This window comes from Pieris rapae, chromosome 16, assembly GCF_905147795.1.
Source record: "Pieris rapae chromosome 16, ilPieRapa1.1, whole genome shotgun sequence".
Classification (NCBI taxonomy): Eukaryota; Metazoa; Arthropoda; class Insecta; order Lepidoptera; family Pieridae; genus Pieris; species Pieris rapae.
This window is the reverse complement of record NC_059524.1, coordinates 9,232,583-9,520,940: the sequence shown is the minus strand read 5'-3', so window position 1 is coordinate 9,520,940 and position 288,358 is coordinate 9,232,583. Positions and strand designations below refer to the sequence as shown.

Sequence of the window (288,358 nt, the reverse complement as noted above, 5' to 3'; positions counted from 1 at the left end):
TATAATTATAGGTTTAATGCTCAATATCGAATTCATCAAATTTTACTTTCAATTACAGTTTTGTTAACAATATCTTAAGATAGCATGTAGGCTATTGTTTCCATTGCCTTTTTAACGTCTACACTATCGTTTCTCAAGCATTTTAATGTCGCGATCCACGAAAAATCCAAAAAGTGAAGTAAAACAGCTTGACAAAAACTTAAACCGTGACTGACACTGTAAAATCACAATAAAATGTACATAGCGCGCTATTTTCAACGAATCTTTTGTTCGTATTTGTCTATATTTATTATTTTTCAACAAACTGTGACCTTGCTTGAGAAACGATGGTCTACACTTATTCAGATATAATCTAACAGTTGTATTCTGGTAGTATAGATAGTATAACTGGCAAGTATAGAAACAAACGAAAGCTTTTTAATTGTTTGTATGACACATACTACTTGTAAATATATGAATCTCACGACGTCATTATTAATATATCTCCGGGAACAGCCTACTCTGACGTCACGAATCAAGCGTGGGTGGCAAGCCTACGCCGTTCAGGTGGGATAAAGTGACTAGATATGGCGTTTAACATTTTTAAACGGCGTAATTATTTAAAAAAAATTATAATTTTACGCTGATTATACTTTGTAAAGTATATATTTTTACATTGCAAATATATCCCTGTAGCAGTATTACCTCGCTGTAATGATATACCAGGCTGATTTATGAAGAAAGCTCCGACTGTCGTAACTATTATTATTATTTCTATAGCAGGTAGTCCGAGCGCAAAGAAGTGGTAAGCAGCGTGTGATGCACATCCCTGAGGTCATAAGTTCGACCCCCGGCTGCGCACCAAATGATTTTGTCTTTGGAAACGGCAAAGGAAACATCGTGAGGAAACGGACCAGCCTTAGGTCTAGAAAGCTGATCACTAACATTCTTTATTGAAAAAAAACATACTTAACATCAGGTGAGCCTCCTGTCCGTTTGCCCCCTGTTCTATTAAAAAAAACAAATGACCACTAAACAAATACAAAAATCAGTGTTCCTCCTAAAAATCTGATTGTTCCATTGTTTTTATGTATTTTACATTAGTAAATCGTATATAAAATATTGATAATTTAACTAACACCTATTAATATGTATGTATATTAATTTACTTTTTATTTTGAAATAATAGTGGTAATTTTATTCTTATCTAGTGTATCTGTAGCAACAAATACGCAGAAAAAGTAATGCACTCCAATATGTTTTGTAATGGTTTTTGGAACACTCGATTGAGTAATAACCTTTACATCAAAATATACTTCATGGACTTTTGAAACCGTCATAATATCTAGTAAATTGTGACTGAGCATAGTAAACAATAAACTATTTAAACACTAGCGGATCCGACAGACGTTGTCCTGTCTACACGTTTTTAATTTCAAAATTTCAATTTTTAATAAGCCATTTTGATGAAAATTATTATTCAAATGTTATGACAATATCTAACGATCCAGCACATGGTCACACACGATATAACACAATGATAACAAAACTTTTTTTAAATTACGGGACAGACTAAAATTAAAATTCGAATATTATTTAAAATTTGACACTGCGATGGTAGCGCCGTCTGTCGGATCCAATGTAAAACATTCCAAAATCAACAACAACTAATAAATTGAAAATTAATTAAAAAAACATTGTCCAGCGGACAAAATTGTGAATCTAAACCATTCCCAGATCCCCTTGAACACACACAAAAAATTTCGTCTAAATCGGTCCAGTCGTTTAGGAGGAGTTCAGTCACATACACATGCACACAAGAAATATATATATATTAAGATATGCTATAACGGTGAACGACTATAGCATACATGTTTAAAAATATATATTCATTTTAAATTACAAATTGTAATTTGTAAATCAAGGAAATTGTAAATCCTAATTCAACTTTGGATACAATCATTATATAAGGGCAAAGTAAATGAGGTTAAAAAGTTGTTATGCAAAAATAAATTTAAGTAAAAAATACAAAATAATCAAACATTCCAATTATTGTGTCTAATAAAAAACGAAAAAACTTGATACATAATAAAAATAATATTTAGCTAAAAAGAAAATTCAGTAGCCTCCACTCTAGGATTCCCAGTGAGTGGGCAGCAAGTCTCGGTTAATAATAATTTCTTCACTTACATTTTATATTTAAACTATTGTTCCACAGTAAGGACATTTTCTGTTTCAGCATAGAATAGTTTGAAAAGATATTGTTACTGAATGTATAAAGTTTTGAATCGTTAGTAAAATTTTCAATAAATGATAATAATCATATAAGGTAAATTTACTTTTAAATCTTTCGGTATTGTTACCTGAAATGAACTGAAAAAGCAGACTTTTATGTATTTTATACTCTTGACGACGGACCAAATATTCATTTGACCGTTTTATATAATTAGAATTTTTATCGATAAACGTTTTAAGCTTATTTCTCTCATAAACCAAAGACAATGTTATTGGCATATTAAGTTCGTGAGCACAGTGCTAATGGTGCTATAACAATAAAAATAACCTGACTGAAATGACACCATGCAGCTTCATTGTATTTACTAATATTAACATGGCAGTTACATATAGGGCGCAAATTATATTAGTACTAGCGGACCTGACAGACGTTGTCCTGTCTACACGTCTTTAATTTGAAAATTTCAAACTTTTTTTAATAAGCTAAAACATTCTGGACCATTTTGATGAAAATCTAATTCAAATGTTATGACAATATCTAACGATCCAGCCCATGGTCTACAATAACACAATGATAACAAAACTTTTTTTTAATTTGATCGCAGCGCTAACTGTCGGGACAGACTAAAATTCGAATATTATTTAAAATTTGACACTGCGATGGTAGCGCCGTCTGTCGGATCCAATGTAAAACATTCCAAAATCAACAACTACTAATAAATTAAAAATTAATTAAAAAAACATTGTCCAGCGGACATAATTGTGAATCTAAACCATTCCCAGATCCCCTTGAAGACACACAAAAAATTTCGTCAAAATCAGTCCAGTCGTTTAGGAGGAGTTCAATCACATACACACGCACACAAGAAATATATACATTAAGATTTGACGTTATACGTTATAATGAAGTTATAACGGAGCACCTTTTTTTTAATGTTGGGAAATAAATTTACTGACGCCCGCGTCGGGGCAACGATTTAAAAATGACAAGGGGAGTGTGGGGTTCAGCCCGTATGGTGCAATGGACACCTACCCACTAAAACCCAACAGCCTCATCTGTTCGCTATGTTCGGAAGACGCGGTAACAGTTTCCCTTAATCCCTATTCGAATTTCGCTTTCACTATGATTGGAAGGGACAGATTCAAACCGAATGTGGCGGTTAGTAAGCTACTATTATTATTATTTAAACGGTGCAATTTAATAACGAATGTTAATCAATGATTAATATAACCATGACTTAATTTTAATTTTGCTTTAAATGAATGCTAGAATACAGGGATTCTTATTAAGTTAATAAATTAAATTAGTTATATATTGGAACAGACAGACCACAAAATATCATCACTGGCTTTCAATAAAACTGCGCAATAATAGACGATATGTTGCTGTCGATATCTTGTTGTTACTGAGTTTAAGGAGTTGGAAAATATCGTTTGTTTTATTGGTTTTCACGGTAACTCGTTAGAACTTTAAACATGTCTACACGTTATTATATTTCAAGAAAACTATCACTTGAGTCCTTTTAATCACACAAGGGGAACAATGTGATAATGATAATGAAATCGAATTAAAATTAAAACGAGTATTATTATCAAATTTTAACAACCAACGTAGAAACGGTTCTAACTGAAAATAAATTGTTTTGATGAATCATTCATTATTGTAGTGAAAATCTTTAGGCGCAACTTTTTTACGGATGAGACGTCACAGATGTGCAGCGTTTTTGTCGAAGAAAAGGAAGAGAGCGATTGAGCCTGATTGAGAGGGAGTGAGAAAGGGAGATCGAGAAAAATACACGATATTGGTATAACCAAAGAGTCAAATCTCAGAGCAGTCGCGCCGTGGTAGGGTATGCGCGATGCATTCCCCCAAAAAAAAAAGCTTTTAATAAGTTCATTTGACTACTGTAGTTAAAACTCGAGTACGAGTCGATTACGTATGGATGCCTTATAAAGCCTGATGATAGTAAATTAAAAGACCATACTCACCATGCTTTAATATAATTTTTTGGTGTTAAGCCTGAGATTTATCATCGTCAACGAGTACTGCTTACGAAGAACAAAGTGGAATGATATGTTCATTATTGTTTTATTTTAAAATTGGAAAACTTGCTATTTGTAGGGAAAACAGAGAAATGTCGATGTATTGTAGGGAAAGCTCATTGTATTCAAAGCTCTTGTGATTGCCACACACTCGAGCTTTGTACTCGAAAGCAACGTTATTTTGTTGTGACATACGGATATTTAGAAATGCGTCCTGCAGGGCTACGTCATGATGAAATGTAACGTAACATTAATCATGTAACATAACTCGTACTTTATATATACAATATATATATATTAGTCAATAATAAGAAGCGCATACCAAATGTTAGTTTATCATTGCACCTTGATGCCAAAATGGGCCAAAAAATTGAAGTATCACTAACATTTAATAACCCTTAAATATATCAAGTTGGTAAACCCGAAATTATGCTAGCTTTAGCTCAGGATTTAAAGTTTAAACGATTAAAACCAGTCGATAACCAGTTTCAAAGAAAAGATTCATTTAACGTACATGAGAACGTCCTGTCAACAACCGCCGAACTTATCTCGCGTAAATTATTTTTATGTAATGTATGTATATAAAATGTATGTATTTTAAAACCATATTTTTGTCTTAAAATTACAATTATTATTTATAATTTAAAAAAAATTAAAAACGCATGACATAATACTCTTTCTTTAAAGGCAAGTAGGTCACGGTCTGAGCTTGACATCATTGATTGGGATAACGCGCAAACTTTAAATAATTCTGCTTTTCTTAACTAGTATACATAAATTTCATTGTCCGTTGAATAAGCTGGCAAAAGTTTTATTATTTGTGAGTGCCTAGTAGTTAGTAAATTTCTTGTATTTTTTATTATGTAATTTCATTGTTTTTTTTTTTGTTTCGTCTGTAAAGTATATTACTTATTGTTGACTCGGTGTAAATTTAGGGTCATATGTTAAGGCAGGAGTGTTTTTTATAAATAATTAAAACTCACCATCTGGGTTTGAACGGATGACCTAAGGGAAATACTTACATTTAGGGTATGTGATTCTAATTCACTGATAGTTTTTATTCAATACTGTAAATATTAATCGGCTATTGTCATTATTTAATCCCATTCGAATTATATATCTTAACAGTAAAACACTATAACAATGAACTTAAAAATCATGAAAAATATAATATTATCATTAAAATATATGATTAAAGGGAGTCACTTTAGGCAAGGTTTCAAAGCTATTGGCAGCGATCCCCCTTTTGTCTCCTGTGATGTCGACGACCTTTTTGATATTACCCTAAAAGGCGCTTGGACCCCACCGACCAAGGGTCTCGACACCGAATGGGACAAAATAATATTCGGAGCCTAGACCCCTGTATTTGCATACTTTACCAGCCGCTTCTCAAGCCAATTGTTGTCGTAGTGTGTCTAAACAGGTTGCATCCCATACCCATCTTCCATGGAATCAAACTCATACCTTCCGGTCTTTTGCCAGTACCGGCGTATGATATTGTTAAGTGCAGCATGTCTCGAGAAGCGGCCTGTACTTTTTTGGCATGACAGTCCGCGATGTCCTAGCTTTTCGACATCACTGCCACAGGGACATTTATGAGAAGTATATACATACAGTAAATAATTTTCTAAGCAATATATTATTATTCCGTATGTCTCTGCATACTACGCAAGTCACATTGAGTGGTTCATTATTGTTTAATGCTGACCGAGTAATCCGTGAAAAGTTGAGACTTTGTTTTATTCAACGCAACCCACACCTGTGTTCACATGAGTATTCTGTGTTATAAAGCTCCCATAACTGCGTACCAAACATAGGTTTGTGTTATAAATTTATAAATTTGTGTGTGAAATAGTTGAAAACGGAAGATATATGATATTTATTTAATTGATATTTTTAGTGAACCCTACTTGATGTTAAGTGATATCCCCGGACCTCCGGACACTCTCAATGACCGAGGGCTCGCGAGTGCTTTGCCGGCCTTTTATGAATTGGTACGCTTGTTCATTGAAAGACTCTAGGTCTTGTACGTTAACCCTATGTGCGTGGTAAAAACACTCAGATGTGGAAAGACCGACGTCGAGGTGACACGATATATTATGTATATTGTCAAGTTATATGATAGTATACAATAGGTTTTAACGGCGCAGTTAAATAATAAGTTTAAACAATTATTAATGACCTAAGCCTTGTATCTTTCTTCTTTATTATAGCTACTAGTATGTTTGTCGTTCTCCTCACTTATAAATTTTGTGATATCATGTTTTGTTTTGCTTTGTATCTTATTTTTCATCAGTGAATCTTTTTGGTATATCCCATGGATTTATTTTATTTTTATTATTATTATTGAAAAGAGATGTATGTTTCGTTCTTTAATAAATAAAAGTTTTAGGCCTTCGTAATAATATTAAGATCAGATTATTATGGTAACACAATATTTTAGTTAAAACTAATACTTTATTAATACAGATATCACTCAAAATCAATAATAATAACATAATGTACACTTATGAACGTCTAAGAAGAAATATATATTGAATGTTTATAAATTTACATTTACTGCCAGTTCTCAAATTAAGGGCGTAGAATGGAAGAGAAGAACTGGCCATAAACTCTCCGCCACTCTTTTTAATCGCCAAGTTTTTTTCTTTTACACAACCTAGCTCGTAAGATTAAATAAGTGATTGCTAATAATTATTTCAGAAATGATCAGTTAATCAAATTAACTATTCAAAATCAATCTAAATCCAATATGGCTAAAGATAAATCAAATAGTATTGACATTGCTATTCCATTGATATATTTGCAAATATTACTTAACACAACCACCCATATTGTATTGCTATGTCAAGACATGAAGGATAAATTACATTTTGATGGAATAAATGTATCTATTCTTAATGCAAAATGTTTATGTTCTGTGTATAATTTTTGTGTATCACCTTACTGAAAACATTTAGCGTTAATGCAATACAAATAATATCAAAAACTTAATGATGAGCAGAGAATTTTAAATGAATTAAAAAAAATATTTAACATCATTTTCAATACACTGTAACATTTAGGAACTATCATATTATGCTTGTCAGGTTTTATTCTGGACATAGGCCTCCTTCATCCAGTTCTACTCGCGTCAGCCGTTGGGGTCAGGCGTGGGCAAGTAACCAAGGGACTGCGATGATGTCATCCGCCCAGCGTCAGCGCGGTAATGATAAGCCTTGTTGAATATCAGTGTCTTTATTTATTTTTAATTAATTACAAATATATACAAGTCAAATTAAAATGTAATTTAGTTATTTCTGAGACTATTGTTTAATTATATTATAGAATATGTTAGTGACTACAATCCAGGATTTAATAGCTTTAGACTGATGTCGTGATTTTAAACCCCAATCTTGCACGTTGTTTCTTTACGGTAGTAAAAACATCGCGAGGAAGCCTATGTGTTTTATATATTTTTTTTAAAGCCTTTATTGCTGTATTTACATATTAGGTACATAAAAGTGTGAAATACTAAAAAAGTTATCACTAAAAAAAATACTAATAATTAATCGGCAAGCCGGTTGATTTTATTATACAGCTTGTCCTTAGACATAGGCCTCCTCTAAAGACTTCCACTCTTCTCTGTTTCGGGCTTTACGCATCCAATGAGGGCCAGCTACTCCTCGCAAATCATCTTCCATCTTTTCATTTGTCTTCCTCGTTTTCTTTTGTCATTGCGAGGAAGCCATTCCTCGTGTTTTATATTACAGCCAACTATATATTCAATCCGTGAATTGCTGGCTGCAGCGGCTTTCTCCAGCGGTGCCCTTAGCCCTGCAATACATCCAAATACGTTGTACATGGAATGTTTGGAATGGCATGGAAAGTACGTTCCTATATTTGCAAGTAGAAGTCTAACCATAGGAATCAAACGGAAGGTCTTGCTTGAGGTAAACACATTGCTACGTTACACTGGTGTAGTATATCTTTGTACGAAGAAATGCGAAAGAAATAAGGAATAAATTGGGCCAAGTGATAAGATCGTGTTTCAATTATCCCCCAAAGCCTTATGAGGCGCTAAAACCTTGATTAAGGGATATAATTCCCTAATATCTTCAATAGATGTTCGAGTGTGTGGTATATTAGAGGTTTATTCTAAGAAAAGCTGAGATTAAATAAATAAATATAGCATTTATTGACAATCTTCTAAGTTACATTTAATCAAATCAAATCAAAAATCATTTATTCATACAGGTAACATAATGTACACTTATGAACTTAAAAAATAAAGAAATATACATTTAATGATTCTAATTTATGTATCTATCTTTGTCTAATTTATCTATCTAATCATAGGTATTAACGAGATTCAGTTACAGTTAATGTGAATATTAACATATTATTTCCTATTAGACACGGGTTTTATTGGTGGTCTTGATTTTAAGCATAGGCTTCCCAAAGTGTTCACCATAAAGATCTCTTACTTCTTCATCCATGTCGCTCCTGCAACCTTTTGTTTTTTTTACAGCAGAGATTTCTGTAAGGATTTATAAATTAATAAAAATGTAGCATGCGATTTTTACTACGAACCGTATTGTAATTGACAAAATTGTAAAAGAAAACGATACTCATTTATTTATATTGCTTTGACATTAAAATAATTTGGTACATTGACAGCGTCAGATTACTATATTGTAATTGAAATCATTAGAAAGGGTTACTAAAGAATCGATATAATATTCAAGTAAAACTTCTTACGAATATTAACTCAAAAAAAAGAGTGTGTGTACTTATGTACACGCGTTAGAAGTTCTACTTCTTTGGCGTATGGAAAAAAATAACTAAAATGCAATAGTGATTAACGATAAATATTAAAATTAATCAAAAAGATTTTATTTAAATAAATAAATTATTAGTAAATACTATCACCGTCGTATATGAAATTGATTTAAAAACACCAAAATAATTATATTTTATTCACACTGTTTAATTATAGTGTTACGAAACACGTGTTCCAAATATAAAAATTCTAGAATATACAACTTGAACATAGTTATCGATTCCCATGCCTAGGTCTAGGTAGATCTAACTTTACGATGTCGAATTTAGGTGTTGGTGTGCAGGCGCATCGAAAAAATTCACTCTCAACATTTTTCTCCATCGCGCCAAAAGAAGTATAACTTCAAAAATAGTCTTGAAACATCGTTTATAAATCAAGCATTAGCTGGATTGGAACAAGGAAACGTAAATGTTAATATTTATTCAATTTGACGCGAACCACAAATAATTTAAAATGTGATTACTTTGCGATTGTGGCTTCTATAAGACGTATTATAAATACATAAAACGAAGAAAGTTGTGCGGTTTTGATTAACGAGATTTTCATTTCTTCGATATTTAGAATATTTATTTCAGAATTTCAACATACAAAGCCCAAAATAATCCCTATTCAATTAATTATAAATCATGATTTCATTTTTTCAATTGCTATTTCATTTTAAATTGAACTCAAGCGAAAGCCATATAAGTACTTTATTACAGTATATATATTAAGTAAATTTTGTGAATTTTAAGCTGATGATTTAATGCAGGCAATTAAAAATATAAGATAGCCCCTGTCTTAAGAAATGAGTCTTAATTTGTTCTTGTAAATATCAATAAACTTTTCAATTATAATTATTCATCTGGTATGAAATGGAAACCAGACGGGGCTTACAGTTGGCCTACTACGTACTCAAAGTCTTGAGGGGTACCCCGAGTGTACTCCAGGAACTGGGCTTCTTAGTACCTATGGGATATGTGCGACGGCGAAGGCCTTGGTTATTTGCGATACCAAAGGCAAGAACCAGTCTGTTGCACAGATCCCCGTTATCCAGAACGTTGCGCCTACTAAATGCTGTCTCCGATACTGTCGACATATTTGTATGTTCGCAGAGTGAATTCACAGTAGCGATATTGTGTTAATTTTTATGTACATTATTATATTCTGTTTAATGTTTCTCCACATTATCGTATTGGCATAGTCTATAAAGATAATGTGTGTATTTCTGAAATCAATAAATAAATAAATCTTTTCCCGCCAAAAAAATGACTGAGATACTCACTGAGCCCTCATTCCCAGTATTGGCTAAATGGATACCAGAAGACAAGCAAGCCTACACCTTCTCTCTGTCTTCATGTGATACGAATGTACAATGTAAGAAATACGAAATACTAAAGATGCATTTTTAAGTTCAAAGTATAAAAGAATTATTTTATGATTATTAACTGTATATCATTTTAATGTTGAAAATATCTGAGTATAATTCTTTGAACAAGAATTTTAACGAGTTACTATACAAATGTTTACGCTTCCAAAAGTTTGCATTTTGTACATTAACAAGGTGAACATTTTATTAGACGATTTTAAAACATATTCTTATGTTGTTAGGTGGAACATTTCTTGTTGTTTCCTTATGTTACTGTTTTGATGAATGTTATAATAATTCTCAAGTTATAATTTGTACTATATTTAAATGGGTTATAGAATGTTTCTCCTGAAGAAAGCAAAAATTACATATAGACTACATATTATGTACATACAAAATTACTATTATATATTAAGTTTCCAAAAAGCTAGGTGTGAATTCGTGTATGCGGTGATATTAGTTGTTTATACTACGTATTTGCGTGTTGTTCTCACGAGTATGTAAGTGCGTGCTCCTATTTCACCATGCCTGCTGCTGATAGAGGACAAATCTTTGTTTTTAATTTATTTTAAAATCCTTATTACTCAATAATCATATGGGACATGGTGTAGTGGTTGCAGCTCCTTACAAACATTGTGTAAAAAAAAACTTGGCGATTAAAAAGAGTGGCGGAGAGTTTATTGCCAGTTCTTCTCTTCCGTTCTATGCCCTTGATTTGAGAACTGGCAGTAAATGTAAAATTAAATTCATTTAAAATTTCTTTTTTTTTGACGTTCATAAGTGTACATTGTTACCTGAATAAAAAAAAATAATAAAAATATGCCGAAGCCTTGGCAAACGAATTAATTTCTACACTGGCCTTATTATCAGCAAAGAAGACCCAAAAAGTACAATTAAACCGAGAAGTTTGTACAACTCGCCCACCTCACTAATTAATCTCGAAACTCATAAAAATTTCGACAGAAAAAGTAGGAAAAAGTAGGTTTTATGGTGCTTAATTTATTATTAGACGTTACCTGGCCGACGTCATGGTTGATCGATCTTTTCAAAGTTGTATCGCTAGTATATAAAATAATGTGTACTGAATTTTTATGTATACATTTGATAAATCGTTTCAATAATGGCTTAAATAAAACTATTTACTTAATATTACTATGCTACGTTTCCAAAATAAAGTTAATCTTCCAATTTAAAAAAGCTTTTAACTTCAAAGAACATATTTTGATAAGATCTTAACACATTTTTTATGACAAAATACTCACTTTACTTTTTTACTTATTATAATAAAATTTACTTCTTTGGCAATATCCGTGATAGGTAATATGACAGAAAACAGTAATAATACTAGACTACACCTTTGCATTTTCAATTTCCGTACTATTACGTAAAGAAAAAAAACGGATACATCTAGATATAACTAAAGCCTTAGAGACTGAGTTTTAGTCCTCCTAAAATAGAAACATTAGCTTACATATTTCAGTACATTTTCTATTAATATTTTCATAATTTGTGTCTAACAGCGAAGCTCAGAGAAACGTTGTCACTCACTGTAATAAATCTCCGGCGGAAAAGAATGATAATTTTTCACTTGTTTTCCTCAAACATTGTTTGTGTATGTAATGCATTACATACTCCTTTGTGAGTATTGTTAGTTTTTATAATCCTAACGGTTAACTGCGATACGATTGTATCAAAGCAAGTATAAATTCAGAGTACCTTGTAGTTTGAAATATAGGTTTAACAGTCATGTATTTTTTAAGAGAGATTTGATGTAATGACCACTGTTTTATACAGATAATATGCTTTTTTTGAGGATATTCAAATTTTAAAATTGTTTCAAAGAATGCGAAATATATACACTACGTATTAACAAGCTTTGATATAAATTCACATAACTGGAAGTGAATACGTAATTTGTAAATTTAATTTAGCCCTCTGGCATTGAGAGTGTCCATGGGCGAGGGTATCACTTAACATCAGGTGAGCCCGAAAAAAAACGTTTTCATTTAGTTTCTCCGAAGTCCGAATGTTTTGTGTTACAGAACACTTCGAAAATATGACCAAATAAACACTGTAAAGAATTTTGCTCCTATTTTTAACCACAAATGTAGCAAGATGGGTCCAGATTGCATTTAGGTTCCGATATTCAAATTGCCTTGAGAAATTGTAAACGAGTGACTTTATGAATTATGAATATACATGTATAATGATGAATCATTATTATTATTATTGTACATGTATATTCATAAATTAATTGTTGTGATCTGAATTATGTTAAAATGTAATTCTAGAAATCTCTAATAACGATGTATTAGATATGAAGAACTACATAAACTAGACACAAAATTCTAGAAATCTCTTATGCATGCGGACATAGTTCATAATATATTTTTACCTCACCGTACATTTGCCCAAGCTTAAATAATTAAGTGGCTGGATTTCAAAGGCACCTTAGGCTAGGCAATCACATACTTAGTAACTTTGATTGAATTTTAGAAAAAATCTAAGACTAACCTAATAGGTTCCTATAATTAGCCTTCAGGATATAAGATACACTTAATGTATAATTAAATTAATAAAATGTGTAAGTTGTAACTGTTTAACAATTAAATCCATTTAAACAACACAAAAAGCTTCTTAATGTTTTCACCTTATAAATGTGATTAAATATATCTTAAGACTATCTTAAATGAGTTTAAAAGTAAAGAACATTTCTAAATAGTAAATCTAGTTATAGAACAATCTGTTTAATAGGATTGTAACTTTAAAAGTAAAAATTAAAAGACGACCGTTTATATTTGTGATTGAAGTGAGAATCGGTGACTTCACGATGACTATTAAATTAGATGGAAAGCAATAGTATGGATACACATTTTTAAAGTAAGTACTAATGTCTATACAATATTTATTGTATTGGGTCAATACCCTTTTGTAGTATGTTAAAAGTTCCGTTTAATTTTTTTAATTATAATTTGCATTTGCTCCTTGTGTGTTTAAGTGGTTTTCTTTATCAAAATTTCTTCAGAGTCGTCGCTGGTTTGAGCCTCGAATTATATTTTCTAATAACGATGTATTAGATATGAAGGACTACATAAACTATACACAACAATGTGATTCATTCTTATATACGTATCACACGTTATGTTTCATAAGCATACAGAAGCTACGCTTTCTGCTGTGGTCTGCAGCATAAATCGTTCACAAAACCACCATTTTAACTAATCAATTCAATAATTGAAAGTAAAAGTCTTATCAATATATTTCTTTCATCGTCCATACCGAAGAGAATCATTTTATAAACAGTATAAATAATACTAGTTAAAGCAACGATGACAGTTTCACTCGTGCGCCTGAGCCGATCTCGCGTATTTATAAAATATAATACTTCAGTTATGATACTATGAACATTTTCTCATATCAACATGTCGCTGATCAAATTCATCATACTCGTTTTGATACCTAGTTGTTACACGCATAGCATTGGAGTGAGTGATAAAAATGTGACGAAACGTACGGCCAATCATGATTTATTTCCAGACTGGGTCCCATTTAAAAACAAGCATGGAGTAGACCTGGGAGACTTTGAACCTGTAGTCAAAAAACCAAAGAAACGACTGGCAACGCCACTCAACTTCGTACTAAGAGCTGTTGCTGAACCAGATGGCGATTATTATTTTGATAAAAGCCAAGGTGAAAGCGACAATGAAGACTATTTTGAAAGAAAAGAGTGGTCAGATTTACATAGACCCGCAGAACACGTTGACCCAAATTATGTTATAACTCATAATACATCTGATATTGATGGTATCGTCAATATTATTACTAAACCTATTGATGACCCTGTACTCAAAAATTTAGAAAAACGAAACAAAGAACGGAAAGCTCAAAAAGATAAAGAAAAGGATGATGCATATCAAGATGAAAACAAAGACGAAGAAAATTTGGAAACAAAGTCTGAAAATGAAAACATTATGCCATCAGATGAAGAGTCAAAAACGGAAAAAAGACCTAGAAGATATGAAGACGATGTGGAGTATGACGAAGGGAGTGATGAGAAACAAAAGCCTGAGCGAGTTGAAAGAACTGAAAAAACAGAACTAAGCGAAGAAGAGAAGCGGGAAAATGAAGAAAAGAAAGCTAAGATTTTAAGCAGTGTTGATGAATTGAAATATAGGCACATAAAAGAACAACGAGAAATATCTGAAAAACTGAAGGAGGAGGAATTATTTAAGGAAGATTTTGAAAGGGACAAATTAGACTCAAGTGAAGAACATGATAAATATAATCGAGGTTCAAGGTGGAAAAAACCTGAATATGATGAATATGATGAAGGTGAAGTATCATTGCACGACAAATACAAAATAAATACAATGAAATCTATCACTAGAACAACGCAAGCACCTAAAAAATCTCGACAACGCAAATCAAAAAAAGAAAAAAGTATGATTAACGGAAAACTGTCCGTATTTAGAAACCCACAACTATACATGATCAACGATGAAGAAGACACCACTACATCAAATCCAAAGCCCACGCAATTTGAAAAATTTTCATCGAAATACTCAGCGGATGATGACAGTATTAGAATATCCTTAGTTCCTTCTGTTGATGACTCTAAAGATGGAGAACCAACTCGTTTTTATCCAAAGAAACGTAAAAATAAACGTAAAAAGACCACAACTCCAGCAACACAGGGGACAACAGAAGTTGGAACTGTTAAAACTACCGAACATGATACGACAGCTTCTGACGCAGACTTGTCTGCTTCAAATACAGCGCCATCAGCTGCTGATACCGTACCGACAGCTTTTGATACTGCACCATCAGCAACTGGCACTTCCGCTTCAGACAATACAGCATCGGACGCAACAGCAGCTGATACTAACGAGGATACACACGCCGCTATTAAGAAAGTCGAAAAGAAGCAGGAAAATTTCAAGCAGGAGAAAGGTAAGATCATTATAGACAATTGTTATTAAGATAAACACTTAAAATTAGAGTAATAGTTTAGGCCTATAGGCCATTTTTAATTACGATCGAGATTGATCGACTGACGTGAATATTTTTAAATATTATTGTCTACAAAAAGACAGCTATCAAAACTAATTTAGTAATATTATTATTATTGTTATTTGACAAAGTATTGTATAAAATTATTACCTTTATCTATGTTAAGATAGACCCAACATAATTTTGAGAAAGTCTAAGAGTATAATACATTTATAGATCATATATACCCACATGTAATCAACTGTAAATTGAAGCGGTCTACAGTATAATACTAAAGTCCGTCTAATTTGCATACTATCACATATTTTGGTGTAATGGCCACTGCCAAATATAATATGAAGGTAGGAATAGAACAGAGGAATATAACACAATAGTATGTATTTTATTTCTAATAATTGTGAGTACACTATAATATCCAAAATACTCAACGAGTTTTTAACAAGGACAATCTTAGCTAGGACCAACATTTGCACCTTTTTTGTTCAATATGTCAATAAAAATATGTTTCCTCACCGTCACTCTAACTGTATGTAGTTCCATCTTTTTATGAAGAAGCCAATGCTTTAATAATATCTCACAAAAAATCAAATAAAAGTTACATTTTTAGAAGCGTATATTTCTAATACAAATATAATATTATACATGTTGTCTCGAATATCACGATAATAAAACTAATGTATTTTCCATCAAAATGCCTAGTTTCTAATAAGAGATGGGTCAGGCTGATACAAGGAATTATTGTACTTGTTTGGGATCACACTCGAGTGATTCCTTTTATCTCAGAAACTTATTAAATATTGGGGACGTATTGTATGTCGTTTTAACTTTTATGATAATATCTACGTTTTATCGTTGCTGAATTTTTACCATTTCACTTTCGTTTTCTTTTTTCACACCATAACAAATTAAATAGGCCATATCAAGGGTATCATTAATTTCTGTAAATCGTTTCTTGAAATATATGTTTTTAATGTTAACTGTAATTTTGTGAATGCGAACGAGCAAAGCAAAGTTATGAATTATATATTTTAATTAAAATTTTGTAATATTTCTGAAATGGAAGCATTTTTGTTGATGAGGTCGAAAAAGGCCCATGAAGCAAGTATATATATGTGTCACAACTCAACCAAGCCAAGCAATAGAACGTTGACATGACTTTTAAATATTGAATCTTGAGCAAAAACAAATATTGCAAATTATACGTTGCCCAACGATCACTGAAGCGATACATAGACGAACAAAGCGTACAAAAATCTGATCTGTGTTAAATTCAGCTTTTATGTTCGTAATTCATGTTCGATAAGTCACTGACCGAACAATTACACCACAGCAAAAAAGAGCATCACAGTTAACGGTGAACTTCATAATTAGTTTTGTACTTTTTGCCACGAAGGTGCATTTTCGTCAATAGAAGACGAATTATTAGATACATGCTAAAGAACGACACAGGACATTCAAAGACACCACACGACGATTTTTTTGACTAACCTTATTTGGTGACACCGTATTAAAAGGACATAAAGATAGACGTGTCCAAAGTCTACATTTCCAGTATTTTAGTCATATTCTTTTTATTGATACAGCCCTAAAAATGCCTTTTAATTAAATATAAACAAAATTACTACATGTATATACTGAATAAGTACTCCTATAGAAAATATAGACAGTGCATAATTGTATACATCTTTTATAATCGTACTATATGCGGGAATTAGAAAGAATTTTATTCAAGAAGATAAAAAACATAACAAACCCTTTCTACCATGAGACCAGACTATAATATTATGTTAATGAATAAGATGGGAGAGACTTCGCCATACTAGAGGCAGGGATAAACTCATTTGCGTATTAGATTCAGTGCCACGCTTCAAAAAGTCTAGAAACTTCACGAGCTAGGTTTTATTAGCCAATATTATGCGTTTATATAACCGTCTATCTAATGCAACGTTAAATAATTTGATGTAATTTGTAAATAAAAAGTAGTAACAGAATGAAATCAATTATTTTCTTTGTACAACCTGTGTTACAAATGTTAGACAGTAATTCCTAACCCACCAAGTAAGTGTTATACCAACAGTTTGGGCCTTGGTAAGGCACGTTAAAGGGGTTTGTTTTGTGTGTGTTTGAATCACAACTGTGCGCGGTTTTCATATGCGCTATATAAAATATAATTTTATATCTTTTTATTTAAATTAACTGAAAGATACAGAAACAAATACCGAAAGTTGATGCGCCATTGGTTTTCGTTATGTTTATTATATTTGAATTATAATGCTTGATTTACACTATACAAATAATACTCAAAGGTGGCTTGACTACAATGGGTGGCTAATTAAATGTTACGCCTTTATTAGGCACAGGTTAAATTTGAAAGTGTAACAATAATGGAAAGTAAAAAATTTTCATTCGACCTCGTAAACATCGAAGCATAATACCGCATAGAAAATTTACCGTAGCCTATTGGGGGTCAATATTTTAATAGGAAATTAAAAAGATTATCAATTGAGCGACTTTGTTGGTTTTCATGTAAGAACTAGTGGTTTTGTTTTCCACATTAGTGAAGATTACTTACATTTATTATCTAGAAGCTACAATCAATATAAGTAGTTTTAGAATTTATACAAAATCTATTAAGTGACTAATCTAGTATAAAATAATTTATTGTTATTAGGTGGAGGACGAGAGCATGAATCGGAAAGCTTTGAAGAGCACGAGGAAGATGGAAAGAAGTCCTATGAGGTAAGAGTATATTGAATCACACGATAGCATAGTAGATTCCACAACGAGATGAGCCAAGCGTGCAAGGATTATTTATTAACCTTATTATTATTTATTTCTGTTTTTTTACCATTAAAAGCACTATAAGATTTATTAAAACCTAAGCATTACAACCCAATATACAGTAGGTACAACAAATTTAAAAAATTTGGTCCCTGTCGTCTTTACTGACTTTCTATATCGGATCGGAATACTGTGAGGAAATGCTGGCATTTCCACACAGTATTCCGATACTTATTCGTTGAGTGGGGAAAGCACCATTTCTGGTTGACATACACATACAAGGCGTCTTCTTAGCCTGTATCCTTGAACATAATAATAAAACCCCTATTACTCATATATTATAACAACGTAAATAGTAATTGAAAACTGAACATGAACTATAGAAAACTCAATTAACAAATATCGTTAGTAAATAATCGTTGTAAATAAAGCCCACTAATTTAATTGCAATAAGAGCCAATTATCCAAGTCCCTCTCTTTCGACTCGCTCAGATTGACAGGAATACATTGACATTCGCTGCGAACTCAAAAATGTAATTGGCTGTCACCATTTGACAAAAAGAGATAAGCGTATTGTTTTAGTTAATATAAATAGTTCTTAAAAATCTAGTATTAATAAAGGATTAAGAACATTGTATACGAAATTTTGCCAAGTTAACAGGCAAAGTTTTAGTATGACTAAAATAACTCGCAAACAATGTACAGAAAAAATTGATATTTCATACGAAAATGTTTGCTTTTACGCCGTCGCTCGTAAATCCGGGAGTGATCGGTGTCGAGTTTTATTGGTGATAGAATATTAAATTTCGAGTGTGTAAATACGTAATCGATACAATATTAATTTATACGAACAAACTTTTTTGAATAATTGATAAAAGATGTCTCTGAAACGTGTCTTATAATGCTGGCTGTTCTAATATATTGTAATTCTCTTATTTTTGTAATTTTAGGGTTTGATTTTAAAACATTGACCTTGTGTTGTTCACATTGGGCTAGGTAATACTTAGTATAAAAATCAAGTATTAATTTAATTATTCTCGTGTCGCAATGTTCGTTCCAATACTCCTCCGAAACGGCTCGACCGATTCTTAAGATATTTTTTATGCATAATCTGTAGGTCTGAGAATCGGCTACTATCTATCTCTCAAACCCTTAAGTGCCACTCCAAAAAATATTTTTAATAGCTAGAAATAATATACATGGCAAAACCACGTTTGCCGTGTCAGCTAGCAATATATAAATTTTACCTTTATATAGTAGTCATCCATATTAAGGTAGAGTAATCTTCTAATAGTTAATATTTACTGTTAGGAGCAAGGCACGCATCCCCATACACGCAATGTTGTAAAAATAATTCAAAATTGGCCTATTTTTAGAGGAAAACCCTGTAACGATGTACGTTCGCTTCCTCATACAAGACGTAATAAGTCCCCCCTGCAGCGTCTCCCGGTTTTATGATTTAGTATCATTATTTGTTGGTAAAATCAATACCTCATAACCGCATGGGTACAAACTAATTTGTAAGAGATTTGTTTTTTACTATGGCGAATGTTTTTAATATTTCGAGGTATTAGGTTTGATCCCGGCTGGAATTTATTTTTATGTGCGCATTTAACATTCGCTCGAATGGTGAATGAAAACATCGTGAGCAAACCGGCATTAGACCCAAAAATTGACCGCGTGTGTTAGGCACAGGAGGCTAATCAATTGCCTATTAGATTGACAAATGATCATGAAACAGATAATTCTGAAGCCCAGACCTAAAAAGGTTGTAGCGCCACTTATTAATTTGTTTTTTATTTTAACGTGACAACGTCTTACAATTCGATGGACCCGGCTGCACGCACTAAAAAACATGACTCGTGCGGCGTTACCGCGCTCTGAGGCGTACCATTTAAGGCTTGAAGTGCAAGCGAGAGCGCGGAACGAGCGACAAAGAGGCACAATAGGCCACGCGTTCTGCAGCGTTCGACATCTCTTTTATTAATTTTTATATAATTGTACTTTCTTCATTCTATTATTAATGCGTACAAATAAATGTTACTTGGTCAATTCAATTTTGATTTCCATTTACCTCCATATATCTATATATTCATACAAAATATCTATCAAACAAATAATATTATAGTTTTCTTTTGCCAATGCAACCATTCTATCAGTATTTTCTTATGACGTTGTCACGTTCAACTATAGTCATTAAACCGTAAAACTTTACAGACAACCAATTTTTTTACATTTCAAGTCATAAGCGTAACTCGTAGGACATATTCCAAACACAAAATACAATATGGAAATATCTAAATATCGGAGAGCGGTGTCGTATATCAACACGTTAATCAGACAGATTATGATACGTCCAGCGAACGCGGCAATCTCATTACGCGCCGTAACATATTGAAGCAATTTGAGTGATACCAACCGACTATTTACGGCTTTGGTCAATTTTACTTCTAATAGTGCTGATACAAGATATTTTATGACACAACTGTTATAAAGATGTTTTTGGTTGGTATTATTAGCGTTCCCTAACCAATTGGACGGCCAATTTAGATATATTTTTTCAATATGATGCCGAAACCTTTTCGACTGACTGACGTCTTTTGGATGTCTTTTCTCTATATTGAAATGGATATCTATCGTATTGGACAAACAACTTGTGCTTTGCGAGTATTTTGTGGAAACAGAATAAACATTTTCCTTTTAAAAATATGTATTAGCAGTATTAGATAACAAAACGTAATATGGTGAGTTACGCTTGATTGTGATTGGTCAAATGGTACAGGGAAGCGTCCGGTGTCGTTGTTAACCAATGCCAACTCGTCGTTACAAAAATCGAACCGAATTATTGTCGCCCATACATAGATACCAATATAATATACTTTGTTAGAAAACTCGCTTAAATTAACACCCTAGAAAGATGATATGATCTTTTTTTCAAGAAAAAAAAGAATAGTGAAGCATGGCAACCTGCGAACAATACGCCGTTGGAATATTTTTATAAACTTTTGAGAATAAAACCTTGGTTTGATTCTGTAAGTTAAATGTTCAGTGCTAAAAGTGACATCGAATAATGCTTTAAACTATTTAAAATGTATGTAAGGGAAAATTAACTAAATCATATTGAAAGTTTACCTCTGCTAACATGTAAATGCACAGAAGGCTATTAGAAATAAAAAGTTAACAAATCGTTTTAGTATCTATTTTTTTAAAGACGTTTAATCGATGTCTGCTTTTACATAGTCATATATATGTGATAACAATCAAGAATTAAACAATCTATTAATACCGAGTACTGTTTAAATAATAATTTGAATAATCATATTCTTACAAATATATTTTCTTATTTTTTAAAAGATAGTATGTGATTTAACAGTCTTTAGAGGCTTTGTTTTAAATATTTTTTATAACAACGACAATTCTTTTTCTTGCAATCAATGCACAGAGCATTTTTTGTTTCTGAGCCTAACCTTCAACTCTCTCGGGACGCGGCACAGCCTCTACTTATTTATATTTTATTAATAGAAACACTCCTGCCTTAACAGATGATCCTAAATTGACACGAGTGAACAATATATACACTTTATAGACGAAACACAAAAAAATCAAACTTGAAATAAAAAAATAAAAAATACAAGAAATTTACTAACTAATTGTAGGAACTAACAAATAATATTATTTTTGCCAGCTCACTTAACGGACACTGAAAAATATTATGAAATGAAAGTAGGAAAAACGCATTCCCCATTGTGGGGTTGCTGATTTTCTGCTATATTTACTTATTTACTTACACTTAAGATATACAGAATAATAAATAAAAAGAAGAATTGTTTTCGAACGATCCCTTCCAGGCAAACCACTGTAAGGTCTTTTTACAAATTAAATTAAGGGGTTCTCACTTCTCACCTCTTAATTTAATTTTAAGAATTGCAAAACAACATACAATTTACAGATACTTAGACATAAATAATGGAACAAAGCAAATTAAAACATATGTAGACAATAAGTGAATGAATAAATGAAAAAAATATCATCACGACAAATTCCAGTTAGAACAGTTAGTAGGAAAGTAAGGGATACGATGTCAAAAGATAATGCTTGTATAGAGATTAAAAGGATGATAGAGAAGGAGAAGGGATTGGGACAAATGTGTTTTTTTTATAGAACAGGCAAACGGGCAGGAGGCTCACCTGATGCTAAGTGATACATCCGCCCATGGCCATTCTCGATGCTAGAGGGCTTGCGAGTGCGTTGCCGGCCTTTTAAGAATTTGCACACACTCTTTTCTTGAAGGACCCTAAGTCCTTTTCATAGCCTCACTGTGAGACCTCAAAAGGATTCGCCAGGAACAAGTTATGTGGTGGGATTTCAAGGATATAATCAGAAGCGCGTAGACCATAGCCATACAGTTGAATCATTTAAACAATTGATATGTTTTTTAGTTTGTGTTAGTTATATTAAATCTATTGTCTTCGTCTCAAACAATTGATTAAATCTTCTAAAATAATAATCGGCTATTGTTTCGTGTTGTTGTGACTTCGCTACAGTAGTTTAGATCATCTAAATGTATACAACCTTTTAACAATAAGTATTAAATAATAACGAGCTGTCTGGATAAGATCAATAACTAAAAGATACAGTTTTTTTTTCTTTTGTCAAAAATACATTAAATTATATAAGGTTTAAGAGATTAACAACAAGTGTTCCTTTTCATAGTGTAAATTCATGACACCAAATGCAAATATTTTTTTTGTTACTTCATTTATAACTAAAAGTGCTTTGCAATGCGTATTAAACTAAAAATACAAATATATCTTGTCAATTCCTATCGTCTAACTGTACAAAACGTAGTAATACAACTTTAACTTAGTAAGTTAATTATTAACTTTTACGTCTAGATTCGGTAATGACTTACTCGTTATAAACTCTTTAATTTCATTACAGACTGAACTGGTATTCCTAAAATAAAATAAGGCTTAAGGCACATAATTTGTCCCTTTCTGCAAAATTGTGTGTACTCTGGAAATAATAATAAAAGATTATTTGAATTTATGTAACTACATAATTTAGACAATGTAAATAAAAATGTGTTCATGTTTTTGTTTTTGTTTATAATTAAATTGTGTAAATAAACTATAACTGTTAGTAATCAGATGTAAATCTATTTGTTGTAAACTCCACCCGATGATTGGTATTCTCGTTGGTGAAGTCTTTTAAAGAATCTTAAAGTAGTCTTTGCTTAGTAAATATTAATAAAATAACAATATAAAAAGTGGTATATTCAGTTTAATTATACATAACACCGCCCAAACATCCTTATAAACATAGGCTTGCAAAATTATTATTGTATATCTTTAAAAAAAATTAACAAATTATTATATGCAAGTGTAGTGTAAATCATGTAATCTTCCAGGGCCACCACGATGACAGAAAGACCAGCAAGGGCCACCACGACAAGGAAGATCATCACAAGAAATACAAGGATGAAGGAGGCGTAGACAAGAGCCACCATGATGAGAAGGAGCATTATGGAGACCACCATCACGAGGAACATGGAAAGAAACATGCTAAAGTATGATTTCCTTATATATATTTTTTGAATCTCTAATTCGATTCAATTCTACAGCACCGCCAAGGGACAGAACGTGTCTGTCACAAATGGGCAGAGAAACGGGCATACAAATGTCTGCCTCCTGCATGGTACATGTGTAATATTTAAATAATTTTCAAACATGTCAAATGACCTTAGGTATAATCGACAGTAATATTCGGTACTGTTAATCTTACCCGATCAAGTACTTTACCAAATAATTTTTACTCAATTATGGTTCTATCACAGTATGAGGAATCAGGCAAGCATTCCAAAGGACATAGCACAAAAGGTAGTCACGACATTCATAAAAAAGATGAGTATGAGAAACGAGTAGAGTTCTTCGAAGAGGATGGTGATTCAACTGAAGAAGAGAAATACGGAGGCCATCATAATGAAAATGAGCACTCAGCGGTATGTTTTGTACATGTATAAATTTATATTTAGCGGATATATTTTTTTATGACTGAGGCAATTGGGCAGTAGTCTCACTTGATGTTAAGTGATAGCCCATGGACACTCACATTGCTAGAAGTGTCGCAAGTGCGTTGCCCAGCTTTTAAATTTTTTTACGCTCTTTTTTTCAAAGGGCCTTAAGTCGAATTAGTTCGGAAATACTTAAGTGGGAAGCTGGTCCCCAAAGTGCTGTTGCAAAATCTACCTTACGAAAACCCTCAGTTGTGGACGTCGAGGCCCCATTGACGTCCGATAATGAAATTCTGCTATAGATATAAGTCCGAACCATTCCTCTGAATACTAACCATCATAAATGCAGTAGAAGATGCAGAGAGACTGGTTGTTGACGATTCAAATCGCTCGTCGTTGAATACGCTCAAGCGGAAGGAGTTTAAATTCGTTCATTATAACACGCAGTTTTGAGTAAGAGTAAGATAAACAAAGTTGAATTACGGTTTAAATCTATTGAAAAAGATTGGTGTTTAATCGCTACTGAACTGTTGATTCTATTTCAGTAAAGTTTGAAGCAGTGCCTAACTAACATTGCGATTAAATCATAATGTTTATGCAAATGAAAATAATTTTTGTAAAATGGAACACAAAACAGTAATTTTATTGCAGACCTTCAACTTATTGCAAACAAAAATAAATTAAAGGCAAATGTTACGGATCACTTGTTGATCTTGTCAGTGAAGCGAAAAGATTTCCATACTTCGGTCACGGTTTGTGACCAAAACAGGCTGATGTTTCGAAGACTTACAAAACGTTTACTTAAATATCTAATAATTGTACACGTAAGTACAATGTAAGTCTTTATCTTGCAATCAGTCAGCTAGACTATTAGAAGTTTTGAGAGATGTTAGACGTTCAGATAATCTCCATGGAGATATCTGTCAACCACGTCAATTAAAACTTAGGATTTGTGGCCTTTTAAGCCTATTTATTATGTCTGGTATGGTTAGTTGCGTGGCAACCTTATTACGTTTAATTTCTAGCCTTTTTCTGTATTTCATACTCCAGGTCTCGTTTTTGACAGCCCTAATTTTGAGGTGCTCATGAATCTCCGATGTTCTTATAAACCAAGACAGTTGGATTGTGCGCTCAAGATCGAAGATATCAATTTATTTATTTTTTTCCAATAATTAATGTAATTGTTAAGAACCACTATCATATAATTCAGAGACAAACTTTGCCTCATATAGCGATTGACTTTAATTAAACACTTTCATTTCACTACTTCAATAAACACGAGAAAATGTTACTATTTATTATTTCATTCTGTTTTTGATAGAACTAATTCCCACTAATTTTTTTGGAATTACTCGTTTTGTATAACAATTTGAAATAAATTATTAAATGACGCACCGGTCAAATATAATGTAACCTTAATATTGGTTTTAAAATGGCGACAAAAGTGTTTACAGACAAGTTATTATAATAAAAAGCGGATGCAATGTGCATTTCCTAAGCGATTGAGAAATTAATCGATAATCATGCTTTTTATAAGTTTTAAAGATTTCTATTAAGAAGGTCAAGGCTAACCGTAATTAAGCCAAACTTCGTAACACTGTTAAAGTACCAAAGATGTTTAAATCAAAATTTAGAAACGATTTTTGCTGTTTTAGAGCACTGAGCAGTATGATAAACACACACATATACACTTAGTATCTATTTGAAGGTATAATAGGTATTTATTGTAAATATATCTCGGCGAGAATTAAATAAAAATACCTAAAATTAATGTTAAAGAATTGGTCTCGGCGAGTTTGTCAGTGGATTAATTTCACATCAAAGTAAAGAAAGTATGACGCTAAGTTATGCAAGAAGCGCGTAATTGAAGAAAAGTTATATTAAAATATGGCTGACAGAGGGCACTCGCGTCGGGGAAAACTATCAACTTAATTAAAACAAGTTTTTCTATTTATTACGTTATTAATTTACACCACAGCCCGAATGAATATTCAAGCGTAATGTTTTTAATTAGAAGTTTATTAGAAATGTTTTGTTGAGATGTCTTGAATTTAATAATTCAAGTGCACCAGATCACACATAATGCTATACCTACAATATACATTACTATCTTCTCATAAATATGTGACGATTGTGGTAAACTGTGTTATTAAAAGACCGACTATGCTGTTAGATGATACATCTAGTTATAATATAGATTTATTACGGCAGATAAATATCGTTAATATTTAGTAAAAAAACGTAATAATATACAGGGCGTCCCACGGCGATGCCACACGGAGGGAAAGTACCTTAAATATTAATGATAGGATATTTTACTGAAAGAAGACATCGTTTATTTTTTAATAATAAGTAGAACTGCATTCACAGATTTTTTTAAATCGCCTACCTCAACCGGGAATCGAACCCGCCAAATGTGACAGTAAAATTACATGTATTTTATAATAGCGTTTGAAAGGGCTACTCATAAGCATTATTTATTCCTTAATAACCTAGCATATTAAATGAAACTAAAAACATAAAAGTTTACATTTTATTAAAAATTTTGTTCAGAAAAATTTCCTCTGACTTGGCCATGCTTCCAACAATTAACATTATCATTTCAAAGATCTACCCACTTGAGATACGAGATTTCCGTGGTATAGGTACATGATAATAATAAAGCGATACATAAAGTATAGTAGGTACTTCTTCATGAGCTCACAACTACCATGCAACTAGCTGATATTAGTAATAATTTGTGTTTGCTTTGTGTCGAACTCGCAAAGTGGCTTCAAAATACTTAGCAATTATTGCTTATCGCGACTATGTGGCCTCAGTTCTGCGCTATGGGATCCTTTTATGGGTAAATTCGGTAGACGTCAATAAAGTTTTCATGACGCAGAAAAATGTATTAGGGCTATTACAGTGTGTAAGCTGTAGACCATTTTTTTACGAACTCGGTATATTGACAGTACCGAGTTTATACATATATCCTTGAATAGTTATGACTGTTAAAATCATCCCAAATGATTCAAATCATTCAAAGAAACTAGCCTATATCAAAGGAACCAACACGGTGGTGGGTTCCTTCATGCTGCACCACGATGTATGCAAAAAAAAGCGGCAGTAAATAGAGGCTGTATAATGCCTCCTATCTCATTTTCTCCCACGTTAAATCATATGATGAATTGATGTTTCTGTCTCTCTTTACCGCTGCATCCGGTTTGAAATCACGACGATTCGAAAGAAGTTTATCTATCTCATTTTCTCCCACGTTAAATCATATGAATTAATGTTTCTGTCTCTTTTTACTGTCGCTTTTTCGTTGCATCCGGTTTGAAATCACAACGATTCTAAAGAAGTTTCACTTCAAAAATTGTTACGCCATGGCTATTTAATCGCCTTTTATATTAAGTTATGGATCACTAACGTGCAATTATTTCAAGAGTAATGTGGTTTAATTTAAAAAAAGGCAAGATGCCTTTATAGCGCGGGCGAGTATCTAGATCATAAGTTTGACACCAATTCTAAATAACTTAACATGCCTATTATTATGACGTAATGTTAATGTTTGTATTATTTAACATAAAAAAATATGACATTTACATGCCTTTTTATAATTAATGTATCTAATTGTACCACAAAAAGTTTTATTTCATTTAAAAATTATCGAGTAAGTTATAACTTATAACATTATTTTTTAGGGAGGCAACTTTAAGAAAACGAATCTGGACGCAGCTCACAAGGGCCGGATGAAGGGAGAGACAGGCCACTTCCTGAAGAACGGACACCACGTGCTTCACAGGGTATATTAAAACTTTTTTCTTATATATCGAACTGATATAGAGCACGATTTCAACATGTCTTACTAATGACAGACGGGCGATGACAGACAAAAGATAAAAAAACTATGTTTCGTGAGATTTTTGTTGAGTAAGTAGATGGTTTTTTATAACTCCGACGAAAATTTGATTTTAGTTGAAAATTTACATACATTATCCTAACTTGCCTTCTTGACTATGCCAAATCGAATAATGTCGATAAAATTAAAATAAAATATGATAAAGTATATAATTAAACACATAATATCGGTAATGTGAATTCACTCTGCCAACATATAAATGTGTCGATAGATTTATAAATAATTTATAAGAGTTCAAAGACGAAGTTTGAGGTTTAAAGACTTTATTTCTCAAAAAACACAAAAATGACACTTTAGAAATATAGTCTGTAAAGCGTTGTTAATATTATGATTATTTTAAAAACACGATTGTCAATAAAAAGATAGACGTATGTACATGCAATAAAGTTAAAAAGAAAAATAAATAAAGATATATATTTGTGGGAAATTTATTATACAGCGGTGCGCCTTCGTAGGTAAACATTTTTTGCAAGATAACTTATTCCACGTTTAGTTTACTAATGGTATTTTTATGTCGTATTAATTCTAGGGTCATCGAGGTTCAAGTGGTCACGATCACCACGCCCATGCTGGAAAACAGCGTCACGCCGACGGCGAAGTGAATAGTGGTAAAAAATGGGTCTACCACCATGGCTACCCCGCGAAAACTGCTCAGCTAGTTGTCATAGACCGACGGGGAGACTACCAACACGGACCACAATACTATGGCTAAATATTATCTTATCCTAAGTGATAATGGTCGTAATATTTTGTGAAATTAACGTAGGATTATTTATTGTAAATAGATAAGTGTACTGAGTACTAATTTTTTTAATATTTTTTTAATAAACATTCTTGTGCTATATCTATTGATTTTATGGATTAATTTTCTGCCCTCCAAAAAATATGCTGGAAGGTAAGAGGTTCCGATAGTTTCTCACTCTTGGCTGGTCTAGGTGGAGTATATTTTCATATCAGATATTAAATGCAATAAGCGAAACTCTGAAATTAAGACGGTATGGGTTAGTCGTACTAGTATTGATTTTGAAATCTGTGATTATTAAACCATTATATTAAACCATTGACATATAATGTCCTAATAGGATATCTCGAATGCTATGACTTAAGATTTTCGTGTCAACTAAATATTGGTGAATAAAATTTATTACAAATTGTCTTATTTATAAAACCGACGCGGAAGTTAAGACAAATATACATTAATTTAAGTTTGATTGAAATACGTGCATATCGGGATCAATCGAGCGTATGGTATATATAAATCCCAACCGACTTCTCAATTAATCACAATTTACAGAGCTTCCTTACGGAATACTTTTATTGAAATACGTAAAACGATACAGTGAAACAGATAACCTCGTTTTTGCATTTACGAGAACATGTTTTCCCAATCGTGAAATCCAGTATGCTTCAAAATAATAATAAAGAATGTCGCATCATATTAGCATTTCTTTGAAAATAAAATGTGTTGAAATGTCTTAGATTATTATGGGTTCGATGTCCATGGGGAATTCCTGAACGTGACCAAAAATATGTACTGAACCCCGTCCAAAATAATTTATATCTCTATAAATGAAATGTGATGCTAAAATGATCGGAAGTGTTCAAAGGGAAGGTTGTCTGAGAGATTTTGCATTTTCGTGACCTAGTTTATGTTAAAACTGTAAGGATGTAGAATGGGAAGACTTCTGTGTTTTTTATTGTTACCCATTATTACTAGTAACAGAGACAACATCGAGAAAGTTTGGTTGAGTCAGTTGTAATAACAAAACAAAACTACAACGCATCGTAACTTATAATCGTGGTGGAAGAGATTTTTCATTCTATGTGCTCAAAAACTTGCTCATAGAATAAAAACATCGTTAGAAAATAATCAGCAATGTATGTCAGCTATAGAGGGCTGCATTTGCACTTGTTTATAAAAAATATGTGGAACAATTGCAGAAATCGGAGGCCATTGTAGTCCACACGGTACATAGGAGGTTGTACGGGATTTTTATTATTTTATGTACACGCCTATAAATCGTTCATAATTAAAATATGTTTGATGCATTGGTATATTATGTACCCGATGGAACAAAAAACTTTACCATTTCAAAATAAATTGCAAGTTGTCACTGAGATTCAACAATTTCCCACTTCAAATGAAACTCTCGGATTGTAATGAGCAAGAGGGCATTGTTTATTGATGTATAATAAACTAGATATGTCAATGTTAATTGAATAATAAGCTTTTGCATAAAGCTAATTATTCGTTACTTTATTAATCTTGAGCATGGTACTTAAAATTAATCGTTTGCATATTTCTTAAATTAGATTGTTAATTATGTATTTTTACAGATGTAATTTTGTTTGTTAGCCTGTGGAGAAGTCGCTAGTTTTGTTTGCCTATGTAATATCTTGGAAATAACAAACTCTTAAAATAAATATTTTTGTAACACATTTGAGATCTCATAAATAAATATTATCACTGAAACGGATAAACTTCGCCCCTTACTGGAGTAACCTTCATAGAAGTAACGTGAAATTTACTTTTTTTTTGGTTTTTATAAAAGGTAAAAACTAAAAATCGTCGGTCGCTTCCAGTATAGTAATTCCCTGTAGCATTAAACCTAAGATCTCTAAAACGGAAATGACTGGTTGATAGCTCCGGCGACTTCCGCTTCGAGACGACGACACGTGGAAATTAACTTTACTTAAAATCCTTAGAATTTTGTACAAGAAATCAGCCATAGGGTTTTCTAAGCGATATAGTGTTTTTAGTTTGGCAACAATCCCTGTGATGCAATAGTCACAGAAAGAACAGACACATGTGGTACACCAGCATATACAGCCAAATCGATCACCTATATGAAATCCATATACGTGATCACCCAACAGGTTCTCTCTTCCATATGCAATATGGCGACAATTACATTAACGTTCCCCATATTGCAGAGAACAGAAGTCAACGACATCGGTCGAATGCTAGAAGGATCGGCACGGCTACCTTTCTTGAGCACAGGCTGCACGTCTATAAAGTTACAGGACCTATTCCAGAACTTAAGGATAGGGTATACAAGTGTATTAGTGTGGTAGATGGTTCACCAGGTTATAAAGCCGGTATTTCATCAGGCCCACTAGTTTTGTTCACGTTCATACTACATTTTTTTAAACATTATCAGTTTGTCATATTTTCGTGTGCAGGTGAAGAGCTACGGAAGAGCTGGAGCTGGTACAAGAAGTTTGAATTTACTTAAAAACTTACGCACACTGTATATATCGCTTTCGACGCTGCTTTTTTTAAATCAAAATGCTAGCGACTTGATTGAATATCGATCTTTATTTAACTGTCTAGAGATTCAATTAACTCTCTGATTTAACAACTTTGCTGCGACGTTCTATATATTTTAGTTACGTTAAGTTTTATTATTTTCACTGAATGTAATAATTTATCTTTGCTGTCTGATAAAAAAACCAAAACAAATTTAAATAATTTTATTCCCTTATACAATATAACATGCGTTCATGTATCATCTAACACGAAAAATAAGCGTGTCATATCACTACAAAACAACTTACGTCGAAAATTTTAAATTAAAACGTGATATCAAAACATTTGAGTAGAAAAATGCGCTCCGCTCTATGGTTCACGCACACAAACCGGCGTGACATTGACATTCCAAATCCGAAATTGACATAACCAGCAGAGCAAAGTGATACACTATGGCACGACAGATAATAATTATACCTTATAATTTATTAGTGAGAAAAATAACATTCGAGAAAATTCTATTAACACTTGTTTACAAAAGTACCTAGTATTACAAATACGTTCACACTCTAAGTGCTAATGTTGTCCGTCTGAGGAGGGTACTTTCTTAAGTAGAAAATAATATGTAAGTATCTAACAATCCTTAATAATGGGACAACAATTCAAATTTGGTCACGTTAGGCGTATTTAAATATTTTGACGTCTCTTAAAAAAAATATTTCTGGAATCTTCCTCCCTCAGACAGAACAATGACTTTATACAGTGAGTGTGCCACTGATCTACGAACTGGTGATTAAAACCTAATCACATAGAAAATAAGATACAAAATGCATTGACATATCAATCTATCACTATTCAAAAATATGTGCGATTATTGTGCTAATTGTACACGTGGGCCTCTAGATGGCGCTAAAATAAAAACCGACGTGCACAGATAATATACAAGCGTAAACATTGCACACATGATAGGCCTAAATAAAAATTCGATAAATAATGGCAAGAATCGTTATTAATTAAGAGTATTTTAAAGGAATCATCGTAATACTTTTGTACAAAATTAAAACTTAATTAAATTATATTCTGTATAAGTTAAATAAAAAATATAAAATAACCATTGTGACATTTTTGTTAGAACGAAATATCGTTAATTTAATAAAATGGTTATGATGATATGGTGTTAAAATATTTATGTCAGAAAAAATTGATTTGACATAAAACTTCGATTAAAAAATACAGAAAATCAATTATTAACAGAGTATTTATTTGTTACCATGGTAACAAATATTTCAGTGTAAAAAAATAGTACGCTATGCTAACAAAGCCAAATATTTAAATCCACGTCATAACAAATTATTAATAAAAACATTTCAACATTTCACATAATAAGTAATCATAAATCTAAAAATATTGCACTCATTTCATAACACAAACTTTAAACTGTATAATTTGATTATTACAAATATCGTAATAACGACATATTTTTTTAACTGAGAAATATGACTCGCCGTAACTTAGACTACAATAACTGTTTACCGCAAAGAACTACTTTATACAAGTCTTAACTAATCTACAGCTATGAAGATCACTGCCAATTTTTACAACGGTTTAATCAAAGGCAAGACCCGGCTAAAAAACAACAAAAAAAATCTTCTATTTGTAATTTTTTTTCACATTTTTACTTATTTGTATATGTAGGCAGGCTCGCCTGATGTTAAGTGACACGCCCACAGACTGTTACTCGCATGTGCGTTGCCGGCCTTTTATGAGTCTGAAGTGAGAATTGAAGCCAAACGACATGTCAGTTGAGTGAGTACCAATATTGTTAAAAGCTGAATTTCTATTTGTTCCCGTTTGAAATGAGTATTAAAAAAATACAATTAAATCCGCCATGTTGGCAAGCACGTTAAAAATAGCAGGATAGAGCTCATACTTTGTAACTGGCAGAATTCAATATAGCTAAAATAATTGAATACGGGTGATAGTTATCAAATTTTTAACATAGATGGCGCAAATACTATATCTATAAAATAACAGATAACAAATACGTCACAATATTGCCGCAGCGGTTGCGGGAGACAAGCCCGCCAGACCTAAGATTAAGCAAATAAAATTTACCCCGATTGAGAGATTTGATCAGATCGAGCCATCGTACTATATACCCCCTATGTATAAGATAACTTCGCTCATAAAAAAAACTACTTAAAAAGATGCCTCTTTTTCTAATTGCAAATTGCGCCATCTATGCCTAGCATTAGCCAATATAACATTTGCTTAAAGTTAAAAATGTTGCCATCAAAAATCCCCAATAGCCAATGAATTCTACCAATTAAGTTTTATTGGAATTCCTATTACGGTAACACATAAAATATATATCTATATTTTATGTGTTAATATATCTTTACACGCCCCTAGCTGCCTCGAGTTATCTATTCTCTATTTTCTAGATTAAACCGATTTAAAAAATCTCAATTATGCCGAGATTTGTCATAAAATTAAATCACTACCTTACGTATTAACTCCTTCGGATTACAGGTATGATGACATAAACCAAATAAAAATCTAAAGACATATTTGTCAAAGGGTTTCCAATAGTTTTATAAAACACATCGCTAGACCATGGTTAATGAAATGTCATAGATAATAGAATTTCCATTGGAATATTTAATTGTCATCATTCCTATTCAACGTCAACAATCTCGGGATCAATTTGATCCAATTTAGTCTAATTCAGAGGAATCAATATATGTTATAAAACCTTATTATAAATTCTATTTTAGTAGAAAATTCCAAAAGAAATACTACTCCAGACAAAACTACTAGCACTGCAATTAATATATTTTTAAACTATCGACTCCTCTGAAACTAACACTAGGTGATGATTTCAGATGATAAAATACGGGACTAATTCATCACAAACATAATCCGGATCGAAGGTCCAAATTCTATTGGGTGATTATAAACGACTGGACTAAAATTCATCAGACTTGGAACGACTAGGTGATGAGTCTAGGCGCGTGTAGGCCCAGCAGTCTTCTGGCGATGGGTGGTCGGTGGTGGGGATGATGAGCCGGTTCGTCATCAGCTCTGGGAGCCCAGTCTTGGAGACGGCCGCCGGCCGCCAGGCGATGGGTCAAACGGTGGGCGATGGAGAAACCTCCGCTGCCTTCCAGTTGGGTTAGGACGATTATGACTTGTCTGGAATTATTTTTCAAATGACAATTCTAGTTCATTGACTCGATGTCATCGAATAGATATAAAAAAAAATCAGTGGCATTACAACCTTTTTAGGCCTGGGCATCAGATTTCTATATCTGTTTCATGATCATTTGTCAATCTAATAGGTAAGTAGGTGATCAGTCTCCAGTGTCTGACGGACTCATCCGACTTTTTGAGTCAAAGCCGAGCCGGCTTCCTCACAATGTTTTCCTTCCCCGTTAGAGTAAATGTTAAATGCGCACATAGAAAGAAAGCCCATTGGTGCACAGCCAGGGATTGAACCTACGATATCTGGGATGAGTGTCGCACGCTGAACCATGCTTAAACAACCATTTATGTTATCCTCTTATAGTATCTTAGTTATAAGATCTTGTTTTAAACAATTCAAGCCAGTTATTACCCAACTTCAAACAAAGTATTTCATTTAACATAAATCTGAACATATCCATACAAAAACCACCGAACTAAATTCGCCACTATTTTTTTATTTGCGATAAAGAATCGGTTAAATATTACATTATATGACTACATATTTTACTTTTTAAAATAGATAAAGCATAGAACTTGAATGAGTTAGCAAGATTGTGATATCATGGTCATGATACAAAGAGAACATTTTTATAATTACTTAAAACTAATACTATTGTAGAATCTACCTATGCAAGGGCGGTACAGAATCAATCGTCTTGAGTTCCCCTCTCGTGGAGACGACGTTGTAGCTCTCTTGACAGTCGCATTTCACGTGAATCCACTTGTCGGTATGTCTATTTTCCACCATCACCACGAGACCAGCCCAACCCTGAAATACCAGATTTGTCCACTTTAACGATAACATATAACCAACACGTGAAAAAAAATAGTGACTCGAGTCATAATTTGCTAAAAAAGTAATGACTTTAAATTGGTTAGGAGTGATAACTTTATCGTCGATACAGATACCGATACCAACCATAGTAAAATAAATTAAGATAAAGTATATCAAGTTTGGTTAGTTGTTATTTTTTTTTAAATACATAAACAATCAAAAACTTTGAATAAGATTGAGAGTTTAGTTTTATATCAAATTAAGGATTAAGAGCAATAATTCAATTAAAATAAAATCAATAACTGTCAATAATTTAAATAAACATTGATAAGATTTTTGTTTAAAACACAGAGCATCCTCTTGTTTTAGGGAGAAAGTTTATTAGGCCAGACTATCGGTACACCTGTACATTACTTTTTTAAAGCGCGATATTTGAAAAGTATAGTTGTATCGGCAATATAAATATCGGTATCGGATGCATCCCTAATAACAAACAAAATGAAACAAATAAATAATACCAAAACTTATTGAATCAAAATAAATTATGATTCTTAGAAATAATAGAAGAATCATAAACTAACGCAATAATAAAAATCAACGTGCAATTGACAGCATCAGAATATTTCCTGAAAATCCGAGCAATTCTTCCCTTCCCCCAATAATCAATGTTTCCTTACCTATGGAACCTTTAATGCCCCTGTGAAAACCTAAAAAGACCTTACCTTAGTCAAATAATAAGCGGTCATCCCCTGTCTTCCCTCGTGGCGTTGGCCTCGCGCGAGGGTAAGCCCGATAATAGCGTCGGCCAATATGTGCGGATGTAGGGACGGCCTCTCCACCGCGAGAGGTTTCGACGAGTGAGCTGCGAGGACGTGCCTCGGCCAGAGGGAACTGTCGGCCAGCTCTAGGCCCGTGTGCCAGTGGTTGAAGGCGAGGCAAACGACGAGGTAAAAGCCCTTTTCTAGCATTTTGTGACAGCCTACGAAGCCTCGCACCTGGAAGTATTAGTAAATTGCATTTTAAAATAAAATACCGTCATAGAAATGCACTACAATGAAAAATAATAACTATATTTTTAGATGCTTTGTGTAACCAATTCCCTGCAAAAAGGTCATACAGATCGAGCAACAGAGGGGACAACTTCCTCTTGTTATTAAAGTCCGTTAAAAAACTAATAAATTACTACTGAAATAAAACTTGGTGGTGGTGAGTTGTTGGAGGGATGTTCAAATAAATAAAACACTTTGAAGCTGTGTAATTCTAATGCTGGCTGGATTTATCTTATTAAAGAGTTTGTATTTTTTTATTTATGTAGTATGTTTTTCTGTGATATTAATTCAGGTTTTTTCTGATATTAATTCAATCTACTACTCTACCAGAGTCAGACTCACACCCGTATATTATAGTCTGTCTCACTCCACACGTTCTCATCGAGATGTGAATACGCAGTATGCGTTCTGTCCCACTCTAACGCGTTGGCACCTATATTGCGTCGTGTGTTAGGTTTATTTTCGTTATGGGATTTCTTGATTCGGTCGTCGCACTCAAAGCCCGCGATAAATGTATGCAATAGTTAAATATAAACTAACCTGTCGTTTACTGTGTGCCACAAGTTTACCTACTTGTGCACTCGGGCCCGATTTGGTTCTGAACACAACGACGCACAAATCCAGTTGAGATCGCTGGCTTTTTGCTGAATTTCTGAAATAATACATTTCATTATTTATTTTATTAGCTTTGGAGAGCATTCAATTTCGAAACGCATTTTAAAGACTTTTAACTAAGTGATGAAAACACTATCACACCTCTAAATAAATATTTTTATGCCAGTGACACGCGTAAGAAGTATAACCTCTTTATGACCTTTATACTTTGAAAAAAATTCTACTATATATGCAACTTTACAGAAATTGGCTAAATAAGAGAATTTTTTAATTAAATAAAAAAATGACATATAAATTCTGAAATATATTTTTGTTAGAATACTACAAAAAAATAAAATAAAACATGTAACATTAATTCCGCAACCAATTGATTTTGTAAAGGCTCTATGATTGTCCTATGGAGCAGGACCAGCTTGTTAACACAACATACCTCTGTCCCTCCTGAAACAAAGTAAAGTCCACCTCAGTGGGCTGAGTGGCAGTGAGTAGCAGACACGTGAGATGACGCGTGGACGACATCGGGGGCAGAATACCCGCCAGACGGACCTCGTGCCATCCCGCTCGCACCTTGCATATGTCTATGCAGTCGAAGTATCTAAGACAGAGATAGTAGTAAGGTAATTTGCCTTTTGTCTTCCCCCCCCCCTTCTTATATAAAGTTTTTGTAGAAATCCTCGAAAATCCACTTCGTTTCGAAGCATAGACAATGTGTAGGTAATACGTGTAAAAAGTAGATAATAACAATTGACGTAATCACCAAATATCTTTCTATCTTTCCCCCTTATACTTGAATACTTTAATGCTTGAACGAGCCCTAATGCTATCTTAAATATATGTCCAAAATTTATTTTCTAAAATATATGGAAAAAACTAAACTCACTTAAGGACATCCTCAAAGCTGATCCAAAACACGCCTTGATCTCTATCAGCCGTGCAAACCGGGAGCTGTCGCCTCACGTGCTCCGTCCAGCGCGGGCAGCCATGGGCCCATGGGCCGCGCCAAGTGTAGTGGCCCCAGGGGTTCCTCAGGCGGAGAAGTCGAACCGGCGGATTGCTGTCTGCCAGCTCCAGTACGTCAAGGACGGAATACGCGTGCCGAGGACGAAGACCCAGACGCTGGTATTCTTCCTCGTCCACCTGGTTTAGGAGATAGAGAAACTAGAGAACCAGAGAACGGTGCAGGATAAAATGAGTGTTCTATATTAAAATTTATTTAGCTATACTTTGTCGATTAGAACATTTATCTCTTTTGTGGATAATGACAATGTCTTTGATAATATCGGACATGGCAATTGATGGAATACTCCAGAGAATTGGCTTCGATTATAAAGATTGCTGTCTCACCAAAACCTTGTGATGAAAACGAAGTGCTGTTACAAGTGTTTGCGAGAAAATGTTTGTCATACATCAAGATTCAGAGAGGCGTGCTTCAGGGTTGCTTTCTATGACCTTAAACTTGTATGTCGATGCAAAATTGGCAAAAGCCTAAAGCATTGTAAAAAATGGCACGCTGCTAAATAACTTGAGATATGTAAATCTGATGTTTAAACAACCACACCTCATCAAAAGCTTGTCTAAAGTGTGGCTACATCGAGACTCAGTGAAGAATTAAAAGTTCAATGCTCTCGCTCTTACGCTCAAATAGAAATGGACAGAGAGAGCGCGGGATAAAAGATGGACACTTGAAAGAAGAAGATCTACTGGAAAGACATGTATAGGACGACAAAAGATAATAAGGGCAGATGGTGTAATTGAGCTAGCGGGGAAAAATTGGTAAACTGGTATGTACTCCTTGTAACGTTTCTCGATTTAACGACGAACTCCCTAAAATATTATCAAAATCTTGATTGCCATAAAATGCTACACTCTTAAGAGCATGAAACCTACTCTCAATAACGACAACAATTGAGTAATAAAGTACATTTAAGTTGCTAAAATTCGTAAAAACCTTCATATTCCCTCCGCCGCAACTGGCTCCCATGAGAAAGCATGCCTGCCTCGAAGACAACAGCTGTGCCCAGACCAGGTCCCGGTCCAGCTGCTCCAGGGGCGCTCCACCGCCCGCCCCTCCACCTGCACCCCCCGCCTGCAGGGACACCGACTCGCAAGGCGCGCCCGTCAGGGTGCACAGACCTACACATTTAAACCCGTTGAGACACACTTGGCCAAAACGAATTTTAACTAGAATTTAATTAACCGTTAGATCATCAGACTTCTAGGTCTTCCTAGAAACTCCATAAAAAGTAATATAATAACGGAAAAATAAAGATTTCAACACAGAAAAACACGTCAGAGATTACAAACCTTTTGGCCGGGCACATTTTTAAATTCAAATACCAGTCTGAACATCTAACTCTTTACATACATTTTATTTCTTATTGAATGTATCCATTAAGTGCTCTTCATTAAAAGTGGTTTAACGGCGAGTAAAATAACTCACTTTTCATCACAAAATTAAGATATTTTTTTTAAAGGTTTACTCTATTACTTTAGGTTCTAGGCCTTCCTATAAACCTCATAAATTAATATAACAATGGAAAAATAAACTTAAGCTAACTTATTAAAAGGCTAACTACGATTGTAATTGTGGGTATCCCATACCCAACTAACTATGAATTATATTCACCTTCAATCGCCCTTCCAGATACCAGGGCCTCATAACACCCGTGAAGCTTCGCCACCGCTTTCTCAATTAATGGCACCCACAACTGCTTTCTTTTTGCCTGAAGTAGTATACAAATCTTTAAGACATGGGAAATTAAACAGTAGTGACTTTTCAATGAAAAATAAATAATTTAAATAATATAGAAAATGGTTGATATTGGAAATTAAAATGTTTAAGGCCATCTCGGAAAGCGGGTCTAAGATATTTGTACGTGTACGTCACAATTACGGCCACGGGGCCGTGACTTTTTAAGTTGCGAGCGGTTAGGCTTATTCATTGCCCATGGGCGGCAGTGAAACATCACAATACATATTAAAGTACACAATACAATTGTCCTTGCATCAATATGCCATGTGCATGTATTTTATTATTTATATGTTGTCAAATTAAAAAAAACATTTATTCATATAGGTAACATAATGTACACTAATGAACGTCAAGAAGAAAGAAATATACATTAAATGCTTCTAATTTTACATTTACTGCCAGTTCTCAAATCAAGGCATAGAACAGAAGAGAAGAACTGGCAATAAACTCTCTGCCACTCTTTGTTTGCTTGTTGTGTATGTGTATATCGTTATTTTAGCTTTTTAAACGCGATGGAGACTCGCTGTGGACGCATTCTGCCCCACCTAGAGGTTACTAATATGATAACTAACCTGTGAATACACAAGATGCCCCTTCTTATTACATGGTAGCTGATCATCCAGGGTGATGGTCAACCAGCGGCCATCTTTGCAAAGTCGCAATTGATAAGCGCCCCTTTCGGGTTCCGCGCGAACTACGACGCTACGTACTAAAGCCGAACGCTCGGCTAACACTGCTAGTGCAGAGAGAAGCCAGCAGTTGCCTAGAACACCTGGAATTGGGGAAAATGGTTTTTCCAACTATATCAATCAGAAAGATTTGAGAAATTACTGGGAATAAAAATGCTTTATTTGCTAAAAGAAAAATTCAAAAAAAAAAAACGATTTACATATTTTTTATAAAAAATACTACAAAGCCATCTAAACTATGTTATGTTAGTAAGTGGTTTCAGCAAGAATAGATCTTCTTGAACCAGAAATTTTTAATAACTAAAAATAAAAAAATCATATCAAATAAGCTTACAGTTTCTGTAGGAACGAAGACTGGAGCATATTAAAAAAATCTACTAATCCACCAAAGTCTACATACCCTGAGAAATATCCGACGGCCTTGGATCCCGGAAGACTGCCCAAGGAAGTCGATGATCGGCGTCCACGTGGATCTGATGTGGCCGGAGCCAACGCGCGGCTGCCCCGCTCTCCCCTGAGCCGCCGTAGTACAACGAACGCCCGGACGCAGGGAACGACTCGTCAACGTACATTTCACCCGTCTGGAAGAATTACCCAGACATTTATGTGTATTTAAATGTACACAAAAATAATTCAAAAAGTGATTAAACCTATCATATTAGTGGTATGTGTTACGTAGTTTTTAACCTTTATCATAGTTATCAGATATTTCGAAAATCTTGTAACATACTAAATCTTAACCCAATTATATGGCCCGTTCATTACGTCTATGCAAACAATTTCAGCAATGTGGCAAAAATAAGCTTTAAAATTGTATCGTCATTGTTTTATCTTGTCAAAGGCCGACAAAGCACTAACAAAATGTGTGACCGGTGACTTTTCTGGTTATGCCGTAAGCCTGTTTGACCATAATTAAAAAAAAAACATGACTCACGGCAGCGCATTGTGCCAAAACCTCCTGCCACTGGGTCCAGGCGTGACTCTCCTCTCGCAGCCTCAGTATCTCCATCGGCGTACTTTCCTGACGCTCACCGTCCGAGCCTTCTGCTGTGAAATTATAATTTAATATCAATAATTTTAGCATAGCAGGTTGAAATTGACAAAAAATATTACAGAATTTCAACCACGCGACGGATAAAAGAGAAAGAGAAAAGAGAAAGACAGATCAAGAGATGGGCAGACGATATAAAGAGGCACAACTTGGACAAGAAGAGTTAACATTTGAAAGGAACAGAAGCAGCTGGAAGAGTGTGTATGTGTCACAGGACACGCTAATATATTAGTATTATTTATGTATTAGAATTAAGTTTCATGTATGTATAAGAATCAAGTTTTATTTACGTATCAGAATTAACTTGTATTATGTAACTTAAATAGTTAATATATTATAATAGGTTTTAGCAATAAAGGCTTGATAATCGAAATAATTTTATATTTATACAGCTACAAAAATAATTTTCCTATAAGTTATATTCAATGTATGATTCTTTTTTTCTTAATTAACAAACAATTCTAACTGCGTACGTAAATGCATTGCTGCTTAAAGCCCTATGTCCCCCAAGTGGGACAAGAAAAAAATGGCGCGTAACGGAAAAATGTGACGGTAAATTTTTTTCCAACCCCAATAAGAATTTTCACTTCAAAAACGCTTTATACAATAAAATACATACGTGAATCATCATCATCCAAACTGGGCTGGTCAGGCGCAGCTGGCAGCAGCCGTGTCTTGGGCGATTGACACATTTCGCAAGACATGGCCGTCACACTGTTCATGTACGTGCATTCGGAGCACGGCCATTCTGAATCAGTCCTGAAATGTGGATTAAATAAAATATGCTTATTATGGAACATAAGATACAGGTGTCACTTATTCCACCTCATCAAATTTGAAACAATGACATTCCTACTTATCATCAAAGAAGCCTGGGTGCCATCTTTATTCACTGTTTTGGTGATGACTTTTTTTTTAATCTTATGGCAATAGTTATAAGCCAGCTTCAAATAAAAGGCTTTTTTTCTACTTTACTAACAATTCCTGGTATTTTTTATTGTGTGCTCATTTTATCTTATACATATATGTTTTAATTGTATTTTCATTTTTTTGTAACACTTACGTTTACTTTAATTGTCATACGTTATAGCTGGAAGATTTTGTATATGCCGTAGATTTAGTAATGTGTATGATTTTAACTTAATACAATGAAAAGAAGAATTAACTATCAATACTCTTTCTCGATATTTAAAATAGCAAATCAACATACAAATGACTTTGGCAAGCAACACTTATTTCAAAACAAATATCGCAAATGGAGTTTATTATCAAAATGTCGTAATTTTATTATCCATAAAAACATCGTGATTTTTTCGTCTCGTACAATATTACAAATAATTTGAAAAATATCCAAAATTCACTTTTTATTATATTTGGATACTACAATAATTAATTAAATATGAAGACCAAATTAAATAAAACATCCATGTGAATGAAATATCAATTTGAAAGAAACGTGTGTTTTTCTAGGAGACTGTATAATTTAAAAAAAAATATTCCAAACAAACCCTTTTATTTGCTTGTTTGCCTATTTTCATAACAGAATATGAATTAAAAGTTATGATAAAATCTAAGATGATTATATTATTTAGAATTGGCTGCCCTGTAAAGTTTCCTGTAAAGATCCGTCACTATATATACGTTCTATAGGTCGGTTATAAAACAATAAGTATCTCTTTTATACTCATAAGCTTGACCAAGCGGAAGAGAGACGGACAGTCATTTCATGATGCTGATTCAGTGTGACGTCACGCCTCGCGCTTATTCACAGACACTACACATGCACAAGGCATTTCGTAATGCAGTGTGTAAAAATACTTACTACTTTTAATACTTACTTAGATTCGGGTGGCGGAGTTTTGTGCCTAGACCCGCGACGGGGCAAAGCCGGCGTATGACGGGGGCCTCTGCGAGGTGACGGGCTGCGACCTGCTGCAATTGGTAATCCTTATCGTTAAACTAAATGCAACCACTAACATTACCTACATAGTCTATGATTATACAGATTGTCATTTGTCAGCGTAATCTGTGCAGTTATTTGTATCGCCCCTGTGGAGGCACTGGCGGTGAGGGGGGGGGGGTGATCACATTCCACGCAAGTGCCTTGATTGGTGCGTGTATAGTATAGTATTAGACGGTTTATTTGTTTTTATTGAAGAGGCCGTAGTCTTGAGACTGTAGACCAATATTAAGCATGCCTTAGCTTTTCTGAATACTTATTCAATAGGTTTAATTTTTAATATTAAAAATTTGAACTGTCCACCTAAGACACTAAAAAAATAGGTTTTAGGAAGAAATTAATAGAAAATTGCCAAAACATAAAATTGCCCTGGGTCCCACGTTGGGAAACACTGCTTTAGACATAATAATTTCTGTGTTGTATTACAATTATAATTATTGTATACACAAATACCATCCCTTACAGAGTTGAAGAAAAAAGATTAAAATATTTTCTTAAGAGGCAAACACGCTTAATGACTTTTAAAAAGCGGAATAGCAACATATCCTCTCTCTCAAATTTTTTGTAATAACTTACCAAATATATCGGTAACACATACACAGAACTGTATTATTTTTTATTACTTTTTTTTAATTATACTCAAAGAATTAAGACATATAGATTGAAAATAGATTGAATTAGTGTTAAAGGAATCAATCTGTTTAATCTCACCAGCAGCGACGTGGTTATCAGTAGGCACGGCGTGCTTCGGCACCGGCGGGGTCTTACAGGCCAGACAATGGTTCGCCGACATCGGATTGCGCAGCGTACACGAGCTACATGACCTGAAATTCGTTTTAATTATCTATTAAAGAAAAAATCCGTTAAATTGATTAAAGCACACATATATATATATAAATGAATCGATAGAACTGGTAATCCTGCTAAAATTCGATTTATTACGGAATAATAAACCGAAGAACTCTCTTTATCTTATATCGTTAAACAAGCAATTCTTATTACATAATAAGCAATTCTTATATATTTTCATGAAATTTAGTATACAGAGGGTTTCGGGGGGCGATAAAGCGATTTAGCTAGGAATCATTTCTAGAAAAAGTCATTTTATTTGTGTTTTATCAACTTAAACATAGAATTGCTCGTTTAAAGATGTCAGTCAAATAAAAACTTAAATATAAATATAATCTTTATTCGATAATTATATTCATATTTCATAATTTTATTAGTATGTCATTCGTACTTAAATAAAATTTCCAAAAAACACGATTTATAAAAAAAATACCCGGTCATCCAGGTCCTCTGAGTTAATATGACAACAGTAATTAATTAAACCACGTTTAAAAGTTGTAAAGTACCAGAAGTTATGTGTGCTGGGACGAGAACCGGCGCAGGCAGCGCACGCGGTCGCGTTCGCATCATTGACGAGCGTACAACGCGTGCACGACCACGTACTTTCAACCGCTGGACTTGAAGTGTCTGTAAATAAAGATCCTAATAATCAATACATTTTTCGCCTGTCATATATCCACTGCACTCCCTTTGCCCCAACTGTACCCCTCTGACCAAAATATAGATAATTGGGACTATATCGGGCTGATTCAATTTTCATATTTAGTTAAATATTAATTATTGTAGTAATTTAAATAATTGTTTTTTGGGATTCACCGCTGGCCCTCACATAATTCGCCACAAAATAAAAATAGATAAATTAAAAATTATTTAATTGCAAATATAGTTTGCCTATACATTAAAAAAAATCTTAACCGATTTTGACGAAGTTTGGATGAAAGTTTGAAAATCGTATCGAATCGTACCAATTCTTAAAAGGCCGGCAATGCACTCGTAAGCCTTTTGGCATTAAGTGTCCATGGGCGGCGGTATAAATTGGCATCAGGGCCTCCTGCCCGTTTGCCCTGCATGTTTCTTCTTCGCTATTATAGAAACACAAAATGGTACAGTAAAAAAATACCTACCAACGGCGAACAATAACTCGTCACTATTCAAATCATGTTCCATAGATGCAATTGGTACCGTCAGCTTTTTCTGTTGATTCTGGTTCGGTTCCAATTTAGTACCACTTGCTTCTGAAGCATTTCTGAAAGAGAAATTCATTATGCTACTCACAAATTTCAATCAATTATTAATTAATGAGAAAGAAACGCGGAGATTTCCCAAAATGGTGTCTTTGATGGTAGAGAAATAAATACCATCAATGTATTTATTGGTACATACTTAGATTGGATTGAAGAGCGAGTCTCAGGTTGGAAAAAAAATCTCTTGCCATTAGGAGTGGCGGAAAGTTTCTTGCCAATTCTTCTTGCCCGCTCTACGCCATTGATTTGCGATATTGCGAAACTTTTTTCATAAGTGTACTTATTTACCTATATGAATACAGTTATTATGACTTTGACATTAAATAAAAATAATTGCAAAATGTCTGTTTGAGTTATAAATCACAGAACTAAAGAAAAGCTTTAAAACTTATATCAAAAAAAGAATATTAAATGTTTGAATTTTTCGATATAGGGACAACTTCTCGCCCATTTTATGGGGCGCCAACGCCAATTTCGGCGAGATGGAGAAAAATTATGAGAGTGAATTTTTACGATGCGCGCGTACACCAACACCTAAATTCGACATCGTAAAGTTAGGTCAAAAGGTAGGAAATCGATAACTATGTTCAAGTTGTACATTCTAGTATTTTTATATTTAGAACACGTGATTCGTAATTTAAACAGTGTAAATAAATAAATATTATTTTGGTGTTTTAAAATCAATTTCATATACGACGGTGATAGTATTTACTAATAATTGATTTATTTAAATAAAATCTTTTTGATTAAATTTTAATATTCATCCTTAATCACTTAGTGTTTTTTTTCCATACGCCAAAGAATTAAAATTAAAAAAAGTATTAAAATTTCTGACACGTAACATAAGTACACACACTCTTTTTTATTTTGAGTACACTTATTGTACTTCTTATTCGGTACACTCTAGAAAGAGCGGTCGTGATCGCTATGTAATAGTGGCAATAAAAGGGGAAGATGTGATGCGCTTCACAACGTTTCACCATCGTTGCCTATTAGAGGTCATGCTGCTGCACTGATAGAGTGAACCTCCAACGGCAGACTTGATCAGTGTCTTTGTACTTATTAAAGTTATTAAAAATTAAGCATAAGTAAAAATACATAAGAAACGTCACCTATTGGGTTGCGGTGTTTGTGCGAGCGTCGTGGCGTGCGGAGGCCTCGCACTGCGACAAACCTCGCAGCGCGATCCCCACGCGTTGTACGCGAACCAACATTCGCCGCATTGCCACATACGGCCGCTAGGCTCACGACTGAATTGTATAAATTAAATAATTTTTATTTATAAATAATAATAACTTCTATAGGTAATCATAACAATATAGTATTTACAATTTTCTAAACTTCAAAGTAATAAAATAATTAATAATTAAACAAATGTAAAAAGTCTTTTAGTAGCATGGAAAGCAACAACTCTGGGTTCACCGGTATCCAAGGCGATGACCCAAGAGCCTCAACTTCAAAGGGACCAAAAGTTGGAGGAAGACTACATTTGTACTGGTTTTATAAACTATAATATACACGAGCAGTTTGAAATAAATAAATAATAAATCAGTGGCGCTACAATCTCTTTAGGTCTTGGCCTCAGATTTCTGAATCTGTTTCATGGTCATTTTTAAATCACACACGTCGTCGACTTTTTGGGTCTAAAACATGTCGGTTTCTTCACGATGTTTTCCTTCACCGTTCGAGCAAATGTTAAATGCGCACACAGAAACTCCATTGGTGCACAGCCGAGGATCGAACCTACGAACTCAGGTATGAGAGTCGCACGCTGAGGCCATTAGGCCAACACTGCTCGCAAACAAACAAGCAGTTGTAAGATTTCCCACCCCTTAAATAATAAGGTCCCTAGTTATGTTTGATTGTATGAGAACATATGATACCGGTTTTTGTTTAGCTATTTGTTAAAATAAATATAAATAAAGAATAACTCTTTTATCGCTAGTCCCCACGTCATTGTGTTCTGTGTAACTAGATTATAAATCCGTTTATCTAACGTTATGATAATTTAAGGTAAAAACACATCGCCTTTTTTATAAAGGCCTACAAATCCAGATTTAAGACAATAAAAGAGCACTTACGAAGTCTGTGTAGAAGGCACTTTGGAAGGCTCCCGCGGATTGTGGGACACTTTTCCCACCGACGGCAGCATATTGAACACTTTCTCCTTCACCCCGATGTGAGAAGTCCTTAAATTACTCTCCCCCACTGGGGACAAACAGTTCTCGGCACCCAACAACTCATCTATCCTCGCGTAATCCCCATCGCCTATATCGTTCGAATACAACGCCTCATTCTGGGAATTCGACATCACAGTTTTTGTATCCTGCACCGATACATAGGAGTACCTAGTGCCGTTATTATTCACTTGCAATTGTAAATTTAAATCCTTGTACTTTCCCTTGTTGGGAAGTGCGTAAATGACACCTTGGGCGTTTGTATCCCAACTGCACTCCTTATCTATCAGCTCAGTGTTGGACTCGTCAATTTTCTTCTCGGCCTTTTCCCGACGCTCGTCTTTCAATGAGCAGTAGCTTTCCAGAGACTTTTGATAGTCGTTCAAGCTCCGCCTGCTAGATATCACTTTGCCCATGGGCCGATTTTCACTGTTCTGTTCCGAGAACGATCGGCGGTACGTGGGTCGGATTTCTGGCGAGTTTTGAGCGCTGACTGATCTTTGGAGCGATTCCCTCAATGTTTCAGTTTGTGGCCAATCTGGTACTGTTATCATCACCCCTCCGGAGGAAGGTAAGGATGTGGCACCGTCCCTATTGAAGGTCTCGTGTCTGCCTAGCGTTGTGACGCTGAGACCACGTGTGTTAGGTATTCTGGAGAGTGGTGAAATTCTGGGAGACAGACAAGCTTCGCAATGGGTTCTAATTCCCGAGTTCTCGAGAGTGCACTTACTGCAAGCCCATTTCTTCAAATGCAGCGCTCTGCTTTGCTCTCTCTGATATTCCTTGACATAATTTAACTCCCAATTGGATTTGCTCTCGTTGCACTTCTTCGGCCTCCTAGTGACTGTGTGAAGACTTCGCAGGAAAGACTCTCTGGGGTTATACGTGGCAGCTTGATAGCCGTAGCGTTCCGACACCATTAAACTGGTTGGTCTGCTAATCGTTCCTCTACTTTCTTCAATGTTCCACCATTTATGCTGGGAATTGATCACGGAGCCGTGGGAGAGGGAGCGCGTGACACCGTGAGCTTGATCAGTAAGCTGAGTCGGAGACAAACGCAACGACTGCAAGTCGAGGTTCAGGCGTCGACCATCAGAGTAACTTGACGAGGGCTTGTACGAGGGAACAGCCAGGGTGTTGGACCTTATCATACTGTCTGTAAATTTAATTTGATTAATTTGAGAATTTCAGTTTTTCATATCCAATTTGATAAAAATATGTATATATATATATATATTTATTTTATATTATGAAACAGTAGATACCTTTATCAGACTTGTCCTTGTCCGTCATCCCTGAAGATTGTTCCTCATCATCGGACAATCTGAAAAACAATCACAAGTTTACACTAAGTACTATGTAGACCGACTATACAATTAGTGTGAGTATTTCACCTCCATCTGATCCTATATAATTGGAGTAATTATACCTGTAGACTGGCGCATGGAGCGCGAGTACATCGCAGGCAGCGCAGCGCCACGAGGCGGAAACGTTGCGCAGCCCGCACGCGCAACGCCACGCGCGACTTGCGCCGGGCGCCGAACCCACTGACGACCATCCGCTGGTAACAAATTAAACGTTAGCTATAGAGATGGGCAACGATATAAAGGGTAACATACAACATCTCTCCTCGATTAAACCTCTTAAGCATCGTAATCGGGTCTGATTGCCGTATAATGATACACCCACGATCAATAACAACCATTAAATAGTAAAAAGTACTTATTAAGTTGTCGAAATTAGTAAAAACTGAGCTGTGTAGGCATCATGCGTAAAAAAATTTCTAAAAAATCCTTTCTTTTGGGTACAAATTCGGATTGCTTGAGCGTGATTAATTACAAAGATACCTTAATAAATATAACATAATTTCTGGTGCAGCAAGAGACGTCAGGCGAAAATAACAGACTATAAGCAATAGAGTTCAAATAAGAATTGTGATTTATGTAATTATTAATGCTAGTCTTAAATTTTATCTTTTTCTAATACAGATTTTTCTTCTAACTATTTAACAACAACTCTTTGTATCGTCAAAATTTGTATAGTCGTTTCAGTGTTGTTAAATAGAGTTTACACTCATCTTAAGTAAAAATAATCAGTGAAACAAATGTTATGAGAATTATAATCAAAGATTGTTCTAGTTCTATAAAATATCCCATAGGTGCCAAACAAGAAGAAGAGACAAAACTGTTTAAACATATTTTTTCTGTACCAAAGTTGATGATAAATGTTGTATATACACAGAAGAAACTCTCTCTGACTACACAGATTATCTTTCAATTTTTGAATGATCTTTAGGAAAATAAGGGGATTTACAACAATACCATATTTTATGAAACCTACCTGTAAAATGCTCAAATAGACAATATTTATTATAATATATTCTTTACGAGCAATTAGAATTAGCACACATCGACAAGCAAAACTGCTAAAAAGGTTAAACTAAAAACAACTATACAAATCACTTTTCAAACACCTTTTCGTCAGAAACTAAAACAAATGACTTGTTAGCTTGTTATTTTCTCACTATAGCTTTAATTGATATCCATCAAATATGTAAATTTGAACAACCTTTAAAGTATAGAATGAAACATTCACTGAATCTAGTCACCCATGAAAACAAAGGACTCAACATCAGCAATAAAAACAAAGAACTTGCAATCTATATGTAAATTAACACTCTTTGCTCAATATTGAAATCTTACTTGAAAATGTTGTACAAAAATAGTTCTTTTGCATGGGACACCTTAAGCACAATATGGGCTAGATAAATGGATTTGTTTAGTTACTGACAAATTTTCCAAGAATCAATACAATTGAGTAAAATGAATTCTTATTGTCGTAAATCGTAATAAAATCGTATTGAAAATAAGTCTTATACATACCTATAAACATTGTTTGGTTGATGCCCCTAATTCTACATTTTCAATTAAATGATGACACACAGTCACAATACAAAGAATGTAAATCGATATTTTACATAAAGGGCTAGGTATTCACACACGCAACCACGAAATACAAAGGGAATCTAACCTAAATAAAGTCTTTAGAAAAATCGATAGCGATTTGACACAAGCGATAATGAAATCGCATGTCAATAGTTTGTAGGAAAACATACCGATTAAAGTTATTTGTTGTTGGTATAACAATAGCTTCAGATCCTGGAGTGGTGCCGCCACTTTTCTCTGTCCGCGAAGCGTAATCGGATGAAGAGTCTCCCGTATAATATTGTTTTTGTGAATTTCTGTCATGACTCGATACCCGTTTGGTACCACATTTTAAACATTTTACACTCTCTGTTGGGTTGATTTGACCACACGCTTGACAATGCCATTGCAGCACAGATGCGATTGAGCCCATTTTAATTCACACATGGCTATGAAACCATAACAATACTCCGTTTTATATAAATAACTAGCGGCAATGATGAAGGAACGAAAACAGCTGATCCACCATGTTGTTTGTGTATAACTTTTTTATGTAGTGTTGCTAGCTTGAAAATAAATTAGAAAATATAACCATCTGTGTTAATTTAACCACTGCTAAATAAATAAAACAATTATAGTCCTAATATATTTAAAAAAAAAAATATATTGAATGCATGTGCAATTCATTTGTAAACATACATTTTATTCTTAGAAAGCGGCATCTAGCGATGGCAAGGAATTAACTATTTTGAGTTTGAGTTCCATTACAATCCTCACCATGTCAAATCAAAGCTATTTATGCTTTTGGAATATTAGATTTTAAATATTTAGGTTAACTTAATATCGATAAAAAAAACTTAATGTCAAAGTAAAATAAAGGAGAAAGCGACATCTAAAGGCATTTAAACTACAACCATCGAATATCAAGTTCTCTTAGAATTAAATAGAGAGCTCTGTAATCAAAGTATAAAGGATTTAAAATTGATAATAATTGGCAGCACTAAAAAAGGATGGAAGATTTTGTCAACATAAACTAAATTTAGCAATTTTCATAATGAATTACTTGTAATGTTCAAAAATCATTCGTATGCGTTACTTTTCATCATAACATATGGAACGTAAACCTGTCTCTCGTAGTCTCTACTCTCTGGCGATTCCGAGTCATCACCATCTGCTAAATAATAAAGCCAAATGTAATATTAATCCTTTCAACTAAATTATCATTTTCAGGCAATAAGTTTTCAAATGATATAACATTAATTAGCTTAGTCATGAAACTTTTAAATTTAAATTGCTAATTTTTTTCTTATAACTTAATGGAATACTCCATTAAGTTAAAATAAAATGATTGATACAATACTTATTTTTATTTTTCACTATCTTGTGTTTGGCCAATAGCTATGCGGCTTACGTTATCTATTAAAGAAGAAGGAACCTAATGAACAATAATTAAATTAGGTTTTTTTAATTCTCGCTTAAAGTCATCCAACGCAATTTACTTTGAAACAAATAATTCTATGTTGATTGAATTTAGCTAGCTATTATTCAAATTCATATGAAACTTATCAGAGCCTGTCCCAGTTACAATTAGGTGGTACATAATTATTTGAATCTTCATAATTCACAGCTAAAATATGCAGCTGTGTCACAAACATACGACGTCAATTGCAATTATGGATGTACGCTGCAATTACTGCCCCTGACGGATTTACCATTAGCCAGAATTGGATTAGACATTCCAGTTTAGGTGTTAGTCAATTATGCTCACTACCCCGAACAATATTAACAACAGCTGCAACGAATTTAAGGAACCTCTTTCACTGGGAACTGTTATTTAACGTTTTCTGTCACGTGATGCTTTTAGTTCGTTATAAGATTATTTGTACTAGGCCAAGGCTGTACGTTTTGCTCACTTACGCCCAAACCCAATTACCTATCTCAATCCATTTTTGACCATCTGAGATCTTAATCCAAATATTGATAAAAGTGTGTCAGTAACCAATCGACGAATTGTAATAGCCAACTGTCGATGCTAACATGGTAGGTCGGATCGCTTTATGTGAATAGACCTTTGTATGAAAATGACAGTTCAACTGTGCCAATCTTAAGATTTTAATTTACACCAGTTTTTAAAATAATTAAAAAGCAATTTCATATGTTTTAACCATCGACAATAGATATGTACATTTAAATATTATTCGTACGGTTTTATTTACGTATATTGATTATCAAATATGATGTAAAAAGCGAGAAATGTGGGTTATCCATAAGAGATACACAAATACCATCACGGACTTTTCTGTAGACCTTTTCAATGTGTAAAATACTTAGTGCATTATTTTGATAAAACTCGTAGGGTTCAGCCTGCGTTTGCATAAGCGGAAAAAATTTAATTATTTACGACATCACATTAAAAACCTCAAAAATAACAGTACTTTTCCACTATTTAATCGATGTTATTATACATATAAACCTTCCTCTTGAATCACTCAATCGATTAAACCGCATCAAAATTCGTTGCGTAGTTTCAAAGATGTGCATACAAAGGTACATAGGGACAACGAATAAAGAAAGCGACTTTCTTTATTTCGTGTATTTTCGTGTATTTTCGTTTACCTTCGTTAATTTTCGTGTATTTTCGTTTACCTTCGTTAATTTTCGTGCATTTTCGTTTATCTTCGTTTATTCTCGTTTATTTTCGTTTAATTTCGTGTATTTTCGTTTATCTTCGTTTATTTTCGTTTATTTTCGTGTATTTTCGTGTATTTTCGTGTATTTTCGTTTATCTTCGTTAATTTTCGAGTTTCTCCGTTTATCTTCTTGGTTAAGGATTAATGCTGTAAAACTTTTGTGATAAACTATTTATGTTTATATGTGTTGTAGTAAGTAAATAGTTTTTATCTTTTTTCTTTGTGTGCCGCCAAATTTTAAATCGTTTAATATGTGCCGTAACAAAAAAAAAGGTTGATAATCACTGCCATAGACCATTAATTTACTGTCTTCGTTTCAGTACAGGTAACTTAAAATCTATACATCAAATCAAGCTATAACAACAGTGATTTTTCAGCGACAATTTTTCCATACAATCCAAAGTGCAAACAGCAAAAATAACATAAAAAAGCAACAGATGCCAGTATTGCTGTTCGTCACTATACAGCAATCAATCTTGTCCACATTTTTATATTTTTTGCATTTCGCTAGCGTTTGCATTGTGAAACTAATCCGTCTATATCATTGCAATACTTTGAATAGCACCTGTGGATGTATTTGTATGAAACATTTAGAGATACAATTTTGTCGGGTTAAAATGAAATCCAGCCTGATTCAGACTTATAACTCAATGTATTGTGTAAGTATAACTCCTTTTTCAGAATTCCGATAACACAATTCAGTGAACTACCACCGGAGAGGCGAAGGAAGAGCAAGCTTAAAAAAATGTGTGCGTGTACTAGTACACACTTAAAAGGGGAAAATTCTTTATGACCCTTTTTTTGAAAAATTATCTACCATATGCAACTCTACAGAAATTACTTAAATAAAAAATTTACAATTTTTTATAGAATTAGAATTTCATTAATTGTAATAGAATTATTACTATAATCGTTATCGTTATTATATATTTTTGTTATTAATGGCTTAGAATTTCTTCGAACCGTGGTAGTGACAAGAAAAAGATGCCGCGTAACGGAAAAATGTGACGCGTAACCGAAACATGTGACGGTAATTTTTTTACCAACGACGATAAAGACTTCTTTATTTTCTTCTTAACTTCAAAAACTTCTTTGGACTCCTTCTGTGGGTCAAAATCACAATTACAGAATTCTGAAAATCAGCTTGCTAATTATTACAGCCAAATAAAATGTTACACTTTCGTTAAATAAACTTGCCTCGTATACCTATCATGTCATAGCAATATATTTTATTAATTCTACTTTAATAACTATTAAAAAAGTTCTTAGCCAATCTTCGTCGTTAAATGTCGAAGGATGATCTATATCTTTATTTTTTTTATATTTGTGCCACTTAATATTATTATGCATGTTCAGAATTGCTCTTGTATCGTACATGTAAATGTCACAGCCTGAATTGGTATCAATCGATATTCTACAGGTACTTGAGTGTATGTCCACTTGGGAAATGCAGGTAATGCACTCTAAGCAGTGGCTCAATTTATTTGGTCATAAACGTCTGACTTAATGCCTTAAATTGTGCCTCGGTGTTGCCTGTATACAACAATTATTATGATTTACTCTTAGTTCCATTAGACCTGCCAACCATCATGCATTGCAGGCTATTGGAAATAGAATATGTTCTATTATTATTTATACGAGGGCAATTTTTGACACCTAGAAATTTTATATTAGTTTTCCAGGAATCAAATGTACATAAAAAAATTGCGAATTCTTATTTCAAGGAAAAAAAATGGCATTCATAGTCTTAAGGTCAAAAACCTAAAGGAAAGAAGTCTGCTAGGAATGTGTTGAAAAAAATTATACAATAAAACAATAAAAAACGCAATAACTTTCCTTACAACAACACAAAATATCTTTATTCTAGGTAAAGAAGTACACTTATGAACGTCAAAAAAATTAATATATTTGTAAATTTACAGTTACTACCAGTTCGCAAGTCAAGGGCGTAGAGCGAGCAAGAAGAATACGTACTTACGTATTTGTATGATGTTTGTATGCAAGTTATTTGTGCCAATTTCATAGTGGTTATTGATTAGAAAAAACTATTACTTTTTTATTATGTATAGAACAGGGGTAAACGGGCATAAAGCTCACATAATGTTAAGTGATAACATGGTCAATGCCTAAGGGCTCACCAGAGCGTTGCCAGTCTTCAGTCAGAAACTCAGCTGCAGGTATTAATCAAAACAACGCCTCTGATATCTCCATGGTCAATGCTTTAGATGATGCAGAGAGACTCCACATCACGCAACGGAAATTTAAAAACAACTTTGTTAGCACTGTCTTTCTTACAAAAATGATGTGAATGTGAAAAGACATGTGTGTAGCAACCCCATGACACGGTTAGGTGTCTTACAGTTGTATAAGGTTTCAATATACGACGATTAGACGCATCTGCGACAGATTTATCTTACTCTCGACTCGTGATGGATCGCCCTATATCTTGTGTGTTCAACGTAAGCTACCGTTTTAAATTAATGCAGTAAAGACGAGCTGATGCTGCGTCTTTGGATGGAGATACCCGTTTCATGTTTAAATTATCGTTAGACTAATTACTTAAATCATAAAAACACTTTCTGTTAATGTGTGGGAGACAATTTTTGAATGTTCTTCTGGGTTTCAATATAATTTTATTACACGACTTATGCGTATTATTTCGATTCCTTGCGCTCACAAAATGCTTAAATGACCGGTTCGAGGGTAGATGGGAATCTTTGTGATACCTAACACATTTTAAGTGGACAAGTTATGGCAAGGTGTTTTGTCAGGAATTTCACAAAATTTTCTTTATGCCAAAGTTTTTACCTGATAATACCGGAACCATATATTTTACATTTATTTTTCTCTTGGCATCGCTAGATCGCAAGCAGCCAGATGGAATGTCTTTGATCCCTTGGAAGATGGGATGGGCTTTGGTTTGGGGTGCTACTTGTATGGTCTTACCTTCCTCGGATAAGCAATAAAGCTGGGGCGGCCGAGCTGGCGGAAAATAATAAACTGCTCAGTCTTTCCGTCATCTTCGATTTGATTCCCTTTGAGTAGAAACTTGGGTTGTGGGGTTCAAGAGCACGGGCGCTAATTAAAGATTTAATTTGGCGCCTGGATAGTACTGGTGAACCCTAGTGATTTCCTCATTCAATGATTAAGTGTCACAGCGAGGAAATGCTGCCAGCGTTAAAGGTCCACTGCCAGAGGGACCAAACTTTTAAAATTGGTTTTATCTTCTTTTGTTTAATATTTAATTATTTTTATTATTACTACGTAGCTTAAGAAAATTTTAAAATTGTTACTACTGCTAAATTAAGTCAAAGTTCTACGACTACCTAAAACTAATATATTATAATAACTCTAAATTATTTATCCATGTTATATAATTAAACATACATATATTTAATTACGTCATACTTAAGTTTCAATACAAATAACATATTACATAAAAATATACCTAATAACTAACCTTAAAAATTAATTATTAAAAATTATTATTAAAAGGTCCCTTTAGGCAAAGTTCCGCAGATACTGGCAGCGTTCCCCCTTTGAATTGCTATTTTAAATACTGCATATTTCATGTTATATAATAAACTATATAAATTTGATATTTTAACATTTACAATAAGTATTAAATTTAGCTTCAACATAATTCACATTTAATAAATATTAAAGGATACACAGAATAGTGAGAAAACTTGTAACTTTTATGTCAGAGTAACTTTTTGATTAACAAAACTCGCCGGATAAACAGGAAAAGTACAAAGAAACATTGGATTTTTGGGCATATTTTTCTAAATTACGAGCAACTGCGGGTCACGATTTGCATTTGACAAATTTTCGCGGACCTCTGGCGGTAGAATTAATGGCCTTTGTAAAGTCTGAGTATAATTGAGCAGAAATAAATACAATTTTGCCGGATCGTGCCACGAATTTATTGGGCAAAGGACAAATGGATAAGAATGGTGCGGCCTCTACAAAAATGAGGCTCATTTTGTTCGCAACTTTATTGACTCTGTGTACTCGCTAATGAGTTCGTTAAAGAAACAACATTTTCAGGATAATTGTACTTTTTATATATCGCTATGGGATTGGGATTGATTGTATGGCAGCGTTAGTAAATATATTTTTTTATGTACACTTCTGGGATTAGAGAATCCGACCCTGGAGGTGCTCACTCAGGCTGTTCTGCGTATTCTGGGGGAGACTAAAGTGTACTCAAAGGCCGGCAACGCAACCACTAATGGGTATCCATAGGCTGCCATGACTGTTTGTTCATGGAAAGGGGTAGAGATATTCTTTTTCCATATATAGATAACTTGCTTGTATCAACGCAAAACATGTTTCACTGGGAACTGAACCTAAGACTTAGGCAATATCCCAGGACGTTGCTGGCCTCGCTCTTCTCTTCAAGCCACTGTATCTTTACGCTTTGAAATACCTTTTTTTAATTCTTTATTTTAGAAATTAATATAATATATAGAGCAACAAATGCATATAAAAGTAGTTTCTTAATTTACCGCATATGTTGATAAGCGTAAGGCTAATATATCTATCTAATTATAGGCTATCTAATATCTGTTTGGGTAGACTATTTATTAGCCGCGGTAGCGAATACCGCAACGTTCTTTCGCCGTATTTGTTGTTTTCTCTCGATGTATAGAGCTGAACTTGCGTAACCACTCGAGTCAGTACGTCATGCTCCACTCGTTCGTTGTCATCTCGAAAAAATGCTCGATTAGAAGACATTTACTGTACCTGGAATACTATGTTCCATTAAGCGGTGCCGGCCAGGAGTGTATTAAAAAGTGCAATTCCTTTCAATTTGAAAGTGTACTAAAGAGTATATTTAGGTTTTAAACTCAAAAAAGTATTTGGCTAACGTATAATGCTGAGAAGATTTGTTCTTGTCCATCAGAGGCTTATGTCCTATGCCTATCCAAATGCAGTGTCTATAGGGCTGTCACAAATTGTCTGCTGTCTGTCTGCGATAAGGTAAAAACTGAATTTTAAACTTAAAATTAATCGAAATTTCCTGTAAGCCCCGTTTTTTCATGAAATGGATACATTTTTATATGTCACTCTGTGTCTTATATATAAACGACCGTTATATATATTTATATGACGGTCTAATCCAAGACTTCCTTGGGCTGTGTGGATACTTTATACTTAACTTTGGAGTTAAGCGTTGAAGATTTTTTTTATGGGACAGGCGGCAAACGAGATTTGCGAGTTACTTACAGCTTAGCACCGCCCATGCACACACGCAATTGCAGGAGAATTGCTAGTGCGTAGCTGGCTTTTAAGGTATGCTATTCTCTTGAAGGAGAAATGCTGTTCTCTTAATTCGTAACATTTTTTTAACACAACGTAGTTTGAATATACATGAACAGCAGATAGTTCCAGAAGTGTCCACCAACAACATTTAGTTAATTTACTTCGATAGGAAAACACCTGACTTAATCAAAACTTTTACTTAAACTTACATTAAAATATTATTCTATTAATAATTATTATTTCATTATGTTTCATATATTTCATATATAAGAATTGTCATATAATGTAACTTCTATTCTATGATTATTATGATTATGCGAACTTTGCTATTAGCGATTGTACCACCATAAATGTTTTGTACCATATTCTTGCAAAGAAAATTATTATTACTCGGCAACCCTATTTATCCTATTCGTAACTGATGCTTTGAACGTATATGCCAGAACTGAGAACTTAAGAGAGATTGGATTCGAGGAATTTTAAGCATATAATATATTGGTAGTAATATCGTATCGAGTTCATTATTTGTATCAAAGTAGCGTGCGTAGTTGTGCGTAAAGTCCTGGACAATTAAGCCAGCCGAGCTCTTTCTAGAAACACAGTTTACTAGTCACTCGTAAGACTGCTTCCTCTGAAACAGCCTCTACACAAGGGACTGTCTACATTCACACTGTATACGAGCTAATGATAATATTTATAAATAAAAATCTGCGTTTACTGCACAAGATGTTATGAGACAGAATTGTTATCTAAAGTTTTATTATAACTCTTAAACGAATAAATCAACCAATAGCGTGTATTTTGCTACGTTCGTCCTTTCTCAATCACTCTCTTCTTTTTCTTCGACTAAAACGCTGCACATCTTCTTTACGTTTCGTAAAAAAATTATCATCAAAGAATCATTGAAATCATTCCAGCTGTTTAAGAGAAGTACAGTGACATACATACGTACACGTATGATGTAAGCTATCATTTTTTATGTTAGATCAAACTGCACTCATTGTGTAATTTGATTCAGATCGGTTTTAGTTTAGAAGTCCATAACGGACAAACAACGTGACACGTAATTTATATATTATATTAAGATTTATAAAATGCTTACGGATTAAGCATTGTATTGCTTCATGTTTCCCGCAGCTTCCAACGAAAACTACAAAATCTCATTATTGAGCAATAATAATGTTCGTTAAAGTTAACAGGCAGTTTTCAATCACAATGAAGTTAATCAATTTATTAAATCCGACATTGATACATTATCATGGGTTTTATTTGAATGCACATTGTTCTTGAAAGATATAAATATATTTTTAAAGAGCATAGTTTTCTATAAAAATATTTTCAAGTATTTTGAATGACGACAGAGTAAAACCACCCTACTGCTCGCGTTCCCTCCCAAATGTACTTTTTGCAACCCTTACCTGTCAAAAACATCTTAGCAAATGACTGCAACTTAAGGGAAATGTTAGTATATGTAAACATTAATTCTAAGATATTTGTACGTTATACAGTTGCTAATTCGTTCTTGTATGTAATATCACATTTTTAAAAAACTCGTTTAACTAGTTTGCCGAAAGATTTTTTAACAGAAAATCATCCCAAAATCTCATCTGATTGCTATACTACAATACTATCTTTATAGCAAGTCACGCGGGTAATAGCTACTTAAATGGCAAAAATTTGACTTTTGCTTGAGGTTAGTTTTTTCGAATCTTTGATCTATGAGTTCAATTACAGGGGATTCTTCGTTTACCTCACTCCATTTTTGTTGCGAAATTGATGGCTTCGTTTACTAAGATATCTTAACTTTAGATTTATGTCTGATATAAAGGGACATTTTTTAGAATAATATCAAGATGAGTTCAATTTTATTTATATTATTAGTAGTTACATTAATAATATAAATAATGTGCAGAGCCTACTGGATTTGGTAGGTTCAATCCCCGGCTGTGCACTAATGGACTTTATTTTTATGTGTGCATTTAAAATTAAAACAACAAAACATCCTAAGCAAACTGGCTTGTCTTAGACCCAAAAAGTCGTAGTCGAAAGGCACAGGAGGCTGATCACCATACAGAAATCTAAAGCCCAGGTCCAAAAAGCTTGTAGTACCATTCAATTATTAGCAGTATTCGAAATTTGTTTTTATTTTTATGTAATATAAAAACGATTATATTATGGCTTCTGTACAGGCCAAGGCTGTACATTTTCCTCACTCAGGCTTTCTTAGTTTTATTCTTCTTCTTCTTCATCTTTTACTGCGTCTCCACTTCTGGAGGTTCGTGGAGCTAGGCAGGAATGCGATATCGAGGCCAGAGATGGATTCATATTGATACTTACCGGCGGAGCTAGTATGGCGGCTCGGCGGTAAGCTGTGATGATGGAACGCAACGGGAAACCATCGTCATAATACTCCCAAGTTGATCAGCTCTGATCATAAATCAATAGTTTTATGAGCGTGTTATGCCCCGAGAGTATAGCCAGATGCTGGCTGCTCATTACATATTCATTTCATTTCTCAATCATAGCATTTAGTATTTAATTATTTTGTTATATGTCAGTGGTAAATACACAGTAGGTATAAAACCATTATTTATTTAAAGCATCCCGTTGACCAAGGCAAAATCAAAATATGATGAGAAGTCAGCTGATTCTATTAAAATGTATAGTCAGCGTAGTTTTAATATACACATATATAAGTTTAATAATTTCATTAACTATTTTCCAATATAACGTCATTCCGTCTGTATGTCGTTTTTACTCCTGATAAAAGTCCCTTACCAATAAAGAGATTTTTATTCATCTAAGAACAACTCCAGGTCTTCATGCCTTCGTCAAAGACTAGAATATTCTGGGCCGATTATATATTGTGTTATGGGGTCAATGAGAAAAGTGCGTGTAATTTCCGAATTAGTTCATCCAAATATAGACTATAAAGCCCCGAAACAAGTACGGTCGGAAGTGTTAAGATCCCCGTAACCCCTTTTATGTGGTGCCTTTGAAAAGGAAACAGTCTTGCGGTCCCTTTGATCAATTTTCATAGGTAAGTTTAGACATGCAATAAACTAACTGTCGTTTCTATAACCGTTTTAGTGATTAAAAATGTATATACCATTTTCTTATGTCCGAATAAAAACGTTCGAATCACTTGACTTAATGTCCTATAACCCCTAGAAGATTCACAAATTTTAAGTTGACAAAGGGTAGATTACAATATGCGAGATATTTTAATTCCGTATTACCGGGAAACAGAAATGAAATTATTAAAGTACGTAAAATTTTCAGGAATGTCACGATTACATTTCAACATTGTGCTTTTGTAATGAAAAAATTGGTATTTATTATGTCTTCTTTAATATTACCTTAATTAATAGATACCTTTTTTCTTTTGTTAGTGTCTCTCTTTCGTTAGTGTCGTATTCAAATAAGTATAACTTCTAACGTGTATGTTTATAGAATATAGGGGCAAACGGGCAGGCTCATCTGATGTTGAGGCATACCTCAACACATGGACACTCAATGCCAGAGGATCACGAGTGCGTTGTCGGCCTTTTAAATCCTTTTTTATTCTAACTGTGAATACATAATGTAAATTTATTAATATAACCCTACAAACTTAAGACACTTACATACTTTCCAATTATCATTAAACAAAACCATTTTATTGTATTGACTCTAGTGTTGCGTAAAGATATGGGATTACTCTGTATATTCAACTGCACTTACCATGCAGAGACTTCAGAGGAGTTGTTCGGACAAATACCTGCTGCTGAGTTTCATCTTCGGACGTCGAGGCAAGAAGGAAATTCCACTCGTATCACCTCGACATCCGCCGTTCCACAAATGAGCGTTTTTCTAGACAGTTTAACCGCGCACCACCATTATGTGAAAGCAGCTGCCCACTGAAGTATTTCAGTATCACATAACATCAGGTGATCCCTTTTGCCCCCTGGGCAATAAAAAAAGGACGATTTAGGCTATTCAACTGTGTGAGTAAATGACCTGGTCGGAGATTTGATTTTATTTTTCGATAAGCCTGCTTTAGGTGATAGTAATACTAAGTTTCTCCTACAGTATGCAAGCTCTGAAGCCGAGTGAAGTCGGGTGCAAAGGATTGGATTAATGTATTCACCCTCTTAAAGTATGTAGTATGTAGTCATATATCACTGTTGTCTCCTTCCGACAAAATAACGTATGCACATAATATTGTCTTCATTAAAATTATATTTAAATTTTTTTTCCTCTTCCACACAAAGACAAGAATGTCTGCAGTGGTGTACAAGAACATTTTTATTAAAGGTATTGTAAAAGCTTTGTTTTTGAAGTGAAACTTCATTAGACACATGAGAGTAAAATTTTTACGGATGAAACGCAATAATCATAATATTAGCGTCACGAAGATGTGCAGCGTTTTTGTCGAAAGAAAGGATTTTTGACCGATTGAGAGAGAGTGAGAAAGGGCGAACGTAGCATGAATCAAATAACCATGCAGCGAGAGTAAGAAGCAAGCAAGTGAGAAAGATAGAGAGAACGTTGCATTATGCACAGTGCCATGGAGGGAGAGGTGGATGAGAGCATGTCCTCCAGACACCCATTTTAGTGGGTGCTGGCCTTGGAAAAGAGGGTACTCGACACGCTCCTTTTTTAACCAATCAGGTATCTTCCTGGGAAGAACCCCACTCGGAGGCTGTTCTTTAGTTCGCAAAAGAAAATGTCTTGTGAACTTCCAGATATAAATCTATGTGAATAAAATTTTGATTATCGGTCCGTACGGTGATGAAACGGTAAAACACAAACGTTTCTCCCTGTTGTCTCATCTTAAATTCTAAGATAGGATTGAAAAAAAACAGGTGTGAAACCTTTAAATATTTTGGTTTCAAGATAATGAGTCGAATATAATGTAATTTTTACCTGTATCAAGAATTGATTTTGATAACAAAAACAATTATTAAAAAAGTGTTTTAATTAATAATATGTAAATTAGACTTTCACCATCTACATGGAGTACTACACTTTACTTTTTATTTTCATTGATTAGTTTAATACCTATGTATTATTTTTATATCCTATCTATCTATCCTTACTAAATCATTTCCTCCCACGTTAAATCTTATGAATTTATGTGTCTGTCTCATTTTACTGTCGCTTTTTCGATTCATCGACTTTCAAATCACAACGATGCTAAAGAAGGTTCACTTTAGTCAAAATTATCATGATAACTGATAAAACTGTAACTGTAATCAGAATATACAGATACGCTTGCCAATGTCTCTCAGGCCGCTAACGCCAGGTGGATATATCGCAGTGAATTTATGTATTTAGTAATCCAAATCTCCTACACCTAACTCATCAAAAACAATTACGTTCGGTGAGATTAGAGGTCCGCAAATATTCAGTAATTTGTCAGCTCACGGCTCAGGTTAAGTCGTTTCTCGTAATTAACATTGGCCCTTTGGTATGGCCACTAAAGCTTTGATATTGTATCTTCTGCGAGACCTTAATAATTCCCTGATATGAGGTTTGTACTTCCATTTCCAATTTACAAGTTAATAAAACTGTTCTTACATTTCACAACAACCAGGACACATTTAGATGCAGGATCTCTCTTCATCTTCTACCGCATTTACCATTGAGAGAGTCAGATTTATTCGGATTAATACCTGCTAGTTTGAGTCTATTCAAGAGTTAGAGTTCGACCCGTATCATTTCGACCTCCTTCGTTCCACAAATAGTGTCTATTAAGGCAGTTTTTGCCACCTACCACCACTTTGTGGAACTAGCTGCCCATTGAATTATTTTCGAAACAATTCGGCTAGGGTCCTTCAATAATGCGTCGAGTCCTCTTAGCGAAGCGTGTAAAGCAATAAACTTGGTACTTCATTAGATATGATAAGTTTTTGACATATATGTAAAGTGTTTCGGGTTACTAATAATAATAATAAAATCGTATTTTTATTGGCCCAGCATGTAGCCGCAAATTTAATTCGGTCATCCAGTAAATAGTCTGAGAATTTACACACGGGATTCCGGGTTTGTCGAGATACGAGCCTCAAAGCATATTTCATAAAGTTTTTAAAAATATACAGCGATTTTAGTTTGAAAATGTAATACAAAACCTGGAACTTATGGAGCAAACATCTTTGTGGCTTTGTTTACCTTCTTAGAGGATAAAAATAAAACAATTCTACCGATAAGCAGCGATTTCGTATCTTTAAAAGATCATGTTTCGGCGGTTTGACACGAGTAATTATAAAAAAAAACGACAAGTTGCACTCCGGTAGTGCCGGCAGAAATGAAAACTTGAATTTAAAAAAATATCGTATAAGTAGTGGAATACATTTATTGCGTTATCGTACAAACATGACAATTTATATTACATAAAATACGCCACGCCAGCTGTCTTACGAATTTTCGATCAGGTCACATCTCCTGACGCGAGTTTAACATTTTTACTTATTCCAAAAAAGTGTTAAATGCCGCTAAAGAAGTTTTCACTTCAAAAAAATAAATTTGTATAGATGCTCATTATTTTTCTCCTCATTAGTTATTGACCTCATTATCTCCTGTTTCGTAAAACTTTTGAACGGGAAATTTATAAATGTGAGGCGTTTAGCGGTATATGCAAATCGTTGCAATAAAAATGCAATAAATAGAATGCAACGGTGCATTGTGATCGATATGGTACCGTACGTGATCCCAGGTTCGATTCCCTCGGGGGCATTTTACGAGCGAGGGTATCTGCGTACACATCTTGAATAGATATTAATAACAGGGTCTGGTTATTATTCATACCTAAGTGCTTTGTTAGACTGAGTAACAAAGTATGTTTGTGCGTATGTGTTTAAAATAACTTGTACGAAGTAGATAAGTTCTAAGGACACGTACATAATTTTTGATATAAACAAATTTAACTGCTCACGATTGACACACAATTGATAGGTTGTAGAAAAAAATAATAGTGAATTTTTAACGAAACACAGTAAGTTAATTTTAAAAATATAGAATAGAATTGAAATAAATAACAATGATTTTATAAAATAATTATAACGATTTATTATTTAAATACAGTGAGATTCAGGATTCTTACGCTTGATGATTGTTAATAGACATAAATTGCTAGTAACACATGAAAAGAGCAGATCGCTTCACCGGAACCGTGCGCAAAGTAGGCGCACAGCTCAACGGGACGACCTGTACTCTGCAAAAATAGATTCGCCCTTTAGGACATAGCCGAGAGTTACCAAGGCCCAATAATTTCCTTACTCAATAGATTGAGGCACGAATGTACGCAAACCTGCCGATTTCATTCAATGCTTTATGCGCACACTTTGATAGCGCGATTTAATGTACTACTAACGACATCTATACGTAGTAAATGTAGTTACAATGTTATACAGAGATTTTACCCGTTTAACGCTTTTGTCAAATAAATGATGTTTTTTATTTCTAAACAATGCAGTATACTTTGCATCTGATTACAAAACAAACTTAACACTATTACACCACTAGATAATGTACATAATATCGTTATCATCGTCACGTACCTTTCACTAACCCCTAAACGCCTCACTACATCTAATAAATTCTAGTTCACACTCCCTTGTTTAATATCTACAGCGGGAAGAAGTTTGCTGGCATACTCGCATTTAAGAGGGTCAGGCGTTCAGGACCGGAGTACATTGTAAAGGGATGATATTTAAATGAAACTTCCGGAGGGCTGTGTAATGGATAGGGTCGCACTTTGTTTTCCAATCAGGACTTGTTAGTTACCGTTACGTTGCTCGTAATTAAACGAAATTTGGCATTGATAAATGGATAAATGGGTAGCACCCTTTTTTAATAGTTCCTTCTTACTTTGGAACTTGGATTCAATTAATCCTTATCACACTCTTGTTAAAAAAATGTGATTTTTACCTTTATATTAAAATAAATCAGTGATACTATGGTCTGGGCCTCAGATTTCTTTATCTGTTTCATGATCATTTGTTAATCTAATAGGCAAATAGGTGATCAGTCTCCTGTGCCAGACGGACGCCGTCAACTTTGTGGGCAAGCCGGTTTCCTTACGATGTTTTCCTTCACCGTTCGAGATATTAAATGCGTACATAGAAAGAAAAGTCATTGGTGCACGTCCAGGATGAGAGTCGTCTAAACAAACTAAAATCAATTACATTTTTCTTTAGAAAAGTAGGCTAGATAGGGGTACATATCCTCTCCTCAAACTTTTTATTAATTCAAATAACCATTTATATAAAGGTTTACGTAAGTATTGGTTGTTTAATAAGTATTTTGTATCATTCCAGTAGTGTGAACGGTTTTGATAAGAATATATTTATCTTATTAAAATTAAACTTCGAATATCGATTTAAAAAAAATTAATCGCACTCAAAATCAAAGAGATTAGCCGATGTTGAGTTATAAATATTACGATTTAATAGAAAGTTACAATACGCCACAGTTTATTGTTCAACTTAATTTAATATTTAACTTAATTCGACTTCCCATAAACATCTACAATCTTTGACTACAAAACTGTTCGACATCCTACAATGAATTCGCAAGGTGTATTCTGCCACTGAGTAAACCAACCTGATATGCAACCTCTCGGCATCAGACACTGGTGAACTGGGTCTGATGCGCTAGAGCCAGTCTAACTGATATAAATATAGTTCTCTTATAATTCCTCTCAGATAACGATCCGTTATAATGTATGTCAATCGGATTATTATACTTTAATAGCCAATTACCAATGGATATTAAAAATTCATGCATTTATTTGAACAGGGAATTGAACGTTTAAAATTTTTTGTTCCTTTGTTTCTTAACTGGGTCATTTTAACTGGAGTGCTTGTGTAACTTTTATTTAGCGTAACTCAATTAATTTAGTTAATTTTCTAAAAGCGCCATTGCGGCATCTTTGATTGTGTTTACAAGGAGATTAATTAAACTAAGAGTTATTATGCACAAAATGTTATATTAGTTTTATCAAATCATGACAAAGTTTTTACGTTTGCGAATGTTTTGGTTTATATTTTTATTTTGAACGTTCCAAATGTCATAATTGTGGAGTGAAATGGCTACTTAACCGCTGCTAAAATGAACCCATATGGCATATACTGTCTAGGGAGAATGGATGAAGGAATCCCACTTCTATGCTGTTATAAGAATCAACCAAACCGTGCTTTGCTCCTGGGTCTGTCAACAACGAAGACGAGAAACTAGTTTCTAAAAAAGAGTTATTTGAAAGGAGATGACGGAATCAGATGGTGTCGTTCCACGCAGGGTTTCCAGAGTGCAAACTAGGTGCCCTGGATGAATTTTCTAAATTCAAAATCATTTACATATTATTAAGATGATGTAAAATTATGAACGTTGATAAAGAATGCATATTAAGTGCTTCTAATTTTACATTTCTACCAGTTTTAAAATCAAGGACGTAGAACAGATGAGAAGAATTAATAGACAGCTTTCACCTCCCTGAAAAGCTCGCGAAAATCGGACAACGAAATACATATATGAAAAGTAATCCCACATTTATAAATTAAATATACATTTTAAAATATACATTTGTAAAACCTGTGTGTAAATTCGGAACAAGCTATTAAAGAAAATATTTACCGAATAGAGAAATATAATAATTGGTTTATATGCTAAGTATCTTTATGCCGTATAATATGTTATTAGTGTTAATGCCTTATTTTACAAGGAGCCAGGCGCAGTGCGGCGACTTTGGAACTAGTGATGTGACTATACGATATGTATTTAATATTTATTAGTATACTACTGTTTTAGAAGCACAATTGAGCATTCAACGTTTTTTATGGCTAGGCTAGGGGCAAGAGGCTCATCTGATGTTGATACACTAATTGCTGGACTGGCTAATGGCTCGCAAGTGCGGCGTCCTTTAAGAATTGGTACGCTCTTTCCTTGAAGGACCCCAAGTCAAATTGGTTCGGAAATATTTCAGTAGGCTGCTGGTTCTATATAGTGGTGGTGCGCGGAAAAACTCTTCCAATAATCTCGTCAAGTGCCGTCATTAGCCAACATTAGGTTAGGCGTTTTATCCAACGAAGAGCGTCATGATCATGCACATCTAATATTCGCGAGATCGCAGGGAATCAAGTCGTATGCCAAAGTAAAGTCGTGAAAGGATCGTCCCGCGTGATCGCTGGTTTCAGAGATGAGTCAATCGCATGGTGGGCGGCAAAGTATCACGATATCGCTCGGAACTCTTTCGAACAGGAAATCTGTAGCTATTTGGATGAGTCGAGCATAATTTATATGTTTTATCGATATCGATATGATATGTAAGTCACTAGGTATCATTTTCAAACATATCCAATTGCAATGCACTTCAAGCTCGGGGGACAGTCAGGCGAGAAATTTCTACGATTCGAAGTACACTCGTGTACGGACTTTATTTCTGGAACTTTTCTTTATCTAAATATTCTGGACTTTTCCGAAAAAGGGGAATATATACCTCTAATTATAGAGGTAAGAGTGAATTTTTTTACGGATGAAACGTCACAAAGGCGTTTAGGTCGAAGAAAAGGAAGAGAGCGTTTGAGAGAGAGTGAGAAAGGGAGATCGAGAAAAAATACACGCTATTGGTTGATGTATTCGTTTAGTTACATATTAGAACTTTAGATGGCAATTCTGTCGCATAACGTCTTGTGCAGTAAACGCAGATTTAAACGTATTCTATTCATTTATATTATCATTAGCACGTATACAGTGTGAATATTGGAGTGATCATATACTACTAGATCTATCGGGGCTATTACCACAGTAATAATTACTTTACAAAGAAGATTCACTCCTGACATGTGTACTTTGTACGCGCGCCCTTTTTCATCTCAAACATCATCGTGTTGACAGGAAATTCAGATAGTGAAAATATTTTATAGAAAGGATATAGAACATACAAATAACATGGGAACTTAAAAAGACGCAACGCTAACCAGATCCATCTAACTTCGTCACAATCGAGTTGGCCGCGATATCGCAGCACACAACCTATGCCCCTCATGGGCACTCTTTGTATTGAGGAAGTCACATGGGTCCGTCATAAATATATACTATCAATACTTATGTAGGAAAAAAATAATAAATACAACAAGGTTTCCAAAACAACTGGGCAAAAGGTGTTTGGAGCCTTTTGCAAATTTAATTCTTCACTTGCAAAATTACAGACAATATTAATAAATCCCCAATAGACTTATACACAAAATGCTTTACAAATCCCAAATTATATTTGGAAAACATAATGAGATCTTGCGTATTATTAAATTTAACAATGAAAACCCTCTAAATCTACTAAATAATTCAATTATATTTTCGAACCGGAAAATGAAATTACGAACATTAAACTGTGACGTCACTTTCAGATCTTTCCGTAGACAATAGACGGAGGTGATCTAGGTAATCTAGACTTGCCGTAGGCGACTCATTTCACGGCACATCACTCGTTACACACAGGAAATGACGCTCCGATTATGCTCTGAAAAGCTCCTACGTTGATAAAAATTGTACATTTAAATTCATCCATATGTATGTAAAGATTAAATTTCTGTAACTTATACTGCTGCGCCAATTTTAATAATATTTTTTTAATGAACCTTAACCAATTTTTTTATTACTATCGTTGACTAAATTACCAAGTAAGGTGGTATCAAACTAAGTTTTCGGTAAATATCGTATGGCAAAATACACTACAATCAATATAGCTACACGACAAACAATACTGATCGAGATTTTGTAAAATGAATAAAACGCAATACTGCACGTGAATTTAAAGTATTAATAATAATCTTGCTTGAAGATTATTTATACAAGAATCAGACACAAATCTTATTACAGATACAAATCGGTCTAAGAGAATAGAGAGAGAGCGAATAACTACCCTACACCTAGCAATTGACTTGCTCCAGTTCAAACAATTGGTATCCCTCAAAATTTTGTAATTAGAAAGAGTGGCGAAGAGTTTCTTGCCAGTTCTTGTTGCCCGCTGTACGCCCTTCACTTGTGAACTGGTAGTAAATGTAAATTTAAAACCAATTTAACATCTTTTCTGTTGACGTTTATAAGTGTACTTGTATGAATAAAGTTATTTTGAGTTTGAGTTTGAACGATCTATCAGGAAAAAGCCAGTAAATAATGTCAAAACTTCGCTCATAAAAATCAGAATATTTAAAACAGCAATAAATAAAGATTAATTTAGATAAATCGCCGGGGAGTGTAATGAGTTTTCAATATCTATATTGATCAATTTAATGGCTCATTAAATGTATTACTGATAACTGCAGTGGCTGATACATTGACAAACATGATGAACGCTAATTAGATCGTTTAACGACTTGTGCGCAACATGATGCTCTTGACACAATATATTGTATTATATATAATAACTTCTCTAGACTGAGTCGGTCCTACTAGACTTTATTGAGACTTCCATTTGTTCATTGTAGATGAAGTATGTAGATATAAAGATAGATAGTGGATGCGCACTCTCTATTTCAGTGAATTCACAGTAGCGATATTGTGTAAATTATGTGTCTAATTTTTATGTACATTATTATATTTTATTTTATTACATTATTATTATATTCATGGCATATATATACAATAGTTACCGCTCACACCTTATCCCGTGTTAAATTAATACAAAAGATATTTTATTAAGTTTCTCCACATTGTCGTATTGGCATAGGCTGTAAAAATAATGTGTGTATGTTTGAAATAAATATTTCAAGTTCAAGATGAAGAGCACTCTCGTGCTTCAGATAGATCTTGACTTTCTTGCATCACCGACTTCCAAATTTAGGAATGTCATTTACATTTTAATACAAAACGAAGTGCAGACGTAATTTTTCATTATTTTAATCAGAGACTGTTAAAACAATTTAGCTCTTATAACAGGGAAGGACTTGAAGGACCCTAAGTCAAATTGGTTCGGAAATATTTTAGAGGGGAACTGGTTTTTTAGTCGTGGTCCTCGGCAAAAACTGCCTTATAAAGTATTTCGTATTCTGCCTTTATATCTTGTCACGTCGATGTTTGTTGAATTTAAGTGTTCAGTGTTGGCCTAGAGGCGGCAACTCTCACCTCTATTGTCGTAGGTTTGAATCATGGGTTGCACTAATAAAGTAACTAGTAACTAGTCACTTTGCGTATTTAACCTTGCCCGTACGCTGAAGGAAGACATCGTGAGGAAACCAGCAAGCCGAAGGCATCATCTCTTTGCCTATTTAGAAAACAAAATAATCACGAAAATGTTACCGATATCGTCGCGTTTTTTTTAAATTGAAGAACAGTTTCTATCCACTCCGCGATCAATGGACTACAGGTGAAAGAGCGTCTTTGTTTGGTGTTTGCGATATATTTCCATTGTTGCAGTATCAGATGTCAGGTATATAGATGTGCCACTGTCCAAGCTTTATCGATCTTTTAAGTGCAGTTCTATTTGGAAAAATTCTCTGCAACTTAAAGAAGTTTCATGTACGTAAATATCTAGTGTAGTTTTGTCTAGAATATAAATGATTTAACTTAGAAACAGCTGTAACCGAGTTTAAGGGCACACGAGTCTATCAAATGTACGAGGGACCAACATGAGAAGTATTCTTATGAAAATAGTTCAGCTATGTAAGTGGAGTTAATATAAAAATGCAGAGAAATTGATGATGATATGAGATAATAAAAATATAGACTATACAGAAGTAAAAGTTATACAGACGCACTGTCAAAAAGCTTTCCGTTGAACATTCGTGATTTTAATAAATTATTTTATAATTATCAAATATTTATAACGAGGATAATAATATAATAATATTCAACTGTGATAATGAAGCAAACAGTACGTTGCAATAATATGAGTAAAACATACAATATCATTCACACAAAGCTTTGTCGTTTGTAAATACAACAATGACTAGCACAGTATTAATGTTTGTTTAGTAAAAGTAATGAATAGATTTAAATAATAATAATAGCCTTTTAAGATAATTTTACAGTTAAATACATTTATATTTCCATTATTTTTAGGTAGGCCCCCAAGTCTCGTCTGCGCTGTGCCACTCTCCATTGTTTCCTAAAGTGGTATATCCACCTTTTATACTTACTTACTTCCACAGCGTTATGTCGTACGGTATTCTAATGTGTGATACAGAAGCGGGATGTTCGGGGTATTTGTTGTTTTTCCCAAAGGAGTCGATACAGAATAAGTTTAAGGAATTAATCCAAATATTCTTGAAGATTTGTTGTATGTACAAAAAATATAAGCGATTTTAAAACAAATGGTGACTTTCACCAGTATAGTATTGTAAACAGAACTAATTTTAATGTACGACCAACCAGGTAAATTTACAATTAATTTAACTTCTTCCTGAAGTTCCTAAGTGTACTTGTTAGCTATAAGAATAAAGTTATTTTGAATAAATATTAAAATTCTGAAGTACATAAGTCTTTACAATTTAAGAAAGTTCGTTTTATTGCTCCATTACTGTATAACGAAAAACAGCTATATTGTTAATATTTAATCGCCAATAAAGTGAAAATGTAGCGAGTGGAAAGTGTGAATGCTCTCATTTTCCATCAACTCCAAATCTTGTGAGATTTAACGGCGGATTGGCTCCGAGACTTGGACTAATGGACCACTCACTCTCCTTCGTCGGTAGATTTCATATTATACGGATATTATTTTAACGAGAAACATTACAAAGTAGTGTTCATGGCTGGATTTATGTATGTTTGTGTTCTAACATTTGTACGCAAGCACATTTTTTTGTTATCCGAATTACCTATCTTCGCTCAGTAATCAATGCCGAGGCTTAAGTTACCGGATTTTTTAAGAATTGATACGCTCTTTTCTTTACGAATCCTAAGTCGAAGTGGTCTGGAAATATTTCAGTAGGCAGGTGGTTCCACAAATAATGGTTAATATATTTAAACGATCAGTATTCAGATAGGCCAGAATTGTTATGTTTTTCTTCGAAAATTTAACACAAATTTTGAATCTAAGGATAATAGTTTATTGCAACAAAAGATTTGTTAATAGTTTATTAAGCCATGCAAAATGATAAAAGTGTTTATATCTCAAGAGATATAAACTTTTATCTATACTTTCTGACAAGTCAGAAGAGTTTATTAAGAAAATATTAAAATAATCTTTGTGCTTTTTCAAATCGAATATAATTGTGAAAAGATCGGATTTGACTGTTTTGTTGTGGCTTAATACTAGTTACTTACTAACTTTGGCTCCGCCCGCTCTGCTCTCTCTCTCTCTCTCGCTCAAACGGTACCTTGGCGTTGCTATTCACACATAAAATGAAAAAGTCTGTTTATGGAGTAAAATTGACAAGCTATAATAGAAACAAGGCCTAGTTTTAGTTAAAATTGACCAAGATTTAGAAAAAAAGATAAAATAATTAAAAATATATAAATTAACATATTAATAAGGATGAAGCCAAGTTATTTGTAAGCGAATTTAGTAGACACCTAGACCTAGTTGCAGTGAGCTGCAATGGACCTTATTGCTATATGAAATTCTGATGTTGGAGACAATAAAATGCTATTTTATAAAACCGCCAGTGAATGTGCAACGTCCCTCATCAGCTGAACAAAAATGCAAGCCAGCGTAGAGAACCTTTGAAAACAGAATGCTTCTCTATTAGCCTCGTAGCTTTGTTTTAGCTTCCTTGTACCCATTACTGTTACAATACAATAACATTATGTTCAACTATCTGTTATGTACTAATTTCTTTTAGATGCTGTGATGTTGAAAGGAATGGATAAGTTTTATATAACCTAACCGACTTCAAAAAGTGTTTGAACATACGTTCATCCACAATCGACTTGTAGGTTCAAGATTCATCTCGATACATCGAGATGTAGTTTATATTACAGAATTGGACTTAGGTAAATACTTTAAATATGTGAGTGCTACATTGTTTTTATCACACAACGGGCCTATTTCATTTTATTATATTATTTTTTTATTCTAGGAACATAGCCTTCACATTTAATAATCAAAGCTTTTTTATTAATGTAAGTATGTACTCTCTTGCTCATTCTTCTCCATATAAAACTACCTTTTGAAAGGGACAACTAGAGTATTTTTTTAAATATTTCCAACTTGTCATTTTAGCTTTCAAAAGTGCCACATTGTGCCACACAGCATTAATATTCCTAATTGAAATATTCGACGTTTATCTGTCAAATGAGTTGTCATTTTGCCGCTGGTGAAACAATTAACACAAAAACACATTTTTATAAATGTACAATGAACTTCCGTCCAATTAACGACTTTGTTAAGCAAATCCTTTGGAGCGTTTTTAATTCCTTTTCTGTAACTTCGCAATTAACGAAATTCACACAATCCACCCAAATGAGTTTCAGCCGATGTTTCACATTTTAACTAAAATTACACACTTGCGAAGAGTAACTACTAGAAGAATAGATTTTCCGTCATTTTGTCTGTGTATGATTGGTGAACTCTAATGTTTCATTCACATATCTTTCATTACCGTTAATATTTTTAAAAAGTAAATTCAGTTCTCAGAAATGTTAGGCTAGTGGCCTGCGTAAGGCTCTCTTTCTAATTGTATTTGTGTACGGTGGTTATACACAAAAGAGTCGATAGCGTGTGACAGGCTGATCACCGACTTGCCTTACAAATTATTATCAAACAGATACAAAAAACTGAAGCCCGGAACTAAAATTTTGTAGCACTAGTTGATTTTTTAATTTTATTGCTGGATATACAATGTACATCATATGATTATTTTTGAGGTCTTGCCGAATATTACCTACTTTATCTGCCTAGTATTTTAACTATTACGTAGACTTAAAGCTTTATTGGAACTTTAAAGGAAGCCAATTTAACTACAATTTAAGTACAATTTTACTTTTGACCTTCAGGGATAAGTTGCTTATTCTAGAATATATGTTGCAGTATATCTGAACAAATGGTGTTTTAATAAGGAAACAATATGGAACCGGATGGTTTTCAAAAGTACTTTACTTGATTCTACAAGAAATAGGTGAAATAGGGACATACATACATCCGCGAACAGTCACATAAATGTATTTTATAGCGTACGTAACGCCACTTTATCTCGTCTCTAAGTTTTAATGTAATGCCAAACTGTTTTTATGGCTTTTCCAAATGACAGTTAAGTATTGTTGCATGTAAATGTAACATTCTGTTACGTGGAAAGATCTTATAAAGCCCCAAGTATATTCAGCGTAGATCATATTGGCTATATAATTTTGATTGTCTGTCTCAAATGTCTACAGGTTCAAATTTAATGACGTGGAATAAGTGATACCTGTTTTATGTTCCAAAATAAAGGTATTTTTTTTTAAAGATATCCCCACCTCATCTGATGTTAAGTTATATTCCAAGCCGCACAAGGACACTCTCCAAAAAGCTCAAAGAAGATATGTATTTAAAAAAGAAATCTTGCATTTATGTTTCGAATTACCTTTATGAATCAAATATTTATAACGAATTTTAACATTGGCTTAATTTACCCAAATCATTCAGATCATGGATTCAGGCAATGACGACTTCTATAACTTTAATTATTCTTCAAAGGCCGGCAACGCAATCTAATGTAAGTGTCCAGCGGCTTTAACACAACATCAGATGAACCTTTTGTCCGTTTGCCTGCTGATATATAAAACAAACAAAACAAACCAAAATTTGTTTTACCAAATAAATTATGTCCTTGAACAAATTACCTTAATTTAACCAACAAAAACCCAAACTGTAAAGCTACCGTTATATCAAATGTACGTGAATTAATTATTACATCCGTAATATTCGGGTATAAGGTTCAATTCCCGGTGGAAGCGACGAATTCGGATTAATTACGGTAGATAATTGGGTCGTCAATGTATAGCTGGTTTATGGCCGTCTAGTGGGTACTTCTTGATGTTATGACGTTATATGATAGCTGACAGAGTGGCTATATGTTAACGACATAACTATGATACTTCTACGGGATAGTATCATTAAAACTCGTTTATGTGTTTGTAATATTTAAGGTAATACTCATATTTACGTTTTGCAAAAAAATCTTATGTAATTCTAGTTACTAGAAATAAAAGTCTTCTAAACCTACTTACGGCTCGCTTATCTACCTCTAATGGTCCAGTGAATATCTCGCTTTTACAAAATTACAAAAATTGATGAAAATTACATATCATAATATATATATTTCTTGTGTGCGTGTGTATGTGACTGAACTCCTCCTAAACGACTGGACCGATTTAGACGAAATTTTTTGTGTGTGTTCAAGGGGATCTGGGAATGGTTTAGATTCACAATTTTGTCCGCTGGACAATGTTTTTTTAATTAATTTTCAATTTATAAGTTGTTGTTGATTTTGGAATGTTTTACATTGGATCCGTCAAATTTTAAATAATATTCGAATTTTAATTTTAGTCTGTCCCGAAATTTAAAAAAAGTTTTGTTATCATTGTGTTATATCGTATGTGACCATGTTCTGGATCGTTAGATATTGTCATAACATTTGAATAATAATTTTCATCAAAATGGCTTATTAAAAATTGAAATTTTGAAATTAAAGACGTGTAGACAGGACAACGTCGGTCGGATCCGCTAGTTTTCTTGTATAACAGACACGTTGCTCAAGAACTTATTTAAATAAAAACAATTAAACATTTTAAAGACGACTAATTGCTTACGCAACGTAGGAATTGTTACTTCGTTGTTTGATACTTATTAAGAGCAATGTTGGCGTAGTGGCCTGCGATTGTCATGCTTGAAATTCTAGATTCGAGCCCTGGTTGTGCACCAATGGACTTTTCATGTACGCATTGCACACTCGCTCGTACCGAAAAGAAAAACATAAGGAAACCACTCACAGCAGGAGGCTGAACACTTATTTTCCTATTACAAAAACAAATGATCACGAAACAGACACAGAAATGTGACGGTTGCAGCGCCATTTTGTTTTAAAATAAACCATTTAATTATTTTTCTTACAGCGAGTAGTGCCTCTCTCTACCAAAACCAAAACGATTATTAGTTCATCAGTACCAACCCACAGCCATTGTTATGCGTATTGCTTGAAAAAGCCAAAACAATAATTGTTGACCGTATATAATGTTTTACACGATCCTCTAAATCTTTATTTTCACTTCAATTGAAATGTACACTTACCTAAGCCGCTTCCTCGTAAAGGAAGGTTCTAAATCGCCTTATTTCTAAGATCCACTTCAAATAAACCCTCTTGAATATCGAAATATCTTTAATTTACAATTCAGCTTTGCTGTCATTGTTTGATATTCGCCGTCGATATACAGGCAGTTTTTTATATGTATAATATTTTGTTATACGTTGCATTAGGTTTTACGATTTCAAAAACTCGTTTATAAATGTACTTTCAAACCTACATTTATTACTACCTTTACCAATTCGACTTAGGGTTTTTCAAGAAAAGAGCGTACCAATTCTTAAAAGGCCGGCAACGCACACGCGAGCCCTCTGGCATTGAGAGTGTCCATGGGCGGCGGTATCACTTAACATCAGGTGAGCCTCCTGCCCGTTTGCCCCCTGTTCTATATAAGTTCAGTACTGTTCTCACCTCTGGAAACTCCTCAGTATCAGCTCCTTCAGCTTGACCGTATTCAACGAAAAAGCGTCGACGACCAGTCACTTTCCGATCGGCTTGATCCATTGGGTAGATGTAGGATCTTTTTGCATCTTCTACCGCATTTAACATGGAAAGTGTTCAGAGGAGTGGTTTGGATTAATACCTGCAGCTGAGTGTCATCATTAGACGTCCGTCGTACCTGAATTGAGCGTTTGTTAAGGCAATTTCTGCCACATACCATCACTATGTCGAACCAGCTGAAGTATTTCCGAACCATATCGAGCGTCAAGTCAGTCAAGTAAAGAGCATAACAATAACTAAACGGCCGGCAGCGCGAGCCTTCCGACATTGAAAGTGTCCATGGGCGGCGGTATCACTTCATATCAGCTTAGCCCGTTTGCCTCCTTTTACATAAAGACACAAAAAAGTCGTTAATAATTTACTCTATCCTAAGATTTATCAGAATAATAAATATACAGGAATATTACTAGCCTGCATTAAAATTATTAACAAAGTCCCCAAATTAGTCTAGTTAGCCGTTCGTACAGTGTGATTACCAGAAAATGATTATTGATTATATTCTCGAATTTAGTACCCGAAAGTATCGTATTACGTATCCTAACAATGGTCTCAGAAAGGTCGAAGCTTTTTACCAGGAAATACGAGCCAATGAAATGCGACACTTATTACCAGCAATAAAATCATGAACAGTGGAAAAAGTTCATTGTTTTTTAGCCTTATATTTTGAAGGCGTAAATTAGTTAAAACGCTAAATAATTAAAATCGATTGTTACAAGAAATTTCGACATTTAAAAAGTTAAACGTCATTTGAATGTTACAGTAATCCCGACTCTATAATAAAGTGATATCTTTTCTTGCTTCCATATAAATTATCAGTAAAATGAAACACCATATTTTCTCTATCTTTTGGTGGATTATGCTTGAATTAGTGCTTAGCAATTGTCACTAGAAAGAGCACTAATATATCAGTGTGGAAGATAGTTATAAATCGTAAAAGATATTTATCTCTTGTCAGATGTGACATAAAAACATTACCTCATGACTTAGCTGTCTGCACACATCTTTAATAGCACGACTACGAGGCTCGAATTGGCTAAGTGACAAGTTTTGCAAACCCTAAAACAGATTGTCTAGATAACACTTTGTGAGATACTAACCGGTGATGCAAGTGTATAGTAAGATAAATGGGCGACAAAAAACAAACACACAAGAGGTACATGTTTAATTTGAAGTTTGTTTTTTCATTACGTAACTATATATTTTTTTTATATATAAGATTTTCACATTCCTATGAAAACTAAATTTCTCTTTTCATCATGACAATACAATCTCATAGACGAATAAGTACTTGAGGCAAAACAGAACAATTAAGTTGTTTTATTTTCATTTAATCATTAGAAATGTACTCGGCAAGCAATGAAATCCAAAAAGAATTCCTGGAGTTAGTTTTAGCTCGCCATTGCGTGACCACATCGTAGTAAAAATACACATTTTATTGAATATCGTGTTTACCTAGTGTTATGTTAGTACTTTATATACTGATAATATTTAAGACACGGTCCCATTACCAGTAAATTAAATATATATTAAATTAACTTTTAACATATAGCTAATTGCAGAGATTTATTAGATTGGCTCAAAAACATAATAATAATAATCTTTATTTCCGAAACTTATTGAAGTTCCTTATTAGGAACATTACATCATACGCTTGCATGGTCAGGTTTTGGCTTGTCCACCATTGGACATTGGCCTCCTTCATCTGGTTCCTCTCGTGTCTCTCGTCGGCCAAGCGAAGAAGATGACGGAGGTGATGTCGTCCGTCCATTAATTATCTACCATTTAGATTGTCTCCTGGTAGCAGCGCGTGAAAGACTTCCTGACTTTTTTTTACAGAACAAGGGAAACGGGCAGTGGCCTGTTGTTTAGTGATACCGCCGCCCATGGACACTCAATGCCAGAAAGATCGTGAGTGTTTTGCCGGCATTTTAAGGATTGGTTCGGAAATAATTCAGTGGGCAGCTGGTTCCACATAGTGCCTGGTAAAAAGTGGCTTAAAAAAAGTGGCTTCTATTTTGCCATATCTAGAACTTCCTATCACATTTCCCAATTTACGGCCCAGGCATCGTACTAAAAAACAATAAATTGTCTGTTTACGACTTTCGTATGAAGGCCTCGTCATAAAATGTATCAATCTAGAACCATAGATCGCGTAATAGCAGCAGAGTTGTGGAGAAAATGCGCATTGAATGCCATGTAAGAAACTTTATCTTAAAAAGAAATCTCTCACTTTTAATTCCAATACAATATTTCCAATATTCTTATACTACATAGTAATAAAAGTAATTAAAATTGATATAAAATTAAAATAAATTACAAAAGTTTGGCGTGCTTTTTATATTTGTATACATTTAATGGATTATATAAGTTTTATATATGTATAAAAAGATGATGTCTTACATTATAAAGGAAACTGTAATGGCGTTACTCAGACTCATTAATCAAGCGTTAATGTTGCTTAAGCCACTAAGTTCTTCCTTAAAACAGATGTTGCCTAATTGTACATAGTTCGTAGCTTACTTACTACTATACCTTTATGATTTCTCAAGCTTAAATAGACGTTTGAACTTACTTTAAACTCGCTGCAAGAATACTTTATAGTATTGCAAAGTTTCACCTGATTGGTCTAAGTGTATTGGCAATAATTGTTTCATACAGACCATTTAAAATAATAATAAATCAACATATTTGTTCGTGAAAACTGTAGATACATCTGTTTTGCAGGTTTATATGTATTTTGCGGCCGGGGAGTACAGATTTGCCTCATAATTGCTATTTATGTATTTACTATAATATTATAAAGAGTCCCTTCGTGAATTGTGTGCTTCTATATTGCGGGCTACTCGATTGTGAGAAAGTACCATGGATCTGGTTAGGGCTTCCAAAACATATTTTCATTAGCATCTGATTGTATCATTCCCAACATGTATGATTTTTGAAAGCTAAAATAAAATTTAAAAAAATGCGTGCGTACAAAGTACCTACACATGTCAGAAGCGAGACTTCTTTTTAAATTAAATATTATAAGCCCCAATAGATGATCATGACAACCCCTTGTATATTGACACCGTTTACACACTGTATACGTGCTAATGATAATATACATAAATAAAAAATCTGAGACAAGACATTATGCAACAGAACAACCATGTAAAGTTGTAATAAGTAACTACTAAACGAATACATCAACCAATAGCTTATACCTTTTCTCAATCTCCCTTTCTCACTCTCTCTCAATCACTCTCTCCCTTTTCTTCGACAAAAACGCTGCACATCTTCGTGACGTTCCGTAAAAATTTAAACCTCATGCGCCTAAAGTTTCACTCACAAAAAGTGTGCTACCTTAGTTATAACTGAAATACCTATTCCTGCCAACTAAAATATAGTAGTTGACAGCCCTAAGGTTAATATTTACGACGTATTGGTGTGTAATAAAATCACAGGAGGTTTATAGGTTTGTGGAGGTCACGGAAATCGCACGTTATTTACACGTCAGCACGATGTTGCTAAGGGATTTTACGTATTTCAATATAGACATTATGATTAAGGTCGTAATCGCTTTATAATTTGACTAAAGGAATTGTGCGTGTGTTTTGTCCGTTTTAAACATAACAAATTTTGATAATTAACGTAATATGAATTTAAATACGAAATTACGATTTAGTCTTGTGCAATAGACAAAACTTACATATCCTGTAAATAAGCAGTGTTAGGTTCAGCGTTAAACTTATCTTAGAGATCGTAGGTTCGATCCCCAACTGTGCACCAATAGACTTTCTTTCGAACGGTGAAGGAAAACATCGTATGAAAACAGACTTGCATTAGAATCTAAAAGTCGACGGCGTGTGGTTAATCACCCACTATTATACTGACAATTGATTACGAAATATAGACAGATATTTAAACCTACATTTAAAAGCATGTGCTTGCATGGGAATGTTCTAGATTAATTTTATCAAATAACGTAATCGTTCAAGAGATATCTGAAGGATATATTTATTGTTATGAAGTATAGCAAAGCAAATAAAATACTCCTTATACTGAAATATAGCTTTAATCAGTTTAATGTTTATTTACATGTAGCGTTTAAACTATATAAAACATATGTCTACAGTAAACAATGTAAAGTTGATACATAGGTTGTACATAAAATAATACGAACGTAATAAATGTGAACTCTTTTACAAGATACACGTTGCGCTGACAAGTTTAACAATTTAACAAAATCTCTGGAAGAAAAATTACCCCGAACATAAAATAAATCAGTCTAATTAAACTCTTACTTCACTGTTTTGTCCCTTTCCGTCAAAACATAAACACAAATTGAGAAAAAGAGACAAATGAGTACTTTAATTATTTTCGTCTAATGACTGACATATTTTATGAAAACTTTATAGAATTGCATTAATTTATTTTAAAAAGCAATTGCAAGGGTTTAAATTAGATAATTTATTTATGAATTCATCAAAAATATGACACATTAATATACATAAACTTAAGAAATCTTTTTGGAATGACAATTTTTTTCGCTGTACCCAAACGAAGACTGTCAGAATCAAGTATTTAAGGGCGGGGATTATAAAAGGAATTACTGTGTTTCGTGGTTGTATCACCTTGTATTCACTGGAAATACCATGATATAACATTTAAATATAAAGTTGTTTCATCCGATGAATCTGAGTCCATATGACCGTATCTGATCTAGCTATGGGTACTTGGACGTTAAGTAAAGTATAATTATTTTACAAAATACAGCATCAGCTGTCATAAATAATTTAAGTTATCACTTAAAATTTTCGTGTTTCATGGAATTATTATGAAAACTTGTGAAATCATCGTGAATTCATAAAAACAACTTTAACGCATATTCGTCTCTGTCAAATTTTGCTTTCACTTTGATGGAATAAGACAGTTTAGATTTACAAGAATACAAGTGAAGATATTCTTTAACAACATACATGACTATGACTATGACTATTATATTGAATATTTGAAGAGGGTTTTAAATATAACGTTTAACAGTTGCAAGGAATGAATAGAAATATTTTCAAGCTGATCAGAAAACTTACGCGATTTGATATTTCGGGATTTTAAATACATTAAAGTATGCTTTCCGATCAACTTAAAGTATATCACAATTTTAGATTTAACCCTCAAAATTATAGTCAAATAATCCATTAAATATTTCATGATTGTACTAAAATAATAAGTGACGTCAATAGCTAAAATGCACCGATTTTTAACATTAAAAAGTATATAAAACTATGTACATAAAATTATAGATGATGCTCGATTCGGTCGCTTAATATTTAAAAATTTAGGAACTATTCCCTATTTAATCGTTCATAAATAATAAATATATCAAATAACAATGTGTCAAAGATACGTTCGGTGTAAACTAAAATGTTATCTAAAGACTCAACTTACAAGTCTAAAACGGGAAACTGTAATTGACCAGTTTATATTATCATGTAATGTACAATGATTTTTATTATTATCTAAAAAGCTGCACAATATTTAAAATGATGTGGATATACCTATACTACGCTTAATGGTCTATTGACGTCATCAATAGCCAAAAAGCGTCTAAAATCTCTTCAGTCTTCAAAATACATCTAAGTAATTTAAAATTTCTAAATGCATTGTTAGGCTCAAAACTCTGGAATAATGACAAAATCACTACGGAATGTGACAACCAATTTAGAATAATCAGTCTTAAAATGGATCAAGATATGCCTTATGGCAAGCGATGAAATAGCTACCGTTTCGATGTCAAAACAAAAATAAATACTTAATTTAAATTACAATTCGAAATTGTCTTAACTCATGGCTTAATTAAAAACTCGCAAAATGGTCCGTAATATAATTGTACGCAATAGTAAAAAATCTAGCACTACAGGTATTTACACCAGCACCTCAAAAATTAACAGTCATGTCTTTTCACTGTAAACACTTCACTGCGTTGCTATCACTACAAGCTCATTGGCACAACGAGTGGCATACCGACACTACACCTCGGTGCCGTCTTCGCCCTCATCTTCAAATAAAGGTTCGCTGGGATTAACTTCTGGACTTGGCTTCTTCTTCGGTTTAGGCGGAGGCCTCGGTGGGATCTTTCCGCTTCTTCCCATTGTTCCAGATTGATTCAAGGACGCGCTGCTTTCGTTCTTTCTTGGATCTTCTTTTGTTGGCGAACTGGTCTCTTCTTTATCGGCTCTTGGGTTTCTTCTTAGCGAGCCAGTTTCTGGTTTGCCTTTACGAATCAAAGTATCTGAATCCACACTGAGTTTTCTAGGTTCTGGCTGTGGTGTTGATGTGTTTTTCGCCGTCCAACTCATCCTGGGATTAGAAGGCTCTTGAGGGCCTGGAGTGGAGAGCTGGGTCGATAATTGAGAACTTATACTATTTCTCGTGGGCGTAAATGGCGGCGGTACTGGTGACGGAGCTGGTTCTTGTTCTTCTATTGGTGCATAGAAAACGGGATGTGTGTTCGCATAGGATGTAGGTGTCGCTGGCAGTGGTCTATTTCTCATTGGAGAAAATTGTGGCTCTAATCCAGTTTTGTTCAGGGATAGAACAGAGCTGCCGTTTGCGGTTGTCCTCAAGCCTAGATTATCATAAAGAGGTTCCTGTGCTTCAGCGCTTGGAAGAATTTGAGTACTAGCAGTACTGGACCATGAGGGTACACGAGGCCGTCGAGGAATGGTAACGTAGCCCTGTCGAGGTGTTACCACAGGCGGAGTAATGGGTGCCGTGAAAGGTGACTGTGACCGGGAATATGGTAACGTTCTGAATATGTTCTGGTTAGTCGTCATGCCGTAGATCGGAGAATGTATTGGACTAACAGGGTTCACTTGAAGCCTGCTTGTATCTGGTACAGTTGAGGCATTGCTGGCAGCTGGAGATATTTGTGCTGCTCTTGGAGGAAAGGAGAGCAAATCTGGAGGATACGCTCTTCCATCTGTACGCCCGTAGTCGCTCAGTGCATCTTCAGAACGTTTGCGTTGGTGGTCAAAATCTAATGAACGTTTTTCGTCATCGTTATGAGCTGAAATAAAAATAAAACTTGTAAGAACAATACAGAGTATAGACCTAATTAAAAAGGATTAGTTTTTTTTATAAAGGAATAAATGCACTCATCAGTAATAGTTTTGTTAATTTGCTTGCCGCTTGCCAAAATCTGATTTGGTCTGTGTATTTTTGTTTAGTGCAGTGAGTTAATATAGTAAATGATGAATTGTAAAACATTATTGTTCATGATGAATCTGCTAATTTTTTAAATTTATAAACTAACTGACTAGTCCTGCTTCTAATAATAATGATGTTCATTTGCTTTTAAATTTTTTTAAAAGGACGTTATAAATATTACCATAAATAACTAATTGAAATGGACATATTAAAAATGCTTACCAAACACAGAGTCGTTATCAAGTAGAGTCTTATTTAGTTCAGACATTTCCGTGCCCCCACTGGTAATGGAAGGTGGAACTTCATACCTTCGTGGAGGTTTAGTTACAGGATTTACAGCTGATATAAGACTTTTCTCCATCTCTGGTATTACAGAACCTTCGATTAACGCTTCGCCATTTGAGGCATTACCTTTCTTTTTATCTGAAGATCGGCGCCGACAGCAACAATAGCATATAATGACCAGGATGATCAGTAAAATAGCAGCTGCACATGACACTCCAATAAGAACCGGTAACATGTTACTGTTCATACCAGTAGGTGGGACTATACCTGGGGCAGTATGAGTCACAAATAGGGTGACATTTCTTTCTTCCACCCCACCAGGATTCTTTGCAACACAGAGATACATTCCGTTGTCTGTACTACCAGCATCGATTATTGTTAAATTTAACCACCTGCTGTTTTCTGTATTACTCTGTGTTAAGATGTATTTTACTTCTCCTTGGTACCGATAAGTTCCATCTATGATTTGGGCATTCAAAACCCAGTTGACCTCGGGAATAGGGTTACCGTTAACTTGACATGACAAAGTTATGTTATTGTCACCTGATTGTACAGTGGTCGTGACTGAGGGGTATACAATGCTCGGCCGGCAAGCAAAATCTCTAGAGTCCAATTCTTTCCACAGTTTACCGTGCACTTTTGGCGGTTCGCTACAGGTGATGGGAGAGGTATAAAAATTATTGCTTATGACCCAGTTTCTGAATGGCTGTAGATAACAATCACAACGCCACGGATTGTCGTGAACGTCTAGATTTGATAACGTTAAGGCACTGAGCGTGTCAAGTTTCAAATGTTCAAGTTTATTACTGTTGAGTCTCAGGATATTTAGTTTCGGCACAGACATGAATGTCTTCATACCAATTTGGGTTATATGATTGTTGCTGAGGTCAATTTTCTGCAAAAATTGTAGATTATTGAACAGTCCATCTTCCAATTTTTCGATTTGATTGTCATTGAGTAAAATCCACCTTATTTTTGCGGTTTCCCTAAAAGTCTCGGCGTGTAGGGTTTTCAGGTTATTCTTAGACATATCGAGCTCGATCATAATGGCCAGTCCACTTAGTCCGTTTTTATGTATCGTTAGGAGTTGACATTCTTTTAAGATAAGTTTTTTAAGGTTAATTAATCGTACGTCTTCAAAAGCGTGCCTCGTAATTTCGTATAGTTCGTTTCCAGTTAGGTCGAGGATTTGAATTTCCGTGCTTAGCGTTTTAGGTATGTCGTGAAAGTTTGATTGTGAGCAGTCAGCTTGCTTATTGCCGCTTGCCCAAACGCATTTGCATTCCTCTGGGCAGTTTGCGGTGAAGTCTGCAGCTGTAGTTGTTAGCACCAGGCTCACAACTAATAGTTTGTGAAGTCGCGTCGCCATTTTAGTATTCTGAATCTGAAACAAAAGACAATCAACAGTCAGTCACTAATTACAAGTTATACATTGTAAACTATTTTAAAAGGATATTTAACTACTGATAAAAATGCAAAGGTTTAATGTAATAGTAATATTCTAGTTTTAAAATAATACAAAAAGTAAGTTTATCTAATAGGTATGTATAATTCGGTTTTTGTAATTAAACTCCTCCAACATTTCAGAGCCATTGCTCGACCGATATTCGTAAAATTTTTTGTGGTTATTAGTTATATCGAATTAAATCGAATTCGAAACTAGATGTTATCCGATTTGCAGATATAATATACAATTTCATCCTCCTTAATATTAAGGTCCGGTACAATTCTAAATTGATTTTTATTTGTTAGACAAAATTTTATGAATTTTCTTTTTATAATACATCATGCAAAAATACATACAACTCTTAATTTTCACTGCTCTACGATCAGCCCCCATTTTTTTATTTGTTAATTAAAAACTTAGGACTAGAAATCTAAATTTTTTTATAAAGACAAAAATTCACAAAAATCCATAAAGTTTTCGTGCCAACGTGAAAAACCAAACAGTCTGAGGCAGCAAAATGTTAGAAATTGGTATGTAAAATCACATAAAGGAGAAACAAAGTTCGCGGGGGCAGCTAGTATTTGTATATAATTTATTCATAAACCATTTTAAAACTTAAATAAATTCTAAGATAAGTCTTGTAAAAATAACTTCAGAATTAAAAAAACCATAAATGCTGTCTATCAGCACAGTACATAAACTTCGATTGCAGTCAACACTTCATGAGGATAAATCACAAGGGGAACTCAAACATTAAAACCGAAACACTTAAAACGCGTGTTTTTGAGAGCATTATAACACCAATAAAATCAACTAGAAATAGAGTAATGCACGGAAGCTTGCGTTTAGGATTAGTAGACACAAAAATAACTTCATGTAGTGTAATTGATACTAAGGGTCTGTTTCACAATGTCCAGATAAGTTCCAAATAAGCTATTAATTACTTATTGGTAGGATAAACAGTATTTTTGCGGTTTCACGACTCACGTCAGATGGCGCTATTCGTGAAATGCGAAGTATCTTATTCAGAACTTTTATCTTCCGAATAATTTATGTGTTGCATAGCTATTTGGTACTTTATCCATACATTGTGAAACAGGCCCTAAGAGTCTAATCCTGAGAATTAGCGAAACGGGTTAAGGGGCCATTCAAGTATTCTGTAAGCACTATAGGGGGGAGGGGGATCTTTGATTTTCTTATTTGATGATTACGTCAAAAGCGATTTTTACTTTTTCACTTATATTCCTACGTTTTCGAAGAATTTTCTGACAAGAGGGGGGGACAGTAAATCAGTTTACGTACGTTATGACTTTATTTAGTAGTACTTAGTAACAATTTAGTTTTATCTTTGAAATATGAACTATTATTCTGTTCCATATATTTTGTTTATCAATGTAATCAGGTTTAGCTGTAACATTGCCATATTTGAGTTACTAAAAAACCTGTATGGAAGTTAAATATTAAAATACAGTACTGTATAAAAGCACCAGTTATAACTACATACAACTGCATGTCACTAGTTAAGGTTTTGGCGTGGTTGAGAGTTCGCATGCCATTTGGATAACCTAAAAACGATATTCACGCAAACGTGCCGGAAACTACACCCTACATTTCGGGAGGACGAATATAACATCTTTTTTTGCTGTACACATGTATGCTCGGCCTATTCTCAAAGGGAATCCATGAGTTCAGAGTATAAACAGATGTAATGGTGAGGTTTATAAACAATGTTGCCATAAAACTTTTTATTCCATGTTCTCTATCAACTGGTGTTTATTTATTAAGTTTCCATCTCGAAATGTTGTATTACAGGCCAAGAGCTTAATGGTAATTATTACGAGAATATTTCATCAAAGACATCAAAGAAATTTCTATACTTTCATTTCAGAACAGATAAATAGCACACCAATTTAATTATTATTTGGGAACTTTTAATAATAATAACGCGTTAAATTGTATCAGTAATAATTAATTGCCAAGCCACTTCGACTTAAGGTCCTTAAAGAAAAGAGCGTACCAATACTTTTATAGGCTGGCAGCGCAATTGCGAATCCTCTGCAATGTGTTAATGGGCAGTTTGTTTGTGCGGCTCATTTGTTTTTGTTACATAAAAGAAAATGTGATTAAGTTCAATTACATTTGTTACACTTTAAATCGTTAAAACACGTAATATAATTTATATATATACATTATTATATACTTAACTTTAGCTGAGGACATTTTACTTAACTTCGGTAACCCAACAACTACAGACATTTGTTCTCGGGTGTCTTCGTTTGTTCTTCTTGAGACTAGTCCTCGTGAGGTGGATGCTATACTCATGGGTCTCGATTCTGGGAGCGCACCTGGTTGGGATGGTATACCCACAAAGTTTTTGAAAATGTCCAGAGACTTTATTGTCCCGCTCATTAGCCAGCTGGCTAATTCCTGCTTCAAAACAGGAATATTTCCAGCCGTATTTAAGAGATCGTTGATTACGCCTGTGCATAAGAGTGGGGACCTGAACGACGTCAATAACTACCGTCCTATATCCGTACTGCCATGTATCTCTAAAATATTAGAAAAGTTACTGAACAATAGACTGGTCAATTACTTAAATAAATTCAAAATTTTATCCAACACACAATACGGATTTAGGAAGGGCCTGTCTACACAAGATGCCGTGACTGCACTTACTAATGACATAATTGATAATGTAGACAGAGGTATTAAATGCGTAACAATATTCTTGGACCTTAAAAAGGCATTTGATACCGTTTCCGTTCCCATTCTTCTGCGCAGGCTGGAAGCCATAGGAATTCGTGATACAGCTCTCTCCCTTTTTAGAAGTTATCTACAAGGTCGAAAACAACAAGTTAAAATTAATAATTTGATAAGTGAAGAAGAAACCGTGGAATATGGCGTCCCGCAGGGAAGCGTGCTTGGCCCGACATTGTTCCTGATATATATAAATGACCTTTGTAATATTCGGAGCAATGGCGGACGGATCTACTCATACGCGGATGATACCGCGATTGTGTACACGGGAGCGACTTGGATGGCTGTGAAATCCGCAGCTGAACTAGGTCTGGCTGAAGTAGCTGGCTGGCTTAATACCAACTTACTTTCACTTAATGTTAATAAAACAAATTTTATATGTTTTACTGCGAATCAAAGATCTCAGCCGGGTTACGACTTTGGAGTTAGGATTCATAGGTGTGGTGATCCGATTGCCCAGAATTGTAGCTGTCAGACCATAGAACGTGTCAACTCTACCAAATATCTTGGAGTTACAGTGGACCAAAGGTTATCATGGCACTTACACATTGAAACAATTATGGCCCGGGTTAGAAAACTTATTTGGATATTTAAAAACTTACGCTACGTCATGCCCGCGTCATTGCTTAATAAAGTTTATCTAGCCCTGGCTCAATCTATTATAATATACTGCATTCCCGTATGGGGAGGAGCAACTAAAACTAAGTTTTTAGATTTAGAGAGATCTCAAAGGGCCCTTATTAAAGTAGTAAGTGAACTACAAACCATATAGATACTCTACCGATGACCTTTACAGAAATAGTGGCTTATTGAGCGTTAGAAAATTATACATTTTGCATATCACCCTACGTATGCACAAAACACTACCATTTAGTCCAGGTAAACTAAAGAAGAGACGTAAAGATATTGTAGCATACGCCCCACGCGTGCACACAGTTTTTGCTCAACGTCAATATACTACACAGGCTGCCTACATCTATAATAAACTGAATCAGAAATTAAATATATATCCGATGTTATTATATAATTGTAAGAATACCGTAACTGGGTGGTTGAAAACTATCACATATGAAGAAACAGAATTAATTTTGACGAGAATCAGATAAACACACACACACTCACACACACACACACACACACGCACGCACGCACACACACACACACACGCGCACACACAAACACACAAACACACACACACACACACACAAACACACATGCACGCACTCACACGCACGCACGCAAAGACCGTGCGTTATTATTTGTTTAATTTAGTTAGTTTTTAATTCAAAAATAAATAAATAGAAAAATAATATATTTTGTAACTAAGTTTGTCAAGTCATATTTCAGTTGTTTTGGTCCAAACATTGTAATCTATAATTTAAGGGAAGTTGCGAGGTTGCTCCATCACAAGTATTATTTAACTTACTGGGGCTACCTCAATTTTACATGTATGTTAATGTTTGTGATTCAATAAAATACTTTTTTTTTTTTTTTTTTTTAATATTAAGAAGGTACCGTACCAAAAATTAGATCTGTTGTTCTGTGACAAATTTCTTAACCCCTTAAATTTCAGTCTCCATCTTGAAGTATATAATTCATTACACTTTTATGAAGTAAGCCATAAAATTAAATTAAAAGTCATAAATCTTTACGGGCGCTTTAAAATAAATCATTCAACCGTAAGCGTTTTATTAATGTCGTGTTAAACTGAGGAATATTAAGGTAGGTATGAAAGAAAAATCTAATTATGTGAGAAAAATATGCTACATGAGAAAATTTATCAAGCAATTTTCTGTTGTGTAATTCTATTATATTAATAAATTACTTTAATACACATTATTATAAATAAAATCAAAAAGCCTCATATTCTGTATCTGTATCATGATCACTTGTCAATCTAATAGGCAAGTAGTAAGTCTTCTTTGTCTGACACACGCCGTCGACTTTTTGCGTCTAAGGCAAGCCGGTTTTCTCACGATGTTTTCCTTCACCGTTTAAGCGAATGTTAAATGCGCACCCAGAAAGGCCATTAGTGCACAGCCGGGGCTCGAACCTACGACCTCAGGGATGAGTCGCACGCTGTTGCCAATTTTGTACAGTTTCATAAACTTTACTTAAAGATTAGCTTTAACATTTTGATTGTACCTAATAATTAAACGGATATTATTCAAATAATCGAATATTTGATTACTATTGAATTTTTGTAAAGATGATATTAAAAACATTATTAAGATAAATCGTATTTAATCGCGAAACAGAATTACTTTATTTTAAATTTAAGATCAAACAAGATGTTTGATGTTTTTGAAAATACAAAATCGATTGTAATTTTTTAATACGACAATAATCGGTAAGTTAATGAACAATTTTATTTTCTTTGAGATTTGAAATATACCAATACTTTTGATGTATTACATACAAATAAAAAAGGCAAGTACCAACTACTTTGGGCAACAAAATGTGATGGTGTTAGATGTGTTTGATTCTTATCTTTATCGTACAATCTACTGTTAATAATAAGTCCTTTCCCATGAAATTGAGATGGCTTTTTTGATATATATTTAATTAATCAAAGAATGCACTATTGCTATCTCATAGCTAGTTTATTAATACTTCTTCCAAAATATATAGAGATAATTGTGGTCAAAGTTGCCAGTACGACAAAACGCAAATTGATCCTATATATAATAATTCAAACATCGAGTTGCTGACTGAGGCCTGCTGAAATTAATTAAATAAAATTTTCGTATTTCAATTTTCAATCTCTTGTATTCTTGTACTGTATTGTTCAATCTCTAATACGTATTATTCATCAGTTATACTGTACACTCAAGCAACAAATTTAATTCAGTGACATTAATTTCTATTAATGACAGGAAAACACAAAGAGCACGAAATACAGTAATATTCCATAAAACGCCCTAATTAAATCCGCAACAAAATATTTCTTAGAACACCAGGAAATATTTTACCCAGAAAATTATTAATTTGTATGGGAGTATTTGACGGAATGTGGAATACTGTTGTATATAGGTGAGAGACACATATTGTATGATTGTTATAGAATCAGCTTCTTCAGAACTATAACATAGAGGCCACCTCTTGCCTGTACATATGACCTTGATTGCCTTGCCTTGATTCAGTATTCACAAACAGCTGATAGTGATTCAGTTTGTAGACTTTTAATCCATCGGTCGGACATCGGACTTAATTATTTGTTTAGTGACTGCGGTAATTTATATTGAAAACTCAAAAGAAACATTTACCTTACAAAAGGGGCAAGAAGAAATTGGCAGTTAAAGAATCACAAAGTATATCTTAAATATCAAGAAGTAAAATTAAAAGCAATATTTAAAGTGATTTTTTAGGCGCATGAGGGTAATTTTTTTACGAATGAAAGACGAAAACGTCACGAAAATATGCAGCGTTTTTGTTGAAGAAAAGGGAGAGAGCGATTGAGAGAGTTTTAGAAAAGGCAAACGTAATTTGTTAAAAAATAAACGAAATACACGCTATTGGTTGATGTATGCGTTTAGTAGTTACATAATATTAGAACTTTAGATGGCAATTCTGCCGCATCGCGTCTTATGCAGTATACGCAGGTTTTTATTTATTTATATTATCATTAATTTGTGAATATATATACAAATACATGGGCCGATCATATACTGGTAAATGATCATCTATTGGGGCTTTTACATTAGGAAAAAAATAATTTCCAGAGAAGTTTCACTTCTGACATGTGTACTTTGTACGCAAGAACGTTTTTTATCAACCTTCATAATTAACCTTAAAGAAAAAAAGATATTTTGCTTCTTTAGAAAATAGATACATTACCATATACATATTTCACGTAACAAACAGAGAGAACAACAATTTCCAGCATCAAATTTGAATTGTTAGTTTCATGTCATTGTCCATTAAGTAGTCTACAGTATAATTTCTTTCTCGCAGCGGCACAAAAGGTGATTATGTAATTTAAATATAGTAAATTGTTTTATTTAAAATTCTTTATTTAGGTTAATTCACATCAAAATATGTAATTTAGTTAAGACCTAATAAGAACATAAATTAGATTGAATACTATACTGTTTCGTGACAGAAAATTTAAAAAATATAAGATGTAGAGAAAATATTTTTTTTAAAGTACGAGAACGCGTACCTAATTACGTTTTATATTAAAATTTAACATTTTATTCGGTTCAATCATATTTGGGATATTTATTTAAGCACGAACACAATGTATATAATGTATTTATTACATTGACGGCTTAAAAAGTATAACAAAGAAGTTATTTATTTATTAAGTTAAATAGTATAAAAATTCAATTGGCTCTTCTACCCTTGGTTTAGCTTTTTGTGATGTTGTGTGTTGCTTTAGGGTGATGTATGTGTTTCATGATCTTTTATGATATGGTTTTCAGCCTGACACTCGACATCATCATCCCTTTTTTTAAGGAATTTAAAAATGTTGTTCTTTTCCCGTATTGGTATGAGAAATAAACATAAGATTTCAAAAGTTTGTTTTACGCTTTGATCATAAGAGGAGAAATACTAAAGCCTCGTTAGGATCTTTACGCACTGTGATAATTACGCGTACTCCGAGTGACAGTGAGGCGTGAATGGTGAGCAATTTGGGTAGAAGTGCGTTACGAACCGCGCCTTATAATTGTGTTTGATGGGTGGGCTAAGGGACAAGTGTTAGAGGTAAACAAAGTTGTGTGTTCTAACTCTATTTTGCTACTGCGTTTGGAAGGAAAGTATTATTTAAAAACACACACAAATTAGAGCTTTTCATTATGTTTTTTGGTACCGCCGTCCATGGACTCTCAATGGAGCTCGCGAGTGCGTTACCGGCTTTTAACAAATTGATACATTCTTTTCATCACGCACATGTTAGTATACTGGTAAATTGAAAATCAGTAGATGTGGAAGAATTTCTTTTTTGCAAAAAAGCATTTACCAAAACCATTTTGCTTGAGCCATGCATGAGAAATATAGTCTTCCCAAATCTCACTGTCTACATATTGCGTAATGTCGTAATTTGGAGTCGCGATATTGGCACGGGTGGGCGGCATATGATCGCGGACACATTCACCCCCCACGGAGAAAGACAGGGGGCTTGGATAATGAGCATTTACATTGGATAAACTTATTGTCAGATAATGTTCTGTATGTGTTTCGTACATAAAGTTTCTTTTATCTTTCGTTCGCTGAATGATTAGTGGCTGAAAACTTCGGTGGTATAATGTAATGTTCTAAGTAAAACTCAATTAATTTTCATAAATTATTTTAATTGAATTTTACTCACACACACACACACACACAGAGGGATTGCCAGCATTAAAGGTACACTGCCACAGGGACCAAACTTTAAAAAAAATGTTTTAATTTAAAATAGCTATAAAATCTAAATATTTTTTTAGGTCAGGGCATCAGATTTCTGTGTCAGTTTCATAATCATTTGTCAATAGGCATGTAGGTGATCAGCGACCTGTGGCTGACACACGCCGTCAACTTTTTTGAGCTATTTAGGCCCATGCCAGTTAGCTTAGCCCGTTTCCTTTTTCGAGCGAATGTTAAAGGAGCACATAGACTTCTAAGTCTTCTGTCAGGACTTCCTAGTCCAAGGTGCACAGCCGGGGGTTAGTCGCATGCTAAAGCAAAAAACTGATATTAAATCACATTAAACCAAAGATTTAATCAACAGTCGTTTTGTTTACACAGCCCGTGTATTTGCTAAGGGCGCATGCCACTCAAACAGACCCGAATACATCGCTTTCATCTCAAATAATACCGTTGTTTAATACTTATTCATTACTTTATTATAAGGGTATTTGATGTGTGAATATTTATTTTTCAGTATTGTAATTTGAAGGAGGCTTTATAATATATTGTACAATAAAATGCGTAGCATCAAACTCAAACTCTATCTTTATTCATATAGGTAAACATGTACACTTATGAACGTCAAAAAATTTTTTAAATTAATTGTAAATTTACATTTACAACCAGTTCGCAAGTCAAGGGCGTAGAGCGAGTAAGAAGAACTGGCAAGAAACTTTCCGCCACTCTTTTCAATCGCCAAGTTTTTAATACAAATTGTTTGAACTATCCCAATGAAAGAAAATCTGAAATCCTGGGAGTAGTGAGGGTGCGAGCGTACTTTTTCTTAAAAGGCCGGCAACCCATTAGCGAGCCTACTGGCATTGAGAGTGTTCGAGAATGCACCGTTTCTCTGTACCACAGCCAATTAGAAAGCAACAAAACATATCTACAATTTCATACAAATAAAGAGGCAAATTCAATCGCGCTTGATTAGATCTACGCTCACAAGATACAGTGACCCGGTGATGCATCTTTTGTGTTGCTGACCTATAGGGGTTACGTTTGAGTTAATTGAACGATTCATACGGCTTTTATACGAGTCTTGAATAGACTGACTTTTATTATTCTCTATTTGAAGTATGTAGGCAATAGGTTTCTTAAAATGGCCTCTTAAATTTTACTTTTTTTAATAATGCTAATCATGTATATATATGTAGGTGTAAATTACACGTTTATTTATATATTTACAGCCACACATAAAAAGGAACGCCGACAGACAGTTACACAGACATAATGTTTAGGTATAATGTAATAGTGGCCTCTTGTAAAGAATAATCTAAAATTTAAAGAGTTCAGCAGTGTTGGCCTAGTGGCTTCAACGTGCGACTCTCATTACTAAGGTCGTCGGTTCGATCCCTTGCTGTGCACCAATGGACTTTCTTCTATTTGCGCATTTAAATTTCATTACAACTGTGAAGGAAGACATCGCAACTAACCCGGCTTCCCCTAGAACCATACAGATAACGGCTTGTTAACAGGAGACTGATCACGTACTTGCCTATTAGATTGACAAATGATCATGAAACAGATTCCGAATTCTGAGGCCCAGACCTCAAGAGGTTGTAGCACCACTGATTTAGTTTTAGATTATGTTTTGTACCACAGACCCTAAGGGAGTACGGACATCTCGCAGATAATTATACGTTTATTCTGCATTTAAGAGGCCTGTAATAAGTACCGTATACTTATAAAACTGTGTTTAATATTTTGTGTGTTGGTTTTTGTCAATGGCCTCTTAAATAACTACCTTAAACTTATAAAACTGTGCTTAATATTTTGTGTGTTGGTCTCCGTCGATAGCCTCTTAAATAAGTACTTTATACTTATAAAACTGTATTTAATATTTTGTTCAGTAAGGAAGCATTTTTGTGTACGTAATAAATGTCTGTATTGAATACATCTTCCCGAATAAAAATAATTTAAAGTATCACGATTCGTGTGGCTGTATATTATTCTTATTTGTGAGCCTGACCAAATCGGCTGATCAATTTGTCATATTCGTTTGGGCCCGTGGGACGAAAGGAACTTATCGACATGAAAGGTTCGGCTACTTCTAACAATTTTCGGCAAATATTTTCATCTAACATTTTTGTAAGTCCCTTTTTATTGCGGATATAAGTCACGTATGAATAATGTTGCTTCGTGCTGAAAATATTAAACTTGTGTAATGGTAAAGTATTAGTGTGTGTAATGTACTGAATAATGTAGCTTGAAGAGCTGCTTTTATCAGCTGTAATGGAGTTACAATATTCACAGTAATGTATTGTTTAATATATATAAATTACGTGTCACGTTGTTTGTCCTAAACTACCGAAACCGATATCAATCAAATATGCACACCAGCAGCAGTTTGATCTAACTTAAAATATAGGATAGCTTACATCTCAATTTATCCCCGCAATATTATTTTATTGCATATATTTGTTTATTATTTGATACGAATCTAATAGATGTTAGAAGTACCAACCTTTCACATAAGTTCTCCTACCGTTTCCCTTGAATGGTTTACTACTATGTTAACATACTATGTTAGTGACAGCATACCAACAAATGACTTTTCAATATTAATTGAATCCGAAGAGCGAAAATTATCGACATTTAAAATCCGCTCACCTGTTATTAATTTCGTATAAAAGTGTTGACAAATAACATTGATATTTACTTGATATTATATTTTATATATTACTCGACCACAGGCAGTGTCCTTGCTTTACAGTAATACAAAACGATCAATAATAATCACTTGAATTACATTGTAACTGCGACTTGTAAATAAGATGTGACATATAAACTCATAACTTTAACTTGCGGTTAAGTAGTGGTCATGGCGAATGCATAAATTATACATTGAATGAATGGCTTAAACTTGAATTATACAAGCGTTAATTCAGTAGTATCGATGCACTATGAACGAAAATATGGGCTAGAAAAAGCACAAAAACCTCAAGGAAACTTTTTAGTTCTACTCCTCTATTCGGTGACAATCTCCTTAAAGCCTCAGCTAGCATCGGGATAATTAAGGTAACATCTAAATAAATACATTTTTTTTTAATTTTCAAATCATGCACGTAATTTTTTATTAACATGTGAGGGAAATAAGCTACATTTATTTACCTTTTCTCACCTGGCTGCAGGTAAGTATAGCAATCATAGAGATGGGTGCCTACAACAGTGAGGTAAATAATATAAAATATTGACGGTTCTAACTTACATGTTACTAACATGAGAAAGTAAAAACAAAAAAAATAATTGTTAATTAATTATTTACTATTAATTGCAGCAGGCTTATGATGGCAGAGGTTGTTTTTATAAATTCATGATATTGAAATCAGCTTATAAAAAATGAAATGTTTCATCTAAATTGTTATTTAGTTAGGTTAGTTTAGGTTTAGGTAGTTTAGGTTTACTCATCTGTTGATGAGGGTATATTTTTCTAATCCCGGATCATAGATTGTCAAAGATCCTCTATGGGAGACATGGACATAGGAGCACGCACTTAAATTTATCTAACATCTTCATACACACTTGAGTACTCTATCCTGTAGAGCAATTGTTAAAATTATAGAGGTGATATACTATTAATTAATTTATTTTCTATTTATGCATAAAAATACAAAATTTGTATTATATTCACCACGTATTTCAGCTTTTCATGTAATTATGCGTGATACGAATGCAGCTAAAATTATTTAAAATGCACTGAATATATTTCAGTTATTATGTAATTCAGCGACCCGTACGGAGTCATTTTGACATGCATAGATTTTTAAAAATTGCAGTTTTGCGAATGAAATGAAAGCCCCACGTTTCGTTGTTGTAATTATAATCCTAGATTATCCCTACTCTTCCTGTTACTTTGCTACACTTGACTGATTAATATATATGTCAGGCCAAACTCGGATTATTATAGAATATTATGATCGCATCAATCAATTATCGTTGCATTGATTAATCACGGAGATTCATTCAGTTACTTTTAAATAAAATAAATCAGTGCCGCTACAACCTCTTTAGGTCTTGGCCTCAGATTTCTGAATCTGTTTCATGATCATTTTTAAATCTAATAGGCAAGTAGGTGATCAGCCTCCAGTGCCTGACACACGTCGTCGACTTTCTGGGTCTAAGACATGTCAGTTTCCTCACGATGTTTTCCTTCACCGTTCGAGCAGATGTAAAATGCGCACATAGAAAGCTGCTACATTGGTGCAGCCGGAGATCGAACCTACCACCACGGGTATGAGAGTCGCATGCTGAAGCCACTAGGCCAACACTGCTCTACCAATTACTTTTAAGAATCATCATTTATTTTGTTATTATTTAATTGTTCATAGTTTGGAATTCCTTAATAAAAAAAAATACTAAAATGATTACGATCAGTACTAAATATAGTCTAAACTCCATATAAACATTCGATTATAAACGTACGACTTTTTTAAAGCGTAAAAAATTAAATTCTCGACTTTGTTTTACCCTGTTGGCCATACGCGTTTCTTTCTGTAACGTCATGTCTAAGGTATATTAACTAATTAGGTATTAGGTAAATTGCTGTATACCTGCTTAAGTGTACTACTTAATATAATAATAATGTAAGATTAACATAATAAAATAAATACAATACAATTGTATTAAGTGTCGATCCGCACGCGGTATCAATTCACACTGATTGCTTGTTACAATTATTTGTATGAGTCGCATTCCTCATAGCGAAAGTAGGTTGTACGAAGTGTTCTGGGAATTAGTGTTACGCTGCAACTTGATTTTTAATACGTCATATTTGTTTGAAAAAGTGTGGCCTATTTTAGAGTCTTCTACATGATAGAGTATCGATACGAGTTATGTGAGGTATATTTTTTACAACAGTCAGCAATTTTTCTTAAATGAATTATTAATTTTATTTGTATAAGGGGAAGTGAAAATTCTTAAAACAAAACACGAATTATTTTTTTGGAAATCGAACCCAGGATAACGGGGTTGTTTACCAGTCAATAAAAATATAAAGTCCTTTAATATCAACCGCAAAACATTCAAACAAAATATAATTTTTAAAATATGATATGGCCAGACCAAGATGTATGAAGGGGTCATTAAAAAGTTAGGTGCTATAGGAGTCGTTTAAAGTAAAACAATATTCTACTGTTAACTTATGAATACGATTAACACTGGTCAACAAACAGAATTTAATTAATACACAGCAATTTACATGATATGTTAATGAAACGTCAATACAGAAATAGCATATAGTTCGTACGTGTTTTAATGAAAGCAAAATAATTTAATTTTCGTTCTAAATATAAACATTTAGATATTTAATATTTTTAAGACATATAGATTCCCATTTTAGGTATTACTTAGTTAAATGTATTATATAAAATTTGCCCACAATTGTACCTATACTATATAAATATATATACAACTGTACCTGTAAGAGTATAATTGTCATAGTTTTGTGTCATTTATTTGGTTGATCCAGAAATTTTGAGATGGACTTAATAATTGTTTTGAGTAGAAGAAGTCTAATTGCCATGCAAGTAGCAGAAACTGAAGTACTTTTATCACAAGGGAATTTATTGGCACTTAGTATTTATCTTCGTCTAAACAAATTGTTGTTATTTTGCACGTAAAAAGGGAAATAAATCATATCAATTAAATTAAATTACTGATAATTCTTTATTCGGTTATCGTAACACTAATAGGTCATTCTTTGTTATTAATTATTTTGGACGATAAGCGCGTCTAAGAGATGTTGATTGAATAAAATGAACATTATCTTACATAAGGTCACCCCGTTGATATGTATAGACGGGATAACATCAAAAACGACACTGCTATATTTGACTGATTATGGAAGTGAAACTTCTTAAGGCGCTTGAGGGTAAATTTTATACGGAACGTCACGAAGATGTGCAGCGTTTTTGTCGAAGAAAAGGGAGAGAGCGAATGAGACTGATTAAGAGAGAGAGAGAGAGTGAAAAAAAATATACGCTATTGGTTGATGTATTCGTTTAGTAGTAACATATTTGAACTTTAGATGGAAATTCTGTCGCATAATATCTTGTGCAGTAAACGCAGATTTTTTTAAATTATTTATATCATCATTAGCACGTATACTGTGTGTAAATATATGTGCAAATACATGGAGTGATGATATGCTGGTACATGATCATTTTTTGGGGCTTTTACCTTAGTAATAATTAATTTACAAAAAGTTTCAACAGAGCCGGGTTCGAACCAATGACCTCAGGATTGAGAGTTGCAAGCTATAGTCATATGTACAATGACGACATCTAACGCCTGAATAAATGGAGACTGACATAAAATGTATCAAAGCGTCGTTACCTGCAGATAGAAATCTGTATAAAGGCGAGATAAGGGATCATTGTGAATTTAAGTCTCGACTCTAAATCTTACTATAAGCGGACGAAAACGTAGTAAATAAAACTGTGAAGCTCCAATAAACACTTTGTTAGATGACAGACAGTATTAAAAATCCTACTGATTTCATAATTTAATGTTTTAAAATCTTAAACATACCAAATACATTTTGTAAGCATCTCTTAGTGCGTGTTTGTTTTGTTTTTAGGTTAATAGATCGGAAGCAGCTAATTAGCCTAATTAATGTCCATATGAATTCAGAAAGGGACTAATTGCTATTGCATTTGACCTCGAAATTTCATTTACACATTTTAGTGTTTCAATGGGAATTTTTAATTAATGTAAATTTGATTCATTTCCACTTGTATTGCAATACAAATAATATTTGTAAAGGTAGCTTAGTGGAATGACAATTCTTATTTCTGAGGGTTCGAACTTTGGCTTATCACAGCCTTTTTATTTTATGCGATTAACAATCCCTATAAAGAAGGTAAACATAGTGAGAGAACTGTCATGTCTTAGACCTCAAACCTGCGTTATCTCTCAGAAGGATGTCATAAAGAAAAATGATAATTAGACGAGCGTAAAAAAAATTCCGTCCCATTGGAGGGCCTTCATTCACATAATAAGATTTTTGTTTCGATACAATATTTTGGAAATTATATATTAATTAAATGAAATTTATTGGTTAAAATAGTATATATAGACGGCTAATCAATAAGTAGTTTATGTAAAAAAACTCCCTAATATAATTTAAAAGATTACAAATACACAGACTACGTCAGAGAGTCTCAAAAGAGTATATTTGGTAGTAGTTATAGGCTATAACTTGTCTAGTAACATTGCAATATTACAGGGCCCAATAGATAGCTACATTTGCATGATTACGTATTGTTTGTTAATATTGATATTTGTCGTGTCTCCCCGTGAGACTTCCGGCTGTGTGGGATCAGTACAAGACTGGATTGTAATACCGAACAGACGTAATTCAATGGAAAATTAAGATAAACTACGCATCATCTTAAAGGCTAGTAGATGGAGTCTAAAGGCCACTTTCTATAATACTCGATCAATCTAAAATTATTTCCAATCTTTGGCGATCGAGTATCTGCATTTCTATCTGACAATTCTTACTTTGATATCTTTGTAGGAACTATATTATTATTTTTAACTAGTAAGACGTGATTATTTATTGAAGTGAAACTTCTTTAGAATCGTTGTGGATTTAACGTGGGAGAAAATGAGATAGATAAACTTCTTTAGAATCGTCGTGATTTCAAACCGGATGCAGCGGTAAAGAGAAACAGAAACATCAATTCATAAGATTTAACGTGGGAGAAAATGAGATAGGAGGCATTATACAGCCTCTCTTTACTGCCGCTTTTTCATTTGATCGAATTTCAAACTTTCGCTGTTTTAGTTTTTGCCAAATTAAAGATTTATATTAAACTTATAAATTAAAATGTATCATTAAAATATACTGTTTTTAAAGAACACACACATTTAGATAGTGGAAAATGATTAATTTATATTTGATTAATTATAAAAACTTTGTTTTTGAAGGTTTCACTTCTACCATGTGTGAATTGCACATATTATGTTTTTATTTAAAACATAACGTATATTTTACAATTTATTTTTTCAGTATTTTTTTCTCATTTTGTTTTTGTTCAGTATAAACTTCCAAATAGGTTACACTGAATTATCATCGCAAAGGACTGGAATAATCCGCACAGCAAGACAACACTTATCAATCATCATAGTTGTGGCTAAAAGGATACAAAAAATATCTTGGGCTCGAAACAAATTATAGATATGTGATGTGTGTTAATATAAAATTTGAAAAAGAAATGAATGGGAGCAACTTTTAATGGCCTGTCTCGCCAATTTTGTAAGCTTTGGTCAGCGACTTTAAGCTTTTGAAAGCAAAGCCTTACATAGACGTTAGTTTTATTGTAAAAATAGTGATATTTATAATAAATCCAAAATTCAACGTCCAAAATTCAATTTTTTTAACTAAAAAAGTGAAAAATTTCCTATTTCGCTTAATAACTTTTTTTCTTTAGATTTTACCAAAAAACTCTGTCAGAACAATTTTGTAGAGGATCTCGTTAATTGGAAACGCTGTTACAGCGCTCCGAAGTTGACCGGGTTCATCAATGCTCATGACGAACCCGTCAAAACAACATTTTTACCTTACATATTTTTATGATCTCCCATTTATTTTAAACAAATTTTAAATCGTTCCAGTTCTTTTTGAGCCAATTTGTTACAAACTACTTAAATTAAATAAATCAGTGGCACCACAACCTCTTTAGGTCTTAACCTCAGATTTCTGAATGTGTTTCATGATCATTTTTAAATGTAATAGGCGATTAGGTGTCAGCCTCCAGTGCCTGACACACGCCATGAACTTTTTGGGTCTAAGACATGTCGGTTTCCTCACGATGTTTTCCTTATGTTAAATGCGCACATATCAAGAAAGTACATTGGTGCACAGCCGGGGATATAACCTACGACCTCAGGTATGAGAGTCGCACGCTGAAGCCACTAGGCCAACACTGCTCTCATACAAATTTTTCCCCTTTATAATATCAGTATAGTGAAACAAAACATAATTCAATTAACATTTCAGAAATTTATACGAAACATGTCATTTAATCAAATTAAAATTGTCATAACTATATTAAAAACTTACTATTAACTACTAATAACTTAAATTATTTTTGTTTTCGAAAGTTTAAATGAATTCAGAAGCTTATTACTGTCCAAACATAAACTTAGATATAAATCTTTATAGCGCGATATATTTTGATGGAACTTTTTTATTTTTCCCACAAACTACAGAGCATAACGGTTAACATAAAATTTCACGATGCTATGTAACGAAATAACGAAATTTCAAAAATGAGCATCCAATATCGCGCCATTGTAGCAAGAACGATGACAGCATTTGTGGCATGCATTTGTTAAACGAAATTCATGGAAATATTTATAATTAACTTTCAAAATGGAACCTTTACAGAAATAGAGTTAATACATTTAAACATCTCTTTACAAAGTCAGCCACCTGTATAATCATGATCTTCTTTTAAACGAATTAAGTAACGCAATAAATCTAACAGTTAAGTAACGAAAACCTTATTAATATAATTATTTTCACAAAAGTCAAATCATTTACTCCAATGAGACCACCTAAAATGGAACTTTTGAACGTTAATAAAAATATAAAGTTTCAGAAGGTATTTTCGTGTGGAGAAGTATAGGAAAGAAACTCCGTACTTACTCTTTAAAAATATAATTTACAATATTTGTATACATTGGTTAAATAAATATTTAACATTTTATACAATCGAATACAAACTGATTTACTTCAGCTCTGTTGATAATTTAATCTTTAACCGTATTTACCATGGAAAGTTCAGAGGAGATGTATTTTATCATCGAACTCCATGGAAGAATACAAAACCATACATGACCTCGATGTTCATCGTTATACAAATGATGATTTCAAGGCAGTTCTTGCCGCTCACCACTACTAAGTAGAACCAGCTGCTAAACAAAGTATTTCTGAATCAAATGGAACTAGGGTCCAACAAGAAAAGAGCGTACTAAACTTGCGAGCCTTCTTGTAATGTAATCCATGGGCGGCGTTATCACTTAACATCATGTTTGCATGCCCCTTGCCTTACATAAAAAGACGTTCCACATGGGCAATCGCAATCATATGTGGACTGTATAATGCATATGTACGATTTGAATACAATTTCCTTTAGAAAGAATAGAAAAATAATAGGCATTTAAAGTAAAAACGTTTATTTTAACAAGTCAAGTTAAATTTATCAGTATTTTCATCACTCAACCCGCAACCCCCAGTGTATCGGGATCCCTTAGCAATTTCTTTTCAATCTAGACTGATAAAGTCTCGGCTGAACACATTATTTTGTTACTCGTCTCTCCTTGGACATGTAATTTATTTGTCGTCACATCTTTAATAGAATTCGTGACAACACTTTCCTAAATAATCTTAAAGTAGAAATGTATAGGGTAAAACCGGGATAGATGCCCCACTTTTCGAAACTGTTTCATTATTTGAATACCAAACATATTTGCTTAGATTGACCCTGTAATATAGTTAGTTTAATCATTCATAAAGCTTAAGAAACTGTATTTAATTACCTAACCATTACTGGTTTTGTAAAAATGTAATTCTTGCGAAACACATTTTTTGGGGATAGATGCCTACCTATATGGATAGATGCCCCACTATAAAATCACTTAGGAGGATAGATGCCTGTGATGCGGGATAGATGCCTTTTTAAATAATCGACAAGAATACATAATCAAAATGTAATATTTATTTATTATCTTCATGTGTAGGTAATAATATAAAATGCTTAACCATAATTATATTTATGCATGTCTTTAACAAAAAACGCAAAAAAACTGTTTAAGCGATAACATATTAAAGTTATCATATAGAATCATCTCAAACGAAACATTCCCGTTTTAACGTAGAAATAGGTAATTATTTAACAATTATAAAAATCAACATATTCTTATTACATATTATTTATATCTTAACATATTCTTATTATTAACATAGCTTCAGTCTTGTTTATCTTAGATTCTATTTGTTTCTTTTTCTTGCCAGCAATATCCCTTTTTTCTTTTATTTTTTCTCTAGAATTGAGAATATCTGCCGATTGTTTAGCTCTCCTTGCTAAAGTCAGAGGAATTTGTGATATTGGTGATGCTTCGACTAAAAATGTAGATGTTTCTTTTTTTTCGTTATCTAGAGTCACTTCTTCTCTGCTACGACCTTTAGCCCTAGCGACAGATAAACTTTCTGCTTGCCTAATAGACAATTCTGGATTTCGCTCAATAAAGCTTTCGAACCATTCATTCCCAGCTATCTGGTTTTCATTATCAAAATTGTGTTGAATCTGCAGCTTTTCGGCAAATTGGTATGCTAACGTACGCATAGAACGTCTATCTGGGGGAAATACCGCGTCGCTAAGCTTCAAAATGTGCGCTCCCAACCTTTTTTCGTGTTTAAAACCCAGGACAGGATGTTTTCCCAAAGTCAACTTAGTTTGGTTTTTAATAGCGTAACGCCTTTGCAATATTCTGGATGGAATCCCAAATTGCCTGGATATTTCATTGATCCCCAATTCTTTTTTATCCAATTCATGAAAAGCTGACTGTAGCTGCTCTGTTGTCCAAGAAACTACTCGAGCTCATACGCCCTCCTTTCTTTTGTATTTCCTTGGCATGGCTCACCTACAATAAGCAAAGTAAGTATAAATAAAACACTGTGTCTACACTCATTTCATTACATTCGAAGTATGAAATTAAAGATGGATACATTTTTTTTGTATTTTCTAATATTCTACTATTAGAAAATACCAAAATATTCACGACTATGACTTTTAAATACTTTGATAAGGCTTTTGCAGTATAGAGGGATAGATGCCCCTAAAGTCAACTATCCCTTGTAAACTCGGGGCAACTATCCTTTTCACTAGGGATAGATGCCTTTCAATATTTTATAAATAAAATAAATGCAAACATCAGTGATTGACTCTTAAATGTGTTCTCAAAGAACCAATGTATTAAAACTATTCAAATAAAATGTAATCATTTAACTGTTTATAAAGATATGGAATAGTGAATACTTACGTTTGAAATTTTGAAGCGTTCGTCGCGTCCGCTGCAAATGTAATTCGACACACAAGGGAGAAACGTCACTCTAGCACAATAACTCTTGCATCACCGAGATGGTCAGTGCATGTGGCGTGTATGTAAACAACGAATTTGCTGTTTCGTTCTCTGGAAGTTGATTTTTTAGAAACGGGGCATCTATCCCAGCGGGGCATCTATCCCGGTTTTACCCTATATAATCAGGTTTAACGTCAGAAACTCGATACATCGTTATCATTATTTTATGTCATAAAATGATTATTTTATATCATAAAATTATGAAGACGCTGGAATTGTATATTTTCTTCCCTATGGAGTAGGCTCTTGGGCCGTGGGGTTTAAGTGCACAGACGGTTATTAAATTTTAAGCTGGCGCCTGGTAGACAGTACCAGACCACAGAATTGGTGCTTTCTTCGCTCTATGAATAAGTAACACAATAAATAATGCCAGTGTATTCCAGGTGCACAGGGACCTTTTTAAATTTTTTTCAATTATTTTTAAATTATTAATTTTTAGTCATTATAACAATTATGTATGAAGGTTTACAAAAAAATACTGTAGTAGTAGTAGTACATTTGTGTGTTGGAAATAAATTAATATTGCATATGAGATTATAACATTAAAAATATTATCGTCTGAAATGAAAAATTTTCTTTACCCAATAATAAAAGGGGAGATTAGCTTAACTCAGAAATAAATGGCTCTTTAGAATATCTTATTTCCATCTCGAAATTGTCAGTCAGTAATTATGAAAGGATTTTTATGAGATGGGATAATAAGAGAACACGATGTCATTTGTTTTATTACAGTGGCAACACCACGCAATATCAGTAGACATCATACAGATTGTAAGATGTCGCAGATAGTGCGTTGAATCAATCGTTGAGTTTAATTGCTCTGCATAGGTTTATTTAAAAATAAAATCCAAATGTTAATGGTAAACTTCGAATCAGCTACATATAATATAATCGCGAATTTAATAACTACATAAGTTTTCTGAAAGAGATCGCTCGAAAGCGAAAAGGCCACCAGTTATAGTTAACAAAACCTTTTCCATTTAAACGGGTTTTATGTGGCCTTCTTTATAGTTAACAAAACCTCACTAGGTTAATCTTTAACCTTAAGTTTTACAATGCCACATAAAACCCGTTTAAATCGCATGAAATACTTATTTCAGTCATAAAAACTATAAGAAATTGTCAAAGGTCCCTTAATGGGTACTAGAGTGCCCAATATTAGAAGGTCATAATCGTTTTACCAATATCCCTAATGACCAAGATATTTCACTCAAAATTGCCCCTTGCAAACGACTTTAACTACAAAAACTATAGAGGTTTATTAAATTTAATTTAAGAAAAAAATTCAGACTTCAATAGATTAATGGACAATGGCACTTGGGAGTAGAACACATTGAAATTAATTTTTAATGTTAAATGTTTCATGTCTTTTATTTCTGCCACATTATTTATATATAAGCCAGTTTATTAAATGTTATAACAAACGCTAAGGCTGAATATCTTTCAGGCCGCTAGTTAAACGGCGCTGTTTAGTTAAACGTCTAGGCTGTTAATTGAACGGTTTATTAAGCTAGTTGGATGCGACATATAGCTAGCTCACATGACGTTAAGATACCTATGGACACTCAATGCCAAAAAGGCTCGCGGGCGTGTTGCCGCCCTTTTAACAATTGGTGCTCTCCGTGGTAAATGCGGTACAAGATGAGATAGTGTGAACCCACATCTCTACGCCACATCAAAATATCAAGTCCGTCCGGCGGACTAGTAGTAGTAGTCGATGGTTGTTATCGTTCTTCGTTGAATACGATCAAGTGGAAGGAGGTGGTACTGGGGCGCTCGTGCCCATAGAAGATCAGTACTCCATGTGGGGCCGAATTTGCGTTTTGATACAGAACTTTGCAATCGTTGGCTCGGAGTGAAGAGCTAATAGAATTTCGAAATTTTATGTGTTTCTTGTGTTCTTTTTTATTATTATTATTTGTGATTTATTTAAATTTTCATTGTTATAAACAAATCTACCGGCATGCGACCTCTTCGCACTAGTTCAATTTAAATTCAAGTTATTAAGTTCATTTTAAACCACTCGTAAAACCGCAATAAAAATGCGCATTAATAACTGCACGAAATTGCATTACACCGAAAATTAACGGTCACAATAAAGGCATATGTATTCTTTTGTTAGTCCGCTCGAAGCAGCTGACAGCTTGACACGAAAGAGCAATTAAACGTTTAATTCGTTTGCAATACGTCTTTTTTCTTATTAATATCGTTTCTCGCAATGAAATTGATTAATTTTACGTTTGTATCATCTATTTTAGTATGGGAATTCGTAGTAAGAACATATGTGTATAAGAATCTGTGGAGTAGGGCCTTGGGCCGTGGGGTTCATGTGCACAGACGCTAATTTAATGAGTATCGCAATACAGCAAAGAAATGCTGCGAGTGATAGCGCTATATTGTCACAGGACTAACCTTTTTAGATTTGAAATTTTCTATTTATTAACATGTGTATATGTTGGAATTAAATTATTGACAAGTTCTGAAGGTAAAAAAACCACAAAAGTAATGGTTATATGTCGCCCGTTACCTAATAACTTATGTAAAGTAAGCACTTTTATATGTATGATTTTGTATATTATGGTAACGAAGTGTAAATAAGTAAATAAATATGCAACTATTATTTGTTGTTAATGTTATATGGGAGAAAAAAAATATTTTTATATAAATAAAGTACCTTTAAACTGTACCCCTTATGGCTACTAAGATTTGAAAACTTTCTGTCTGCAACTCTTTTTCTCAATACATTGACATTTCATATACTTTATTATCTGTATAAAAAATTCTTAATCCTATCTGATTCAGTGAACACGAGCACAATTATATTTCTGTGTTAAAAATAATGAGAGTCTTACCTTCCTTGTTGGGGTTTTGGTTGGCGTTGTTTTCCATTATCCGACGGATTAAAGCATCATTCGATAGTATTGGTGAAAATAATTGACATGAAAAAGTCAATGAAGTCGAGGGGACAATTAAATTGATAAGCAATTATTTTTAATCAGTAAAGCCTTTTTAACTACTGGTAAACCGTCGTCAATCGTAGAGTGATGCGTTCAACTCCAAAAGAATGTAAATTTGCCGTAGGTTCGATCCCCGGCTGTGCACCAATAGACTTCTATTTGCGGATTTAACATTTCCTCAAACGGTGTAAACAGCTGGAGGAAACCGGCTTGCCTTTGGACCTAAACTGTCAACGGCGCGTGTCAGGCACAGAAGGCTGATCACCTATTTGCATATTAGATTGACATTTGTCAATGATCATGAAACATATGCAGAAATCTGAGGCCCAGAACAAATAACAAAAATATGTAAAATTAGATCATTAACCAATTGTCAAGGCTCTATGATTGTCCTATGGAGCAGGACAAGCATGTTTCCAAGCATTCTTAACTTAAATTTTAAGTTCATATAAAATTACTTGTAAAAAGCAATGTGATACAAGCGACTATTAATCAGTACCCGATACGATGACTAAGCTGAATTCGGATCCCGAGATAAGGCGGTTTAGTTAAAAATCGATAAAAATTTTGTCAAACCAAAATTAGCTTGCCTTCGTTTTAACGGATTTAAATCGAGTTAGGGTTGATTGTAATTAATTCAAATATCGGCTATGCAATTCGCAGAGGCGATGGGAGAATGAGGAGAACTTGGAGAATGTTATCGTGGTTGGTAACACAGAAGGCAAAGATCACGTGGCCGTACACCAGCCAGACGGACCGATCAAATAAAAGATTTATTATCATCAACACTGTAATAAGAGAGGCGCTAGTCAAGATAGGCGGTAGAAACAGATTGTCTGCTCCAGAAGTTTCCTTTCCGTCGTCAACGTCACTCAGAGCGAGCTACCGACTGAAGAGAGAGTCACTAACAATAGAAAAAGCTAAAATGTTGACTATATCTTAAATCAGGGCGTCGGTATTTGTGACGGTGTGTGCTCGCATTGGAAAAATTTACTCCTACATTTTTCCCCAAAACAAGTATAACTTCAAAAATTAAACCAGTGTCGCTTCAACCGTTTTAGGACTAGGCCTCAGATTCTATTTTCATTCATGATAATTTATTAATCTAATAGGCAAGCCAGATCAGCCTCATGTGCCTGACGCACGCCGTCGACTACTTTTGGGTCTCACGATGGTTTCCTTTACCGTCCGAGCAAATGTTAAATGCGTACGTAGAAAGAAAGTCCATTGGTGTACAGCTGGGAATCGAACCTAAGACCTGGGACGAGAGTCGCACGGTGAAGCCACTTCTTTTTTTTTTTTTTACTTGGGGAAATGCTTTGCGCATACCCTTCCGCGGCGCGACTGCTTGGTGCAGAAGGGTTATGTGGGACTCGCCATTGTGCATACCCACTAAAACCCCAAGGTGCCACCAACAATCGCCTTATGCGGGATGCGGTAACAGCAAAGCCTTATCCGCTTCCCAACACGCGATGCGGCGGTTGCGTCCGCCTCTTCCCGCCCATTGTTGATTTGTGAGGATGCTTGACACAGCAAGCATCTTTCACAGACCGGGCCATACGCATTTACAAATAGCTAGGGGAGATCGGGTCCAGTACTTGCAGGGATGGGTCATCATCCCTTCTTTTAGACGCATGGACCCCTGCTCCCCGCTTAGGCACTTTTTAGGCGGCGAGAATTTGGTGAGCGCGTCGCGCGTTTATGCGACGGGCCTGCGGTTTTCTTCGCCGTCGCGGATGGGCATCGGGACAAAGCTCCCTGGTCCTTTCCGCCTCTTCTTTTATTTTCATGACCGCCTCGCAGAAATTATAAAATATTTTCCACGGGCCGTCATTTCTCGCGCTCACTAAAACCTTCAATACATTTGGAAGTGTTGCGTCCTCGCCCTGGAGTGCATCCAGCAACGGTCCCCTTTCCACGTCCCATGCTGGGCAGTCTCTCAGCGTATGCTGGGCGTCATCCGGGCTGTCTCCGACACAGTGGTGGCAGGTTGGTGCCTCTTCACACCCTACTACTCTGTGCAGATAACTACCGAAACATCCGTGTCCGGACAGGATCTGCACAAGACGATAGCTGAGCTGGCCCCAGCGCCTCCTTACCCAGTGTTGGAGCAGGGGTCTGAGGGCTTCTATAGTATATTTACCGGCAGTCGCTCCCGCCAGCTCCTTTTCCCACTCTGCTAGCATTTCTTGGGCTTCCAGGGCTCGCCAAGCGTTTATTTCTTCCAGTGTGGGGTTGCTTCCTCTTTCCCTGGTTTCGGCTCTCCGCCAATATACTTCGCTAAAAGCAACCGCGTCGAGATGCCAGGGTGCGGTACCGGCTATGACACACACTGCGTCATAGGACACAGTGCGGTACGCCCTCGCAACCCTGGCTGCGATCACTCGCTGCGACTGCCTGAGAATCGTGCGATTGTGCCTGGTAAGTTTGTCGGCCCATATTGGGCACCCGTAGAGTGCTTTCGCCCGGATCGCATTTGCGTAAAGGTGGCGACACCCCCCATTCGGCCCGCCGAGGTTCGGCATTATGCGCGAGAGCATGTTTGCGGTGGCGGTGAGCTTAGGGGCAAGTGCTGCGAAATGTGGTCTGAAAGTCCACCGTGGGTCGAGAATCAGCCCTAGGTATTTAAGCGTGGTACCAACCCGGATGACTACTCCACTGACAATTATGTCTGCGCCTTGGGGTGGAGCTTTTCTGTGTCCGTAGAAGCATATAGCTTCTGATTTCTGAAGGGCGACCTCGAGGCCGATCTTTTTGATTTCAGAAACCACCCGAGCTACTCCAGCTGTCGCTCGAAGGCGCGCCTCCTTAAAATCTTGTCCAATAGCGACCACGAGGGTGTCGTCTGCATAGCATATCGTTGACACTCCCGGAACCAGTTCCCCTCGCAGCACTCTATCGTAACCTATGTTCCAAAGGAGGGGGCCAAGAACCGAACCTTGTGGAACGCCGCACTTGATGAGGTGGCTCCCTATGCTATTTTGTTTCGGGAAGATGACACGACGGCCGTTAAGGTACGATGCTACACATCTTCTTATATGGGCCGGTAAGCCGTGGTGGCGCAGGCCATCCAGGATACAGTCCCAGGGCAAGGAATTGAAGGCGTTCGCAATGTCTAACGACACCGCTAGAACTACTCTGCCCCGTGACACCTGCTCCTCGCACACTCCTCGCAGTTGCGCAATTGCATCGATCGTTGACCTGTTTTTTCGGAAACCGAATTGAGCCTCATGTATGTTCGGTCCTATAGTTTCCAAATGGTTATAAATTCGGCCGGCAATGATACGCTCGAAAAGCTTACCGGCTTCATCTAGAAGAACTATAGGACGATACGCTGATGGTGACTCCGGAGGTTTTCCACCCTTTTTTAGAAGAACTAACAGACCTGTCTTCCATGTCGACGGAAAAAGGCCCCTTTTAAGACATTCCGTGAGGAGGTTTCGGAAGCGCATGTCAAGACCAGCGTCGAGGGCCAGAGCCAACACTCGTCCGTGCATGCCATCGGGGCCGGGTGCGGTCTTCTTAGAGGACATGCGTGCTATTGCCGTCTTAAGCTCCGAAGGAGACACTTCAGACACTATTTCTCCGTGGTCCAAAGTCGTATCATGTGGGGTGCTCGAGGCGTCACGTTTAGGAAAGAGTTCTGTCACTACTGTACTGAGCAGTTCCGGCTCCATGTGTGTCGTGAGGGGTGGGGCTCGCGAGCGTAGCTTGTTTGTAACTATTTGGTACGGGCGCCCCCATGGATCCCGCTCGAGAGTGTCCAGCAGTTCTTGCCATGCTTTCTTTTTTGCTTCGGCGATACCTGTTCGCAGCGCCAGTTTTGCAGCTCGGTATGCGCTATATGCTTGCCGTTCCTCTACTGCGCGAATGGGTCGCCTTCTGCGAGTCCTCGTGTAGCCTCGGCGAGCTGCAACACAAGCAAACCGCAACTGGGCGAGTTCTGCCGACCACCAGAATACACTGGTCCGGTGAGGTCCAGGGCGGCTTCTTCGCATCGCAGCATCCGCGATGTTCGTCAGTGCGCCACGAAACCACTCTGCTTCTTTTTCAGGCTCTACGGAGGCTGGGCTGGGGCACCAGGCCTGCACAATCGTTGCCAACTCCGCCTGCTCCTTGTTCAGACTCTTAAGTGCCCATTTTGGGCCCAGTTCTGTCGAAACCGGAACAGGATTTGCCGACGGAGGGAGGATGCAGAAACGGATATACCGGTGGTCCGAAAGCGTCTCAACCTCCGTCAGGACCTCCCAGTCCTGGATACAGCATGAGAGTTGGGTGCTCGTGAACGTGACATCCACAATCGACTCACCATTTGCTCGAACACACGTAGCATCAGAGCCTTTGTTAGCCACTACCATACAGTGCGCTGCTGCCCAATCCATCAACGCATTTCCCCGTGGCCTGGTCACCGGCGAACCCCAGGCCGCGGACTTCGCGTTCAGATCCCCAGCGATGACTAAATGTCTCGGGTGACTCCATTGCACCAGGGTTTCCAGTTCGTTTAGGAAGGCCTCAAATTCAGCTAGGGAGCGATTGGGGGAGAAGTAGGTGCTCACGATACACATGTCGCTACCCAACTTTGCTGCCACATAGCCGTGGCCTTTTCGGACTGGGCCAATGTAGGGCGAGCTGTCTGCCGGAGTAACGATAATTGCGGCCAGACCGTCGAGGTCGCCAATGCAGTTCGTTTTTTCGGGTATTGAGTAAGGCTCGGAAATAATGCCAATGTTGATGTTCCACTGCGCCAGACTCTGGTACAGTAGGTCTTGCGCAGCAGCGCAATGGTTTAAGTTGCTCTGGAGAATCCGTAAGGCCATGATAATTTACTGCGGTTTAAATAACCTCCATGCGCGCATTGTTACGCGGAGACTTTGCGGGCGACTTCTTTTTAAGTGAAGGGTGGCGTCTGGAAAATTTCACACTGGGAGCCGTGCAACTATTTCCCCCTAGCCTGTGATCCGCTTTCCTACCGGCCTCGTCGCAGAGTAGGCACTTGGGTTTTGCACTGCAGGAGGCTGCTCTATGGTCTGCTTGACCGCAGCGAAAACATAGTTGGCTACGATCAGTGTCGGACATGCAGCGGCTAGCTACGTGCCCGACTTGTAGGCATCGATAGCACCGTAGCTCTCTTGGCTTTGCAACACTAATATTTGCCGCCACCCAGCCGACGAGGAATCTCCCCGCTAAGAGTTTCTTAGTGGCCGTTATCGGGCAGTTAACCCAGGCTGCACCAAGACCCGATCTGTCCTGCCGTATGTTGCTGATCCTAATTTGATCAGCCAGGCACTCTCCTTTTGCCGCAATCGCTTCGCGCAGTTCGTCCGCTGTGATAGAGTCGTCGAGTGGGTGGTAATACAATGGCACTTGCAGGAGAGGAGGCAGGGGTATTTCCTCCAAACATTTCCTTTCTCGGCACTTTTGCCAAGCTGTTTTGCTCTTCCTTTCTAGTAGCTTGCGTCTGCACGGTTGCCTTCTTCCGCTTTGTCTTCGGTGCTGCTGAGGAAGTGAGGGGATCCCTTGACCTCGGTGATTTGAGAGGGGGCTTCCCTTTTTTGCTTTTTTTACTATCTACAGTTGGAAGGGGAAGGAGTGGCGGCTCCAGGTTAGGTATTGAGCCGAGATCCTTTAGTTGAGCATTAATATGCTCACCTACCTGGCGGAGGATACGAGCCTCCATTTCTTCTACATTGACAGTTGGGTGGTCCTTCGGGGCCCCCTTCAAGATCAGCCTCAACTCGCGCATCTCGCCTTGTAGTAAATTAAGTTGTGCACGGAGGCGTTCATTTTCTAGCTGCAAAGCTCGAGTTTCATCCGAAAGCGTTTTCTCCGCCAGACTGTCAGCATCCTTTCTGATTGCTGCAACTGCCTTTTTGAGAGCGGCGACAAAGGTACCTTTTAGGTTCATAGAACACCTGGCCACTTTATCTACGGCAGCCAGGTTTTCTTCGATGCGTTTTCTGGCGTTTCCGACCGTACCCGTCTCGGTGGGTTTCTCGTTAAGAACCGCGAGTTCCGCCTCGGCTTCACTTTCTCTCTCCACTCTTCGGGCTCTTTGGTACCCCGGTTTCGTGCGTTCACGCGAAAGAGTAGGGGTGTCGCTGCAGCTACTCTCCTCGTCGTCCTGTCTCGTTCTCTTTCGGGGACGCCAAAAGCGCGACTTCTCCCCTGGGGTGCAAGGGGCCTCACCTAAGCCTCGAGGACGCTGTTGAGTGTGTGTCGAGCTTATGCTCAACATGGAGCCGGTTGAGTCTGAGCCCATATCGTCAGCCATCGCGTAGGACCAGGTTGCACTTTGCACCGGTGATTGACATCGAGTGCGCTGGACGGTCTCATTGTTCTCCCTTTTTGCGATCTCTCCTTGTGTAGAGGGCGTTTTAGAGGCGCCTGAGCACCCCTCCAACGGCCCGCTACGATCCGTAAGCTTGATCAGTATTTCCGTATTATTGCCAGGTCGTGAGTTTTTGGGTTCTGTCGCATGGTCGTGGTCCGCCCCCAGAATACGATGCGGACCGGATGCCATGACCTCTTGGTCATGGGAGGGATTTGACCCTCCTGGGGTATTATTATCTTTTCCGTTACTTTCCATGCTTTGTGGTGCTTTTAATTTAAGGAGGGGTAGCTCCCCTCCCTGGTGCCCTAGTGACCGGGTTTAAGCCCCCCCGGTCATGCATCCCATCGCCGGGAACCGAAACTTGGGATTCAGGTGACCTGTATACGGACAAAGTATACATGAATAGTACACGTTGTAGTAATAAGAATTAGAGATAGCGCGGGTACGGCGGACCAATGTAGGCCGAGAAAGAGACAGCCGCGCATAGGACGCACGGAATGAATAACCGCTTGTCCTCCACCTTGGCCTCGCATGTACCGAAGCAACACAAGAACATTTATACAGACGGACGTGAAACACCACTCTCCCCAATCCCCTTTAAGGGAGTAGGAAACACACATAACACCAACACAAGTAAACGCCGCTCCCGGATAAGGGAAGCGGGATACAATAAGTGAGCACGCACACAACACTCCGCAAATCAGTCTGTTGAAGTGCTGGAAGCACGTTGAGACACGAACAAGACAAAACACAGATCGCTAAAGTGCCCAGGCACCTAAAGCGCCATCTATCCGGCCGCATCTCACATGGTTCTTCTAATGAGAACCTGTCGGGAGCGGCTAATTACGTCGTGGTGGTCCCATTTGCTTTCCAGCAGCACGTTCAGGTATAAGCCCCGTGCTGCCGGTACTGAGCCCTCCCGCCACGACAAGGCTGGACCCCGCGGAACTACGTGTTCCGCGGTGGGAGGGACGGTGAAGCCACTAGGCCAACACTGCTCAAGTTGTACGCATAGTGGTTAATATACTGTGTAATATATTTGAAATAATAAAAAAAATCCAAAAGTATTAAATTGATTGTCAGCTACTAAAACCCCAAGTGCCCTAAATGGTCATTGTTATGTCCCAATTTCGCTTTTATACGCCAATTATCCGGTATAAGTCCCTATTAACCTAGCTTCCGAGTTTTTGGGTCGAGGCGACTAGTTGATATAATTAGAGGAGATAAACAAACTCTTCTATTGTCTGTGGTCATCATTTTTAAAACCGAAAGTTCACAATTTGAAGTGCAGTTTAATCATATGACACTAACTCAAATCAAATTCAAAATAACTTTATTCATATAGACATTTATGAACGTCAACAGAAAAGATGTTAAATTGATTCTAAATTTACATTTACTACCAGTTCACAAGTCAAGAGCGTAGAGCGAGCAAGAGGAACTGGCAAGAAACTCTCCGCCACTCTTTTTAACAAGTTTGAAATTTTCTGTGTATAATTTTTAAATTTCTAGCACACAATAACAAAATAGCAAATCTGGAAGTCTAACTATAATAAATATAGTATTAAGCGAGCGATTCCAGGCAATACTTTCCTCGTTAAATTAGTATTTGACTAAATCATAATATAAACTCAGAGCATAGTTATAAAATATGAAAATGTACTAAAAATCATATAAAGAGAAATCACGTACTAAATAAAATTGTAAAGCGAGTACAGACGTTAGCAAAATTCAATTTTATTACACTTAAATCAATACGTATGACTTAGGTTCTATTTTTGCCGCCGTACGCTTTTGCATGTGAACACCAATGCCAACTTTATGTAAATGGGATAAAGGTGAAATTCGTGCGATAGGAGTTGAAACTAAAAATAATGCAGACATGAATTAACATGACGGATATCGGAGATGCTGTGCAGATCAATATAATTGCTGATTCATGCATACAAGATTTAAATAACTTTATTAAAATATGACGGTATTCGATATATGATACCCTCCATTCTAAATAATGTAAGAATTTGTCTACTATCGCTGTGGCTTTGTTAAGAGACCGATGGCGAGGTCGATTCCCGGTCGAATAGAAAATTACAATTATTGGTGATTTAATTTCCTCTTAAATGACAGAAGTCTGGAAATCGTAATGGCGGACGTATATTATGTCAGACACCAGAGCATGGTTGCAAAAACACTTAGTCATATGGTATATCACTATATACTAGTTTTATTAAAAATAACCCAGGTCAAAAATCAGCATAGAGCAACTGCTCCTTATTTATATGTATGATTTTGTTAAATTCATTCAAATTCAAAAAATTCAAATTAAATTTTAGACCTGGCTCATTTGATGTTAAGTAACACCCATGGACACTAACAATGCTCGCAAGTGCGTTGTCGGCCTTTTAAATATTATAGTTCGCAATGTTATTGAATCGCATATAACCTGACACTTACGTTGCACAAGTAAGAATGCACTTTTGCCATTGCAAATATGGCTCAGTGAAATACGATACTGTTAAAATATCGGAGCAATATTATCTACGCGCCCAAAGGTGAGTTTAAAGTGGAAGTATTGCATGAATTTTGTTCAAATATATTCAAATCGTATGCATTGAATTGATAAAGTACTATATATTTGGGTTAAGATTGTTTGACTTAGAATAAAGAATGGCGTAGTTTTTATTTTTTTACATTTGACCTTTGGACTGTGAAAGTTTTTTATTTCTTGCAGTATTAAGCCATAAAACTGTATTGCCATTATAATTAAATTTTAAAGTGACAACAGAAACCTCAAGATTTGAAACTTAGTTGCATGTAAAAAAAAGTGTCTTGATTCTCTTCTCTCTATCCTCCATAACTTGTAGTATAATGTTAACCTCTTGTATATATTATATGTGTGTGTTGTTTTTTTTTTGTGAAGTTATTTTTGTTTTGGGTAACTCTGCTTAGATTAAATTCAATCCATCAAATTTATCCTCACCGTGTTAAGACTTAGAACGAGACATTGGCAGAAATTGTGATTGACACAGAAGTCGCTATTAAAAATAGTGAAGTGAAGTGAAAAAGTTTCTTTTACATATAAGGAATTGCAAACGTTGATTATAAATAATCGAATATAAATATAATAAAAACCGAAATGATGATAATTATACATCCTGGAATCTTAGAAAACTGTAAAATATAAATGCATTCCCAGATTTATGAAATATTTCAAAATTTAACGTAAATTTGCAGAATTTTCGTAACGAAACTCCGTGATATTTTCAGCAAGTGTCCTTTACAAATGAGCTAGTGAGTTCTAAGAGATTATTAGCTTTGAGATAAATCAACTTCGCAGACATATATACGAAGGGATTGAATCTAGTTATTGAGTTTTCGCAATTTTTGTTTATTGCGTAGTTTTGAGTAGGGGAGCGCGGGGCTGGTACTAACAAATTCTGCATTATGATTTATATTTCCGTTGATAATAGACTTTTTCATTTTATTTTTTATTGTAAACATGCTTTGGTTATTCAGCTATGATATTAATAAAAAAAATCATCAGAAACGTAAGTGGTTCCAGAAAGAGAACCATGAAAACCAAAAAAGTCATTTGTTAATACATACCCCGCACGTGGGGCAAATATTAACGGAGCTGGGGTAAGTATTAACGTAAGGGGCGATTAATAACAGAGACTAAAATTTTATCAAATACTCAAATAAAATGTCACTGACATTAATGAAAATGTTTTATTGCCTTTAATGGTAAACAAATTAGTACTTTTTTATGATAGTAACTGAAAGAATTTAACAAATTATTTTAATCTACACACTTAAAAATAATCATTGCTACAGTTTCAATAATTTTAAGCCTTAAAAACATAGTTTAAACTTAATGTTTAAAAATTACTTAATTTTTTTAGGTTCAACAATCATTCAGTTTCTAAATAGTGTAGAAAAAAATAGTATTATCTTATAAATCTGTTACAAACATTTTTTTTAATAGTTTAAATATAATAATTAAATAAAAGTCACATAAACTTTTTAGTATCAACAGTCTTAAAGAATCTCAATGAGTTAAACAATAAAGTATTGTAAATCTACTTCGAAAATGAATGTAAGTTAGGTCGGTTGAAGGATGTTGTTCTGCTTAAGCTGGCCGCCTCAGGACTTCGAATAGGCAAGGATGCGCTGCGCTTCATAAAATCAGCAAAGCGATCTCTGCCAGCCTTTCCGTCTCTTTTCCAAGATTCTGGAATATTTATCTATCTTGTGTCGAATGGTAAGCTAATTTTTTGACATCGTCTGGTAGCAATCATAAATAGATAGGTATTAGAACATTTTACTAAATAATCAGCTATCATTGTTTCTTGCTCAGAATTGAAAACTAGACGGTTTTTTTATAACCCACTTCGACAGAAGTTCCCTCCTTTTTGTTCTTTACGTATTTAAATAGTGCTACGTGACAATAACATATTCAGTAGCAGCATTTATATTTCTATATTTCCTGTTTTTACCAGAACTGTTTCAGCTGCCAGCTCAAATACTTTTTGAAACATAGACCCCCCTTGTACTCTTCGTTTTGTAATTTCTCATTCTATAAAAAAACATACTTATTGGAAAAACACTCGTTATTATAACATGTTAATACTGACCCCACTCAATTTGTTAATTTTAGCCCCCAGGTCACTTTTTATATTTCATCAATTACAGAAAATAAACTAATCAAAATAAATACAAACAAGTATAATAGTCTTATAATCAATATAATACAATTCCATTTAGGATTAAATTCGATTAAATTTAGCGTAAAAATAAATCTTAAATCAATTTATTACGAAGTACGAAATGTTGGTTTACCTGTCAATTCGAGGTGATTACGCATAACTATCACTATTGTCGGCCGATCGATAAGCGACAACTTAGGAAATGTTCGGCTGTGTATATAGTTATTCTAAACCTAGCTTCATTTTTTTATCACTTCACGTTTGGTGGGAATAAGCCTGTTAATTCTTACCCCCGTTAAAACCAGCCCCGCTCTCCCCTACTCTATTCATATCATTATTATTTAATAAATGATTTAACTCAAGCTGTATTTTATATAAAAATGTCTCTAAATTCTATACAATTACTGTAAAAAAATTACATACATAAAATCACTTCAACAAGGGATCACTTATATTAGTATTAAGAGAAGTCTTTAAAGGGAAATATCTTGTATGCATTCATAACACATAGTAATGAGGATAAACGAAAGGTATATACAATGCATATTTAGATATGTTTAATATATTAATGTATTTAATAAGAAATTATGGTACTCAAAGTCATACTCAAGTCACTTCTTTCAAATAGGCATAATAAAAAGGAACTTTTGAAAGTCAAAATTACAAGTTTAAAGCATTTAAAAAATGACTAGCCCCTTACAAAAGGTAGTTATGGAGGAGAATGGGGAAGAAACTCCATACTTGCGCTTTTAAAACAGTTTTTACAATATTTTGTATACATTGATTTGACGATATGTCAAGACCATATTGGTACCTAGAATAAAAACTAATATACTAAAATAGAATAGGCGCATGATGTTATAAAAACAATGCAGCAGAAAATAAATTATTATATAGATACATGGGCCTCACAGATTTATAAATAATGCAACTATAGATTTTATGTTATTCTTTATAAAAAATGAAATAATTAACATACTAACAGTATGTTGATCTCAGTTGATTTTAATTTAAAAGAAATAATACAAGCAAATAGGAACCTTACTACGTTGTTAATAATAATTTTAGTTTTTTATAATTATTAAGTAGTTGTTAATCTCGGTTGCTTATTTACTTAACTAAATAAGCAAACTAGATTTCGTCTAGTTTGTCTTATGGATTAGAACCAGAATGTTTCCAAGCATATTTATCTTGAATATAATCTTATAATTTAAGCTTGTCTACAGTCTGTATTTTTAATAAAGGTTTTAAATATACGTAATCGTTAGATTAACCTAAAACAAACAAGAATTCTTGCAAAATTAGATGTTTCTTAATATAAGGTGTTAATTTACCTAATCCCTTTATATATTGCGGCTGCTTACCTGTAACAAAAAAATAAAGATGAATAATGTGTTTCTATGTTAGTACGTAAAGGCTAAAAGCTTGTAAATATTAAGGTAATAAATTCTAGTTACGTTGTGATTTAGACGCGGCCCAAAAGCAAATATGTAATCCTCAAATATAATCAGCTGAATTAAATTTGATAAATTTGTGAAGAATTGTCATAACCGAATTGTACATCGTATTGATAACTCCATCCTTCGGTGTCTTTGGAATCATTTTATATATAAGTAAGAGAAAGAAAGTAAAAAAAGTGAAACCCTTCTCTTCTTGGCTTTTTCTTTTTACGTTCGTTAGTAACATTTGCAGCTATACCTAAATTATGTATTTATAAATCAAAATCATGGCACCTTATATAAACTAAATATATATATATGTTATTCAATAGTGTTAAGAGAAGAAAAGTAATTTTACTACTTCAGTAATTATACTTTTCATGTCATCTTCATCCATTGCTATAATTATTAGTATCATTCTTAAAAGGCCGGCAACGCACTCGCGAGCCCTCTAGCATCGAGTGTGTCTTGGGCGGCGGTATCACTTAACATTATGTGAGCCTCCTGCCCGGTTGCTCCCTGTTCTATAAAAAGTATATTTGTCTTAATATAAGAGATTACTCTTTTAATATTGTATTGTCTACTTGTCTACCGTTCTACCATTTCTACTGCTACTACTTTATGTATAAAAATTATTTGTCTGTAAATCAATTTTATATTTGATTTCATATTTGTGTTTATGTTTATTTATATTATATTTATATTTATATTATATTTATATTATATTTAACTGACGTATCTGTTTATTTTATTATACAAAATAAATATCGATAATTTAACTTAATTTGTTTTATTTATTATAAAATAAAAAATAGCTTTGACCCAAAAATCTCAGCCCAGGACTTGGTATAATTATTTTTCCAAACTTAAGTTCTTATAAGCCGATAATACACACACTACAAACACTTACAAACCAGTTATAATTCCTTCAAACCAACATTTCTGACAAATTGAAAATTATAGCAACGTACACTACACTCGAAGTGAGTCCCAATAGCTTAGCTTAAAGCTTCTCTAATAGAGCTTTGAGCTTAAAAGCTGATATCTTAAGTAACAGTCAAAGCGTGAAATGGTTCAAATGTAAATGCACGTTTTCTACTTTCCCAAGGAAAGTAATACCTTTTGAGGTATGTGGGATATAAGGTTGTTTTAATATTTGCAATATCTTGAGTACTAAGCCCGTTATAGCAAATTTAAAACTGTTTCATAAATTCCTTTGCATAACTACTTATATATATATTATTTATTTCGCAGATTCATCCGCGGAAATTTCGTATATTTTGTCAAGGCGACCTCTTCAGTACTAATCGTTAGATAACCAATCAGTTTACGTAAAATAATTATACACCTAAGCTTTCATTTGGAATATAGGACTATACTAAAATCCGCTCGCAAATTTGCTGACTGAAATCAGCATACAGAATTGCTTTTATATATATATAAATATTATATTAAAATTATTATATAAAATAAAAAAATTCTATATTTTTAAGGATTCAATACAAGCAATTTCATGATTATGAAGCAACCATAGATTAATTAGGCATTAATTGAAACAAGTTTTGTAAGTATAACTTAATACGTTTATTATAATACAAACACATTTTGATTATTTAGTTTAACAGCATTTAATATATATTACCGATCATCATTTGCATTTTCAGTTGCATAATATATGTATATATCATATTATTATTGACGCACAGTGGCGCATTTTTTCTTCGACTTTATGCGGCACGCTTGCATCACATTTTCTATCTTTATTAATATAAATACAAAATTACCCGTCGTTGTTTCTACAAGAAACATAACAAGTTTCTAAAGGCCTTTTTAGATAAGGCGCTTAACGCTTTGCGAATTTTTATACCCAGTAATTTCTTTTATATTTTAAGCTTGCGTCCGTTTTGGCTTAGTACCGGCTGCGATAACTCGGCTTTGATGCGGCGGAGTTTTTAAAACTGCCACTTTACAATTGCGCGTACCACTATTGTCGCGGCTGAATTTAAAATTAAAAAACAGATTAATTCAAATAAAATAATTTAGCATGTAATCTTTTCGACTGTTTTTTAGCAATATGTTCAACAAGGGACTAAAGATTTATATAGCTGTGCTATCCTGTTTAATGTATGTATTATAATATATTATAGCTTTTCTAGTCAAGGTATTTTTTTTAACTTAGAGTCCGTAGTTCCATATGCATCCAACTAAACAAATAAATATAAAAAGAACCTGTTTAAATTATATCATAAGACAAAATTGCCTTCATAATTTAATGTCATAAAGATATTAAATACACAATTTCGTGATGCGAATTCTATCATTTTACTTATAAAGTCAAGAAACAGATGCATCTAGAAAGGCTGTGTACATAATTTCATCTCAGTCACGATTTATCTGAAAGGAAAGCTTTTAAGTGAAAATATAATCAACCTGAGCAAATCACTTTGAGTGCACACATTTTGAAATCTTCAAGCAAATATTATGTAGACAAAAGCTTGATTGTTTAACAGAATCCAATTCGTAGCAGAATGCATTTGTTGAATCGTTTTCGATGACGAAAACAAGTTTTTCATGTAACGCAGACAGCCAGACGAATTTACGGCCTATAAAATATGGCCCCATCGTTTTGCAACAAGAGGCTTCAATCAGAATATTGTCAGAATAGATCATAAATTCATGAAGTGAACATTTAAAGATTGGCGAAAAGATTTTTATGTTTCATTCTCAATTAAGCTTTAGTTCCTAACTACGAAAAACATGGCAAGGAGTCTACGACACAAAAAAGTTTGGGGAACTCTGCTCTAGATTATACATATATTCTACCTCTAAGGACATTAAAAAATATAATGTGATAATAAGGTCCTTGCCTCTAACTTGTTATGTTATACCCAAAACAAACAAATTTGGATACATAACATACATAGTATCTAATGATCATGTCTATTCATTGTTTATTGTCATAATAGGATATAAGATAACTGACACCTTGTATAAACATTGCTTATCGGTCAGTAATGACTCAGCGATGAATATATTTCATCAGAAATATCATATTTTGCTTTTGTTGAACAGGTAAACGATCAGGAGGCTCACCTGATGTTGAGTGATAAGTTCATGGACACAATGCCAAAAGGCTCGCCAGTAAGTCTGCCTTTCAGAATTGGTATGATCTTAATTTACTCTAAGTATGCTTTTATATCTGTTTTATTGATCAAAATATGTATTTCCAAAACACAAATATATTTACAATGTCCTTCCTACATAGTAATCTATAGATACATATAAGTATATGATATTGGAAACGCTATTACCCTGGGTGGGCTTCATGCGTGAATGGCTGGACTGATTTCGCTAATTCTATTGTTGTTGTGTTTTTGTTTGTGTCAAGAGAAGGTTTTTTTGAAAGAAAAAAATAAGAAAATTGCGCGGATATTAGAAAATTTAAGTTTACTAAACCACTATGGTTACTCTCATACTTTGTTTAATACTAATCGCTAGAAATATCGTGCAGGACGACGTCTTTCGGATCCGTTTATATCAACTAAAAATCGTAAAATAGGAAATAAATCAATTTATTATTAAATCTTAATCATTTAGAAAATATTCTTCACATGCCGTTACAAAATGCAGGAATAAATTTACTGAAATTCACGAAAAATATTCACTGAATAAAATTCTCTGCATTAAATATAGTTTGAACCAATATTAACCGGTTTATATGGGGCAAGACGGAGTGGTTTCATGACGTGTTCTCAATCCAAGCAGTCACTTTTCCGAGATAAAACTACCCGACAAGTCGCGTATTAGGGCTTAGATGAGAACTATACTTTGTACTCTAGGAGACAACTACTCTTTTAGCATTGTCACTTAAACCTGCAATTTTACTATACAACTAAGATTTATTTAATAATTTTGTATTAAAATCACATAGAACAAGTATTTACTATATAATAGTGCAAAACCGATTTTTTTATTATTTATTTATTTATTTATTACAGACATGGCTAAACTCACAATAAAATAGACTATAATATATACAATGCAAAATTAATTATTATATCATTAAAGTGATTTTGCTTCAGCCAACGAACATAGGCTATTCAACTTCTTGAAACCAAGATTAGTGAACTAGTAGTGCACGTTAATTGCTGAACAATAATAAACAATAATACAGAAGAACCTCTTTCCCTGACTGTAAGTAGCGTTATTGGACACTTTGTTATGTTAAATTTAATTTTTATAAATCAGGTTAGACTTAGACTTAGAGACAATTATTATACTAAAATCGTCTGTAATATTTTCTTTAGATATTTCTTCACCATCACCTAGACTACAATTCCGTTTATCCTGGCGTCGTGAGGCAAAGCCCATCCGGGTATCTCGTTTGCATGTCACCCCGCTCACTATAATGTGCATGTGAGCCCTACATATATTTTATTCGCCTTACTTTGGTATTTCTGGATCAATTTATATATAGGTAATGGAACGTCACGAAGATGTGCAGCGTTTCTGTCGAAGAAAAGAGAACCTCCTCCACCACCTCAAAACCTTACTTCTATTTTTCTAAAGCAGTTTTTGCCGTACTACCACTATGTAGACCCAGCTTCCCACTGAAGTATTTCCGAACCAATTCGACTAAGGGTCCTTCAAGAAAAGAGCCTACAAATTCTTGAAACCCGTTAACACATTTGCGAGCTTTCTGGCAGTGAAAGTGTCCATGGGCGGCGGTATCACTTAACATCAGGTGAGCCTGCCCGTTTTCTTCCTATTACATAAAGAAATAAATAAAGTTTGTATTATATTATCACATCGATCTGGTTCATTTAAAAGTCATAGGACGTTCAATTTTGCAAATTAGTTCAGTACGACACATAGAAACGAGAATATTAATTCTAATCATATAAAATATTCATATCAGAAGCGTAATGTTTAAAACAATAGAAGGTCCGAACCGTAAAACATTTATCCTCACAGCTCCTCAAACTTTGTGGCCAATTGAATATTAATTTTCTTGCTTGGTTATGTATAGTTTTGTTAACCTTATTACCTTTTACTTGGGACAGTTATATTGAATTAAAACGCGTCACATTGAATTATTTAATAATGATACCTACGACCTTTGTGTCGAAACTTAATAATGTTTTTTTTAAAACAGATCAAAGAGATCGCACCTAATACCACACCAAAAAAATTATGAAGGCTATAAATATATCACAACCAAGCGACAATTTCTAAAGACACAAAAGACATGTAATAATTCGTCTAGAGACGGTTTTTATTGGGAAATTCAATTGTCGTTTTTAGTATTTTTCTTTACATATTTTTATGTTTTTCACCGCTTTAAGCTCAGGACTTCCACAAATAATTCAACATCAAAATTATTCTAACTGTTTCTGCCGTCCTCGAGTTTTAGCGAGACCAAGCGAGCTGCAGTGACTGACATACCTACTTGCTGTAAATACTATAAATATTTTCTATGATATTGTGATAAAAGGATTTTGTGCCAGGAATTCCACAGATTAACCACAGAATTTTAGCATTCATAAATCATGAAAGCATTAAGTATCAGTGGAACTAATTTAGCTGTCAAACGTAAACCTCACCGCAACAGAGTGTTTGCAACCAGCTACACTCATTTATATTCAGACAGTTATGCTGTTCAGAGAGAGTTCCAGAAATCCTCTTTGTATCTAAGTTTAAATATTTAGGAATGGTCTCCTATATGGTCAGTAGAGTTCTGTCAAATTCGGCCTATCTTTAGATCTTTCCAATACGCGTTTTCAATTATCGATTGTCATTTGTCAAAATGAAGCGAATTACGTCTTCAATGTAATGGATTACTTGATGTTTTAGCATATAGGCCTGGAGATAGTGACACAAAGTAGTGGGTCCCTAATCCTAAAGACCCCTGAGGAACCGCCATACTGGTAAAAATTACCCACTATGTTGTATCACTATCTCCGGCCTTAAAAATTAATCAATTTGTCAGCAATTTATATTTGGTTCAAGTCTGAAAGTTTTTTCACGAAAAAATTTTGTATAAAATTTCTGAGTGTAATTTCAAATATAGGATAATTTTTTAATAGTTCGAGTTATGATCACACTTTTCGTAACGCTTACGTCACGCGCTCGCCAGCTTACTCCCCAAGTCAAGCGTGCGTAAAGAATTTTCACTTTATAAACTTACTTATGTACACGCGTTAGAAGTTATTACGTCTTATGCCTAACAAGATAAAAATCTTTTCAACTTTCGTAGAATAAAGACACTAACAATAGAAAAAATGTTTTTAATACATTGAATGTTGTATAATAACGCATTAATATAGTTAAATATCGTTTATAAAAAAAAAATTCATTATAGGTAACTTCAGGGTGTCGGTTTTGAGTGACATCAGTGAGCGCGCGCTTCGTAAAAATTTACTGTTATCAATTTTTCCTAACGTACCAAAAATATTTATATATATATAAATAGTTATAATATTAACTCCGCGATTAGTTGATAATATTTTTTTTAGAGAACAGGTTTGCCCCCTGGCTCACCTGATGTTAAATGATACCGCCGCCCATGCCAGAGGGCTCGCGAGTGCGTTGCCGGCCTTTTAAGAATTGGTACGCTCTTTTCTTGAAAGACTCGAAGCCGAATTAGTTCGGAAATCGGAGATTTCATCTCGCGTCTTTGTACATTCATACAAAATTCGTCCAACATTATCGCGCGAAGGCGCAAATAAGGCAGCATTAACTAGATCCCTATAAAAAGCCTACTTAAAAAATTCAATTACAGCGAAACTTTGAATCCCACTGGGCCGCTGGTTTTACTAAACCTCTTATTTATAAGAGAATTTTATGGACTCCGTTGCCAGACAATATAATAGCTCTTTGTTTTTATTATTAAAATCATTTTCAACGGGTTGTTTTTATTACACAAATCCATTGTAATGAAAGTAATTTATTTCGTAGTGAACATTTTCATTACGTATATACGAGTTTCTAATGGATTTTATTATGAACTGATTCGTTCTCATTTAGGAAAAACAGAATTTTCAGATTTCTATACAGAAAGTATTGAGTTGTTTGGTTGTGTTCCGTTCAAAGGTGCAATTACGCGAAATAAATCTAAGGATTTTTCCTTGCATGCTGGCATTAAGAAGTTATGTACTACGGGCCTGGTGGTTATTGACTACCTGATGCTTAAAAATAAACTTTAAAACAAAATATGGTTTTGGGAAAATTGTTGATTAATCATAATTTGTGTACAGCAGTTTATATTGTTAGCAGCAGTTATGTATTAACCATTAATTTTTTAAAGTATTTGTGGTACTGATAGAAAAAAAAACTCTGGGCTGGGTAATCTCTTTTGAGAGGTCCTGGGAAAGGAATTCCCATATTAATTGCACATTTATTTATTTTCAGCATAGCATACATTTACATTTAAAGAGCGGCAACGCATTCGCGAGCGCTCTGGCATTAAGTGTCCATGGGCGGCGGTAACAAAACATCTGCGCGGTTGTATAAAACTTTAAAAAGCCAAATATTTATTATACTTTACATAGGTACTAAGGTATTACATTACCGTCAAATAAATATAATGTGGATTTGAAAAATACATGTTCGTGCGCATAAACAAAAGAGCATATAAAGACCTATATAAAGACCAGTAATCTTATATTTCTAATTAAACATTTTTTATATTCGTATAACTGTATGGATGTAGGAAACATTTTGCGGGCACGCACAGGCGTGACAGTTTAACTTATAACTAAACAAATAAAGAATATTATCTTGCTTCACATCGATCGTTTGCAGTATTTAAAAGTAAATAAATTAGCAGGAGAACAAAAGATGAAAATTTATCGACATTGATGAACGCGAACACCACTAGCACATCGATCATGCATTAGCTCGACACCCGGATGTTGATTGAACACCAATCAAAGGCCTGCTAATCGCATCCGGTACAATGTTTGTTTTGTAAATTATTCCATATTAATAGCTCACCACACGAACTCTGTTTCAACGCAATCAGAACCTTATACGTTTGTTGAATATAATTTCTGTTTATAGCCTTATGTAGTTGCGGGTTATTTCGTTAATACAACAATGACGTGTATAATCGTCGCCCATGAGCACAAGCAATACTTTTTTATTAACGCGATAATCACGTGATTAAATAAATAAAGTGCGACGTTTTGAATACTTTACAAATGAAAGAGGCCCCAAGCATGGCCCTTGTTGAACAACAGTCAGAATAGTGTATTTTAAATAATTATAAATTATTTTCGCGTTTCTATATTGGCTATACGTGTGTGACCGTTTTATACAGAAAATTTGATTATCTTTAGATCGAACAAGAAAATTAATATTCCATATAAGTAAAGAGCCAAAAAAGAAATATTGACATTCGACTTTTAGGGTAATTACTTGTATACAGATATCCAGATCTTTTGATAGTACTACTTTCATTTAGAGCTGGTAAATTGGGAAAATTCTAGATGAAATGTCAAAGGAAATAGGTTTGACAGGTATCTCCTGTAGATACCTTGTATCGTAGTTTGAAGCTTACTCGTTCATTATATAGAATACAGACATCTATATTATGTCCACATTTAACACTTTTTTTACTTTTCTATAATAAGGGTTGTCTGAAAGAGATCGCTTAGTACCTACTGCATCATTATAACTTTCTTTTTAATTATTGTTCATATTAATTAAAAGTGTGAATATTTATTCAAATAATTGATATTAGTACAAAATAAATAAATTGCTCGCTCTTTTTACAATTAAATCGATAGGATCTTAATTTCATTTTTCCATATTTATTGTTTTTATTTGCGTGTAAATTCTTCTTAAGTACTTATACCTCTACATAGAAAAACAAAAATTTACGTGACAATGCAACAAATTTATAATCTCCATCCACAGTCTGCGACATTTATTCGAATAATACTTAACATAATAATTAATTTCATTAAAATAAATTAAGCAATTCAATGTGCTATAAATAACTTGAGTTTTCTTGTTTCATTCAAATAAGCTATCAAAAGTGCCCCAAGTCAGCTTAAGTAAAGCGGACTATTACTGACCAGTGGAAGGCGAGATAATGTAGTTACGGTCAGTAAGCGAGCTTGCGGACTACTCTATGGCTCGACAGAACGACACGAATATTGTTATAGACTTAGCCTGTCTTTGTATAAGTACCGATTCTAATAGAAGTTATAGGGTTAATGTTTTTATTCTTTATTTTATAAAATAATATATCACAGTAAGTTAGAAAACCGCTGTGTTTTGTATTAATGTAACCAGCAATCTTGTTTAGGAGCGCGACAAATGCATATAAAATATTTTTTTAAATTTAGAGTTTATGTTTGTTAGAGTTAGACTATCTAATATCTGTTTGGGTAGACTATTTATTAGTTTTTTTTTATAATTAATCAAACTGAATGTACAACTTTAAAAAAAAACGATTGATTATTTATTTAGAAGGTTAAGCGATTATTTTCTTCTTTTTTAGGAAAAGGGATACTCTTCTATACTAATATTATAAAGAGGAAAGGTTTGATTTTTTGTTTGTTTGTTTGTATGAATTGAATAGGCTCCGAAACTACTTGGCAGATTTGAAAAATTCTTTCACTGTTGGAAAGCTACATCATTCCTGAGTGACATAGGCTATATTTCATTTTCAAAAAAATAGGCATCCTTACTAAAATTACGATAACATTAACATTTGTTTATTATTTGATACAATTCTAACAGATGGCGCTGAGTTAAAGGTAGTAGTTTGGCAAGACGACGTTTGCCAGGTCAGCTAGTCTTTAATAAAATCCCAGAGGCTCTTTTGTCTCTGCCTTTTAATAAATTTAAGAAATGTTTTAAAAAAAGCTGTTTAAAAAGGCTCACTATAAAATAAGCGATTATCTTGTTAGCGATTATTAGACTAGTGCTGGGCAGGCTACTTCCAATTAATTTGCTATATTTGTTTTAAAATATGTGTTGTTTTTTTTAAAAGAGTACGTCTTTTTACACCGGCTTTTACTCTCGTCTGTCTGTCTTCTTTGCTGATGAGTAGGGATGCCTACAGGTTCAAATTTAATGACGTGGAATAAGTGATACCTGTCTATCTTATGTTCTTTAATAAACGTATTTTGTTTCTTTTATTTATATATTTTTTTAAATTAAATGATATTCTTAGTTAGTAACGAATAAAATCTATTTTCGGTAAGCGATAAATTACTTCGACAGATAACTTCACCTAACCGTAAAATAAACTATCAATGCAAACAGTTATATTCACTTTAGATATAAACTGATTGAGTCGATCTTTCAGAACGCAGAATAGTTTTAACAGTATTACATTATAGCGATTCTATTTAGTTTGACATAAATATGATAATTATGTTATGACCATCTATTTTTATTCATTGAATTTTTTTCAAAGTAATGTCACGTGATTAGCACATAAACGCAGCTAGAATGTTATGTTTTTATTGCCTCCTATTACATTGACAAAAATATTCCTTTTAGATGAAATTTATATGAACTTTATTTAACTACATAATGCGTTATAATCAAACCAATTCAATGTATTAAATAGCTTCTTACTATTGTTAGTGTCGTTTTTTCTACAAACGTAGAATAAACATCTGGAAAGATTTTTATCTTACGCGTGTACCTAAATAAGTAGACACACGTTTTTTGTTATTAAAATACATTCCGACTGTTTAAACTGTACTGTTGTCGGCACAGCAGCATGGCTAATGCAATGACCGAGCCAATGAACTGTTCATATAAATAAATGCAGTGAATTCTAAGTATACAATGCACGACTAGGGAATAAAGAATTAATTTTCGTTTCCACCTCGAAGATTTATTATTTAAAAACTAATCAACGAACACCATATTTAATTTATAATTCTAGGATCCTGCAGAGATTTCGAAATACATATTTTTTCTTATTTCGTACCCTTAGAAACTTATAAGTTTAAGCGTACTTACAGACGAAAAGCGATTTTGTTTTATATTTTTTTTGTATATAACAAAGGTGGTAGGGAAACGACTCCGTCCGTTTTTAAAGGGCTAGCAAATACGTTGGTGGCCTTTGAAGAATTGGTACGCTACTTTCTTGAAGAACCCTCAGTCGAATTGGTTCGGAAATACTTCAGTGGGCAGCTAGTTCCACATCGTGGTGGTGCGCGCAAAAACTGCCTTAAAACAGTTGTGAAACGGCGGACATCGAGGTGATACGGATGGTAGATTTTGTGTTATGTTCTGACCTCCAATGATGAAACAATCCGATGATGTAAAATGCCTATTCCAACTCCAAAAATACATTGAACATAGCTTTCCAATTTGAAAACTAGTTAGTGAACAAACATACATTCACACAATTCAACAATACCGCATCAAACTATTACCATTATTTGAAGTCAGTTAAAAAGGATTAAGATGCTTATTATATACTAGTTAAAGGTATTTTTTCGCGGTATATATTAAGGGTAAAGTTGTTAACAACGGAAAACCTAATTTTGTAATAAAACGGTTACTCTTCACTTAGCACACACGTCATGCATGACGTCATACATTCCCTTTATTAATTATCACACACATGACGACAATTTCTTTTTATAGCGTTTCCGCTTCTTACGTAAGTTGTGTAAATTCCTATCCAAATAAAATTTGTTCCCAAATAAAGAGAAATACAGAACTACTTTACTTTACTTAGAAACGACTTTTTTTTATTTCATTGCAAGTGCTACTTTCGACGGGGGTAGATACTATTTTCGGCTGTGCACTAATTTTACACGGACACCTAAGAAAACAAGATATATCTACGCACAGAATTCAAGGTTCTAGTGCAAAAACTGAGTCATACCATACCATAGACGCAGAAAAGTGATACTTAAAATACCGGTAACGCACTATCGAGCCTTTTAGCAATGTGAGTGTCCATGGGCGGCGGTATCACTTGATATCACGTTTTGCCCGCCCGCCTTCTATTATATAAAAATATACTAAAAACACATTTTTTATAGAATAGGACAAACGAGCCTATAGGACGCCCAAACCATCGGCAACGGATGGATGCGTTGCCGACCTCTTTCTATAAACAATTGGAGGTCGTTTTTCCCAGGGATTATCCCCATCGGGACTCGATTCCACAGTACGCTAGTTCGTAGTGGAAAGTGTCTTGCATAGCGGACAGTGAAATACTTCCAGCCATCAATATTTAAATATCAATTTAAATAATAATTTATCTTTCTAAAGGAGGGCAATAATTAATGTTTTCGTCAAACAAGAATGTGAAAATTCAAAGCAACGAAAAGCATCCATATTTCTATAGAAAGGTTTTGAAAATCGTATTTTGCAGCGAAATAAGAGCAACCCCGTTGTAATTCGTTTTTGTTTAATGACTATCAAACGTATTTACCGCTTTTTAAAGAGCATTGAATTGAAGAGCATAAATTTCATGTATTTATTATCCCAGAAAAGCAGTAAGTAATCTCAAAATAATGACAGGTATAATTACGGGCCAATGTCTTTTCAATAAACATTTATTTGTCCCAAGCACGGCAGCAGTCCCTTTTTAAAGAGGCTGTTTCAACGCAGTGGAATCTGTCACCCATGAAGTCCTGGAATGTGGACTTCCTGATGGACAGATATCTTCGCAGCAGCAAGGTCGCTCGGTGAACCCAGCCAAGTGCCTAGGAAACTTGTGGGATTCCGGAAAGAGCTTGGCTACCTATATATCATTAAATATTTTTATTTACATAACTGTTGAATGCTGTTTCGCAATCGTGGTCTGTCAAAGACTGGTGATATGTTGTTTTTTTTTATTGATAAAAAAGCTTGCCAACGCTTGGCACACTGTTACATCGCTAAAAATAGAAAATCACTAAATACAATTATAAATGTGACAAACACTTATAGGCAAACATGACATTATTTGACAAAACAAAAAAAAACACTAGTAAAAAAAATAAACTTAAGAAACTAAACAAAAATTAAACAAAAACGACGAATGTTGTTGACGAATGAGAAAAATCAAATCAATAAAAACAAACTTTTAATAAGGTAACACTGTACTCTTGCGGACATCAGTAAAACACAATAAAATTTATTAGCAGCAATGACTACAATAAAATAGTACATTTAATTGTATAAAACAAACGGGATTCGAATGTAATGAGAGTTTCATTAAATAGTTGTATTAAATATTCAAAATTAAACTTAAAGCGTACAATGTTTTTATTATTGTGTAATTTTTATTATACAATAAAATCTCGAATTAAAATTAATTTCAGTGAGATCAGTTTCATCATTATTTTCGGGTAATAAAAGCACACTATTTGTTTTTATACGCGTCATGAAAAGATGACAGTTTTTGTTATAAATTCTTTAGAATTTGGGCGTTGAAGTTGATTAATTAGCAGTTTCTGAATTTTTAATTTACATTGAGAAAAATTTAGTATTTTCCTTTCATTAATTTTGAATTATTTTTAATAAAAGTGTCATCAAAATCCATTTATTATATTTCTTGTCAAATTTAGTTCTTGTTTGAGAGGAAAATAGAAATCGTATGAAAAACGAATGCCAGACTAACGGTTATTTCGTTACACAGCAAGCATTCTTGGACAGTACGTACGGGGAATCCAGCTTCACCCGTACGCGTAAAGTCGTCATTACACATGCGCACACGTCGTTTCTCTCGTATTATTTCTTGAAAAAATGGTGTGGGACAAAGAATAAGAAGTTTGGAAAAAACAATAATTAAATAGAATCAAAGATCTCAACACATCCACTTTCTCTGACTGCTTGGGAGTGGCAAATATGGAGCTAAGAGCATGTTACGCCGATTTTAGATCCTAGCGTTACATGCTCGATGCGAATGTTACATTACACCTCGTATCATTGGTCAGAACCCAGCTTCAAAGCGTCTATGAGGACTCTCATCTGCGTATTCTGTAAAAACGTGTATGGGAGGCCTTGCCCTGTTTAAATTATGATCCAAATGAGTTAATTACTTCTGTTAAAACGCGATGTTATGAAAAAAGTATTAAATGTGTAGTACCCGCGTCAAACATGTGTGTAGTGAGCTTAATCGTCAATTTCTTATCTTGTGACCCACTTGTGACACCTTATCTCCCCAATACTTTTACTTTCAGTAATAGGCAATTAGTATTATTGGAATTTTGTATCATGGAAGTATACTTACATTTTAAGTATAACATTTATTTAACGGAGATGATAGTACTTAGAATGTAATATTAATTTGTTTTTTTTACAACTACATAAAATATTACTTATCTATACGAGTTTGTCTCTTTTTATTAACGAACTAAAAAAATTAACTAAAACGAACTAAATATGTAGTAGTATTATTTATCTCTCTCTTTTCTTTTGATTGGTCTTGTCAAGACAATTAAATGTATTTTTATAGAGCGTATTACTGTTTAATTTTTATCAAATACACGCTGAACACTACTTTTTTAAGTAGGATTAATAGACTAAATGTAGACTCCTTAGTTTTTATGAACATGGAGATTAGAGAACATAGCAGTCCCAAGACGGTCTCATGATGGATACTGGAGAAACCAACTACACTAATAAAACTATAATAAAATAAACTAATTATGTCGTAGAATCGAAGCGATTTAAATTTGCCATTTATCAATATCGTCGCCCGAAGTTTTTATTTAATTTTTAAAACAGGAGCCGAGTACACAGCAACTAAACTCAGCGATTGATTCAACTCACTACTGTCAAATTAACATTAAAGAAAGACAAAGTAACATTAACATTTAACAACCTGTAAGATATCTTGCGAGGTGTCATTCTGATAAATGTCATCATGTGTTATTATACATAATCTCTGACATATATGATAAATTATGACGTAGTTAAAAATCTTCACTATACTATATTATTATAAAGAATAACGTATAATCGAAAGTGATAACGATTTAACGGCTAATGGGTAAGCGGAAGTTACGCTTGAAGCGTCGATTCGCAGCGTGATTTCCGGCAATTGCCAAAATTTTACGCGGAATACGAAATTCGATGTATTAAACGTATTCGACAGTGTATCAGTTCACGTAAATTGGTATTTAAACTTGATACTCACAGTCGTCTTTAACTCAAATGGGAGATTAATAATATGTACGTCAATCAATCAAAACAATAAACGAACACTTTATTGACTATTATTGTTCACTATTTACATATTTTTATTATTTTATGCAATAAAAGGCACACGGGCCTTCTTCACTTGATGTGAAGTGATACCGCCTTCCATGAACTCACGTTTCCAGAAGGCTTGCGAGTACGTTGCTGGCTTTTTAAGAATTAGTACGATCTTTTCTTGAAGGACCCTAAGTTGAATTGGTTCAGAAATACTTCAGTGGGTTGCACATTGTGCGACAAAAACTGCCTTTAGATTTCTTTGGCTGCTCAGTTGGGCACGATGGGCGGTGAGGTGATACATTATATGTATAAATTTGGTTTTGATCTATTAGTTCTGTCAAAGTAACTTTATATGTTATCTATAGATTTTGCGTTCATAAATTTAGGCGATTTAAATGGCTGGCAGAGAGTTCCTTGCCAATTCTTCTCTCTCTCTAACGCTTTAGAAGCATTTTATTTGTTTAATCAGGCTCATTCTCGTATTTGCTCTTGTATAAACATCAAAACCTGGCTTGTCCATCAATGGATTCAGAAAATGTCGGTCCAAAAATAAAATCCTTTTTGGATCGTGTGTTCGATTATCACATGTAACAGCCACTTACGCTTATCGTAAGTGTGAATACAAGTGTATTCAACAGCGTGTCGAGTGCCTTTTTTGTACAAACCATTGACTTTTATAACATATGTAGGTATATGTATAGACTGACGAATAAAACAAACACAAAGTTTCTTTTCTTTCCTTTAATAAAGTGGTGAACTTTGCATTAAGAAAGTTGTAGTATACCTATGTACATCACAGATTATATTAAATAAAGAAGTTTTCTTAAATCAATGATAATGTTTAATAGTCACTTGATTGTTGGTTTTCGGGATTGTGACATGCCAAAGGACTGTTTAAACATATATTGTTTTTTTTATTAACTTAAGTATATATAAAATAAAGTACTGAAATTGGGTGATCAAATAAAAGACGTTCCATTCTTTTTAAATAAATTGTAATCCTAATAAAATTTAATAATACTTTGTATATATTGGCTGATGACATTGAGTTACCCAACTTAGGTATACCCATACCAATTTTTAACAAGATTTTGCAAACTCTAGCAACGTATCTGAATGCAGAGTATATAGGGTTCTATACCGTTGATTAGACTTAAACTTAATAACTTTGTGAGCAGTGTCGGCTTCAAGCACGACTTTCTGAGACGAATTTCATATATATTCACAGCGGTATACCTACGGTAAAGAAAATTAGGGACAGAAGGCAGATGGCGGATCACATGCCTATTAAGAACCTTAAAATTACACAGATACTTCTGTATGGCTTTCTAGCCATGACCTAGGGATGTAGCAATGTCGTTTTTTTAAATTCAACAACAAGATTCAAACTACTGAGCGTTTTTACCACCACTATGTGGAACCAGCTGCCCACTGAAGTATTTCCGAATTAATTCAACTAAGGGTTCTTCAGCAAAAGAGCGTAACTATTCTCCAACAAATTCGACATAATAGAAAATTTTACTAAACATATGTGCAAGCATAATCTTTTTGATAATTCGAGTTCGAGTTATAAAATGTAAAATTTATGACGTCTTAATTCACAATTAGATTACAAATTTTTCAATTTCTGTTGTTATATTAAAATTACTGTAGTTTTATTCTGTCAAAACCAATCACAAACTTTTATTAATGGACGATTACGAGGAATAAATCCGGAATTCAGTGGCACGAAACATTTTTTCAATACACATTAGTTTGCATACAAAAAGGAAACAAACAAAAGGATGGAATTGTTTTAAAAACCGCCAAAAACAGAAAAATGTTTATCAAAATATTACGACACAGCCCGCTCTATTTCGAAATTATTCAAAAATATGGACGCGTAAAATTTAAATTTTAGCTCAGTACGCCTCAATGGAAAACTGAATGTTTCATATGCATATTGTTTGCGTTAGATGCAAGGATAGATAGGCATAGACAAGAGCTAGAGCTAAGCCAACATATTTAAATTAAACGTGTTTAGCGAGAGACATCTCTAGCTGACCACACCAACTGTATCCACACCTCAATATCTTCTTCTTATTAATTTTAATCCGTGGTTTAATTACTAAATGCAATAAAATAAATAGAGATTGTATAAGTAAGATTATCTACGATTACCTTATTTTAATAGTCGTGATATTTAAGTACATATAGGATAGGACACTCTCACGTAGGTAGGTACATATGTACCCACACATTCACACTATCACACAAAACCCCCAACATAGGTATTACTAAGTTTAATTGTATTAAATAGTTTTTTTCTCTGTGTGATATTTGAACCATTTTCTTCATATTATGTATTCCATACTGGCTATATGTTTAGTATAATTGTTTTTTATTCTTACCTATAGGATTACGTAATAAATTATTGAAAGGTAAAGTTCTGTTAAACGTTCAATCATTTTCCTACATTTTATATTATACCAAATATTTTTTGTATTAAAATCTGTACCGTTTTTTTATTTGATGAAAAGAAATACCTTTGTAATTTACCAATAAAGGAATAAACACCCCATCCATGAATCAATATGTTAATGGATTAATGGATACAACATTTATTTTTGAAAGTATGTAACAAAAAAGTTATTTGAAATAAACACTTCGGTAGACAAACGTAAATCCATTCTTTACTACGGCTTCTGTTTGTCTGCAATCAACATATTTATATTACACTACAAATATACGGGGCTATGATTAACTAAACTGTTACCCAAATCGAAATTTTGTATGAACACAAAACCCACAAGGCGAGTGAGGATTAATTATATTAGTCTTCTATTTATTCCAATTTTTGTCTATTATAGGTATTTTATGGATGCCTATGCACCGCACAAAAATTACTTTATTGTGATCTTCACAGATATTTTTTTAAAAATATTATTCCACTTAAACACATTTTAATTTCTATATCATTATTTTTAGATATCTGTGAGCCATTTTTAACAAAAGGCCTCCTCCAAATCCTGCCATTCCTGTCTGCACTGAGCCACTCTGCCATGTACCATGTTTCCTTAATCTGTACAGACGAAAACTACAGTGTGGATACACCATATTTTTTGTTTATTCAACCTTGGGCACTTAGAATTTACATTAGTACTTTCTGGCTCCATTTTCTTGTACCTCTTCGTAAACAATTAAAGTTCGTCCACTATCTCATACATACAACAACTCAACTCATACATAATGACAGAATTGTTTCTCTTAACCATTGATTTCTGTTTGACAGGAAATAACCTTTCCTACGGTCATAGACTTAATTCTAAATTAGTACTTTATTTTCCAAGGCATTTTAAAGCACGTAGAAATACAAAATAATGCTTTGAGGGCAATTCCATTTCAATAAACCCGTTAATCCATTGGAAATCTTGAAACAAATTATAATAAATGATAAATTAACTTAGGTGAAAACACGGGTAGTAGATATACACGGGGGCTGTCTGCGGTGAGATTCAGAGGAGATCCAATTAAGAGTTATGGCAAAGGAAAATAGGAAGACGATCCCTTTTTCCGTCCACTGACCGATCGGTTGATCCCTTTCGTTTTGCAAGTATTCGTATATGGCAACACCAAAAGATCATATCATTTATAGGTAGCACATTCTACATTTAAGTTCTTCAGTAAAAACGAATGATTCTAAATTTATTTCATGGTCGTAGAATTGAATAGATTCTAACAGTTAATTAATTTGATTTTTTACTACCTATGTAACAACATAAAAATAAGCTGGTTTAGTTACTTAATAAAAATACCATTTACCTTAAGAAATCCAAGTGTAGTCAATTGCGATTTTCATCTGAAATAACAGAAAACTTAATTAATATTTTTGTACAAAGAATATAAAAGACAACGCCTTATCTAGAATGTTATTCCTAAAATTAGATTTTTAGGACTCCCAATTCCAAGTACAGCTTTCAGAGCAAGTATACTTTTGATATAAATTTTTCGTCAAAAAAAAGGTTAGTCGACATCACAGGAGAACAACACATCACAAAGAATTAGTCTAGCTATTCAAAGGGGGAACGCTGCCAGTATCTTCGGAACCTTGCCTAGAGGGACCCCTTTTAATTATTATTAAAAGATTATATTATCTAATTATTCAATTTTAAGGTTTGTTACTAGGTATTTTAGAATTACTATATGTACAAGTTGTTTAAATTAATAAAATTAATTTTTCGTCTATAAATATTGCGGTCTAAATCAACTGAAGCTACTATTAAAGTTTTGAAACCTAGATTCGTACTTACGATTTTTAAATATTTACAATTTCAATAAATGTTATTTTAACCTTGTAGCATAATGACAGACGGACACGCATTCATTAAAAATAGCGTGACGATTAGCCACGTGCAAGTTCCCAGGGAGCAGGTTCGATTTCCTACAACTTTCAAATTGACATTCTGTGAAGACTTTAAAAATTCACATTATATATTTGTTCACTGATATCTCCGTACTTTAAGTATGTGGTCTACACGAAGTAAACAAGGTCTTTAATATTTAACAACGTTATTACAACTACGTGGCTTGGTGAACAAAGCAATAATCAAAGCAATAAATCAGTGTCAAACCCGCAGAAATAATAATAGTTTAGTAGGAATATAATCTTAAAGAACTGATCATTTTTATTTCATAAAAATATTTGAATCTATATTGGAAATTGAAAATCTCTACAGTAGGTCCAAATAATTTCCCTAGTCGATGTGAAACTGGATTATACGACTATTAACTTAGAAATGTACTTCTTTATTACACAAGTAAGACTTTTTCAAAATGTCCTTAATATTTAATTAAGTAGTGATATTTTATTACAAAGAACAATGAACGTAAATTGCTTCTCCGGTAATATACAATTATAATAAAACAAGTATCAAGTTATTAGCAGAAAACAAGTCAGTTCCTTTGTTCTGAAAGTTGAGCTCTACCTATGCGGCCCCGAAGCCTTCGCGGTTGTAAGTCGTCATCTAGGATACTTACTGGGTGTTGCGTTTCTTTAGTGCGCTACAAAGCAGCAATGCTTTACTATATAAACCTATATATATTACGTATAATATATTAAATATACATATTATTATATTTAATATATTGTTTCTTTACTGAGATATCATAGAAGATTACGATCTAGCCATACTTAAGACTAATAAGTTTAAGTCTAACCAAAGTTACTAAAAAATGATATTTAACAAAAGAAAAATAATTTAGTGGTGCCTCAGATTTTCGAATCTGTTTTATGATCATGAGTAGATGATCAGCCTCCTGTGCCTGACACGCCGTCAATGTTTTCGGTCTAAGGCAAGTCGGTTCCCACACGATGTTTTTCATCACCGTTCGAGTCAATGTTAAATGCAAAAAGTCAATTGGTGCACACCCACGGATCGTGTGGCCGTAGCTACAGCCAACACTGCTAATTTTTCTCTGTTTATAACTTGACTACACTAACCGGAACTCACACTAATTCACTGATTAAAAGGGTTTTGTCCTTTTCTATCTTCTTTAATCACATTTAAGTAAAATGTTGTAAACAAATCTTTATTAAGAATAAACAGAATTTAAGCCTATTCATTAAACCATATATTTTAAGATAAAATTTGGGACTACGAAATAACTTCACCGTATTATTTTAATATTCTTACGGAGCTATGTAAATTAAATGCATACATCCTTGACATTCTTGAACGAGATAATTATTAGATATATGAGAAAGGTTACCTTATCTACAAGTGTATATACATTCGCATTGACTACCTCCATTGAGGCCGTAATGTAAATGACATCACCACAATAATAAAGACTGCTGAAGCCCAAGAAAGGCTCCATCAATAAAAATACCATGGGCCTAGTCAGAAGATTGCAAAGGACAAAATTACAATTAGTCAGTTAGTTAGTGTGAGTACGCTAGTATTAGGTGCTAGTAGACAGTGGTAAGTGGAAAAATGGTACACATATTTTTTTTAGAATGGAATCTCACTGTTGGCCTTAAGGGCCTTTACGGCTCAGCACGGGCTGTTCGGCGAGCTTAGCTCAGCCTGAATGGAGGTACACAAGAACAAATCTTTCCCCTAATAAAGACTGTAAATGGTGTTGATAGCGGGTCCATTCTTATGTTAAAATCCTTTTAAGAAGTTCGGTTAAACTTAAATAACTTTTCAGTCTTAAGTTAGGCTATATCGTCACGTTAACAATGAAAAACATGAGACATTTATAAAAAAAGGTAAGATAGGTATGATGAAACCTATTACCACAAGTGACTGAAGAACTGGCGCAAGCATCAGATTACTTGTAGCAAATTAACTGTAGCAAAACATTGTCTTTAGAAATTTAGATTTAATGTCATAGAATTATAGATTTTAAATTTCACATTTTTTTTTAGTCTTTACACTTTCTTATGATATATTTATGTCAATGGAATTCAAGTGTTCCGTAACGTACGTAAATAAAAAAATATATAAATTGCAGTAAATCAAGAAAAGAGCGTACCAATTCTTAAAAGGCCGGCAACGCACTCGCGAGCCCTCTGGCATTGAGAGTGTCCATGGGCGGCGGTATCACTTAACATCAGGTGAGCCTCCTGCCCATTTGCCCCCTATTCTATAAAAAAAAGCCTCCTGCCCGTTTGCCCCTGTTCTATAAAAAGAAAAAAAAATCTGCTGACGTAATACTAATGTAATTAATTGAGTAATACTCGGTATATTATGTTAGCCATAAATAATATTTACTGTATGTGTTATATTTACGTCAACAGTGTTTGTATAAAGGTAAGAATTTTATAAGAGACAATTCTGAAGCCTCTGAGCGCCATCGAATGTTTTTGTAGATAAAAGCTTATGCCTGTGTAAATAATAAATATAGCATTTACGAAGTTGACCTTTCTCGACACAGATACTAAAATATCGGCACCTTTCTCTACAATATATGTCACCGAAGACTTAAAGGGAAATAGATGTGCTAAAATATTTTTATTTTAATTATTGAGAGAGATTAGCTTATTTATACACTAAGTATAATCTTATTTTTACGCCATTAAACAAATCTTTACAGATAATTACGTGCTTACTTAATAATTAAACTGAAACTGAAATAAAATCATTTTAATCTTATAAATAAAAAATAAACAAACTAAAATTAGTTGAGGTACACGTAGTGTAGTACAAATTAAACACTTCTAAAAACGTATAATACACTCTTTATTATGTCAGAGCTCTCCTTGCCGACACCACACTTGCGGCAGTTAATCAGCAACAGTTAAATTTTAAACTTACCCTAACGATAAACTAATCCCTCTTTAATTGGTGTTGACTTTAGGTATATACCATATTTTTTAGCATCCTACCTTAGACACAAACACATATCTTATTTATTAACTCAGAACAGTTAACTTACATCACTTAAGAAAACGCAGAATATGTAGCATACACAAGGCAACCATTAATTAAATAATACGACTTATTCAAGCTTATATCAATCAGAAACGGTAGTGACGGTAGTGTGTTCTATTCCCGGCTTCACACTTACTGGCTTCTTAGGATTCATCCTAAGATGAAATCAGGTGTGTAGTCTTGCTGTAAGGGTCGAAATTAAGCGATAAAAATTACTCTTGTATTAGTCTAGGTTCTGGATCTTACTCTAATAAAAAGGATGTCATGATTCAGGACCAGAAGGCTTCCAGCATAATTGCCTTTAATGTTATCAGATGCTGTGGGTAAGATATGTAGGGTATGCCATATAGCAATGTCTTGTTGAGTATTACGCTTACACCTTATTTTTTGTGCAAGTTCTGGCCCTAGGTTTGTGTATCTGTTTCATGATCATTAGTAGTATTAATATTAAGTCAATCTAATAGGCCAGTAAGTGGTCCTGTGCCTAATAGACACCACAACTTCTGGGATCTAAGTCAAGCCTGTTTCCTCACGACGTTTTCCTTCACCGTTTGAGAGACTGCATACATAAAACATGCATAGGCACTCTCAGATAGTCGCACGTTGAAGCCACTAGGCCAACAATGTTTCAAAAATTAATGGATGATATCCTGTCTATATGCTAAAATACACGCCATGTAAATTTAATAAGAGCATGATCTTATATGAAAGGTGAAGACAGCTCTGGCATCAAAATTCGCAAAGCTGATTTAAGAGAATCTTGCATAATACATAAATTGCAGTTCAGAATGTAGCACAATGAATGCATAATATTATTTGCATCGTTATTTACGTCATTTCTGAATTTACACTTGACAATAAAAGAAATTGTTACACAATTTTATTATTTTTAAATAATAAGCATACATATTACGTTTCAATATATTCTTATAACTAGCGACCAGCCCCGGCTTCGCACGGGTGCAATGCTGATACTAAATACACTACAGAAAATCTGTGAACGTTGTATATAAATATGTGGGTTATCCATAAGAGATAGACATATACCATCACGGACTTTTCTGTAGACCTTTTCAATGTGTACAATACTTAGTACATTATTTTGATAAAACTCGTAGGGTTCAGCCTGCGTTTGCAATGTAAGCGGAAAAAATTTAATTATTTACGACATCACATTAGAAACCTCAAAAATAACAGTACTTTTCCATTATTTAATGGATGTTATTATACATATAAACCTTCCTCTTGAATCACTCTATTTATTAAAAAAACCGCATCAAAATCCGTTGCGTAGTTTCAAAGATTTAAGCATACAAAGCGACATAGGGACAGAGAAAGCGACTTTGTTTTATACTATGTAGTGATGAAGAACACAATTGTCAGTGGTAAGGAGAAAATTAGTATAGTAACAATAAGAGGGCGTAATTAATAAATATAATTGGCAATGATATAATCATATTCAAAATGCGTCTAACATAATCCGAGCGAATCACAAAGCTAATGAATGTCAAATGTGACGAGCGGTCTATTTAATTATTATACATTACCATCATCAAATTTTATGAAAATACAAATATATATTTCGAACAAACATGTTTCGTAATTAAATTGCATTGTTTTAAGATTGCAAAGGGCCGATGGAATTTAGTCCGGGATGGTACTTTTTTTTATAGGACAGGGGGCAAACGGGCAGGACTTTATGGACACACCAGAAACGTACATACACTTCACAGTATATATACTTCACAGAAGAATAAAATAAATTACCGACATACAAGAAGAATGTTATGTACATTCTTCCTGTGTGTCGGTAATTTAGTTGGAATTTGGTAATTTAAATGAAATTCTAAAAGGCAGAAATTAAAGTAAATGGGTTGTCGAGTGGTTGGTTTCGAGAGGTCAATTCTATTAATCTAAAATAACGCCCAAAGTTCTGGTATTAGCATAATATATCATCAAAGTAAGTTGAGGCACGGCCTGCGAGGATTACTCACGTTCAAGCGATAAAACAATATTATACCAGGCATTGAAACACCAAGGTAACATTGTGTTAGGTAAACGCCCAAAATTAATAATGTATCCTTTATCTAATATTCTAGACAATTTTGAATATGTAAAGATCGATCACCAATCTGCCAATTTAACAAATCTGCTATCGGATTGTTTATTCGATGAAAGATTTCAAGCAATCTTTAGCGTGAAACAATATTAAGATAATAGGACGTTTCGCTTCATTAAATTATTAACATAAATGCATTTGCAACGAATATTTCATTTTACTTAAAGAGCCGGCAACGCACTCGCGACCCCTCTGGCTCTCAAAACGTCCAGGGGCGGCGTTATCACTTAACATCAGGGGGCAACCCTGTTCTATAAAAAAGTCAAGATATTATGACTTACAGCTTCCAGGACAGGGTATTATTATTTTAAATCCAGTTAAGCTTTTAATTAATAAAAAAGGTTCCACAAGGTTCGTTTGCGTCGTTGGCTTATGTGTGGTGCCAAGCTTATACTTGTGTCTTGATTACTTTAACAGCTTACGGGACGGGGATTTTCTTTATTAAATATAATACCCTTTAAATTAGATTAAGATAGATAATAATAAAGTAAATGTATTAATAAAGATAGTTATTATTTAAAAAAGTAAATTTTCAGAAAAAGAAAGTTCTAAAAATGCAATTTGGAATGGAACTTGGCAACTATATCATATTAATTCAGTACCAATAACCGCAGGTATATTGTACGCTTTGGAGCCAATTCAAAAACCAATTTCATTCATGATTTTATATACATCTCATTTCTAGGATAGCTTAAATCATATGACAAGTGTTGCTCAGCATACATCGGTGTTTATGTATGTAAGCGGATGTAGACGAATCCAGCCAATCAGCAATGTAATTTGTGGTAGGCGATTAACGCCCCCGAGTTGCATTAGGGGAATGATGACGTTACGGCGAAGATTAAGGCTGATTGCGCTCTTCATACATAATGTGTGAAATATAATTTGTGTCTTTGAGTATTTTTTCTTTAGTAAGTATCTTTTTATGTAAAATCATCAAGACACAAAGAAAGACTTAAAGTTCTGAACAATTGTTTTTTTACGGTTATTACTTGTTTTCCGAAAACCATGATTAATTTCTAAATTAATTGAATAAATATTAAAAGCCAACAATTTATATCCGTTGAAGTAAACGACTTTTGCTCATCAAACGACAGTGGCCGACTTATTTGTTGGCATAAACTATTATTTTGAGGGTACTCCAAAATGTTGATCCAATTTTGGATAATAACACAAAGTGGTTAATTAATTAGTGAAAATGTAAGTATTTTTATTATTTATAACAACGCCAAATAATGTCAATTTACATTTCGTGACAAATATAAGTATTTCCATAAAATACTAAAATTACGGTCAATTCATAGTTTTTCATTGTGATGAACAACTTTTCAGAGTAATTTAAATAATTGCTATACACAATGCGGTATCAAATTGGGCCATGAATTATGATTGTGTGAGACTTTAAATATAATTATGCTTACTTCAACACATACTATTATAACATAGTGACGCTGCAGTCCAAACCATATAAGACAAAAACAAGAAAAATCGCGTTATCTGAACATGGTTAGGCGCATGCCTTAATTGGCAAATTTTACTTTATATGGCGCGTAGATCTGTGGTGTTATATGGCGAAAAATATGCAAGTCTAAGCCAACTTTCAGTAAATGACTTTAGAATTCTCACTTTTTTTAGCTATAATCTAGGCATGTAAGTTCAGAGAGAATGTTTTTACCCTTCTAATGTTAAAACAATAAAAACAATTGATTTTTTGCAGAAAAATTGCATATTTTTGATCTCGATAATTAGTTAGGCAGACTTCAGAGATTTAGACTGATAATAAGCATGATGATTGAAGCACCTAACAAATATTTTGTAAAAACTTGGCGACTTGAATCGGTTTATTGCTATTACTTCTCGTCCGTTCTACGCCATTGATTTAAGAACTGACAATAATTTTTAATGACACGAATAAATTACTTTTATTTTGATTTGAATTAAGTCATAAAGCACGAAAACATATATATAGTTCGCTATATACGTAGCAGCGAAACGAATAACATAGTTATCACTATCGTCGTCTAATAATTTTTTTTGGATTGAATTTGGATTTTATTTTAAAATACGTCAGTGCGTTACGATAGTAACTGAACTGAACGATCAGTGACAAAAGTGATCTCTTACACTATAAACAACCAAAAATATTATGTAACCATAACACCTCGTTTCCCTGTTAATATGTGCTTTAAGGTAATACATTGTCTATGACAATCTGTGACTATAATTGCATAAGGAAGTTTCAAGACATAGAAACCCAGGAGGTAAACAAAGTTTATAGTAGATATCTGTTTAGAAGTTGACCGGTCAGGAAGTTTTGCCTAAGTAATATCGAGGAGTTGCAATCGACGACTGTGGTCAGTTGTGAACCTGATAACCCCGACTGAGAACTTGTCATTTGCTGTTATAAGCAACATTGTACCTTTATTGCAACATACGATAGTCTAGCTGGTGTTTTGAGGGCACAGAAATAAAATCGATGCGCATAAATTATCGTTAATAGAAGCACCAAATATATAGCAAGAAATGCATTAATTTAAGATAAAACGGGCTCAGTTGATGTTAAGTGACACCGCCGCACATAGCAAGAAGGCTCGCAAAGGCGTTCTCGGTCTTTTAATAATTACTACGCTCTTGAAGGACCCTAAGTCGAATTGGTTCGGAAATACTTTAGTGGGCAGCTGTTGCAAACTTTAATGTTTCATCTTTACATAAATATAGTAGCGGTCTATACGCATTACTTCAAACAAAGGATAAAACAGGCTTATTTTGTATTCAAAACATGTCCTAGACTATTCAAAATCCATGACAATTGTGAAACAGCCAATAGCCGGCAGCGGTATTTCCGAATCGATAAAACTTTGTCAGACAAAACTTTTCAAACATGAACAGTACTTACTATAAATATCCGTTCAAATTAATTAAATTATTAAAGAATTTGAGTTGCTCAAATTGTTTAAAATACCCCTAGGCAAATGAATTTGAAAAAAAGATTATGTTATCACTAACATTTACCTTAACTTATCTGTTTATTTATAAAACCTTACCAGCGCTCGGCACACCGATACATTGGTACAAGAAAATACAAATTCGATATTTAGTGTCACAGGTACTTAAAGGCAAACATAACATACACGACTAAGACATTTTTTTTGAAGTGAAACTTTTTTAGGCGCAAGAGGGAACATTTTTTACGAAACGTCACGGAGATGTGCATCGATTAAGACCGATTGAGAGAGAGAGAGTGAGAACGGGAGATCGAGAAAAAATACACGCTATTGGTTGATGTATTCGTTTAGTTACATATTATATCTTTAGATAGTAATTCTGTCGCATAACGTCTTGTGCAGTAAACGCTGATTGTTATTTATTAATATGATCATTAGCACGTATACACCGTGAATATAGATATACTAACATAGAGTCTTCATATACTGGTACATAATCATATATTTTACCTTAGTAATAATTCAATTTACAAAGAAGTTTCACTTCTAACGTGTACTTTGTACGGACGCACTTTTCTTGCTACTGACGAGCGTTGGTATGTAATGCTACTTTATGGACAAACAAAAAACACTGTGGCGTCCGCAGAGCGGGTGGGAAATAATAGACGGGTCAAATATAGTCTTCCAACTCCCTTCGGAGTTCAAGTCCACAGGCGCTAATTGAAGATTAAAGTTGACGCCTTGTAGAGAGTACCAGTGACCCGAGCTGATGCCTTCCTCGCTCAAGAATATCGTAGCACAGCGAGGAGTTGTTGCCTGCGTTAAGCACACACACACACACACACAGTCGGTAGTAAGTACACATCCACGGGGACCTGTTGAAATTTGTTTATATTTTCTTTTTATTAATTTTTAATTATTTTTATTTATGTAGGTTAAGAAAATTATAAATACTGTATTATTTGATCGTTACCTCTTATATTGTTATGTATAAATGTATTTTTATTGCTTGCCTAGGTTTATTGAGTGACACAAATCAATAATTTATTAAACCTTTCGCCTGGCACTAATTCCTTGCGAACGGATCTCAATACAGAAATGCAAATTGCGGCCAATACAAAAAGCAATGCTTTAAAACTGTCATATTTCAGATGCAATATCGGAAAGTATTGGATCAGTTTTACTACACCGCTGGCGAAATGAGAAATAAAAACAAACATAACCTTACACTTTTACAAGCTTTAAGCTTTTTCAAAAGTCAATGTTTAATATTAAAAAAGAAATTGTATAATGGTTGACCGATACTACTTCCAAGAATTCATTTACATTATGATAGACACTTAATATTCAATAAAGATTTATTTAGCTCAAGTATGCTGGTCCAATGTTATAAAAATATATAACTGCAGAGTTTTTACATTGAAAATTAAATGAGTTAATTTTATAAATGTCGGATAAACTTGATCCTTACAAAAAAGCGATGGCCTAGTGGCTTCAGCTTGTCTCTCATCCCTGAGGTCCTAGGCTCGATCCCCGGCTGTATACCAATGGACATTCAATGTGCGCACTTTGAATGTCCATTGGTATACGCGAAACCGAGTTGTCTTAGACCCAAAAAGTCGTCGGTATGTGTCACAGTAAACGATTTTTTATTTAAAAAAAAGTTGACGATTTTGTATATAAAAGTGATTATATTCACATGACTTTGGCCATTAGACGTGACTTTCCTTGACATTTGCAACATCCGGATACCGGTTTTATTCCCAAACGTGAAAACAAGGTAAACAATAAATAATGCATAGAATAAATATTATATTTAAATCTCACCGCTTAAGCAAGTTCAGAGGCATTTGAGTGTAATAACTCTGTGTCTAGCCGAATGTACAGAGCAATAAACCGTAGAGGTTGATTTACTGCCGCGAACGTTGGCTAATGTGTTGGCTCTGGACATGGATTACTCTATTTCGTTCGCCAAACAGTTATAACCGCAATTTATATATAGCTCTCATTAAAATCTAACTCTGAGGTCCTGTAAATTTCTTCTACGTACGCTATTAATAGTTGCTTGCAGATATTTTCAATGAATTCGAATGAGTTTATTGCTAGTTCTTATAATCCGTTCTACGCCCTTGATTACTTAAAGTAAATGTAAAAATAGGCATTGAAATTTTACCTATATGAATAAATGATTTTTGATTATTTTTTTTAATCCTCTTGCAATTTGTCTGACACACAAGAGCATAACATTGTGTCAGATTTTTATCTAAAATACAAAACTATTACGGATAAATTTTACGCAAAGAATTATATCAAAATACTGTTTATAAGTTGTATTTTCAGTTTCAGCGACAGGAAACTAAATAAAAAACCTAAAAAAAATTCAAGATAAACAATTGTTTGTTGGGAAACTTTCCTTTAAAATATTTTTTCAAAGGAATCTCAAATAGCTAATAATCTTTTCTTTAAGATTGCGAATTATCTTTTTGAAAGGCGATGCACGTGACATGCTGAACAATGTCTTGGCTATTTCTTTATAAAAATTCCTCTGAACATTAAAGGTACTGGCTTTCATATCAATATAAAGAATGCAACAAATATTTCTCATTTCATACAAACAGTTTTTATCGGCCAGTAGACTATTCTGAAGATCGGGCAATACAAATACAAACATCCAATTAGAATTAAATGAATACCACAGTAATTTAAATAACATTCTTTGAATTTAAATTAAAAACCTTAAAACATATACAAACTAAAAGCGTGTCATATTTTAGATCCTCCCTAGACCTTTTCTACCCGAGAAAATATTAATGGCAGATAACAAAATCACAATATAATCACATATCAGCAGCACTCAGTGCTCAAAAGATATGCCATAAAATACAAAGTAAATAACTTATAACAATTATTCCCGGAGAATCATAACATAACATGTGTTACTTACGAAACAAACAAAATAATAATAAAAAATAAAAAAAGTGTAATGTGTGGGTGCTGTGGTTAATAACTGGCCCTGGCTGATTAAACAGCGCTGGTCATTCTGCTAGAGACTACAACAATTGCGCCTCAAACGCAAAATAATAATAATAGAAAGAATAATAATAGTAAAAAATAACATTGTAATTAGTAATCTTGGAAAATTTGTGTGCATATAGTAAATTAAAAAATCAGAATAATTGATACTAAAAAAATAGATAAATAAATATCACATAATTTTTCTGCATGTAGTATTCAGAACCTATGCGAATCTGTGTTTTAATCCAATTAGTAAAGTTCTGAATGAACGCCAGTCTGTATCGATATTAATTACATTTAGTGTCGTGAATTTAGGTCAAACGATCGACAAATGTTTAAGGTATATAAACTTGACAGTCTAGTTAAGATATATTAGCGAATTAAATATGTTTTTATCAATATAACAAAGCATTTTATTCCTTAGTTCTCACGAATAGTCGAATGAATGTAAGTAAGGATTTAAAGAACCAATTCCTTTAATATAGACTGTAAGTAATGTTATTGGTGATATTTTTTATGTTGAAAATCCTTATTAGTCTATTCAATTCAATTCAAAATCATTTAATCATGTAGGTAAATTAATGTACGCATATATACGTCAAAAAAAAAATATAATTAAATGCTTCTAATTTTACATTTACTGCCAGTTCTCAAATCTAGGCGTAGAACTGAAGAGATTTTATTCGCCAAGTTTTTTCTATAAGTGGTATATTAGTAAATAAGTTGTGCTTAATTACTTATTAATCTTAAGTTATACTAGATCGACATCCATAGAATAAATATTTATTTATAATAAAATCGCTCGAAAAATTGTCATTATTTAATAGAAAGCCCTCGTACCTATTGTTTAATTTCGAAGGCTTTGCTATCAAGCTAAGCTTATCAATTAAGTTTATAAGAAAAAATGTATCACTATACAGATTTTATTCTTGTAAGTGTATTCTGTCATACGTTTAAATAAAGTAAGTAACTAGAAGAAAACGGGTGCCCGTGTAACAATTTTAAATCGTTTAGTGCGGTGCACAGGTAAAACAAGATTACTTTCAACTTGCAATATAAATATTTAGATAAATTTTGTAATAGTAACAGTGTATTTGAGTTATTTATTATAATAATAGCCTTTGTTCAGACACATTTGTCATTTACATTTAAATATATTACCAGTTTAATCTTCTTCTAGTATTCCTGTGTGCCCTTTCTTTGGCACGGCAAGGCCTCCTCCAAATCCCGCCATTCCTCTCTGCCATGTACCACCTGCTGTTACGTTTGTTTGGTCTATTCTATTATTAACTTAAACATAATTACTCACTCCTAACATAATAAGCTTTATTATCATGGGACTTTTCATGAACTTTTAGTTAAACAGTGATTTGCATTAAAAACAGTTCAGCAAAACTTTTGCCTTTCTCACACGCTGATAGCCTCATTTGAAAACTTTACTATGGAAATACGAAATTAGACTTTGTAATTCGCTAACGTAAATAATACTTGTGAGTTAACAGATAACGGAAAGTTTAAATAACACCTGTTAAAATTATAACACTTATCCTTAATTTCCGGAATTAAGGTAGGTAGGTCTTTGATTTACGAAGAACCACTATTGTATCAAAAACAAATTCGTTAACAAGAAATTACAGTTTATTTCGAGTGCATTTCCGCAGAGTCAGCGTATGAAATACTGTTATGTATATGATACTAATCATATACTGTTATTATTAAAATCATTAAATAGTCTAGATATCTATCTTACTATACTTTTGATAATTTATCTTCTGCCTCATAATACTTCAACATTTTTGTTTATACATATTTTTTTAGATTTTACTTTATACTTAATACTATAAGTATTAGTATAACATGTTATTTTATGCACTCTTTGTACTTTACCCTCTGTAGGTGTTTCTTTTTATTGTCCCATACCAGTGTTGCCTGGAGGAAATCGTTAGTAGCGATAAAGCCCGTTGCCAAATAACTTATGTTTTTGTATGGTAACGAGGCGTACATAAATATGGGTTTTTAGGAAATAAAAATTAATTCAACTTAAATACCATTTAAACTTCTGGCCCATTTTAAATTTCGAACTTTAATTCGTAACGTAATTCCGGGAACTTGACAGACTTGTTTCGACACTTGTCGCCTGGAACTGTTGTCTATATATTGATCATTTCTTCACACACTGTTTAGTAAACAGTGTTTACATATTGGTAGTTACAGTAAGGGCCTGTTTCACAATGTCCGGATAAGTTCCAAATAAGCTATTTGTTACTTATTTGTAGGATAAACAGTATTTTTGCGTTTCACGACTGTCAGATAGCGCTATACGTCATGAAATGTGAAGTATCTTATTTGGAACTTTTATCTTTCGAATAATTTATGTGTTGCATAGCTATTTGGCACTTTATCCATACATTGTGAAACAGGCCCTAAAAGTAATAAAAATAAATCAGCAATCAAATCATTCATCACCAGCCCTCTGTAACGAGTTCTAAATAGAGACTCGGGCGCCGAACCACAACAACACTGCTTCCACTTTAATAAATTTGAACAAATATATTTGTCGTACACTTAATTGTAGATGAAGAAATCCGTCTGCAGACATTTCTTCAATATGAACAATTAATCACCCCGACATTCCTCGATCTAATCTATCAATACCTAATCAACTTAATTTCAACCTTATTAACTTACATTAGAGTTTTATTTCGTGTACAGAAACATTCATTAAGCGGTCATATACCTCGCATTAAGGTTAAGTGCGATATGTCAGATATTTGATCAGCTTTGTACATTCGACTTAGATACGCTTAGCAAATAATGTTTTATCGAAACATTCAAAATAAGTGTGAAGTAACGGTAATTGTGTATTTTATATGTAACGGTTTTCTTATCTCTGTCTGTGATGTGAGTAGCTGCTAGCGGCTGTATGGACATACATCACATTTTCTTTCATCACATTTCACATACGGTGAAGGAAAACATCGTGAGGATACCGACACACGTAAAATTGAGTCACACAGGCGGCTGTTAACCTACTTTTTTTATTTTTTATAGTATAGAGGGAGGGTCACCAGACCGCCCATAGACTCTTAATGCCAGAGAAATGATACGCACTTTTCTTGAAGGACCCTTAGTCGAATAACTTAGTTTGGAAATACTTCATAATAATACTTAATACCTATTTGCCTAGTAAGAGGATTATTAAAAAAGATAATAAAAGGGAAAATGATCTCTTTCTGGGTCGGGTAACATGAGTGTCGTGCATAGTGAGATCTAGCGTAAATTAATTATTATCCTACACCAATTTTTACTTTGTTTAATGTCTTTGACTTGATCAGTCCATCTCGTTGGTGGACATCCACGCCATCTTTTGCCTTCGGTGTAATAACGATGAGAAGCTGGAGCTCACCTCTACGCATCATGTGGCCAAAGTATGAAAATATGCGTTTTCGGCATATGGTTGATAAACGGGTATTATATGGAGTAAGGGTCAACGCATTGGTCGGTAATTATATTCATATTTATTTGACTGACGCCTAGATCTATCTGACTATATGACTAGATCGATTTATCGCCCCCGAAAGCCCCCGGATACTAAATTTCATGAAAATCGTTGCAGCCGTTTCCGAGATTCCAATATAATAATAGATATAACGAGCAATTACAAGAATTGCTCGTTTAAAGATATAAGATAAGTTTTCATCTCCCATTACTTATATTTACGACTGTTAAATTGATACCTAAAGATAATAAAAAACATCGCCCCAACAATTGACGAAGGTAATAAATCATATGTACACTATTAAAAGTATTATCTTAATCCATACGGCCAGATGGATCTGAGTTAATGTTAATTTTAAGAGTCTTAAGCATTAATTAAAATACTCTTAATGATTATAGGATTAGCCATATATATTTTTTTTGATTTAAGTATTATTTTATTTTATTATTTAGTTGTATTTCTTGATTAGGTTGTTTTAGAAAGTATTTTTTCGATATTGACTTGTTTTTGCGGTTTTAGTTGTAAATTCAATACGAAATAAAACTTAATAACTAACCTCTCGAATATGTAGAAGAGTACCTACTCTTCTACTGATATAAGTAAGTAACAAAGATATGAAAAGAAGAATAGCAAATGTATACAAAAGATATTGGACACCGAGGGAGATCAAGAAAATAGAAACAAAAATAAAGAGCACAGGGACATCCACACAGCCAAATAGCCATGGAAAGATGCATGCTGAGAATAAGAAAGACAAGCAAAGAAACACAGACATAAGTGCTAGAACAGGTGTGACAGACATTCGCATTACGATAAACCAAATTGGAGATAGACTATAGATATAAAGGCTATTTTATTATTATTATGTATTTCTTTGCTTAAGGTAATTTAATACATAATTTTTCGCTTGTATTTATTTTTAATTCATATTAAAAGCATTTTGACTACAAAACTGCAATCAGATCTACAATTCTTAATCTGGCATTGGTATGGGCTAAGTCCGTTTCCCCTGTTAAAAAATGTGCATCAGTTAATAAAAGCTCTTCAGTTGAATTAACATCTCCGAATGTTAAACTGAAATCGACTTCAGGCACTGGGGTCGTTTAAATTTAGATCAAACAGTACACGGGCCAAGTTGCACGTGTACCTAAGTGAGTGGCACATTAGTGCAATGGAGATTTTAAAAACATTAAACTGATTAGGATTATATTTTCAAAGGTACAATTTCTCACGTCAGAACTGAATCATTAAATATCACAACTATAAAAGTAAACAACACACACGAGATGTTTAGGGTGATGTTGATAGTAAACTAAGAAATCTAAAATGCGTGACTGAAGATATAATTAAAAATAAAGGTGGAAAGGTCTGCACAACTCTTGGCGTTGCATAGAGATGTAGGATTTATCATCGAGAGTGTTCCGAGTTGTTCGGACTAATACCTGCAGCTTAGATCATCCGACGTCAAGGCAGAATAAAAAATACCATCCGTATCACCTCCAGGATTTGAGAAATGGCAGTAAATGAAAAGTAAGAAGCATTTAATGTACTTTTTTTGACGTTCACAAGTGTACATTGTGCTACCTATATGAATAAATAAATTTTGACTTTTGACTATCGTCGACTTTTTCATAACATTCCAACTGTCATATGACCCAGTTAACTGCTAGATATATAAACACTAGTCGTCATATGCGATAAGGCATAAAAAACTAATTAACCTTTCCTATATGATAAAGAAGATTAAGATATGACGTGGCTAAAGAAAATATATATACGTCCCATAAACAATTACTTATTATAATTTTCTGAATGGGGCCCAAATTTACGCTATTTTTTATTGACATTGTTTTTGTTCTAAGTGTTAATAAGGTGTTGATTATCTGTTTCGGTGTGGCCAGTCTCAATAGCAGTTAACTTGCACTGTTCTAAACACAATTTTTTTCCATAATCTTAAATTTACCAGGCCAATGTATTTTTCACGGCCCTCTTAAATTCCCTATTAAAAAGGCAATTACTCAAACTCAATCTCAAGTTGAAAATAAACATTTTATTTCTTAATTTTCTTTTTATGCCTAATTTTAACGAAGAAAAGTCAAGAGGCTATAAAATTTAATTGTTCTGACGTCAGAAATAATGGGCTTTCATAAAAGGCTTTACGTTTTTACGGTAGCTTATATCGCGGAAAAACAGCGGGTAACAAGAAATCGATGATTATAGATTAAGTAGGTATTGTTTACCAATTTATTCTGTAAACAAGTGTTTATAAAAATACAAACTTCTCTGATATGGCTTGATCGATTTATGTTTGCCTCTGTTCGATAGGTCTTAGAATACATTGTAAACTATTTTTATTCTCAGGGAACCCAAATTATTTTTATTTTAGAACAATATTTTTATGATCAGTTTAAAAATACATAGTTGCCGCTAATTATGAATCCCTACACGGAAAAAATAAAAATTCTATAATTCGACTAAAAATCTTACCCTTAGCGACTTATTAGATATAGAGGATTTGAGAAATTGATCAAATAACAGATTATTTCGAAAATTTCTGATAATTATGATAAGCTATCTAAATCCAAAGATTATGGCCCCGATGAAAATCTAATTATTTTAGATTTATTTTTAATAGGAGGCAAACGGGCTCATCTGTTAAGTAATAATCGCCGCCCATGGAAAATCATATTATCTGTTTAGAATTGGCACGCTCTGTCCTTGAAGGACCCTAAGTCGAATTAATTGGGAAATACTGCAGTGGGCAGCTGGTTCTACATAGTGGTACAGGCCAAAAAACTGCTTAAAAAATGTTCATTTGAGGAACGTCGAGGTGATACAGTATTTTGTATTCTGCCTTAAAGCTCGGTAATGATACTTAGCTTCAGGTATTAGTCCGAACAACTCTTAATGCGGTAGAAGATGCAGAAAGTACAACTCTACGCAACGCCAAGGGATCAAGCCGCACTGAAAGCAATCCAGCAATAGATACAGTCAAACTGGTACTGGTGAGAGCAGTACTCCATGTGGGGCCGAATTTGCGCTTAAGATGATCATCATAACTTGATCTAGTGCTTTTAAAGAGCTATATTACACTATGTATAAAGTATGTTTCCAACAAATAAAATCGCGGTACATTACTGTGTATTTATTCGTTTTTAAAAACTTTACAAACCGAGCAAATAGAAAACGTTTTATTCCATTCGTGTCCATTATTTTCTAAATTGAAGCTGAAAATAAAACAGTTGAGTGAAACCAATTGAGCTCCTATTTTATTTTTGGTGCGGTTTTCTACCCACAATTTAATTAAAATCATACATATATAGGGAATCGAAAGTTTTATTTTTTCTGTTGCAAAGGCCTTAATATTTATGCAAGTAGTAGTCAGACAATTGAGAATCCGACTCTGCTTGCGCTTTCTTTTAATAGATAGGTACTGTCACTCTGATTGTAAAATCTTTTTTTTTAATTTGCAATTGTGGTTCTATTTATTAAGTTATCTTTCTTGCCTACTATCATACTTTTAAATTTATTTTATTACACAATTATTTTATAAACTAGCCTGTATGTTCAAATACAAATTCATTTATTCATTCAAATAACAGATTATACACCTATGAACGTCAATAAGAATACATATTAAAATCTTCTATTTATTTATTTACTTAATTATAAGTAATCTAACAGCTTACTTAATACATATTATTATACAAAATACTAATACATTTACATTATTTAATTCTAATTATTATTAGATTACATAGATTAACAAATTATGTATAATTTTACATTTACTTCCAGTTCTCAAATAAGGTGTGTAGAATGGAAGAGAAGAACTGGCAACAAACTCTCCGCCACTTCTTTTAATCGCCTAGTTTTTTTGCTAGTATTACTAGTTAGTCTATTTTCTCATATTTGTTTGCTACCGTCTCCTTTGTCGACCTTTCAAGGAATGGTGCGCTATATTCTTAGAGGTAAGAAAATACGGTTTCACGAAGATGTTTCACGCGGCAGAAAGTTTCTTTAAAACCCTTAATCGCAATGAATAAACAAATTTGACCACAACGGAGTGTGTTTTCAATTTTTATGTACTTATAAGCACAATACATATATATGTAAAATTATAATATACTGATGCTTCAGCTAGTACGTCTGCAATGTTATTGATGCCAATGATGATAGTGGCCAAAATGAAACCATAAATTACTTTCAATAATCCCTTTAAAAATGTCATTTGTCATTTCATTAAAAGATAAATATACACGGAACAGAAACTATTAATTATCACTTAACGAACGTCCAAATTAAGGCATCTATTTTCGTTTGACGAATGCTCGGTATGGTGTGATAGATGGCCCTTGACAGTTTGACGGATATCATGCAGGGGCGGTAGGGCAGGCGAAGACACGATATTGGATTATAAGCCCGGTAGATTATCTTCGAACATATTTTTATAAGATGATGAATAATAATAATAAAACTGAGATCTGTTGCCCTCTGCTCGTGATTCAAAAAAAGATTAAGTAGGTATTCTTAAGATTAAAAAAAACCTTTTTTTGAATCTATTTTCTGAAATACATTTCGAGAGACTACGAAAAGTTTAGGCGATAGAGTGTTCCCCTGTGTTACCCCTCTTGCAATTTTTATTATATCTCCCCTTTCTTCGAGCTTTACCCTACTTTAACTTTTGCTATAGACATATTTCAAGATATTGATATATTTTGGTCTATTCCCGCTAAATTTAAAGCGTTCCAAATAGCCAGGGTATCAAAAGCTTTACTGTAATCTATGAACACTATATAAAGCGAATGATTGAAATCACAGTACTTTTCTATGATCTGTTCTACAGTATGTAATCGTCGCCTGTACTGAACCATGATCAAAAACCTGCTTGTTGTAATATGAATTATCAATTATAAGATCATAAGTAATAAGTATTACGCAAGCTATAGAGCATTGTTCTAGAAAATACCCTAAAAGAGAACACATGAACTTATGTACGTAAAGAAGGTTATGTTTGAGTTACAGTCTTATAATTTAAAACACCTACAAACTTAAAAAAAAATCATGCAGTGGCGCCACAACCTTTTTTTAGATCTGCGCCTCAGATTTCTGTATATGTTTCATGATCATTTGTCTGATATAAGAGAAGTTATAGACCTCCTTTGCCTGACACACACAGTCGAATTTTTGGGTTTCCTTCACCGTTCTAGCGAATCTTAAATATGCACATAAAAAGTATTTGATGCACAGCCGCATATTGATCCTACAACCCCAAAGATTATAGTCACCCGCTGTTCCCACAGCTCTTATTATAAGTTGAAACTAGTTTCACTATAAATCCAATGTTGAAAGCGTTACCATATTTCTAAATCATTCAGGCTTTCATTAATTTCTAAATCAGTAATAATTCTGATTAAGAATTGCGTACACCCTTAATGAATAATTAACCTACCATTCGAGGTAGTTAAAGGGACAAATCCAAGTACAGTGGGTAGCTATAAAGCTGTAATCACTAATCATAGTTTATCGATTGTACAGGAACGTTTTTGCGAATGGCATTCCATTTGGGGAGAACCGAAGGGATAACGTTGTCATGGCAACCGCGTCTGTTATAATTCATTGGGGAGCTCAAGTTTGTATTGAATGGGACGTGTTCAACATAGGTAAGGGTGCAATATACCCCTGGGTACAAAATGCACTGTAGTCTATAGAATATTTAGTAATCAATAATTTTATTTTCAAATATTTATAACAACTGCAAGTGGAACATAATTATGTTTACTTTTAGAGTATTAATTAATAATATATAAACATCTAATTATCCTACACAATAATCACTAAAATCAACGATTTAAGTACATATACGGACATAATCGTTATTCAAGTATTTCAAATATTAAACAAAAAAGATATAAATCTATATTATATCTTTTATTTTTTATCTTCAATTTTGTTTTCTATCTTTATAAAAGTATAGCCTTTCAAACGGCCTTAAACAGTTTTTCCTCAACTTTCATATCTTAAAGGCGCTTTATGAAACTTGAGACGAAGATTAACGATACTCTTTCAAATCTGTGACAAAATCTAAAAACGCGATATCACGAATATTTATTTATTATCTGCGTCTTTGGAGTTAAAAATAATGTTAACAGAAATGCTTTTATATAAAAATGTACATTCTTTTTTATTATTACATATTTAAAAATAATAAGCAAAGAAGAACTGTCAAATAACACGACTTACAGTCTATATTAGCAGGACAGTATCTCTTTTCCACTTACTTTTCCACTGTACGTGTTTTGTACGTAATTCTAATTACTTATATGTGTTTCATATACTGGATTACCTGCAACCAAAAATACACTTTAAGCATATTTATCTAGAATTTGACATATTTTAATATACAATATATCAATCATTAACATACTTTATTATAGAGTGGCAGTTAGAGGAATATTTCTCTCTATTGGTTTCCAACAATGAATTCCCTCAATAAGCAGACCTTTAAATAAAGTTTTGTGGTTAGATTCTAAGTAAAACTTATTCAACCCCTAGCAGGGCACAAATACTTCAGTGGGCGGATGGTTCCAGATAGTGGTGGTGCGCGGCAAACTCGTTTTGGAACAGTTCTTTGAATTCCTTTTAACAGGGTCAGCCTGCTGACAGTAGCAATCAATTACTTCCAAATATAAACATTGCGATTCCGATATTGGCGTGTTATTAAATTGTTTATAAATATTTTCTCAACTGTATGGTGCGTAAACTATATACAAAACATCAGGATGGGCAAAGCGTGTCATTAATCCCTGGATTTCTGGAGCAATCACACGAATCGTAATCAAAATGTATACAAATCCAGCTTAAATTAAACCGCTGTAAAGTTGACATTTGAGAATATTTATTTTTTATAATATTCCAACATTTAATTACAATTATAATCATTGGCTAGATTTATCCTTGAAACATCTTAGTTCTGTCAGGCTCGCTTCTGAATAATACCCAGAAGAGACGAGACCACATAAGAGTCAAGACTCTAAAACGTTATGGACAAAGACACAATACTAAGCCCTGAGGAGCTGGAGAATGCATGAAGCCATACATAGCTTATATTTCAACAGACGTGTTCAGTTAGGAATCAATGATCCGAAATTCAATTTAGATTCCACATTCAAGCAATAATATTCTCAACGAATAATAAATTAGTGGCCTCAAAAAAATGAATGTACGAGCAGTGTTGGCCTAATGGAGTGTGGCTCTCTTCCCTGAGGTCGTAGGTTCGATTTCCGGCTGCGCACCAATGGACCGTGTTAACCATTAACATTCGCTCGACCGGTAAAGGAAAGCATCGCCAGGAAAATGGCTTGCCTTAGACACAAAAAGATGGCAGAAATCTGAGGCCCAGACCTAAAAATTTGGTTTGGCCTTTGGTTAGTGTATTATATGAATAGTTTAAATTTTATGTAGTTCTATCGTATTAGCGGTATATAATGTTTAAGCAATTATTATTTGACGATCTGCTTTATTCTCCTCGACTTCATTGTCAAAATGGTTTGTTGAGCTGTCAATTCTGAAATAACGTTTAAATGCAAAATAAGTTAGGCCTTTAAGTCGTTAGAATTGTCACTGTTAATATAATGTGGTACTAAGACTTTATTTTAATTATTTACTATGTGTATTACAATCCTACTGTACGTAGTGTCACAGTTTTAAGTAAATTTACATCTACCTACTGATAGAGTGAAATTTTAAAATAAAAAAAAACACGAAAGTCGATCAATAATTCAAATTTAAATTACAATAATAATAAAAGCCTTTATTCATGAACCAATTACATACATGAACACATTGAATGCTTAAACAATGGATACAAAGTAATAGCCCGAAAACCAAAACTTTTTATAGCGAATTTTGACTAATAAGTATATGAATGTTTTAAAATATGATTGTATATTTTTTTATTTTTAGTTAAAAAAACATTTTTTCGGATCCGAGTGGTGGGCATACAGCACATTGGGTGCCAAATACTCGGATCCGAGAGGTAGGGACGGCAATGGTTTTAAAACACGAATAGGAAGCTCGGACGGAACCAAGTGGGTGGCACCGCTACTCAAACCCCGCTCCACTCGGATCCGAGAAAAATGCACTTATGTGAAACATTGAACTATATTTGTAATTTTTTAAAACCCTAGTTATTAGCAGCCAGATCAAGTCGTCTTCCGTTAAAAGCCTCGCCATTCGCCACTCCTCACTTTCACGAGCTCATCTTCTCCTTTCTGGCAGATCGTCTTCCATCCGTTCTTCCATCTCTAGGAAACCATTACAACATCCTTAGTCATAGCAATTTCGAAATAATTACATCGTGAATTTAAATGATCATTAAATAAATATTAAAACGTTTACCATAAAAGAAATTAATAAAGTATTATACGTAAATACAGGTATGTAATTTATTTAAGCCAATAGCTGAATGGTTCCCATTGTAGTTGAAATTCAATTAATTTCAGAGACCACCTGTTCAAGGCTCCTCGCTAACCGTAATGTCAATTATCTCTATTCATTATCACCCTATAAACTTATTTAATCAATTAGAAATTCAAATTTGTTAATTAGCTCGTTATTTATACCGAATTTATCAAGAGGGAATATTTTTTACGTGGAAAATTACTAATTTAGAATAAAACTATATGTGTCTATTATGAAAATAAAACTATAAATATATATGAAATATAAACGAAATGGTGATTTAAGTGTTAAAAGATAGCATATGTATCTACCGTCTAGTTTAGATTAAAGTACGTTGTAATACCACAGAAAGTACAAAGAAATAATAGCGTACGAATATGTTTTCCAGGTTTGGCCAACATTTGGTCAACATTTATCCAACATTTAAATCTATTTTTTTTTATTAGTAATTTTGTATTTTGTTAAATAATTGTATGATCAAGAGATCATAGGCAAACATGACATACACGTCTTCGTGTATGTCATGTTTGCCTATAATACTATATGTGCCGAGCGTTGGCAAGCTTTTATCAATAAAAACAAAATAAAAAATTGACTTCTATTTATAAACATAATACAATTATATTGGCTTAGATTAGTAACAAAAGAGACAAAACCTTCTTCATTAATTTGTTTAATAGGACTCCATAGAAAACGATTATATCAAATTAAAAACACTCAAGCAGAAATGCTTGTATAGAAAGCTCTAAGAGCCGTTGGCATTTGAGTGAAAACACATAAAACTATGCAACTCGTAGCTAACAATGCAACTATGAAGTCTAAGTTTGCCTATTCAAGTTCGTGTTCCGTAAATAGTCTAAAACGAGCGCCAATTTTCAGCCAGCATTGGGTGCATATGAATATCAGCCAGGCATTAGGCGAGCGATATGGTGTATCGGGGAAACCATTAAGGGTCGTTATACATGCGTTTTCGTTGTTATAATTCAACCTTAATTCGTAATAAATGAAGCCTTTTAATGAAAGTGTATTTTGAAGATCTACCAGCCGCCAAATTACATATTTAATAAAATATATTGGTTTATTTCTAAATAATATAAAGTCGGGTGAATGTATTACTTATGTACGTAAATAGTTATGAATATATCATAGTGGTTAAACCGATTCAATCAAACTATCAATTTTGATATAAACAGCGAGCGTATAAACGCCCTTATTGTGCCCCCAAGCGGCTAATGAGCCAAGTTCATACGGTTTCGCTTTAGCTTTGCACCGAATATAAATTGTAGAAATGGTATATTGATATGAAATATCAATGACATTCCCCAGCACTGAAGACCGAAAGGGCGGGGTCAACTGTTAGAATGGTTTTAAGATTAATATGGGAACGAAATTATTTTCTCTACTACTGTTTAAAATTATGACTATAAAATAATATATAATAATAAAAAGTTAGTTAGTCTTGTTGTCTAGGAACGTTAAGGAAACTAATATACGTTTCGTTCAGTCACCGATGAGACGGAACTTCAGCGACTTGATTAAATATCTATCTTTAATTTACTGTCTAGAGATTCATTTAACTCTCTGATTTAACTACTTTACTACGATTTAGAAAACACTATTTGAAACTAACTAGTTTGATTAAGTAGAAGTTTGTCTGTATTATATTCATTATGTTATGTCGTTCGTACATTGGACAGTCAGTCGGGACATATATGTCTGTATGTCTCTTCGAGGTGTCATTAGAATTCTGAATAAGCTACACGGCACGGCTACCTCGTCGAAAAATACTCGACAACGTAGGGTGAGATTAAGAAACGAGACCTATCTGTATATCTACGTATATTCTGACATACGAGAGATGTCAGAATTAAAATGATTGTTACGCCATGGCTATTAAACTATTAAATCCGCTTCCTAGAAGTTAAAGATGACTGAAGTGCAATTCTTTCAAGGGAATGGTGCCTTTATAGCATGTATTTAGATCATGAGTTTGACACCAATTCTACATAGCTTAACATATTATTATGACATTGTGTTAATATTTTTATTATATGACATTATACAAGTTAATATGACATTTGCATGCCTATTTATATATGACTAGCTGACCTGGCAAACGTCGTCTTGCCAAACTACTACCTTTAACTCAGCGCCATCTGTTAGAATTGTATCAAATAATAAACAAATGTTAATGTTATCGTAATTTTAGTAAGGATGCCTATTTTTTTTGAAAATGAAATATAGCCTATGTCACTCAGGAATGATGTAGCTTTCCAACAGTGAAAGAATTTTTCAAATCTGCCAAGTAGTTTCGGAGCCTATTCAATTCATACAAACAAACAAAAAATCAAACCTTTCCTCTTTATAATATTAGTATAGACTAACTGTGTGGATTTTTATAATTTATCTATATACTTGTACCATAATCTTAGCAAATAAACGATTTCATTTCAAGTACATTTTTAACGGGATTCTAACTTAACGCCTAGTAGTCTAGTATCTGAAATTTACCATAGATTTACTTAAAGTGGTGTGTTTGATACGTCAAAGAAATTAATATAAATTCTCCCACCCCCTCTTTTCATCACAGCGTAAACAAGACAGAAAGAGACAATGAGTACTTCAGAAAAAAAATTTGTTAAAAGGTCTGTGAGTTATAAAGCTAAATTTATGCCTTTAAAGACAACAAATAAAATTCAAATGCATAATGTTATCTTCCGATGTGTCAAGGGTTTAATCTCACAGGGTCACGAGTGCCTGACCAAGATATAACTCACTCGACGCGAGCAAAAACTAGCGTAAAAAGCGGAAAGCTAAATTAAATTTCATCACCCAAGGTTGCGAAATTAGATCAAGCACTGAACTTACAAAGTCCCGGAAATTAATTTAAATATTTCCATTCCATTTCGTTCAGAGCCTTTTCACCTTGCAAACTAAATGTGGAATAATTTTATACGTAACTCACACTAACTGCAATATTTTAACTGAAAGTTTAGTATGGAGTAGTTAACTTTTTGAATGTTACGAAATCTTGACTTCCAACAGTTCGTGAAGTTTGGAAACTAGATTTAGTCCGTGGCTTTGAATGATCGTATTAAAGATTTTCATAGTAGCACTAGCAACTTTTATTATTTAAAAAGGGAGAATTCTTCTACTTGTATTTGATTGACAAACACAGATTCTCTCAATATTACATTTTAAGCTTTGAGAGAACGAAAGCTCCTTATTAAGAAATTTATTCTAGCGTGTCTTAGCTTGGCTTAAAGACCTCTAATTAAAAGTTAAATTGAATTGAACTACAATGTTTTAAATAATATATCTACTTAAATATTGTTTTAAATACGTAAGAAACGCAATACTTATTTAAGAAAAGAAGTAGCATTATACACGCTATTTACACACAAACGCAAAATAATGATTCACCTGGGTAGAGAAAGAGAGGTAGGTCACTGGAGAGGTGTTCTGTAAAAAGACAGGGGAGAATTTTCGATAGACTTGGCGAAGGATAGAGAAACATGGAGTGGTCTGGAAGAATTTATTCGTGAAGCGGTACTAAAAAAGAATATATACATTATAATATTTAAAAATTGTATGTATTTGTAATTGTTATTAAGAAATAGCCTTTTGATTTTTATTGTTTTTTCAGTTTATAATGATATGTTTTTGTTGCTTTTTGCTGTATCAAGTTTAGGTTTAGTTTATTTATTTATATCTGAATCTATAAGTACATATATGATTGCTGCTTTGAAACAGCGTGGGCAGGCACGACCACGACAGGTAAAACAAACACGGGTCAAATGGCCAAGAGGCACAAGATCGTGAGGTCGGCCTTGTGCCAGATGGACTGACGAAATTGTGATGACGGCGGAGGAATGACGGCAAAAGATAGAAAATTGTGATATATGCCTAGGTGGATTCCGTGGGGCATCCATATGAAAATATAAAAACAAAATTTAATTTTTTTAACATACAATATCTTGCCTTGTATATGTCTTCTTCTTTAATTTCATTACTGATAGTCATGCCTATCATGAAAAGCCCTAAGCGATACATCAACTTCAGCTTATCTCAGTGCATTAGGGATTTAGAAACCCATAATTGTCTTTTTTTGGTCAGACCAACGGGTAGGCGATCGACCCTGACCTCTCCTGATTCCTCCCTACCATTACCAACTTTTTCAGACTATTTGGTTCTTCCTGGTAATATCGTCGTTACAAATAAAAGCTATATTAAATAAAAAACAGTAGATGCGTAAGATGAATGCAAAATACTTGGGTTCACTAACGTATTTAATGTTGCATGAACGTCTATTAATGGAAAAAATAATTAATATTTAACTCAATCTCAATCGACCTTCGTAACATCGTTATAGTCCAGCGATTGTCACGCGAACTACTTGTTCACCTCGGTATATTCAACAATTATAGTACAAATAAATATTATTAGTAGTAAACACGCTTTCCAAGTAGGTAGATTTTACTACTTATGTTAATGTAGTTTTTTTTTGTTTTTTTTTTAGAACCGGGGGCAAACGGGCAGGAGGCTCACCTGATGTTAAGTGATACCGCCGCCCATGGACACTCAAAATGCCAGAGGGCTCGCGAGTGCGTTGCCGACCTTTTAAGAATTGGTACGCTCTTTTCTTGAAGGACCCCAAGTCAAATTGGTTCGGAAATACTTCTTAATAAATAGTTTCGTTCGATAATGGCGATTCTATTATTCATATAAACATCGGCGCTACAACATTTTAAGACAGCCTCAGCTTTCTGTATCTGTTTCATAATTATTTGTCAATTTTATGTGCTAGTATCAGCCTCCTGTGCCTGACACATGCCGTCGAATTTTTGGTTATAAGGCAAGCCGGTCATAGGATCATCTGTTACTTAAGAAATACGACGAAGACTTTGTCAAAGTCACTATAGTTATTTATGTAAGTTATTGTACACTAGTGTCGATTAAAATTAAATAAGTTTACATTAACTGCCAGTTCTGCCATACGCCATTACGGAACTTGATACAAAAAGATTTTTAATTTCATGCAATCCTTTAAAACACAATCTAAACACAGTGGAAATGACCTTGAAAATGACCCTTTAAGCGCTTTAGACTCTGAACTTTACGCTGAATTGCTGGATAACAATAATACATTGTCATTGATACATTTCTATAGTCTAGCCTAGGAACGGATCTGTGTAAGCAGATGTCAAGGAAACTAAGATGGGCGGTGACACGATTTACTGCCGTTCATCCGGGGTGAATTTTAATGTGCGATGCTCGGAATACTTGACTGTCTAGAAGATGGGCTACAGATAGACTTATTTGGTCTACTTTATTTGCTTTACCTTGTTTAGTCTTTTGCTCCTGTTATGTTTGAAATGTCGATCTTGGAGCTGGTTTGTTTTTTTCTGTTGAAACCACTAATCATAAATTTGTGACTTTTTTAAATGCAACAAAGCTCAAACGACAACAAAAAAAATAAAAATGTATTTATTTATTTTATGCAGGTAGGTACCTATTCATTATAACGTGTAAGATTTCAGAACCCTTTTAAGTAAAAAATACTTTATCATAAATTCCTTAAAGTATATATAATTTAATTACTTACTTACTTCTTTTATTTTATTTTTTTTGTTTTGTATCAACACGCCTGAGTGCATGAGTGAATGTGTGAGTGAGTGAGTGAGTGAGTCACTGTGAGTGAATGAATAAGGAGTGTAACTACAGACTAGGTCTCAAAAGCAGCTCTAACCCTGCAAAGGGTGTGTTCATAAGCCAGTCCTTTAGTTGTATTATTAGATTGTAGACGGTCAGCGGACAGATATTAAGCAGTCTATTAATTTATTATAGTCTTTATTAAGTATGTCATTAGAGTAGGACGGAATAAGGATCTTTGTCTCATTCAGTTGGCAAAAAATCAGCCTCTAGGCCAATAACCGTCTTGACAACAACACGGCATACAAAGCAGCCTTTGCCAACGGCTTTACGAAAACGCAATACATTGTTATCAAGCTACTTAAAGGCAGAACGTGCCAAGTTTTTTCTGTTCAAGAATGGATTCGTTCAGTGTCTTGTTTGATTGTGTAAAGTTATAGACACATTTTATCTATGACTTAAAAAAGTTGGAAATATATGGAGAAGGTTTTTTACGCTTAAGTGTTCAATATCCACATCTAGTAATAAATCCAATCCGAACATCTAAGTTTTTGCTTGGTTGACCGACGAGTTTATTATGTTTACCTACATTTTTGTTGCTGTTTTTGTTTTGTAAATGTTATATACGTACCTACATCTGTGCGTTCTAATAATAATAAGTTTTCTCAGTAAGCGAATTTTTGTACATAACTCATATGAGAAATAAAGTTATTCTAACCTATATTGTAAACTGTATTAAAATTATTTATCATTATAATTTCCTTTACGATGTGCAATTATTGTATAGAAATAAAATAATATTATCGCACTGCCGGGGCTCGAACGCTCAACCTTAGTTTTGAAAGTCGCAGTCTCTGATATTCAATCGTTTATAAATAGTTTTGTAAAACCAGAAAACCTGGTAGCCTTTATTAAGGGATGAATACCAAATTTACGTTACCATACTGTACAATTAAATCCATATTTTATTGAATATTTATAATTTTAGATTTATTTAACCTGACACCTTATAATTAATTGATCTAACATATCATATGGATTTGCTTATTTTATCCAGGATAACTGGCAACACAACGCATTCCTCGTAAGTGTTTACGATATTAATAACCCTCATAAAAAAATACAAAAATGAATTTAAGTCAAAATTTAACTAAGTACAAGTATAAGATTTGGGAAGCTTTTTAAGTAAAAAATACCTGTGCCAGGGTTCCCAGCTCTTGTATAACAAACTTAATTATAAGTTACTTTAAATATATTTATATATAATTTAATTACATCTCAAAAAATTTCACCTTTGCAGAATGTATACGGGTTAATAACGCAACTAGTCATCTCTACCGGAAATACATCGAAATACCACTACGTAATAAATAGATTTGAGGCATGTATTTTTCTACTAACCTTTATATAAAACACTGAGGTTGTTTTTGTCCTTGACAAATATTTATAGGACGGAGAGTACACTAAGTTTTTATTGGTCTATATTTTTGTGTTTCTCCTTAGATATGGAATCCGTTAGTGAGTTCTACGCAATAATCCTCTTATTTCTTTGGATATGATCTAAAGAGTACTTTATTAGACCAGTCGTTCATATTTTTTTGCCAATATTATATAAGTGTATATTAACCGATAAACTGTTATGAAATATATCGCAAATTATCGATTGAGATCATAAAATATAGATTTTGATGAATTCATACTTAAAATAACGTTTATTAACAGCTTAATAAGGAATGCCTTGCTTGTAATAAGCAATTTATTTTGAAAAATACATTAAAAAAATATCATAAAATCTCAATTTAATTGAACTATAAAAATCGAGAGAGTTTAGCACAAATTTTGTATCTATTATTCGCTAATAATATGAAAATACCCGCAAAACTTGAAAGGAAATCTAATCGGTAATCGAATCCGGAACCCTTAACAGTACACTACATTACCAAATGTTGTGTCATCTGATCGAATTGGGGTACGTCAGACCCTAATATCAAGCTTTAAATTGAACATTTCTTTGAAATGGGTCTTCAGCTGTCATAGCTTGAGGGCTTCTTCTGATAAGGGATTATAAATCCTAACACTGTTGCTTAAAGTATATTTTCCCTAGATCGTTGAACTGACCGAGTTTCTTGTATTAAGTTTTTTTACAGCTTCTATAAAATTAAACATTGCATTAATGTTAGGCGAAGTAGAAACGATAGGGTTTTCTATAGGCAGATGTTTGCAACCATTTTTCTTAAGTACTAAACTAAAAATAGCATGATAAAAGTTTTTATTGACGCTACAAGTAATGTTGGACAAGAAAACACTCGTCATGGGCGAACCGTGAATTTGTGGGGCTCTCTAGGCTTTTACGAGGAATTCCTCGTTTCGTTCGATAGTCGCGCAACACACGGAACTTGATTGATTTATTATTATTTATTTATTTATTTTATAGAACAGGGGGCAAACGGGCAGGAGGCTCACCTAATGTTAAGTGATACCGCCGCCCATGGACACTCTCAATGCCAGAAGGCTCGCGAGTGCCGGCCTATTAAGAATTTTTGCCAATTGATATCAGCGGTTTTGCTGGGATGTTTTTAATCTCAGATATTTTAAAGATTACAGTGTTGCATTGGAATATAACAAGTATTATTTTCTTAACATATACTCTTAAGTAATTGACATTTGCTCCAAAGGCTGAGGGAACATAAAAAGCTATGCAAAGTCAGCAAGTACCTACTCTGGTTTTAACAGTTAATGTAACTTTCGCAATATACACGAGCTCTCGTGTTTCTTAAGAGTTACTAAAGTCATACATTCTTGATATTACTTCATATACTGTGACAGAGTTGGTAACTCTGAAATATATACACGATACAAATTACTAGAAAATTAATTTTTCTTTTGCTTTTTAAGGTCCTAAACCTTCACACAAAAACCAACACCAGTGGCGCTACCTTTTAAACCTGGACCTTAGATATCGGTTATCGGAGACATTTCTGTGTTCCCTAACTTTAAGGTTTTTCTGACATTTTCTATAAACGTCAGAGTTCTTCTCGTAAGTTTTTAATTAAACACTAAAAAAAGGGGTTATCGTAGAGGGGTGATTATAAAGTAATTAAGGGCTGTATGTATTTTTGGATGTTGTATCGTAAAGAAATAAAAACAAAAAGAAAATTTTTTTTTTTGGGTGGCCACCCCTTGGCACTTAGGGGTTCGAAAGATAGATAGTAGCCGATTCTCAGATTTACTGAATATGCATAAAAAAATTCATGGGAATCGGAGGAGTATGTGAACGAACATTGTGACATGATAATTTTATATTGATAGAGATACTTATTAAGATACGAAAAATTATAATTTTTAATTCAAGTAAATGTAATATAAAATACAATAGAAAATTATTTGTGAAGCCATAATATAAAAACATAAAGTTTTTCGATTTAATAAGGTTCAGATTTTCGTATGCGAGATATTACATTGTAAGTATATTTATACAGTTATGAACGATATTTTATTACTCAATTACCAGATGTATCCTAAACCCAATACTGACTCTAAAACGATTAACTGTCGATATATGCAGCCATTGTATGGGTTATGAAAGTGAGCTGACCGGGTCACTTTGAATACAATACTATTGTTACATCACATAGCTGCTTCCTGCCTGATTAGTTCCATCGTTCATTCACTACTTTCCAGATCAGTAGCAATATTAACTGAAGTCACGTAGTATCCAAAAGGGAGACATCACATATATGAAGCGGTTGGTGTATTGTGTTACATTAAAAACTAGGACCTCGTTGCCAGAGGGCTCGCGAATGCGTTGTTGGCATTTTAAGAATTGATACAATCCTGATATAATAGCTATCGCAACGCCAATATTCAAGTTAGGATTACTTTTAGAAATTATGAACTGGCACTAGGCCAAGGATTAAGGCTAAACTATAATCACATATAAGCATTTTTAAGATTCAGAAACGAGATTATCGCTGGTTAATCTCTGGCATCGAGAGTGTCCATGGGCGGCGGTATCACTTAACATCAGGTCAGCCTCCTGCCCGTTTGCCCCCTGTTCTATAAAAAAAAGGTTAGACTTACGTATGTCAAAACTTGCAGATGTGATACAGCCATCAAACATTTAGTTTAAAGATTATCAAAAGTTGACCATTTTCCTTTCCTTATATTGTGGTTTCACTTTTTCATGTATTTTTTTAAGTTTAGGACCGTTTTTAAATATATTTCATGTAAATTTTACGAAAATAGATTTCTAAGCTTCGATGAATACGCATTAAATGAAAATATGCTGGAATATTGTAGGGAAAACATGCTACTAGTACCTTCAAAGTGTTAACCAAAAAGGTTGATGGGGTGTGAAAGTTTGTCTGAAGCTCCAGTCAAGGTTGTGACTCCGATAAGCTCTTAAGCTTTTGTAGGCTCATTTTCTGTTTCAAGGTGTTTTAGAGTGTTCGGAAAATCATTTTACGTTGAAACATTTTAAACGTTTGGATTATATATTTTGTAAAGTAGGTATTGTACTTTACCTGTTGTAATGTAAAATCGTGAAATTTTTAAAATCTGCAAAATACTGCCCATACCTGTTAAGGGCAGTATTTTAGAGAGTTTAAAGAGGTATTATCTACCGGGGCTATTATCAGATCTGTTATTAGATAGCCTACCGTTAGCCAAGATAAAAATAAGTTAAAAATCTATGAATTTGTCGCGCTCCTAAACAAGACTTCTATGGTTATATATTACAAACCACAGTGCTTCCCTTACATAAAGAAATGACTTTAACATAAAATTCTGTAAAATACATAAATTAAAAAAGTACAATATTACAAATGTACGCCTTCATTAATACATAACTACTGGGCAAAAATTTAATATATAGCAGTAAACTTCCTGCTTTTTGAGAAAATAATACAAGTAGTAGAAAATGTCTTAAGATCAGAATTTTAGATACATTAAAATTAAAGAACAGGTCTTTTAAATTATGTTTACGCTGTGAAGGCGTAGAACAGCTTTGAAATTTGAAATAAATTTAGATATCCAATTTTTCTTACCAAGTGTTACAGACGATTCACAATTTGGAAGAAATGCATTACCTGTAAAATAAAAAAAATATAATTAAATCACCACTGAAGTCAAGAAAAGAACGTACCAATTCATTCACATTGTGTGTCCATGGGCGGCGGTATTACTTAACATAAGGTGAGCCTCCTGCCCATTTGCCCTCTGATCTGATAAAAAACAATCCGGAGACGAACTGCTGCAAGCGTCAAATGTACACAGGGACCAAACAAACGAAATTTGTTATAATTTTCTATTTATTATTAAGTAGGTTAAGTATTAAGAATATTTGTGTGTTGGAAAGAAATATGTACTATCATTAAAAATACTATGACATTTTGTAATAAAAGTTGACAATATGCGCGCCGGCGCTATTTAAAATAATCACGTAAGCTAGCCATATATCGAATGAGCAATCTAGAATCTAGGTACATTCAGGAAGCATTTATTACGATGGCTGTCATATTAGGAGCTTAGTATTGTTCTAAATGTCACAACGATTATGGTACCGCTATTTGTGTATGAACTGAATAAAACATGACTGCTATATTGTTGACCGACCAGGCACCAGAAGATAAACCACTCCTTATATAGAAATTGAATTCGTTTTTACAATAAACTCCCAAGTGAAATTCAAGAATTATCACAAATAAATTCAAGGATTTTCATAAATTTGACTATTATTTAAATCCTAATCCTTGGGATTTCGTATTGATTGACTCCAGTTTAAATATTTATGGCTGATCTACATTACAAATAATTTGTAAGACTCAAAACTTGTCGATTAAAAGAGAGGCGGCGTTTCTTGCCAGTTTTTGTCGACTTTTTTTGTTTGACTTGCGGTAATAAATGTAAATTTAGAATCAATTTAACATCCTTTTTGTTGATGTTCATAAGTGTACTTGGATACCTAAATGAATAAAGTTATTTTGAGTTTAAGTTGGGATTTTTATTTTGGTTTGTTCGATAACTAATATATATTTGACACAGTTGAAACACAGACTGTTGCTTCTACATTCATATTGAGGATAAATAATGATTAGCTATACGGGGACCAACATTAAATCACTCAAATTACCCTAAAACTCTCGTCTCTTTCCGTCAAATTTTGTTTACGCTACAACAAAAAGAGATATAAATATATAAGGGCATGCTGACTGCTATGCTAAAAATATATGTAAGATGGTTTCAAGGTCAATATTTATCGATTGACTTCGTGTTATCAGTAAACTGATAAATAAAAATAGACAAACCATCGATTTTTTAGACTTAAGTCGGTATTTTGTCAATTTAATACTTTATAGGCATCTCAAAAGTAAAAGGTACGTAAATATGCTAATAGAATAAGCTATTTAAAGATCGTAAACTCAATTCGGCATTAAACGAATTCTTCGAAGGAATTCTCCGTATTCCCGGAATGTAATCCCTTAAGATGTGTTACGATACATTGAGACACCCATTATGTAAGGACAAATCCCTTTACATCGGACTTGGGTTTATTTTTAACTTGGAAATCCCGTTTATTTTGTACGAAACTTCACACTTGGTACATTTTGAAATGAAATAGTGCAATATTTGTTTTAACTAACTATAAAGTAACACAAAAAAATATGTAACTTGCTCATTTAACGTTTGGCTTATGTAAGAATTGAGATTTAAATCTTCAATGTAAGAATAACAACTATGTTTTGAATGTTTTATTCATGAAAGACTAAGATCGATGCGTTTCCCTTCTTTGAATAAAAATAAATTGTTTTAAAAACAGAAAACTGTATTTCCTTGATTATATTCTATAATATATATCATATAGGTAACCAGTAACACAAGTAATAATGTTATATTTTTAAATATACCACAACTGAGTGCATATATAATTAAGGATATAGGTGGAATAGCAGCCTCCACATCTTTTGGCGTTGCGGTTGGCGTAGGATTTCATTTTTTTATCATGGAGAGAGTTCTGTATATTTTGTTTTGTGCTTAATACAGATATAGATTACTAATAAATTAATAAAATAAGAGGGAAAGACATTTGTAATTTGTTCGTTGCAATTGTACAAAGCGTAAGCTGAAGGCGCAGAATACTGGATAGCGGGCGGCAGACAAGTTGTTTACTAGAATATTGAAGTTTGCTACATCCAATGTACAATTCCGGTTCCCAAATTTAACCTAGGCAGGCTAGCAAATCCGTTACTGGCGTCCTGTCTATTCTCTGAGAATTACACTGAGATTCTTTACTAATGTAACAAGAATATGTTACAATATAACCCTAAGCTACAGAGTTTTGGGAAAGGCCGAGACGTAGAGACTATGGATTATATAACACGAATGAAAACAACAGTGAACCTAAATATACCGTCATTACATTAAATAACCAATAAACTCCTTGTAAAATCCTTAGTGTTTGCTGAGAATATTCACGACCAATTACAGACCCTAATAATTTTTTGCCGCCATTTTCTTGGGCCCAAAGTGTTTACACGTTCGTAACAGTTTAGAAAACGTTAAGATAAGCAGTGGATGGTAATGAGGCTGGGTTTATCCGAATTGCGGGGCCAGAGATCTTTGTGACATTCAGTGCGGGGCAAATCTATTGTTTGCTTTCTTTGAAAGACTATTTTTCTCTAGTTTTTTTAGATATCTGAAAAATTTATCTTGTTTTTCGCTATTGAAGACTGCCGTATATCGAACATTTATGTTTGAGCTATTTTAGGTTATTAAACACATAAAATTTGACGCTGAAAAGTATAGTTACTTTATTACAGTATAAATGCTAAATTATTTGCATCTACTTAATTGCAACAGACTACATATTTAAAATTGATGAAAATAATAACGTATTAATTTATTATTTAAGTAAGTAGATATATTTATTTTTCCTGTTCAGAAATTACCCATAAGTAAAAACTAGTAAACCGATTTGAAGAAACTTAGAAGAACTATCTAGAAATTTCTAAGAAAGTTTAAAAAAACAAATATTTTATATAGGGAACTTTCCTTTTTAAAGTCAGTTAATAAGATCGACTACGTTAACACTGTAATATTGCTAATTTAATGTACGTAGCAAGATTATAACCAAGTACCTACTGATAATTAATTACGTCATCACTGTTTTATAAAACACATTAAACGTATTAGGGGAAGATGGGTAATGACAAGTTACGATAATGAGATGTCGTTTCTTCCCTCAGTGGGGAAAATTCCTTAAAGTTGCACAATGCAGCTGAGGACAACTTCAAGATAGGGGATGCCGTTTGTGCAGACTTGCGACTTTGCGACTAAATTGCGATTAAATTACAATTAACTAGAAGTCAGATAATGGTTGAACTTCAAGCCTTATATTGAACAGAGAACCGCATGCGTCATGTTTTTTCGTGCGTGCAGTCGGCTCCATCGATTTATAAGACCCAAGTAGTAGGGATTCACGGGTTCTGCCTCAAGAGGCAGAACCCGTGAATCCTCGCGTGGGTGGCCAATATCAGCGTCACGGTATGACACGAAACTAAAAAAAAAAAAAAAAAAAAAAAAAGTTTGGTCTCTTTCCCCACTAAACAGACCGTGCTGAGTCGATAGCACTCACTCCCGAAGCGATATTTCTCTCTGTTTCGAAGTTAGGTTTTGCTATACGTTGCAAATTAATCGATTTACTAATCACCTCATAATAAGAATGTAACGTCTCGTCCAAATCCTCATTTACTAATCACCGAGTCAGTTTCGTATCCATAATTAGCAAATTACCATGCGCATTTACCTGCAAATGCACCAAAACAGATGGGAAAAGGATTTACTGAACATTAAAAATATGATTTCCGTGTTTTATGTGTTTATTTGCATTATGTTACAATACAACTTTACTAGTGTCATGTCATTTCTTGGCGAGTCATACGAAAAATTTCTGAGGTAATCTTCCAAGCTGAAACCCCAGAACTTGTAGTACAAATATACTACACAATACTCCCCACAAAAGGCAGAATAGATGTCCTGAACGCTAGCTGTATTATAGCTCCATACCCGACAATTTCTTCTTAAAAAATCCGCTATTACTCTAATAGGTTTACGTCCAAATGAATCAAAATATTCTCCAACTTTTTCGTGGTTGATATGAATAGCTACCCAATGAGATCCTGGTTGTGAGTCAGGGTCGAGATTGCATATAATAAATGTGGGTAAGTGTACGTGCATTGGTAGGCGATTCGAGGGGTACACGCTATACTGGATGCTGGGATGTATTTTATGGAGACTCATTTGCAGGTTTAATGTATTCATTTTTACTCCAACGCGTTTGACCTTCTACTCTTTGTATTTAACAAAAACGGAAAGGACCCTTGAGAATCACGTTGTGCTTACTTAGCAATTTAATACTGTCTTCGAAAACTATCGGAAGTTTATCAGAGCGAATTCGCAAAAGCGACATTAAATCCATAACTGTTAAGATACTTGTATATTTAGAAATAAATAGATCCGCTTACGTTCAATATTTATTCATGATTTGACAAACTTACAATATTTAAAAAATTACACAAACACGGATAAAATCATTACATTACTTATTGTACATACGTTATATGACTGTTGTATTATTAACAAGTTTGGTATAAAAAAATAAAAACATTTTGATTTCAATATACTATGATAAGAAATAACAATTATTTTAGTATTCAGAGAAACTTATTTTATATCAAAACATGACTTAAAATGAGTAGACATACTTTTATGATTGCATTAATTATGACAGATTCACATAATACTTTCTCTTTTCATAAAATACAAAAGTAGAAAAGTTGCAACGGAATGTAACAAAAATGAGATTCTGTAGTTGAAATATTATTATATTATCCCATACATTTTCAGATAATGCATCAGTCATACATAATAAAAACTTACAAAATGTGATGTATCCTAACTTTAGTGACAAAAATAGCATTTTTTCTTTTAAACATTATGTTTGGCGGTTAAATAGAAGCAACATTTACTAATAAAATGTATTAAAATAGACAGAAATTATAATAACATAGGGCAGGAGAAAGTAAATTAGATATTTAATTATAAACTATAAATTCTTGTTAAACAGTAAAAATATTAACAGGTTTAATGAAGATCTAAAACAATAACAATACTTGTCTTTTTAGTAATAAAAAATCAAAATTGTTATACAATTATAAGAAGAAACTAAAAAAAATTAAATACTATTACCTATTTTAACACCAACAATAAGATTTAAAATTTACATGTTGTCATTAATAAATATTTATCCTAACTATAATTTTTTCAGAACTTTACAATTACTTTTTTTTACAATTTAAAGCTAGTCATTTGTCAGGTTATAATTTTTATGATACATTGAATTCCTAATTACCCTAAGACCATAACTTTGATTACACTACTTATTTATTAATATTATGATACATTTATATATGATACAATTATAAATCTTAAATAATCCATAATACTAGTATTGGAATCTGTAATTAATTATTAACCATAAATATATTTATGTTGTGTTGTATAGATCTCTCAAAATCCTATAAGTAATTAAAATGTCATAGAACATAGACAAATCGAAAAGTGTATGTAGGTAAAACTCATGTGCGTATTCTAAAATATTTTATCTGAATTTTTTGGAGTTTAAATTATGTAGGTACTGATTTCGAATAAGCCTCTTAGACCTTTAATGTGAATAGTAGAAAAATAATAGCAATAGGTGAACAAACAGTCTACTAGTAATAAATAAGACGCAAATGTTGACGATTTGTTAACACAAAAATAATCACATAATCTGGAGTTCCTCTTAGAGTGGAACAATATAGTTTTATACACTTAATTAGTCCTTATAGTGTTTTAATGCCATCCACCAAATTAAAACTTACACAAACTACAAGGTACATACGCGAATGTAAATACAGATATTAGTTTTATAAACTGTTCTATTAAACTGGCATTATTACAAGAGTTACGTTTAATTTTGACAAAACTTTTGCTGGAAGTATGTACGAAATTTGTTTAAGTAATTTACTTTTTGAGGGATTCGTTATTTACTGATAAAATTTCTTCCAAATATTTAGAAGAAATCTTTGTATTGTAGGTAGTAAAAAAACTTAATGTTTTGAAGCATATAAAAATAATACTAATTCTTTTGTGAAATCCTTCAGTGTATATATTTCAAATTATTTTAACTTTATTGAAAGGTGTATGTATTATATGTATAACAATCTAAAAATAATCAAAGAAATACAAACAATTATTTCATTTAGGTTTGAAGTGCCACAAGTATTAATCATCATTTTTTAAATATATAGCAAACGAGCCTGCGGAACGTCCAGTAAGGGACGACTCGATTTATTTTTATATGTTATAGTAAAATTAAAAAAAGACAAATACCTTCCACAAAAACTGCATAATATACTTTAAAATCTTGTAATTGTCTAGAGGTAGCTTTTCGAGAATCAATATTTTCACCTTTCTTGCCTTCCTAGGTATTACCCAGGCTGAAAATATAAATTAAATACATTCCTTTAATTATGACCAACTTCATTAAAATTAGATTAACAATTCTACTCCTGTTTTGTACATATATTTTCTGTTAAGGAAAACTAATATTTTTATGCCAAGACAGAAATAGTTGTTTCCTAGAACTTTAGGACGAAACACGAGAGTAGTTTATTATTTTATATGAGTAAATATATTTTAGGGATTAACCTTAGCTTTATAGTATATACAAGTAAATACACAAATATACTAAACATGTATTTAGTAAAATCTGTAGCACATTTTAATCACATATTATTGAATTTTCCATCTATGAGTTTTATTCTCTAACTGATTTAAATAAACTCGGTTATCATGTTATAAAAATGTAACAGATTTTAATGTATTGAAAACTACAAATAAATTTACTTAAAATATGCATAGATAACCCGCAAATTCTTATACCCACTAAGTACAATTATGATAGTATGTTCATAATACAAAAAACAAATTTTATTATTTCAGAAATAAATAACATAAAAAACCAAATTTTTTTATGACGTAGTTAGCAAATATGAAGGTTAGTAAATATAAATATTGGTTTTTTATGTTATTTATTTCTGAAATAATAAAATTTGTTTTTTGTATTATGAACATACTATCATAATTGTACTTAGTGGGTATAAGAATTTGCGGGTTATCTATGCATATTTTAAGTAAATTTATTTGTAGTTTTCAATACATTAAAATCTGTTACATTTTTATAACATGATAACCGAGTTTATTTAAATCAATTAGTGAATAAAACTCATAGATGGAAAATTCAATAATATGTGATTAAAATGTGCTACAGATTTTACTAAATACATGTTTAGTATATTTGTGTATTTACTTGTATATACTATAAAGCTAAGGTTAATCCCTAAAATATATTTACTCATATAAAATAATAAACTACTCTCGTGTTTCGTCCTAAAGTTCTAGGAAACAACTATTTCTGTCTTGGCATAAAAATATTAGTTTTCCTTAACAGAAAATATATGTACAAAACAGGAGTAGAATTGTTAATCTAATTTTAATGAAGTTGGTCATAATTAAAGGAATGTATTTAATTTATATTTTCAGCCTGGGTAATACCTAGGAAGGCAAGAAAGGTGAAAATATTGATTCTCGAAAAGCTACCTCTAGACAATTACAAGATTTTAAAGTATATTATGCAGTTTTTGTGGAAGGTATTTGTCTTTTTTTAATTTTACTATAACATATAAAAATAAATCGAGTCGTCCCTTACTGGACGTTCCGCAGGCTCGTTTGCTATATATTTAAAAAATGATGATTAATACTTGTGGCACTTCAAACCTAAATGAAATAATTGTTTGTATTTCTTTGATTATTTTTAGATTGTTATACATATAATACATACACCTTTCAATAAAGTTAAAATAATTTGAAATATATACACTGAAGGATTTCACAAAAGAATTAGTATTATTTTTATATGCTTCAAAACATTAAGTTTTTTTACTACCTACAATACAAAGATTTCTTCTAAATATTTGGAAGAAATTTTATCAGTAAATAACGAATCCCTCAAAAAGTAAATTACTTAAACAAATTTCGTACATACTTCCAGCAAAAGTTTTGTCAAAATTAAACGTAACTCTTGTAATAATGCCAGTTTAATAGAACAGTTTATAAAACTAATATCTGTATTTACATTCGCGTATGTACCTTGTAGTTTGTGTAAGTTTTAATTTGGTGGATGGCATTAAAACACTATAAGGACTAATTAAGTGTATAAAACTATATTATTCCACTCTAAGAGGAACTCCAGATTATGTGATTATTTTTGTGTTAACAAATCGTCAACATTTGCGTCTTATTTATTACTAGTAGACTGTTTGTTCACCTATTGCTATTATTTTTCTACTATTCACATTAAAGGTCTAAGAGGCTTATTCGAAATCAGTACCTACATAATTTAAACTCCAAAAAATTCAGATAAAATATTTTAGAATACGCACATGAGTTTTACCTACATACACTTTTCGATTTGTCTATGTTCTATGACATTTTAATTACTTATAGGATTTTGAGAGATCTATACAACACAACATAAATATATTTATGGTTAATAATTAATTACAGATTCCAATACTAGTATTATGGATTATTTAAGATTTATAATTGTATCATATATAAATGTATCATAATATTAATAAATAAGTAGTGTAATCAAAGTTATGGTCTTAGGGTAATTAGGAATTCAATGTATCATAAAAATTATAACCTGACAAATGACTAGCTTTAAATTGTAAAAAAAAGTAATTGTAAAGTTCTGAAAAAATTATAGTTAGGATAAATATTTATTAATGACAACATGTAAATTTTAAATCTTATTGTTGGTGTTAAAATAGGTAATAGTATTTAATTTTTTTTAGTTTCTTCTTATAATTGTATAACAATTTTGATTTTTTATTACTAAAAAGACAAGTATTGTTATTGTTTTAGATCTTCATTAAACCTGTTAATATTTTTACTGTTTAACAAGAATTTATAGTTTATAATTAAATATCTAATTTACTTTCTCCTGCCCTATGTTATTATAATTTCTGTCTATTTTAATACATTTTATTAGTAAATGTTGCTTCTATTTAACCGCCAAACATAATGTTTAAAAGAAAAAATGCTATTTTTGTCACTAAAGTTAGGATACATCACATTTTGTAAGTTTTTATTATGTATGACTGATGCATTATCTGAAAATGTATGGGATAATATAATAATATTTCAACTACAGAATCTCATTTTTGTTACATTCCGTTGCAACTTTTCTACTTTTGTATTTTATGAAAAGAGAAAGTATTATGTGAATCTGTCATAATTAATGCAATCATAAAAGTATGTCTACTCATTTTAAGTCATGTTTTGATATAAAATAAGTTTCTCTGAATACTAAAATAATTGTTATTTCTTATCATAGTATATTGAAATCAAAATGTTTTTATTTTTTTATACCAAACTTGTTAATAATACAACAGTCATATAACGTATGTACAATAAGTAATGTAATGATTTTATCCGTGTTTGTGTAATTTTTTAAATATTGTAAGTTTGTCAAATCATGAATAAATATTGAACGTAAGCGGATCTATTTATTTCTAAATATACAAGTATCTTAACAGTTATGGATTTAATGTCGCTTTTGCGAATTCGCTCTGATAAACTTCCGATAGTTTTCGAAGACAGTATTAAATTGCTAAGTAAGCACAACGTGATTCTCAAGGGTCCTTTCCGTTTTTGTTAAATACAAAGAGTAGAAGGTCAAACGCGTTGGAGTAAAAATGAATACATTAAACCTGCAAATGAGTCTCCATAAAATACATCCCAGCATCCAGTATAGCGTGTACCCCTCGAATCGCCTACCAATGCACGTACACTTACCCACATTTATTATATGCAATCTCGACCCTGACTCACAACCAGGATCTCATTGGGTAGCTATTCATATCAACCACGAAAAAGTTGGAGAATATTTTGATTCATTTGGACGTAAACCTATTAGAGTAATAGCGGATTTTTTAAGAAGAAATTGTCGGGTATGGAGCTATAATACAGCTAGCGTTCAGGACATCTATTCTGCCTTTTGTGGGGAGTATTGTGTAGTATATTTGTACTACAAGTTCTGGGGTTTCAGCTTGGAAGATTACCTCACAAATTTTTCGTATGACTCACCAAGAAATGACATAACACTCGTAAAGTTGTATTGTAACATAATGCAAATAAACACATAAAACACGGAAATCATATTTTTAATGTTCAGTAAATCCTTTTCCCATCTGTCCTGGTGCATTTGCAGGTAAATGCGCATGGTCATTTGCTAATTATGGATACGAAACTGACTCGGTGATTAGTAAATGAGGATTTGGACGAGACGTTACATTCTTATTATGAGGTGATTAGTAAATCGATTAATTTGCAACGTATAGCAAAACCTAACTTCGAAACAGAGAGAAATATCGCTTCGGGAGTGAGTGCTATCGACTCAGCACGGTCTGTTTAGTGGGGAAAGAGACCAAACTTTTTTTTTTTTTTTTTTTTTTTTTTTAGTTTCGTGTCATACCGTGACGCTGATATTGGCCACCCACGCGAGGATTCACGGGTTCTGCCTCTTGAGGCAGAACCCGTGAATCCCTACTACTGACCCAAGATTCGATTCAAATATTGAATATAAGCTGAAGCTGAACTGTTCGTTTAGCGCCTGTTATCATTAAAAGGTAATAATGAAATGCGTTTACGATTGTTAAGCGACGAATACAGTATACAGACCGTATAATGTTGAAAAGGATAAATAAAGGCTATAATTGCGGAATGCATTAATTATTGGGTGTTACAGTTGTAATTAAAAATAAACTAAATATACAAGTGTGGTTTATATTAAATGCATTGTATGAAATTAAAAACCGATGTAATTACCAAACTGTGTGTAACAAACATACACAATACAATATTCCTAACCTAAAAATTAATAATAATGAAAATAACATTCCACATACTTCTACATGATAATAACACATAAAAAATGTGTTTACTTAGTAAGCCTGTGTGTTATGAAACATATTAATCAAAAGATGATAAATAAAAGATTAAAACAAAATGGTTGTCTGGAAGAGACTACGACTATGACGTAAGCCTCGTGAAACGTTACTCAACAGTCGCACGTTTATCAATTCCTTATCGACTTAATGCAAACTTCTAATACAGTCGAGGGTGACAGAAGGAATTTGGATGACTCATGCATATTTAATGTTGATTATTATTTTCCATTGTCGTTGATAGAAACTTTTAAAAGAATACTTATATCACTTCGCGTTGTTAAACATTGCATTAACATAGGATTTATGGTTGTCTGCTGTATTTACGACGTTTAAATAAAAAATATTCCGACTCCCAGAACCAACATTGGGTTCCGCGAGCCTCTTCACAGGATGCTTTAGATTCTGTCAAAAACATCGACCCTTTTTCGCACTCCTCTACTGCTTTATTTAAAAATAATTTAAAACAACTGTTAATGTCCTAACTCTTACATGTATATTTGTCGTTGTCATATTTTGTTTGGTTTTGCTTTGCTCTTTATCATATTTTTATTGTATTGTATTATTATTATATTTGTATTAAGTATATAATGAAACCTATTGTGGATGCATCCAATGTGTTTATTTTATGTTTTATTTTTAACTTTGATTTTATTGTAAAGATGTTACTGTTTTGTTTCCAAATAAATAAATATGTATGTGTACAACAGTGTGCTGTAAACTCGATACAAAAACAACTAAAATTTCTGAAAATTGTTGTATCAATAGTACACAATATTAGGATTTCGAAAAGTTGAAACTATTCAAGTTTGAACAATTAAGCATAATTCCGAGCCGCAGTAAAACTTTGAAAACGAAAGAATTTTATATCTCACCGAGAATACTTTTACTAGTTTTAAGTTTTAATTAAATTGCCGATGGATTTTTCATAGTTCCCAAGTGTTTTACGGGCTTTTTACTGCAGCTCAGCAGATGCTCTTATCTCTGCGGTGTAGTGATAAACTGTATGGCATAAATATGTTTGGTGAAAAGCCAGTGTTTGTCCATCTAACCAGCAAAGAATCAGAAGAAACTGAAAACGAAGGACCAACGCAGTCCGTATCATTATGATTAGTCAAGTCTGATATACATATACAATACAACAAAAAATATGTAAAATTACATCAGCAAACAAATTGATTTTGTCAAGGCTATGATTTTCCTATGGAGCAGGACCTACGTATTTCGAAGCAAGAATATAAAACGCATTGTTCCGTCAGAGATAAGAACAAACCAATACAAAGCATTCGCTGTTAATAAAGGTATTAATATTACAATTATTATCGAATTATACATACATATTTAGAAATAAAAAATTGATACCTAGGTTTTCCTCTGGCATATCACACATATTTGCCTTTGAATTAAATGTATATTAAAAATACCTAAAGGCCTTTCAATATGTTATCAAAACTATGAATGCATTTGTCAACAAAAACAATGAAAATCCCAGAGCGTCACTTAAATCATACTAATTGCACTCTAAAATAATTGAAATAAAAAAACACGTACTATCCCCTCGCTACCATCAATACAAGTACCTGAACCCTTATTGAAATACAATCGCATGAGATGGCTTACCCACTGCGCGAAATGTCACGCCTAATAACATATTCATAATCATTCAAACATACTCAATTTTCTTTTATTTTTAGGCATTCAAAAGATTCAATAGACACATGCTACTGTTACTTCTGTTTTATTTTCTATTTAGCATACATAAAAAGCTCCAAAATCCAATCCCAGTCTGAATCGTATCATAAACGAACGGACGCATATTTTTGAAATGAAACTCCTTTAGGCGCATGGGGGTAATATTTCTACGAATGAAACGTCACGATCATGTGCAGCGATTTTGTCGTTGTATTTGTTGATGTATTCGTTTAGCAGTTATTTATTAGAACTTTAGAAGGCAATTCTGTCGCATAACGGCTTATGCAGTAAACGTAGATATTTTTTACAGTAAACGCAGACAGTGTGTAAACAGTGTGAATATAGATATATAAATACATGAAGTGATCAAAAACTGGTACATGATCAGAAGTTTTACTTCTGACATGTGCACTTTGTACGCACGCAATTTTATAATACTGAAAGGATTTGGCTTACTGTTAACAGCGATTCACCTTATTTATATTAACACGCCTTTTTCTCGAAGGGGCGGGAAGAAACCCTGGATCCACTTCCTACCGTCATGACATAACTCTCTCGCTTCAGCCACTCGTAATCTAAGCTGCCCGTCGGTTATGGGTACTCTTAACAAAGTCCTTCTGGATTTTGTTGACAAGGCCTACCCAACCCGATTCCACCATCCACGGCTGTATTATTAACTGCTTCTCAATCATCCGATCTAGATGAGAAAACCAGTTCAGTATTCTCTTAAGTATCCTCATAACCTCCTGTGTGACCGCGGTTTTTTTTACTCATAATATTTAACAATAAAAGAATTTTCAATGAAGATTACTTGAACACAACAATGTTTCAATAGGAAAACAGACAATCTTCGTGCCCTACATCAAAATGTCTTACTAAAAGGTCAAATGACTTAATAAGATTAACAATAATCTTGAGGTTAATCCTACCTTGCGCCTGTCAGGCTTCGGTTTGGGAAAATACAAGTAATAACGAATTACTGGTGATGTTATATGAATGATATAATAACCTGGCATTCTGGCCTCGAGACCACTTTTGATATTACAGAGAACTACTTAATTGGGTGAATTTACTTGACATTTTCAAACAATTTTAATCTTGTTAATACAATAGCAATAAAATATGTTTATGGAATTTAATATACAGGTCTGGTATCACTTGTTCCACGTCATTTTTGAATAGGAAGATATCAATACGATAGGCCGAGAAAAAAGGCGTAAAAAACTCTCGGTACTCTTTTAAAATAGCAAATCATCATACAAAATGGCAAACAACACTTATTTTAAAACAAATTTATAATTTGATTTATTTCAAGTGATACACCGAAGGCTCGGTAAACTGCGTTGTGATGTTTAACGCAAAAATTAAATGAAATATTCCCAAATAGTCAAAGAATGATATATATAGATTTTCATTTCCGATTTCCTTACAGATACATTCATAATTGATGTTGTATTTCTCGCACTGCATCTGGTTCCTGTACGTGAGTCCTATATAATGTAGATTTCGCGAAAGGTTAACAAAATAACAGTAGAGTTATAACACACAATCAACAAACACTAGATTAGTAAGAAAACAGTTCCACGTGTATCTAAAGCAACGAATGTAACAGCTTTATAAAAACGTAAATTAAAATTAGTTTGGTATTTTTTGCATATTAACAGTCTGTCAAAATCGTTTATTCACATAGGTTACACAATGTACACTTGTCAATGTCAATAAAGAAATATATATTAAATGCTTTTAATTTTACACTTACTGCAAGATCATAAAACATCATCATCTGAGGCCCAAGCCTAAAATTTTTTAGCACCACTGTTTTTTTTTGTTCTACTAAAATAATAATCAACTATTCAGTTGAAGAAATTTTTTAATTATATAATTTAAAAAAATAATGATATTAAAATGATAGTGAGTAAACGTTGTACATCGAAAATACCTTCAGATCCCATTGAAATACCTGAATGGTAACACTTTCAATGTATTAAGCTTTCACTTATAATTCAAGTCAGAACAGGAACGAATGTCAGCATGTGTTAGTTAAACTACTTGTATATAGTCGTTTTTATAATGGCCAGATTTTTGTAAGTTCTGTAACTTACGCTTAAGTATTTTAAGCGATAACCTGAAGCAATAAAAAAATCTGTGGCGTTGCAACCTTTTTAGATATGTGCCTCAGATTTCTGTATCTGTTTTATTTGTTAATCTAATAGGCAAGTAACAAGCCTAACACATGCTGACAACTTTTTAGGTCTAATTCCATTTTCCTTCACAATATGCCTGATTCAGTACTTGGTGATAAAATAATCTTTCAATTACTAATTTTCTTAGGTGCATATAAGTTTTAAACGTGACTCAGGCCGATTATATTATCAGTATAAATATAAATTCTAACGATCTTAGCACGTGCTGTCGTGATGTTTACAGGAAATAATAATTGAATTATTTATAATCGTGATTCAAATGTGGAAACAGGAATTATATTACTATTCTTATAAATAGTAATAAAATTAGACGTATTAAAAAAAGATGATCGATGTAATAATTTATCAACTGGGACACTTTATTCTATATAACAAAGGGCAAATGGGCAGTAGGCGCACCTGATATTAAGTGATACCGCCGCCCATGGACACTCACATTGCCAGAGGGCTCGCTTACGTTGCCGGTCAAAAATACACGTAATATTTTCTAAATAAAAACTTCATTACGCTTTCAAAAGAATAAAAATAGAAGCTAGGTATAAACTATTTTATGTTTCAAACAATCGGCTGTAATCCCCGAACCTTCGAGAACCCTACTGACTTATAAGGGGCCCTTCCTACCCCTTGGGGGATCTCTACCCCTCAATACAGGAATATTGTGGGGTTCTTATTGAAGTGTTTGTAATATGTACGTTACCCAAGATTAAGAAAGTGAAAGCTTTAGAAATTGCTCTGAAGCTTTTCAAATTCACTGTTTTGTCTAGCACAGACGAATACTTTAACCACTAAAACGGAACAGTCGACTTATTGACTGGATATTGAAGTTGCGGTAAAATAGCATTTTATAAGTGTTTTTGTAATGAAATTTATACAAAGCATAAATAAAGTAATTCATCTCCTAGTTTATTGTGTTATTTGTGGAGACAGTGCAAAAGACGGAGCTCGTATACATTTTACCTTGGTCACAGCATCACTGTGATTCGCGAACACTCTGATTTCGCTAATACTGTTTGTAATTGTCAGGAGAAGGTTTTTATGAAAGAAAAAAATACGTGGAAAATTAGAAAATTTAAAGACTTACTTTGATAATATGGTGGATATTAAATAATACTGACTTTTGTCATGATTATTTATGGCGTTTGACATAACATTGACTGATTTCTTGCAAAGATCGTCAAGGAGAATAAAAGCAAAATAAACAAATGCTTCGACCCGAGTTATTATATTGATAAAATACATATAAAATCCATGTTTTTTACTAATAGCCAGTTATGTCGCTTGTTCCCTAGTCGGCATATAAAAACTAATGATAGATGCACCAGAAAAAACAAACAAAGAATGTTGTATATGTAAAGAATATTATTCTGCTGGGTATATGTTAAATTCTTTAGTTCAAGTATTTGATATAAAACCTTTTTGCAAAGGTAGAACATCGTGAAAGGAAATAAGGTATTTCGCTTATCACAAAATACAATTTTTGCGTAACTAGACTGCACAATCAGGCAAGTAAAGAGTAGCGAAAAAAACTTGTATGTACAAGAGAGACTCTTAATTTTGACTCTTAATGTTGACACTCTGTTAACTAAATTCTAATATAATAATAAGTACGTGGATTGCCGTGCGTTGCGTGGAGTGTATTTTTATTTTTTTATAAATTATGCTTTTTCGAAATTATATTTAAGTACGAATTACATACTAATAAAATAATGAAATATTAACAATATAGAATATATTATATGCTGGAATAGATGTTGTGTCGTTAAGGCAATTTGAAAAAAATAGTATTATTATTCGCCGATAGATGTCAGGAAGATTCATTTTTCAGTTTAAATTGGGACTACTCAAACACCACTTTTTTGTTATTTTCTATCATTTATTTCTAGTTAGATCGATTTATTGCCCCCGAAACCCCTCGTATTTATTTGATTTAATAAAAAATTGATAAGAAAAACGTGTGTGTAAGTACACGCGTTAGAAGTTATACTTCTTTGGCGTAACAAGATATTTTTTTTTCAAAAATGCTATCTACGTCTGTAGAAAAAGCGACACTAACAATAGAATAAGGTATTTAATACATTGAACGTTGTATAATAATATAAGGCATTCTCTAGTTAAATAACGTTTATTTAAATATCACCAGAACAGTTAAATAAAAAGTAAGCTATATACAATATAGCTAACTTCAGGGTGTCGGATTTTTGTGACGTGATCTTAAAAAAATTGTGCAGGTAAAAATCCTTATCTATTACTTATTTATATTTTATAAAAATACAATAAAACTGATTTTATTTTAAGAAATTTTGTTAAACAATTTGTAGCAGTTATTAGTTTATAAGTACTTATATGAAACTAAATAAATGTAACTTAAACAGTAGTTTAGTAATAAATGTATACATTAATATGTATAAAATAACAGCCACTCGTTTCTTAATAACACATTTATTTAAATGATCAAATAATGCATACAAACCAATTACGCGCCCGTCTCTTGTTGTGGTCGCAACGATGCGCATGAGTTGAATTTCAATATGTATGGCCATAAAATCTATTCAACATTGATAGCGACCCAGTGAGTTAAATATTTAAGTTTTAATAAATAATTCATTACCTGAAATATACCCATAAAGGTTGTTTACCATGATGATTAAGAATGAGATGATTCGTGCTAACAACACATTTACGCATGTATGATCATACATAAATATGGTGGTACTCCTCTCTTAAAGGCCCCTAAGAATTGAAGACACGTCCAAGAACGAACTGAATCTCTTATCTGTCAATGTCGTTTGACAGATTGCACTGTAAGCCTGCTTTGTCTCGTCACTGAATTAGACATATTTGAGAAGATTTACTGGTGTCAAGTAGTTTTGAGTTGGTCAATAGCATTGTCTCTTACTTCATGGCCTCACGAGTTCGTTATACTAAACACGTTTTGAACCAGTTTCGTGAATGCTCGAAAGGAAATGTTCTTTGTTACTCCTAGAACCGAATTGGACAATTACCTTGAGTCCAATTTGGAGTTATCTTACGCTTTGTCGCAGTCACACATACGCGGGTTTGTCTATGTGGTTTCTGGCAACACTTGGCCAAATTTGTCAAACATTTATATACAATAATAATAAAAGTCCGTACTACTAGATTTGGTATATATGTTACAGCCAAAGTAATTAATCTGGATATTATGTATATCATCTAGCCATTATTTATAATGTCTACTCAATTTAGATAAAGTGATAATTGACACGGAATTAATCACATTAACTAGCAATTTTATATTATATTATATAACTAGCAATTGGATAATGTAATAAAACAAGTAGGTACTGTTAAGGTTTATATTAAGAATTAGAATGACATTGCCATAGATAATAATTCTACATTAATGAACATTGTTATAATGTAATTAAACTTTATAAAGTAAACTTAAAGCTTACTAGCCGTTAAAAACAACAAAAAAGAACAGATTAATACAAGTATTTGGTATCTATCGTTGAAGACTACAATAATAAAATATTTAAAATGAACTGACATTCATTAACTGAGTCATAAGTATTATTTATTCTTACAAGTAAGGTTCTTGTGACATTTTGAGTTACACATGAGGTTTGACTTTTTACATTTACACCTATTAGAAACGCATTCTCCAGTACAGTTGCAGTGCTGAAATCCGTTTAGACCGTATTTATTACTTTGGCTAACTTTGACCCGCTATTATGAATAATATCCGGATGAAGTGATTAATTTATATTAATATTCATTATATTCATATTGTCTAGTCAATTTTGTTATTATATATAATGACCAGTCATTATGTACAATATCTATTTAATCACTGTGACTGTAACATATATACGTTTCTTATTCAGGTTATCCTTAAATCCTAGCTTCTTTTAGTACCGTTGATCAGAACCCCTTCACGGGTAAAAGTCTTCTAAAGCTCTAAAACTCTCTGCCCATGGCTTTCTTTCTCCATTCGCTTCACGCAAACGTATTTCTTTCTTCCACCTTTTTTTAAGGCACCCTCTTCCTCCCCTCCTATAGGAATGTTTATATGTCTTACAAATTTCAAAAGCAGAGCCAAATTTTCGTTAGACAAATTAGTGTGAAAGTCATATGCATGAACGAAAATAAATTATTAAACCAAGAGCGTAGTACGGACGAGAACTGGCAAGAAACACTCTGTTAACCTATTGGCTTCAGTGTGCGACTGTCATCCCTGAGGTTTAGGTTCAAACCCCGGCTATGTACCAATCGTCTTTCTTTCTATGTGCATATAACATTCGTACGGTGAAGGAAAACATCCTGAGCCAAAAATTCGACGGCGTGTGTCAGCCATAGGATCTAGGCTGATCACCTACTTGCCTATTAGATTGACAAACGATCATGCTATAGAAATTTGAGGCCCAGGCCAAAATAGTGGTAGCGCCACTGTATTATTTTATATTTTATCTTCTAGTGGGCTTCCTTCGAAGATACAATGCCCAAATTAAAAAAAAACATTCTGCAAGCCGGCAACGTTCGTTTGCCTAACATATAAAAAATAAAAATTATCATCACAATAAAACGGTTAAATATTTTAAATACTTATAGTGTAAAGTAAAATTTAACACCTAAATTAGATTTACATCGACGTTAAATACATGAAATAAATGTATGTATATTGTAAATTACTTGTAATTTGAGCCTTAGGTCCTCATAAGATCACTGAACCACTTCGAAAGTCAATGATCTAACTGTATTCGCTATAATAACAGACCCCAGATTGGCGGATCGTGACTGAGGACGAATTAAATTACCTCAGAACTAAGCTTGGTAACCGTTCAGCCGTGGTTCAACTGAGATAATCAAATAACGTCTTTATTGCATTTAATACGAAATAAAAGTATTCCTTTTTTTATTTGTGTCCAGATTGTGTTTCCACCACACCAACTTCTTTCTATTTAAAACTATGTATACAATAAATAAATTAAATAAAAACAAATAAATATCTTATGTATAGACGTAAACAGAATTTTTTTAATTACTTTAGATAAAGGTTCTATAATTTTATTTGGTTAAGTGTACATATAACACTACTTGCACTTTACTCATGATATTTTTTCCTTACTATGATTGCCTGGAAGAGCGATAAGGCCGCCCGATGCATCCCTTAGGATCTTTATGTATTGTATCATTTGTGTATTTTTATGCAACGGAGTGTGAGTAAATAAAATGAATAAACGGAACTAAAGGAACCTTAGGAGATTAACCTATAACCTTATGGGAGTATATGTAATATTGATTTATTTGTTTGATGGTACGTCTTTTCTGTGCTGCTTTACGGCGTAGAATGAGCGCTAACAGTGAGTATGTCCAAGAAACTGGAAACATACGAGAGATATGAGTTTATGTTTGTTTCAAAATATACGATAAACAACCGTGCTGGATAATGCAAAACAAAGAACTTGCTTTTGACGATTAAGAAACGGAATCTTGAACTTGATATGTCTTACGTAACACTAAAACATACGCCATCAATAATTAATCATACATTACATAGAATCATACAAGACAATGTGGATGATAGAAGAATGGGCCGTAGATGCTGGTCTCTAAAAAATCTGAGACAGTGGTTTGGTCAAATCATCAAGTCGTTATTCAGAAGCGCGGCATCCAAAATTAAAGTAGACTGATTGCCAACCCTCAAAGGAGATGGCACTATAAGAAAGAATTGAATCATGCAATAGAATAAGATTACGGATTACTCCAATACGGTACCTATTTACATATACATCAACACATACAGTATTGTTTTGTATTTAAACATTACTGTGTATGAAGAAAACAACATCATTCAACAGTAATTGTTTAAAATATTTACATTCTTTCTTATACTCTTACACTATAGGAACTGTCATGAAGAAGACCTTTTCTCAGTTCACTCAACGGACAATTAAAAACGTCTGTTAATATAATATTCATTAATTTCATACATGTGTGCTCTTTTCGAGAGATAAGTTTTCGCTGCGGGTACAAATAGTAACGACGGTCATCCTAACAAAATTGTCAACAACTTGAGGGCTTAGCACTGGAGAACTGAATATTCTTCTTATCTAGTACACTCTTGATAAAGCGGTCGTGAATCGTGATCGCTATGTAGTAGTGGAAATAGAGGGGGCAGATACTATCGGCTTCACGGTTTTCTACCATCGTTGCCTATTTGAGGTCATTTATTATTTTATTCAGTGTCGAATATACCAAAACTACTGACTGAATACTAAGCTGTGTAAAATATAAATGGTGCAGCCATATAGAGCTTGAATTTGAACAAAAATAAAAAAACAGACATATCCAGAGATAAATACTAGTATAGCAATCACGCAGGTTAGAAGATAAAATAGTTCACCGATTTCCCCGCAGGCTGCAATAGGTATAATTTTCTCCCCACCCATTGTCTAGGGTTGACACATCCTACTTAATAATATACTATTAATATAAAATGCAATTTTCGGACAGAATTCTTTAAATCTTTGAAGTATTTAGATACAAAATATTAACAATCAGGCAAATCTGAGAATTGAAACTACTTAAATAATTTCCAAACAGTCATAAAGCTCATTGTGGTTATAACTTCGCATTCAGTATCGATAAAAATACTATGTGGTCATGGCCCACAATGTCAATCAATTACGTATAGAAATTATATATAAGTATGGAATACATTTGGTTGGCCTAGACACTGCTGACGTGTCATAATATAGCAAGCATCGTTTAACTTCGGTTTTGGATTAGAACTTCTAGTCTAAACTTGAGTAACAGCCCTACGCATCGTTGAGCCCCTATAGGCTATTGTTATGGGTAATTTCACGCGCTAAGCCCCAAAGCCCCAATGATTTTGAATAGCTCAGTAGTTGTCTTTCTTCAAGATATTTAAAATAAAGAAATAAACATACTTTTAATTTACAGTCTGCAATAAAAAAATCAGGAAATAAAATTCTGATTAGAAGAGATTTATTAAAGATAAAAAATGTAAAGGAAATAATTTCTCGAATTGAAGTATGTACTGTAATTTGTAATTGTATTTGAAGTAGTGTAATTGAGATGAAGATTTTTCTGCTACTAATGGATATTCTCAATGCATAAAGGCTATCGAGTGGTTGACCAGCCTTATGATTGATACTCACTTTTCTTGAAGAGCCTAAGTGGAATTCTTTCGAAAATACTTCAGTGGATAGCTGGTTCTACATAATGGTGGTGCGCGGCAAAAACTGCTTTGAAACACGCTCAGTTATGGAACGACGAACGTTTAGGTGATACGGGTGGAATTTCGTATTACGTTTGACTATTGACGAGGTATCTTTTTACACGCTGATAAAACGAAGACGAAACTCGCAAATTCAAAATGAACAAAGAAAAATACCAATAGTTTTGCTAAAATTCTGTGTAAATTTATGATTAAATTATATAAACATAACACAATACCGTCTCGCTTAACGTTTCAATTAAAAACTCGGTAACAACAAACAGTTATTTAAACTATAAATTAGGGAAAGTTAAATTGAGTTTATGAGTTATAGACATTATGTCGGTCAGTGCTCAGGCGCAGAATTAATTATATGGTTCGGTGCTATTCTAATTTATATGACAATCTACGTATATGAGAAATATAAGCCCCCGTTCCAGTATGTTACGCCTCCGTGATTCAATCGGAGGACGCTTGGTTTATTGCAAGCGATTAAATAAAACAATAAAGTTAGTATTTATTTATTCAAATTCTATTCAATATTAATTAAGGTAATATTATCGTAATTAAACGCGCATGTGTCTCAGTTGTGTGGTTTAGGAAACTTACGTCAAATGTCAGCCCGTAGGGGCATCGCGTCAAAGTGACGCGCGACTAGGAAAATTCCATTGTTTGAGCTTACCGAGTCGGAGCTGCACAGTGACAACATCCTTGTAGGAGATACGGCTTTTTTATTTTTATGAAGGAGGTAAAAATGGACAAATGCAGGCCCGCCTGCGTATGCAGTCGCTATCGCGGGGACTGTGGGGATGGCTATCTCTTAATCCCTCTGCTAACCAGAGGGAAGAAGCCCGACCCACAAAAATTTACTCCTGGGCTCTCCATACCGTCTGCGGTGTTAGACTACACACATTCTGAATGAATGACGTCCAGCACAGCATTGTGTGTCCATGGGCTGCGACGACTGCCCTTTTTGGGGGGCTCGTTTACCCCCTATCATCATAGTTATACCTCATACACATTGTGAAAAAGTTGTTGTTTTTTAATTAATTACTGGTTTCTATTATAAACAGTTCCTGTAACAATCTGCAACTGATATCGTATGCTGAAATATTATACAATAGAGTCACCATCATTTGATACTTTCTAAAACAAATTATAAACATAAAACGTAGAAGTAAAAATCAAAGAACGATGTAATTTTTTACTATTATTAAAATGCTTAAAAATATAAATAATAATGTATCCGGAGAGTATGGTGGATGTCTAAAAAAAATAAAATGTCAAAACGCCAATTTCATATGTGATAACCATAAAATAGTATATTTATTTTATTTGAAATGTTAATAATACTAATAAACTGAACTAACATTTACCACTTACCACTCAGAGTATAGCGCAGCATACAAAGCCATATATATATTTTTACACATATCGATGGAACGATGTATGATAGAAGAAAAATAAGACAAAATAAAGAATACAGCATTAAGTAAAACAACTAAGCCAGCAGATGATACAATAAAAATACATTAATAAAACATTGGACAGAACACATGGCAAGAGGAAGACAACTTAGGAGGAAACAGCAGGTGGTAGGTACGTGTCATAGAGTGTCACTGTGCAGAGTGTCCCCGAATTGTGAGGCCTTTGCCGAGAAAAGACACGCAGATAACTTTATACAAATAAAGGTATTTAAGTGTAAAAGTATCTAAATTAAAAGGCTATTATTTTTATATCAATATAAACATAATAATGTATATATGTATCATAATAATCTATATATTATGTTTAAACAGTATCATAAAAAATACAATTAAAACCTACTAAATCGTAATACACTGGTACCCTACTGGAGTCAGGAAATGTAGATTAAATTTAGTTCACTAATTAATCTACCTGCACAGTTTTGCACACAATTGCTTACTAACACAATTTACAAACAAGTTGAAACTGAATGCTTTTATAAACACAAAATATAGATAGGAAATTTGAGGCGTGCGTTTACCACTGCACTTTTGAGTTCTCTTTTTATATGTGCAATGAATACTTGTTGAAGGAAATCATCGCGCTGGCATCAGAACATATTCGACTCAAAAGTTACCACCAGAACATTGCCGCCCATTGCCACTTCTGTTTTAACGAAGAATACAATTCAACACTTGAATTCATGGACCCAAAAGTCAAAGAAAGCAGAACACTGGAAGTGAAGGCGTTGAAGAGATAACTTAGAAGTTTCCATAACTGATAAGCATCATGAATATCATGAAAGTTCTCGAAGGTAAAGAGGACCGTACCAAGTAGAGATGGATCTCTTGCTACTGTATTTGCCTCCCTCGGTAGAAGGCGCAAATGTATCAAATTAATCAACATAAAATGTATAACATCCACAAATTTGTCTACATTAACATACTACGTAATCCAGCAATATGATAAATATCATACTTTATAAGTGGTATAACAGAACGGAAAATGTATAGAAACTTCAATTGTAATAAATGCATCTCGCAGCAGATGTTCTAAATTGAACTTAATTAAACCATGAATGAGTTGAGATCATTCAGTGCGTAATTACTGCCTTTTTTACATATGCTGATAATCATGTTCTTTTTCAAATAGCTTACTCTATCTATACGGGCAGAGAGTGGAACAATGCAGACAGAAATGGCGCGATTTGGGAGAGTTCTTGGCCAAAAGGAAATATCTAGGACTGAATAAGATTATATTCACATTTACATATACTTTATATGTAATATGAACTTTTAAAAAAACGGTATAGAGTCAATGAAAACTTTAAATTGGATTTGGAAGCTCATCTGTTGTTAAGTGAACCTATGAACACTCTGGAGAGAGCCCGCGTCTGCGTTGCCGGCCTTTCATTAATGCAGCTTCAATAATGAAGTGATACGTCTAGATGATACGGATTCCACCTGTATACTGGTTCTCCGGCGTTAATTGATTCATAGCTTAGGACTTTCCAAAACAAATACAGTTTTCAGTTTTATTTTTTACGAAATAAACATAGCGGTTTTATAACAGAATCAGTTGCTGTCTTAATAACGCCATTTCTCAACAGATGCTTTGATAAGAGTCGAGAAAGAACGTATTAAGATGGATCTAAAATGTCAAACACGACCCTTGTTCGGTCATGTAACTGGTTTCGAATAGTGTAAATTGCGTATTGTGCAACACCAGGTGCATGACTGCATCTGTCAGGGTAACGCAACTGTACTTGAACAGGAAGCGACATTAAATTCAGTTTTATTTAAATCTCAAAGGAAGATCGAGTCTCTACTTTGATTTACAGAAATAAATATATTTATTCAGTTAACAGGTTTAAATCGACAAGAAAAAAATAACAACCGAATAAAATATACTATTTTTTACAAACGGTCACTACGTTCACATGATTAAGTGATATCAATAGACACTCTTAATGCCAAAGGCCTCGCGAGTGCGTTTTCGGCCTTTTAAGAATTGGTACCTTCTTTTCTAGAAGGAGTCAAATTGATGAGTAATTAATTAAGAACAATTTAACTACTATAGGCATAAACAAAAAAATTGGTTAATTCATTTGACAACAATTTACAATGTGTAAGATGATGAACCCTTTAAAGTACAAAAAATTACCTTTATTATTTTTGATTTTTCAACTGTCTTCAAAACGCCTGAATATTTTCGTCTGGGTAAAAGAAAAGTGTAACTACTTATATATTTATTTATTTATTTGGTCTTATGAGTATCTAGAAAACCTCTAAAATAAAAAATCCAAACATTAAAAAGCATAGGTCTGTGTGATCCAATATTAAAACCGCACATCTCAACATTAATAACATCGCAATAAATGTCGCGTATCACGTCTGCAATAACAAATCTTGTAATCCCATCAATAAAATATGCGCTTAATCTGATGTCATAGGGTATTAGGGTTGTCCAAAGGCCCATAATGTTTCCTATATGGTGTGCTGAACATTGTCATGGGTCTACGTTTTTAAACTTACAGGCTGATTTTTTAATAAAGGTGTATAGTAAAAAATTCGGTGTATTTAGTTAATGAAATACATAACGGATCTTTTCCATTGTCCGTTGGGTGAGCTGGCAAGTTATATGATTTGTTTGTGCGTATAGTACTTAGTTACTTAATTTCTTGTATTTTTTATAATGTAATTTTGTTATCCTAATTAATTTCATGTTTTTTTTTGTTTCGTCTGTAAATTTTATTCACTTATTGTTCGCTCTTGTTAGGGTCACCTGTTAAGCCTAAGTTAAAGAATAAATAAGTAAGCATATAAGGCGGGTGTGTAGTGGGTCTTTTTAAATATATATTTTATAACTGCCCACAGTACTAATTAAGTTAACGAATATAAGAGATAATAAATGATTGTCACTACAATATTTTTAGGTCTGGGTCTCAAATTTCTGTATCTGTTTCAGCCCCCTTGTTCAAGCTAAGAAGCCTTGTTCCTTTATCGTTCGAGCTAATTAAACGCGTACAGAGAAATTAAATTAGTGCACAGCCAAGTACCGAACCTACGACCACTGGGATAAGAGTCGATCCCTGGATCCACATCGACCAACCAACACTGCTCTCCAGCGAAGGTTATAATGGGCACATAAAAGAAGGCTTTACAAAAAGTTATGCATTAAGTTAACAAATTTAATGAATAAATAAAATTCATAAATAGCTTTGGTTTAATGGCGGTAATTTTAATTACAAAGGTTAAAGTTCTCCCTTAGCTGTTTTAAGATTACTTAAAATTATTAAAACACCTTCATTAAGCTACACAAAGCCTTCCTAAAATAAACTAGTAAAAATTTAAAAAGCAACCTCTAAAGACAATGGTTAATAGAAAAACATGTTGAAAATAATGCGGAGTGAAGTCCCGTCGCGGCCTTAAACGTAACTAGGTCTCAGTACTGCGACTTAAAGTCCATTGGGGCCTTAAACGGGCGGAAGATAAGCTAAGTGGCACGCTTGAATTACTGGTTTCTTGTCGGGCACAACTAGAAAATGTTAACATAGTACTTCGGTGTATTTATACATTTTACACAAAATCATAAATGCATGGATTTTGAAAACTATCTTGACTGATACAATCTCCGTTAATTATAGTAATTAGCTGTCAGAATTTGTCACTGACTACACTACTTATAAATTTCGTAATAATACTAGCAAGTCAAGTTAAAAAATTGTTTAGCTAAGGCGATCCAATGCATTGAATTAGTGCTTGACTAGTAATACTAGTATAGCTGCATAGCATGAGTTGGTTAGTAGATTGTTTATGAATGAATAGATAAGTAGATAAATTATATTGAATGGAATATCATTTAAATCTTATCAACATCTTAAGATAGCTATTTTTAATTTATTTAATTAAGTACAAGAAGCTCTGCCACATCTTTTAATTAACTGTACCATATTTTTTTTCAATAATTTTAACTGTTGAAGTGAAATCGTCTTTAAAGTTTATACGCTGTAGGTATAATGCCTCCTATCTCATTTCTCCCACGTTAAATCTTATGTGTCTGTCTCTTTTTACTGTCGCTGTTTGTTTCGTCGATTTTCAATTTTTTTTTTTTTTTTCTACTAACGTTTAAATTGCACACATAATTTGTTTAAATAAATAAGTATACACATTTATCAAAGCGTATTACTGGCTTGTCTAATGGCCCTACAAGCTAGTACACAATACGAAGTCGGAACTTTTCTGTTTGTTATAGAAATTGGTGCGACACAGCAAACTCGCTACAATTGTCTCATGATCGGTTTTGTTTTTTCTTGGCATACAAGTGATTCGCAGATATCATTTCAACCAAGCATCATTTTATTCATCAGATATTGTTTTATTAAGTACTTAAATAATATTTTCCTGGCACATTCCTAACCATTCCTAGTTTCTGTTAGAATTTTAAAATACATACAAACTAATCTCTTTTTGCTTAGGAAAAATTAAGAGTCCCTCTCTTGCACTTTCTTAACGAGCCTAAAAAAGTTAGTGAAGATTGAGAGGAAAAAAATCAATATAGAAAGAGATGAAGCCTTTATTGGACGAGGCCTATATTCAAGGTCTTTGAAAAAAAAATTATTGCATATTTTTTTAGGGTAAATAAGTATGTATCTTTTATAAAAGTGGAATGTTTCAAGAAAAAAAATGATGCTTTATTATTATTAAATAATCTGTTTCAACTTACCAACAGTTAGGTACACAAAAAGTAATAACAAACCGAATTAAAAAAAAAGTAATTTAACAAATTTAATATCACACACATCTAATTTATTTTTAGTCCAAGGTTGCTAAAGGTCTCTTAATGGCGCCAACTGTGTTGTTACTTGTAATTTACTGAGCCTACAATAAAAAAAAATAAAGTATTTCACCTCTTTTTATATTCTCTTTACACAAAATTTTCTCCCACTAAGATTGTCTCATCAGTGCTAGATAAACGGAGAAAACTATTTCGAAATTGCAAACAAAAACATAATATATTTGAAGTTGAAAATGAGTACAATTCGACAGAATAAAATAAAAAGATAGGAACGTGCAACTCTCATCCCTAAGGTCGACTCGATCCCCGGATGTGCCCCAATGGACTTTCTTTCTATCTGCGCATTTGACATTTGCTCCAACGGTGAAGGAAATCGAGAGGAAACCGGCTTGCCTAAGACTCAAAAAACACGACAGCGTGTGTCAGGCACAGGAGGCTGACCACCTATTATATTGACACATCCTCATGCGCACTTCAAACATATACAGAAATCTGTGTCCACTCAGTAACGCTATCATAATCATCTATCATAAGCATTCATATATATATCATAAGCGCTATCATAAGCATTATGCTTATCGATACTCGCATATAACCTATACATAAAGTGACTTTGTTAATATATTTCAGTATTGGTTCATCGCACAACGCCACAGCGGATCTAGCAAATAATAACACTGAAACCACGAGATACCCGCGTTATATTTTTAGTATCAAAATCCTGAAATTTCGTTTGATTCGGGCTTAAAAATGGTAAGCCTTGCCGCGGTGCGACGAAATTATTTCAAGTGCCTTTTGGCAAACAAGAAACCTCAAAATTCGGGCCCAAATCCGTCGAGCGAGAACGCAAACACATTTTCTTAACTTCGCCTATTAAGTTAAAACTCAAAGACCTCATTTAATTAATAGACCGTATCCAAAACGAAAGGATAAAATTAAAATCGGATTAAAACCTCAAGCGTTGTATGCGCTAACTTTACGAAATATGATTTAACTAGCAACTTATTAAAGCGCCGTGAGCGCTCAAAACGTGAGCTTTGATAGTTACACGAGTATTAAAAAGTTAAAGCATATATTATGAAGGATTATGCTAGGGGCGTTTAAAGGATTTAATGCTGATAAAAACCATTTTTTTACCTCTTATGAAGGATGAAGTAAGCAGGATTATCATGAACATCAAACTTATTTTTATTTTTTAATTAGCAAACAGACACTGTGACACTCAAAGGCGATGCGATGTTACAGTATTTAATATTTATTTTAATTAAATAAACCAAAGACAGAAAGTAAAGTGTAATTGCATTCTTTTAACTACATTGTCTTACGGCCAAATTGCATTTACGCTGCGATGAAAAGAAATAGATGAATTTTAGTTTTAATTTATTTCATAAAAAAATGTTACTTAGCTGTAAATACAAAAAAAACAGTTAAGTACTTATACTGAACATGAAGCTAAAGATGAAATACAATATATATACAAAAGGAAATGAACATATCACTAAAATATTAAATACATTTAATTTATTTATTTCTGACGGCCAACCTCCAGTAATGGAGAGGCACTTGAGGAAGAAGAAGAATTAATTTATACCTGATTCACCCGTGTTGTGGTGTGAAAGTAAAAGTATGTGAAGTGAGAGTGCTGTGTAAAGGGGTGTGATCATGAGGCAGGGTATTTAGCGATATATATCTTAATACTACTTTCAAGCAATCTTAATACTACTTAAACAAGTTGAGTCTTATTATAGGTCGTTGTATGTCCGGGCTGCGCGATTCACAACCGTTTTTTTTTTGCATTGGTGTTGATGTGAGGTTCGTGAAACAAAGCATGATTACGAGTCTGATACAGGAACATTCATGACTAATATAAGTATGCAGCCCATATGGTCAGTATTAAGTTTGTCTTCCAGTCTGTCTCATGCCTGCAACACTTATCTTTGCAGCATTGGCAAGTGTTTCACTCAGAGATATTAGATTATTTTTATCAGTACGACGAACAATTCATTCCAAGTTGAGTGGCAGCCAAATTCTGAGACGTCTTCCGATGCCAGGATTTCGCGACTGATACTTTATTCGGAATAAAAATATAGCCTTGATTTCCAACTTTGACAAAGATTGTATATGTTCACAATCCAAACCTAAGCATGAAAACAATAATTTAGTGGCTAAATTTAAATAATACGCGATACAGCGAGAGAATGCTGCTTTAGATTAAGATTTAAAAAAATGCGAATTGGTAATGTTTCAAATAATAACAAATATTATTTTCCAGTTAATATGTAACCTAACATCTGTGAAGTTACATATTTCATATTTATATTTTAGTTAATAATTAGAAACGCAAACTAAATGTTAACATAGCACACTTGAAGCCAAAATGAGCCGTTTAGTTTTAACTATACTCATAAATTGTAGTTGAACACAGTTTCCGATAACGTCCAATAGATCGACTTCACTTATATTTTTTATAGGTAACAAAAATGTCACTTAGTAAAGTTAATCTCTTCAATAAGTCAAGTTAGTTTTTTGTTAGGCATCGCAACCCCTAATTTTTTGTTAGCTATAAAATCAAGTTTTAGACTATTAAAGTCAACACTTCTAACAGAGAGTTTTATTTAACATATATATATTACAAAAACGCGATTTTGGATTTATTTATCTTGCCAATGTGTGCGTGTACAAGTAAGAAGAACGTAACTTTTTTATAAACTTATTTTTTGAAAAATTTATTTATTTAAGTATTTATTTAATAAAATGATCTTATGATGATGATATGCAACTTTACAGAAATTGGTTAAATATAGTTAAATAAGATAAAGTTTAACAAAAGGCTTTTATTATCATAGACATGAATATAATACAATTATTTCATTTTACCTTAATACTTCTAAGATTATTACAGGATTTCATTAATTGTAATAGTATTATGTATAATTGTGACAAGAAAAAGATGGCGCGTAAACAAAAAATGTGACGCGTAACGTAAAAATGTGACGATATTTTTTTCCAACGCCGATAAAGATGTGTAATATAAGCCTATTTCATTTCAAAATTGAAGAAAAGTGGCTCCACTGTATTTCACTTCAACAAATAGTTATACATTACATAATGTTCGTATTTAGCTTGTCTTTACTAATGACCTGGTGTGATCATATAAGTTACCGTACAACTATGTATTACCTTGCAAAGAGCTACAAGACGCAAGACGCAGAGATGCTACATATTTAATGCTTCCTAAAGCCATTACCACACAGGCTTTAATTCAAGTCTATTTATTCAAAGCTTGATCAGTTTTAATGCTCAATTTTTCTCAACAAATAAAAATAAAAATATCTGAGTTGTATAGAAATTCCTAAATATTGAAAGTGTTAGTCTAAAATAATAAATAAATAAAAACTTTATTCATGACACAAATATGGTTGTGACAAAATTCATACCTCCCTAGTCTCCGCACTAGAGTGCCACTATGTGTGTGTCTTTTTTAATCCCGCCTACTGTTTCTGTGACGTTTTACATAATACACGTAGTATACGATTACTAAAGGATAACATTCAATGTAAAATAATACATGCCTTGTAATAAAAAGCCATGCTAATTAATGCTAAAGAGTGCCTGTGCCTGCGCTCATTAGAAAACTTATGTAATCAAAATGTACAACCAAAAACGAAACGAAGGCGCATTCCGGTCGATTCTAATTGGTCAACAGCGACGCGATGACTCCCGATGAGAGGATGACATACAACCGTTTGACAATCAATCGAACGCCATGTTCGTCTCGCGTCTTTTGTTTCACACTCTCACCCCTCAGAGCACTTTTCATTCCGATTCCGAACTAAGCAGGTTGAAACGAGCATTATTTTCTTCTAGTAATTTCCGTCGGTCTGACACGCCCTTAACAAAGCTTTTTCCAGAAGACTGCGTAATGCAACGCGTACAACGTACTAGATGTTTAGATTTCACTTCACAAGACTTATAAAAAATGTTCATTTACAAAAGGGTTTACTAACTACGCGTTCTTTAAAAGCATAATAGAACTTGAACATAATAAATAGTGTATTTTTATGAAAACATCTTTGCTATCGAATATAATTGAAGGTTATTAGTTCACGATCACATGGAATTAAATACTGAACAGATTTTTATGATACTTGATACATTCAAGAAAAGAGCGTACTAATTCTTAAAAGATCGGAAGATCAAGCCCAAGATTGAGTGTCCATGGGCGGCGGTATCACTTAACATCAGGTGAGCCTCCTGCCCGTTTGCCCCCTGTTCTATAAAAAAAAATCCAAGTATCATAAAAATCTCTTTTTATAATATTGTCTATTTAGGCATTTTATGATGGTTTTGGATATTCTCAGTCCACAATGGAAGGCTGGTGACCTGTTACCACATGACATCTATAGGCAGCCTCTCACAAAGATTGTCAATACCTGGAGCATATAAATCCGCTAATCTAATATCGTAAAAAGACAAAAAAAATATTATAACTTCAAACAGAAAAAAGTCGTCTTTTAAATTGCTTATTAATTTAAAATCCGTTTAAAACGAACGTTTGACGCGGTTGCGGTGTGTGCTTAATTAAAAAACGATATACTATTCTATAAGATTCTATACCAACTATACGATGGTATAGGAATCAGGGAGCAGTATTGTAGTAGTGTATACAACGTATGCCGACAATGCGTCGGGTGATTTCTGGTGGCGTCTTGGGGTTTTAGGAAATGATTTGAAGCACTACAATTAGTACAAATAGTAATGTATATAAAAAATTCCTATCCAGACCCCGAGTTTTTCATGATCCGTTATTCCCTTGATAATTGTTTAATCTATCTATATATTACATTTATTAATTTTCAATTTGTATGTCTCTTCGTATATAACTACTACTAACTACTATTAAAGTTATTTTATGTCAAAGGTGTTCTGTCGACAAAGCGTTTAGTACTAACGCGATGCAACTCGACAATTCTCTTCAAGTGGACATTGTTTGTGAGCGCAATTGTTGACATGTTGACAGTTCAACTAAATAAAACTCATTAACTCGATGGATAGCTTTTGAATAGTATCGTTACAAGGAAGTAAAAAATTCAAACACATATCGAAAAGCCGTTAAAGATTCAGCGATATGAAACATTTCGCCCGAGGCACGCCCGAATTGGGTCGCCGCGATACAACAGGGATGGATCAATGTATATGGAGCCATAAATGTTATTCTACAATCCTGGTAAAAAAGTAAGTAAATCGTTTGTTAGGAGCGTTTTAGAAGGTAGTTCCTGCCGCGCACCACAACTATGTGGAACCCGATGAAGTATATTCGAACCAATTCCACTTAGTCTTTCAAGAAAGCGTACCAATTCTTACAAAGATTCGCAAGCCCTCTGGCATTGAGTGTCCATGGACGGCGGTATCGGCCGGTGAGCGTCCTACCCGTTTGCACCCTGTTCTATATATAATGTTACGAGCTTTGTTTACGTAGAAAACAAACATACGACAGAAATATCTTTTGGTGGTGCGAATTGTATGGGCATCACAGAAAAATAGACAAATGCATTTGATTGTATGGAATATTATTTAAAATGCTAGTATCATTTGAATGAACTTTACGCGTATCCAAGAACTGTAGGTTGTTTCTTAGGCAATAAAAAATAGTTGAAAGATACATCTCTTTTTAATTAATGTAATAGACATACTGATGTTTTTCCTATCACAACTAACTATAGTTTGGTGCCCTAAGACTTCGCATTTGGGACCCTAGAGATTCGTTGCATTCACAACCATCGCCCTGATTGCCGTAGAATTTGCAATTGTAAATCACGCTGACAGCCGAACAGTTGCAGACGAAAAGTAGTTCGAATCGAAATAGGATTTGTATTCGGTTTTGTGGAAAAGTCAAATTAGTCTTGTCAAAGATTAGTTCTGAATTTTGTAATTTAGCACTATTATGTGGGGAGAAAAATGTATTTTATTCGATTGTTTTTATATAAATAGAATAACCGGTGCAACTATTAACTATAACGAGTTTATATTAGTTTATAGAATGATAATTTTAGTACCTGATTTAAAATTTACGTTGACATACAGGTCTTAACCAATTACATATTATGCAAAGTTTTGTCAAGTTTGACTTATATATTTTGTTACAATTAGATAATGTTTGTGTATGATATATTAAGGCTTTCAAGCAAATTTAGTAAATGTATATTTGTCCACAAATTTTTGGAGTACGTATGATTGCACTTAGGATTTAAATTTGGTATTTCCCAACTGAGTGAACGCTCAACAAATTCCATTCAAGTAATATTTGATATGCCTATATCAAGACTTAATTGCCTGTAAGCAATTCAATGAAAAACACATGTAGACTACATGTAGTACTTACAAAGACAAATGCTTAATTATTCTTACTGTGGTAACGGTCTCTTTAATAGTCTGGTTTCCGCTGATTGCACCCTCGGCATGATTACTGCCCCAGGTGTGTCTGACCTCTGTCACCCCACTGGATACGCTTTTATGTCTAGTCTTTCTAACTGTAGTTCATATATTATATACGTAAATTGTAACTAAAAATATAAAGGAAAATAATTTTCAAAAAAATATGAGACGTATATCAAAATATAATTTTTTGTAAGGTAGAGCGATTATATGTACCTACTTATGTCATTTTATTTTTGCTCTCGAATATCAGACGTTAAAGTAAGGATAAAAAGATACATATAAAATGTTATAGAAATGATGTGTGAAAATGACATGAGATTTTAAAAAACGCACCGCTAAAACTTGCATCTTTCTCAGTAGTAGCCTGCAATATTACAGCACACAACACAAGAGTGGTTTTTTTGCATTGAAGAAGTCGCATACATTATCTTAACAAGCTTTAGAGTAGCTTAATTTTATGTTTAAATATTGATATTACTGCTTCTCAGGCACCACTATATATATGTTTAACACAGCCACAGATAATAGTCACTATCACACAACGAAGTTCTTTTTTTATTGTGATTACAAAATAAAATCTCTCTTAAGTATAATTAATTATCAGTAAATTCACATATATCCATGTTATAAAAGGAGACCCTTAAATCATATGCACAGTCAACACAGATTACATTGATAAAACAATATAAACGAAACAAAAAGTCAAATTAAACATATAACAAACTACAAGAAAAAAATAAATAGTTACTGCTGCTAAATACAGTCCCAGTCTTCCCGCTTCCCTAAACATATCCTTTGGTAAGGTGGCAAAACATCTTCATAAATTGTATTGAAATAAGCTAAAACCCGAAACTTTGGCGAATTACGCAAATAATTCGGGTTGGTGGCAAATGGAACAATTGTTAATATCTTGCCACATACGGCACCTCCCCTCCACCCTTCTAAAAGAAATTAATAATGATTAAATTATAATTGATTTCACATAACTGGAGATAGATTTATCAAAACTATTGTGGTCCAGCCGTACTGAAACGAACCCTTAATAAAATTGTAAGTCTCGTTAATATTTTTTCGGTTTGAGCTTCAAATAAAGCAATTCGCATATTTACATATTCATACTGGATTAAACACCGCAGAATATAAACAAACCGCGATTGACCGGCGCAAAGTCGTTTTGTTTTATCTCGGCTTAGCCTTATTAAGAGAAATTATTTATTATAAAATGTTTGACTGAGCACTTTGATTAATGTTATTAACACTGTTTGATATTTACATATTAACTTACACTTTCCTTTGTGTTTTGAACAAATAACAAAAAACATCGGTTGTCTGTAAAGTCGGTTTGATGACGATAGTTGAACGTGACAACGCCATAAGAAAATAGTGACAGAATGGTCGCATTTTTCAAAAGAAAATTTCAATGTTATTTCTTGGTAGATATTTTGTATGGATATAGAGAAGGAGGTCAATGAAAATAACAGTTAAATTGATCTAGTTACATTTATTTGTACGCACAAATATAATTATATAATTTTTTTTAAGATCGAACGCTGCCGAAAACGGAGGCTGATTGTTGCACTTTGTCACTCTTTCCGCGCTCTCGCTTGCGCTTGAAGCCTTTTATAGAACGCCTCAAAGCGAGGTAACGGCGCATGTCATGTATTTCATGCGTGCAGCCGTCTACGAATGGCGCTACAATCCTTTTAGGTCAAGGCTTCAAATTCTTAAACATTTCTCAATCTAATAGGTGATCTGCTTCCTGTGATACCGCCGTTTATGGACACTCGCACGTAGAATGTGCACGCATACATCTAGTATTATACATATATCATATCTACATTAGTAAAATATAAAAACATTACAGATAAAAATCTTCCTGATTTCAAGGAAAAGTTTTTTTCCGTCAATCCAGAAATATTTAGCTGATATTATTGCATTTTTGTTAGGGGTCCCTATTTATTTTAAAAATGTAATATTGAATTTGTCAGATGATGCCGATGCAGCTTTCTAATAGTGAAAAAATATTTGACTCAATAACAGGTAACATTTCACACAAAAACATACAAAACACAGATTTTTCCTCTTTTTTTTAGTATAGATAAACAACCAAATATGAATACTTAATGAATAAGTAAATGAAATTAATATTTCTTAAATTTACGCGAATTTCTGTAATTAGTTGATTATTAACTCTCTGGAATGGGATTCTTAATTAAATGTCTTTTTGATACAAATCTTCGCAAAATATTCTTTCACGCTTGCTGTTACATAAAATCCCATAATCGATAATTCCCATTGTAAACCTTATCTAAACCAAAGCGAAAACATAAATTACACAAAGCGATAACACTCCCCTCGTGATATGTTGACATAGTACACAGGAAAATGAGGCGAGACGAATATATATTATAGAGACCGGAGTAGTTTGACTGCGATCCGTATTGGTTCAGTTTTTGTATCTTATATTAAAATTCATCGAAATTCAGTACAAAAACGTCGGGCTATTGGAATATTGCCGGTGATGGAGCTGACAAGGTAGGACCAGCCTGGTACATCTAGAAGTGTTCTAGTTATATATAAGGAAAGTTTTATTTTATAGAAGAAATGAGAGAACAGTATGTAGAATGTAGATGGCGAACGGGCTGGAGGTTCTCCTGATTTTAAGGGATACCACCACCCATTCAGCGGAGACGAAGTTGTTTTACTTCAATTTTACTGCACTAGCAAACATCGTTGTTGTACATAATGCGATGTTTTTATTTTATTTCAATTGGATTCATTTACAATGTATATGTATCACTGCTATCATTTATTGTTGAAAAATGTTCAATCCTGCTTTTAACGGCAATGTATGTAGTGTAGAGCACATTAGCTGCTCATTTCGGTCGTTGTGCGTAGGTACCTGGCTAATTAAGCCAGCTAACTGTTTCCTGAAGCTTCTGCTTTACGGTGCGACCTCACTGTCTCAAGGGTTTCTGTTCCTTAAAAACACCCAAAAAGATCGTTTGAATTTGTTTTATTCAATGACGTCATGTGATGGCGTCACATTATGACGATTGACACACACGTATAGCGGCTTATGCGTTAAACGTGTGCGACAATAATACTATCCAGCTGAACGAAGTCAGCGTTAAACCTCTGATACAATTGGCAACGTTAATTTGCAAGGTTATTCTAACTATATAAAGTATTGCCAGAAAATCATTGTCGCTTTTTTCGCAGTCGCAAGTGAACGCTTACGTCAATGTGTCAAAAGCTTTATGAAAAATTTTTGCGAGAATTCAAGAGAATTTTCGCTTTTCTCCGTTGTGTTTGGTTTTATAAGGTACTGTTATGATTTGGTGCTTTAAAAGCCTAAGAAATATTTAATAAAAATACGTTGCAAATAAATACATACGAAAAACCTTTCCTCCAAATTACTTCAAATTTAAAGTACGAGTACCTGAGACCTATTAGTACAAAGAAAGTTTTCAATATTAAATGCAAGACCCGCTTGATAATAGGCCATAAAACAATTAAGTATAAGTAAAGCCCAGACAGGTAAAGGATATTAAAACTAAACTGTGATTTTAATACGCCAAGCTAGTTCAGACACTAGTCCCACCGGTTTATGCCTTCACACTTGTTAAGAACCATAATTATTGTAAAACCTACTGTATCACAAGGCATTGAAGTCGATTATAAAGTGTATTTAGTTTGCAAACAACATGTAAATGAATATGAACTTTAGTTACATTTATTTAAAGTCGTTTTTAATGACCATGAAACTAATCACAATGCGAGTATTTGTGCAGATCGAAATCGCTAAAACTATGGATTTAGCGTTTACAATTGTTCTATTAAAAGTGAATATAAAAACGTTTTTTCAATGTGTAACGGGTAGGACTTTAACAAGAATTCTGTATAGATGCTAATATTGAAGATAAAAGGGTGTCTCATTCCCAGAAGAACACAGGGCAGGGCGCTTCGCAGAAGACCCTTAGTAATGTGAAAAACAGGTAGTTACATTTTGGACCTATTTAATTTTTAATAAACTTGGTTTAAAAAAAAACTTCTGAATGGGCCTGTATTACAGTAGCAGATGTACTGCAATTTATCTCCCCCCCTTTCTTCTTATCAGCAAAGATAAGCTTTGCTTACCTTGCTTTAAGAATTTCAAAAATAATAGTGCATAAACGTATTAATTTTCTGCAGGAATAGACATGTGTGGGTAATATGTGTAAAAAAAGTAAATAATTACTGTTGACGTAATCACGAAATAAGAAAATTAAATACGCCCCTCGGCCATATGCTCGCTTATGTAATACTGAAACGAACCCACATACGGTTATTTATCTTGGGTTTTGGTGACAGATCAATGTGACATTTCTTTTGGCTATCATTCCTTATAGAACCAAGGTATAACTCTTTTTTAAACTTAAAGTCAGTTAAACAAGGCATAGATAAAAGTGTAAAATAGAGGAAAACCATCAGGGAAATTGTCCTTAATGAAAGGCATAGATCTTATTATGAACACTTAAAAAACGATTACTCAGCCACGTCTCAACCGTCAATTCACTTCAGAGAAATGCAAATGCATTCTTTGAGCAAGGAAATTTATTGGAGGATTCTCGTTGCTTCGACTTAATAGTAATTAATCGGCTTGGGAAGATCGAATTAAACGCTTTTTATAGAAAACCTGCGCCTATTTCATATACCTATTCCGTGAGGCAATCATAATTAGGGCCTGATACTCGCAATATTGGTCTATGATATGCCATACACAACGTTATCTTTTACCGTGCCTGAAAATGTTAATTTCGAATGTAGGAAGAAGAGAAGAAAACTTTATTTACCAGCAGTAAATAATCTTGTGCTATTTGCAAATACATAATTTCAGCATATTAGACATGCATTAGTTTTTCCTGGAAAGTTTGTCGGGAGTTTTGAAAATTAGTCATTATATTTTTATGTACTCTTTTTGAATTTGGACACTCATTGACACCTCTCATTTTGGTAGCTCGCATCGCCATAATGGAAAAACTGCGACTGAACGCATCTTTGCGCCATATTTCCTTTCCAACTCAGTTTACGATAAAAACAGTTATTTAAAAATGAATCTAGACACGATTGCTCAAAATGTACATATACAGAACATACATTAATACATATTAACCAATTTAAAAAGTCAGTTTTAGTGTAAGATTTGTACCTACACTTGACAACCAAAGCGAAAGAAAATATACAGATAGAAAAATATCTATAAAATTATTATCAAAAGTCTCGGAACACATTCCAAGTAACCATTCATTTAGAAATCACTTTTATTTATTTATTTTATTACTCAAAGTAAATAAATGCTTCTTTAGGTATTTATTTTCCTAATAGAATTTTCAAAAGCTTAGCAGAATGCACATCTAAGTTGTAACCTAGTTACAATAACGAAGCAGCGAAATATTAAGCTTGGTAAAGCCGGAATAATCCTTATGTATGAGCCTCTATTTTATTTAGCAAACAATATCTTCATATTTAGCCGAGCCGATACGCTGTTTTAATATTTATAAGATATCTTTGAGGGTAGTACGAGAATTTATGAGGACAAACTTGGCAAACTTAAACTTGGCCAAGAGTTATCGGCCAATTAGACGCTTTGAAGATAATTTACTATATCCCTAATTACTGTGAAGTAATCTTCTTAATTGATATCTGTTTACTTATAATAGTGATTACTAGGATGTTAACTGTCATTAAATTTAGTTCATTAACGTTTACTACGCACCATAGGTAAGTATATCCATAGTTAGATATTATGTTATATTATGTATATAGAAACTACCTTTCCTTAAGTTAATATCAATTTATTAATCGATGTATATTTTCTTGATCTTTCTTATGCTTATAAATGCTTAAAAAAATAAAAAAATGTTTATTATGGATTATAATATCCAGGTATCAATTATGCCTCCTCATCAAATTTGAATCGGTAGCCATCCCTACCCATCTTATCCCTAACTTATGTGTACCATTATTGTAATACATTTTAGATGGAAGATTTTGTAAAATAAGCAGTAGACTTAGTTTAATGTATGATGTCGTTAACTCAATACATTAATAAAGAAATATCCAGAGAAAAAGCCGACGTAAAAAACTCTCCGTACTCTTTAAAAATAGCAAATCATCATACGTAATGGCTTTGGAAAACAACACTTATTTTAAAACAAATATCGCAAATTAATTAGAAGTAGCCTGTCTAGCATTAGTCCTATGCCCTTTTATCAACTAGGTAATCGATAACTCTATAGTAAGTTCACTCAGCTTTTTTAAATACATTTCTTAAATTTATTTAAGTAAAGTATTCCTTGTACATTAAATCGCAGACACACGCTTAGCACACGTTTTACCGTCTAGTCACGTTATTACCCACTTGACGAGAAACTCCTCTACTAATCTAAAAAACCAAAAAAAAAACTAATCTACTCTAACGAAAATCATCTTACTAAACTTGCAACTCATATAAAAGTAAATGCTGCTTGTGTTTTTCTGTTTTAATTATTTTAAAGTGCCCCACGCAACTTCTTGCTGTTATTAAACCTCAAGAGAATGCTTGCTGAACAGAAATTTTGCGCTGATGAAGAGTTAATCGACGAAACTGTTAACTGACCCTATTGAGGCTAAATACAAATGGTACTATAGAAATGGTTGTATCGCTATATAAAGCAATAGTATTATATATATATTCAATCATATTCTATAAAAACAATAAGTTTTCCATTTTACCCTGCGAAATTTTCAGCCCACCTGTTATACATATCTACCCGCAGTTCTGTCCGCGTGAATTTCTTAATTTTACAGCAAGACTTTAAGAATCAGTTATTAGACAATTTACATAAAACTAATGAATATTTATAAAACTGAAAGATTTCTCAGAATATATTGGAGAACGAAAATTCTTTGGACCATTTTTTGTATTATGACGTCCATATTTTATTTTTGATAAAGATATTTACAACAGTTAAGGCCGAAAGGCCAGTCATAAAAATACTAGAAGCGCGCCTCGTTACTAACAGTAGCATTTCCTCATTATAATAGTAATTATCATACATAACTTTCATCCGGAAGAGTTCCTCTCAAGTTTTATCATGCAGAAGCTGTAATGCAAAAATATCATATTCCCTCAACATTTTTAGTATATGGATTTTTATCGGTGTAACATTACATAACAATGTATATATAACTGTACCTATGTAAACTCAATAACATAACAATATTTACTCAAATATCAATCAACCTAACTGAAAATATCTGTAGTGAGGTTAGTTTTAAATACTAAAATATTTTTGATATTAGTTTGTGGAATAAATTACATTCCAATTTTGTTTTTATTGATTTTGTAGCCATACATATAACAGAAAATACATTTGGACTTGATTTTAGAACAGATGATATTTTTACGTAAGGTGACTGTACAAACATTAAAAAGAGTGTCCATGGGCGGCGGCGACGCAATAGTTTATGGGAATAATTGTATTTATAGCCCGCGCGCCCAGCTCGACAAAAGCAATCTCAGGACGTTCGTAAACGGAACCAAAGAAGTGAGCATCAGGCTATCAGAACATAGCAGAATGGCAGCATTAGACTACAAATGCATTTTAATATATAAATCAGCAACTATTAAAAAAGACATTACTCAAAAAAAGATTTAATAGCATAAAACTATGGAAAATCACAAAATTATTTATCTACATAGAACGCTTAAATTAGTGTTTTCCACTATGACATAATAAAGATCGTCGACGTTGCAAAAATTAACTGCAGTTTTTATAAATCCTCTTTAAACAAATACACAATTTGAGGTTAGTCACAACAACACTACTTACAGTCTCTATAAAAGGAAAGGCACAGTTACTGTGCTGTTTTTAAGTCTCTAAATTATATACTTACGTAAATAATAATAAAAAAGTTAAGAGAGAGTCATTTTAACTAAGCTTGCCTTCATGTCAACTCACTAATCTTTTATCGAATTAATGAAAATTATAAGTATTACTTAAATAAATAATTACTTGTAATCTTAAATCGTCTGTTAATTTTACATTAAACAACGTTCGCAAATTCAGATGAATAAACCACAGAGCAAATCACAAACAAAAGCAATACTGTCCCAATAACTACAAACAAAGCGCAATCGGGATTCTGTCGGATTTTGCCGTCAAAGAGAATTCAAAGAAACGGACATACCACGCCTTGCGCCCCAGGCGACAGGTGTGCATCGAGCAAACTTACGAAACAAATGCCAATATGATAAACGAATTTCAAATCGTTCGTATGCAAATCATATTACGTTCATAAAGAAATGTTCGACGCGTTTTGCACTAGCTTTGTCATATGTAAATAATAAATGGCTATGAAACAAAGTGATATGTTCATATTAAAAATATATAAATAATAAAGTAATTATTTAGTCTTGGTCGTGAGGAACCCAAGTGTTCTCCAAGAACTCGGTTTCTTTGTACCTAGTGTGTCAGTGGAGGTCAAACTTGTTAGCGATACCAAAGTACAGAACCGGTCTGTTGCACAGGTCCCCGTTAACAAAGACATTATATGCCGTCTTCGATACTATCAACATCTTTATATGTCTGCAGAGTTTACAGTAGCGATATTGCGTACATGATATATTTTATTTATACAATTTTTTTTCCGACCCAAAATAGGGCTCGTTCCGACCAACTATAACCTTGGCAGTTTCTTGCTGTTCGCAAATGCTGAAAACTACAAGAATATTATTAAGTTTGATTCAAATATGTAAAATACTCGTTGGCCTTAAGGACCTTAACAGCTCAGCGTTGGCTATTTTGGCGAGCGTAGCTCGGCCTGAATGAGCCGTTTTCCCGCTACTCACACAAGGGCGTCTCTTGTGAGACTAGAACCTTGGCTTGCGCCGTCGCGGGGTGATCAATCGCCTATAAAATAAATAAAATACGTTTATTTTGGAACATAAGATCATCAAGGTATCCCTTATTCCACGTCATTAAATTCGAACCTTTAGGCATCCCTACTCATCGGCAAAGAAGACAGAGGGTGTAGGCCGAGAGAAAAGGCCGGCGTAAAAAACTCTCAGTACTCTTTAAAAAAAACCTGAAGGGCCTAATCATTCTAATTATTTTACCCTAATCTGTTGTTATTGGCTACTATTGATCTGTCACTGTTTTCTTTCTCGGTTCGAGAGATGTTAAATGCGAAAGAAAGTCCATTGCTGCACAGCCGGGATCGAACCAACGAACTCAGGAAAGAGAGCTGCACGCTGAAGCCACTGGGCCGTCACTGCTCACTACTCGTTTATACCAAAGACAAAAATAATTATCGTTTGGATGGGTACACTCAAAGCGGATTGTCGATCTTTACTATTTTTCAACTCTTTATTACAGGAATGTGGAAGTTTTCGGGAAGCCAGAGATCTTCCACGATGGGCAACATTACATCGTGTTAGATCAATAAAATTTTTGATATAATACAGATTAAATAAAACCGTTTTTAATGGGATCTCGCTGTCGGCATTTTGGGCCTTTACAGCTCAGCTTGGCCTGTTTTGGCAAGGGCGTCTCCTGCGCGACACGGACCTTAGCTTGGGTCATTGCGGAGAGATCGATCAATCCATCCTGAAAGACAGAACCGAAACTCACTGGAGTGAGCGAAGTACAAAGTAAAAGTACCTACGCCTTTCCCGGTAATGACGGTTTTTTACCCTAATCTGATTTTGACTATTATTTCCGCGCGGGCTTTTAATTTGTCGTTAGCTACAGTAATTGCTTCATCCGGATCCGTTAGGACATGTTATTGAAACGAGGTTTTATGTTATATACTACGCATTCATTGATTATATTTTGTTGAAATGTCGAACTAAATATACGACTGTTGCGTTTAATGGCCGTAGAATTCGAGTTATTGTAGAGACAGGCTGTCGAGGTTGTATACTATACTTTTATTCGAATCTAAAGCCCTGATAGTTGACCTACTTTTAAACTATTGCATAGATTTTACCGCGGGCTTTGATTGACCGAATCAAGAATTTCCGTAACGAAAATAAAAACCTAACACGCGATGACGTGTCATATCTCTCTGATGAGGTAGGTGAGTTAGCGTTAGCGCGGCCTGTGCAGCCGGTACGCGTTAGTGTAAAACAGATTATATAAGCCTGTTAGTCTGAGTCTGGTAGCGTGGTAGATTTAATTAATATCATAGACAAAACTTGAATTAACACCACAGAAAAAAATAGTGCATAAATAAATAATTATAATTGCATAAGTTGATATATATAAATATACCGCGGCACACGTTTTTTTAAATATAAAACAGGAGACTAACGGGTACAATTTCCGATCAAAAAAGTCTCCAATATCCCTAAACTATCGACAAAATATAAAGTAACAAATGACTGTAATATTTCAGGAACATTATCCATTCCGATATTATCATTCGTTATAAAGACCGAGGGTAATATTCCGTGATAGGTTTCATCAAAATGTCATCGCAAATCGTCCTAAAAAGGCGCGGTAATAAAGAAAAAAAATCGTGCCCTATCTCTCACTTGGCAGACTAAAGGGCAAGACAAGAATCGCCTAGGACTAAGTTATAAGCGGAAGCGATAGGACAGAATATGTTCGATACATTAGATTTTAACAGGGGGCCAACGGACAAGAGCCTCATCTCACCCATTGACACTCAATGCCACACAACTCGCGAGTGCGTTGCCGGCCTTTGCTGATACCAGGTACTACTTATGTTATTTTGTCAAGTAAGAAGTATTATTGCATTCAATGATTTTTTAAAAACTTGTTTCGTCTGAGAATCGAACCTACTCAAATGTAAAAAAACACCCCTTATTTTTCGTATATTATAACATATAATTTCCCGACGTTATTTTATAATACCTATTACTTTTTTAAATTATATGTCTTCCAAAGACTACCTATATATCCCCTTGCAAAATGAAACGTATTAAAACTAACATATAAACACTCAAGGCTTAAACCACACCAGCCTGTGACAACATCAGTCGACAATAGAGCTTACGAGAGCGATTTAGCATTTTTTCTTTAACAAGATTGGATTAATAATAGCTGACAGAGATTACCATGATTTGGCTTCGAAACACTAACGAGAATCTGACGGTATTATTCCTGATTTGTTAGGTAAAGGTTAATAATGTAATAGGTATTTCTCTTTTCATTACGGCGTTAACATAGCTGAATATTATATACAATATTAGTTTAGTAATTCTACAGACATTTATTTACCTAATAAAAATATTGAACAAATCCGCACATAGATTGCCTATTTAAACCAGGGTCTTACCTCGTAGCGAAGATTATTACTATATAACTCCATTACCTGCAAAGTAAAACTTCAATTAATATAAAACAGTAAATTGCAAACATAATTGCATATGAAATTGAAGACAAATTATACGGAAACAGTTATTAGTACTCCAATGCTGTACCGAGTGTAATCCTGGGAAGACCAGTTGAGCAACATTTCTCAGTACCTGAGCGTTAACAGGCCACAAAAACTCTTACAATTTATTACCCATATTCTATTGTGGGGGACCATTACATTCGTAAGGCGCTATTGTCCGCACAATTGCCACAATAACTTAACACGTGTTACGTATAAGACTCTAATAACAGGATTTTAAGTGTTAGTGTTCCTACACACACGACTGTTTAACGTCAAAAGTAGCCTTTGATAGTGTGGGCTTAACGGCTTAACCAATTGTTAATTTTAAACTAAAATGCTGTTCTTAATTTAAACTGTTATCGAAGTTTAACATTTTAATGAATATTTTGTTTTTCAATTTAAAAAAAAGGGAATAAATCAGCGGCGCGTCATCTCCTTAGCAAAAGCAAATAAAAGTCGAAAATTAGTGTATTGTCGGAATCCTCGATAAGCATAGGCAAAGTCAGTAAAACATAAAACTTAGTTCGTAAAAGTAACAATTTAAAAAATTGCAGACTAAAAATATGTATTTGCGGAAAAATATTTTTACGGTTACAATTGGGATGATCGAGTGGGCGTGGCCAACGTGGTCCTTTGTCGTTTTCAATTCTACGAATAAGCTATAACGCAAGTTTAAATATGAATAGAAAAGATGAGAAATCCCGCATTTCAATTTTCTATTAGATTTGCAAAAAAATATTTTTTAAAGTATTATTACAAATGGCTTAGATTACTGGATATCTTGATATTTTTTTGTTAAATAGCAAGTAGTTAGGACTTTCCTTCAGATTTTTCATGTCAAAGGTATTTTATTTTTAAGAGGCAAACGGGCAGTAGACATATCTGATGTTAAGTTATAATACCGCCTATGGACACTCAAATTGCCAGAAAGCTCGCAAGTGCGTTGCCGGCCTCTACTGCAAATCACTGCAAAACTGGGTTTCTGTTTCGTGAACAACAATTATATAGCCAATAATGTGTTCAGCCTTCTGGATACACACCGTCGACTTTTTGGGTCGAAAACCCTTACCCACGATGTCGTTCACCGTTTGCTTAACACTCGTGTGTTAATTGCAAGAAAGAATCATTAGCACGCCGAGATTCGAATGCAAGACCGCATGTTTGAGGATCGTTCGCTCAAGCCACTAGACACTGCTGACACAGCTAAAAGCTATTATTGTAATTGGTTGAAAGCCTGGAATGCATTAACTGACTAAAATCCATTATGCCGCTAATATTAACTATTTATATATTCTAATGTCAAGTAAAAGCGATATATTGAGTTCAGTTTACAATTACAGTTGGTAAATGTCAGATTTTATGTCAATCACGTTCCTTCAACAGTAACATATTGAATAGAGCATGAGAATTTTGCTCAGTTAGGCTTTCTTTGTTTTTTTTAGAACTATAGTCTGTGGTAACTATTATTCTAGCTTTACACTTGAAATAATATTACATCTGAAATCTGTGTATCTAATTATGAACTCTAACACACCAAGAAATTGTAAGAATGTACGCTAATAATTATTTCTCAGTATTCAGAAGCAACTTGATATTTGAATAACAATACTGTTCTACTCATTTTATTGTTTTATATAATTTTAATTATTTGCGATTTTCGATCTGTAACTGTGTTACAATATTTACAATTCTTTTGTATTGTTATCCTTTAAGAGCTATTTATTTTTCTAGATCACTCACAAGCTTAAATCTATACACCCATAGCTGTCCACATGAATATGATAGAAAATATACGAATTTACACACATTTTACGACTCTTCGAATCAACCGTGGTGACAAAAAAGATGGCGCGTAACGGAAAAATGTGACGCGTAACCGAAAAATGTGACGGTATTTTTTCCCAACGCCGATGAAGAAGTTTCACTTCAAAATTAATTTCCCACCATTATGCTTATTACAGCATACAATACTGCTCAAGTAATGATAAAACAATTAGGTTTTTAAACTTCACATCTCCTAATTTATACCCTGCTAACAAAACAATAGAAGGGCTAATTACACTATATGTTGACAAAATCTCTTCACAAGATGAATGGTCCCACAGAACCCGTTTCAATAGAGAATTTAAATTAATTTCGTTGGTCTTATTATACGGGTCTTATTATATGTGATTTACGATTTATTTGGGTCTTCGTTTTTATTTATTTTTATAGCTTTGTGCTACCCTAATATCATATAACATAATACCGTAACATATTTATAATACTGTAGAATAGTTCACAGATAAAATATACTTATTGTAATGATTTAGGAACATAGGGATGTTTAGTATTATTTATATTTTTTTTTAAAGAACAGGGGGCAACCTTTGTGACCCCATGACACTGACATTGCCAGAAGGATTGTTGCCTCTTAAGTGATACATTCAGGAAAGGGCCTAACCGAACCCAATAGTTAATCCACAATCGATAGAAAACAGTCTGAGATTGTGGATTGTCAGACCGTGACAGTCGATCGATCTCCTATCTGCATCCCAATAACAAACCCCTACGAAGACAATCCATTGTTGGCGACGGATAGAATTCAAATTCAAATTAAAAAATCATTTATTTATGTAGGTAACATAATGTACACTTATGAACGTCAAAAAAGAAATATACATTGAATGCTTGATATTCATGCGAACTTATTGTAAATTGATACCGCCGCCCATGGACACTCACATTGCCAGAAGGCTCGAAACTGCGTTGACGGCCTTTATTTATCAATATTTTAAGTTTTAAACTTTATATATATATTCTTTTTATCAGTCAAAATTTACTTTTTCAATTTTTGTATAATAATTGTGTTAGTATACTTAAGTGAAATGAAAAATCGTTTTAAAGGGGTTAGGCGCTACAGTCCTTGGCTCCTTAGATATAAAATAACTTGAAATTGAATCAACTTCCACTCGGCGCTTTCTCGGCGTCTCAAATTGAAACTTTTGTTTCATTTTTTACTTCGAAATGAAATGTTGGCACCAATTTGTATTCTCATTACACGCGTTATGTGTGTATCTTGAACGGAAACATTTTTATAAGAAAACGGAGACACCCTACATAAAACCCTAATAGGTAGTCATTTTTTGTCCTTATTATTCTATACTCGCTTTGCAAACGAATAAACGAGACAAAGTATATTTGTTAACACTGCGCTGTAAGTATATAAAAAATCCCAACTACCGGCCTTATCCAGGCGACCAATTTGTTTAAAGTCCTATATATAAAACACTGATGGCTGTTATAAGCTTCTGCTAGTGCTAGTGTAATAATTAGACACTTATGAATATGAATAAGTTTAACTTTCAAACGTCAAAAATTTATCGGATTTGTATGTACATCATAATTCGTGCTACGAATTTTACCCTAACAGTCTTCTAAACTATCAACAGCGAGTTATCTATCAGCGCTCTGGCCACAATTTGCAATAACATGTTAACAATTTCTTTTTTGACTACAACTGTGTAAGATAATCGTATGGAAGGGAAGGATAAATTAGCCTCTATGAAGCTTGAAAAGCAGCAAGGCAAGACGGTTCTCCACTCCACCATCACTTGCAACTCTAAAAAGCGCAAATTCGGCCCCACATGGATAACAAGGTCTCATCTCAGGGCTGCCCGGTACCATCACAACCAAGGCAGAATTCAAAATTCCATCTACCATCATCTATCTATCACCTCGACATCTTTTGCCAGTTGGTGCGTTCCGCAAAAATGTACCAATGCTGAAAAGGCCGGCAACAGACTGGCGAGCCTTTTGGCAGTGTGGGTGCTGTGTGCGGTGGTATCCCTAGTCGTCTACCCGATTAAATTAAAAATTGAGATAAGTACGCAATTTAATGATTTACTAATAACACAATATATCTAGTAAATAGCAAGTCAACGTTAATGTATCTAAACATAGCTGGCAATATTGTACATATAAGTAAAACGCAGAGCAAACAGAAATAATATATAATATGCAAGTCAATTCGGTCGGATTTCAAGTCGAACTCACTTCAACCAGTTCAGCAATTGTTCCATTACGCTCCTCCGGCTAATCGCTTCGCTGGTTGAAGTGAGCTTGCAAGTAAATTCGATAATTGACTGTTACAAATTACAAGGGGTGAGACTAAAGCTATACAAAACAAACAATAAATATGTGTTGGCTTAGCAGCTCCCATCCCTGGGGTTGTAGGTTCGATCCCCAACTGTGCATCAATGGACTTTATTTACTTATATATTATGTATATATTTCTTCGTTTTGTGTATAATAATTACATGTTATTAGGTATTCATAATACGCCATAGTTTATTTAGTAATTTAATATTTGATTAAATCAACCTCAACCCCCAATAATACAGTCCCCTGGTATGTCCCTTTTCCGAAATTACAAGTCTTGAAGTAATTTTTGTTTTTTAGAACAAATAAAGATTTTTCATAACAAATCGACACTAATATATTTAAACAACTATTCGTACTGTTATGGAAGTATCTACTTAAACCTTATTTTAAATAGCTTAATTGTTAGATTACAAAAAAATATTTTTAAATCCTAACAATTAGACACCTTCTCCTTTGGAATGGCGTTAGAGGGTAATAAGTTGGTAAGCCTGTCCTATCAAAATCCCCATTTATTATGGTGTATGCGGGTTTTGTGACATGCTAACCTAGAAACTGCGCTCGCTAGATTTAACATTCTGGTAGAGATACCGTCTTGGCAATGTTTCTTGTGAAGTAGGTAAGTTTTCTATCCATGCCCCACGCATGTCCATTATCCATACATTTTGATTGAAGCAAGTATTTATTTCTAAGTGTAAGTTCTAGTGACTAATCGATTCCCTTGACCCGGTCAGTTTATTAAATTAAACAAGAATTTTTGCCTTTAACTAAAATAACTATGGTAGGTGATAATAAAATATATTATTAAGTACTGTAGATATTTAATATATTGCATTGCATTGACATTGAGTCAGTACAAACAAAATTATTAAGTACTTAAATTAAACACAGAATTACCTAACATGATATTTTCTTCTACGCCTGCTCAATTAAAAAAAAATATTTACCACTTGAAATAACTAAATTATGTACTAAATAGAAATAATTTACAACAATTACTAAACAATTAGGTATATTGATACAAATAAAACAATCTTAATCTACGCTGAACGAACGTATTAAACACCGAAATAAATATACAAAATATATATTTAACTCAATAATGTTCCCTATATATTTACTCTTTTATTTGGTATTGACCAGTGAACCCAACTGATGCTTTTAGATGTCAGCATTAAAGGTACACTGCCACGGGGAACAAACTTTTTAAGTTTGTTTTAATTTTACAAAATTATTAATTTTTAATATAACTACTTATGTTGGTTAAGAAAATTGAAAATACTTTTTTATTTATGTTATGTTTAGGTTTTTAACATGGGAATTAAGTATTAAGTTTGTTATGGAACCTTGACATATTAATTTTACTTTAAACGTAATAAATAAACAAATTGTTATTTCATATATGCTGTAAGGTAATATTCTTTACCTTACAGCAAAACTGAAATAAAATCTAATAAATTAACTTAATTTACATACACATCCTACCAATCGTGAGTCCTTTACGTGTTATCTCTGGAGTCCAAAAGGTACACATTTGATATAACTCATTAAAACTTTGATATTTTGCGCCGCTAACACCCACGTCGAGGTTTCGTGGACAAGTAAACAAATAAGCTTTTTGATTAATTATGAAAGCGCTTACTATAAGCGTTATACACATTTCACTTAGTATAAAAGCTTCGTCTCGCTTCTGAATCTGAAGTGTACAGAACACTTGTTGATATTCAGAAACGAGACTGTACTGACTTACGACACAAAATTCAATACAATATAGTCTTTACCCTAAGTGTAATGTATTTACACCTAACCAGGGTAAGAGTCAGAAACGAACGTCAGTTAACATCGGTCCAGTGACCGATCTTCACAACATACTTTTTTATTACCTGATTAGTAAATTTATTCTATAATTTTCAATTATACACTGTTTCAATGTGTATACATTTTTTTTTCAGTATATTTACTAGACTTACATTTTGTTTTGAATCAGTCTATTATTTTAATATACTTACTACCCTATAACTTAAGTCCGGCGTAAACACATTTTTTTAATTCCTTATTTATCCATAAATAGTCACGCCATTGCTCAACTTTAGACTCATTGCGATACTGTCGATCACTGATAATTTCACCTGAAGTAATTGATAAGCCAAAACAGGCAACTGTAAACTTAATCAGTAGCACAATAGAGTTGGAAGTCCTATAACAGTTATAGCTTGCCCTTCCCCCGGACCGCCGATAGGTGTAGACGTGTAGTGGACCCCTTGTAAAAGTTTATTTAAATATTAAATTATAAATTTGGTAACACTAAATTCAAAGAAGAAAATAGGAGCGCATAAAATCACAAGAGGTAACCGGCGTGTGAAGATACCCAACGTGTGAAGACTACGTAGACAGAGAAACGATCCTGCCACCCTGGTACCTGAGATCGGCGACAACAAACCAGCGCCTGCGCAGCGAACAAGAAGTACGGGTAACACACCTAATTATTAACTATTGGTCATACGTGACCTTGAAGGCGACCACTCACCGCTAAGCTCCACCTTTCACAAGCGCCACTGGATAATTACCTAATTAGCGACACCCCTTTCGCTAATTACCTTGTGACTAATTGGCCCGTTGTAAGATACGCATTAGTGGTTACTTTGCTGTGCATTATTCCCTGGTACAATGTCCGCAACACAGTTAAATAAGTCGTTATCTGACAGTAACATAAATGAAGCAGGTATTGAAAGTACACCACCGAATTTTAATTCCATGCGAAATAGTAGGGTCAATAAAAGGTGCAGAGTAGAAAGAGAACAGGAAATGCATACTTCACCCGCTGAACCTTCGGATTTTTCTCAATTTAAATTATACATGAAAGAATTGTTCGCGTCATTTACGAAGACTCAGCAACAAGAACTTAGAGAAATTAATAACAATCTCAAGGAAATGCAATTAACTAACAGTAACATAGAAACATCAATCACGCGTTTGTTTGCTCAACAAGAAGAGTTTCAGAAGAAGATAGAATCACTAGAGGTACAGACTAAGAAAGATAGGGAGTATATTAATATCCTAGAAGATAAAATAGAGGATCTGCAAAGGACAACTCGGAAGACATGTATTGAAATTAAAAATGTGCCAAAGAACGGAAACGAAAATAGAGACGACTTAATTAATATGGTATTGTGTCTCTCAAAATCTGTAAATTTTAATATGAGTCAGCAAGACATAAAAGATATTTACAGAATCCAGAGTAGAAAGTCTGGGGTAAATAACACCCCCATAATTGTCGAACTAGCCTCATCGATTCTTAAAATGGATTTACTTCTGAAAGTCAAGAGCTACAATATTAAAAATAAAACAAAGATACAGGCTAAACATCTCGGATTTACCAGAAATGAAGAAACCCCTGTCTTTATATCGGAACAGTTAACATCAAAAGGAGCCCGACTATTTTTCCTGGCCCGAGACCTTACAAAATCAAAAGAGTACAAATTCTGCTGGACTAAACATGGCCGAGTCTTCGTCAAGAAAGATGAAAATTCTCGGGTTATCCTCATTAACAGCGAAGCCCAGGTACACCTTTTGCTACAGGAAACGTGACTATACTGTGAAACTTCTTTTTATTTCTTACTATTCTTATCGCTTATTTTTTGTGCATGTATTAGTATTAAGAAAATAATTATTAGTCTATTCATACTTAAAGTTTTAGCATTTATAATTAACCTACATTGTTTTGATAAACCAAGTAACAGTAGTTCAAAAAGTTGTAATCTACGGTATCTAAAAGTATTATTCAGTGTAAAATCCCTTTTTTACGGACATACATACACACTTAAACACACATACACAAAATCATACACACTCTTACACAATAAGTTTAACTGTCTCAATAGCACTATATGTACTCTCAAAACATCGTTATCCTGCAACGGTACTTACATGCAATTATTCAATAGAGTAAAGGGCAAGCTACGCCATTCTGCACGCGTAACTGAATATGGATAATCATTTAAACACCTTATGGGAACTAGATAATACAGAAATTAGTAACTCAAAAATAATTGACATCGAAGAATTTAGTAACTACGTTGAGCAAAATAATTTCACTGTCTTGACACAAAATATTAGAAGTATTTACAGTAATTTTGACGACCTTCAGGTAAATTTACAGCAAATGAATCATGATGTGGATGTAATGATCCTTACAGAGTGCAGACTAAATAATAGTAAACGCTTACCACTCCTCCGTAATTACTCTTCATATCATACTACAAATCAGCTCAATCAAAATGATGGCGTTGTAGCATACATAAAAAACAACCATCTCTGTCGGGTAACAGAAGTTTCACTCTCGCACGCCTCGGCTATACAGCTAATTATCGCCGAATACGTTATTATAGGTATATATCGTTCCCCATCACACGCCTGTGCAGATAATTTCATAACTTCCCTAAATAGTTATCTCGATACTATTACTACACCTAAAAATATTATAATAACTGGGGATACAAACATCAACCTAATAGGTAGAGAGTCTGAATCCTTACAACAGCGTCACAATAGATTAAATTATTTAAACATGCTGGCAGGACATGGGCTGCTTCCCGGGCACTGTCTACCTACTAGAGAGTCGAACTGCCTCGACCATGTTTTTCTGAAATTCGATAAACTTAAGAGCTCTGCTTTTGTGGCTGTCTTGACTACAACTATCACGGACCATGCCATGGTAGTATTAAACCTAGCACAAAAAACTGTAACTAGAAACTGCCATAGGTATTCAACTTCTATTGACTTTGAAAACGCGTGTAAAGACTTATTTAACTCAGACATGTCATTTTTCAATATTTACAATGATCCGGAGACCTTGGCTAATAAATTTATCCATGAAATAAAAACCATATTACTTTGTAACACTAAAACTAAGACAATCTCTAATAGCAAGCGAATTCTTAAACCTTGGATATCACTAGGAGCCCTACGCTGTATTAAACTTCGCAATAAAATGCAACTTAAACTAAAGAAAAATCCTTTTAACGTAATCTTAAAAATAACATTTAGACGCTTTCGTAACTTCTGTTCAAACTTAATTAAAAAACTTAAACGACAATTTCATAAAACTCAAATAGCTAACTCAGTTAAAAATCCTAAACAGCTTTGGATAAAAATTAATGAAGTAACTCAATTTAAAACCCCCAAATCCTCAAATACATGTCTACTGAATATTACTCCGAATCCGCTTGACTCACTAAACCGTATCAACCAATTCTTTGTTAAAATAGGGTCAACTTTAGCTGAGGACATTTTACTTAACTTCGGTAACCCAACAACTACAGACATTTGTTCTCGGGTGTCTTCGTTTGTTCTTCTTGAGACTAGTCCTCGTGAGGTGGATGCTATACTCATGGGTCTCGATTCTGGGAGCGCACCTGGTTGGGATGGTATACCCACAAAGTTTTTGAAAATGTCCAGAGACTTTATTGTCCCGCTCATTAGCCAGCTGGCTAATTCCTGCTTCAAAACAGGAATATTTCCAGCCGTATTTAAGAGATCGTTGATTACGCCTGTGCATAAGAGTGGGGACCTGAACGACGTCAATAACTACCGTCCTATATCCGTACTGCCATGTATCTCTAAAATATTAGAAAAGTTACTGAACAATAGACTGGTCAATTACTTAAATAAATTCAAAATTTTATCCAACACACAATACGGATTTAGGAAGGGCCTGTCTACACAAGATGCCGTGACTGCACTTACTAATGACATAATTGATAATGTAGACAGAGGTATTAAATGCGTAACAATATTTTTGGACCTTAAAAAGGCATTTGATACCGTTTCCGTTCCCATTCTTCTGCGCAGGCTGGAAGCCATAGGAATTCGTGATACAGCTCTCTCCCTTTTTAGAAGTTATCTACAAGGTCGAAAACAACAAGTTAAAATTAATAATTTGATAAGTGAAGAAGAAACCGTGGAATATGGCGTCCCGCAGGGAAGCGTGCTTGGCCCGACATTGTTCCTGATATATATAAATGACCTTTGTAATATTCGGAGCAATGGCGGACGGATCTACTCATACGCGGATGATACCGCGATTGTGTACACGGGAGCGACTTGGATGGCTGTGAAATCCGCAGCTGAACTAGGTCTGGCTGAAGTAGCTGGCTGGCTTAATACCAACTTACTTTCACTTAATGTTAATAAAACAAATTTTATATGTTTTACTGCGAATCAAAGATCTCAGCCGGGTTACGACTTTGGAGTTAGGATTCATAGGTGTGGTGATCCGATTGCCCAGAATTGTAGCTGTCAGACCATAGAACGTGTCAACTCTACCAAATATCTTGGAGTTACAGTGGACCAAAGGTTATCATGGCACTTACACATCGAAACAATTATGGCCCGGGTTAGAAAACTTATTTGGATATTTAAAAACTTACGCTACGTCATGCCCGCGTCATTGCTTAATAAAGTTTATCTAGCCCTGGCTCAATCTATTATAATATACTGCATTCCCGTATGGGGAGGAGCAACTAAAACTAAGTTTTTAGATTTAGAGAGATCTCAAAGGGCCCTTATTAAAGTAATGAACTACAAACCATATAGATACTCTACCGATGACCTTTACAGAAATAGTGGCTTATTGAGCGTTAGAAAATTATACATTTTGCATATCACCCTACGTATGCACAAAACACTACCATTTAGTCCAGGTAAACTAAAGAAGAGACGTAAAGATATTGTAGCATACGCCCCACGCGTGCACACAGTTTTTGCTCAACGTCAATATACTACACAGGCTGCCTACATCTATAATAAACTGAATCAGAAATTAAATATATATCCGATGTTATTATATAATTGTAAGTATACCGTAATTGGGTGGTTGAAAACTATCACATATGAAGAAACAGAATTAATTTTGACGAGAATCAGATAAACACACACACACACACACACACACACACACACACGCACGCACGCACACACACACACACACACACGCACACGCACACACACACACACAAACACACACACACACACACACACACACACACACACACACACACACATGCACGCACTCACACGCACGCACGCAAAGACCGTGCGTTATTATTTGTTTAATTTAGTTAGTTTTTAATTCAAAAATAAATAAATAGAAAAATAATATATTTTGTAACTAAGTTTGTCAAGTCATATTTCAGTTGTTTTGGTCCAAACATTGTAATCTATAATTTAAGGGAAGTTGCGAGGTTGCTCCATCACAAGTATTATTTAACTTACTGGGGCTACCTCAATTTTACATGTATGTTAATGTTTGTGATTCAATAAAATACTTTTTTTTTTTTTTTTTTTTTTTTTTTGCTTGCACTGATAAGAACTATTTGCCTTACGTAGGGGAGTGGTTGCAAAATGCATGTATCGATACATAAAAATGATAAATTGTGTCATTTTTATCTTCATTACTTTCCAAAGGCGACTATAACTCCAAAGTTTTCCTATTTCTATTAATTAAACTATCTAATAAATAAATAACAGAATAGTTAGTTTCATTAAAATAATTTTTGTTAGCTACTATTCAACTATATGCATAACATTTCTGGTTACACGCGAGACAGAACTGTACTACATATATTATTATTTTTCCAACCATCCCATCACCATAAGCAGCACGATGTGGGCTTCTCAAGAGCTTCGGATGCTCAGATGTGTCTGGGATGGTTCCCGCAGTCTATATGAGGAATATAATATAATCCATAATTAGAAAAACAGGGACAAATATTTCTATAAAATGTCCGATATACTCGGAAAAAATACGCCAAATTTCACTTTGGACCGTCTTCCCCAAGAGACATAAAGTCCAAAATTGGAATACCCTTGAATTACCTACTGTTTCAAATATACAAAAGAAAATCAAATTGTTTTCATTTCATTTTCATTATTCCATGAGGGCTAAACTACGGGGTTTAGAAATAAGTCATTTTAAACGTGTAAAGAAATTAATAATATAACCTACAAAGAACAGTTAAACATTAAACACATTTGCCTCGTTGCCGCCGTCCCGCCCAAATATATTATTAATTAAATAAACATAATAATATTAAAGGAGTACAAAAGCAACGCAACCATAAAGCGATAAGTTCCAAGTACTTACTATTGCATTGTTAGCTGTGTGCAATTAAGACCCTATCCCAGCACGAAAAGCTGTGTTAGTGTTGACTGCGGTGGAAATTTTATAATATAAATTAAAATAATTTAAATTCAAAATGTCAAAAATTCGCTGTTTGGATTTTTTCTTTCATCGAGTGAAGTTATTTAAATCGTGTATCGATCTTTCGAAATGGATACATATAACATAATTTACTAAACTTTACCATATATATATATATTCCATTCGTCCTACTTTAAGAAATGATGTCAAAATGTAAAGAAACACTACTTTTTTGGAATGTAGTGATCAGATAGGTCCTTAAAACTTGTCCTTGTATGACTTGTCGGCAAACAAGAGACTACAAACACAAGAACGAACAAACACTGAAATATGGCTACCACGTGCCCTGTAGAATGTTGAATATAAAATACCTAATACTTTTAATGACATTAATAGAAGGTGGAATAAGAAAACATTACAACTAAAATATGCTTAGTTTAAAGTCTGTAAATGACGTTTCTGAGCTAGTTACTAACGCCGCAAAAAGGAATTGAATTTCAAAATTTTAATTAAGTGGTGACGTCATTAATTTCAATTTATTTCCGTCTCCGAAGACGATGAGAAAAATGGAAATAAAAGCTTGAGAAGGTTTTAAAATTTAGATTTTATGCAGAAAACTTTATAGCTAATCATTATTTTTAATTAAACTATAAATGTACGGGTTCTTACGAGACTACTCTAAATGTTTTACGCTGACATAGGATTTTTATTATTTATATACATGAAATTTCAAAACGCAGCATAAAAATAATGATAATGATTTTATGCTGCGTGATTGGATAAACGTTATTAAGTAAAAAGTTTATAATTTTAATTAATAACATTTTAAAAAACTTTCCTGTAAACGGCTCTATTACAGAAAATAAAAAATAATGAAGATAATTCGGATACACGTAAACAAAACAGCGAACTTCGAAGAAAGTTTCTTTGTTAAAAATTACGTAATTACACTCTGATTAAACAGTTCTAAGCCAATTAATAGACTTTGTATTATTTATTTAATGTAATCTAGTGTGCGTTTGTTTGAATTATTGTATGTAAAGGGAGGATAAAACTTGCTGAGTTTCTTGCCCGTTCTTCTCAGAACAAGACCTCCTGGTCGTCTTGCGAACGGATGGCGTAGTTTTGCTCTTTCGCGAATTTTGTAAACGTTTTTGACATTCATAAGCATGCCTTAAGTCGCATCTAAATTGAATAAATAATTTTTTATTTGATTTGATTTGTGATTAAACTGTCCCAAAAACTAAATCACTCGATTTTTATTAAACTAATTCTGTGTGTTTACTTAAGTGTTTTCTAGAATTTTTATTCCTTCAATAAAAAATTGTTAAGCCGTAAAAGTTTTTTTTTTATGGAATTAACAAACGACTTGATTTCAAATTCAAACACACCATATTTAAAACAGTTTGTATTCAATATGTAAACAAGACAGCATCTGTCGGGTCGACTGGTTACTTAATATCTATCTATAATACTCATACCTGGCTTTGAAACAAAAGGAACGACAAAAGATCTTTATAAAGGAAGAATATTGTAAAACATAATAGTCGGCGATGAAAAAGTGGCAAGTTTTATTGCATCATTCTTCTCCGTTCTACGCTTTGTGGACTGGCAATAAATGTATAATAATAAATAAACCTTGGACCTATTGACTCAAGATTTGTCACACTCGTGGAGTGGTCACTGGAATCCTTAAGCCAATTAGAAGTGACAATCAGCTGTCGTTAATGAGTGAACAAATAAAACAATCTCTCAATATGGATTTGGTAATGCTTACATTTGCGGGCATTAATCTAAATAGGTCTTCTGTTAAGGATACCAGTGGCTAGGTATATTTGTTTTTATAGAACAGGGAGCAAACGGGCAGGAGGCTAATCTGATGTTAAGTGATACCGCCGTCCACAGACACTCGATGCCAGAGGACTCGGGAGTGCGTTGCAGGCCTTTAAAGAAATACTTCAGTGGGCAGCGTAGGTTTCACTTACGAAATAATCACATGACTGTTTGAGTTACATAGAAGTATATATATTTATTTTGTTATTTTTGAGGTTTCTAATGTGACGTCGTAAATAATTACATTTTTTCCGCTTACATTGCATAGTATATTTATAAATATCAAATGTCATATGTCAAATGTTAAGCATTTTTTTTTAATAATGATTAGTAAGAAGTTTCAAAAGTTTGTGAATAATAAATATTTATCTCAATCGTGTCATTAACATATATATTTACATATATATATATATATATATATTTAATGACACGAATAAGAAACATAATAATAATGTTTTTTTGCATCTAGTAAACGTGGCTCAATAGCTCAAAAATCTAAACTAGGCTATATAATAAAGACAAACACAGCAGATACTTAATACGTTATCCTGGCTAAAGAATTTTATATAACTTCTTAGTAAATTTTACATATTTTGTGTTATATAATAAAATTTATTAATGAGGGAAGATATTCACCAGTTCAATGCCCTAGGTATAGGATGGCAACATTTGGTAAGCTGATACAGCAATTTATTAAAGCAACGTGAGCTGTAATATAGGTCATACTAACATACGCAAACACTTAGGTACCTAAAGCATATTATAGTGTACACAGTACCCCTGTAAATAGACTTAAATTCCCAATATCCGTATATAATGAGGAGCTATTAATAACTATTACTTAATACTTACTTGTATAATAAATGTTAGGTAGTTTTGATTTGCGTTCCTTAGACAATATTATTCTTGGAACTGCTATCCAATTCCTTACCAATGTATATCAGACGAGCTCAGTTTTAATTTTATTTAAGTAAAAATATTCTTTTTGATAATGTTTCTGCCTCGTAGGTACTATGTACTTATATGTATACATATACATTAATTGTGAGTCAATAAACATTTGGCATAGCTTCTACGTGTCTGTTTATACACATTATTATTTATATTATTTCTTTAGTTTTTATTTAATTTAATTTTAGTTAGTTAAGTAAATGTTTTGAGTTTCTTTTTGTTAATTAATTATGCACTTGTTACTTTACCCTCTGTATGTGTTTATTATTTTTATGTTCCAAGCAAATTTTCAAATTAAATTTCTTTTAGGCAGCCCTATTAGGGCTTGAAAAAGAAATTGAAATAGAAATTGCTTGTTAGCGATGAAGCTGCCTGTTGCTTGATTAAAGAATAAATGTATATATATGTAATGTAATTAACATTTTTTTAATAGAACTAGAAATATGTTTGGCTGCAATCCCATTTCAGGTTAAGTGAGCTGCGCCTTATTGAAGAGCACGCCTATCAAGGAGATACCTATTTCACCGGCGACTATAAGAAGCCATATTAAACAGTCTACAGAAGATGGAAGGAGTTCTACTCTTTTGTTGTCTTAAAAAAAAATAGTGCTGTGCTGCAGCCAGATATGTCAACGAAGGGGTGTAGTGACATGGAGCATTCTCCTCTCCAATCTATAGAAGACATTTTGGTCTTATTATGCCAATTAAATGTTTGGCTCGCGTTTGAAATTTAAAAGGCTTTTCGAACCCTTCACTTGGCTCTGTTCCACACATATGGAGCATATCGCTAATTACTTTTAATTAACTAAATAAGTCGCTCGGAACTTCTAGTTACAAGTCAACAATGAGTTGCAGTTTTCTTGGAACTAAACCTTTGACAAACTACAAACCGCTTGGGGCTTTTCAAACTTCACTTCTAACAAGAGATTAAATAAACAAGTAAAATAATTAGTAAAATTTAATGTCACCGGTTTATACAGAATAATTATATATTATGTACTTTAAAAATTATATAAGACAGTAAGTTAGTAATGTCTGTGACAGAATTGTATTATGTATAATTGTAGTTTTAAAAAGATTTAGCTTTTCTGTTTCTTTGTTTTTTTCGTAGGTTTTTAGTTTAACATACATATTAAATTTTACTAATTTGCTAGACCTTTTCCATCCTACTGTCAAATCGTTAACACACGCATTCTTAAATTGGTACCTCATGTCTGGGTGTCTGGAGGGCCGAATCTGTTTCCACCTTTTTCTGTCTATCACCTCTCTTATAACAGTGAACAGTTTGGGAGTATTCCATGATCAGTCCAGTCCATCTAGTTGGTGAATCGACACGTGATCGCTACTATTATCATCTGTGCGCTTTGTATGGAATTTTGATATAATTCGTTGTCTGCATACGGTAGATAGGCGGATCTGTATGATCTATGTAAATATCAATCGTATTGGTCCAAGGTAATCTAAACATAAGATTTTCTTTTACAAAACTACATATACCGGGAAAGCTATGATTACAGTTTAGGCTTCGCGGCCTGATTGAATAAGTTTTTGGGAAGTATCATTGTGGCACGTAGTTTGAAAGAATTTCTATTCAGGTAAGTTCTCCTGGAAATAACGGAAAATCGTGCGACATAGATATTATATTACTTACGAGCGAAAAATAAAGTTTATATATATTTTAAGTGTTCCAGTAAACACATAGCGTCTATCTGGTTACAATTTTATACAATTAATGTAAGTATTTAAATATTATTCGTTTAGCGATATCATATAAAATTATTATTTCAAAAATTCACGTGCGATAAAAAAAAATTTTAGATAAGATTGGGCAGCATCAGTCACTATTACTTTATTCCTTTAGATATTCAGAAATTTCATCTGTTAGAAAATACGGTGGTCTATGGCGGTAAAATGGAAACTGAGATTGCCAGAAGGCTTATTTATACTTAAATGATAAAATGGGCAAATAGTTCCGGCAAAGACCTTGAGGATAGGTTCCGGATTCCATCTCGACGTCCAAAGTTGAACCTCAGTTCCTTATCAATTTAACTAATTACTTCAATGCAATTCAACTTTCATGAATGACTTCCCACAAAATCTAAACTTATCCGAAATGCCACACTTGACCATGTAAAATTTACCACCTCATTAAGGAAGACAATACCGAAAAGAGATCTCAAGATGAGAGCCCAAGACTCCCTGCCACTTGAGCTCTTGCGAACTGTGTCAACCATTGTATGCAATTAGCGAAGCTCATTTGAGTGGAAATTGAACACGGGCTCACATTATAGCCTTATCAATTTCCTTTAATAGCACATATGAACAAGCTAATAAATACTTATGTAATATATATCATAGAACTCCCGTCGCATAAACGCAAATTTGCTTAATAGTAGTCAGTCACATTACATTGATAGAAAACTTTTTGATACCAGCTACCCCAGCGAACTTCGTTTCGAATTAATATAATTTTTTTATATCACCTTCCTCAGAAATAGATACTTAACAACAAATGGAACATTTTGCTATGCTATATGAGACCAGTAATTCCCAAACGTTAGCTTCAGTTTCAAATCTTCACGCTGGGTCACATCCAGTTGATCATGAGGAAACCGACATGTTTTAGGCCCAAAACGTCGACAGCGTGTGTCAGGCACAGGAGACTGATCACCTACTTGCCTATTAGATCGATAAATGACTGCTAAGCAGATACAGAAATCTGAGGCCTTGAGTGAAAAAGGTTTTCTACTTAATTTATTTTTGTATTGCATGTGAACTTACGAGCAATTCATCTAGAATTACTATTTCATTACACAGTTTTTAAGGGCATATTTTAGCTTCAATAGATTAATGGCTAAAATCCTATCCACTAGCAGTAAGAAAGGCGCGGTCAGCACTGATACTGTTTTGTTAGTAATGTATGTCCTTAGTTAGATAAGGTCCTTACATATGAAATTTGTGTTTTGTCGTTGTATCCACATATATATTTTCTTTTTGGCTAGGAATTCCAAATTCAATTTTTACAGCTATAGTATATACTCGTGCATTTATTTTTACTAGACCACGATTCATTTCATTAAAGAAAAAGGATGTAATATGTTCCAAGTTCTACAAGTAGGTATACGTGAAAAACAATTACTTAAGTATTGTAAAATAATTAGTAAAATTGTATCTGGGAACGAATACAAATAAAACACATTATTATTGACTTTGACTTGCGTTAATTTCGATAGTAATAATGATAAGAATAAATCATTATTTGCAAGAAAGTGGTACACTTATAATGATCAATTATAAAAATCCACAAAAAATAGGCATGCAAATTATGTTAACGTCATGGTACATTTTACGTCGTGTTACGTAAATAATGTAATAAATTAAAGTCAAAAAAATCAATTTTTAGATAATTCTTTGACAATAGCTATTATAAATTGTTTTACTTTTCGTCACAAAGCATTTAAATCCCAAGACAAACTAGCGGCAGAAATTCTGGTTCAAAACTTAGGACTTTGTCCATACTGGCCCAAGATTTACCTAAGTAATTAGAATTGTTCTAGTTTCAAGTTTATCAAGTTATGTGTGTAAGATTTATCGTCCCACTATACCATTATTAACTTAATGTTTAAACCAGCTGCCGTTACCGATTCCCACTATATTAGGTATCTCTGATTCTTTTATGAAAGAAATCTTAATTATAATATCTAAATATACTGAAAGTCTTGAGGGAGGGGGTAGTGTGCTCAAAGAACGGGGTTTCTTTGTACCTATGGGATACGTGCGTCGTCGAAGGCCTGGGTTATTTGCATTACCAAGGGCCTGAACCAGTCTGTTCATCAAAGACGTTGTGCCTACTGAACGCTGACTTCGACATCGACATATTTAAATGTTCGCAGAGTTCACATTTAATATTTAATATATTATGTGCTTAATATGATATACTTATATTATATTTTATTTTAACGGACATTATCGTATTGGCATAGTCTGTAAGGATATTTTACGTATTTCTGTAATAAATAAATAAGTATCATATTTAAAAGTCAAGAGATATTTAGTGTATAAAAGGCAAAATAGTAGCCGAGCGTAACCAATCTAATTATAATCTTTACATATACATATAAATCCCAATAATTGTACATATGTACAATAAGGTTTTTAATTGTATTTAAGACAGAGTGTAACAAAATATGGTCATTACTATATATATGTAAATAATGAGTATTTTCTTCGAAAGTTTTATTCAGAAGCAATTTTTATATTTTCCTTTAATGTTAAATAAATTGACATCCCATAACATGGCAATCTTTTGATGGAAAAAAATCGTTTTTTAAAAACGGAAAATTCTCTTAATATAAAGAGATACAAGGCCGACGCAATAAAATAAATTAAGTAAAACGCCTTCATATAGCAGACATTCTTATTTCTTGTGTGGAACGCAGCCAAGTATCCTCATGAAATATTTATACAATTATATTACATGTGTTTTGTATGAAGAAAGTACAAAGGACGCGATTTCACTATTGAAATTTTCATCATTTCGCGCGTACATTTAAATGTTTTATTCTACAATTTTGTATAAATTAACGGCAAAGGGCATAAGTACTTAATACAATCTTTTACGATACAATAACTTTATATACTTTGGTTTTGTAGGAGGCAAACGGGCAGGAAGTTCACCTGATTTTTAGCAATACTACCGCCCACATATTGCCAGATGCCTCGCAAGTGCGTTGCCAGCCTTTTAAGAATTGGTACGATCTAAGTTCGTCAATCTTCAATAGTGACACTTACGTTATTGGACATGTTCATTTATCATTAACTTAACGTAAATCCGTGTCATATATAACACGGATATAATATATATATGTATACATAACACTGAAAGCATGCCTCTCCCTTAAAAGCTAGCAACGCATCTATCTAGAGCTGCGGTAGTGATTTATCTGCCCCACTGACTCGTTACTTACGAAGAACCTAAAGTCTTCGCTTTTGATCCTTGCATACATTAGTAGAAAAGTATAATTTTTTATCGCACGATACGTTGAATAAGAGTCGCACGTTGAAGCTACTGGACGAACACTCATTTATTCTAATTGATTGTATAAAGATATTTTAATTGGTTGATTGATAAATAATTATATGACAACTAGCGGATCCGACAGACGTTGTCCTGTCTACACGTCTTTAATTTCAAAATTTCAATTTTTAATAAGCCATTTTGATGAAAATTATTATTCTAATGTTATGACAATATCTAACGATCCAGCACATGGTCACACACGATATAACACAATGATAACAAAACTTTTTTTAAATTTCGGGACAGACTAAAATTTAAATTCGAATATTATTTAAAATTTGACACTGCGATGGTAGCGCCGTCTGTCTGATCCAATGTAAAACATTCCAAAATCAACAACAACTAATAAATTGAAAATTAATTAAAAAAACATTGTCCAGCGGACAAAATTGTGAATCTAAACCATTCCCAGATCGCCTTGAACACACACAAAAAATTTCGTCTAAATCGGTCCAGTCGTTTAGGAGGAGTTCAGTCACATACACACGCACACAAGAAATATATATATTAAGATGTACTCCTAGAATAAAACTACTATACACGTCAATTAGTGTATTGTTAGTATACATGTTCCACATATTTACAAATATAGAAAACGTGGAATATTATACATTAAAGAGTCATAAAAATAACAATAAAACAACGTGTGAGATAAAAATAAAATAATTACAGTTTGTAGTATTGTAAAATAAAAAATATGTAAAATTAGATCAGCAACCAATTGAATTTGTAAAGGATTGTCCTATGCAGCAGGACCAGCATACATATTTCCAAGCATAAAAAATAATAAATTGAGGAAAAGACACGCTGTTTAATACAGTTAGTAAAATCACCTTCACCAACCTGAATCAGGACACCTCACACAGATAACTAAAAAACTTTGGAAACTCAAGTTACTCCCTGAGGAGACGTTATGTTTAACAGGAAAAGTTTTTGCCAGTACGATGTCACTGGTGGATCGAGATAACCTTTAGACTAGCGTAGGTCTCAGGTCTTCTAGGTCACTTGATAAGGTGAACCACTAATGAAGATTGAAAGAGCCTTTGATGGGACTTTTGAGACATATTACACCATTAGGGCTTTTTAAAATAGTTTAAAAAATCATAATAATAATAAGTCTACTATCTCGTTTAGAGAGCATTCAAGTATTACGTCACGAATTGGCGTTATGCGTTATAGTTTATATTATTCTCGACTCTCCGATACTTTACACGTCCGATGCGTTAAATGGGTGGGGGGGATTCAAGAATATACAAAAATTGTGTGACGTAATTCTTGAACGCTCCTTTACAGTGAATCGTTTCAGTCTTCGTTACTAACCCTTACTTTACACATTACACGGGAACCACTGCTATAACACTTAAAAAAATAGCAAAGAGCAGGCTCAACTATAGATATTCCGTCGCGCATGGTCACTCACTATGACAGAAGGCTGCATTGCCAGCCTTGTTTTATAGCATAGGGAGACAAACGATACTAAAGGACGCCCAAAAATGGTAACCCATTTAGGTAAACACCCATTTTAATGGGTCGTTGGCGCATTAGGAATCGGTATACTATTTGAAGGATATTATGTCATATTGGTTTGGTAAGGACACGACAACTTGGTAGTGAAAGGTACGCTATGATACGATATTATGATCATCGCCATGATAGCTGCATCAGAACTTGCAGCATCCAAAGACCTACGTAACACAGAACTTGTGTTTACCCATTTGGAGTTTTGTGCCATTGCTTCATGGAGTATACTCTCAAACCTTAAAAATTACACCCGATAATTGCAGGCATTTTCTAGCCAACCTGGCATGGCTATATAAATTTAAGATAGATTTTTAGGATAGATGTGACTTCGGGTATTACATATAAAGTATAAAACGTTATTTCTCTCTGTGTTTGTTTTAATGAATTCGTTGAGTTCTTTGTATTAATTAAATAAATAATTGTATTTTTTTTAATTGTGTAGCTCTTCAGGCACCAATGTGTGCTTTAGCTGCTTTTACTTTAAATACAATATTTAAAAAAAATCATCATACATTTAATAAAACACTTTTTTACGGATTATAGTTATGTATTATTGTATTTAAACTTATAATTATTTGGACATAATTTTAAAATCAAAATTAATAAAAGACAATACTATCATCATACATATTTACCACATTATCAGTTTTACTAAACAAAACATATAATAAATTTTGCTTCGTCGTGTATTTGATATGCATGAGCGATATACTGAAAAACTAAACAAAAACAAGTGGAATCTGCATACATGCATGAGACCACAGATGTCGCCACATTTACATATTTGCAGTTTTTAACGTGTCTGTCTGTAGAATATTAATCTGTAAATACATTTTAATGTATGACTTTGGGAATATTAAAAAGTCTTTGTATAAAAAATGCTCTTGACTGACTTAAATGAGACATTTTTGTGGGGTTAAATGATATATAAGGGCAGTTCCATACTGTATATAAAGAACTGCAACTATAATGCCAAAATAGTCCTAAAACTTTTTTTAATACGTCTCGCCTCTCATAAAAAAAATGTTTAGTACTTATAGGGTTTCTTGCCCATTCTTATGAGACTAAATTTTGGAATTGGCTAAACCAAAAGTCAAAAACTAAAGTCATTTTTTATATTTTTAACTTGTAACGTTGACTTACAAAGGTTAAACAGACCTAATTCAAATAAATGATTTGACTTTGACTATGAATCTTTAGTTCCCGAATAGTTAATACAAAAACATAGGTCAGTAATACATAGATAGGTTATGAATAAAATGAATATATGAATAAATGGCGGTATGGTTTTATATTTAACTGTTAAATATAAAACCTACCAAACGAGAAACACAATACACAGAAACCTGGTATTCCCTATTTAATAAACAAATTATGATTTATGAATAATCAATGCCTGACAAATTAGATTCCCAACGGATCTATATATCATTGGTCATATTTTATTCTATCAAATTTTAATTTATATACATATATAGATGTAGTTAATACTTTCTCGTACGGTAAAGGAAAGTATCTTGAGGAATAGTCTTAGACCCAAAAATCGACGGTATCAGGCAGAGAAGGCTTATGATTCACATTGAGAAAAATGAACAAAACAGAAATATAAGGATCGAGATGATGAGGCACCACTGTGTGTATTTTTTAAAATTACATTTGTACGCTAAATTCTTTATTAGGAGATTATATAGATAATTAGACAGATACATTTCGAGTAGTTAATTGCGATTGCTATTTGCTTCATCGCGTAATAAATTTGCAGGATTCCGGAAGAGATCGTTAAGCAGCGATAAGGAACCCGTTTCAATTGACTATCTATAATGTGTGTTGTTTGTACAATTAAGTAGTATTTAACGTCACTTTTAACTTCATATCAGGCCAGTATCACCATAACTTTGAGTACGCTATGTAAGAAATTGTGGTTATAACATAAATGAATATCGGAAGCAAATTTAATTATATTTCAATTACATATAATATGTACGAGGGTCGAGTCTTTCATTATTCGTGATGGTGATTACGGGAACAGTAATTATTTACTTTTTTAACACACATTACATGCATTTTAGAGGATTCCTACAAAAACTGAATACTTTTACTTATGTACCTACTATTATATTTGAGAACTTTTGCTGACAAAAGGAACGGGGGGAGGGGGAAATTGCAGTAAATCTGGTAACATAATCCTTCCCTTCCTTTTTGGTTTACCGGTTACCTCTATATGTTTTCCATCTCTGTAGGAGCGAGTGTGTTACTCAAGGATGAGAATCAAACTCGCTGCGGGCAACTTTTTTTTATATAATAGGGGGGTAAATGTGCCTGCGCCGCCTAAAAATCGCAGGCATCGCAGCCTATAGACACCCATTTTTAATGGATGCGTTGCCGGCTTTTAAGGGAGGAGTACGCTCGAATTTTATAGTTGGAGTTTGTATCTATCTTTCAGGGAAGACCCCCGCCGGTAGTCGATTCCACAATTCGCTAGTATACTTTGCTTTATTACTACAAATAAATACTAATTAAAGCAAACGCAAAAAAGCAAAAAAGACGTCTGTAACTTTAGTACCAAATGTTACAAAGTTATTTTTGAGTTTAATTTCAACAATGAATTAAAAAACATAAAATAATTAAATAATATTCTCCTACTAATTAGTCCCTTGTAAGTCAGTGATTTATTGAGACGAACTGACGTATTCATTACAGATAATATTATGTATTGAGTTCGCATTACTCACAAGCTATAAAAATGTAAACAAGAAACTTTATTAAAATCACGCTTTTAGGTTATATATATATAAATATATATATAATTACATATTAATCATATGCTTACATATATATTTATATATATAATCCAATTTACTTTTGTTGCAATTGTAACCAAACTGATAGATTATATAAATTTCTTAGTGTACATTAGTAAAGAACACATTATTATAATATAGGACTAATTTCAGACTCTCATGTTTGTAAGAGGATCTCTCAAATATTATAGACTACTTAAAACGTAAAAAATAGTTCACGTACACTGCATGAAACGAACGAGCTCGTACCAAAACTGGTTTTCATTTCTCATAAACCTTCTCAAAAGCAAGTTACTAACCTAAAAATCCCACTAAAGAAAAAGGAATCTCAGAACAATAGAGTGTTATTACCGCAAGAATGGCTTTTAATATTTAACCAAAAATAAAAGATAAAATTGCGAGTTGCTTTTGTCTCTGTGTGTTGCTCCGTAATAAATATTGTTTTGTCTGTGGAATATTTTGAAGTAGGTTTCATTTTTGTTTCATTTAACATCTCAACTGCACACAGATTATTAAATATTTCCTGTTAGTAACTTGAAAATTTTAATGCAGCTGCTATCAAATTTAATCTAAAATTTGATTAATATTTTTTCCTGCAAATAATGATAAGAGCAGCATAGCATGATTACGACTATATTTAATTCAGCCTAGGACTATATTATCAAAACACTACAAAATCTAAGCCCGCCAACTAGCCGGTAGGTAAAACAGGTACTTACAAGGTATAAAAATATATCGACATTATCTATAAGACTACGAAGTCTGCAATTGTATTTCAATCATGAATCGTTATCACCTTCGCGATTTATAATGATTTTTATAGGGATAGATAAATACGGCGTTGTAACAAACACAAAAGACCTTAGTATCTCCAAAGATAATTAAAGTATAATTGGTATCATGTACGTGACATTTAGCGTTTTTTCGATAATATAATGCAGAGAAAGAAGAGATAGATTCTATTTAATTATTAAGTTATGTCTAAATCTTGTTTTAAACAATCCCAAAAAAATCAGAGAAAGCATTAGTTTATCTGTTTGTTTATATTAAAACTTGATACAATATTGATAATTGTTTTACGTTTTAAAATTCGAACCTTATTCAATCATTTGTCTACGTATGTGCAACTGTTTGTATACGTTATATACACTAGTATACGTTATAGACTAACTTAAATCAAGAATGCCTTTATGCGGACTTTATAAAAGAACGGTAGCTAGTTGCTTCTTGTTGTTAAATCAAGTTAAGAACAAACTACTAACCTTATTTCCGCTGCAACCAGACTCTTTTTGATTCCAAAAAATCAACGTTCACACATTTCCTGTGCAGTTTCAACTTAAATTCCAACACACACACACACACACCTGTGTGACACACAAACAATCTTGTTCACTGAGATGAATCACCAAACCGCACTGAATTGCACTAAAAACTGTTTAAAACTTACACAAAACAACATAACACTTTCTATGACTTTTATTATTCGAAATACGAATCGATTTATTTCACTTATCCATTTTCTCGAACAGAAAAGTTTATCATGCGAAACACGACACAACAACCCCACCGTACAATCAAAACGCGACTGATTCGTCGACAAACGAATGAAACCCAACAAAATAAAAAAGACCGCGCACTTTGTTGTTTTGTTAAAACCGGAGCACTTTTACACTTAGTCGGTTTGGCACGAGTGAAACTATAAACATGAGTCAAAAAACTTTTTGTTTTGAGACTCGAAAGTTACATTTAACTGTTGACCCAAGTTATGTTTGTATTTCAGGTTTAAAATAATGGTGCGGTTCGTGTTGTTACGCGTAAATATAAGGTTAATCGCCTTTTTGTTATGGTTTTAAGCACGGACGCCATGTATGCGCTAAGCGCGCAAGCAAAAACTACTCAACATTTCTACGCTCTGAAGTTAGTCAACAGTTAAGAAACCCTACAGAACTTGTTGTACTTAACGCTAACTTAACAGTATACACGTGAAATGAAAACATCTTCAGGTAATTTAAGATACTTTCACAAATGTACTTTTGTGGTTTGTTGTTTGCTTGAAGTCCCTTCACACAGCAAAACGCCGAAACATTTCCGTGCTTGTTTTATTTATAAGGCAAATAAGTGAACTCGGAGCCTTGTATGCCCACGAACCTGAAACAATTGTTGAATCTAGGGGGACGGAATCTATGATTTATAGATGGTACGGATGGTATTTTCATTTTCAAGACTGTACAATCATTCAAATTAATCATAAGTTAATCCTATGCTAATTCGAGGCTACAATATACGATGGCGTCTGCCGTGAGCGAGGTCTATCTGAACCGACTTCTGACCGCTAATTTCTCGATCCTAGTCCTACGGGCTGGCCAGTTAATGGTATATACTATATATGATATACTATTCGAGGAACCTCTTTACGTCGGGCGAAGAGAAAAACATCCTTCCTACACAATTTTAATAAATAATTGTGTTTTATGTCTAGAATTAAGCAACCGTTCGGTTGATTTTACAAAATTTTGGTTTTAACGTGAAACCATTTTTATTTTCCTTTAAAGAAAACAAAGAAGTATATCTAATACAAACCAGTGGCACTACAACTTTTTTAGTTCTGGGCCTCAGATTAATAAATCATGAACATTTCTCAATAACACCCGCCGTTGACTTTTCGGAAAATCATAATGCTAGGCACGGACTCTCTCAATGCTAGAGGTCTTGCGAGTACGTTGTTGGCCTTTTAAAAATTATTTCGCTCTTTTCTTGAAGTAGATTTTTTTATAGACCAGGGCCAAACGGGCAAGGGGCTCACCTAATGTTAAGTGACACCGCCGCCCATGCACACTATCAATGCTAGAGGGTTCGCGAGTGCGTTTTATAGAATTTTTCCGGCTTTTATAGAATTATTACATTCTTTTCTTGAAGGAAGAAGTCGATTTTTTTTATAAAATACGGGGCAAACGGGCAGGAGACTCATCTGATGTTAAGTGATACCGCCGCCTATGGACACTCAATGCCAGAGGGCTCGCGGTGCGTTGCCGGCATTTTAAAATTTAGCCTGTAAAACACTATTGAAGTAACGAATCCAATTCAAGGCTGTTTCAGCGATAAGCGGGACTAAGCGCTGAAACAGCCATTTGAAAACTTACTCTCAGACCTGTGAAGGTTTGTAACGCCAGGATTATTCAACAACGGAACCTCTAACGTCCTATCGGCTGTTTTTTTTTAAACTTAAAGGACCACCTTGAAGTAGGGTACTACATCCTGCATCAAATTTGCAAACATTACACCATATATAATTTGTGTACTCACATTAAATCTAAACATGGTTACAATGACAATGATAATCTGTGTCAAAATTACGACACCATTTTGGGCCCAGAGTACATATGCGTCTACCCGATTTGATACTGTAGTAATGAAGTTCTGTCCTAGTGATGTGACCCCTTTTGTGGTCTGCAAACTGGAAATACTCGTGCTACATCCTTGACAAAAGATTTCTGGTTGGTTATTTTGATATTTTTACAGGCAAATATCCTATCCCAATAAAGAAAGTTTGGAAACTTTAATAAGAAACCGACGTTTAACCATCTTATGTCTCTCGTCGAGTTATTTTCTGGGAATAAAAAATAAATCAGTGGCGCTACAACCTGTTTAGGTCTTGGCCTCAGATTTCTGAATCTGTTTCATGATCATTTTTAAATCTAATAGGTGATCAGCCTCCAGTGCCAGACACACGCTGTCGACTTTTTGGGTCTAAGACATGTCGGTTTCCTCACGCTGTTTTCCTTCACCGTTCGAGCAAATGTTAAATGTGCACATAGAAAGAAACTCCTTTGGTGCACAGCCGGGGATCGCACCTCGGGTATGAGAGGTGCACATTGAAACCGCTAGGCCAACACTGCTCATTTTCTGGTTAAACCCTAGTTTATAAACCATATTTTCCTAGATTAAGTTATCACCGAATAAATTATTTATTTCTATACGACCATGTTTTTTATTATTCTCTTAGCTACCATCCGCATATTTGGTTCTTACTTATGAAATTTACCATTTGTCGTACCGGATACTTTGACCTGAACTTTCTTTGGTTAGGAATCCCAAATTATTTCTACAGCTATTTTATCGTGCATTTGTTTTCACTGTGAAACCATGATTCATTTCATTTTCCCGTTTCAATTTAAGCACAACAATGCAGGGATTTTAAATCGAATCACTACCTGTATTGAAAAGTGGATCGTATACGATAATCGGGAGCGCTCATCGCAAACCAGCTCCTGATCCAGGCAGACCAGCCAAATCGTGCGACCAAGTGAAAACTGTCTCCGAAAAAGTTAAAGTAAAGGCCACTATGGCTCTGTTAAACCTAGGCAGACGATTACCGCAGATGTCTATTGTCAGCAACTAACAACAAACCATGCTGGAAAAGCTACTAAACTACCAAGGCTGGTTCGCTCTAGAACACTGCTGCTTCACGACAACCCTGGACCACACACTACACAACAGACTGCTATTCAATTAGAGATGCTTCAATGACTATGACAACCACCATTGACTTCGTCGGAATTCTATCTATGACTTACTATGAGATCAAAAAAGTGCGTAGATAGTAATGGTACAAACTTTGAATAATTAAAAATATTCTATTGAAAAATCTGCTATTTATTCTTCAAGAAGACGGTCCAAATATGAAATATTTGGATTATGAAACTATGTTTATAAATTTTATAATTGATAATTATTTACATATAATAGATGTATACGTATGCTCAATGTATTGAATGTCCGGAATTGAAATACGCTTTGAGCACTGGGTAATAACAATTAAAGTAAATTGTCTTTGATGATAACGATCGGTTTGAAGAACACTGGTACAGTTTATTGTGTAATTTGTCCGAATAAAAATGACTTTTGCTTAAATAGTCTCATTAAATTAGATAAAAAAATATCCTCAATTAACTCCTTACTTACTTAACTAGTCCTGTGACTGCCGGATTTGCTACTACTCCACTTATTAAATGTGTCTCATTTAACCCTTGAATAAGCTTTTACATTTTTGTTAATACATATTATAGTTCATGTATTTATTTTTTGTTTATTCTTTTCATTTTACTTTATTTTATTTATATGTTATTTTGAGTTGTTTTGTTAATTATGTTTGCACTTCTTGTACTTTAACCTCTGTAGATGTTTCTTTTTTTTATTGTTCCAAACTAGGGTTGGCTGGGATTAATCTCCCGTTGTCTAATAACTTATGTAATCTGCTTTTTTATACGTATATTTTTGTAGAATGTAACAAAGTGTAAATAAATAATATAAAAAAAAAATATCGAATGCACTACATTTTATTCTATAAAAATACCAACACAAGACATTAACGGTGAGTTTTAAATAAAATGTTGTATTTATATTTATGTGGACCCACCACATGTCCAAGGCATTCCACAATTTTCTATCTCCTACCATCTTTTCCCCGCACAAGAATCTAGTCAAGATCGGGCTCTCGACCTAGTCTTGTGGCCATTTCACCAGTATTTGTGTTTACCTGTCTTTACTTGGCCATTTGTACAGCTGGTCCTGGTAGGTTCGAGATCTTATTTCTATGTGCACATTTAACTTTGCTGAAACGGTGAAAGAAAACATCTTGAAACCGGCTGGCCTGAGACTCAAAAAGTCAACGGTGTCAGGCACAGAAGGCTGATCACCGACTTGCCTATTAGATTGACAAATGAACATGATACAGATACAAAAATCTGAGGGCCAGACCTAAAAAGTATGTAGCATTGATTTATTTAAATTGTTTTTCATTAAATAAAAAATAGTCCTTATAACGAAAGATACAATGTCTTATTTATATCTAAATATATAGAACAAAGTCGTAATAGTTACACTGCTTATAAGTTATAACTCAAGATCGGCTGGACCGACGTTAGTTATTCGCAGAATAATATATATCGGATAATATAGTATATAATACCTACCTAGATATAGCAGAATAAGTGTTAAGTGCTATCGAATAACAATGAATTAATTTTACGAGTTCAAATAGCATGTGCTGCCATCTCTTGACAAAACTACGCATCGATTTTACATCGAATTCCTGACAGTTCAAGAAATTCAGATTTTGAGGTGAATCAGGAGACACATAACCACTGTTCTTGTACGAAGGTATGTGTTACTACATCAAAAAATTTATATCAGAAAGTGCAATATCGCAACATTCTACTTTGTATTAATGTTACCTTAATGAAATCCTGAATTAAGTTTAACTAAAGTTAACACGATATTATTAGACTGTTAGGCGGAACAAAGTTCGGCGGGTCATCTAATTAATAATGAAAGCTCAGTAATTAGAAACAGAATATTTTTATGTATCTACGCAATAAAATTATGAAACTAGAGCTTATTTAATAGAAAGATAGATTTACCTACCAAAAGCAATCGTATACTTTTGTATTTAAAAAATTATAATAAAATCACTTAAAATTAAAAATTTATAGGACATTGAAATTGACTTCACTAACTTGACTTAATTTCAGAGGCCCAGCATAGAAACCAGCCTTATTGGCCCTGAGCTGTCCTAATTTCACTCGACTTCATTCCAGCTTTCCACGCTCCTGCAATAATGCTTCGTTACCAGGTCTATTTTGGGCAAGGGCTGGCTTGGCCATATATATATATGTCTTGGATCCCTCAGAAATAAGGCCACACTCGGCATTTTATAGAAGTGTCAATTAGCATTGTTGAGTTTGCAAAAATAATTTCGTTACACGCGTACAAATGACGTGACCAAAGACGGCATAAAACTCTATAATTTATAGATGGTCTCCAAATTTTTTTCACGTCAAATGGGCCTAGTGAGAAGACTGAAAAGGACAAATTCATTTGAATGTGAATTAGTGCACGTATGATTCCATTAATGCACGTTAACTTATTAAGTGCTAAGCAGTAAGTGAAAAAATAGAACATTATTATTCATAATTATTCATTGGTTCGACACTTCTTTATGACAAAAAATCCTTTTTGATAAATTAGGTAAGACTTAAATCATCTATCCCATCTAATTTTTGATATTAAATTTACGCCATGAAACCTTTGAACCAAAATGAAAAGTAAGCAAATAGGTAAAATATCCAAAATAATGATGAATTCATCTAATGCACAAAGAGCTATTGAAATTAAATTGAAAGCAGAACCCCTTGCACGATAAATCACGATCTCATTCAGTGCGAAATGGGGTTTTGGCGGGAAAACGTTTTGAGAAACACACTTTACCGTAAAAGTTTCCAACATTATTGTTTTGAAACTGATTTATTGTTTGATATCTTCTTCGGGCTCATATGTTTGGGCATGGGACATTTATGTGATAATACGTTTTTTAGGTTATTAACAATTAATGGATTTATATTAAAAATACAAGCGTTTTAAGACAGTTTTTACACCACCACTGTGTGGAATCAGCTGCCCACTGAAGTATTTCTGAACTAATTAAACCTCCTTCAAGAAAAGAACGTACCAATTTTTAAAAGGCCGGCAACACACTCGCGAGCCCTATGACATCGAGAATGTCCATGGGCGGCGGTATCACTTAACATCAGGTGAGCCTCCTGCCCGTTTGCCCCCTGTTCTATAAAAAAAACCATTTGATTAGGGAAGTAGTTTTAAGTGCTAAACAGAACAGAGTATCTTCCCTTTAATAGATACTATAAGTAGTTTTAAATCACGTATCACTACATATTATAAAACAAAGTCGCTTTCTCTGTCCCAATGTCCCTTTGTATGCTTAAATCTTTGAAACTACGCAACGGATATTGATGCGGTAGTAGTAGGGATTCACGGGTTCTGCCTCACTCGCTGCCTCAGTCAACCTAACCCCCCGTGCCGGGGACTGCCTCACTCGCTGCCTCAGTCAACCTAACCCCCCGTGCCGGGTTCTGCCTCACTCGCTGCCTCAGTCAACCTAACCCCCCGTGCCGGGGACTGCCTCACTCGCTGCCTCAGTCAACCTAACCCCCCGTGTGTTTCTGGCTCAGCGGCAGTCCCCGCCTAAAAAAAAAAAAAAAAAAAAAAAAAAAAAAAGTTTGGTCTCTTTCCCCACTAAACAGACCGTGCTGAGTCGATAGCACTCACTCCCGAAGCGATATTTCTCTCTGTTTCGAAGTTAGGTTTTGCTATACGTTGCAAATTAATCGATTTACTAATCACCTCATAATAAGAATGTAACGTCTCGTCCAAATCCTCATTTACTAATCACCGAGTCAGTTTCGTATCCATAATTAGCAAATTACCATTACGCATACGCATTTACCTGCAAATGCACCAGGACAGATGGGAAAAGGATTTACTGAACATTAAAAATATGATTTCCGTGTTTTATGTGTTTATTTGCATTATGTTACAATACAACTTTACTAGTGTCATGTCATTTCTTGGCGAGTCATACGAAAAATTTCTGAGGTAATCTTCCAAGCTGAAACCCCAGAACTTGTAGTACAAATATACTACACAATACTCCCCACAAAAGGCAGAATAGATGTCCTGAATGCTAGCTGTATTATAGCTCCATACCCGACAATTTCTTCTTAAAAAATCCGCTATTACTCTAATAGGCTTACGTCCAAATGAATCAAAATATTCTCCAACTTTTTCGTGGTTGATATGAATAGCTACCCAATGAGATCCTGGTTGTGAGTCAGGATCGAGATTGCATATAATAAATGTGGGTAAGTGTACGTGCATTGGTAGGCGATTCGAGGGGTACACGCTATACTGGATGCTGGGATGTATTTTATGGAGACTCATTTGCAGGTTTAATGTATTCATTTTTATTCCAACGCGTTTGACCTTCTACTCTTATATATTGCACTAAATACAATTCCAATTCCTATCAATCATCCACCTCAACTAACATCTCGTTGTATTGTCATCCCAATATATGTGATATCTTATATGCATTTATTTAGAAAAGTAGGGAAACTATTAATGAGAAACCATATTTTTATTTATTATATTTCATTCCGTTTATTATTCTCAATTTAATCATAAGTACATAAAAGTCATTTCTTAACTACTATAATCCACACATACATTTCTGTTCTTATCTATTTCTATAATGTTTGAAAACTCTGCATAAACTACACAGTTAATTGTTTCAGTCAATGCGTTCTCGAATCTTACTTCCATTCTCACACTACCATGACGAATGAGATTCCAGTGAATATTAGAGTTAGCTGATAAGTCGGGGGTTAAATCAAAGGCTAGTAAACAGTATCCATCTGAGTATTGCTCCCTCGATATCCCATTACCTTCGTTAAGAAAATGTATACCGGTACCTGAGTACAGTGTGTGGTATGCGCTGGCAAATACATCGTTTGGGAATGATGGTTGTAATGATTTTGATGGTATTTGTTGACCGTCTATATATAAACTAAAGGAGCAAATACCGAAGTTTTCAAAGTTGAATGGGTTTTTATTATAACTACCATTGAAGGCGGTATTATTAACAAAACCAATGATACATCTCTTAGGAACCTGTCCTAAAAATATATTGTCCAGTGTCTTACCCTGCACACCAGATGGTATGGTCAGGACTTTCACTTCGCCTCTTGTTATAGGATATTTAGCTGTAGTAGTGGCAAGAACCTTTTGATGGGCTATTAGTATTGATGGATTAATTTTTGCTCTGCGTATTATTAAAGTTGCATCTGTGATACAGACTTTGTATTCTAAAATTATTACTAAGGCGAAGGGTGTTAACAAATGTGTCACAAAAAATTAACGTTAGACAATTATAAGTCATGTTTATTTAATAAATTTAATATTCAATTTTGTAAAATGTATCGATTTAAATCGTTAAAACATATAATTTTCACCCAAGAAATTAATAAAACATGTTTATCTTTTAATGATACCAAGCGACACATTCTACCAAATAATATAGATACGATACCACTGGGCCATTATAAACTCGTTAGCAATTCCAAGTAAAAAAAATAAAAGAAAAATGTGAACTAAATTATTAATAATATGTTTATGAAATTTAGTTGTAGATAATTTCATTACTCATTATTATTTATTTATGTGTTTTATAATATTTTGTAAGATAATGTTTTCATATTATTGTTTTATTTAGATATTACCTTATTTATATTTTAGAGTAACTTTAATGTATAAATAACATCTTTTAAAGAAAAATATTCAGTTTTATTTGGATACCCAAAGAAGAAAGAAGTATAAAAAAATGATTCATTTTATTCATCCTTTTGCTGCAATCATAGCAGGTCCAACAGGATGTGGAAAATCAAACTTTGTAGCACAATTCATTAAACATAGGGGTAGTGCATGTAATGAGTCTTTTTCTGAAATAACATGGTGTTATGATGAAATGCAGCCACTATATAATATACCTGGAGTGAATTATCATCAAGGGTTGCCTGATTTGCATATGTTCGATGGTAAAAATCCTCATTTAATAATAATAGATGATTTAATGAGAGAATCTGACGGTAGAGTTGTTGATATATTTACAAAAGGAAGTCACCATAGAAATTTAAGTGTTTTTTATATAACACAAAACTTATTTCATCAAGGAAGAGGACAACGTGACATTTCCCTTAATTCAAGTTACATCATTTATTTCAAAAATCCCCGTGATAAAACACAAATTAAATTTCTAGCCAGACAGGTTTCGCCTGAGAACACTAAATTTATCGAAGAATCATATGCAGATGCTACAAAAGTTGCTCACGGATATTTGATGATTGATTTAAAACAAAATACTGATGATACACACCGGATAAAATCAAACATTTTTGAAAACACTCACTATTGTACATTATATATCACCATGAAAGCATATAAATATCTTTGTAATCAACGATTTTGAGTCAGTTTTAAACTATGTATCATCGAGTAACAACACATAAAGATTTATTGTCAGCTCTACACACATTAAAACCAAGACATCGGAAGGTATTACTGAAAACCTGCAATAATCAAGAAATAAACTGTCTTTGTGAGTGTATTTATAACGTTTTGAAAGGAAAAGTACCATTGAAAGGAGCAGAGAAGTCTAAACTTAAAAACCTAAAAAATACCTTACGTAAGCTAGTAAGCAGAGGAAAAAGTTTTGAATATAGAAAAAATATATTAATTCAAAAAGGAGGTTCCTTTCTTCCAATAATATTAGGCACTGTTCTAAGTAGTCTTATAAGTTGTTTTACTAATAAACCACTATGAATTCTAAAAAAATGCTGATTATTGAACACGATTTTGTTGATAAAATAACACATCAACAAAATGAAAATAAAGTTACACCACGAAGTCGATTAGACAGTGAAATGGAAAAAATAATGTCAAGCAAATTAGGAGATCGTGAGAAATGGGCCCTTTACCAACAAATTTTACAAAGATACCTTCATTTTTCTATGGTAGAACGTCAACCTCAAGAAATAATATTTACTGAAAAAACAGTAAATAATAAAACTTATGAAGATGGTAAAATTAATTTCACTGATAACGAAAATGAAAATGAAAATGAAAAAGTGGTAGGTGGTGAACAACCGTCGTTGGGTAAAGACGTCTCGTTTCAGTTGTCAACACAGGACATATTAAATTTGATTCCGAAAACTTATATAAAGAAAGGAGAATTATTGATGGAATCCATTCAAAACCATAGTGATAAATTACAATGGAATAAATATGGTACAGTGGTAATTAGTGGAAAAGAAATTCCTGGAAGTAATATTATTGATTTAGTAAATGATGCATTAAGACCCTCAAAGAAAGCAGATCCCATCGGTTGGGAAACATTCTCAAAATTTTTAAATGATATAAATATACCACTGACATACATTGGTAATCTCAAAAGACTTAAATATATTGGCAATCTTAAAAAACATCACACACTACCGATCCAAGAATCAAGCATCGATTACACTTCTCCGACTCAATCAAATCATAACAGTAAAATAAAAAACAAAATTGATTGGGATAAATGGACCCCATATTAAAGCTTCATCAAATATATTATGATATTTCACATCCTGCCGGTTACAGTAATGTGAATACATTAACAAAAGCGATGAATGGAAAACTTTCTAAAACAGATGTAGAGACGTGGTTGCAGTCTCAAGAAACATATACGTTACATAAGCCAGTTCGAAAAAGATTTCTGCGAAATAAGTACATTTTATCAAATTTTAATGAGTTGTGGCAAGCTGACTTGAGTGATTTAAGAACTTACGAACAGGATAATAATGGATATAAGTATATTTTATGTGTCATTGATGTTTTTAGCAAATATGCGTATGTTAGAGCAATAAAAAAGAAAGATTCTGTTACAATAAAACAGTGTTTTACTAGCATTTTTGATGAAGCTAAAACTGTTCCTAGACATATACAATCAGATAAAGGTACAGAATTTGTATCTAAAGATGTCCAAAGTTATTTAAAAAATAAAAATATAAATTATTATACTACAAATAATCCGGATATTAAAGCAAGTATAGTAGAAAGATTTCAGAGAACTTTAAAAATGAAAATGTGGCGTTATTTTACATATAAAAATACACATCGCTATATAGATATCTTACAAGATTTAGTTAGTTCATATAATCACAGTGTGCATTCTAGTATAAAAATGAGACCATGTGATGTTAATAACCAAAACATTATGAAAGTTTGGAGGAATCTATATTTTGATGGAATTTCATGTAACTCAAATTTGAAAAAGTTACCCAAGTTTAAAGTCGGTGACCATGTAAGAATTACTAAACAAAAACATACATTTCAAAAAGGTTATGAAAGTAATTGGAGTGATGAAATATTTATTATAACTTCAGTTATAGATCGCTCACCATGTGTTGTATACACTTTGATGGATTTGGAAAATGAATCTATAACAGGCACATTTTATGAGAAAGAATTACAAAAAGTTACATTTTCCCCCACTTCTGATTATAAAATTGATAAAATCTTAAGGTATCGTAACTCTGGACTCAGAAAAGAAGCATTAGTCAAGTGGAAAGGGTACCCAAACAAATTTAATTCTTGGGTATTATTATCTTCTATCAAAACTTTACAATGAAGGAAAGTTTTTATTTAACTTTACTCAGCAATAGTTCCACACAATATTTTCCGGGAAATATGACTTCAAATTTTTCTACAAAACTACCTAAGCCCATTACATTAGAAGGAGAATGGATGGTAGGTATAGTTGAGTTCCAATATCCCTCTACTATGTTCTCCGTGCAAGAACATGAAAATATTATGTACATAAGTAAAAAAACTACCATCAATAACGAAGAGACCACACTAATGTATAAGAACCATATACCGGCCACCAACTATGATAATATACAAAATATTCTTATAGCTTTAAATTCGAAAGAGAAAGTTAGTTTTCGCCAGGACACCGTGTCAAAGTTTGTCTCTGTTGCAGTAAAGGATCCATCAATAATTTCATTATCTCTATCACCTAATTTGAGTTTTCAACTTGGGTTTGAGCCAGATACCAATCTAGTAAATCAAAATATCAGTAAACGCCCTGCTAATCTACATTTAGGGTTACCATCACAATTATTTGTGTATTGTGATATTATAGAACCACAAATTGTTGGTGATGTCATGACACCCCTGTTGAGAATTATACCCTTAGATCCTGCTAAATACATATATGGTTCAAATAAAATGCATATATTTTCACCACCACATTATTTACCTGTTATGAGAAGAGAATTTGATGTTATTGAGGTAGATATAAGAACAACCACGGGAAATGCGGTACCATTTCAATACGGTACATCGTGTGTGAAACTTCATTTTAAAAAAATATAATCTTTATATCTTTTTTGAAATGTATACACCTCAAGATACTATTATATGTCCTTATGAACATTATTATTCGCAACAAGCTGGATCTGGTATTAATGTGATCTACAAAGGAGCCTTACATCAACGTGGTCATGGTATCGGCAGTTTTCTTGGGGGGTTATTTCGAAGTGTGCTACCTTTACTCACTAGTGGTGCTAAGGTGATTGGAAAAGAAGCACTTAACAGTGGTATTGGGCTTTTGTCAGATGTTGTAGCTAGTCGCCCCATTAAAGAATCAATTAAAAATCGTTTGAAAAGTGCTAGTTCTAACCTTAAACACAAAGTTGATACCAAAATTGATGAACTTATGACTGGATCGGGTGTTAATAAAAGACGAAAATATAGAAATGAGCTCATTCGAGTTTCACCTCTTAAGAAGAAAGACGCTTTAAGGAAAACAAGGAACAAAAATATTAATATTTCCAAAGATATATTTTCAAACTAATTATAATGTCATTTATTCATAATCATTCATGTGAGTGTGTTAAATCTGAATTGGACCTATTTGCTCTTCCTTCCACACAAACAAGTATCGAATATGGGCACTGGATACACTACAAACCAATTTCTTCATTAAGCGATGATGGACCCATCGAATTCCAAGTACCTGGTACAGGAGACGACTACATAGACCTTTCGCATACACTACTCCATCTCAAGGCTCAAATTAAAAATCAAGACGGTTCTGTAGTTAATGCAGCTAATGTAGTGGCACCAGTCAATAATTGGTTACATTCTTTATTTAACCAATTGGATGTTTACCTAAACCAAAAACTTGTGTCACCCCCAAATAATACTTATGCATATCGTGCTTTCATAGAAACTCTATTAAATTATTCATCATCTGCCAAAAAATCACATTTGACATGTGGTTTATGGTACGAGGATACAGCTGGTAAAATGAATGAAACTAATGAGGCAAATAAGGGCTTTTACAAAAGACAACAACTTTCAAAGGATGGTAAGGATGTCGAAATGATTGGGCATTTACATGGGGATATATTCAATCAAGATAAATTCCTCATTAACGGGGTCGAATTATCTATAAAATTAGTGAGATCGAGAGAAACATTTAACCTCATGTCACAGAATGCAGATAATAAGTACAAAGTCTGTATCACAGATGCAACTTTAATAATACGCAGAGCAAAAATTAATCCATCAATACTAATAGCCCATCAAAAGGTTCTTGCCACTACTACAGCTAAATATCCTATAACAAGAGGCGAAGTGAAAGTCCTGACCATACCATCTGGTGTGCAGGGTAAGACACTGGACAATATATTTTTAGGACAGGTTCCTAAGAGATGTATCATTGGTTTTGTTAATAATACCGCCTTCAATGGTAGTTATAATAAAAACCCATTCAACTTTGAAAACTTCGGTATTTGCTCCTTTAGTTTATATATAGACGGTCAACAAATACCATCAAAATCATTACAACCATCATTCCCAAACGATGTATTTGCCAGCGCATACCACACACTGTACTCAGGTACCGGTATACATTTTCTTAACGAAGGTAATGGGATATCGAGGGAGCAATACTCAGATGGATACTGTTTACTAGCCTTTGATTTAACCCCCGACTTATCAGCTAACTCTAATATTCACTGGAATCTCATTCGTCATGGTAGTGTGAGAATGGAAGTAAGATTCGAGAACGCATTGACTGAAACAATTAACTGTGTAGTTTATGCAGAGTTTTCAAACATTATAGAAATAGATAAGAACAGAAATGTATGTGTGGATTATAGTAGTTAAGAAATGACTTTTATGTACTTATGATTAAATTGAGAATAATAAACGGAATGAAATATAATAAATAAAAATATGGTTTCTCATTAATAGTTTCCCTACTTTTCTAAATAAATGCATATAAGATATCACATATATTGGGATGACAATACAACGAGATGTTAGTTGAGGTGGATGATTGATAGGAATTGGAATTGTATTTAGTGCAATATATAAGAGTAGAAGGTCAAACGCGTTGGAATAAAAATGAATACATTAAACCTGCAAATGAGTCTCCATAAAATACATCCCAGCATCCAGTATAGCGTGTACCCCTCGAATCGCCTACCAATGCACGTACACTTACCCACATTTATTATATGCAATCTCGATCCTGACTCACAACCAGGATCTCATTGGGTAGCTATTCATATCAACCACGAAAAAGTTGGAGAATATTTTGATTCATTTGGACGTAAGCCTATTAGAGTAATAGCGGATTTTTTAAGAAGAAATTGTCGGGTATGGAGCTATAATACAGCTAGCATTCAGGACATCTATTCTGCCTTTTGTGGGGAGTATTGTGTAGTATATTTGTACTACAAGTTCTGGGGTTTCAGCTTGGAAGATTACCTCAGAAATTTTTCGTATGACTCGCCAAGAAATGACATGACACTAGTAAAGTTGTATTGTAACATAATGCAAATAAACACATAAAACACGGAAATCATATTTTTAATGTTCAGTAAATCCTTTTCCCATCTGTCCTGGTGCATTTGCAGGTAAATGCGTATGCGTAATGGTAATTTGCTAATTATGGATACGAAACTGACTCGGTGATTAGTAAATGAGGATTTGGACGAGACGTTACATTCTTATTATGAGGTGATTAGTAAATCGATTAATTTGCAACGTATAGCAAAACCTAACTTCGAAACAGAGAGAAATATCGCTTCGGGAGTGAGTGCTATCGACTCAGCACGGTCTGTTTAGTGGGGAAAGAGACCAAACTTTTTTTTTTTTTTTTTTTTTTTTTTTTTTTTGGCGGGGACTGCCGCTGAGCCAGAAACACACGGGGGGTTAGGTTGACTGAGGCAGCGAGTGAGGCAGTCCCCGGCACGGGGGGTTAGGTTGACTGAGGCAGCGAGTGAGGCAGAACCCGGCACGGGGGGTTAGGTTGACTGAGGCAGCGAGTGAGGCAGTCCCCGGCACGGGGGGTTAGGTTGACTGAGGCAGCGAGTGAGGCAGAACCCGTGAATCCCTACTACTTGCGGTTTTTTTAATAGATAGAGTGATTGTGAAGTGGAAGTTTTATATGTATAATAACATCCATTAAATAGTAACGTTAGTAACGAAGTACAGTTATTTTTGAGGTTTCTAATGTGATGTCGTAAATAATTAATTTTTTTCCTTACATTGCAAACGCAGGCTGAATCCTACGAGTTTTATCAAAATAATGTACTAAGTATTGTACACATTGAAGAGCTATACAGAAAAGTCCGTGATGGTATATGTCTATCTCTTATGGATAACCCACACTTTTATATACAACGTTCACAGATTTTCTGTAGTGTATTTAGTATCAGCATTGCACCCGTTCGAAGCCGAGGCGGGTCGCTAGTTAGACTTAAGTTAGAAAGTTGAATTGGTTCGGAAATACTTCAGTGGGCAGCTGGTTCCTCAAAGTAGTGATGCGCAGCAAAAACTGCCTTGAAAAACGCGCTGTTGTGGGACGGCGGACGGCGAGGTGATACGGGTGGAATTTCGAATTCTGCCTCGACGTCCGACGATGAAACTCAGCTGCAGGTATGAATCCGAACAATTCTCTGAACACTTTCCATGGTAAATGCGTTAGAAGATGCACTGTGACCCCATATCTCTATGCTTGTTATTGAAATAAAACTATAGTTTATGCACAACGTAATTAATAGATCAGTTTATTCATATAAAACACAATTTTATTTCAATATTATCTTTTAAGTACATAATATTATGTAGGTACATTCACAAATGTAATTATTTGATAAAATCATTTATACAAAACAATTAGGCTATAGAAATCATGGCTTCATGGCACAATATCATTGTCATATCATGTCATTTATTTAAATTAGTGCTAACAATAGTTTGTTGTTCGAGCTTGATAAACAAAAAAACACATGGCTTATAAAATTATCCTATACAGGACGTAATACACACTATGAATTCAATAAAGACTATGAAAAATTTATTGCTATTTTAATTGATCTTGTTTTGAATCAAATATCAAACTTATGAAATATAAAACCTCTATATCACAGCAACTGCAAAATATAACGGTACATATTAATAAAGTAATTAACTTAATAGCAAGGCACAATGTAAATTTATACGCCTAACATATTATGTAACGATTGACTCTTTAGCATATTGCTCTAAATTAATTGTCAGGCGTTAATTATTACAGTGCAACAGGAACGTAGAGAAAAATTGTAAACTTAAATTACTCATTACTATCACAGCTCAGTCCTAATATCACAAATACTGTAGAACTCCCATTCTGGAAGAACTTGATGACGAGTTGAATTTCTAAACTTGTCGAAATTACAGTAACTTTCCCTTGCGTCGCAGTAGGTGAAGTGCAACTTTTGAAGAGAAGATTCACCGGCTTTCGCCACATATATCGGCTGAAAACATACAACAATTTTATTATATAGAGAAAGATAAAATGAATGTGTATGAACATTAATTTAATGGGACAAAGCTGACATATACAGTATTACCTACGAATTGAACTCGATAATATACTAACAATTTTGAATATTCATTATTTGTCCACGGATATTCATTTTAAAACAGTAAAAAACTATAGACATAATCAATACAGATTTAGATGGAAACTATTTTTACCAGTAAAACCATATCATTTAAATATATCACGAGGCAACTACTACTTCCATACTTGTATATGCCATAATACAACAAACATTAATGTTGTATTTCATATAATTCATTAAACAATAGTTACATTTAAAATAGGCAAAATACATTACATTACGGCCCAGACAGGCTTCTGGAAAAGATCTAAAGAAAATCCCGCTTCCTCAAAATATTTTCCCTTGCTTCTCTTCATTGATGCACAATCTTTAGGAGGCACAGGAAGAGAAGAGCATCTACTTAGTTGAACGATTGAATTTAATCAATTAAAAATATTATTATCTCATAAACTTACAAGCACGCTAAATTCTCCCGTCACCCTCGAACGGAAGAGCTCTAATCCAAAGACAGCACCATACTCTGGAACTGGTTGCTCGTGTTTGGAGACCCCAGTGACTTCCATAAGGGATCCAATGTTGAAGTCATGGGCTGAGTACATATGGAATCTCTTGGTCACGTTCTTCCCGTTAATTATGTCTAACGCCGTCTCAATGAAGTGGTTTAATATAACACCTGGAATTAAACTTATATAAATAATTGTGAAATGTAAACTTACATTGATCACCGGTGAAAGGATATTTTTCAAATTTCAATAACGTTTGTAACATAAATGATAATCTTCCTTAGGATTTATATACAGACTCCATTAAATTACATCTTCGATTAAATTAGAAATTACCAAGAATTATTGAAATATTTATTAAGAATTCGTGAAATCGCTTTACTTACTGCTAGTAAGCTAATTATAGACATATTTTTCCTGCACGGTTTACATAACACACTGTGAACAAAAAGAGAGGTGGAGAATGTCTTGTCAGTCTTTTTTGCTAGCTTTAGACCTTTTTTATTGAAGTTCATACACATAAAACGTAAAGAATGTTTTTATAATTAAAATGCATAATAACCTCCACCAAGACGTCTCATCTCTTCTGTTCTGTAATAAAGCCTGTACGCTAGTTTTGCAGCTTCTCCCAATTTCGGCAGAACCGGTTTTGCCCAGTTTGGTATGTCTAGACCAAGGCTTACCTTGAAAGAGCAAAATAATAAGTTATTGATACTCATAAAGGCTATTTTTTAATAAGTTTCGTAAAATAAATCTGTTATAAAGGATTCGAATACAGTTGTTCCGTGGAACATGATACATGTTTAAAACAAAAAGAATATAAACAAATAACCATGTATTAGAGAGAAGTGTGTCATTATGTTAATAGACGTGTGTAAATTTGACTTTTTCGTGTACATATCAACAGCATTATTTTGTATTAACAAATATAATTTTATTCCGTTTTAATTTATTTGTAAAATATGTAATTTCCACCAGTATAAGGTGACATCATCAATAAAGTAACAAATTCATAACAAGCCTTTGAGTGCCCGGAAGTACTCACCTGACTCTTAAACAAATCGAAGAGGGTCTCAAAAAGAAGCGGATCTTCACTGAAGTCCTTTCCTGTCGTCATCTGCACCAACTTGAAGAGCTCCGTATAGGGTCTGAATTCCTGGTACAGTGATTCAGACTTCGCGATAGCCATTAATTCTTTAAAACGCTTGCAGTTTGAGTAGTAACGGAGCTGAAAATAAAGCTAAAACTTTATGTGGGTTCTAGTAAAATATTTAGCAGTAAATCGTTATTGTAGTTTCATCCTAGATAAATTGGCGGTACCAGTTTTACATTCAAGTTAGTAATACTGAAGTAGAAGGCAACCATTTCAAACTGTAGTGTATATGTCGCAGCCAACTAGCTTAATTAGCCGTTCAATTAAAGGCCTAGTCTTTTAACTAAACAGCGCCGTTTTACTAATGAAACGTCATCGAACCGAATCATTTACCTAGATTTTTGATCAACTGGCTGAACATCTTTCAGGCTGCTAGTTAAACGATACCGTTTAGTTAAACTTCTAGGGTATTAATTGAACGGCTAATTAAGCTAGTGGGCTGCGACATATATACGTAATCATACAACGAACACTTTATTTTTTTGTAGTTTTGTGATACATAAATATCATGTTATAAATATTTTCTTGTAATCGAAAGTCCATCAAATATGAAACTAAATACCTAAACATAACATAATATTGAGGCTGACGGTGTAAACAACATCTAAGAATATTTTTATCTCAATCAAATACGTTTAGACGTAGTATTTAGATACTCACATAATCCTCCTTCAATGGTACGGCTGTGTATGGTACAGGTTGCCAGACTTTGCCGAGCCCATCATCCCATTGCTGCTCAGAATCAGGTGGATAGACAGCAGCCATTGCCATTTGAGCTGTCATTTTTGTCCTCTCCTTGTCAGTGCTTCTTAACATTATCTCATCTTGAAGGTATATACTGGATAAGAGACCATAGCCCTGCGGCCCATATCTTTGTTTAATGAATTTTCCGATTTGGTACGCTCTCCTCTTGCCAGTCTGAAATTATAACCTGGATAAGTTTCAATAGACTTATCAGTACTTATAATAAGCTTCATACCTAATCCGCTGTTTTTCTAGTAATTTTATTTTTTGTTACAATAATTGTCATATAGTTTAGAACAGATAGCTTGCCGGAGCTAGATATATTATATCGTAGTGGACTGATCTGATTATTAAATATTTGTATCAGAAATTTTCTTGTCCATTATAGCAGCTTAAGTGTCTATCCTACACATAATCCGCTATTTGCTAGTATTTTTTTGGTAACCGTATAATTTAATTGCTGTCATATATTTTAGAAAATATAGCTGGTAACATGTAGATATAGCAATATGTATGTAGTGAACATTAATAAATAAATACATATATGAAATAAAATATAATCATTGCCCTTTAAGATGGATTTTTAAAGAGTACTAAAATAAAAAAAACTGCCATGTATCCCCCCCCCTTTCTCTTATCAAGAAAAGTAAGCATAGCTCTCAAATATAATACCTGCATAAATGCATTATTTTTTCGTAGGAATCCTTGAAAATGCATTTTTGTTATCAAGCAAGGACAATGTGTGGGTAATATGTGTAAAAAGGTTACACAATTACTGTTCACAAGATTGGTGACTGCCAAAATATAATAAAGTAAGAACCTCCCCTCCATATACTGTAAGCATTACACTTAGAGACACACAAATCGCCATACTGATAATAGTATTATTATTATTCCTAAGAAACACATCCATATGTGCTGCAGTCAATTTGTTAATCTTATTTGTTTTAAAATGTTACATAATTTTATATACAAAAAAGCGTGTCAGTAATAATATATTAACTATATAACCTAATTACTGACATTGAGAATTTTTACGAGATAACCCGCTGATAAGAAATAGTTGCCACGTGACCTAGTGATACACATATATTCTTATATATATATATATATATATATAATATAATAAATATTTAAATATTATATTTTCGTATTTATGAAAAGTATATCTATAATTATATATAACAAAACTGTTTTAGTCCAGCCCTAATTGATTTAAGTATCGTATATTTCAAATTATAACAGTACTCCATTGTAAACATAACATATCGTGGAAAAAGCATCGATCTCGATTTAAGTATTAAATTTCTGTAATTAATCATAATTAAGTATTCCGTATCCCTGATTAAAGTATCCATATATTGGTTTTATTTATAATAGGGTAATATGTATTTTACGAATTATTTATTATCACTTCGTTGCATTAATATTGCATAATCAGGAAACATATTAAGATGGGAACGGGCGGCCTTTAAATATTTGTCTCAGAAATATTCTTGTCAATTATTGCAGCTTATGATGAGCAAACTTCAAGATAAGGTAGAAGTGCGGTTGCGGAACCTACGGGAGAGGACCTGCATCACATCTGCCAAGGAGCTTTTTACAGTAGCGCAAGAAAGTCGGCAATCGGCAATTCCAGTTCTTAACAACCTTAGCAATATATATAATATAAGCACTACTAGAAAAAGGAGAATTTTTTTGACCATCATATTCAAATTCAAAATCATTCATATAGGTAACCCAATACATATGATCGTCAAAAAAAGATATGAAATACTTCTAATTAAACATTTACTGCCAGTTATCAAAACAAGGGCGTGGAACGGAAAAGAAGATTGGGCAATAATCTCTTGTCCACTCTTTTTATTTGCCAAGTTTTTTGTTTCATTCCCATCATCATCATTCTTTAAATCTCTTATATGGAATGCTTAGAGCGGCTCAAAATAGCGCATAAAAATTTAAATAAAAACCTTTCATTTCAACAAAAACCCTTACTAAAAAATGTTTTTCTACTTATATTATAGTAGTTCTTCTCTTCCGTTCTACGCCTTTGATTTGAGAACTGGCAGTAAATGTAAAATTAGAAGCATTTCATACATATTTCTTTTTTGACGTTCATAAGTGTACATTGATGACGTACCACATGAATAAATGATTTTTGACTTTGACTTTAACTTCATCATCATTTAGTTTGGTTTATTATTATTAATTTATTAGTATTCATTTAGTGCATCTTTCAGTAATTCATTAATTTGGAATAGGTACGTTTATTCGGTACAAGAGAGTCGTGTTTCATACCACACAGCCACAATGCTATTGTGTTTTGGGTTAAGATTCGGTTTCAAAGCAAGACGCCAAACGGTTAGAAGTGGGGCAGTGTTGACACGAATACTACTTTATTTGATTTTAGGCAAGAAATATATTTGTATTTGAGAAAGGTTTTTAAATCTTTTTTATTGAATAAAACCTGCTTTAATTAATGTTTTAATGTAATGTATTTTACAAAAACAATAATTCATTTAAATAGTAGTAGATCATAGATAATTTTTTATAAGTAAAATAATAAAAGGTTAAGTAAAAATAAAGGGTATTATTATTATTAGATTTTTTAAATTATAAATGTTCATTAGATTGTTTTCTTTTTTTTATTATTTCGTATGTGAGTTTTTATTAGATTTGCATTCTTGAAGATTGTGTTTTTGTATATAAATAAAAAATACCTTGTTTAAATTAAAAATGGCGGGCTAGTGGCTTATCCATTGAATTAGCATTTTGCTGAATATTTATGTCGCACAACAATATGAAATTTACTTAATACAAGACAAGACAAGTATTGTATAAAACTTTAGTCTAAAAAAAATTATTGTCTCTTAACCAATTTAAACTTAAATAAGAATGAAAGAAATATATATAGTCTAGGTATACATTCTATTACAAATGATTTTTTTATTGTATGTAATTAAAAAAATGAATTTTCTTTATTGTAACATTATTAAAATGTACACCTACATATTTGTTAAAGTCTTTGGAATGAATAAAAAAGGAGAGACTAGGAAGAGTGATGGTAGGAGGATTTGGAGTCGATCGCCTAGTTGCTGTGATCTGATTAAAACAATAATGGGTCTCAACTCAGTAGCAATAGATCCCTATTGCCCTGAGACAATATGATAAAGCAGTTTGGAGGCAGCAAGTCGACGTATTAGTTAGGGTTGTTCAAGGACCTTCAGTAACGTCTACGTAGAAGTAAAATAATATTATAAAATACATACATTAGTTAATCCTTCCAATCCCTCAATGATTGTTAGTTTCTTTATCTTTTCCTGTTGATCTGACAAAGACAACTCATCAGAATCTGGCGTCCTTTCACCGTGTCTGTTCACCTTCAAATTTCAATGTTAAATGTCAAAAAGTTATTACATATAACTGTGGCAATAATTTATTAAAATAAGGATATAAATCTTGGACTAATTTAAACGATTAAATTTAAATATAAATTTTGCCGACCGAAATTCTGTTTAGCTCATAAATTGGTTCTTTTGTAGACACAGATGGATATTACGAGTCTAAAATATTTTCTACATTACGCAATATTAGGCAATGTATTGTAAAGTAATTAATATCTCACCAGAAATGCCATAAGGAGTTCATTTTCGTCATCTTCATTGATCACGTTACACTGCGCCCAACCTATCACAAAAATGGCTAGCACGATGTACCGGTACATTTCTGTAAAAAATTAGAATAATTATTAGTAAACGAATCGTGAGTAAAGAAGAATGAAGTTCTAGAATGTAATTGAAAAAGAAAGCAAGATAGCAAATCTGACGATTTTTTTTATGATAGTAGATTAATTAGGAGAAATGACACTTCCAATCAATTTTTTGAATACAGTTGGGGTGTGAATTGCTGCCTGATTTCGGAAAATAGTGATGTCAATAAAGGCATCTAATTGTTGTATATAGGGGAGAGTTCATATTATATGCAAGTTAGGTGAATCTCTCTTCTTTAGGATTTTTTTTAAAGAACTGGTGGCAAACGGACTGACGGCGTCTTATGTTAATCTATCCGCCGAATTGGTGCACTCCTTTTTTAAAGGGTGCTAAGCCAAATTGGTTCGGAAATACTTCAGTGGTTCCACATAGTGGTGGTAATTTAAACTGCCTTAAAAACGCTCAGTTGTGGAAGAAATTCTGATTCCTTTAAATTTTAAGAATAGACACATAGTCACACAAGACGAATAATAAGTATAACATGTTTAAATTTGTGTGTATTCGTATGAAGTCAGGAAACCTCGGGACTTGACTTAAAATAACACGACGTAATATATATTTTTACACTGTCTTCCATGGCAGGTAGAAGGAGATCTGACCGCAGACGCACGTCCTGGTTAAGAAACTTGAGACAATGGTCAAAGCACCAAGTCATTGTTGAGAAGAACGTTATTCAAAATAAAAATAGCCATTATGATCAACCTTCGCAAGGAGAAGGCACTATAAGAAGAAGACTGTCTTCCTAGAGTCACGAAAATAATAATATTTATTGATTTCTTAACAGCAAAAGTGTAACAATACGTGAATGTCAATCCACTGAACCTTTTATGTGTTGCAATATAAGTGAAAGGTTATTGACCTTGTTAAAATAAGAATAGATAATTTTTATGTATGCAAAATATTTTTGTTAAAGATAAAACTTTTGTTTACATTTTCTGAGGTAAATAGTTGATATATTTACACAATTTTTATATTTGTATTGGTTTTGGTAGATGTATATTTAGATGAAGAACGTAAATTCAATACGACTCCAAACTTATTTGTTTTGATAGGCCTTGTATATAATTAAACGTATAAAATTATCATTCCTTTTATATAAAACGGTATTTAAGATGTATATTAGAGTAACCTTTGAAAGTTTGTGCTAGCGCCCTTCTTTCAACCCAAACAGTGAGAATCTTGGACTCGAAAATGAGACACTTCCACTGGAATCGCCCACCAATTGCTGCCTTTCAGCTGCAGCTGATCCTCACCTACTCTATTGATCTGGCAGTACCAAACCCATGTATTGGTCTCCAACCATTAATCCGGATCATGCACTCAAGGTGCCCTAGCAATCTTAGTCGAAGAGCCTTCTATTAGCCCATTGTTGTACTAGGCTACCAACTCTTCTATTTCGGCATTGAAACTCTCTATGACCCGGCCTCCTATTTAGTCTCCTGTTTTAGTATCTTGGTTCTGTCACCACAAGCGTCTTCGCCTCTTTCATCGTAAGCTTACAAGCATCACAGCCATACATAAAGACTGGTCGTATACGAGTTTTTATGTTTGTGCTTAGAAGCTTGGATACTAAGACCTTGTGCAGTGCATTTACGTCATCGTATATAGTTTTATTTAAATGTCAGTAACTTTGTTAACTAAGCCGTAAGCCGTATCCCTGGTTTAAAATAAAAGTTTAATTTTATTTTCCAGCCAGTATGAGGTGTTTTAAAATACTCGTAATATAGACATTGAAATTTTAAAATGTTAAACGATTTCTCATTAAATATTCTCCGCTAAAGCTTTAATTAAATATTTATTTCAAACTTATTTTAATATATCAAGTTTGTGATATTGACTAAATAAAAACTCTTGTTATGAAATGCAACTAAAAAGCAACATTAAAATAATATTACAATGGACTTTCTTCGGGTGACAGTGTATGTCAGTGATACTTGCCTGTTATAAAAAAAACTTAAACATGTTCATGAAACAGATTTAACGAAAAACCTAAAAGTTGTAACGCTGATTCTGAAAGTAGCTATAGATATATATTTAAAGTAGCTTGGAACATTTTACTATGCTACCCAAGAGACAGTTCTGTTGTGAATTTTCTCCATATAGGTAACTTCAGATTTCTAGTTATTAGTTTAATTAACAAATTAAAAAGAAGCGTTGATCGTAGAGGGGTGAAAATTAAGGGTTGCATGTATTTTTGTACGCTGTATCATATAAAAATATCTTTTGTGGTGGAGAACAATGAGTGGGACAACAAATACATGTCTGATTTCCAGACCTAACCGATATGCTCACAAAATTTCACAAAAATTGGTCAAGACATTTCGGAGGACGATTACAAAAACCGTGACACTACAATTTTATATATTAGAAATAGAATTGGGAGACTAATTAGTAATTGGGTTAAAGGAAAATTCGAATATAAAAGAAAACTTCTCAATTTTATGAAAGCGAGATTTGTGTAAATCACTCTTTTAAATAGGTCAGTACAAGTTCAGTTAAATGAAAATACACGCTTAAGTTTTTTTAGGGTTTATTATTATTGCCTAAGGATGGTTTTTTAGGGAATGACTAGTTTTATAAAGTATAGTAAGACTTAATAAGACCTTTGAGACTTTGTAGATCACAAAGTGTATAACAGATTGCTTTGTTTTTGTGAACGTAATTTGAATTTGGCACGTATCAACATATGTAAACGCTGTATTTCTCCTTTAGCAACTTTAATATTACTCAATATATGGTCTATACAATATAAATTTCTAGTTAGGTCATTAATAAAGTGTACCAAGTTATTATTTAGAATGTCGTTGTATATCATCTATATTCAATATCTATATCACCGCATATAATAATTCGCTTCTTTATTTTTTAGCTTATGCAAAAGGTTCGGAAATATATATATTAAAAAGCTATATTTGTCAGAATCAAATACAAATTATTAAGCATTGAATTACGGGTACTATAGTGCCACTCGAATCAAAAAATTTTTCTACTGATACGTCGTTGCATCAGTTAATCGGCAAAATATTCTCGCCACGCTTTTTATTTAACCGACTGAACTTGCTTATATCATTTAATATCAGATGAGCCTCTTGCTCGTTTGCCTTTTGTGGAATTTGTGGAACCAGCTGCCGACTTAAGTATTTCCGAACCAATTCGACTTAGGGTCCTTCTAGAAAAGAGCGTACCAATTCTTAAATGGCCGGCAACGCACTCGTGAGCCCTCTGGCATTGAGAGTGTCCATGAGCTGCGGTATCACTTAACATCAGGTGAGCCTCCTGTCCGTTTGCCTCCTGTTCTATAAAAAAAATCCGTTGCTGCGTATTTTAAGGCTTTATATTTCGACAGTTAAATGTTTTTATGTAGGATAAACATTTAGGGTATCAATTTATTTACGGTCACAAAGATCTCGTATTTTAACTCAAAGATTATAAAATGTCTCAGATACAATGTCATCATTTAAGGTTATGATATAGATTTTCAAACTAATTGCAATCTGTTAATAATTAAAACAGCCTTTGTAACGCGTTCACAGATGTAAATGTGGATTTACGCGCGAGAATATAATTACATAACATAATTCGCTTATCTCTGTTTTGATATTTGAATCGGAATAATAAATGTTTAAAGCAGGAACTAAATTATTGCATAATGGCTGTATAAACCGGTTTAAATCTCTCCGAATCAGTGTAACACGTGACGATATCATGAGAGTGACCTACTCATGCGAACCAATGACCTAGCCTTATCATATATACATAATAAAAATATTAAATGATAAATCTAAGAATAACTATGATTATTTACTAGAAATAGGAAGGCTATGCTAGTTTAGAAGGCTAGTTCCTATTTATAAATATACTAGGCCGTTAGTACTGGCAGATATGGAGATAATTATAATTGAGGTTTTAAGGTTTTTTGTGGTAGGTATTTGGGACGCGAATAAAATTTCAATAATGACTTGTCCAAGATTGTGATAGCAAACTTTACCTATTACTAGGATGAATTTGATATAAAGTTAAGGCCCATTTATATACAAATTATATTAGATTGCAAAAAAACATGTATGTATGTAATAACGGCATTACGGACGTAATATGTTTTTCGTATGATATTCGTGGACAGGACATATATAGTTCAAATTTTAGTAGTTTGATTCTAAGAGTACATTTACATTATTTGACTAAATAATGTAAATCATATTTTAAAAGAGTTAGTGTGGAGTTTCTAGCCCATTATTCTCTACAAGAAACTACCTTTTGGAAGGAGCATCGAGAATCATCTCTATAATTTATTTGACGTTCAAAAGTGCAATAATTATAGGTGGTCTAATTGGAATAAATGATTTGATTAATATTCGTAGACGGTACATATATATTTTGTAACATATTTGTAGACTATCATAAACGCTATAACGAATGCCTAATAAAAAACTAAAATCTTCGTGCTAGATGCCGTGCTGGTCAAATTGAATAGTCAATATGACCATTCAGTTCGTAAAACACGTATAATATCTGATATCATATAAATATATGGTTTAGCGGTAGGTAGTATGTGAGCTTGTCAGTGGTACACGTAAGTGAGACTGGTACAATAGCGAGGTATATTAACGGAGACATAAAAAGAAACAACCAAGGGTAAAGATACTTTCAGGTTATGTAGGCATTTCCTTGCATTTTAAACTCCTCAAGAAGAGAAAAAAAGGATCATTCTTAGACAGTATAAAACTATGTTTCTCCATGACATCGACATTCACGGATCCGCCATATTTATAATTACATAATATAACCTGTTATTTAAATGTTCGCGTCGGATTTTTAATGATCCAACATAAGGTATAATTTACATAAAGAAATTACCGGCGAACTATGCGGTGTTTTTATTGATATTTTAATTGTAGTTATAATTGCGCTCCAGTTTGTCGTATGTACTCGTGCCATAGACAACTACATGTTTGTATAGATATACGACGAATATTTATGGCATCCATAGTTTAGACGTCATCCTGAGATCCGGGTACAACTCCCGGGGAAACAATTTTCATTAAATACACGCGATAAAAGATTGAAATTTGCAATTTATTTAACCTTTATTTACTGGTTTGGTGGACAGGAAATGCTCTCAAACGATCTCATTAACTGTGATAACAATTTCAAGCAAAAACAGAGTAGAAGGCTAACAGGGAAAATGGTACAATTTTATGTTTGTTTTAACTTATTGAATCATATGCCAGTAGTTAAAGTAATATTATATCTGTCGTGGTAAAGGATGAAAAAAATGGACAATGGGGAAGAAGGATAAGAAAGTGTCCCAAAAAAAGTAGAAAAAAGATATTCGTTTGAAGTCAGCGGATAGAGAAAGAAAGCCTTGTACAGAGATTTTATTAGAAAATCCTTTACGCGTGAAGAGGTTTCGGTACTGAAGGAACATACAAAGTTTTTAAAACAAATATAAGCTGTTTATTCTACTTTTATAGCGATTGGAAATTAATCGGATTTTATTATTATTAAAGTCGTGTTATGAATTGTGGACGAGGCATTCTTTATGATTTTAAACAAGAAGTTATTATGAAATTTTAAGTGATAACTGACATAATATTAACCACTACATAAGCATGAAAAATTTACAATCTCAAAGGTATTTTAAACATTACATTAATTTGTGAGAAAAAAATTTAAACTATTTCCAAGTAGTTTTAAAGAAATATACACAACTTATCTGCTGAATAATTATTATAATTCACTCACCCAAGGTTGTGAAAAAAACAATTGGTAGCAACACGACTGCGCGTTGTCTGCGCGTGAGTCGCTTTATCCAACTGTCACGGACGTCTTAAAACATTCCTTTTTGTCTCCTCGTGTGCTATTTATCTCTGCTCATCAAGTTTTGAGCACGTATTTTATCAATTAGTTGTGATTAATGAATCAAATTAAGGAAATTTAATAGACATTATTAGTTTTAATAGATATAAAAAAGGACATATCTAACTTTTTTTATATATGAACAAACGAGCCTTTACCGAAAGCCGAACGGAACAGCAATAGAATGGGCCTACTACAGCCCATGGACACCCATATTAGGCACTGCATCGCAGACCAGTACACAATATATTTTCGATAGTTTTATCGCATGGAGACAAGCTGAGAATTGAGTGGTTTGGAGAGGAAGTCAGCCTCTCAGTTAGGACATTTCAAGGTCCTTACTCTGTAACTTTCAATAACAGTAGCAATACCGGCCTTTTCGTATGCAAATTCGATGTAAAAACGCTTCAACCTTTTTTAGGTTGGGGCTCAGATTTCTGCATCTGTTACATGATCATTTGTCAACAGGCAAGTAGGTGATCCCCCTCCTGTGACACACGCCGTCGAATTTTTGAGACTAAGGCTAGCCGGTTTCCTCATGATGTTTTCCTTCACCGTTCGAGCGAATGTTAAATGTGCACATAGAATGATAGAGCCTTAGTTGAAGCTTGCACAGTCGGGTATTGAACCTACGACCTCAGGGATGAGAGCACCCTGAAGCCACTACTCCAAGCTTAAAGGGAATAATAATTATCGTATATATCAAGATTTATGTTTGATCTATCTATATTTTTGTACGTAATTCATATTGTATGAGAAATAAAGTTATTCTAACCTTAGAAATTCTCATTTTAATTTCTTTGTCAAATGTTTTTTTTCTAATCATATATATAATAGAAGAAAAGTCTTAGTTTTGTATTTAAATTAGATTTTTAGGCAGTAATTAAACGTATTTAATTAATATACCAGACGAGTAGTTGAAGTGTGATGTTATCTATTCTGCACTTATAGAAGAAACAAAATTTATGTTTTTAGCATGTTAGTTTTTTGTTATGTATTATTATGCAAATAAGGGTTAAGTAAATAGTAATGATTTATTTATTTATTTATTTAATTTAAGTTACAATAGGAATAATTTCACACGAACAGTCGTACTAGCAGTAGGTTACTGCCTAATTATTCTGCTGAAATTGAGCCCAGCAACGAGGCAAATTCAATTATTGTTTATCATATATTCTAATTGGAAATTAATTTATTTCAAATACATCTCTTAATTGTTAATTAACTTCGAAATCAATTTAGGAGGCTCATAAACCTATCGGTTAAATATATTATCTTAATTACTCTAAACATACATAAAATTAAATGTTGGCGGCAATAACGATCAGCACCGGAACTTCGTTCACAACATTGCACGAAAAAGTTCTGCACCAAATACAGAGATGTCGCTTTTACAGGAATACAAAAGTTACGTAGTTCTAAACTCGCAGTATAGATGGCGTGATATCACGATGTGTCAATTTACTTGGGAAAAAATATTTTTATGTTAAAATGTATATTTAGTATTTATTTTTTTTATTTATTGAGTTTAAGACATCATGCATAGTACTAAGTCTACTGATTATTTTACAAAATATTCCATCTAAATGTTTCTCTACGTTTAATTATGTTTATTAGTAGTAAAGAATTTATTATTTTAAGAGATAAGGTAGAATGAAGGATAGAAAAATCTTAAGTAAAGATATTAAAAAGGTTACAAAGAATGTGCACTAGCCCCCACACTATGATTTCTTGTGTCGTGGGCAGAGTTTCTTCTATTTTACACATTAACACTACTTTTATATAATTGACGCAAACGGGTAAACTCACCGAAAAGTGATACCGCCACCCATGGACTCTCACGTTGCCCGAAGGCTCGCAAGTGCGTTACCGGCTTTTTAAGAATTGGTACCTAAGTCGAATTGGTTTGGAAATACTTCAGTGGGGAGCTGGTTCACATATGTAGTTCAAAAAACTGGTATGGAATAATTTTTGTGTGGCAGTTATTTTTTCTTTTAATAGATAAATCAGCTAGGCTTAAAACCTATTTTAATTTACCGTAACCGTACCCTACTTTAACGTAAATGTGATAAACATCAAAACTATTAATTAAATGTTATCAAATACAAAGTCAAAATAACATTATTTATATAGGTAACCAAGTACACTTAGTACTACTGCCAGTATTAAATCTTTAGTTAATATTAAAATTCTTTTTTTAATCGCAGAGTTTTGAGTGTTTCAAATTATTTGAACTGCAGTAAATCCATGCCAAGGATATAGATCATTTAGATAATCGTCAAATTTTTAAAAGCTTTATTGATTAATTCACGTTTCACAAAAGTTTTAAATGTATTCAATGATAATTATTTTATTGGTTTATCTACTGGACTCTGGTTGGTCGAACGTTGAGCTTAGATTATATAAATAATGATTAAAATGATTTATGTTTTTTATTCTTATAATTTTTTTTATCCGACTTTAATAAGTTGGTCTGTGAAATATACTTTTTGACATGTGTGTACTATTGTACCCGAGTTAGAAGTTATACTTCTTTTGGCAGGCAAAGTTGATGAGGGTAAATTTTTACGGTGTACACCGTCACAAGAAACCGACCCCCTGAAGTTACCGATAGTCAAAAGTTTTTTTCTATTGTAAGTGACGTTTTTTCTCCCAACGTAGAATATCAGTTTTGAAAAGATTTGAAGTGATGTTTTGTATCTGTATTTTATAACTAATTAATCTTGTCTACAGTTTCACGTACCATAATTATCTGTATAAGCTGAACAAAGGCATTTGTCGGTAACTAAGTTTCCGACTACAATGTAAACATGTACACAGCCCTAGTTATGCACCGTAAGGTAATGTTGCATCAGCAACCAAGTTTGCAAATATCAATTTAGTTACAGCCAAGATACTTGTATGAATAGATGGAATATGCATTTCCAACTCACTAATATACAGTATTTACAAAATTCTCAACCTATATAGTAATCATAATAGTTTAAATTAAAACAAATTTAAAAAGTTTGGTCTCTGTTGCAGTTTATCTTAAACGCTGGCAGCATTCCCTCGCTGTATTGCTGTAGGCTCTTTTCTTGAATTCCCCGAAGTCCTATTGGTTCGAAAGTGTAACCGATTCGTTCAGAGATCATAGAGACAGAGTTTTGTTACCAATTATGAAGAATGTTTTAAACACAGTAGCAATGAAAAGACACGTAGACGTAAACTGCTGATTCTAAATAAAATTATTGATTGGTTTTGGTCACGTATCGTCATAATGGCGGTTCCGATCTTGTCCTATCCACATATTTTCATTATAACAAAGTATTAAATCCATTTAGTAAATTAAATTATTTGTTTCTTATGTACTCGTGTATATAATAAAGAATTTGGTCGTTTAGAATAGAAGAATTTAGATAGAAGAAACAAATGTACATAAATATTGTTCGTACAGTTTGACTCCAGACATACCGACTGAAATTTAAACCCATCTCCAAAAACTTGGAAGAATTAGATTAAGATACTCTTAAAAGTAATTTAGGACATACCATAACGCAAGAGGAAGTCCGCTAAAGGAAAAGTAATCAAAGTTTTCCGACGAAAGCGTCGATTCCCGACACAATTCGACATTGGTACGAATAGTGGAGCTTGGGCCTCGGAATTACGATTATTTACGTCACGAAATAACTAAGAAATTTATATCACACGATTAATACATCTAGGGTGGATCTAGAATTTATTAGGCCAGTTGACAAAGTCGAAGTAAATTTTTTCGTGAATACAAAGTATACACAAGTTTGTGAAGATGTGTTTTTAAGCTCACTGTAAATCTTCACTCCCAAAACCTAAATGTTTGTGAAATTCAGTTCAGACTCCAGAATGTCATGACGCCCCATAATCCTTCCTGGACCGGTTAGAAATAGAGTACGGTTTAGAAATCTTCATGATTAGTTGACTTAATGTCCTATATCCCTAGACGGGGCCGACTTCGTCCACAGACCGAATGTCCGGCTCTCTTTGCCTCATGTATGTACGGCGCCAGGTTGGCTAGGGACCACTACGCTTCTGCTTTCCTTGCGGGTTCCATCAAGCGCCTGCTTGGAGATATAATTGGAATCTCTTGAGCTTATCCATTTCCGCTTGCGTCGTTTGATCTTCTTAAATTTAATTTAATTTTTCATTTTTTTATAATCTTCTGGTCTGGCCACCTCATTTTTTATGGTTGCATTGGTTGGCTGTTAACAGCTTGGATCGCCGGATATCATGCGCTAGTCAAGAAAGGTCCTCGGAGGATGTCATTCCGGTCTACTCTCATACATTCCACAAAGACAACTTCTTCCTTCTCTTGCCCATCTCCCGTCGTATCGATTTTCAAAAATTTCTAACCATAACCCACATGCATTAAACACTTCATAATTTGGGTCTAATTTATGATGTGAGCAGCATACTTTGCGACCAGGAAATTCCATTTGTCGTGTTATTATTAATCGTGTCGTATGATTAGAAAAGCTACCAAATTACACCGGTGGAAGTTTGAGGATAAAACACGGAAACGTTTCGTTTTTTATTCAATTTCAACTTTGTGTCGTCTATTTGAAGAGGATCAGTGTTGGGAAATACACAATTTTACCTAAATATGTTTAAACAGGTTTTGTGTTAACTTTTTTGAAGCATGAAATTGCCTCTACTATTTGGGGCTAATGGAAAAATTATTTAGCGAAATGTTTTGAATTTTAATGAAGTTTATGCCATAGTGTAGTTTTATTGGTATAAATCAGTTTAGTTCGACATTTGATTCTTTCGTTATCTTAAAACCGTTCAAGTCAAAAGTTTACTTTTCTATTGAAGTATTGGCTACAGTACACTATAGTCGAAGACATAATAACGATAGCCTTTATTTCCAAAACTTAATTATGAACATTGAAGTTTTCCTGATAAGCAAGTAGGCGATAAGCCTGTCAAATGACGTCGATTTTTGGCGTCATGCAGATTTCCTCACCATGTTTTTCTTCACATTCTTCATGTGAGTACCGAACGAGTTTTAAATCCTGACATAAACAAGCAGATAGATAATTCATTAGCGTCGGGATTTTTTATACATATTAATTTGAATTAATCATTTTGAATGAACATAAAAGACAACAAGCCTTTTTCTTGATTACAAGGTGGCTACTAGTTCAAGTTCACTATGAGTTTCTGTCTCCGAGATTACGTCGACAATTGTTCTGCCTAAGAAAAACTTCCCGAAAATTATCAATTCATCATTCAACAGATTGTGTCGGATTGAAAATTAAACTATGCTGATGAAAAATTACTCAGTAGACATTTCATTTAGTCATTTTTCATCAGCCACTCCATGGAGACATTTCGCCAGTTCGTTTTAGAAAACCTTGCTGTAAATACATATTTACAGTGAATATTTTCGGATGCTTGGCGGATCTATGGTGACTTCTTTAATAAAAACCGTCTCTGGGGTTGAGTGCAGCGATATCGCAGCCTACTCGATTGTTAGGAAGTTGCATGGATCTGGTACGCGCCTTCTTATCTTCTCATGTCATGTATGTATCTATTCTATTTTAATAATCAAAAATAAATAAAAATAAAACTTATAATAATGTGCATTAGAACCGCTGTATTCAGGCCCAGGTGACATAACTCTAGTGGGTTTACGGTGATGTATTGCTTCTTCAATATATTACTGGCATAGTGATGCACCCAGTGTTTATAGTATATAATTTTTCATTTGACTTGACTCTGAATGATGACTTCAGATTTCACTTGACTGACTTGACGACCCCAACACGTAAATAATTATTATAATTTGTTAGTTCTCATATTCTGCCACACAATGGCGCGCAGATTTGTACCTAAAGGAATTTTACATTTTAGTCATAATATGAATGAGTCAATTCTCCCATGTTCTTCTTACTTCGACTTCTACATTCTACTTTTGAATATATAAATAAGAACAGGATTTCACCAGACAGACGAACGGAGCCCTAGGGGTAGTATCAAAGGTTGAAGGTGGTGGGATTATCTTAAAGCTATCGGGCAGCTCACCAAGATAACATTAATACAAACCACAGCGGTTTACTAATGTAACATTTTGTGATATATTACATTATTATGTAAAATAAAGAAAAACAATTAAAGGGCTTGAAGTAGTCTTCGCCACCTTGAGAGGAAGCGAGACATGAATAAAAGAAAATTAGCTCATGGATCCGTAGGGTTGTCAATAATTAACGAATAATTAATTTAAACGCAACTCATAAAACACATTGTCCTAGACCATATTTATCACAACTGTGACACACACATAAGCAGTTTGAAAAATATTGCGTTTAGTTTAATTTAACTGTTAAATTCTTACTAAATATGTATCGATATCAAGAACAGCACTTCTTTGTGAGGCAATCTCCGTATTTACGAGCGTGCATCGCAGACTCTATTAGATGTACGTTCTTACATTAATATCGATTATCGGCACATCACTAGACCATTACCGATACTTTATCATCTATTTTGCTCAACAGAGCGTTTTAAAACAGTTTTTGCCACCACTATGAGGAACCAGCTGACTACTGAAGTTTACTCAAATCAATTCTACTTAGGGTTCTTCAAGAAAATAGCGTATCAATTGAAATACCGACAACGTACTCGTGAGCCTTCGTGAGTGAGTTATTAAAAACCAAACAGTGTTTGCACTTTTAACAGGTGTTAATTTGTTTAGTCCTTCGAGAAAATAATCACCAATTCTGAAAGGGCCGGAAACACCCTCGTGAGCCTCCTTGCAAATTGAGTGTCTATGGGCTATGGTATCACATAAGATCAGATGACTGTTTTATAAAAAAAAACAACGTATTTAACGTTAATAGAACTTTTATTTGGTGTGTACAGTCAAACCTGGATAAGCGAGAGTTCAAGGGAGCACAATCTCATTCTCGCTTATAGAGGTTTCTCACTAACCCGAGTTTCTAATGCAGCTAATGCAGGTACATGTGAAGCGTTTCTCTCTTATAGAGGTACGCAGTAATAACAAGACATATTATATGTATTTGTTTATTTCTTCAAGAAAATAATAAACCATTTCTTAAATGGCCGGCAACGCACTTTCGAGCCATGCCGCAATGTTAGTGTATCACTAAATATCAAGAGCCTACCCGTTTGCATACATAATAAATCTAACCTCAGACCATTAAGTTCGCTGAAAGGTAAAAAAATAATAATAATAATTAATATAAACTAATTGAGACCATAGAGACATGATGGTTAAATACCTAAAATCTGTTTGTCGTTATGGGAAGCAAACAAATCTCTCACTCGAAAATTATAATTTTGCCGAGTATCGAATGCCTTGCGTTATGCATCGCAGCGGTGTAATTCATGGAAAATACATATTTGTTTATGTTAAACGAGTGTTTGTCGTTGGCTAATGTTATACAAGATAGAAGAGCACTCCAACAAATTGCCTATATAACTAAGAATAATTCCAATATTTTTAATACTGAAAGTGATAACTAACAGGCACAAAAATTGCCTTATACGAAGCAAATTGAGCGTAAGAAGAATCAGATCTATAAAAACAGATTAATAGGTATCTCAGTTCAATATATTTAAATGTTTGCAGAGTGAACTAACATTATAACTTTTATTATGTTATATAATAAAAGCTATTATGTTATATAATAAAAGCTATAGTTATATATATATTTTATTTAAGTAAGGCGCATGAGGGTAAAAAATTACGGAACGTCACGAATATGTGCAGCGTTTTGTTAGAAGTATGTATCTTCGTATTGGCAATTCCATCTCAAAGCTATTCTCAGGCAATTAACTTGCATACTTTTGCTCCATGCTAACTTCCTAAAACCTTTTAAAACTCTTCTACATAAACATTTCTTCACCATATCCTGATCTGCTCAATCATAACATTTGTAATTCAATTTCTATTTAGTAAAGCATTGTAAGAAACCATTAAAATTCTCAATAAAATCATAAATCATGAACCGGGAAATTTTTAGTTTTTTATATTATTAGATTTTGTATTATTTTAGATTCTGTTTGGAAATTCTAAATTCTGATTTTTGTTGATTTGGTTATGCACTTCCTGGACTTTACCCATTTTGTATTGATTTTTATTTCAATGTAAAGAAATTTGAATAAATAAATAAATATACCTTAGTTTTTTACATAATATAATATGTAACATTTATAAAATGATTGCATTATGTATAATTTGTTGTTCGGTTTAGGTTTTAGGTTTTCATGTATTATATATATTATGTTTTTAGTTTATTTGTATTTATAAGTTTTCTATTGTAGTAGTATACTGTACGAATAGAAAGTGAGGAAAAAAATATTTTCAAGCATTACAAGTAAGCGGTGATGGCCTAGTGGTTGCGGCGTACTACTCTCATCCTGACGTAGTAGGTTCGATCGCTGTCTGTGCAACAGCGGATTTCTTTTCTGTGTACGCATATAACATTCACTCGAACGGTGAAGGAAAACATCGTGAAGAAACTTAAATTATAAATTAATTGTAAATGAATCATTTCTACAAGCATTAAAGGCGATAAAGGAATGTTTCAATTATGAATGTTCCATTTGAAACAAATAATTTTAATAAATTAACTAATTATATCACTTTTCTATAATGTTTGCTGTTTTTAAGCGTAAAAATAAATTATGTACATAACAATGTCTAACATAGCTTACAAATATACAATTAATTTTTTTTTAATTTTGCAACAATTTAACTGGTTAATGATAGATATTCTCTGTGGTATATGGATTTTCGGTTGTAGTTACAGCGGTCACTGGCAAATTGCAGTCATTAAAGCTATTACAGTTAAAACTAGCCACTCCCTTTCTGCGACTAAATTCTGAAGTGGCATTGCAGGCGAACGGTTCAGTACAGCCTCTTGGCGGACTGTCTCCAAAGATCGTGCATATTTTCTTCAAATACCAGTTCTCGTCTACCCCAAATACTGTATTTTTATAGCCCACATCTATGACGGGAGAAGCGTCTATACCAAGTTGGCTGTACTTGTTTGAAGCAACGCTAGCATAAAAGCCTTTTGTGAGGACGCAGTGCTGGTACTTCTGTGGGTCAATGCCTGATTCGCATAAACATACGGTGCTGGTGGTGCCTGAAATAAGTACATCATAGGTTTTAAGAGGTCCTCCAATAATCTCACTTTGGTTGATTATTCCCTGTCATCTTTGGATGTGTTTTATGGGCCTAATTAATTAAGAATGGTATCTGAAACTGACCCAAAAATGTTTTGATTCCTTGGAGAAATTTCGGGATATTATACTGTGCTTAGTTACAAAAAGAAAAATAACCTTGAAAAATCATATTGAAATAACTTTGTACTTGTTAGGGAGTGGAGAGGAAGAGTTGCATCAAGACACGCTTTACAAGAGTGACGGCCAACCATCAGTAATGGAGAGGCAACAAAAGAAGAAATTGCGTTAAAAATCATTCTTAAGTATTATTGAAATCTAAAAATAATAAATTATTTGATTTGATCCATGTACCTTCGGCCTCACACTTCAAAAACTGGGCCTGCAAGAATGTGTTCCTCTTCATTTGCTCAAGCGCACACATCTGAGGTACTGAATACCTTCCACTTCCTAGAAGGTAATAGTCTACATTTATATCGCCTCCGATGTTATCCACTACCCAGGGAAAGGTTTTAGTGAAAAAATCTACGTCTTTATACACGTCACCATAGAGGGAAACGACATAGACGCTCTGTACGGTATGTGCCAAAGTTAAAATTAAAAAGAACATGCTTGATTTGTATTTGTAGCGTATACATTTATATTATTCCAAATGTAAGCTTTAGTTTAAACTGGTTTCGTAATATTTTTGAGCGAATATTATAAATAACTAGCTGATTCGGCAAACTTTGATTTGCCATGTGAAAACAAGAAAACATTTTGTTAGTTTAGTAAATATACCACTATAATAAAAATAGGAGGCCTATTTTGTATGGTGTATCATAAAAGAAATGACAACAAAAAATGTAGTCTAAAAAATAAAAATTTAGGGGTTTGTCCGATTCGCAGTCCTAACCGCATGTCAGTTCACGCACGCAAAATTTCACGAAAATCGGTAGAGCCTTTCGGAGGAGTTTAATTACAAACACCGTCACGGTGTTTGTAATTAAACTCCTTTTTTTATTAACAAGGATATTGAAGGAATGGGTGAGTGGTTTCCCCATGAGTTCTTCATGTATGCGGAGCGGTTTACAAGTAGAATAAACAAGACGACCGTGGATGGTGAAGTCGTGTTGGGTAGGCATTGTCTAACCTGGAAAAAATCCAGGAGGTACTAGAGACAGAACAAGTTTTCAATCAGTAAGTATTCATAACCAACGAGCATGTTGATCCGTGGTGTCTGTGACCTTCGGAAAGTTGTGATAGTAAAAAAAGTGCTTGCGTACAAAGTACACATGTCAGAAGTGTAGCTTCTTTGTAAATTAATTATTACTAAGGTAAAAATCTCAATATATGATCATGTACCAGTCATAATCACTCCATATATTTGTACAAACTGTATATGTGCTAATGGTAATATAAAAAAAAACAACGTTTATTGCACAAGCCGTTATGCGACAGTATTGCCATCTAAAGTTATTATATGTAACTCCTAAACGAATACATCAACCAATATATATAATTAATTACCCATTATTATTCTGAAATTATTCATTTTAAATTTGTATTGTTAATTATGAAGTTATCAGACTTTGTAAATAAAGGTATGAAAATATTTATAATTGATTTATTTCG

General features: G+C 33.5%; 4 protein-coding genes and 1 non-coding gene across 7 annotated transcripts; 1 reads left to right on the top strand and 4 right to left on the bottom strand.

Moving 5' to 3' along the window:
* The first annotated feature begins 13,784 nt into the window (after positions 1–13,784).
* LOC111000067 (protein split ends-like) lies at positions 13,785–28,928 on the top strand. Its single transcript, XM_022269407.2, has 6 exons — positions 13,785–15,377; positions 18,109–18,176; positions 23,629–23,787; positions 24,055–24,219; positions 27,918–28,019; positions 28,665–28,928. Exons 1-6 carry the CDS (start codon positions 13,850–13,852, stop codon positions 28,845–28,847), a joined length of 2,205 nt encoding a protein of 734 aa, XP_022125099.2. The 5' UTR covers positions 13,785–13,849; the 3' UTR covers positions 28,848–28,928.
* A 2,666-nt stretch (positions 28,929–31,594) lies between these two features.
* LOC111000063 (calpain-D) lies at positions 31,595–51,238 on the bottom strand. Of its 3 annotated transcripts, none has more exons than XM_045631639.1 (21): positions 50,908–51,238; positions 49,222–49,353; positions 49,058–49,116; positions 47,697–48,948; positions 46,728–46,865; positions 45,496–45,617; positions 44,878–44,998; positions 44,234–44,346; positions 43,401–43,494; positions 42,182–42,321; positions 41,446–41,558; positions 40,912–41,092; positions 40,395–40,594; positions 39,697–39,793; positions 39,019–39,203; positions 37,951–38,207; positions 37,501–37,665; positions 36,996–37,107; positions 36,129–36,401; positions 35,258–35,400; positions 31,595–34,580 (listed from the first exon to the last, which is right to left on the bottom strand). In XM_045631639.1, exons 1-21 carry the CDS (start codon positions 51,147–51,149, stop codon positions 34,379–34,381), a joined length of 4,341 nt encoding a protein of 1,446 aa, XP_045487595.1. In that variant the 5' UTR covers positions 51,150–51,238; the 3' UTR covers positions 31,595–34,378. The 3 variants fall into 3 exon arrangements, with proteins under 3 accessions (XP_045487595.1, XP_045487596.1, XP_045487597.1); XM_045631640.1 differs by having other exon boundaries at positions 41,446–41,555; XM_045631641.1 differs by lacking the exon at positions 50,908–51,238 and adding an exon at positions 50,675–50,797.
* Positions 51,239–65,803: 14,565 nt separating this feature from the next.
* Positions 65,804–65,951, bottom strand: LOC123689895. The gene has a single exon (XR_006750762.1). It is a non-coding gene; the product is annotated as a U12 minor spliceosomal RNA (small nuclear RNA).
* Positions 65,952–82,406: 16,455 nt separating this feature from the next.
* LOC111000072 lies at positions 82,407–249,066 on the bottom strand. Its single transcript, XM_022269414.2, has 4 exons — positions 248,454–249,066; positions 141,998–142,034; positions 85,782–87,228; positions 82,407–85,419 (listed from the first exon to the last, which is right to left on the bottom strand). The coding sequence occupies exons 3-4, from the start codon at positions 87,211–87,213 to the stop codon at positions 84,380–84,382; spliced, it is 2,472 nt and encodes an 823-aa protein (XP_022125106.1). The 5' UTR covers positions 87,214–87,228; positions 141,998–142,034; positions 248,454–249,066; the 3' UTR covers positions 82,407–84,379.
* Positions 249,067–264,699: 15,633 nt separating this feature from the next.
* Positions 264,700–277,580, bottom strand: LOC111000071 (venom acid phosphatase Acph-1). Its single transcript, XM_022269413.2, has 8 exons — positions 277,463–277,580; positions 271,573–271,673; positions 271,217–271,327; positions 267,864–268,121; positions 267,096–267,278; positions 266,613–266,733; positions 266,003–266,220; positions 264,700–265,457 (listed from the first exon to the last, which is right to left on the bottom strand). Exons 2-8 carry the CDS (start codon positions 271,669–271,671, stop codon positions 265,287–265,289), a joined length of 1,161 nt encoding a protein of 386 aa, XP_022125105.2. The 5' UTR covers positions 271,672–271,673; positions 277,463–277,580; the 3' UTR covers positions 264,700–265,286.
* Positions 277,581–288,358: the final 10,778 nt, after the last annotated feature.

Excerpts from the sequence above, each read along its gene's own strand:
- LOC111000067 (XM_022269407.2), top strand. The coding sequence starts at position 13,850 with ATGTCGCTGATCAAATTCATCATACTCGTTTTGATACCTAGTTGTTAC. Across the intron at positions 23,788-24,054 it reads ATGGAAAGAAACATGCTAAA|TATGAGGAATCAGGCAAGCA; the intron begins GTATGATTTCCT and ends GTTCTATCACAG. Across the intron at positions 24,220-27,917 it reads ATGAAAATGAGCACTCAGCG|GGAGGCAACTTTAAGAAAAC; the intron begins GTATGTTTTGTA and ends ATTATTTTTTAG.
- LOC111000063 (XM_045631639.1), bottom strand. The coding sequence starts at position 51,149 with ATGGGCTCAATCGCATCTGTGCTGCAATGGCATTGTCAAGCGTGTGGT. Across the intron at positions 45,618-46,727 it reads CAAACACCGCAACCCAATAG|AAATGCTTCAGAAGCAAGTG; the intron begins GTGACGTTTCTT and ends TTTCTCTTTCAG. Across the intron at positions 35,401-36,128 it reads CCGCTTATTATTTGACTAAG|GGTTGGGCTGGTCTCGTGGT; the intron begins GTAAGGTCTTTT and ends CTGGTATTTCAG.
- LOC111000072 (XM_022269414.2), bottom strand. The coding sequence starts at position 87,213 with ATGGCGACGCGACTTCACAAACTATTAGTTGTGAGCCTGGTGCTAACA. Across the intron at positions 85,420-85,781 it reads TGATAACGACTCTGTGTTTG|CTCATAACGATGACGAAAAA; the intron begins GTAAGCATTTTT and ends TTTTTATTTCAG.
- LOC111000071 (XM_022269413.2), bottom strand. The coding sequence starts at position 271,671 with ATGTACCGGTACATCGTGCTAGCCATTTTTGTGATAGGTTGGGCGCAG. Across the intron at positions 267,279-267,863 it reads TACCATTGAAGGAGGATTAT|CTCCGTTACTACTCAAACTG; the intron begins GTGAGTATCTAA and ends CTTTATTTTCAG. Across the intron at positions 265,458-266,002 it reads CGGGAGAATTTAGCGTGCTT|CCGATATATGTGGCGAAAGC; the intron begins GTAAGTTTATGA and ends GTATGTTTTCAG.